This window comes from Elgaria multicarinata, chromosome 1 (assembly GCF_023053635.1).
Source record: "Elgaria multicarinata webbii isolate HBS135686 ecotype San Diego chromosome 1, rElgMul1.1.pri, whole genome shotgun sequence".
Lineage (NCBI taxonomy): Eukaryota > Metazoa > Chordata > Lepidosauria > Squamata > Anguidae > Elgaria > Elgaria multicarinata.
Window position 1 is genome coordinate 192,343,732 of NC_086171.1, and position 252,363 is coordinate 192,596,094.

The following is a 252,363-nucleotide window of genomic DNA, read 5'->3' on the forward strand; positions in this document are numbered from 1 at the left end:
TGGTCTTGCTTCCTTTTTCTGGCACAACCCACAGGAAAGTCTTTTATGCACAATTCAGAGTGCTGCTCTAAGCACTTTGGGGCTTTAAAGCAACTTAGTTTCTACATACCTTAAAACAGTTTTCACCAACCAGATTTTGGACTACAATTCCCAGCATTCCTGACCATTAACCATGCTGGCTGGCACTGATGGACACTGAAGTCCAAAACATCAGGAGGGCATCAGGTTGGTGAAGGCTGCCTTAGAAAATCCACCTTTCCTCCATTATATTCCATCACCGTCTGCCAGACCAACCAAGAATGATTTCTTAAATTTCGTATTTGTGCTGCAAGTCAAGACATACAAAAAGAGGCTTTCCTACAATGGTGGAACTCCCTGTAAAATAATGACACCGGTCTGAAACCAGGAGCTCTTGCAACCAGGCTGAAGTGCCTTCTTCCATCACTCATGGCAGCTATTAACTCAATACTCAGAGTTAAAAAGGGAAATTTTAATTTGTTTGTATAGAATATTTTATATTTTAAATTAATAATTCTATTGGATATTTTATCTTGCTGGTTAGAATGGTAATACCCTATTTCTTCAATTCTAAGACACACTTTTTTCCCCATATAAACATCTCTAAAAATGGGGTGCGTCTTAGAATCGCGGGCGTGTCTTAGGGTTGTTGTTTGTTTTCTGTTGCTGGTACTGAAATTAGTGTGCGTCTTACAATCGATGGTGTCTTACAATCGAAGAAATATGGTAATAATAAATATAAAATCAATACGAAGCAAAATTCAAATGTGCAGAGGTGAATCAGCGCTCAAATGATTAGTCTGTAACCCATAATTTATAGGAAGAGTTGGCATGCCTGCATACTGTTACCTTAGCAAGATGACAATCTAATTTTTTGAAAGAGAACACAGCCATCGGAAATGACTCCATCTATATGGGGTGTTACTGGAGCCTTTACATTGCTCATCAATACCTGACATATGTCAATAAAGCTATTAACTATTAATTGACAGACTGGACATCTGAGAACTTTACATCAACACTCTTGTTATTTTACACATTGCTCCTCATCTTATTAAGTGACTTGCACATGTGGACAAGAGGAAAACCGTGCAAATGATCCCACATCAATAACAGGAAAGACATTGTCTCATGTAAGGCAATGGAAGACTGGGGACATCACAGGAAAATTAATATGTCTGGGGCTGTCAGAAGGGATTTATTTACACTAGGAAGAAAGAGAATCTAGTCTAGTGTGAAATAAATTATATTACCAAAGAAAATGCATTTGAACTTCCATGTTCCAGTGCTATTGAACCTTAAAATTCCCACATTGGCATTCATGAAAGAAACATGGCATGTTTCTCTATCTCGTTGATCTCAGCTGATGGTGAAAATAAGTGCAGAGATTCCCAACTTTTGGGGGGTGATGAACACATTTGGAATTTTGACAGTGTCATGGGTACTCTTGCAAAATGGCTGCTGGGGGGGGGGGCTTACCCATTCACAAAATGGCTGTCATGGTGAGTGATGCCAGACACTCTATCCCCAGAAAGCAAACTAGTGAGACTAAAAAAAAGCAAATGGCCAAAAAATTAAGGAAAGATGGAAGTGGGATCGGAGCTTCAAACCACAGAACCACTCTTTTGAACCAACCCTTTTCTGCTCCAACATCCATTTGACAGACAGTAAACTGATGACATTCAGGCACAAATAACATGGCCAGGAAACTGAGTACAAGGCAGAGGTGGGAGGTTGAACCTCAAATGCCAAATCACATACTTGCCCCCTCAAAGCTAACGAAATGCCTGTTACATATAAGACCATTTTTATTTTTTTTTAGAAACTCAGCTTGTGCAGGCAAGTTACACTCATCTCCTATCGGCATGTCCAGAACAGAGAAAGGTACTGTGGGCATGGGACAAGGGGAGGGACAAGGGGAGAAACAGGGAAATGATACGTGGACACATCCTGTCATGGATCACCCTGCTCACGTGGATGCAAAATCCAGCTGTATCCACTGAGGAAACAGAGCTTGGTGTGGATCTTGGGCTGCAAAATCACAGGCTACAAACCCCCAGATTTGTCTATATGCAGGGAAATCCCCAAGGTAATTGTGAATCTGTGCTGCATCAGCTACATGACATAGCTGCAGCTTTGCAGCCACTGCAGGGCGTTCCCACAAAGCTGTGCATTGAAAAAGTTGGGGACTTACTCTGACTTTTTCATTGGGAGTGAGGTCAGTATGGCTTTTCTGCTGTCTAGCATCATTCCTGGGGTTGTGGAAGGGCGGCTACGGTAACCGAATGACTGCCAGAAACCCTGCGCTTCCTCTTTGGCATCAGGATTACCCTCCACCACCGCAGGTGAGTAAAACTGTGGAGTCTGGGGAGGAAAGGAAAGGAAAGGAACCTCTTGTGCAAGCACTGAGTCATTACTGACTGTTGGAGGGACGCCAGCTTTCGCTGACGTTTTCTTGGCAGGTCTTATAGTGGGGTGGTTTGCCGTTGCCTTCCCCTGCTGTTATTACCTTTCCCCCAGCTAACTGGGTACTCATTTTACTGACCTCAGGAGGATGGAAGGCTGAGTCAACCCAAGCCAGCTGCCTGAAACCAGCTTCCACTGGGAACGAACTCAGGCCGTGGGGAGAGTTTCAGCTGCAGAAACTGCTGCTTTACCGCTCTGCGCCACACGAAGTGGCCCCAACTTGGCACCGTGAAGACAGGGCTATGGTAGAGATGCTGGTGGGTCACAAAAGAAAAAAAAAGGGCTCCATGTAGAAAAACCCTGAGTCAGTTTGAAAGTGAGAATTCCTGATAAGAACCTTTTTCTATCCACATTTCTGTGCCCAGTTCTCACTCGAATGGTAAACTTGTGTTTGGGCTATACTTCTTCAAGTTGCAAATGTGAGTTCACATGACTAAATTCCCCTTCACACATATCATTTCTTCCATGTAGAAAACTAGATGCCAGAGAAAAGTGTTCCCTCACCTACCTTGTCCCTTGGCACATTCGTTTTCTATGTATAAGATTCCTCCGCCCCTGTGGGGAAGCATTCCATGTTTCAAACCAAATAGGAAAACTAAAAACAAGACAACGTACAATAAATAATACAGCCAAGTGGACCGCAACTGGCAGGCTCCCACCTGCATAAATATACGCACACTAACTAACAACAGCAGTACAAAACAGCGATGTTGTCTAGCAAACTAGATAGAATAATATGAAGTTTTTTAATGGCCCTTTGGGCTGAATCCCAAGAGTGAATATCTCATTAGCTCTACACTGAGACAGGTTAGCACCTGCTAATATCTATGTCTAATAAATTAGCTTATGTCAGCTGCTATTCAAACTCAAGAGCCTGTCCCTTTGCGACTGTGGCTGCCCCTCCTTACCCGGCACTATGCAGATGGCTGCCTCAGACCAGCTGTCCTCTGAATTAGTGGCCCATAAGCAGAACAATGCCTGCAGTGTGCTAAGTCTATCAGGTTGTGTACGGGGCTTACGCAGAGCCCTACACCTGTGCTGTACAGATGGTAAAAAGTGCTTTTAGCTCTCTGGCGCTTCAGTGTCTGGCAGTGGGTGGAGGGCAGGGAAGCTCTTATCGTTTCTGTTTGTCGAAAGCCTGCGCTGAACAATATCAAGAGCTCGGCGGTGCAAAATGAACGAAGCCTGCTTGGGTGGCTTTGAAAGGAAAAGTCCACTGAGCTAACAGAACAATTTCATGTTTGTTTGCTTGCTTGCTTTTGTAAAATCAGTTATTATTCAGGGCTGCGGGAGGAAGCAGAAACCTGGTACAAACTCAGCAAACAAAAGGGTGTCTGGAATGAAAGCGTTAAATACAGTCATAACTCTTGTTGCCTGATTATATTAGTACAATTAGTACTACTAATTACTAGTACTCTATGTGAAGTCTGGCTAGTCAGCGTTCTTATTCACATGGTGGTAATCTTTTTTTCCCTTTTTTTTTTTTGGATAATAATAATTTTATTTATTTTTCCAATATATACATATAAACAAATGTTCATAAATAAATGCATGCATAAATTACAGTAACCTTTTTTTTACCACCCAAAATTATAAACATAATTACTTTTAATTTCAGGTTTCATTTTTTCCCCTTTTATCCCATTCCCTCCCTATTCCCTCCCCCCAGCCTGGTACATTTGTCATAAATTGTCCCATTTCTTTTTCTGGGATGTTATATCACTTCTGTTCATCTCTTCCTTTATTATTTTTATAGTTATATAAAACAAAAAGATAACTTTAAGAGAGATTGGCAAAAATATATAGAATATATGAAGAAAGAAATGAACAGAACCACTCTGGCAGAGGCCTACAGGACGCTCTGGGACTGCTGAAAAGAAGTAATGTTAGAAAATAACATCTCATTATTTTTTAACCTGCATTTTCCTTGATTCGCTTCTGCTCAAAGATCGTCACACTGCAGCAGCTACAACAAGTCTCTTCCTTCCATTTACCGGGGGAAGAAATCCTGTCATATGAGCCCTTGTGGAGCAAAGTTGCTCCTGGTGGGCGGGACCCTTTTTTTTAAAAAAAAAGTATTGTTCTTAATGCGCACCTGTGCATATAAGCACATACAAGGGTACAGAAAATGGCATGGCCGGATCGCTAAACATATAATTTAAAATTCACCTCCCGAGATTTATTTATATTAAAGAAGTAAGGAAGATAAAATGAAATGGTGATGTCAAAGTTCCACCTATGATGTTGGGGAAGGTACGCCCACCGTGATCCTTTGCACGGGACATGCACACCTTGCTATCGAAAATGGCGATCGCTGTTCCCGGGCTACCCATTCATTTCTCTACCCATTCACTACCCATTCATTTAAAGTGACTTTAAAGTCACTTTAATACTCCCTGAACACTAGTCATTTTTTGTGATGTAAAAACATTTTTTTGTCATTTTACTAGTGATGTAAAAACATTTTAAACACAGACACTTGTCAGTTCTCGCATTGGGCTCTTGTTAACTAATACTGGGACTGCGAGAGGACCCATAGAATGCAAAGGCGCGCTAGACCGATTCAGTGGAGGATCGTAAAAACAAGCGAATGTGTAGGCTGCCCCTTACTACTGTTTGAGTGAGCAAGGTCCTGGCTCCCCATAGAATGCAAAAGTGCGCTGGACCATTCTGTGGCTTTCAGGCTTCCTGTGAAGTAACATTGGACTAGCCTCAGCCCCTTACATTTCAATGGGTCTACTCTGAGTAGGACTGCTGGAGTTGTGTGTGAGGGCTGCCCTTGTCAATTTCAAAGCCGCTAATCTGCCTGGAGGCTCTGTCTAAAAAGCACTGGTTCCCCCCCATCACCTCCCAGCATCTCACTGACAGCCATAATTACCCTTGCATAATGGGCAAGACGTGACATCACTTCATCCAGCCCTCAAAGCTACACCCACATTTCAAAAGCTAAATTTAAACCCCCACCCCACCCCCGCAATGACACATAAAGATAATGCAAGGTAATCACGAAGGTTTTTGAAAAGTCATGATGTAATTAGAGGTACGAATATGCGCATTTTCGGGGCTATAGATCAGCACTGCAAAGACTGTGCAGCTGCGTCATGTGACAAACCGGGAAAATGAGTTCAGGCGATCTAAAGAGCCCGTTTAGATGTGCCCATGGAGGAGCTCCCTACACATCTTGCTTTAAAGCAAAATCACATCCTGGTTGATCCTGCTCTGCCAAATTCCGGCTGCAAATTTGGGGATGCAGCAGAGTTGAGTAGGATCCCCCGAAAGACCAAGGCAGCAGTATGTGGCTCCCGGGACTCATGTTGCACATTCCTGCCTACCTGCCTGACATGCATCCATTTCTACATGCATGGGACCCTTCACACTAATAGAAAATATTAGGGCTGTGCGCGCACACACCTCGATTCGACTCAGAGACCAATGCAGAGTTTCCAAAGCAGCCCCGATTCAACTTGGGGCACCTCAGAACCGCCCCAATCCACTTTGAATTCAGTACCGAATCCAAAGTAGATCTCCTGGATGCGAGGTTGACTGGGAGTCCATAGAGACTTACCTTAATCCTACATGTGGGCCAGCAAGCTGCCCATCCTCCACTCCCTGCTGTAGATCTATTGTTGTAAACTACAGTGGCTGGATATGCAACAGTTGTTTACAACAGGAGATCTACGACAGGCCAGAGTGGAGGGCGGGCAGCTCACCAGCATGTGCAGAGGCTTCTGGTAAGTCCTGCGGACAGGCAGGAGGCAGCGGCTGACCATTGGGCTGAATCAGCCCAAAGTGTTTCAGCTGTTTCAGGTAAAGCAGCTAAATGTGGTCCCAAACCAGAGGAACCCCTATACAGGTACATCTGTTTTTGTTTTTTGTTTTTTAATTTTAAATTTATTAAACTCTATTTAACAAAGCGGTTTAAAAGTTAAAAATATATATAAAAACATACAAGTCAGACAGCGTTTCTAATAAATACACAAACACGATTTCTGTAGATGCATACAAAGTTCCTTCATATTAATGATGAATTAATGTGACACTGCCCATGGATGGGAAGTTGCCTTTTAACAAGTCGGACCATCAGCCTATCTAGCCCAATATTGTTGACACTGACTGGCCGCAGCTCTCCAGAGTTTCAGGCATTTCCAGTTCTCCCCGGAGATGTCAGAGTTTGAATTTGGGACCTTCTGCATCCAAAGTATGTGCTCCACCACTGAGCTACATCCCCTCTCACTGTGTCAGTGTCAGGAAAGAATTGTTACTGGGTGTGATCCTACTTCGCTTCATGTGTTCAGTGAATGTATGTGAACATCCCTATTGTGTCACCATGTGGAAATTAGTACAGAATGTGATGCCACATAGAGAAATCAGTATCAAGGAGGTCACACCAAAGTCTAAAATTTTGCTTCTAAAATGTTGCCCATTTTTTCACTGTATGGTTGGGTAACCTATTGCATATGTGAAAAAAGCAACATTCACCAGACTTCTTCCAGAAGTCAACTATTTATTATTACATCCCATTTTGGAAACCCAGGGCAAACAAATGTGAATAGGAGAAAAAATGAGGACAACTTTTCTCTTCTCCCAGGCATTTAACAGCATATGCTGAGTTTTTTAACTGACCCTAGAATAGTTGTTTTTAAATAATTGTCTGTTTTTGTTTGTATCTTAAGCTTTTAATGATTTTAAAATTTGTATATTTATTTTTAATGTTCACTGTTTTTAAATTTTGTAAACCGCCCAGAGAGCTTCGGCTATGGGGTGGTATATAAATGTAAATGTACATTATTATTATTATTATTATTATTATGAAACTAAGAATTCACCCTGATTGCTGGTCTAACTAGGCCAAAGATTGTCCTGGCCTCTGAGGAGGATATGGAAGCCCAATACACATTCAGACTATTGTTGAAAAAATGTTACTGGTTCTTCCAGTTCCCTCATGTAGCCTGCCTTTGTTGGGCCTTCTGGCTTGCCTGTCAAAGAGACAAGACTCAGCATAACTGACTGCAAGATTGCACCCAGTGAAAGAGGAAAAAATACATGACATTGCTAGTTCTACAGCCTTATTCATAGCCCTGACCTCAAAAATGGAAAGCTTCTGTATTATCTGATTCACCACCAAGAGGGAAATATGGAAAATTTCCCTGACATAGGAAGACCCTTTCTATTGCTCTTTAAGTGCTTTGAATCAATAAGACGTTTCACTGGAATCAAGGAAGGCCATAAAATGATGAGGAAATCTGATCTGTCATCTCAATGTGTTACAACAATCTTTTCACTGCATTGCAAACAAGAGTGGGGGAGGGGCAGTTGCTTAGAAGGAGGAAATACTGAGGAGGGTGATGATTGTACAGCCACTCAAGTCTTTGCTATGGAGTATAGGTTAAATTGGGTTCTGCCATATTTTGTGGAGGTTTGAAGGGGGTATCCTTCACTATCTATCTATCTATCTATCTATCTATCTATCTATATATCAGTGGATTCTCTCACTTGGCTCAACAATGTGAATTTAATAGCTAGGTGTTGTTTTTAATTTTTTAAATATGAAAATTACATATATTATTGTTACTGTTATTCTTATTTTATTAAATAGATTTATACACTGCTTATATCTAAAAAGAATCTCTAAGCCGTTTACAAGATATTTTAAATACATTAAGATACTATGTAATATACGTTAAAGTGCAAGTAAAATATGTAATAATTGCTAAAACATTTATATACATATGTGTTTGCTATCCTTGCATATCTTTTGTTGTTGTTTATTCGTTCAGTTGTTTCCGACTCTTCGTGACTTCATGGACCAGCCCACGCCAGAGCTTTCTGTCAGCCATTGCCACCCCTAGCTCCCCCAAGGTCAAGTCTGTCACCTCCAGAATATCATCCATCCATCTTGCCCTTGGTCGGCCCCTCTTCCTTTTGCCTTCCACTTTCCCTAGCATCAGCATCTTCTCCAGGGTATCCTGTCTTCTCATTATGTGGCCAAAGTACTTCAGTTTTGCCTTTAATACCATTCCCTCAAGTGAGCAGTCTGGCTTTATTCCCTGGAGTATGGACTGGTTTGATCTTCTTGAAGTCCAAGGCACTCTCAGAATTTTCCTCCAACACCACAGTTCAAAAGCATCTATTTTCCTTCGCTCAGCTTTCCTTATGGTCCAGCTCTCGCAGCCATAGGTTACTACGGGGAATACCATTGCTTTAACTATGCGGACCTTTGTTGTCAGTGTGGTGTCTCTGCTCTTAACTATTTCATCAAGATTTGTCATTGCTCTCCTCCCAAGAAGTAAATGTCTTCTGATTTCCTGGCTGCAGTCAGGAACATTTTAAGGATGTTCAAATGAGAGGCGGAAAAGTTAATAGAGAGATATGTATGTCCTGGAGCAATTTCCAAAAGGAAACTGAGGAGAAGTGTGTGTGTGTGTGTGTGTGTGTGTGTGTGTGTGTGTGCATTTGTGTAAGCCAACTTTTTATGGTCACTTCTCATAAACCACTGCACAGAGGTCTCGGTTCATGGGAACCATGATTAGGATTCCAAAAATGGTGCCCAAACATCAACTTGAGGATCCACCCCTTGCATATTAGCAGCTGGTGGCTCTGGTGTATCTTACAGGAATGGAATCCAGCTTTGGTAGCTCAAGTCCATTACACTTTTCAGTGGTCCCCTATTGGGGTATGGGCCCTTGGCAGGTGGCCAACCATGCCTACCCTTGATACCAATCCTGGCCCAGATATTTGAGTGATTCAAGTCCGTTATACTTGAACCATCCAAAAAAGCAAGTAAGAATAAAAGGGGTGTTAGTTCAGCCATCTGTACAACATTGTAAATAGAGTATCGAACAATCACTATCTTCGCTTGCTACTTGAACATGCTTCAGGAAGGAGCTAGATAGGTCTCCACCGGCCTCAAATTCAAATATCTGGGCCAGGACCAAAATCAAGGGTAGGCAAGGCCTCATATTCCAGGAGAAGATCACTGACAAGAACCACCCGTACTTGCTCCTCTTCTTCACCATTGCAACCTGCTTGTTCACATGCCTGTCACCTGGTTCAGACCACAGTGGTTATGAGAAGAATGAACAGTAGATGCTGCTGTCTAATTGCTCACTGACTCTGTGTATGTCAAACAAGCAAGTGTTACAATGATAAGAAAGAGAATGAGGAACAGGGGCAGCTGATAACAATGGCGGTGAGAAAGTAGGCTTACTGAGGGAGGAGGCTCATTGAGGATGTGTTGCCTAAGGGGGCATCAAAAAGCTGGAGTTGGCACTGGTCTGGGCACCGTGACCAAAGTTTCTTGTGATAGTTTTGGTTATTGCATAATGAACATTATTGCAAGAATCACCCCTTTGATCTTTTTTGTTGCTGTTTTACATTCATTGCTATATTATTCCACTTTAATTTACCTTAATAGTTATGGTATTCCAAACAAATTTTAAGAGGTTCTTCAAGAAGACTGTAAAGTCCTGTGTTGAATCAGCAGTCATCAGTAAAAACTAAAACCAGATGGGGAAGAAAGATATGGGAAAGTGCAGTAGTGTGAACAAGTCTATGAAGATCCAGTCTACTATACGCTTAGTTCTGACTTGGCCTTATTTCTTCTGATGGAACAGCTCTAAATATTTGTAAAGATTTCTGTTGTAGTTGATATAGCTGGGTGATCTTAGCAGAAGGAGAGGGAAACATAATGCCCAAGTTTGAATCCCTACTTATACTCCTTCCTGCAATTGAGATCCTTTTGAAAGACTACATATACATATTTGTTATAAAATAAATAAATGGCAGGAGAATGTTATCCTCTCTATTTCGGGGGAAATATTGATTTTAAGAGAAGTACTTCAGTTTCCATTAATTGACAGGCTCATTTCTTTTTCTAGGAGGAAACCCAAAATACAGTAAACTCCTTCTTGAATTTATAAAGTTGCTTTTTTGTGTTGAAGGCCCTTCATGCTTGTAATATGTAGGAAATTATCTGTTAATTTATGAGGTGATATTACCAAATGCATAATAACACACACAACAGAAGCACTGGAGGGAAACCATTTTTGCTCATTATTTCACCGAGTGCAGATGAAGAAAAATATAATCACAACAATGTTTTTCAAATGAACAAAATAGTTGTTATTGCAGGCAATGTGAAATAAGATGTTAAGGCAAAGCACTAGAAATTAAAATGAGATGTTTAAACGGGAGAGTTTGCTGCTATAAATGCAAACAGGTTGTTTCTTTGTAATATGATTTCTCGCCTAAGTATGGGGCCATATCTTATAGCTTTACAAATCTGTGATAATTTCCTTCAAGTTTTACTTTTATAGCTGTGTCATTAAATTCACGTTGGGTTGTTACAGCAAAAATGTTTAAAACAGATGTGGCTGTTAAAGTTACATTATGAATTTTACAACCTGAGGTTTTATGACATAGAAAAGAAACTTCCAAGCCACAAAGGCCAAACACAAGAGTAAAAATAGATGGCGGTCTTACAGTGACATATTATTGTACAAACTATCGAAACATAAAGATGAATACATGAGACTGGATATTCACTGCGTAGGTGCAAATGCAGGTGGCAGTAATTTGGGCATTCAGAAGCGATTTGAAGAAGAATGGGTCATACGATGCCCACCAAGGCTATGTTTTGGGCCCTGTAACAAGTAGTACACTTTTAATCTATGTAATCCAAAATGCTGCTCCTTATGGTTTAAGCTCCTTTTGACTCCTAGATGCTCCTATTTATCTAAATTAGAATAATGTCACAGAGAAGCATGCCACCCTTTTGGCCAAAGACTGGAGTCACTACTTTTGTACTGGAAAAGTTCATTGTTAGGAACATGGCAAGCTGCCTTATACTGAGCCAGACCATTGGTCCACCTAGGCTGGTACTCTTGACCCTGGCTGGCAGCAATGGCTCTTCCAGCCCTACCTAGAGATCCCAGGAACTGAACCTGGGATCTTCTGCATTCAATTCTACCTTGCATTCTACCTACCATTGGTGCCCTTGATCTCAGTGCAATTAACTTACCCTTGTAGAAAGGACCGAAAGAAAGAGAAACGTTACCTCACGTTGATACAAGTTCTCAGCATAAGAATCTGTTTTACGTTAGACTGCTGCTTTCTGAGAAGTATTTAGGAAATAGTGGGATTTTGTATAACTCCACTCTAAAATTTCCATTCTATCCAGCTTCCTTTTATAAAAGTTCCATCAAAGCAAACTTGATTGAGATATTTTGGCATTGTCTTTCAAGGTCATAAAGAGCAGAGAAGCATCTTCAGTTTCATTCTGTACATCAGTTTCCTCAAATTTCGCTTAACTTGAACATTGTGAAGTCTGTGCTGGAGCCCCCTTTCGTTTTCAAGGCATTGCTGTGCTGGCATTCCTTGCTCTGTGGTCACGCGTCTATGAATACAGTAACCTTTCTTTTTATAGCAACATTCTGTGCCATACGCTATACGTTGCATAGTTTTGCAATTCTGATACAAGTGGGAGGTGCTTGCTAGGTAACATAAGCTGTGTTTATAATGCAATTTTGTGTCACATGCAATTAGAGATGTACAGATTGTGTCATTCATTCTGGCGTCTGTTCACAGATGGATTTTTTATGGCGAAGGTGAAAGAGGAAAGTGCAAAAGCTGGGTTGCAGTTAAACCTCAAAAAAACCAAGATCATGGCAACCAGCTTGATTGATAACTGGCAAATAGAGGGAGAAAACGTGGAGGCAGTGACAGACTTTGTATTTCTGGGCGCAAAGATTACTGCAGACGCTGACTGCAGCCAGGAAATCAGAAGACGTTTACTTCTTGGGAGGAGAGCAATGACAAATCTTGATAAAATAGTTAAGAGCACAGACACCACGCTGACAACAAATGTCCGCATAGTTAAAGCAATGGTATTCCCCGTAGTAACCTATGGCTGCGAGAGCTGGACCATTAGGAAGGCTGAGCGAAGGAAGATAGATGCTTTTGAACTGTGGTGTTGGAGGAAAATTCTGAGAGTGCCGTGGACTGCAAGAAGATCAAATCAGTCCATACTCCAGGAAATAAAGCCAGACTGCTCATTTGAGGGAATGGTATTAAAGGCAAAACTGAAGTACTTTGGCCACATAATGAGAAGACAGGATACCCTGGAGAAGAGGCTGATGCTAGGGAAAGTGGAAGGCAAAAGGAAGAGGGCAAGATGGATGGATGATATTCTGGAAGTGACAGACTTGACCTTGGGGGAGCTAGGGGTGGCGACGGCCGACAGAAAGCTCTGGCATGGGCTGGTCCATGAAGTCACGAAGAGTCGGAAGCGACTGAACGAATAAACAACAAATGTGGAAAAATATGCAAATAATTCCACGAGGAAGTTTGCAACAATTTACATAATTTATGTGAGTACATAACATTTAGCGGGTTGTCCCCCATTCCATTCAACTTTCCCTGCGTATATTTTCTAGCATGGCATATGTCTCAGCAGAAACGTGCGTATTTTCCTGCAAATGCATTTGTGTAAATTTCAGCAAAGTAAAATAAAATAAAATGTGGAGGTCTGTGGGAAGCCAGATTCTTCAGGTCGGATTCTTAGCAATCCAAACTTATTTTAGTCAGTCTCGCATTTCTCCACCATCCCTAATGTAATGTATAGCGTTGTTACTGTGGGAAGTGGTGGTAAAGTCACGTGGGCTGTGACCCCCAAGCACCTATGCATTTGTAGAACTACACAGAAGATAAACTCCAGACTCTTTGAAATGTTTTTTTTCTCTCTCTCTCTACCATTAAGTGAAAGGATTGAATGGGCACAGGAAAACCTCCCTGAACCCTTACTCCATCCAGCTGCCCTCTCCTGGTCTTCTCCCTTTATGGAGGTGGACACACCAATGTGCAAGTATTTGCTTTGCTTTTGTGTGTGAGGCTCTTGAGCTGATCTAGGCCAGATCTATAACGTTGCTAGTGTCCCTTTCTAACATGGTTCTTTGTATCGGTTCTCTGTATCATGGGGCATACTAGCGTTACTTACGTTTAGCTGCAACGGTACTTCAGGGCACACTGTTCAATCCTTTCCATACTTCCTCTTCTCTGAGAGTAAGCAGAGCTGCTCGGTTTGCTCCACCCACTTCCTGCCTCCTTCCTAGCCAGCAATAGACATAAGCACACACAAATTCCCTCCCAAAACATCTTACTACAAGTCCTAGGGAATAGCCTGAATGCATAGGAGCTAGCCACTTTGCTGAAGCTAAGAAGGTCTGGGTCTGGTCAGGGTTTGGATGGGTGACAAAACTGAAAAGTTTTAGCAGCGCAGAGGGGGAGGCCTGTTTTTGGCAGCCCCAGCTGTTGAGATTATTCCTGCACGGAGCTACAGCGATCCTTTGCTTACCAGGAAGTGATTTGAGCGCTCCTCAGCTCCTTTGCAAAGAGGGGGGAAATGTTTTTAAAAATCATAAAAAATCAACGGATGACCCAATTCGATTCAAATTTGGTATGCTTAAAGCTCTCCCTAATATCTATTACTGTGCCAATTTTGGTGTCTTTATCTTTAAAGCTTACGCAGATGTAAGCACTTGTTTAAAATCCTGCTCCTGCACCCACAGCAGCGGCTCGGGCGAATCTTTTGCAAAAGGAGCACAATTAAGGCTGGATGCATGGGAGTACTTCACAATAAAAGCAGATTCTAAGGTGGAAAACTTCTGAGTCCTTTGCATGCAATTGTCAGTGATTGCACAGTATAACGCTGGTGTGATTTATCTGCTGTAGCAGATAAGATAGCAAACGGGGCGAAGGAAGGAGAACAGGAAGTGGGCGGAGCAAACCCAGCAGCTCTGCTACTCTCAGAGAAGAGGAAGAGGAAAATTACCGGTAGAACAAGGCACATGGATCAGTAACGGTGCTACAACTAAGCAACAAGAAAGGGGACAACGAAATAGAACCAGTAAGTACAACTCATTTACAACGTTAGAGACCCAGGGTCACGTGACGCTGTGCGTCACAGTAACCCATTCAAAATGTTAGAATAACATCAGTGTAGATTCCCACCTAGGCTGCTTTTGCCCATCAGTGAAATCCCCCACCCCTCCCGAAGGAACTGTGCACTGTGCACCAATCCATCCCATTGCTCTGAGGACTTGATAAGGAAACGGTGTGTCTTTTGCATCTGATTTCAGCTATTCCCTACAGAAATGTGCCGTGACTGCACTGCTTTGTTGGGGCTCCCATAACTCAAGTCTTGCGGGTTCCCCCTACCTCTTGGAGTTTCAGAGTTACTTTGATTTTCTAGGCACCGTGATGTCTTTTGCTGCAGCTTGGAAGCAGCAGGGACTATTAAATGTTGAGAGGTTTTCCCCTTCTCCTTTCTCCCAAAGGAGTGTTATACTGTGCAATCACTGCGAATTGCATGCAAAGGACTCCGAAGTTTTCCATCTTATAATCTGCTTTGACTGTGAAGTGCTCCCATGCATCCTGCTTTAATTGTGCTTCTTAGCCAAAAGAACTGACCTATTTTACTACCTCTTTAGGAGTGAATCTTTTGTTGTTCTCCTAGTGGCCACTGGGGGCGCAGGACGATGATTTGATATGTTTAAAGTACAAATTAAACAAATGCTTACATCCGCATAAGTTTTAAAGCTAAAGACATCAAAATTGGCACAGTAATAGATATTAAGGAGGGCTTTAAGCATACCAAATTTGAATCAGATTGGGTCATTCCATTGATTTTTAATTATTTTTTACATTTCTCCCCCTTAAACCCTTTCCTGGTATGCAATGGGTCTTAGGAGCGCTGCCGCCTGGGGTGTGATTTAGCTAACAACGACAACAACGACAGCTTTACACTATGGGGATAATTCGAGGGAAACGGGTACATGGGATGAAGCTACTAATGTCCCTCTCTCTCCCTCACCAACATGTATTCTACACACACACACACACACACACACACCAAAGCAACAGGAAAGCCAATGCCCCCTTTCTCCCATGCTACTCCAATTGTCATGTCTCAGTCACACATCTTTCCTCTTCTCTGACCACTTACCTCGGAGTAAGCACCCTGGAACTCAATGGGACTCATTTCTGAGTAGATATGTATATGGTTGTGTTGTTAGCTTCCTACCAGGTTTTGAAGTGGTAACTGGGAAGGCTTCAACAGACATTTGAAACTATTTCCTTCAAAGGAAGAATGAATACTGGATTAGATGGGCCCTTCATCTGATCCAGCAGGGCTTTTCTTATGTTCTAACGAAGAAACATTGATTTAATTCTCAGTTTGTTTTGTCTCACCAAACCTACCTGACTTCACAGCAAAGTTGTGCAGAGCTTTGCAGGTTCACTTTTTCAAATAATTTAATTTTGAAAATACCATTATTCACAGCTACACAGCTGTGTAGCTCATTGAAAAATAACATCATCATCATCATCATCATCATCATCATCATCATCATCATCATCATCATATTCCAGTCTGGTCAATGACCATCAGCAAATGGAGGATAGATGGTAATAATAAAGTAGAAAAAATGTCCTTGTAACACAGTGAAATGCCCAACACATGTTCAGGGCCAATTTTCAAAAATACTTTTCCTATTAAGGCAATTAAGATGTTGCCTTAATTGGAAAACTATTTGTGGAACGTGCCCCTGAAAATGGTCTTACATGTTGGGCTTTTTACTAAATTATACGATCATTTTACTATTTTATAAACATCAAATTGACAGCACCATTTTGAGGTGCTGCCTCTGTTTTTTTGCTTCCTGTTTTTTTGGTGCTGAACCTCTTTTTTTACCCTTTAGGGTTTAAAAGTTCAAAGCAGCTGTGGAATGTATAGTTCCATGGGTTCAGTTCTTAATGGACTTTACTATCTTCATTTATAGAGATAGATTTCATGCCTGAATGCTTCTCCATACATTATTTAAAAATCCTAATCTGTAGATGATCATTTTTTTTAATATGAGGAAATATTAAAAATGCAATTCCACACCTACTTTCTAAAATAGTACATTCCAGTAAACACTCTACTTATATACATGGTGTAGCTCTGCTCTAAACTATTGGCTACATCTTGTGGCAATGAATTCATTCCCAGAGTTTGTTTTTTTCCATCCTATTCTTCTGTGTGCATTCAAAGATGTTTTTATTGGGCTGAGTTATAGTGGCTAGGGATTAAACCTGATACACAAGATGTTAATCTTGTGGTAATTTGGGTTTTTTAAAAAAATCCTGCTGTTATATGGAGCGTATTTTAGAGTTTATTTTTATGCTTTTGAATATGTAGAAAAAATGTTTTGTTGCAATGTGACCTCAGCCCTAGTATTAGAACAGGATTGAAGTTCAAGTGAAATGAAATAAAACAGTTATTGATCTATCAACCGCTTAGTACATACAAAATATTTGAACTGTGTTCTACATATTAATTAACTAAATATTGGAGCTATGTACAGACATTTAAATTAATGTCTAGCCAATGACATTAGAGGGTATCAACCAAGCTTGTGGTAACTGCTAGAAGCTACAGGTATCCTTGAAGTAATACCAACACTATTACCCACCATGTGCTAACAAATACTTTCTTTTCTGTGCTTTTGCATTTTATTTCTTGGCCACAAAGTGAGCCTCATGTCAAGATCATGTCCGAATTGCTGTTTTGCTTTCATGCCCTGACTGCCCTGTCTGGTAATTCTGGTTTCCAGCATTTCATGTAACCTAGTCTATCATGTTTCTTCTTTTTAGTCTGCTGTCTTTATCTTTATCTTTTCAATTTGGCCATGACCAGAGGCGTTGCTAGGCACTTAAAAATTTCAGGGGCCTATATTTCAATTGGCATCAATGGAAGTTTTTTTCTAGGCTTAATTACCATGAGGAGGGGGGATTTTGGGGTGCCACAATGCACAGGGAAAGGAAGGGTAACCTTTCCCTCCCCAACTGTGATTCTCCTGGAAATCCCACCTGCTGCATGGCAAGTAGGTTTAGGACAAACTTCTCATTGGCATCAGTGGGGAGAGCAGGGAATGGGGAGGAAGATTTGGATTTAGATCAGAGTTAAATCTTTAAACTCCCACATCAAGTAGTAACTCCCTTATGCAGAAAGATTACAATGCTTAGTTTAAGGGGGGAGTGAGAATAAAATTATGTATGGTTTAGAGAAAGTAGATGTGAAAATGTTTTTCTTCCTCTGGCCATTGCTAGATGAGGGTTTAGCCTGGGTTAATACCCGAGCATGCAGATAACGCACAGGGGATCCCGGGGTCAGCCCAGGCTAAACCCTCCCTTGACCAGGTCTAACCAGATCCACTTGCAGGTTGAGCCCGGGGCTGCGGAAGCTCTAGCTGGTTCCATGGCTTTTCCCAGCTACGCGGCTTACTTGCGAGTAAGCGCTGTGCCCATCGGGCCGGGGGGGAGAGATGGGGGCCAGGGGGGGAAGAGTGGACCCGGCAGGAGAGATGGGGGGGAAGAGCAGAGCCAGGGTGGGAAGATCACGGCCAGGGGGTGCAGAGGGGGCATCGGACATGGCAAGCAGGGGACGGGCGAGCAAGCGGGTGAGCAAACATGGCGAGCGGGGGGCCGGATGGGCAAGCGAGCGGGGGCAGATGGATGAGCGAGCAGGGAGCAGACATGGCGAGCGAGTGGGCAGACAGACAGGCAAGCGGACGGGCGAGCAAGCGGGCGGGGGGCATCAGACATTGGGGGGGGATTGGGGGCAGGGGGGAGCCAGGAACCCTTTATTTTTTAAAAAAAAGACTTACCTTTTCGTTGGTGCACTCCTGCGCACATGGCCCCTTTAAGGTAAAAAAAATGGCCAACGCGACGGGGCTTTCCCTTACCCCATCATGTGTTATGTCTAGCTAGGGGAGACGGCCCGCACTAGCTGTAGCGCGGTCTCGCCCCTACTCCCCACCAGATTACTAGGTAGGTCTAGCAAGGCCCTCTCTTACATTACTATTTCACACCATGCTTACTTAAATTTGAAAGTCTAAGATGTAGTAATGATTGTCAACCTGGATGGCTTGAAAAGGGAGTTAGATAGATTCATGGAGGATAAGGTTATCAGTGGCTACTGGCCATGATGGCTGTATGTATGTATTTGTACTGCTTTATAGCCTAAAATCTCTGCTCAATTTACATTAAAAATACATATATTACAATATGAAAAACTATGTAGAAAATGTAATATGGTTATATACATTAAAAAATATTACAAGAAGAATAACAGTAGAATAGAGCGATGTCATCAACAATTACAGGACACGGAAAGCCTGAGTAAACCAATACATTTTCAAGAGGAAATGTATCACCACCATTTCTGCCTCATGAGAGAGTGGGTGCCACTACCAAGAAGGCCCACTTGTCATCTTCTGGCAACACACTGCTGGTCATGTAAGACCTTATTGAAAGACCTTGGAGGTCGATTTGGTGTATATTATCTTCACTTGGTGTATATTACCTTAATTATCAAGGGCAGTATGTCTCTGAATACCAATTGCTGGGGGACGTGAGCTGGAGGGTGTTACTGCCTTCATGTCCATGGGCATCTGGTTGGTCACTATGGGAAGACAATAGATTATATAGGCCTTTGGTCTAATCTGGCGTGGCTCTTCATATGTTCTTATTGCACATTATCTTTTATATAGCTTTAAGGTTTTGTGTTGGGTATAGGACATCTCAGTTCTCTATCAAGTTCACCTTTCAATGAATGCTGAGAACATTGGTATAATAGGGCTCTTTGAACCTGTTTGCCAATTTTTTAAAAAAATACCACCTAGCTGTAGGCTGGATAGACTTTTGCTAAACTGTTGATCAGACTTTAAATTGGGAATTCAGTTTCAGATGTGTAATGCCTCCATGTTCTGGGGTGATGTGTGCAAATCAAATTATAATACTTTGAACTGGAAAAGAAATATTTGCAAAATCTCAGACATTGTGGGCACTATAATGAATGCTAGTCATAGTAGAGAAGCAGGTCTACAATGAAATGTTACAGTAGTATCCAATGTTAGCCCTATTTAGAGTACATCCATTCAAATAAATGGGACTTGACTTAGTCACTTGTCCCATCCATTTCAATGGGTCTACTCTAAGTAGGGCTAATATTGAATACAACCCAGTATATCCCTAGTGTAAATGTTTTACCCAAGCTTTAACCCATGGCTGGGTCTGTTGTTGGTGTCGGGGTCACCCTCTAAGGCACTTGTTTTCATAAATGTAGTCGAAGAAACTGTGTAGCAACAAAAATGAGGGAGGGAGACAGAGAGGAAGGGAACTCAAGAGGATCTCAGGCCTCAGCTAGTGGGATGGAGGGGTGAAGATCTGGCGATATTTTTATCACGAGATCTCCCCCTTTGTTTACATGCGGAGCATAATGACGTCGGAAGGCGAGGACGTTGCAGCCGCCATTTTTATTTTTCTTAAAGAAGAAGAGCACACGAACACTCATGCGCAGAAAGGTAGGTTTTTTAAAATTTAAACTTAATTTCCCCCTCCCCCACCCCCGATGGGTGCAGAGCTCCTGAGGAACTCTGTACCCCATGCGTGGGTCCCGGCTCCTCGCAAGGAACCGCAAGGAACCGGGACAAACTGAGATGCCCACCCACATGTTCCGTGGTCTTGGGATCATCCTGAGACCATGGAAAAAGTGGGCCTAAAGTGTAGGGCAAAATCCCGGGGCAAGGAAGGATCATCCCTCCCTGATCGCCCCAGGATTTCGCCTCATCTAGCTAAGGTCTCAGTTGATTAAAATTAGCCCAGTGTGTTTCTTTTTTACATGCAATTCTTCTTGCCCTGTCCTTTCACAGAATAGTACTGCTTGTTTGATTTTACACACACACACACACACACACACATACATACACACACACATACACACACACACCCCTCACTCGCCACAAAATGACTGGAGCAACATGGCCATGCAAGTCAGAGAACATGATCCCTCTATTGGCCCATAGAAAACATTTCACAATATGCTGCTGGCAGGCTAGCCTCCCTCTCTATCCCCACCACATAGCATCACTGATGGGTTCTGCTACCCCAGTGTTTCAATAAAAATCTCCGTCAGAGTTGAAAAGGTGTTTTTCCCCCTTCTCCTTTGTGTAAAAGCCCAGCATTCTAGCAAATGCAGAGCAGCCATCTGACCATTTCATGACGTATGTTTTTGGCTACAGAAAATCCAGTTCTCACTTAGTCCTCTGGTACTATTAACTCCTCCAGCTTTCATCAGTGGCAACATTACTTCACAATCTGAGGACACCCCCACCCCCACCCCCAATCTCTTCTCTGCCCTTATGAGCGATCTAAAAGCTTGGCCAGGTAAATTTCCATATTAGCAGCTAACCTTTGTTTCCATAAAGTTGGTAGGGAGCAGTGTGTGTGTGTGTGTGTGTGTGTGTGTGTTCACAGTCATCGTTTCCATGACTTACTGTCTGGAATATCTATGGTAACCCAGAAGTTCTTTGACATGCTGTTGTTGAATGTCACCTATGCTTGCACTTACTGCATTGTGCTTATGGCAGTGAAGCCTCTGATTGGCTTGACTGATGTAAACATTGCAGCTAATGGGCATTTCAAAGTGCCCACCAATGTGGGTGCTATGGAGAAAACAGTGGAAGGAAGACAGGAGTTTTGGGCATTCTGGCCCAAAAAAACCACCCCAGATTTCCTTTGAAGGACAAAGTAGAGTCAGGAGGTAGGAAACCTTTTTCTGATGAAGGCCTGGGCCCTGTTGGATGGAGCCAGATCCAATGGTGGACAGAGAGCCCAAATGGGCAGAGTTTGCAGCATTGAAGGACTACATAGACCTTTCTCTCTCTCTGCTTCTTTACCCCTCACACAAAATGGAAGAGGAAGTGATTTCCGGAGAGGTAATCTAGAGAGCAAGAGTGGCCCCATAGCATCCAGAGAGCCAGATGATGCCAAGGGATGCATGGGTCCTTCAGGGCCTTCCTCTCCCCAGCAGGCTAAAAATAGCAATTTATGTATTTATTTATTTATCTATTTAGAATATTTATATACCGCTCCCCATTGAAAAATTTCGGAGCGGTGTACAAGGTAAAAATGAAAATAAAAACAGAATAAAACAGTTAAAACAAAATTTAAAAAGAAGCAAAAAACAACAACACAGAAATCTAAGGCTGCATGTTAAGGAAAGGCTTCTTGAAATAAAGATGTTTTCAGGAGGCGCCGAAAGGAGGAAAATTTCCTTTACTAGCGTAAAGGAAATTTACTAGGTAATTTCCTTTACCTGATAAAGAGGCATCTCCTTGAAAGGCTCTGGGAATGCTGAACTGCTGAACACATTATTAAATTAAATATTTATTTCAGTGAATTTCTAGGCTGCTTTTCATTATTATTCTTAGAGGCTTATAAGGTAAAATAATAATAAAATACAATAAAACTAATCATTAAAAGAATAAAACTGATAAAACAGTAAAATCTCATTAATATAACCAGGGGTAGATGGCAATGTGAGTGATTAGGGAAACTCCTGAGCAAACGCTCCACATTAGAACCCTTCCTAACCTCAATGTAGAGATCATTCCACATGGTGGGTGCCACAAGAGAGAAGGCCCTGCTCCACACCACTGCCCAAGGAACCTCAGTAGGTTGCAGTATAGTAAGCAAGGCCTCCCCTTCACTCTAGAGACTGGGGCAGCCTGCATTGAATAAACTGGGTCTGAGCTCTTTAGGGCCATACAAATCATCAGTAACACCTTGAATATGGTTTGGTGGCCAAATGGCAGCCAGTGCAGAGCTTTTCGCACTGAGTTGATTCATATGTGAGCATAAGAAACTCCACTGAGCAATCTACCCCCTGCATTCTGCACTAGCTGCAGCTTCTGAACCAGCCTCAAGGGCAGCCCCACATAAGGTACTTTACAGTAGTCCAGTCTTAAGGTTGTCAATGCATGGATCACTGTGGTCAGGCTATTGCTGTCCAAGAACGGTCCTAACTATTGTACTAGGTGAAGCTGGGAATAGGCGCTCTTTGCTACAGAGGCCACTTGGGCCTCGAGTGGCAGAAATTAATCCAGTTGGTTGCCATTGGCACATTTGATCTGATTTGCACCTTTGGCTTAGCTGACTTAACAAAACAACAAAACAAACAAAAATAAACATAAGAACGTAAGAAGTACCATGCTGGATCAGACCAAGGATCCATCTAGTCCAGCACTCTGTACACACAGTGGCCAACCAGCCATCGCCCAGGGATGAACAAAGAGGTCATGGTGCAATAGCACCCAACCAACCAAAGATGGACTGAATAAGCCAGAGTGGTGTAGTGGCTAAGGTGTTGGACTGGGAGTCGGGAAATCCGGGTTCTAGTCCCCACTCGGCCATGGAAACCCACTGGGTGACTTTGGGCCAGTTACAGGCTCTCAGCCCAACCTACCTCACAGTGTTGTTGTTGTGAGGATAACATGGAGAGGAGGAGGATTATGTACACCGCCTTGGGTTCCTTGAAGGAAAAAAGGCGGGATATAAATGTAATAAATAAATAATAAAATAATAAGGCCAGCATCAGATGTGAGGGAGCCCACAGCAAAGTGTTACCCAGCAGGCTCATCCCAGCAATCTTAGCATTGGTGACAGTGCTACAGAGCAGCACCAGCAGCATTACCATTGCTGAAGCCTGCAGTGAGTGCCTGCCAAACATCACTTTGATCTTCTCATAATGCCCCAACATAGTATTGCTCTGGGTTACTGTGTGAATATCAAAACGGTGGCTTCCTATCTGTCCGCTGGTGCACTTGGTAAATTTAAGAGTGCGGACAGGTGAGAGGGCCCATCTCAAGTACCAATAGGAAATGGGTCCTCAGCAGCTGCCCAGTCATGCCAAGGGCTACTGCTGGTCCTTTAGCAGAGGAAATCACGGCTGGTGGAGAGAAGAAGAAAATAGGAGCCAAGAAAAAAGTAAGTTTGGAAGAAAACCTCACATGAGGCCTCACCATTTGCGAGAATGAAGTGGATGAGTCAACTGAGGATTAAGTTACACTCTAGACCTGCTGGGCTGGACTGACATTTCTTGTGAGAGTTGGATCGATGTGGAATATTCTTAGTTGTGAATCTTACTATCACTGCAGTATTGTGACTAGATGCTCCTAAGGGGAGTCGTGTCCAGAATGCTGACTGGGGATGATGGGTGTTGTAGGGCACCCATCATTCCTACAGGTTGATTCTCCTATGCAAAGAATAATAAATGCATGCTAGAAAGCCATCCTTCCTTGATTTTTTCCTATATGCATGTATTAGCAATAAAATACTCAGCTGATTTAAGGATATCAATGGCTACTAGTTTCTGCCTAGATAGATAGATAGATAGATAGATAGATAGATAGATAGATGGCCATTGTGTGAATAGAGTACTAGACATAGGCCTTTGGTCTGTTCCAGCATGGCTCTTCTTATGAGTTTAAAGGAAAGCTATATGCGTGGCCCTGAACTAAATGTAATATATACTTAACAATGTCTATTTGGTACATGGACACTTCTCTGTATTTAGACAGACTGCAATTAAATTCTTAGCATCTGTATTTGGCTCTTACTTCATTTGGAAGCCCACGCTTACAGAAGCAAAAGAAGCCAGGCTATGAAAATCTGTTGCAGTTCCAAATAAAACCATTCTTCTTACTTTTCTCACGAGATACTTAACAACAGTGTCATCGTTTCCCCCACCCTGGGGTCCCACACCCTGTGAGATATGGAACAAAATGAAAGTCATCTTTTGGTGCCAGTCAGAGAAGAAGATGGAGGTTGAAGTTCAGAGTTGAGAAGTTCAATCAATTGCAATTCATAAATGTTTCCAAACCCAAACAGAAACTTGAGATGCTGTTTGCATCAGTAACGACTTAACTTTTGGCAGATGCAAAAAAAAGGGGGGAAGACCCTCAATCTCTCTTCCTGTTCTTATTGTTCTTTCAAAGAAAAGAAATGGTTCAAAAGTGCTTTCTCTCATTGCTGAGTCCAAGCATCTACTCTTGTTAGATTCTGCTAAGAGCTACCTAGCAGTGCACTGAGCTAATAGAGTACTCAAATGGCCAACAATTTGGATGGCTTTAAAAGGGAACTGGATAAATTCCTGGCAGAGAAGGCTATCAGTGGCTACTAGTCCTGATGGCTATCTGCTACCTCTGGTATCAAAAGGTGTAGGCCTATATACACTAGATGCTGGGGAACATGGGCCAGGGGGTGGTGTTGCATTCATGTTCTGCTTGTGTGTCCCTGGTTGAAGGCTGGTTGGCCACTGTGTGAACAGAGTGCTGGACTAAATAGACCCTTGGTCAGATCCAGCATGGCTCTTCTTATGTTCTTTAATCCTAGTCATGCAAGATTCCCTTTTGCTAAAACTACTTGTAGCCACTATGGCCATGGCTAGACCTACCGGGTCTAGAGCGACAGAGGAGGGAGGATCTCCCCCTCTGTCTACATGCAGTGTGCAATGTCCTAGGAGGAAGAGGATGCTGCGCCCGCCATTTTGCTTTTTTTTCTTAAAGGAGAAGGAGCGCACAAGTGCTGGATCGTAAAATGTAAGTATTCTTTTTTTTAAAAAAAAAATCCCTGCTCTTTCCACCCCACCCTTAATGGGCACAGAGCTCCTGAGGAGTTCTGTGCCCCATGCCAAGCTCCCAGCTCCTTGTGGTTACTCGCGAGGTGCCAGGACATCCCACGATGCCCGCCCACACGTTCCGCGGACTCAGGATCATCCCAAGACCGCAGAAAAAGTGGGGGAAAGAATATGCCGATATCCCGGAGCAAGGGAGGGATCATCCCTCCCTGCTACTGGGGTCCCCTGTACATCATGTGGATCCACAGGGATGATCCCGGGGCGATCCCCAGGATATCAGCAGATCTAGCTATGGCCCATGTCTTCTCCAGATATGGTTGTAGCTGGATGTGAATAATGCTCCCATTGAACGCCATGCGTAGGCATGCACTGCTGGCAGCCAGAGCCATTGTTTCACATATCAGGGCAACATTCAGCCAGTTGGTGTAGGAGACCATAGTACAGCTCTGCAATATAATAAGGTGACCATATGAAAAGGAGGACAGGGCTCCTGTATCTTTAACAGTTGTATTGAAAAGGGAATCTCAGCAGGAGTCATTTGTATATATGGAGAACCTTGTGAAATTTCCTCTTTATTACCACAGTTAAAGCTGTAGGTGCCCTGCCCTCTTTTAAATCTGGTCACTCTAGAATAGCTCCTGCACCATTAACTGTTGTGATGAAGAGCGAATTTCACCAGGTTTTCCATATACAAATGAAACCTGCTGAAATTCCCTTTTCTATGCAACTGTTAAAGATACAGGAGCCCTGTCCTCCTTTTCATATGGTCACCCTACAATATAAGCACAAGACAACCTCCTCTAATCTCCAAATGCACTGGCTGGGAATGATGGGGGTTGTGCTTGAAGAATCAGGGAGGCATCAGGTTGCGAAAGGCTGGCATCTGTGTTGAAACAGTGAGGTGGGCGATGCGCCATGTTCTCTACATGGAAGGTTGGTTTAAGGTAAGCAGAGTAGGGTTGGATATCTCTGGTTTACTTCTAAAGCAAGGGTGGGGAACCTCTTTCAGCCCCAGGATCAGATTCAATTTTGGAGAAATTCTTGGGGGCCATATTCCACTGGTGGGTGGGGCTGAAGGCAAAAGGGGCCGGGCCAAAAATGCAAATGGAACAGGGCAAAAAATGCAAAAATCACCAGCATAATGTAGCTTAAAGATCTTATTGCCAGTCGCTAAGCCTTAGGAGGGGATTTTCATCCTTTTAGAATGGGGGGTGGGGAACTGCGCAAAAGGCAAGAAACCAAGCAATTGGTGGTCAGCGAAGCAGGCAGGGCTAGGGATAGGGCGCTGTCCTTTTGGATTGGAATCCCAGCAGGGCCTGGGGCTCTCCTCTCTTGTCCAAAAACATAGCTTTAGACTTGGCGAAGCAAAGCCCTGTTTATTAAAGCAGCTAAGTCAGTTTCATAGGATCAAGTCATAATAAAGAAATTCAGCACTGAAACGACCTGAATAAAGGGGTTCGTGATATAAGGTCCCACTTTGAAGGTTTGTAAGGAAAGGGTGAACAGGCATTTGTTGAAGATGCAGTGGGAGGTGGTTGTGTCTTTTTATTTAGCAAGTCAAACTATATGAGGTATTGGAGTTCCTTCCAACTTAAGCTGTCTATTAGCCAGATGTCCCTGAATGTCTTTCAAACCATTTGGATAAATAAAGCTATATCTTCGGAAAAGAATCCCTTCTCCCTTAAGCTGGCCGTGTAAACGTTCTTGGCGTCCGCTGAGCGTTCAGCACTCTGTTTGTGTCTCTTTGGATCATGTGAACTGGCAGTCCTCGGATACACTCGGCAGCTCTTTTGGCAACCACTCCAAAAAGTGCTGCTGCAATTATGGAAATGGTTGGTGAATGTATCCACGATCCTCTGGCTCATGTGATATACTTCCCCACACTAATGGATACTCAAGAAAGCCAAAACATTAATATACGGACCATCTTTCCCAATACATCTTGGCAACAATACCGAACTCAGTATTTGTGGGTGGTTTTTCCCCCCCAGCCTTCTAATTCTGAACATTCGACTTTTGGATTTTGAATATCTGGAAATGTAAACACAAACACCAACGTTGGTGTCTGTCTCCCCCCGTCCCCCACATTCTGCCATTGCTACCCATTGTACCTGTTCATCCCAATTTTAGGGTTCTATTATGTTTCTGTTCAGCAATTCACCAGGTCCATGCCTGTGCATGACATTCAAACCATGCCATATTATGCTCAGAACATGGGGAACAAATACAATGTCAATGATGGGGTTATAGGAGTAAGCTGGGGAGGCTCTGAAATGACCACCAACCTGCTTTGGGAGCACATTTGAACCACACAGCTAAATACTTGCTGCGTTGTACTGGTCCTAAAACCACATATCCAACATAACTTGACCAAGCTTCGCATGGCAGTAGATGTCTCTTGGCCGTGAGTTGGAATGCCACCACCGGTCGTCTTCACATGGCCCTAGCTGGAGTGCTCATGGCACTGCTGGTGGCCAAGCTGACACCTCTTATCGATTATTTTGTTTGGAGGTTTTCAACCCACTGTAATTTGGCTGAGTTTAAGGAGAAGCCAGCAGTAGCAGGGGGAGGGGGACAGGGGGTGTTGCTTGCTGCATTGCACAATCGCTGGCACGGAATCTTCCAGCAGCAAGCACAAACTTCCTAAGAAAACACATGCTCAGCCATAATTTCCTGCCTTTCTTTCTGTTTCAGCTTCACAGGGTTATGCATACTGTTTCTTAGGACTTAGCAGTTTTCTGAAAGACATTAACAGAAGTGTGTCTGGACTATGGCTGGGTTTTCCTTTCAGCTTGTACCCATATCCTTCATCCATCCCTTTTGTCAGTCTTTAATTTGCATGAAAAAAAGAGTTAAATGGGTGGGGGGACAAATGCGTATGGACAAACTAGAGTCTCACTGTAGGCTTTTCCAGTGTCACCCATGGTGAGAGCCACTGGGCATTGCAGCTGCTTTCTGTCTTCATGGGAGTTTCCTAGAAGCAGGCAGTCAAACAACCCTGGCTTGGATACTTGTCAACCTCATGAGGAAAAATCGGTTGTGCAGTGGCATGACTTCTCCACCTCCAAAAAGTGCTGACAGAAGAATCCAGTATGACTGGCAGTGACACAGGCAGGGATTATTCTTTCTCTAAATGGTAACAGACAGACAAAGCAAGTTTTGGCTTTCATTTTACCAATAAAGAACACAGGGCGTCATTCCACGTTGATACTCCCATCAGCTTCTGCTTCTGTTGGGAGTAACCTACACACATTCCTAATAGAAGTAGCAGCAGTTTGTGTCTTTGGCATTAAATCTAAAGGAGAAGTCCCCTCTTGCAGGGCCGGGCCACCAACGAAGCTGGGTGAGTTGCCTGCATCAGGCAGCTGTGCAGGAGGAGCAGTGAATTCTGCCACTCTACCCCCCTCCACAATCTCCAGTGGGTGCTCTGGAGAGCCCTGCCACCCAGCCCCTCTCCAGTTGTGGCATTTGCCACAGTGAGAGAGTGGTCAGCAGAGCTCTCTAGAACAGCTGCCCACCCTCTCTTTCCCTCATCGCACAGTGCGGGAAGAAGTTCTGCAAAGAGCTTACACAGGTTTAGCATGAGTCCTGCGGATGCTTCTTCTGGCTATGTGGCTCTCCATAGAGTCAACATGGCAGCAAAGTTAAAAGGGACACAGGATGAGGGAAGGGTACGCAATGTGGATGTGGTGGATGTGCATTTTCTTTCTTGCTTCAGGTGGTGGAATACCTTGCACTGGGCCTGCTCTCTTGAGACAATGAGATAAGTTACCCTAGAACAGTGGTTACCAAAGTGGGCGGTACTGCCCCCTTGGGGGCAGTGGGATTGCATTGGGGCGCGTTAAGAGGCAAGGGGGCGGCAGGGGGCACTAAGAGGCAAAGGGGCGGCAAGGGGGTGCTAAGAGGCAAAGGGGCAGCAGGGGGGCGCTCGAGTTGGTCTTTTCCAAGAAGCACCTCTCCAGAAGGTCTTAAAACCCAGGGACATTTTTATGGGAGAAGGTAGTTTGGTCCCAAGCCATATAGGGGAAGAATCCACACATGTATTAATACCGTTTAAGAAGAGTCCTTTTAATGGTGAATTGAAATGTTTCGAAAGCACCAAAACACTAATGAAGAGACATACCCTACTTGGTGTGCCCCGCCACGCCGGCTGCAAAACAGAGGCATTCGCTCACTTTTCCCTCCCTCCCTCCCTCAGCAAGCCTGCAGGGGGTGCTTCCCATTTAAAGGGGCCGCATGCAGTATGGCCTTTTTTTCATTCTCAGCTCCTCAGCTCAGTTCCTCTGCCCGGCTGCCGCTGCCACTGCTCAGACCAGGTGCTCAGACCAGCAGGATCCAGAGGAGCGCAGCCCCTTTAAATAGGAAGCACCCGCCCCAGGCTTGGAAAGGGAGGGAGGGAAAAAAGAGCGAATGCTTCTGTTTACAGCCAGCATGGTGGGGCACACCAAGCAGGATATGTCTCTTTATTAGCATTTTGGTGCTTTTGAAACATTTCAATTCACCATTAAAAGGACTCTTCTTAAATGGTATTAATACATGTGTGGATTGTATTATTATTATTATTATTATTATTATTATTATTATTTATATAGCACCATCAATGTACATGGTGCTGTACAGAGTAAAACAGTAAATAGCAAGGCCCTGCCGCATAGGCTTACAATCTAATAAAATCATAGTAAAACAATAAGGAGGGGAAGAGAATGCCAACAGGCACTGGGTAGGGTAAGCAGGCACAGGGTAGGGTAAAACTAACAGTATAAAGTCCGCACAACATCAAGTTTTAAAAGCTTTAGGAAAAAGAAAAGTTTTTAGTTGAGCTTTAAAAGCTGCGATTGAACTTGTAGTTCTCAAATGTTCTGGAAGAGCGTTCCAGGCGTAAGGGGCAGCAGAAGAGAATGGACGAAGCCGAGCAAGGGAAGTAGAGGCCCTTGGGCAGGCGAGAAACATGGCATCAGAGGAGCGAAGAGCACGAGCGGGGCAATAGTGTGAGATGAGAGAGGAGAGATAGGAAGGAGCTAGACCGTGAAAAGCTTTGAAGGTTAACAGGAGAAGTTTATATTGGATTCTGGAGTGAATTGGAAGCCAATGAAGAGATTTCAGAAGCGGAGTAACATGGTCAGAGCGGCGAGCCAAGAAGATGATCTTTGCGGCAGAGTGGTGAACAGAAACCAACGGACTGATGTGAGAAGAAGGAAGGCCAGAGAGAAGAAAGTTGCAGTAGTCCAACCGTGAAATAACCAGCGCATGAACAAGCGTCTTGGCAGAAGAGACAGACAAGAATGATCGAATCCTGGCAATATTATACAGGAAAAAACGACAAGATTTAGCTACTGCCTCAATATGAGGAATAAAGGAGAGCGAGGAGTCAAATATAAAGCCAAGGCTACGAGCTTCCTTGACCGGAGCAAGCGTAACATCATTGACAGTAATAGAGAATGAGAGATGAGGAGAAGGTTTAGGAGGAAAAACAAGCAATTCAGTCTTTGCCATATTAAGTTTCAAATGACGATGAAGCAGCCAAGCTGAGATATCTGAAAGTTAAAGTGCAGGAGCTATACTAGAGTTACCAGATTTAAAAGAGGGCAGGGCACCTGCAGCTTTAACTGTTGTGATGAAGAGGGAATTTCACCAGGTTCCCCATATATACAAATAACACCTGCTGAAATTCCCTTTTCTATGCAACTGTTAAAGATACAGGAGCCCTGTCCTCCCTTTCATATGGTCACCCTACCTACCCAAATATACTACACTCATCATCTAAGGCCCTCCTCAGAATGCCTCCTCCTAGCAGAGGTTTGCAAAAAATTGAGTTGTTGTTGTTTTTAAAAAATAAGTTACGATACTGCTGTTATTGACCTGCTTTTTAAGCACATGCGTTTTCTTGAAGCAGCATTTTGGCCCCGAGGGGCGCTCCTTGGCGCGGGGCTTGCCGCCATCGTTAACCCCTCCCCCTCCCTCCCAGACCCCATTGGACTCCCAGGGGGCACTGGGCATGAGTTTGTGGAACGAAGGGGGCGGTTAATATAAAAAGTTTGGGAACCACTGGTCTAGAATGATCTTGCCTCTATGCCCTCAACATTCCAAAGGTCTTGGAAGCTTCTAGGACCTAAAAGCTCCCAGAGCAATTTTGTTGGTTTTTTTAAAATTATTTTTATTTTCATTAACAAACTCATAGACCTCTACATGCCTAGGGAGACTCCCAAGTAACCACAACCTATTTCTTGGTGGCCCCAATTCACTTCCAAAGCAATAGTCATCCATTTCACTAATCACCGGAACTGCAGCCTATAACCAGTATAGAGTTGGGTTCTAATTTTTTCTGTGCAGTTTGCTTTTCGTTGCCTTCTGTTTTAGTTTGGGAGTAAGCAGGTGGGAGCAGATATTAACTGACCTGTCTGGCCATATCTTCAGAGTATGGGTATGATGCATGCTTTTTGTTTTGTTTTGAGATAGGGTAAATAATGAGTGTGGCTAATGAGCACTGCCCAAAGTGTTGTCTGTTCCCTGTGAACTTCTGTGGGGACCAGGCATTCCACACCATGCAACATTTCTGGAAAACAGCCTTAAGGGCTTTGTCCATTAAAAGACAAAAACAGAACGCTTTCAGGACTGAATCAAACTCTTTTTTAGCAGTTTCCCATGCATGACCGGAGGTGTGGGTTTTATGTGCAACTTGTAAAGAAAACTCTCCAAGTTGCAAATAGTGAGTACTGTCAGGTGATGAGTCACAGTAGGAGAGAAGGTGAACATGTTTGGCCAAAGGCATTAAATGTGCACATATGAAAATCCTGCCTCTGTTTCATGCCGAGACTGTATCTGCTCTGATGTCTTTAGGCTGAAATCCTATATGCATGTTGCTGGGAATAAGCCCTACTGAACAAAATGGGGCTTACTTCTGAATACACATACATAGGATTGGATTGTTAGTTCACTATCTATAGTATTTAAAGCAGTCATTAGAAATAGAGCTTTCACATTTCAACAGGACTTTCCAAGACTTTTGGAAAGCAAAACTTTACCATATATCTTGCATAAAATGCTTTAGCATGATGCTCCATTCATCATGTTTCAAACATATTAAGCTGGATCCAATGTTGGTCATCCTCTCCTGGAACAGAAACCACTAGTGTAATGCATTTTCCCTCCTCCTTGCAGCCTCCTCTGGAGAATATTTGGGGGCACATAGTAGGCTGCAGGGGGAAAATAAGGATGGGGAAGTCCCATTGCTCCAGCAGAAGTCTTGTTGCGCCAGCAAAAGTCCACAAATGTGATATCCAACCTATTATGTGCAGTCAGCTGACATGTGGGCAATGCACACATTATGCCCACCTTGCCCAAGGGACTTTGTGCATTAAAAAGGCATTTATTGTTTCTTTGCAGTAGACTTTCCTTTCTTTACTAACAGCAAATGTCAAATTTAGCCCATCTTCTTTCAAGACAGTGCTGGTGTTTTAGGAACATTCTATTAAGAACATGAGAACTGCCATGCTGGATCAGACCAAGGGTCCATCTAGTCCAGCACTCTGTTCTCACAGTGGCCAACAAGCTGTCAACCAGGGACCAACAAAGCAGAACATGGTGCAACAGCACCCTCACACCCATGTTCCCCAGCAACTGGTGCACACAGGCCCACTGCCTCGGATACCTGGAGTAGCATGTAAACCGCCCAGAGAGCTCCGGCTATTGGGCGGTATAGAAATGTAATAAATAAATAAATAAATAACCATCAGGGCTAGTAGCCATTGACAGCCTTCTCTTCCAGGAAGTTATCCAACCCCCCTTTTAAAGCCATCCAAATTGGTGGCCATCACTACATCTTATGGGAGTGAATTTCATAATTTAACTATGAGCAAATTCTTCCATTTTGTATCTGGGAACATGTTACTCTTCCCCAATAGTACATTCATTGTCATGGTAATTAAAGTGTGCTGTGTGGCCTCATGAGAGTGCCAGGCATCCGTTGTAGCTTCCAAAAAGCTTGGTACATCCATGTAGTAAGCAATCCCCAAGACGACTGTGGAATGGATGACAAAAATAATGTCCCCATCTTCCAGGAGTGGGGGCAACAATCAGTGTGTAGCTGATGTAAGCTGGAAAAAAGCTCCCATGACAACTGTTGTTACTTAACTGTCCAAAAGGAAAACCATATCCAGCAGAATGCCTATACCAGAGATCTGATCCTGTGGGGAGAATATGAATTCTGACAAGACAGGCAAGTCCACCTCATAATGGTCAAATCACTCTGCCACCATAATTCTCATTTTATCTAGATTAAGTTAAAGTTAGCTCATCCAGCCCACTACAGCTTCCAAATACTGACTCAAGGACGCAATGGCTGCTTCTATATCATTTATTTATTTATTATTTACAGTATTTTTATCCTGCTTTTCAGCTAAAAAAGACTCCCTGAGCGGCTTACAAAGATGAATAATGAGACAATCCCTGCCCTCAGATTTACAATCTAAAAGACATGACACAAAAGGAAAAGGGATTGGGAGGGACGAGGAAGAAAGCAAAATGCAGGTGCCAGTTCTTGGTTTCAAAGTTCTTATAGGTGTTCTTTCTGACAGGGAAGGGCAAAACCAGCTCCCTACAACTGTTCCTTCTCTGGCTGATGCATGGGGCCAACCATAAAACAGTACAGTACAGCCATAAAACAGTATTAAAAGGCAGTATAAATACAATAAGACAGACTGTAAAGTTTACAATGCCCAAACACAGTTTTGACCTGGTGCTGAAATGATTGTAAAGTCGGTGCCAGTCACACCTCCAGGGTAGGTTGTTCCACAAACAGGGTGCTACAACAGAGAAGTTTCTTTCCCTAGTTGTCATATAACAAGCAGAAGGTACTTTGAGAAGAGCCTCTATTGCAGATCTTCAGTCAGGGGCAGGCTGGTTTAAGGAGAGGCGTCCCTGTAACTATTTGGATCCCAAGCCATTTTATAGGTAAGCGCCAGCACCTTGAATTGGTCCTGGAAACAAATAAGTAATCAGTGCAGCGCTCTCAATAATCAGTGTAATATGATCCCATCTGGCTGCACCGATTTACATTCTTACAGCCACTTTCTGCTCTATTTAAATCAGCCTTCCCTAACATGGTGCCCTCCAGATGTTTTGTCCCATGAGCATAGATCACTGTGGCCAAACTATCCCTATCCAGGGACAGTCATAGCTGGCAAACTAGCCAAAGCTGGAAGATGACACTCTAAGACCACCTGGGCCTTCAGTGGCAAAGCAGTCTGACGATGCCATCTGTGCCACCCCCTAAAATTCCATGAATGAGGCAGGGCGATTGACAATAAAAGCATCATCTGGAAACACCCATAGAGCCCAAACCATATGTGGCATTGAGTGATACGATTTCCCACTGCCTCTTCCTCAACACTTATGGAAACTCCTCTTTCCAAATGTGAAAGAAACAGTAACTTTTCAGTTGTGCACAGTCTTCATGGATTCTTGAAAGATAGAACAATACTGTCAAAACATATTATGTGGTGAGAGGCTCAGAAACTGAGCAGAGCGGTAAAAGCTCTGGCATTTTCACGCATACACGTTTTTTAAAAAAAATCTTTCCAATCTTCACACTTAACAAAGATGGAATTTTTAGAAGATAGAATAGACATATATTAATGTTATAATGTGACCGCATTAAAACTGGATTTAAGTGCCAGTCTGCAAGAATTTCACAATACTGTTGGATTCTTCCCTCCAGCTTTTGAGACTACTCCTTAAGAGTTCTGACAGAAAAAAAACACATTATTTATCTAATACCTCGTTATAAATGGGCCATATCTCCACAGAATCTCTCGCAGTAAAGCCCATTAAAAGACTTTTTCCCTACCAGAAGAAGTTGCTATCCAACCTTTTCATCTTTAATCAAATTGTTCTTGATTTAGATGGAATTGTCTGCAATGATGGACCGCTATGATTTGATCCTACCAGAGAGAGAGAGAGAGAGAGAGAGAGAGAGAACAAGTAGTTCCTCCATTGGTAGCAACAAGTGAATGAGAGTAGCTGCAGCCCACTGGTTTCCTACTTGCTTCATATCCCGGCCACCAGTGAGGGAGGAAGCAGCAGCCAGGCACCTCTCCACCGTGCCTGGGTCCAGCTCCAGCTGAGAGCACCCCTCCCTCCTGCTACCAACTGTCACTGCAGAGGCCACCAGTGAGGGAGAAAGCAGCAGCCAGGCACCTCTCCACCGTGCCTGGGTCCAGCTCCAGCTGAGAGCCCCCTCCCTCCTGCTGTCACCTGTAACTGCTGAACTTTCCAACTAAGATTGTAGTGCCTGAATTTGCTTTCCTTCCCCCACCCCTCCTCCTCCTCCCTCCCAATCCCCTTTCCTTTTGTGTCATGTCTTTTAGATTGTAAGCCTGTGGGCAGGGACTGTCAAGAAATACCTTTGTAAGCCGCCATGAGAGCCTTTTTTGGCTGAATGGCAGCATAAAAATCCTTAAATAAATAAAAAGAATATTTCCAGTAGGGGTGTGCACGGACCCCCCGCTCCGCTTCACTTGCAGATCCGCCATTTTTCGGAGCGGGTCGCTCCGCCCCGCCCCCGCTCCGCCCACTTCCGCTCCGCTCCGCCCGGAGCTCCGGATCGGATCCGGAGCTCCGTTTTTGCCCCCCCATAGGCTTGCATTGAAAGCTAAAAAAGTAAACAACTTTTTTTCCGTTGAAGTTAGAAACCTCACGTTTGGCACCATGACACCTCATGGGCGTATACACACACACGCCAAGTTTCAAGGCAATCCCATCATCCCCTGATTTTTGGCGAATTTTTGAAAATCGGGCACCCCATTCACACCCCTTGGGATAGCTCCGTCAATTTGCATGTTACAAACCTCAAACTCGGCACCAGGGCAGCTTATCCATGTGTCCACATGCACGCCAAGTTGCAAGCAAATCCCATCATCCCCTGATTTTTGGCGCGGCTCTACCCTCTAACGCACCTCCCATAACCCTAATTCACACCCCTTTAGATAGCTCCGTCAATTTGCACGTTAGAAACCTCAAACTCAGCACCATGATAGCTTATCCACGTGTCCACATGCACGCCAAGTTTCAAGGCAATCCCATCATCCCCTGATTTTTGGGGAATTTATGAAAATCGGGCACCCCATTCACACCCCTTGGGATAGCTCCGTCAATTTGCATGTTAGAAACCTCAAACTCGGCACCAGGAGAGCTTATCCATGTGTCCACATGCACGCCAAGTTGCAAGCAAATCCCATCATCCCCTGATTTTTGGCATGGCTTAACTCACCCCAAATTGTCCCATTCTACAACTACGTCAATTTGCACGTTAGAAACCTCAAACTCAGCACCATGATAGCTTATCCACGTGTCCACATGCACGCCAAGTTTCAAGGCAATCCCATCATCCCCTGATTTTTGGGGAATTTATGAAAATCGGGCACCCCATTCACACCCCTTGGGATAGCTCCGTCAATTTGCATGTTAGAAACCTCAAACTCGGCACCAGGAGAGCTTATCCATGTGTCCACATGCACGCCAAGTTGCAAGCAAATCCCATCATCCCCTGATTTTTGGCGCGGCTTAAACTTTTTAACTCACCCCAAATCAAGTCCCATTCTACAACTACGTCAATTTGCACGTTAGAAACCTATCCTTTGGTCCCATGACAGCTTACCCATGTGTCCCCATGGACACCAAGTTTCAAGGCAATCCCATCATCCCCTGATGTTAGGGGAACTTTTGAAATTTGAACACTCCAGTATGTCAGGGATTTAAAGTTGCAATTGCAGACAGCTCAATGGGGCCAGTTCCAAGGCAATCCCAACATGCCACGAGATAACCCTAAATCTTCTGGCACATTTGAAAAAGGGATTATTGAATTTGATAAAGTCTAAGTGAGCGCAGGAAGGACTTCTCCCCTTAGTCAAAGCAAGACACATACACCATCGCTGCAAGGCGGGAAGGGGAGAATTATTATTATTATTATTATTTATTTATATAGCACCATCAATGGAAAGCAGGCAGGCAGCATGCATTGTAGTGCCGCAAGGATGGCTTGAGCACTAACGCATAGCAAACCAACCCATAAGTGGGCGCAAAGTGAGGCAAAGATGGCTGGTTGTTTCTTTCTAAGCCAGCAGTTACGCCTTGAGGGGCACAGAGGAGGACGATTGGGAGCAAACCAGGCACCAGGCGGGCAGAGAGGCAGGCAGAGTAGGCGAGGAGTCAGTCCTGGCAGATGCCCCACCACAGCAGCACCCCGGGGGAGGCGGGCAGGCAGGCAGGCAGGCTGCGGGCATTTCTGGGGGCACAAGGAAGTGATGGCTGGTTTCTAAGCCAGCATTGCAGTTAGTCACGCATTGCAAACGCAAACCATCCCAGCGAGTCGGTCACCGAGGAGGACAGGCTAGCAGAGGGGCAGGCAGAGTGACATGTCATAGATCTAGTATTGGGGAGGAGTCAGTCCCGGCAGATGCCCCAACACAGTAGCACCCTGGGTGGGCATTGGAAAACGCCATCTTGTGGGTCAATACTTCCCCCACCCCATGTCCTGCAGGGTTGCCTGCCTAACCCTTGTGGGGATGGGAGATGGAGAGCTTAGAGTGGCAGTGCCAGCAGCAGCCTTCGGCTTTCCCCTGGAACCAGTCGCCTTGCCCGCCTCTTTCCCCAGCAAGATCGCCTGGTGCTGCCTATGAAGATGCATCTTCATGCTGCTGGTTCCATAATGCCCTGTCGATGAACCCCTGCTTAGGCTGAGTTTGCAGTGGCGACAGACAGCAAAGCGGGGATCCGCTCCCAACTCAAAGTGGTCCCACACGATGCTTGTCTTTCGTTTCTGTGGTGACACCACCAATTGCCCGCCTGAGCTCTCTGGTGTTGCCACAGAAACAGGGGTGTGGGATGAGACTGGGGAGAGAGCCTCGGCCTGCTGCTGCTCCTCCTCAGCCCCCACATCCTGGAGGCCCACCGCCTCCTCCTCCTCCCCCCCCTCCACTGTGCTGAGGACCTCGTCTAGGTCCATCAGCGGGCTCGTGGGCTGAAAGGAGAATGAAGGAGTTGGGGATACTCCTCCTCCTCTAATGGCACTGCTGCCACGTGCCTCTTGCAAACGGGCACTTTTCCCATTCCCACCCTCAAAAAGAGAACGCCGGGCACAAGTTGCAGAAGAGAGTGGCTCTGCCTGCTGCTTGTCCTGCTTCTGTTTTGGAGCAGTCAGCCAAGGAGTTGCCCGTTTGAGTTTCACAGGAGGAGAGGAAGCCCTGCTGGCAGACTGAGCCTTGCTGCTTTCAGCACGCCTGCTTTCTCTTTTCATGATGACTAACAAAATATTAATACTACTAATACTATGTATAAGGTACTACTAAGAATATGTATAAGAAGAATATAATATGTTTAAATGTAGGGAAATGGGACAAGAACAATAAAATATACTACTACTAATATGTATGAGAATATACTACTAAGAATATCTACAAGAATATAATAATATGTTTTAGAATATTACTAATAAATGTAGGGAAATGGGACAAGAAATGGGACAACCACTACTATAAGAAGAACAAAATATGAATACTACTACTAATATGTATGAGAATGTATACTAATAGACTACTAAGACTATGTCAAAGAATATAATAATAATATGTTTAAGAATAGGGAAATGGTGTGCGTATGCTTTCCCCAAAATGCTCAATCTGTGGCTGCCTGTTGAACTTGACAAAAGCAGCCCACTCCGTCGAAGTTACACAGAGAAGAAAAAGAGAATCCAATTTTTTTGGTATATTTGGTATATAGAAGATAGAAGGAAACACAATCAGGATTTAAGAGAGGGGAGGGGGAAAAAGAACCAACCACTACTATAAGAAGAACAAAATATGAATACTAATATAATATGTATGAGAATATATACTAATGGACTATGTGAAAGAATATAATAAAATATGTTTAAGAATATAAATGTAGGGAAATGGGACAAAAAGTGTGTGTATGCTTTCAAAAGAAAGCTTTCACAAAAGCAGAACAGTCAGGCTTTAATACAGGGAAGGGGGGGGGCAACCAACCCAACCACACACTCCAAAATTCAAAAATAAAGTTTATATTAAATCAAAGTAAGGGGAAAACACAGGGCAAACTAAGCTACAAGTCAGAAAGAAGCAAACAAACACACACACGCGCCAAACTAAACCTATATTAAATTAATCTATCTCCAAAGCAGGAGCACTAGCTAAGTAAGTGTTCCCTCCACGAACGCCAACCCACAAAGAGACACAAAACAGAAAGTTCTCAGGGTGGGTCTGCCTTAGTCCCCCCTCCAACGCTGGGATTGGAGGAGGATGCTTTCTGAGGAGATGAATTCTCATCAGGATTGGGAGTTGAATGTGCCTGTCATCGCTTCCAAAAAAATAATAATAATAAAAAAAAAAAACCCAAACCCCGATTTTTAAAAAAATATTGCACGTGAACCACAGCACGCAGAAAGTTGAGAGTGGTCTCAAAATGACCCCCATCCACGACTCTCTGTGCACAAGAATTTTCAGAACGATAGCTTAAACCCCCCCCCCAGTTATCCCCGATTCTTTCCCTCAATGCAATCCTATGGGCGAAAAGCCGAAACGCCGTTTGAGCCCTGCGGTTGACCCGATTTTTAAAAAAATATTGCACGTGAACCACAGCACGCAGAAAGTTGAGAGTGGTCTCAAAATGACCCCCATCCACGACTCTCTGTGCACAAGAATTTTCAGAACGATAGCTTAAACCCCCCCCCAGTTATCCCCGATTCTTTCCCTCAATGCAATCCTATGGGCGAAAAGCCGAAACGCAGTTTGAGCCCCGCGGTTGACCCGATTTTTAAAAAAATATTGCACGTGAACCACAGCACGCAGAGAGGTGAGAGTGGTCTCAAAATGACCCCCATCCACGACTCTCTGTGCACAAGAATTTCCAGAACGATAGCTTCAAAAACAACGTAGTTATGCGCGATTATTTGCCGCAATGCAATCCTATGGCGAAATGTTTTCAAGATGGCGACCGGAGCGCTCCGACTGAACTCGGAGCTCCGAAAAATGGTCGCTTCTCTTCGCCTTGCTTCTAGGGGGTCCGCGGTCCGCTCCTACTCCGCCTCTGGGTAAGGCGGAGCAGGCCAATCCGCTACTGCTTCTACGCTCCTAATCGGAGCGGAGCACATCCCTAATTTCCAGCATATGTTCTCTCTCAGCCTAGTCGTGGATTGTCAACTTGTAATTTTTAATAAAGACACAGACAGCCTGAGGGGACAAATTACTTGCCTGTATTCAACATGGTTCAGTGCTTTGAGAGGATGAGTCTGCAGGGGAACAAAAGCGACACTTTGCTTGACGGGGGGGGGGGGACTTTTTAAAAACAAAAGGCAAAAGATACCACAATGTCAGTCAAGTTTGCCCTAAGAGCAAAGGGAGGAAAACAAACTGGGATGTTGTATGTCTTGGTGGAAAACGGCCAAGAGCGGAGCTGACTTTGGGGAATAGTGTTTCAGAGAGAATTGTTTTTCCATAACATCACACAAACGCTGTGGTCTTCCCAAAAAGCAAAACAAAAACCAATAACACTATAACCCCAGACCCAGAAAGCAGTTTCTGTCCTGAGCATGAACTTTCTAGTTAACTAAGCATGTTTATAAAGGAGTGACTTCCACCAATTTCAGTGCAACTATTGAGGGCCAAATTGAATGAATGTAATTAGTGGGGGTTTTTGATGTTGTTGTTATGTATATAACAGCCCAGGGAAAGTTTGAGTAGCCATGTGACCATGGGGGAGCAGGGAGTTAATTCTTAAGAACATAAGAAGAGCCATGTTGGATCAGACTAGGGGTCCATCTAGTCCAGGATTCTATTCATACAGTGGCCAACCAGCTGCCGACCAGGAACCCACAAGCCGGACACAGGTGCAACAGAGCCCTCCCACCCATGTTTCCTAGCAACTGGTGTACATAGGCTTACTGCCTCTGATACTGGAGGAGGCACATAGCTATCATGATTCATGACTAGTAACCATTGACACCCTTCTCCCACCAATCAGCTTCATTAGATGACACCATTGGGTTCTAGTATTATGAGAAAGGAAGAAAAAAGTCTCTCTATCCAAATGTCTCTCTGCCACTGAGCTTCAGCCCTTCCTACCTAATGCATTGGCGGCGGGTGGGGGGAGCAATTCACACAACCTAATTTGTGTGTTGTGAATGTGGGTTGAGTGTTTCAGCATTCAACTCCTGTTGAAGCAGTCATGTAATTCTTGAACAAGCACATGACTCCATCCACAATGACTAGGATCGCCTAGCACCTACGTTATATTCTTTTAGATCCCAGGTGAAGATCTTTTTATTTTCCCAGTATTTTAACAGTTTATCATCTTAGTCTTTTAACTTTGCTGTTTTAAATCTGTATTTTAAATCTGAATAAATTTCTGCATTGCTGCTCGGTTTTATCCTGGTTGTGCTTTTATATTGTACTTTTATATTGTGCTTTTTAGATTGTGGTTTATTTTATAGTGTGAATTGTATTTGATGGTTTTAATTTTTGCGAACCGCCCAGAGAACTTTGGCTATTGGGTGGTACAGAAATGCAAACAATCAATCAATGAATCAATAAATAAAAACCACCTAATTGCTTAACTCATTTACTATGGGCCTTCCTAGACCTGCCGGCTTACGCCAGCAGGGAGGCAAGGCCAAGGTGCGCTAACTTTAGCGCGCCTCCCCCACGCTTCCAGACGGCGGAGGCGCAGGGAGGACGCAAGCCCTGCGCGTCCGCCATTTTTGTTTGTTTGTTTGTTTAAAGGGGCCGTGGGTTGCCCGAAGACTCCAGGAAGGTAAGGGTTTTTTAAAAAACCGGGGGGGGGGGAGGATGGCAGGGTGGGTGGCAAGGGGGGTGGAGGGTGACAGAGGGAGCGCCGCGTGCCGCCGCCGCTCGCAAGCAGGCGAGCGGAGTTTGCCCGGGCACTGGGCATTGCCCAGGCAAGCTCCGCTCGCCTGCTTGCGAGCGGCGGCGCGCGGCGCTCCCTCTGTCACCTGCCGCCCCCCCCCTTGCCACCCACCCTGCCATCCTTCCCCGTCCCCTCTCTTTCCCCCCCGCCCCCGGGCCAATGGGCACAGCGCTCATACGAGCGCTGTGCCAGGCCGGTCCGCGGCTTTTCGCGGCTCCTCGCAAGTAAGCGAGGAGCCGCGAAAAGCCGCGGAAGTCTCCACACTTCCCCCAGCCCCGGCCTGAGGCCGGAGCTGGGGAAAAAGCGCGCCATAAGCAACTTTGTTTATGGCACGCTAGACCAGGCCTCACTGCTGCCTGCCGCCGGATTCCCCTGTGCGTCATCTGGACGCACAGCAGGGAAACCGGGTTGGAAGGCGCGCTAAGGCCTGGTCTAGTAAGGCCCTATGGCGTGGTTCATCATGTGGCTTCAGTGGTAAGTTGAACTCTTGTGGGAGCAGTCACAAAGCCACTTCGGCATGTGCTGAATACACCACACGTCCACGTTCACTGTTCTTCGGTTTGGTTGTCTGCATTTGGCCATAGCTAGACCAGGCCTATATCCCGGGATTGTCCCGGGATCATCCCTGTGCATCCAAATGACACACAGGGGATCCTGGGAGCAGGCAGGGATGATCCCTCCATTTGCCTGGGATAATCCTTAGGTCTAGCTAAGGCCTATGTCATATTTTCTGTGCCAGGTCAAGACTTTTCTCTTCTCCCAGGCATTCAGCAATATGTAATGAGCCTGGGTCTGTTTTCTGGCTCATCGTTTCTAAAGGTGATATAGCGGTTTTAAATGTATGTGAATTTTGCATATCTTTGTGGTTTTTAATTTTTATATATTGTTTTTAAATGTTTTATCTTAAGTTAACCGCCCAAAGAGCTTCGGCTATGGGGTGGTATATAAATGCAAATAATAATAATAATAATAATAATAATAATAATAATAATAATAATAATAATAATAATAGATACTTCCATGATACTGTCACATGAGGTACTAAGCAGTAAATTGGTCATTGTGGATTGAGCCTTAACAATTATTTGAATTAGAATGGTCATGAAGTTTGCTTTTGTCAAAAAGACTAAAAGCAAAAACAATGCTTTGTGATTTCCAGTTTAAAACAAAACAAACAAAAAACTTCTAGAATGCCCAGATTATTTACTGCAAAACAGTGCTCTGCATTAAACCTGTGGTAATATGAGCAGGAACTATGTCCAGCTGTTCAGAATCTATATTGCTTCCTAGGCAAAGTTTCTAAAGCCTTTCCAGTCCCTTAGAATAATAAAAATGATGGATAGACTTGCGCTCTGTGAACCAAAGGTTTTGAAGTGTAACCTGCTACTTGTAATGTGCTCAGTAGTTGTGACCTGTATTATATTTACATTCTGGACCACGGCAAGTAGCCCCAGTTGTGGAGGAGGGGGAGACAGCCATCAAATCAACTAAATGAAACAATTGCTGAATTAGACAAATTCTTTTAAAATGCACAGTTAGTAACTTAGTAATATCTTTTCCAGGCCTTTCTGAGCAACAGCAGTCTGGATTTCCACCTCCCCACCCCACCCCACCCCCCACAAATTACGTATTTATTTATTTATTACATTTCTATACCTCTCCATAGCTGAAGCTCTCTGGGTGGTTCACAAAAGATTAAAACATTAAAACATTAAAGATCAATATATAAAATTTAAAAACAAAAAAACAGACAGTACACATCGAGACAACATACATCTAAAACAGCTTTGAGCTGCCAGCCAAACCTAAAAATAGATTTGTGATCGATTAAAACTCAAAGTATTCTGCTAACTGCCTGGGAAAAGAGGAAAGTCTTGACCTGGCACCGAAAAGATGTTGGCACCAGGTGGGCCTCGTCAGGTAGATCGTTCCAAAATATTATTTAGACAGGTATATAACACGCCCTAATGCTAAGAGGCAGCACAGAAGCTGATTTTTCCCATTTCATTTCTCTTCACAATAAAATGTTATGCTCATCATGCTTCTCTGGGCAGTGAGAAGTTCCATGGTGCAACACTTATCCAGTTTTGTTTACCTTTGGAAGGAGGTGTTCTGAGGTACATGACATTTTGTAACATTTGAGTTTCTCTGAAAATATATAGGTTCAGCGAAGGTGTAGACAAACCCCAAAGGAGAACCAAAGTTCCCTGCTCCTACATCAGATCTCTAGAGCAGGGGTGTTGAATCCCCAAGGCCTGAATTAAATTTCGAAGAGGCTCTCGGGGGGGCCAAATTCCAGTGCTGAGTGGAGCTGAAGGCAGAGGGGGTGGGGCCAAAGGCAAAGTGGGCCAAAGGCAAAACACCAGCATATTTTAGCTTAAAGGTCTTGCTGCCAATTAACTAAGGCTCAGGATAACATTTCAACCTTTTGGAGGAGGGGGGAACTGCACACAAGCCAGAAACCCCTGAAACCATAAAAGTCTGGGGAGAAAGGGGATGAGATCAGGGGAAGGGGTGTGGCTTTCTGTGATAATGCAGTATTTAAAGTATTTGCAGGATGTCCCCAATGTGTAAACCTGGTGTCATGCTATAATTCCACCACTAGATTACGGTACTTCATTGAACCTAACAGCATCACCGAGAGGAGGAGTTTTCAATTCACCATCATACGAGTGCCATCTAAAGGAGCCAATCAAAACACAGAAACATTACAGATGAAGAATCCCTGGTAAGGGTGCGAAGTTTTTTCCTTAATGTAGAGACACCCTATGAGTGACTTGACACTATGGTGAATCTTCTTGACAGTGAATATTGTATGAGAGAAGTGTTCTGCAGTGGGGAAAATTACAGCAGGATATTCATCACCATCCACTCCAACATTTTGCAGATGAATACATTGAGTGACATGCCAAGGACCCCTTTGTGAGCCTTCTCCTTCCATTGTTAGGAACATAGGAAGTTGCCTTACTACACATCAGGCGATTGATCCTTGTAACTCTTTATTGTCTATATCAGCCTTTCCCATCCTGGTGCCCTCCAGATGTTTCATACTCTGAGGATTTCTGACCATTGGTCCTGCTGGCTGGGATTGATGAGAGTTAGACCAAAGCATCTGTAGGGTACAAGATTGTAGAAGGTAGGTGTACACTGAGCGGCAGCAGCAGCAGCTATCCAGCATTAGAACCAGGATACTTATTTGCTATGGGTTTCCTAGCCCTACCTGGAAATGGCAAGGATTGATCCTGGGACCTTCTGCATGCAAAGTAGGTACTCTACCACTGAGGTTTGGACCTTCCTGTACAGAAGGCTCTTCGTCACTTGACTATGTGCTGTACTCATTTGTTCTGTAGTAATGTTTCTGTAGTGTTCTAAAAAATGGAGAATGTTCTTGCTAAAGATAGTCAAGAAAAACATAACTATCATACAATCCTCTAACAGATGTTCAAAATTAGCCTCACCAGTGTGTGAAGAGATTAGAGGCTGAGCATTACATGGTACCTTAATGCTCATGCAGATGTATTTATCTGCATGTACATCAGAGACAAGTTGCATCTACCCATTAACTCAGTGATTTAACACTAGTTACTGGCTACTTACTGATGTTCACGGATCCTTTTGACGATGCTGTCAGCCTCCTGAACTTCTCCCACTTCTTTTCTCAGTTTTAGTGTCACAAAATAAACTTCAGAAAACCCAACACTTCTGAGGTTGCACTATTAATGCCCACTAGAGGGTGCTGTCCCATTGAAATGTACAGGTCACATGGTCGCTGCTTTTTTCTTTGTGTAACTGTGCTCATTTCAAATGCGGAAGAGAACCAGGAAGAGAGCAATGGTAAGGAAATGTGATTTACCCCACCCCCTCACATCTGAAAGTCCTCCAAGAACGTTTTACCGAGGCATTCCCCAATGGCAAAAAATGGGGCCACTGATTTGACAGGGGAGGAATCAGAAAACTGGGACTGTCCCTGGTAAATAGGGAAAGCTGAAACATATGCATCACTATTATTCCCATTTTATATATTGGAAACTGAGGGCTCATCTACACCAAGAAGGATATTCCACCATGAAAGCGGTATATAAAAGGCAGGAGCCACACTACTGCTTTATAGCTGTACTGAAGTGACCTGACCTCTGTTGGGGCCCATTGAGACATACTATATACTGCTCTCATAATGCTATATGCTGCTTAGTGTGGCTCCTGCCCTTTATATACTGCTTTCATAGTGGAATATCCTGCTTGGTGTAGATGAGCCCTGAGGTAAAGTGACAGAGATAAGGTCTCTACCTAAGGTCATCCAAATCCATGGCTCAGATGTTGGTCCATGTACCAGTAGAACTTAGAGCTAAATTAGACCTGATGTGAATCACCCTATTAACCCTTGGCATGGTTGTTTATTCTTTACTCATTAGTAACCATGGTGGTGGTAGATCAAGACCATAGCATGTGGGAAGGGGGACTGTACCCTATACCCCCACTTCCATCCTTCTACAGATCAGGTAATATAAAGATATCAATGCTACGTCACTTTACACAACCAAAAGGATTTCGAAAGGGATTTTCAAAAAGGGATAAATTGCAACGGTATACAATATGTAACAACATACTCATTAAAACCATACTAATTAGCTAAAAATGTCCATCCCAAAGATCACCTAAAACCGTTCCCCATCCAGAATAGAAATAGATAACAAAAAATGCAACCAAGGCTGTACTCTTAAAATTATCCAAATGCTTGGGAGACGAGAACTCTCTTCATCTGGCCCCAAAAGGATGACAGTGGTCGCCAGGCAAGGTCTGCATTTGAGTGCCTATTTGCCCCCAAAGAAAGCTGCTTTTGGCACCAATGGGAGTTTCTCTCCCAATGCAAATTGCAATGGCAAGGGGGGGCATCTAGATCAGGACTGTGGCAGGGGCCAAGGGATAAAGCCTGCCTTTCCACATGCTATAGTCCTGATCCAGATGCTACCCATGGCTGCTATTCAGTAAAGAAAAAAATGTAGAGGCCGACAGCATGAATAACATCACATTCACCTCTAGTTTGAGACCTTAGGTCTCTAAAGGAGTTTAGATCAAGCTGGAAAAAACTTTTTCTCCTACCATCAGGCTGCAGAGGGAGAATTAAAAATGAGGAAACACACATTTGGTTGCTGTGTGCATCCTGTGTGTAACCCTTGGCAAAACATTGATCAGATGATAAGGTTCCCTCTAGATTTCAGTGGAACAATCACCCACATCTGATCACTACCTGATAGCCATTACACCACATATTTACAGAACACACATAGCATGAAATTGGCCGTGGGCTGGTTTGGTTTTAAGTCCACTCAAAAGCAATTTTGGCCGTGTGAAAGTATCCAAAGGAGGAGAGAGCATATTTGATCAGTTAGCGATGAAAAGCTCAGACATCCATCGGATGTAGGCTTTTTATTTTTGCGCGTTGTGTTAATGACTGAGAGCCATATGTTTTAAGAATGGCATCAATAGTATCAGTAGCTACAGTCCTCCTCTCAAATTACTTTTTACTGCCTGCCTAATTTTGAACTTTAATGGCTAACATGCATTTTTGTTTATGAGTTACAAATGTTCCGAATTTGATGACAGCCAAAAGCAAAGCAACAAAATATTTCGTCTCTCCTCTCCTGCACTGAGAAATCAGATCACCATGAGTGTGTATGTGTGTGTGCGTGTGTATTGTTATGGCTTTAAAACTGGATCTTTTTTTTTTTTAAAGGTATACCACAAAATAAATATGGGGACCCCATAACATTTGTAGTAGAAATCCCTACCCCAGGACCACAGGCAAAAGGGATGGAGCCCAAAATACCAAAAATACCAGCAAACTAGCTTAAAGCTCTTACTGCCAGTAACGAAGCCTTAAGAGAGGAATTTCAACCTATTATTATTATTATTATTATTATTATTCCACCTTTTTCCCAATACTGGGACTCAAGGCAGCTTTATAAATTAAAATATGTACAGTTAAAACAGATAGAGATATAAAAAGTTAAAAATATAATTATACATACTACAATATTAAAACTTGTAAAACATTTAAAATACTTTTTTAAAAAAAAATCCTATATATATATATATATATATATATATATATAGCATAAGCAGAGGTCCAGAATACCCCCAATCAGTATTATTAGCCCCATGACTTAGCATGTTGCATGGTCCATTCCTAACCATGGTGGCTATAAAGCCATGGTTTAAACACACTCACTAAGCATTTGCTGCAAAAGGGTTAGCAGCCTAACCATGCCTTAGCGTGCTGTTTGAACAGACCAGTTGTAGATGGAGAACTGAGCCAGAAAGATACTGGTTTGCCTAAAGTCACCCAGAAAGTTAATGGCAAGAGGGCAAGAGTTGAATTATAGGGGGTTCCCGGTTCCCAACTCAGGGCTTTGCTAGACCTGCTGGGATAAGCCGGCAGGGAGGCGGGGCGACAGTGCACTGATGTTAGCGCACGCCACCCAGGCTTCCAGACGCGGGACGCGCAGGGACGTCGGATCCCTGCAGCGTCCGCCATTTTTTTTTTAAGTTTAAAGGGGCCACGTGCGGCCCGAAGTCTGCAGAAGAGGTAAGGTTTTTTTTTAGTTAAACACCACCCCCATCCGCTCCTGTGTCGTCTCTCCTTCTCCCTCCGTGTGTGTGTGCCTGTGCTGTGTCGTCTCTCCTTCTCCCTCCGTGTGTGTGTGTCTGTGCTGTGTCGTCTCTCCTTCTCCCTCCGTGTGTGTTTGTCTGTGCTGTGTCGTCTCTCCTTCTCCCTACCGGGATCTCCCCCAGCCGATGGGCACAACGCTCAGCACTGTGGCCAGTCCGCGGCTTTTTGCGGCTACTCGCGAGTAAGTGAGTAGCCGCAAAAATCCACGGAAGTAGCTAGACATTCCCCAGCCCCCGACTTCGCTTATGGCGCATTAGAGGAGGCTTCAATGCGGCCTGGAGCCGGATTCCCCTGTGCGTCATGTGGAAGCACAGCAAGGAAACCGGCTCTCAAGGCGCGCTAAGGCCTCGTCTAGGAATGCCCTCAGTCTCTTAGCCATTCTGCTGCACCAGCTCTAGACTAGAAACTTCTATATTTTATGGAAGTTTAGCATGTTCTATCGTTTTTCATTATTGTTAACCTGATTCCTGCATTGAGCAGGGGGTTGGACTCGATGGCCTTGTAGGCCCCTTCCAACTCTGCTATTCTATGATTCTATGAACTGGGACAGGGCTGTTTCAAAACTCAGTAAATAAATACAATGTCATTGCGGTGGACATGCCCCACAGTTAATCAGTTCTAGGAAAATGTATTTAAAGAGGATGAGAAAATCACAAAACAAAAAACCTGAGTTTTTGCGAGAATGAAGTCTAGTATATGTATTTGACAGAGCAAATAAAAAACTAAGGAACAAAGAGCTTTTGACTTTTAGATGAGTGGTGGCTTGACTAACTATAACATCATCTTGGTGAAAGGAAATAGCAAACCTGATGCCAATATGGAGAAATAAGTTATGGCCCATCGCCCTGACGGTGAAATTAACAAATCAGGTTCGGCTAAAAGGTCTAAAAACTACAAGGACTTCTATGAAAATGGGGCAGATTTCATACAGTTTACAAATTATCCAAACAATATAGAACTTCCATGCCTGCATGGAACCTATTGGAATTTTTGTAGAAATGAATGAACATAATAATGATGTACAAACAGAGGTAAAAAGTTGTTTAATTTTTACATAAACCTTGAATCCTGAAATTAAATTGAAAAATAATGCAATTCTAGGAATGTCATGTAGCCAGTAGTTCTTTTGTTTTTAAGTTATTGGTTTATATGTTTATAATGAAACAATATGTATTTTATCAGTTTTTATATGAAACTCAGGCCAGATCTACACCAAGCAGGATATTGCACTATGAAATTGGTATGAAAGTAGTATGTAAAAGGCAGGAGCCACACCAAGCAGGATATAGCACTATGAAAGCGGTATATGGAATGTGCCAATGGGCCCCAACAGTTGTCAGTGCACTTCAATACCGCTATAAAGCAGTAGTGTGGCTCCTGCCTCTTATATACTACTTTCATACCGCTTTCATAGTGCTACTTCCTGCTTGGTGTAGATCTGGCCTGTATCAAAAATACTTGGGTGAAAATACAGTGTTATTTTTCTTTTCTATTTTTAAAAGGAAGAACAGCAACAGTTCAGTGCTCAAATTATGTGTGGCGGGGGGAATGACTGGGTTTCCTTAATAAAATCCACAATCCCTCTCCTTCCAAACAGAATAGCTAAAAAGGTAGGGCAACAATTAAGAGGCTGAACCCCTTTCTGCCTTTTGTAACTCGAGCACAGCATTTGCACCACATTCTAGAAGATGGAAGATTTCTTCCAAACCAATTATCACGTGTATCATAAGTAATCAATAAAAAGGCTTCCTAGCCCAGCCATTCTGCATTTCTGTTAACAGCCATGTGCGTTGCTTCAATTTTGCACAACTTGTATTTAATTTGCACCATTAATATTACCAATGAAAAATGTGCAATGAATGATGGGAGTCACTACATGATGCACTAACCGTATAGCACACTCAATAGTAGGTTGGGAGTTTTGACCTTAAGCCTTTTCCCATGTGGCTCTTCACCATATGCATTTCTCTCCCTGGCATCTAGAATGACCGTTAGACGGAGTATTCTTTCAAGAGGGACAATCACAAGGGATTGGGCTTCATTTCTCCCCCTCTCGTTTTCTTCCAGGAGTAAATGAAATGCCAGCCAGCGCACAGATATATGACCCATCCAGGATATTGTAATAGCAATATATAGATCTTGGACCGTTTTGAATGCTTTCACACATGTATACCTCATGCACGACTTGTATCTGATCTTTAATGTGAGGCGGTAGAGTCGACGGAAATGAGCATAGCAGGATTGCAAGGCTGAGGAATGCAAATCTAACGCTGACATTTTGTCGCCTTTCCTCAGACCCCTCTCTCTGTGCTTTGGTTTTCACATGACAAGGAAGCATTCCAGGAAACACACACACACACACACACACACACACACACACACACACACAAAACCATTTTCCATTATGACCCTCAGGGCAGCTCTGGTGTTCCTCTATCAAAAACCCACAGTACTATGGGGAGAACTCCACATGTCTGTCCAGTGGCCCGCAGGGTTCCAGAAAACATTAAGATTTAAAAACAAACCAAAAAAGTAGCTGCAGGCTGGTGAAGCTGGAAGCTGACACTCTCTCTGCTCTGCAGCCGTGTATTTGGGATCCCTTAGCATGGATTAGTTACCTCTCAGTGCACTTTAGCAGCCTTTTGTCAAAGTGGTTAATGACTGGCGTATGAACTTGTTTTTAAATCCTCAAAACATACTTGCTGAGGGCTGCCACTTCAAATGCGTTACTGAAGGGAAACGGCAGAGTCGACTGCAGATATAAGCAATCTACTACGAAGGATTACTGTATGATGATTATTTTAATCCAATGTCTTAGCTGCGACCTGTTGGACGGGGAAGGAATTCCCTCCACTTCTGCATCCACCAGCTTTCCTTTCATCTGAGGTGTCCTCTAGCTCAGAGCATTGGGCTGCCTTAGAGGAGACCACATTTCTTCTCCTGAGCAACCCTTCCCTTACAGGGAGAGCTGCCATCAGCATCGGACATCTTTGGGCAACTACATGGACCCAAGAGCCCCAACAGAGGGCCCACTGTTGGCACTGGCCCCACAGGACTGGCCCTGCCATTGGGTGGACTGAGGCAGCCGTCTCAAGCAATAGATGCTCAGGGGCAGCAGATGGCAACTTCTTAAGGCGCCAACTTACGCATCACCCCAAAAGAGGACACCAGTTTCCATATCTATTTTATTTATTTCGTACATTTCTAATCCGCTTGGTAACTAATGTTCTCTGGGCAGATTACAGCCAGTTAAAAAACTAAAATGCCATTTTAAAAAATAGTTTAAAAAAATAATATGCAAATGCAAATATTTAAAAGCATAAAATACAATATAATATGCTAATTTGTATCTATAGATGCAAATGTAGAAATAATAACTAATTTAAACAGAAATGCAATGCATCTCACCACAGTGAGGAAGAATGGCAAGACGACCCATGGGCCTGCTGCTCAGTTTGTTGTCCATGTGTTAGCCGTTGATGAGCAACTTCTAGGTCTCTGCTTGCCCTTCTGACGTTTCTTCATCCTTAAGCTGTACTTGAACTGGACAGCCCTTCAAATAGAGGACATCTTAAAATGGAGGATGCCTTCAAATAGAGGATTGCCCTCTGTAAAATGGGACACCTGACCACCCTGCAACTCAAACCCCCACCAAGCCATTTCCCCCTGAGTCCCAAACTATTTCAGTTCTACTGAGCAGGTACCCCAGTGGCAGCAATGAGTGCTTGTTGCTGGCTTGTCTAGTCACCTTGCCTTCTACCAACATATCACAGAGACCCCCCTTCAGACGACATGTTAAGCCACTGTAGTTAAGCATTTTGAGCTAAACATTATGGCTTATCATGTCATGTGAACCATGACTTAGCGTGTTGTGTGAACCATTCCTAACCATAATGGTTACATAATCACAGTTTAAACTCGGGTTAGTGGCCTAACCATGGCTTAATGCATTGTCTGAACCGGCCCAGTTAGTCCCATTGCGAAAGATGCCTGACAAAGTAAACAAGTGCGAAAGCAAGAAAACCCCGTAGGGGAGTAAAAAATAGCCAAAGGCAAGGGCGGAACCAAGTAATCTTCTACAATAATATTATTAGTAAAAGGGTTTTACCTGGCACTTTAATAAACCTTTTACTAATAATATTATTGTAGAAGATTATTTGGTTCCGCCCTTGCCTTTGACAAAGTAAGCAGACTGGCAGGTACACAGCCCAGGTCACTTATTCCAGAAGAGATCCTGCATGTGTTTGCTGGTGCCGTTGCATCTGCATTGCAGAATTTTTTGAGCGGGCGGAGAGTAGGTGCTAGATGTAGTAGTGAGGACAAAGTTGTGTATAGGGGGGTGCCTGTCCTGCACCCCCTAGCTAGCCTGCTGGTCTGAGGTGTGGTGGAGGACACTGTCCCAACACCAATGTCGAAGCAGGATTCAGCTGCCATGCCGGAAAAAAATACAAAAACCCGAAAACCCTTCAGTCAATAAAATTAACTTGCATATAATGCCTGAAGGAATAAAAATAATGCTATACCTTTTCCAAAAATCCATAATCAGTTCTCAAGCAGTGGTGCCACCACAGGGAAGGTCCTGCTATGCATAACTTCTAATCTAGCTATAGACAGAGAAAGTGGCATAGCAAGGATATGGGATGAGATACCTAGGATCCTGTAACAGTGAAGCCATCAGTGCCACAATTATATTGTATTGTTATGATTTCACCTTAGGTAACTGCTCATTTGCTTATGATAATTAATTTAAATCTATGCAAATATACAGTTGCCCATGGTCTGCTGAGTATCCCCATGAGCAAGGGAACTTCGTCAAAATAATGAATAAGGAGTTGGATTGGGTTGCAATTGCAATGTCTCCTTGGCCACTGCTTATTTGCATATGTTAATTCATTCTAAATAATACCACTATAAAATTGCCTATTGCCTAGAATTAAAGTTAAGCTTTTAAAAACACATAAGCAGTCAAGTATTGAGAGAATAAAAGCAGATGGCCAGAATCCAGCTGCAAGTCAACCTAAAATTGAATGGATTAATGCTAAAATACTAAAAGACGAAACAAACATCTTAGGGAAAGCGTAATGGGAGGTGGGTTTGGCTTTCACACTCTGTAACTAACAGATCTCCATATTTGGTATGAAAAAGTATTTGTTCCCATCAAGTCATATAAATTGGTACGTCTGAGGTTTTTGGCCTCTTTCTTGTATAACTTAATTATCTACCCAATCTGAATGTGTCTGTGTATGTCTGTGTCCATGTGTATGCGTGTGTGTATGTGTATCTTTGGAACATCCTTGTATCCTAGTGTTATTATGGGCCAAGGCCTTCCTATTTTATTGTATGCAGTTAAAACACCCTCTACTTCTAAAACAAAACAAAACAAGACACACACACACACAGAGAGAGAGAGAGAGAGAGAGAGAGAGAGAGAGAGAGATGTTTCTTGGTAAATTGAGACACTTGGACGATCTGCGTTGACTCATGCAGCCTCACATCCTACCATGGTGGATGCTGGAATGAAACATTTCTTCAGCTTTGCTCAGTGCGAGAAAATGAGTATCTGGAGTGCTCTAGGCTGTGTATTCCTCTTTTCGCTTTCCCGTCACATTTGAGGAATGTGAGGGAAGCCATGAGGCCTGGCTGTCCAGGAAGGAGAGGCAGTGTAGTGTAATGTGTTTAGAAATGATAAGTTTGGATGTGGGAAACCCAAGCTCAAACCCAAGCTCAAATATTAAACAAATATTTAAATGTATTTTATTGTTAATGTAATTTAAATTGTTTTAATAGTGTTTTAATATGATTTTTAATTAATTAATTAATTAATTAATTAATTACATTTCTATACTGCCCAATAGCCGGAGCTCTCTGGGCGGTTCACAAAAATTAAAACCATTCAAAGTATAAAACAACAGTATAAAACCATAATATAAAATACAATATAAAAGCTCAACCAGATAAAAACAGAAGCAATGCAAAATTACAAATTTAAAACACCAAGTTAAAATTTATTTAAATAGACTGTTAAAATGCTGGAAGAATAAAAAGGTCAATATTTTTAATATTGATATGTGAATCATTTAGATATTTTTAAATTAAACAGTATAATAAGTTTTATAACTAAAATAAATAAATACATTTATTTACAATGTTTATCTACCGCTCCCTGTCCGAAGATTTCAAATCGGTGAACAAATAGAATAAAAGAATAAAAACACCATTAAAAATCATATTTTAAAAGAACAAGGTTCAGATAAAACTGTGGCTGGTCATTCAGGGAAAGCTTCTTGGAACAATATAGTTTTCTGGAGGTGCTGAAAGTAATACAACGTTCGTACCTGCCTGGACCTCCAAAGGCAGGGAATTCCATAGGAAGGGGGCCAAAACACTAAAGGCTTTTCTTCTGGTGGACTCCAATCAGACCATAGGTCCATGTGGAACTACCAGGAACGTGCCCTCTGATGACCTCAGTGACCAGGCAGGTTGATAAAGGAGAAGGCACTCTCTCAGGTATCCTGGTTCCAAGTTGTTTAGGGCTTTGTATTGCAGTACGAGAACTTTGTATAGCAGTACGAGAACTGGTAGCGAATAGGCAGCCAGTGCAGTCCCCTCAGCAAAGGAGTTACATGCTGGAAAGCGGCAGCTCCCGACAACAGCCAAGCTGCTGCATTCTGCACTAGCTCCAGCTTCCAGAGTAGCTTTAAGGGCAGCCCCACATAGACCACATTGCAGTAATCCAGCCTTGAGGATACTAATGCCTGTACCACCATGGCCAAGCTATCCCTGTTCAGGAGAGGCCGTAGTTGACGAACCAGCCGAAGCTGGTAAAAGGCACTCCAAACAGCGGCAGCCACTTGGACCTCCAGTGACAGAGATAGATCTAAGAGTACACCCAAACTACGAACCTGATCGTTCAGGGGGAGTGCAACACCATCCTGAACAGGCAATGAACATATTTCTCTGTCTCGGGAACCACTCACCCACAGGGATTCCGTCTTGCCGGAATTCAGTTTCAGTTTATTGGCCCTCATCCAGCCTATTACTGAGTCTAGGCACCTGTCCAGGACTTGTACAGCTTCACCTGATTCAGATGTCACAGGGAGATAGAACTGTGTGTCATCAGCATACTGATGACATTTGGCTCCAAATCCCCTAATGACCACTCATATAGAGGCTACATATAGATGTTAAACAACACTGGGGACAAGATGGTATCCTGCGGAACCCTGTAGCTCAACTGCCAGGGGGCCAAGGAGTAGTCACCCAACATTACTCTCTGAAATAGGTCCCATAGTTAGGACTAGAACTACTGTAACACTGTGCCTCCATCCAATACCCAGCCCACAGATTTGATCCAGGAGGATATCATGGTCAATGGTTTCATAAGCCAATGAGAGATCAAGAAGAATTAACAGGGTTGCACTCCCCCTGTCCTTCTCTCGATATAGGTTATCCATCAGGATAACCAAGGCTGATTTAGTCCCATAACCAGGTTGAAACCCGGAATGGGTCTAGATAATCAGTATCCTTCAAGAGTGCCTGTAGCTGCTCCACCACAATCCTCTCAAGCACTTTCCCTAGAAAAGGGGTGTTTACAACTGGGCAGTAGTTATTTGGAACCATTGGGTTTAGGGTGGGCTCAATGGTACTATCACTCAAATAATTGAGATACACGAGGTCAAGAGGTTTGTTCTTTCCAGATTTCAGGCCCAGCTTTAAGCACAACTTTCAATATGGGAGCCACTTTTTTTTTTAACCACATGTCTGATCTACAGGATCAGCCCAAGATATTTGGCTATCTGAGGTGAAGGACAAGTTGTTTCTTCCTCCCATTCCATGTACAAAAGCTGCCTGGAGTCACAGCTGAATCTTTCTTCAACACTGGCAATAGGACAGTGTGCTCCACCACACCTGAAAGCAGCAGGTTATCTTATCGGGCACAGGGCAAGGTGCATTGTTCACAACTGTCTCCTCCAGCTCCTTGCTGCCTCCCCCCAGCAACTGCCACCTAAGGTGACTACCTCACTCTGTTCAATGGTAGGGCTGGCCCTGCTGGTCTATCGGTCTGTCTCTGCCAATCTTTTCTTTTCCCTAGACCTATCTCCTTTTCCTCATAAACAAAATAACAATAACAAAAATATCCAGTGGTGACGCTGCTATGAACCACTGGAGATTGAGATATGTAGTTGTGGATGACACTAACTTACTGTATGAGAAGAAGAACTGAAATCTTCATACAACCATGTAAAGATCATGTGGTTAGGATTCGGCCAGGAAGTATGTCATTTTTAAAAAAAGCTGGGTTAACTGATGCTTCTGGGTGCTTCCTTTCTTTTGGCATTCAGATTGTTCTGAGGGATAAAAATTGATAGCAAAACCAGCTGCCTGGTTGCAATAAAGTTTGTGTTGCACTGTCAGAGGCTGGACTGGAATCTCAACGTGGACCGCAGCAGCATGTTAAAATTCTGAATTCTAATCCTTTCATGCGGTCCCTTAAGTTTTCCACAAAAGATCCTTCCACATCCTGTGGCATAAAAATTATAACACTCGTGATGTTTTTTCTAAAGAAATTGTTATTTTTCAGAGGCATCATGTCTCCTCAGAGTATTTTATGTAGAGTAGAACGGAGATAAAAGGACATACATCAACAGAGAATTGCTATCGTCCTTGGATTATTTCCCACAAAGTCTAACATTTTTAAGAACTGGTTGATGTGCTTATCAAGATTGCAGACATATTCCTAACACACCCAATCCCTTGTTTTTCTTAGCTCACTGCACAATGCTGTACACATCAATGTACCACTAATGCATTATGGGAAAGCAACCATGGGTGCTTCCAATCAAGGCTTTTATTGTGCAATTGCCCTTCCTCTTTCATGGAATTTTACAGTTGGACCAGACAAAATCATCTTCCATTTATAACCTTCTTGTGTTTCCCCACTGCTGCTTCCATCTTTTTCCTAATCAGAAAAAAATCTGTTAAGAAGGAAAAGAGACAATAGCTACACAATGCCTTTTGGTCAATAGTGTTAAAACCCTTCTATCTTGAAGCACTTCACACCTGTTTTTGTTATGGTTATTAAAGTGTTAATAGTGGTGTATTATAATTAGTGACACATTTGGATGGTGCACATGGATGCTGGATGCTGTCCTCATACACAAAAACAAAAGAAAGTGTTTAAGGACATAACTGGTGTCCTAGTTAAGGCATTAGTATGTACCTAAACCAGTGGGTCAAAAACATCAAGTTTATCCATTGAATCCATACATGACCTTCCATGCATAGAAGCTATTCCAACCCTCCAAAGGAGCTTTTCAGGGTGTGCAAAGCGGGCTGCAGGTGAAAAGAGAAATCAGTGACATACATACACTCAGTGGAGGGTGGTGGCTCCAATGTCAGTGGGAGGAGACTTGCATAAGAGTCACCTAGAAGCGAGAGGTGTGGTTTTCTTCTTCAGAATTAGTTCACCCACATTCATTTTTAAATGCAGATTTAACTAATAGGTTGACTGAAACCCATTTAAATACTCAAGTTAGATTTATTTAACTGAGTGATAGCATTAATTTGTTTATTTTAAAACTTCAGTCTTATTTATTTATTTATCATTTACACACACCAGAGTTAATATTAGTGTTATAGGCTATCAGTGCTTTATTATGCATCTGAGTGTGTAATATTTTTTAAAAAAACAGGAGAGTAAGATTTGGCACAAGGTGCTTCTTCCATAAACAAACCCATTAACTACCCAGTCCTATATGTCTATTCAGAAATAAGCCCCATGGAGTTTAATGGGAGTTACTCCCTACTATACGATTGCAGCCAAAGAATTTTACCCTTCGATGAATAAATTAAGGGTCAGAGAAAAGTGGCCCTAAAGTTGAACAGCAGGTTCTGCTTGTGACCTTGATGTTTCAGGGATCTAAGGCTGCAATCCTAAACATACAGTGCAATCCTGTGCTTGTTTACTCAGAAGTAATCCTACTGTGTTCAATGGAGCTTGATCTCAGGTAAATCATGAGCATAGGATTGCAGCCATAGTTGCTACGGAGTAAAATCTAATGAAATCATTAAACATACATAGCATTACACTGCAAGTTCCGTTGAAACAAGTAAGAGTTTACTTTCTCTTGGACCGAGGCTGAAAAATACCAATTCGAAAGCAAAAACAACAAGGGACCTTGTCGCACCTTAAAGACTAAAACCAATTAATTGTGGCATAAGCTTTCGTATCCTACTTCCTCAGCTGCAATACTCCATGCATCTGATGAAGTAAGTGGGCTATATAGTCCCCGAAAGCTCCAGCCAGAAGAAATCGCTTAGCCTTTGAGGTGCTACAAGACTGCGTTGCTTTTGCTGCAATAACACGGCTACCTTCTGGAACTCGTTACAATTTAAAAATGTGGGTGGCTGGGTGGGGTGTGGAGCCAGTCTGAAAGTGAATCTCGCCAGCGAGTCGGTGTGCTAGCAAAAATCTTCTTGCGCGCTTGGAAGCTCTCGTGTGTGTCGCGCTATGTAATCACCCAGAGAAGGGCTCCTTGAAATCACTGCTCGAGTTACAATTCGGCGCACGGTAATAGGAGATGCTCGGTTTGCAAGCAGCTTTAGCCAGGGTAGTCTTCCTCCCCACCCACTAAAAAAAAATAAAAAATAGAATATTACAGATGACCGCTCTCTTTCCTTCGCCTTCCTCCCGCCCCTCCCTTCCTTGCACACCCATCATCCGCTCCTTCCCTACGCGCACATCCCTCTCATACACACACGCGCGACCCTCCCTGCCGCTCACCGAAGACTTTTGTGCCTGTGCGCAAAAGCCGCCGAACTTTAGGTAAAGGGCAAGGTAAGGGCAAGGCGGCAGCATCCTTCCTGCTGAATGGGCATGTGCAAACCCCGCGCGCACATGCTCACTGGGACCGCGTGAGGAGTTTGGAGGGCACGTTTCTTGCAGGGAAGCAAACCGAGCGCTTACCGGGTGCGGACTTCTCCAGCCGGAGCGGCAGCGGACTGCCTTAGCCCGCAGGCGCGCTCAGTCTCCTCCTCGCGCGCAGGCAGGCGGCTGCGGGGGACGGGGAGCCCGGCGGGCCAGACGCTCTGCGGCAGCCTGCGGTGAGTGGACGGGACCCCCCCCCCCCCAAACGCTCTTCTCTCCCCTGCCTCCCGCTTCCTCCTCCTCGGGTCTTTGATTTTGCAGAGAGGCGCGGGGCGCAGGCTGGCGAGGCTGCGCGCGTTTGCCAGCCCCCAAGCGCACTTGTCCGAACCGTAGCGGGGCTGGGGCCAGCCACATTCCCAAGCCGTCCTTGAACCTCCCTCCACAGAACATCTCTTTACGGACAGGGGTTGGGTTTTTTTTTGGGGGGGGTGGGGATACGTGGGATTATATCTTGCATCAGTCTAGGTTCTCCCCCCCCCTCCCGCAGCTTTTCTGAGAGGTGTTTGTGGAAAGATCGGCGTCTTATTCATTATTTTTCGCGCGCTCTCTATCTAGTATTAAGAGTTCCCAATATTTCCCATCAACTTAAAATCCCTGTGAGTTTCCAGGTGGCTTTGGGGAGGTGGCGCTGTGGGGGCTCTATGTTTGCTTTCTGTCATTGCGACTGAGAAAGTTGAATGGCTGGTGGATATAAGGCTCCTTCTTCCTGCCCCTGACTTGTTTATGTTCACTGATGGGGTATTCTATGAACTTTCGTATCCATCCACTTGCTCTGGAATTTGACAGATTCACTCTTTCTAGTTATAGCCTTGCACTTGGGGGTATGTTGCAAAAGTTTTATTTATTTTTTTAATGTCATCGCCTTGTCTGGATAGTTTTTGTTCGCAACCTATGGAATATTTTTTCTGCGTGTCGAATGGGTTTGCAGAAGATTTACTAAACCTCTTGCATTACTTTGAGTAGGTGAATATTAATTCTCTGTCCTTATTCATTTGTGGAGGACATAGAATTTCAGGTATTTTGTTAAGTGCTTGGGAGTAAATGTAGGTATCAGAGAAAAGAGTTTCAGTTATGTATGAAAACAGTGTAGATAACCTGCCAGTGATGATAACAGTATTTCATTTCAAGGAAATTAATATGCTTAGTGAAGGGACAAATGTTCAGTCTGTTACATTATGGATAACTACATTTTTCTACTAATCTTGGAGAGAACAATGCTCATAATGCTGTAATTACTTATTATTGTTCCTGTTTTTATATATTTTGGATGAACTACTTCAAACACTCCAAATATGAATTGGTATTTAATAACAATTTTACAGGAGTATGCTGCAAATGTTATTAATTCTATAAATTCAGTATCAACCCTAAGGTTGCGTCTGATTCAAGTTTTTTTTAATGTCAGTTCTATTTAGCACTTGCCACACAGGGGAACACAAGGGCGAGGGGGAATCTGTTTAAAAATAAAATAAAAATTAAGTTGCAAGTGATTGGCAGTTTGCCCATATAATGTTGTGGCTGCTTTTATCAGCAAAACCACATACTATAACATTTAAAGATACCTTTTATAATATAAACTGTGACTGTCATTTCACCTTGGGTCCAATACTTTAATTCATTTTAGTGTAGTAATAATAATATATTATTATTTTTGTTCAAGCATATGGGGAAGATTGAATTTTGTGTATTCCATCATCATCCAAACTTAATTATATGATGTGGGCTTAATAGAGAGAATAAAAAAATCTCTCTAAAATTAGGGTTTATTACAAACTGGCAATTGATTTATTGTCTCAAGAAGAAAAGTTAAGAGGAATTTATACATAATAAGTATGCTTCTGAGTGTGAAATTAAATGCTTGAGCCCAGAGAAGGGCCCCTGAAGGAAATTACTGGTATACAGCTTGCTGTGTTTCTCAACTAATCTTTTTGAGATTGATATACTCCTTCTGGATGAAATACTGGACATTTTAAGTACACGTGGTGAACCAATTAAATGTTCTATTGTTTCATATCAGTTCTGTTGGAGGCAATCTCAGGTGTCTGCATCCCTTAACACACTTAAACCAATCGGTCAGAACATGGTTGTAGTTGTTCAATCTACTTGGTGCAAAGTTTTCCAGACAACTTAACTACATTTGGACAATTCCTAGGAAATGATTTATTTCCTAAGTATGACAACTCATTTTTATCTGACTTCTGTGAGCTTAGATTATTCTGTTTAGATGAAAATGGGTTAAATAATATATTCTGGTCCTCTGTTTCCCTGCATTTTCCTACTGTTTTACTCAAGCTGCTGCTTTTTAAACCTACAGCTTTGCCCAGCTTTGCTTCAGCTCGGACTATATAATGTGGCGTCTTCTCCCTTAAATTGCTGTGTAAGGTCCTCACGTATTGTTATATTTTGAAGACACCACCTACATTTCAACCACACTCTTGAAATCAGATTTTAAAACTAGCAACAAACAATAATGTCTGCTCAGGAGATGTACTTTGGGCACCCAAGACCTTGCGGAACATAACATCAAAGGTATTGTAAATCAGGACTGCATGGGTCCTAATGACTGCTGCAACTGGAAGGCTTTTCTTGTTTTTATACTTTTGGTATAAGGGTTTTGATAGGTGGGTTTGACTGGATGACTCTGTTAACATTACCAGATGACTGAAATGTACCAGACCTATTGCTGTGGCAAAAACCAAGACTGAACTTGGAGTTGTGTTGTTAATGATGATAAGAAAAAGGACTAGTCAGCACCAATGTTATTGTATTGTCTATTATATTCTGGAGATTTGTGTTATGATGACACCACAGTCACATTTGAATATGAAGTACTAACCATGTTGCCCCCAAAGGGAATAACTTGTTTGAGTGGTAATAGGCATTTTAGCCAAATTGGTGTAATGTGGTGTTAGTTTTCCCGCTGTTTGTCCTGTATTAATTTCATAATTAATTTCCAATGAAATGCTTAAAATTACTTGATACAAATGGATGGAGGGATGTATTTTTTGTGTGGTCATGATTTTATCTAAATTAATGGTACAATCCTATATGTCTATTCAGAGGTGAACCCTGTTGAGTTCATTGGGGGTTACTCCCAGGGAAGTGTGTGTAGGACTGCAGCTTTAATAGTTGAGAAATTGGCCATCTCTCTGCTAACTGCTGTGAAGCGTTGTTTTGTAATCTGTTGCAGTTCCTATCAAATTCTCTCCCTCATTTTCATAAAACCATGGAGTTGGAAGAGGCCATTTAGGCCATCGAATCCAACCCCACCCCACCCCAAAGCAGGAATCTAGATTTCTCTCTGACATATTTTGTTTTTGACGTGTAGTGTTTTTTTAAGGTATCTCCAACTAGTGAAGCCTAAAGTTACTGATGACTAATCTTTCCTGTAATCTCCTTGTGCAGTACATTCACAGGCTGTGCCACTTAATGAGAAAATTGTTACCAGAATTTTTTTTAAAGGAATGGTATTTTGAAGATTTATGTAAACTAGAAAACAGAATTGCATCACAAAAAATATTTTCCCTGACATCCAAAATAAGTTACAATAATTAAGGAGACATTAACATGACACTTTTCAGGTTAAATGCTCTGGGTGAAATTCAGCCAAAATAAGTGCTTTTCAGTCACATTGAGTTCAAGTTATTTAAGAACGTGCTTTATTCCATCCTATTGAAATCAGTGGGACTTAAAACTGTGTAACTTTGGCTTATTCGTGCCTTCTATTTTAATGCACAGAGTGTAAACTGTAACCAGATAAAAATCTTACTATTTTAAGGAAAAACACAAATAGGGATTTACCCCTGAGGTAATTTGGTTGGTTGTAAAGGAATGTTTCAGATACCAACATCTAAGCTGTGTGTGGGGAGATATTTAGTTGCTTTGGGTTTTTATCAGTTTATAACTTCAAAATAAAATTTAAAACTACTTTGATGTGAAGGAGAACGTAGTATTGTTCTTAACTTATATATCTCGCCCAATAAAACCACAAAAGCGACAGAACAAATTCACCGCCAAGTGTAAATTATTTCAGATTTGGTTTTGCTACTTTGTTAGAGCTTGTAGTTTAAAATGCTGTGGAACTAAATATAAAATTGTTACAAGCAGTTCCAAAAATGTGTTTGGATGCATAATTTCGTCAGGCAATAACTTCACTTGTTTAGGTTTATGTACTGCGGCTTCTGCGTACCACCCTGAAATGAAGTACAGCACACTCCTCATATAGTACCCACCCAAACAAGAATCACTTAGAGCTAAATAAATACAGAACAATTTAAAAAATAGCATTTTCTCTGTCCTCTCTTTTCCTTCCTTTCTTTCTCTATGGAAGAACAACTGCCCCCCCCCCCAGTTATCTAGTCCTTGTTTCGGTTTATTAGCTCTATGAGTCCATTCAAAAAGCAATTGAGAAGCGACCACCAAAGTGATGAGGACAATAACTAATCTTTATTTATAGATCTTAACTCCTCTAATGGTGTTTAACAAACATCCTGTTTTAATCAGGTGAGGATAAATCCCACAATTAGGTGGCGAAGAAATAAGGACAGTATGTGTCTCGATGTCTGTACCTTGAGGGCTTGAATCATTCAGCCATTGCGGAAAGGTCCAGTGGCTTTCCTGTAATTTCACAAGGGAAAGGGGGGGGGGAGGAACCATCCTATTTTACTCTCTTGCTTAAAAGCATTTTTTTTAAAAAAAAAAAGTTAGGGGCTGCTCGGGCATACAAGGGGAATGTAATTGAAATTCATTTCATTGATGTAAATAATGGCCAAGTGTTCCCCTTTGGGTTTGGATGACGCAAATGACATACATATCAGCTAAGGAAAATATGGTCAATCAGAGGCACTATTCAAAAATAATAAATCCAGCACTACATGGAGGCCTCCTGGAATGTTTTAGGGATCAACTAAAAAAAAGAGACCCCTTCTCTCTATCTTACCCTTCCTTTAAAAAGAAAGAAAGTGCATATACAAAGGGGATACATACAATACGGATATGTAACTTTGTGATGGTTGTGCCATTAATTTATGCAAAGCAGGCAGCGTTTTTACTGCAACTTCAACAGAACATTAATAACAAAATAAATGTCAAGGGAAAATCAGCACTAAATATGTGATATTTTGAAGACAAATAACCCATCTGTTAACACCTGAACTGTAACTTAAATATGGCATAGTATAACTCGGTTCATCCACTATATGAACACAGCTGTAATTTGTTTCTGTTACACAACCATCAATTTTATTCGTATTCATTGCCCTGTAACCAGCTTGCAAGAAGGGAGAAAAACATGTTTTTCAAAGAGAGTAACCAGTGCAATATTTTACAAAATTACAGATGAAATACGTATGTTCTATCATTTCAAAATATCAAAAAATGCTAGAATCTTGAAATAGTCTTCACTTAGAAGTTCCATTGACTAGCTTCTACCATGAGGATGGTCCTGTTCAGCATGTTTTATCTGATTTGAGATCTTATGTCTTAGTATTTCAACACGGGTGCAAGTTAATAGATCTATAAAATCAGTTGGTTTAAGCACTGACATTGAAATCAATAGGACTGAAAATTATTTTTAATTTGCATACGCTGGGCCAAAGTTATCTCATACAGTGTATATGTATGTATGTTTGAAATACTTATTAAGCTTGTGAGCAGAGAAACCGTGCCACAATCCCAGCACATAGTTATATGCACTTAGGCCCTGTTCAGTTCACTGGGTCCTGAGTGTACATACGAGCGCACTGAACTGTGGCCTGTACATTTAAATACTGACCTCAAAGAAGACTGTTGCAACTTATTTAGTAGTCTAGACAAATTATGAATAGCCAAACAGATACAAAACACTTGATACCATCTTTTCATGAGGAACAACAACTGAACAGACGATCCCTTCTGATTAAATTACTGTCACTAGTGTGCAGCTTTAACTTTTCACTCTAGGGGTTCCATATGAACACATTTATTTAATATCTGTGGTGCTACTGTTTCATATTGTACATGTTCTGACTGTTACCACAGGAGCAATCCTTTCAATTTAACAGTGCATACAGAATGCACGCGGCTGTAAGAAATGTCTTCATTTATCGCTTCTGGCCCATTAACTTTACACATTGGTTGATCTAAATAGCTACGCCAGTTTTCTTTCCTATTCATCCATGCATGCTGTGAAAACACTCAGTCACTGGGCGGGCGGAGAGAATCTTCCACAAGTTGCTTATTATACTCTTGAGTGGTGTCCATTTATTTCAGTAGAACTGGGTTCTTTGTGAATACCATATTTGGTGGTGGTTTCACAGTTTACATCCCAAAAGCTTAAACTAAGCGTTGCTTTAAAAAGAGCTTTTTTCCCTTTTTTTATATGATAAATCTTTTTTATATATATAAATTTTGTCTTTGGCATCAGGGACATTGGGCATTCCGTACAGAAAGGTAGGATATAAACTTAACAAATACAAAATAAATTTAAAAAATACCATCCAAATCCAATAAAATAAAAAAATGAAAAATGTTACAGCTGCGGCAAACAAACATCCTACATATATACCAGCATTTGCAGTAATGGGACTACAGCAGTTGTGCGTAGCCACTGACCCACCCACCCCACCCTGCCCTTAAATCTTATTTACGATTCTAGATTTGACATTGGGCATGTTACAGCAGATGAATGCTTCAGTATACGTTCATGTTTCATCGGTAATTCATTAAACCTGAATGGATATGGAATGTTATCTAAGGGTAAGATATAACACTAGATAGGTCAGATAATAGCTAGTAAAATTACCTATGACATGCTATTGTGTTGTGGTGCTAGGGTGAAATATGAACGTGCACATTACTTGTTTATTAAGTGTACTGAATTCTTGATATAAAATTTCACAGGTCCCACAAGCATATCTCTCCTGAATTATTATTTTTTTAAGAACCACGTTCACACAAAACCAAGATGGTTATGACTGACATAGTGTACAAACCTCACCCTTCTGCATATTATAGAGGCTTAATCACTTGGTCTTGAAATGAACTTGAAACTTACATATAGATTTGACGTCTACAAGACTGGTATGACAGTTAGGCAGGATTTTTTTAAATGGAGTGTTTCCTTAAGGCAAAAGAGGACACTTCTGTATACATCAATATAGGTAAAGAAAATGCTACATTGATATTGACAAAGTCTTTTGAAATATCCTTCCTCCCTCAAGTATATTTAATTAGGATCCCCCCTTGCCTCTTTCAAAGAGAAGTAGCTTTTATCAGTTTTCTTTTTCTACTTTACCCTTCCTTAAGGCAGTAAGATCCCAGTGATACAGGGTGGGATACAAATGTTTTAATAAATAAATAATAAATAAGATTGTATACATTACTGTAGTAAAACACATGTGAACTAAGAGATCAAAAACCAAGAAGATTTTTTAAAATAAAACTAATCTGTTACAATATATAAAAGAAATTTATTTTAATCTTTCAAATAATGGCATGTACCATACTTGTAGAATCTGCCCCTTGGCAACAATGTTATTAAATGTGTGGGACAGAAAGTGTGTGATCCCTGGTCCTTATTTAGCTTAATTAATTACTTGATTTACAGTATAATTCAGAAATAAATGGCTGCAACCAATCAGAGCTCAGCTTTACAGTTATTCAGGCAAAGGATATAAGTTGGACATTCTTTTGGAAGACGTTAAACTTGGAGTGCTGAACTTTAAAATTATGAACTGTTTCTTTTCCTGATTTTAATATGGGCGAGGGAGTGGGTAATACAAGTTCTCAGAACTGGAGAATCTTATGCATTCTTGACATAAAATGCAGCTTGTTCTTGTCTTGACTGTGGCATGGCTTGACATGAGCTGATCCATGGTATGTTTTTAAGAATACCACAAGGAACTGTATATGCTCTGATGTAAGAAATAAAATGCTTCCTAAAGTCATATAAGTAAAACTGGTGTGCAAATGTACAATAAAAGATGTGAATCACTGATTTAAAAATGCAGCGTTTTCCCTTGACCATGGTCCCTTTGCTTTATGCAGACATTATTACTATTTTTGAATGGTATTGTTGCTCTTATGTCTGTTTTAGGCAAGGTCTTTCAAGCATTTAAATTTGCAATAGGAAAAATGGGTGCCATATTTTGGAAGGAGTAAAATGAGATAACTATACTGGACACTGAGATCTCCTATGTCTTCGACAATTTGTGTGTGTGTGTAGGTTGTAAGAACTGAATAGTTAATCCAAAATGTATTGGATGGTCATATGTGTTAAATACGCATCAAAGATTGGAGAAATAAAAAATTTAAACCATTAGCAAAATCGTGCCCATGTTTGAATTGTCTATGTAGTTGCTCCAGCCATTGTGAAATGCGTAGCTTTTTATCTTAAACTTTCTGTGTTTCTGTGTTTGCCGAACCTGGGCTGAATTAAACAGAATGAAATGATAAACAGGGAGGGGAAAATAAGGTACAATCAGGGGCGTGGAATCTGTGGCCCGCCAGATGTTGGACTACCACTCCTATCAGCCCCATCCAGCCTCGCCAGTGGCCAGGAATGATGGAAGTTGTCGCCCAACAACATCTCGGGATAAACTGTTTGAAAAGGCTCAATCCTATTGCTTAGCACTATGTTCCCAGAATACATAGACTTGGGTCTGTTCCAGAGTAGGCTCTGACTAGAATGCTAGCACAGCAGCAACACTTTTCAGACTCTCCTGTGGCAGTGGTAGAAATGAATTTGCCATGGTTTCATCTCATGTTGCTGTCATAAGTGTCTGAATGCCAGAACCACATGAGCTGGGCCAGTCACATGAGTTTTGCCACCATTTGTTGCCTTTCATATGGCTCCTATTCTCATTCTCTCTCTCTCTCTCTCTCTCTCTCGCACACACTCTCAACCTTTTAAAGTAAAGCTTTAACCCTTTACCTTAAAAACAAAACCACCAATCTTTGACCCTGTGAAGTGACCCAAACTCTTACGGTGCTGCATATAGGCCAGCTATAGTTCTGTTTCTGTCACTTTCTCTGCCCCATGGTCACATGGAACGGTCACTGAGTGGCACTGCTGCACCAGAGTGCAGTAAGGCATATACCTTCTTACTTTCTCTCTGTCCTGCACACATTCTCATACTCTCTTTGCAGTTAATTAGGATTACTCCATATGGAAATGTCTCCTGCACTAGTAAGGGCAGAGAAGTTGAAGGAAATGGAACCATCGCTACCCTAAGGGGTTTGGTCCCTTCACTGGGTTAGAGATTGGTGTTGGGGCAGAAGATACTGGTGTGGTTGTGACCAGGTAAAGTGACTGTGTATGATCAATACAGGTTATAAAGGTAGGGGCTTCGCCTTTTGACCTGGCGAGGATACCTATTTTGTATTAACTCTTGGCTAGACAAGCAAGTTGGCAAGTTCTTGCAACACAGTGTTCCATAGTGTTGCATCCAGCCCTCATCCTTTCTTGCCTAAAAGTCTGACCCAGACCCATGTCTTTTGGTTAGCTTACAAGATCTTGTTCTGAGTGCACTTTATAAAACTAGGCTAGTACACACCTGTTGGAAGTTCTTCCTATTGAAAGCTCACTGGGTTGCTGGGCACTCACGGATTTTTGTGGGTTCCTCTCACAACGAGCGTGCAATAAAATGCTTGTCTGATGGAGCTCCTTGTATTTGGCTTCACCCCCGCAAACCCCACCTAGGCTACAAAAATGCCTGGGAAATACGTTGCTTTGGGGGCTTAACCACCTCAACCAAGTAAAATGGAAGGATTTTTTTAATTTCAGATAGGCCAAGCTTCACTGATGTAGCTTTAGACCAGCCCGCAGTGCCTTGTAAGGTCACTTGATCATCTATGTATGTGGCAAAGGAGTTACAAAGCAGCATGGGTGGATCCGTGCTTTCCATTTTTATAGTTACGTTTTGTGTGTTTACTTCATTCCTGTCCCTCTGTTCCATCAAGAAGTGGAGGGCAGCAAATACGATTTTCACCATTATCCTCAAAATAATCTTGTGAGGTAGGGTAGGGTAGGAACATAGGAAGCTAGCTGCCTTTATCCTGAGTCAGACCACTGGCCCATCTAGCTCAGCGTCTTCTCTGGGAGCCCCTGCCAAAAGAATTGAGGTTCTGCCGTGGCACCCCATTTGTGGAATGTGCTTCCTACCGTGGTTTGCCTGGCGCCTGCATTGTGCTTGTTTTGGAGACAGGTTTTGGCGCCTTTTTATTCTCCCAGGCATTTTAGTTTTTCAGTTCATTTTATATCTGGTATTATATTTGATTTAATTTTTTTCACTGCTGCTAGCTTCTGTTTTTATATTGTGGTTTTAAACTTTTAAACTTTTATATTGTATTTTATTGGCTGTATTTTATTGTCTTGTATTTAATGCAAGAGAGCTTCAACTTTTGACCTGTATAAAAATGTAATTAATTAATAATATTGCCTATAGTACAGGTTCTCTACTTGGCTCTGTAATTGATTTGTTTTGTATGAAGGTGGTGATCTTGGCTATTTTAACCAGTTCCAGCTTATTGAACAGCCCACACCAGGGGGTGGGGAATGAATTTGGGTTGGAGGAAAGAGGCTCTATCCATGCATAGTGGTCCTGTTCCAGATAAGCGTGGAGGGTACGCTTACAAGAAAGTAAATAAAATTGTGAGGATCAGCTGCATGATGAGTATTTAATGTAGCACGTGGTTTTGCCCTGAAGCTGATCAGAAAATTAAGCCTAGGAACATTTCCATACAATGTATTCACTCAGCCACATATGATTCCCCCCCCCCCACACACACACACCATGTCCGTGTCACTGAAGCTAGATAGCAATCAAAATGTAAACCCAATTACAAAACTATATGTTTATATAAAGAGCCTTAAATGGACTTGCTATATAACCAACTAACCTAGAAGTTTTAGCCATTAAAGAGTGAGCAAAGAGCATGAGGAATGAGAGGCAGGGTTATAACTCCCCCTCCCCATGTGTAAATTTGAAAACTCAAAAGAGGAAGTTGTCAATTTCAGACCCAATTGAGAATCTGGTTCTGCCACTTTCATTTACCGGCATTTTCTCTATGTACTGCCGCCTAATAATAACTTCGTTGATCCTTACACATACTCTTTGGGTTTTAATCTTCTTGGGTATTGGCAAGTGTTATGCTATGAATGACAAGGACAGGAAAAGAATAATAGTTTGTTAGAAACTTGTAGCAAATTGTTCAAAGTCCAGCCCTATGGAAAGGTGAGGTATAATTTGATTCCTAGGCACTGGTTTCATGTTTTTAGGGGCCCAAGAGACCACCCACCATGGACATTTCTATCCCTGTGCTTGACTATAGTTTATATAAAGTAATCTTGAAAGGAAGAACGTTTCCCCTTTGCACTTATTCACTTTGTCTATAGAACCATTAAGAAAAAGGAAAGAGAGGAACCTTAGCTGGTACTATACTAGGACCTACTACACCAGTCTGTGTAGGCATTGTACCGGGACAGTTTTCCCCACCCACAAAAGGATTTCATATTAAATATGTTGGCTAAATGTAAAAAAAACCTGTTTCTTAGCATAAGTTAAGCTTTCTTCCTCTCCCTCTTTTTGGGCTCTATCTTATTCGTCCCATTAGCCAGCACCATATATAGAAAGATGAACTAGCAGGGAGCAAGCTTTGGATCAGCCTTCATGCTGCTGATGTTTGCTTTTCAGGTCAGAAATCCAGCTCAACACTTTACAGGAATTTATAAAAAATAATGATTGGAATAACTTTGGTGGAAAAATGTTATATACAATAGATGAGAGAAAGGTCTAATCTACACCAAGCAGGATATTGCACTATGAAAGCGGTATATAAAAGGCAGGAGCCACACTACTGCTTTATAACGGTATTGAAGTGCACTGACAACTGTTGGGGACCATTGACACATACCATAGACTGCTTACATACCTCTTTCCTAGTGCTATATCCTGCTTGGTGTAGATTAGGCCCAAGTCTCTTTCCCCACTACAATAAGCCCCCAAAGCAACATATTTCCCAGGCATTTTTGTAGTCTAGGTGGGGTCTGCGGGGGTGAAGCCAAATACAAGGAGCTCCATCAGACAAGCATTTTATTGCACGCTCGTTGCTGGGCACTCACTGATTTTTGTGGGTTCCTCTCACAACGTTGTCTGCCTCCCAGCCCTTCTAGCCTTCTTCACGCAACAAAAAAAGCCCTCAGAAAGTCCGATATATTTTTAAACACGGAAGTTGCCACTATCACCTGCTGTTTACAGGAGAAGCAGCACAATTAAAATGGCTGACTGAATGGGCCTTGAGCACGTTGCTTACTTTCTCTTTCAAAAGAGGAAGTAACGAGCAATAAAAACGGGCGGAGAAGTGACAGTAGGGAGGTGTGATTTCTCCCGTCTGATGGAGCTCATGAACTGACTTTCAGGGATTGGGAACTTATGCCCCCTAGACATTGTTGAACTACAGTTCCCATCATGCCTGACCATTGTCTAATGAGAGTTGGGAGTCTAACAACATCTGGAGAGTTACATGCTGGCTGGGAAATGCTGGGAGTTGTAGGAGTTTTTTCTGTCTAAACATGCATAGGATTATGCCCTTAACCGCTTTCAGGCAGCCGGCTCAGGTCGACTCAGACTTCCATCCTCCCGAGGTCGGTAAAATGAGTTCCCAGCTAGCTGGGGGAAAGGTAATAACGGCCGGGGAAGGCAACGGCAAACCACCCCACTATAAGGCCTGCCAAGAAAACGTCAACGAAAGCTGGCGTCAAAGAAAGAGTCAGTAATGACTCAGTGCTTGCACGAGAGGTTCCTTTCCTTTCCTGGTTGGTTTATTTATTTTAATTATAATCCACCTTTTTAAGGATACAAAACCTTTCAAGGTGGCTTACAAATAAAATCAGAAAACAATACAATCATGATAAGACAATTTTGAAATATAATAATTCATCACGATATTCCCCCAGTTAGCCTTGAAGAGCGGGAGGGGGGCGTTGGAGATGGTGGGAGGAGAAACAGACCAGACCAACTGTAGCAGGCTCCATTGTTGTCTGTCTTTGCCTCCAACACTCATCTATTCCTTGTTACAGGGCAGCTGGTGCTTGTTGGGCCTTGGGATAGCATCTGAAAAAAAATCCACATGCACATTTGAAGATACCTCCAATCTGTTGGGTCCTTTGCTTGTAAAATTATTCATTTAAATCATTCTTTAATTATTATCGGATTGAAAGCTCTTAATAAATACCAGTAAAATACCAAATTGTGCAGTATCGAGAATACAGGCATGCCAGGTCGGGGTGTGGAACTCTCTCTCACACACACACACACATTGCCTCCTTCCATTCCTACCGCTAGTTGCTAAGGAGCATGCTCAGTATTAAAGAATTTCTAAGAGGGTTGCAGCACTAAGAATATTGTAGCAGTTCAGCCCGGCCCAGGATTTGCACCAGAGGGATGTGACTGTTATTTTGGATAGACAGAAAAATCAACGTGTGCAGTCTAGAAGATAAGACAGTCTAGAAGATAAGACAGTCTTTCATAAAGCAAAGTGAGGCAATGATTTGGGTAGCCTGCAAATGAGTGATTTAGACTTACTGCTGGTTCATACATACATTGCTCCCATGCAAGCACACTGAGAATGAGATGGCCTGCCGACAGGGTTTACGGCTGAACTGGAGTCATGCAGAGACTGCATATTTGGCTACTGAGACTTTTGCACTTGTAGTACTATTTTTGCTAAGTCACCTGGGTTCACACAACTCGCTAACCCACCCATTGTGGGTTGTAGTTGAACTGTGGGTTATCGTGTTAACTGAATGCAGTGCATTTCCCACAGAGTGGGTTATCATGTTGTCTGAACAAGCGCTTTTTCCTCAGGGTGGGTTATTGTGTTTCCCACAGGGTTGCTTGTTAGCCATGCAGTGTGGCTTGTTAACCACCCTGAAAAACCCCACAACAAGCCATGGGTTTTCAAGGTGGCTTGTTTGAGAAAAATAAACCACACTTCGTGATTAACCAGCTGCCTTGCGTAAAATGCACTGCATTTAAACAACACAATAACCAATGGTGAGTTAGCGTGTTGTGATTGTGCAAATCCTAACAGGTGCATTTTGTGAGTGCCAGTTCAGACATAAACCCTGCCTCCATGTCATCCCACCTCAGCTGTGTGTAAAGCAATGACTCCACTCTCAAGATGCTCTCATGGAGCTTGCTCTTGTGTGCAAACCAGCATTATGATGGTGGTGTGGTAGGAAGTACAGTTTTATGGGGCCAATTGGATGTTCTTTAATAGCCCCTTCTTTGGCTGGATGAAGGATTTCCTTTTTTCCGTTATGCCTTGTGGACCAATGAGCAGGGTGTGTTTTTATAGAATTTTAACTGAATATTTAGTGATTGGCTTTTTGTTGTATTGTTTGGCATTATTTTGTTGAGTTTTTATCTTGTGCACCACATTGAAAGGGTTCTAGCCTTAAAGGTGGCCTAAAAATCATGTAAAATAAAATCTGTGGTGTGTGAACCTTCTCACATATTTTTTAGAATTCTAAGAACCCGCTCTTCCATATTTTGAAAAAAATATATTCAAACCCTCATAGTTGCAGAGGGGAAATACTGAAAGCAAGAGTTAAAAGCAGGGATGGGAAATGTGCAGCGCTCCAGATATTTTGGGCTACAACTCCCAACAACCCTAGCCAGCATAGTCAACACTGAGGGATGATGGGACTTGTAGGCCAAAACATCTGGAGCACTGCAAATTTCCCATCCCTGATCCAGTGGATCAGAAAGAAGATAGCAAGTGAAAAGGAGTCCCCCTTCATTATGGCTTGGATCCAAAGTTGTCTTGAGCAAGCGGAAAGGCATTTCTGCTAGGGCAAGGCAACCCACTTAATTCTGTTGATGTCCATCCCCCATTCTGCTGAAGTCCCCCCCCTCCAGTGCCCCTCCTACACTGTTATCTCATCTTCATCAGGAAGGATGCTGCATGCTCATATAATCTGCCAACCAACTATAGTTTGGCACCTGCCATGTTCATGAAAATGATATTCCCATTTTAATTACAAGTATCTTAGCTATGTACATTCATTGCAGGTCTGCGGCTCATTATAGATAATGTGTGGATCAGTGCTTAGAATATGTTCTACTGCTGAGCTAGACAAAACTGTGTGAATGCATGCAGTCCAACAGAAGCAGATTGCTTCTTTCTGAGGAAAAATGTCTATATCTGCATTTACTTACAATGCATGGTGCCTCCTTGTGATAGCAATCACCCCCCTATATGGTGATAAGCTGGTCTCTCTCAATTGGAATTCAATTCGTGCCTCATCAGTCTTCCACCCACGTCGGGTTGACATTTTACACCTGCTTTGTGATGACAGCAATGTGTTCTTCTTCCCTTTGCCCAACATCTCCTATTGCAAAAATTGTTCCAAAACCCTGTTTAGGGATACCAGCAACTGGGGCAGGAGCATTGCTGGATCTTTATGTGCGTTGCCTTCTGCTGATGGGAAACATGGCCATTCCTTGATAAACTTCTTGGCCACTGTGCTCTTTTCACAAAGAATAGGTGTCTGCATAAAAATAAATATGTGCAGACATGGCCCAGTTCAGACATAACACTAAAACATGGTTTATCATTATGGAGGTGAGCTTGCATAAACCTTGGGATATGTGCTTCCTTCCTCTCCTTTCCCTCTGTGCATGAGGAGGGGATGGAAGGATTTCACTGCTTTTACAACTAGACAATGTTTCCCATGACCACTTGAACTGTTGCTAATTAAAACAAACCAGGTTATTGAACTGCAGTTTGATCCTGGCTAGTTGGAACTAATCATAGTTAGAACAAACTGCAGTTCCCTCAGTTCAGAGATTATGAGAAACTGAAATTCTTCTGAAGTTTCCATCTCATGTGGAAGAGGTTGGCTGGGGCATGCTGGGAGTTGTAGGCCTATCTTTCTGTTTAAACATGCATAGGATTGCACCCTAAAGTTAACTCACCAGTACCCCCACCCCACTCTGGATTGAAGCATGGCTAAAACACCAAGTCAGTCATGGTCCTTATTAAGTGGGACCCTTGGATTCTCTTCTAAAGGCCCCAGTTGTAAGGATAGAAGTGTTGTCTCTTTGAGACTTCGATTTCAAACTTAATGTTAGCTGTGTTTAAAAAAACAAAACAAGTGCCAGTTCCCATGCGTGCATCATTAGCGAGCCAGGTTGGTTGGCACCTGGCATGTTAATGCTGTACTCACAGGCGCTAGCAACCCAATGTATGCCACTCTGTGCTCCTTGGAGAAAGGGTGGGATAAAAATACTGTTAAAAAATTAACACGTCAGCTGTATGTAAGCCAGCATGGGTAAGTTTCTCTTACATGCTGAGCATCACTCTTAAACTGGGCCTGGCTTCAGTGAGATTAAGTGTTTAATTGGCTGCAGATTTCCAAAATAGGGTGTGTCTGCTCTAACGTTCTTTGTTACAGTTCGTCATGCTTGTTTCTCGTTCCTCAGTGCCCCAATACGACTCTCCTTCCATATCCCATACAGATGGGACTGTATGTGTCATTTCCCTCTTCTCACGATTGTGGGGTGCTCACTGGATTGTTTCCTACATGGTATGGGTGTGCAAGGGAACGAGGGGAAAAACCAGCCTATTCATGCAACTTATACTTTATTTAAAAGAGTTTACTGTCAGTGCAATTTTGGACCCTAGATTACATAACTGCAAGAAACGTTTTCAATCTTATGAAAATCGTATTACATCTTGGCTCGTGGTTACAAACAGACCCACAAATTTCACAAATTGCTGCCAACAGCTGCCTTAGAAAGATGGAACAGTCGTAAGAAATTTATCTTGTGTGGCAAGAAAGATGGAAAATCTTGTTCCAGCTGGGTTATGGAGTCCATTGGAACCTGTCTGTCTTGTGTTTTGAAGTCACAGCCCCATCTAAACATTTCTCTTATTATCCTTGTTAGCAATTTACATGAATTGGGTGGGTGGGATAGCCCTTGTAAAACGTGGATACCTGTGAAATGTACAGACCCCTGTCTCAGTGATTGTTTGGAGGGGGCAGCTGAGGAGAGGGTGAAAATATTAACTCATTCAGAGAGAAAGTAAGTAGCATTGCACTCATTCTTAATTAGCTTTGTGGCATCTCCATATAGTCCAGGGATAGACAACCTGATGCCCTCCAGGTGTTTTGGACTACAACTCCAACATGGTCAAAGGTAAGGAAGTATGGAAATTGTGGGACAAAATATTTGGAGGAGCACTAGATTGCCTACCCCTGAAAATCTAGCAAAAATGCCAAATGTAATTATAATGTCATGGGCAAATGAGGCCAATTCTTCTTGCTGTCCCTCTGAGTTGACTTTGTGGCACTCTTAAATTGTCACACAGCCAATCTAGCTTGGCTATGTGATATAGTTAGATTATCTACCTGCTCTCTGATTGCCTGGGGTCTCCTCAGGAAGAAGTTCTCACTTTTTTTAATGGAATCAAAAATGCAGCTCAAAACAGCTGGCAAATGACATGTGTAAAAATAAGCAAAGGGTTTGGGTGAAACTTTTTGTCCTCTGAAAACTCACCACCACCATATCTCATGGGAGAAAAAATATTGTGGTGCTAGACAAAATTTAGAAATTATTGTAGTTTTTGTAATGCCATTACAAGAAGAAATTTTATTCACAGATGTTAATCAGTTCACAGATTGGGGAACATTGAATGTAAGGTGTAAAAACATTTTTTCCAGCCACACCCAAAACCAGAATTTTGCTCTAAGGAGGAATCAAACTGTGTTTCAGAGAAGCTGTTCAAATTTTAACAAACACCATACATTTTCTTCTTTGAGTAACTTCCTTTTCCAAATATTGATATTTTCTAAGAATTTGTATTTTTGTTAGGACCATCAGCCAATTAAAAAATGTTTATTCATAAATCATATGTTTTTAGGTGATGCATGCCTAAGTTATAGCAGGCACAGTTTTAGAAGGAATATTTTTACTTTAAATTTACAATTTTAAAATGTACTGTCAAATCGATCAAATTATAAAATTGTATTTGACATATCTAACTTATTAATGAGCTTACAACACAGTCCTATGTACATTTGCCCAGAAGTAAGCCTGATTGGGTTTAATAGGGCTTACTCCCAGGTACGTATGCATAGGAGGACTGCAATCCTGTACACACTTTCCTGGGAGTAAAAGCCCTATGGAACCCAGTGAGGCTTACTTCTAAGTAGGCATGTATAGGATTGCACTGCAAATGTTGCAGCTCCAGGACTTTAATGCTCCCAAAGTGTGTTTGTTTTTATCAATGTGGCAAAAGAGTTTCCCTGATGATTAGAAGCAGTGCTCAATTTGTCTCTGGTTTCTGAGTCTTAACTATGCAACTGTTTCTCTCTGAAATCATTCTTCATCCTCAAAAGTTCTCTGTTAAATAGCTCTTTCCTTGTTTGCTATTATATATCCTCTGCCAGTACTATCCTATCTGTTGGGTGACCATAAGAAAAGGAGGACAGGGCTCCTGTATCTTTAACGGTTGTATTGAAAAGGGAATTTCAGCAGGTGTCATTTGTACGCATGCAGCACCTGAGGAAATTCCCTCTTCATCACAACAGCTAAAGCTGCAGGAGTCCTGCCCTGTTTTGTATCTGGTCACTCTAGTATAGCTCCTGCAGCTTTAACTGTTGTGATGAAGAGGGAATTTCACCAGGTGCTGCATGCATACAAATGACACATGCTGAAATTCCCTTTTTAATACAACCGTTAAAGATACAGGAGCCCTGTCCTCCTTTTCTTATGGTCACCCTATCTATCTGTGACTGAGATCATCTGGAGAGGCCCCTTTGGTTATACCATCACCAAATGAAGTTGGGGCATCTGAATTCATAATAGTACTTTTTTGGTGGTGGCATCCTGCCTGAGGAATGATTTCTCCCTGGAGATTAGACTAGCACCAAAATTGGTAGTTTTCGGCACCAAATGAAAACAATTATTTTCCACCAGGCCGTTTGATCAACTGCTGGTTCATGTGTCAGCAGGATAACTGAAGGGCAATGTATATTGAATTTGACACTGACTGATTTTGTTGGATTTTATAATGATGATACATTGCATTTGTAACAGCTCTAACAACAATAATCTTATAATGGATGGTGGGATTTTAAAAACTGTATAAATATTTATTCCTTTTATTTCCTTTGTTGAAGCTCTTCAAACTTTTGATAAAATTCCAGCCAGGTACAATTGTCTATATTTTTTTCTGATTAATACACATATGGGCCTGTACAAACAACATGGTAACTCATGGTTAGGCCGCTAACCCTTTTGCAGCAAATGTTTAGTGAGTGTGTTTAAACTAGTGCTGTGTCAAAAAATTCTCCCATGAAAATTTTGACCATTCTCATTCAATTTGATAGAAAAGAAATTGCTTTCGAAAAGAAATTCAAAGGGGAAGAAATTTCGGAGAAACTGTCTTGTGCTTTCCTTACCTTTGAGATGTCTGAGGAGTGTGTGTGAGTGTCCTGTCTTTCATTGTAAAGTCATCTCTCTGACAGCCTGTAGCCTCCTTGGCTTCCCACGCTTTCCGCCCAGGGGAGACATCATAAATTTATTCCTCCCATAGGGCCTTTTCAGATCAGGAAGTGCAGGCAGCCTGGGAGACTGCAGAACAATGGTGAGATATGTAATAGCAAGAAAACTATATTCAGTTCCCTCAGCCACCTCACAGTGATTAGTTAAGGTCATAAATGCCACCAATACCCATTCAAAACAAATTATAAAATGCCCTGAGAATGAAGCAGAAAAATGGAAGCCTCTTTCATGGGGTAAGAAAACTTTCAGGAAATTCTTTTCTTAACCCGTAGAAATAAAAGGACACTTTTCAGAATTTTCTCCACATTTTCTTCACCATTATTTTTTGGGGTGGCTGCATTCCCTCCCATCAATGCCCTGGAATGGAGCTAGGTATATGTGGCATTGTGGAGGATGAAAAATGGGGACCAGGCTGCCAACACAAGTGATGCTGTTGCCACTTGCAGTAGCAGTGCAAGAAAAGTAAAAACAAAACAAAACTAAAAACCTTAGGGAAAAATAGAAAGAAACTGTTATACAACTGTTGCCAATGATGATGCCTACCTGTGAGAAATTTTTGGAGAATTTCTCTCCTCCTGGAGAAATTCGGTGAAATTAACCCCTCATTTTCTCTCCCCACAAATAGGGTGCAGACTTTTGAGAGGCCACTTGTCCACAGCTCTAGTTTAAACTGTGGTTATGAAACCACCATGGTTCCCACAACAATTTAGCTCAAAATGCTTAACCACCATGGCTTAGCATGTTGTCTGAACAGGGTCATACACTCAGACACGCTCCTTTTATATGTTGTGCAACCTGTATTTTTCCTTTCATTAGCTTTTGAGCTCCTACTTAGGCTGTTTTACTATAGATGTCCAATAAGCATATCAGTTACAGACGAAGATTTATAATTAGTGGATTTCTTTGTTTCTTCAGTAATTTTGATTTATTATTATGTGCTTTTTTTTGTTCCCTTTATTTTATTTTATTTTGAAATAAAATAATATTTCATTATAATCTAAGACATAAATAAATAAATAAATAAATAAAGTATGTGTGGAAGTATGAATGGCACACAACTCTCTAGCAAAATATATTGCTATCTTCCAGTGTGCAAGCTGGCTTCCATTAAGGACTAAGCTTTGGATAGGCACAAATACTTCACAGACAGCTTAAGGCAAGAAGGTGAGTTTTCAGGAATAGATCAAAGGTGGACTAAAGGACAGCTGAATCAAAAGCCTTACAACTCTTCTACTTTGAGCAGTCTCAGTAATTACTGGCCATATTATTAATTAATGCTATTGAAATAGTGCCCAGAGGCTTCACCTTGCTGCCATAACAAAGACAATAATTGCTTCAGAGTGTAGTAATCAATGTGTGGGCTCAGAGATGGCAGTGGATGCCAGTAGACAGGGGAACATTGGATAAATGCATCTCTGCGCTGTTATCTACTCTTCTTGCAGCTTGGGATGCAACATTCATTGATTGAGGGTCAAGTTTGTAGCTCTGTTTTAAATGTTGAGAACTGCTCCACATCATTACATGGCAGTCATGGTGTCACATCAGCGTTTTCTGCAGTAAGCAAACAAAACATGCAAACATGTTCATCCCTAAATGCATGCAGCTTGGGGCTCCCTATCATAAATTCCAGAATGTTTTGGAACATGCATTTGGCCTTCACAGTTAATATGTTGAGTGCAGGAAATGTTGGTATAACTGACATAAAGAGCTTCTCTATGTGAGCGATTTATTGCATACTCGATCAGGATGGAGAGGCGGGTTAGAAATAAATTTATTATTATTACTCATGATTGGCCACTCATGGAAGTTTGCAGGTCATTTACATGATGCCATCAAGCTCCACGATGTCTCCCATGCCTTCCCTCTCTAATCTCGCTTTTTAAAAAACACCTTTATTTATTACATTTCTATACCGCCCAGTAGCCGGAGCTCTCTGGGCGGTTCACAGAAATTAAAACCATTCAAAGTATAAAACAACAGTATAAAACCATAATATAAAATGCAATATAAAAGCTCAACCAGATAAAAACAGTGTTTAAAATAATTGTGGGATTAATTCCGCCAATAGATGAAGGTCTTTCATTGAACTTTATGGAACATTGCCCAGAGGAAAAGTTTTCAATTACAAATTGCGTGGTCACTGTTGCTCGCCATCTAAAGAAGCCCATAGTAAATGTGGAAAGACCCGAGAAAATAAAACCTTGGTAAGGAGATGGTTTTTTCCTTAATGTAGAGATGAGGGTAAAGCAGCTTACAGATAGCAAGTCATACATAGACTGAAATGATACTAATTCTATCCATAGACCAAACTCAAACTGGCTCCACCTATTATATGTAGGGAATTTTCTAATGGGAGGAAGCATTCAAAAATGCAATGTCCAACCTGCATTACATCATGTTACAGTACAAGAACTCTGATCGCATATTAAACCACCTCATTCTGCGTAACTTTGGACCCCATTTAAATGTGATTGAGCAGAAATAACTTACCTGTATGGTGCTACTTGCAGCTGGTGTCTCATTTAAACTTCTTCACCTTTTCTGCACATGTCCTGTCCTAGCCTGGATGGGTGCCACCCTGTATGTCAGCAGAGGTCCTGGTTAAAATGAGATGTCTAGTTTCAACAATGCTACAGGGATAAATTCTTCTTGGCTCACCTGTTTGTTATAATTGTTCATTGTGTTTTATTTAAAAAAAACTTCAAAAGAAAACAAAGCCTTTCAATTAAAATAAAATCACGTTATAACAATACAAACATAATTATAAATTCTCATTTCACATATTTGAACGAATGAAATCTTTATTGCTAAAGATTTGATATAATAAGTGATAAGCCATCACAATTTGTTATAATAAAATACGAATAGGAGAATGGGATAAAATAAGAATAGTAAGTTAAAATGCAGTAAAAATAATAAGCAAAGATACAAGAGTATAAAAATGCAAGATGACATTAGCAAGAATCAAAAGCTCCCCAGCAGGGTACTAGACCTACACATATAAAGGAGGACAACATTTATATGGGCAAAAGCACATCTCCAGCCCCCATTTAGGGTACCTATGAGTGATTTTGGTGCCTAGATCTTAACTTACTTGCAGCCAAAGCAAATTTTGCAACCAGAGCAGTAATAAATACATTATTGCCAGCCAACAAGATACAAATTTGATCGAAGGGAGGTCAGTTAGATAGGGAACAAAGAATGTAATCAAGAATTTTTTGTCTAGGGTACGTTTATAGGTGGCTAATTATAAATAATAGAAAGAAAAGAATAGCTGCATAAAACAGGCTACCAGATAAAGTTGTGGAGGAGAGACCTAACTCCACACACAAAGCAGAAGAGAAACCAAAGCAGCCCTCGGAACATTGCAAAGTCCTCTCTAGAAACCCAAGACTTGACTTGGTTTCTAAGAGTTTTGGGGCCAGATATTCCACAGGACTCGTGCCAGAACCAGAAGGAAAGAGAGAAGTAGAGAAAGAAATAGAGAGACAGGGACAAACAGGGACTTGCTGTACTATTTTATTTATTTATTTTTTTGCTCAGAAGGGGATTTGAAAGTAACAGAGCATTCAAACCTGCAGTCTGAAATAGTGAAGTTAATTCTACCACTTCTGTTTTTCTTCATTTGGCTGTTCATATAGACCCAAACTTTAAAGAATACATATGGGGGAGAAGCTACGTGAAAAATAAAATGGCAGTTCAGAGCTGAGCCTACCAAAAATAGTTGCTCTGCTTTGCAGTGCTTTTAACTGTTGGCAGTGACAGAATATTCGGGGATCTGGATAATTTATGCCTGCTACATATGAACCCAGAAGTCTTAGTCCCGAAGCTCTGGGACATCAAGAGCTTTGTGCTCTAGTGGTTCCTTTCATCTGTCCTTTCTCTACCTCTTCTGTGGGACACGACTTAGTTCCATTTTGCTACAGTGGGAAGCAGAAGAGGATTTGTGATGAGACCTGTGGAGCTTGAGTTGACATACAGAATCCCTTAAGGAGTGGGGAGATTTTACCTGAAAACCAACTCTGCATGCCCATTCATATATTATTTTAGCTTGGTTTTTTGGGTGTGTGTGTGTGTTTTTGCACTGCCATCTGGCTTCCAACCACATACAACAGTCTGCATATATTCTGCCACTGCCAAAAGTTAGGAGCGTAACTATAATTCCATGGCCAGCAAAATGGAAAAAGTAAACAGAACGTGTTCATGAAAAGTTATCGGGCCTTTTTTTTTTTTTTTTTTTTTGTCTTGCCAAGAATATCCCGAGAGAAAAATATTCTTTTGGACCAAGGTTTAGGTGAAAAAATTATCAAAGGAGAGTAGCAAACCGCTTTGGGAGAAATGGCTCTGATGTGACTGTGTAGAATATAATTTGACTAGAAAGCTGCAGAGAAAAGTGAATTGCAAATGGGTGAGTAAAAATAAATCTAAATTCCTGTAATATTTATTCACAGCAAGGCTAGAAAGAGCCCTTCCCCCCCCCCGATGCTTGATCTGTACTGTCCATAGCAGTTTTGTTTTTTATATGCACAATGGGAATTGCAGACTTTTTAATCAAGCTGCTGTAGAAAAATGTTGTCTTTATATTCACCAGGGAAGACTGTAATAAATTAAAACAGCTTCCATTAGCCCTCCTCAGTACTTAGCTCAACCACTTAAAATTACTTTGGACGCTGCCCTCGTTTGACCTCTTCACCTTGGCTCAGATATTACTCCTTCCCAAAACACAGCAGCATCGAACAGTCTTCAGAACTTGCTTTTGTGAATGAAGTCACAAATCATCTTGGGAGACCAGGAAAGGGTGGTGGTGAAACGTAATTACAAAAATGGAGCAACTTCAGAGTTGTAGAAGTTTTACTTTTAATCTGATTTGCCAACCATCGCTGCAGACATTTCTGCTGAAGGAAGTGTGTTTAACGTGGCAAACCTATGTACGTTCAGCATTTTAAAGGCAGCTTATAATCAGCATAAAAGCAAACTGCAATGGTTAAACAGGAAAAACAAAGATGTCAGTAAAGGACTAAAAGGAAGTATACTACAATTTTTTTTAAAATGGCATTCTGCAAAAGCTGACTGAAATAAAGCTGGCCTGGCTAAAAGCAAGTAATGATGGGGCCAAGCAGGCCTGCCCTGGGAGGCTGTTGCAAATAATGAATGCCACTTCTGAAAAGGCCCTGTCTGAGGTGCCCACCTACCATATTTCTAATGGGAAGGCCCACAGCAGGGCCTCACAGGAGGAACAAAGTTGTCAAGCGGGTTTGTATGGAGGAAGGCAATCCATGGGCTGTCAAATGCTTTCAAGAATTTTAGGCAATTAATTATCTTTCTTTTAATCAGCATAATTTAGAGGTTTACCAGAATGAGGCACTAGGGTCCACACATTTTGGCAGGCTTTAGTAGCCAGCAACTGACTGGGTTTGGATATCACGATGACCCATGATGGTTTATTTAACCATCTTGGATTATCATGTCACCCGTTGGGAGTTTTTAACCTATGATGTCTTATTTGGCCCAATTAACCTACTCTGATAAACCACATCTGCAGAGTGGGTTATTTAACCCATCATGGGTTATCATGTCATGTTGCAGTCACAGAGGGTTATTTTGGTCACTTACAGAATCACTTGCCAAGAGCGGTCAAAACTGTTGCCGCCACTTTCCTCCAGTCAGCAGATCTCTGTTTCCATGATCTGCCTAGCAACTGAGGCCCTTTCTACACCTAAGGATTATCCCAGAAAAATGGAGGGATCATCCCTGGCTGCTCCCGGGATCCCCTGTGTGTCATTTGGATGTACAGGGATGATCCTGGTAAAAAAGGATCAGCCTGATTGTGCTTGCAGCCTGACCCTGCCTTAACCCCCTTTTGGGCGAAAAGGTGCTTTTGCTCATTTACCTTTGTCAGTGCGCAGGGATTTCAGTGGGTCCCATGTTCATCCCTGCTGGGGGAGGCTGTGTATGACATTTGGTCCCAATCCTGCAAATGTCCAAGGGTTTATTTGTATCACCTCCTTTTTGGTGCACCCAGAGTTTTCGCTCCATTGTGTGTAAATGCTCAGGGTTTTGATGGTGCATTGGGTGCCTCCTGTTTAAGGGAAGCTGTGCATTAAGTTTTGTCATGATCCTACAAACTTCCAGCACTGTAGAGCCACCATCCCCTTGTCGGAGTAATGCTGGAAGCACTGAATAAACTTCTCCCCTCTCATTGGGATATTATGAAAGGTTAAAATAATAGAATCATAGAATAGCAGAGTTGGAGGGGGCCTACAAGGCCATCGAGTCCAACCCCCTGCTCAATGCAGGAATCCACCCTAAAGCATCCCTGACAGATGGTTGTCCAGCTGCCTCTTGAAGGCCTCTAGTGTGGGAGAGGCCACAACCTCACCAGGCAACTGATTCCATTGTCGTACAGTCAGGAAGTTTTTCCTGATGTCCAACTGGAATCTGGCTTCCTTTAACTTGAGTCCATTATTCCGTGTCCTGCACTCTGGGAGGATCGAGAAGAGATCCTGGCCCTCCTCTGTGTGACAACCTTTTAAGTATTTGAAGAGTGCTATCATGTCTCCCCTCAATCTTCTCTTCTCCAGGCTAAACATGCCCAGTTCTTTCAGTCTCTCTTCATAGGGCTTTGTTTCCAGACCCCTGATCATCCTGGTTGCCCTCCTCTGAACACGCTCCAGCTTGTCTGCGTCCTTCTTGAATTGTGGAGCCCAGAACTGGACGCAATACTCTAGATGAAGCCTAACCGGGGCTGAATAGAGAGGAACCAGTACCTCACGTGATTTGGAAGCTATACTTCTATTAATGCAGCCCAAAATAGCATTTGCCTTTCTTGCAGCCATATCACACTGTTGGCTCATATTCAGCTTACGATCTACAACAATTCCAAGATTCTTCTCGTTTGTAGTATTGCTGAGCCAAGTATCTCCCATCTTGTAACTGTGCCTTTGGTTTCTATTTCCTAAATGTAGAACTTAGCAATTTTTCCTATTAAATTTTATTCTGTTGTTTTCAGCCCAGCACTCCAGCCTATCAAGATCACTTTGAAATTTGTTTCTGTCTTCCAGGGTATTAGCTATCCCACCCAATTTTGTGTCATCTGCAAATTTGATCAGCGTTCCCTGCACCTCCTCGTCCAAATCATTAATAAAAATGTTGAAGAGCTGTAATTGAGTCCAACCCCCTGCTCAATGCAGGAATCCACCCTACAGCATACTTGACAGATGGTTGTCCAGCTGCCTCTTGAATGCCTCTAGTATGGGAGAGCCCACAACCTCCCCAGGTAACTGGTTCCATTGTCGTACTGCTCTAACAGTCATGTGAGCTGCCTCCCTTGAAAACTATGGAGCTTGGTCATAAAGCAAGTTTGGAGTTTGAGACAGCAGCATTTGATGTGTGGCTCATATTCCAGATAAGTAAGCCAGTAGTTAGCCAAAAAGATGATGGTTCAAGCCCATCCAAGAACATAGTGGTGGGCATTGGCCTCTCCCTTTTTCTGTGTTCAGAGACAGGCTAGATATGAAGATTCGGTACTTGAGACAAACAGAGCCAGGCGGTGTGTGCATGGGCATGTGTCTGCTTGTATAATGAACTTCCAAGAAGCGTCTGACAGGCCATTACAGAAAATAAAGAATGTTGGACTAGATGCATCTGTAGTGTCCTCCACTTCATCCTGTAGTCATTGACTGAATGTTGGCAATAACAAGATTGGTCTGTTTGGGGAGGGACCAAATAATTCAGCTGCAGGGTTCCAAGTTCAACCCCTGGCATCTCCAATTTTAAACATACAAAAAGAGACAGGTAGCAGGTGATGGGGAAGACTTCTGCCTGCGACTTTGAAGAGCAGCTGACTGTCACAGTAGACAATACTGAGCAAGATGAACCTACTATAAGACAGCTTCCTATCAGTAAAATCCAACTTATATGTTACTTAGAGTAGACCCATTGGAATTAATGCAACTTAAATTAGTCTTGATTAACTTAAGTTCCTTTCATTTCAGTGGGTCTACTCTAAATAGGACTTAGGTTGGATTTTACCATATGTTACCTTGTATTAATAACTTAATAAAAAGTGTGTGTGTGTGTGTGTGTGTGTAGGGAGAAAGAGAGAGGGGTAAAGTGGCACAACCAAGACAACAAGGAGGCTCTGAATCTACTATGGATGCAGTCAGTCTTAAGGTAAAATGCATAATGAAGAGAGAAAGACTAACAACAGAGTATTTTAAAAAATAGATTTGAAGCTAAATGTTTCAGCTTCCACCCTTGTCAGTAGCTGAAGCTGAAATGTTTAACTTAAAAAATACTCTGTTAATCTATCTCTCCTGAGAGAGAGAGAGAGAGAGAGAGAGAGAGAGAGAGAGAGAGCATGGGTGCGTGCGTGCGTGCTCAGGCTACCTGGAAGCTCTGCTTTCTATAGAGTGTAGTGACTTAGGGATGTACTTACTTAGGGTCACTTTACTTAGGTGTAGTTACTTAGGGTCACTACAACAATGTACTGTTTTTCTGGCAGGCACTCCATGAAGGGGCTATAATCTTTGCAAACTGCTTCCTATATGGATTGACCGAATGCCATTTTCAAGTAATGCCTTCCCTCCGTGAAAACCCCAGTATCTCAGAAATGCATTTTAGTAGTAGCATTTTGTGATAGAGAAAAGGTACATGGAAAATGCATGCATGCTCAGAGGTTTGGTCTTCATTACTACTACATTTACTTTCATGACTGAACCTTCAAATAAAACAGTATCCTTCGGCAAATAATTACCTTCTAGTCACACTGTCCTAAGTAATAAGGTGGAAGCAATGATCTATCTCTCTACCTAAATGAGCAAAACAAGATTAAAATTGCAAAGCACTTTGTCTCGTATTCATAGAATCATAGAATAGCAGAGTTGGAAAGGGCCTACAAGGCCATCGAGTCCAACACCCTGCTCAATGCAGGAATCCACCCTAAAGCATGATCATGTTATGATCATGCAGAGTGAGAAAACAGCCTGCTTTCTCTAGGCTTTTGCTATATAGAAAATGTTTCCTCAGTTGATCTTGATACTAGAAGACATTTACGGTCATGAAAATTGAAAGCTGTTGGCTACTAACTATTGGGATGTAACTTGGAATGTAACTGTTGAATGAGAAATAACTCTAAATTTTGCTGCTGCCAGACAACAGTTTCAGGGGTATGATGTTGGTTCTAGGGAACTGATTGTCTGCCATATGCTTGCCTGCTCTTTCCCAATGCCCAACTTCACCATTACAAAAACACTACAAGTCTATAGTACACAATGTTCACAAAGAACTGTAAAAGGCTGCCCCAAAACTTCTGTTGCTTGGGAAAGGGGGGCATGTGAAACATGAATCATAGCACCTCTAATTTAACTGTTGCTCAGATGCTGTTGCCAACTGATAATCTATTATTGCTGATGTTGCTCAGAATGACTAAGTATATGCAGAGTGTTGCAGAGCATTGCTGGAACTGTTTACACAAAAGGTTGTGACCAATTAATATTTTGAGTCCATTTAAAATATCCTAGACCCCTGGAACTCTATGGGGAGGCTTAAAGTTTGGGAAGAAAACATGGCCTGCATTGTTCTGCATTTTCTTTTTAAGATGCTAAGGCTCTCTCATGGTCACGTTAAAATATGTTCGGAGGACAGTATGCCAAATGGAGTAGTTGCCACAGTCTTGTAGGTGTTCCAAGATAAACTTTCTGGATTATTTGCATAAGTATAAAATGTTCACAAACCTCCTTGCCCCCGTGTGTGTGTGTGTGTGTGTGTGTGTGTGTGTGTGTGTAGGGGGGAGGGAAAGGGTTTTAACCTGCAGTTCATTAAACAAAACTCAAAAATGGCTGTAAAGTTTTGTGTTTTCTTTTCTTTCCTTGCTGACCAGGAATGGTGCAGCAACCAGAACATGCCGTTTCTAATGAGTGTAAGAGAGCGAGTGCCAAAGCATCTTGCAAAGCTTAGCCCTGGTGAAAGAGCTATAACTGACATTTCATAAATCACGACACAGGTACTAACACGCTGTTAGAGACAAATGTCTTTAACATGGTAATTGTTTTCCAGATTCTACTCTTGTAATTACTTACTGTTCTTCGCTTCCGCAACACTGGATTTTTTCCTCAGCTGAAGCCCTGAACAGTTGTGTTGGTGGTAGGGAACAAACAGGAATTAAACTTTCTTTCCCAGTTACGATCCTGATGACATTTTAATCAGGTGGGTTACATAGGCTATAATTTCAGCACTTTTGAAGCAATTCTTGGAGGAAGGACTGTTCCACCAACTATTTTATAGATGTCCAATGGATCATACCAGCATGCATAGTTGATAATGCAGCAGCCCTCAACCTGGCTAAAACATTTGCCAAGTGACAGCTAGAAAACAATAAAAGTACTTAATAAGCAGGACAGTGGGGGGTGACCAACATTACTTGCAGGTCTTTCTAATGCTGATGTGTATTTCCGAAAAGGTTGACACATTAAATTAAGTAAGGAGCAATTGGGCCATGTTTAGGAGGGACTGATCATTTCAGAATATATACAGCTACATTTCCTTCTTCCTAGCAAGTAATGATATGCGTTTAATTTTGTAAGCTGTCCTCAGCCTTTGGCTAACAATAAAGCTATAATATTATTACAAATGATAATTAGCATTATGAGGTTTTAGGATCTGTATGGTTATTCTGAAATACAAATAGAGAAAATAGTCTTAGTGGAAGATAGGAGAAGTAACTTCACTCTGCCCCTCAGAGCCACAGCCTTCCACTGAAACACATCCTTCCCATCATTTCACTCTGCAAACAGCCTTTATAGGCAATTATGTAGATGAGCTCCCATCACTATTAAGTCAGCAAAGGATATGGGGTCCCCTGGGTCTTAACACTCTTTTTGTGAGTAGACCCAGGTATCCAACCTGGTAGCTAGTCATCTGCTGCCCATCAAGCAATATAATGTGATTGGTTGGATATGACTGGTTACTGACCTGTGTTAATAGCTAGAATTTGTGTTTTCAGAAATGGAGATCAGCCATTGCTTCACTCTTCCAAAATGCATTGCTAGGTGTAATCTCATACCTCCACTGACTAATTTATTCAGACTACAAATTTCCATTTTGAGACTGGTTCTATCTATACTGCAGACCTCATGGCCAAAATACCTGACCGAATTTTACGGCTTTCCTGTTTCTTCCTCTATCTCCTGCTTTTTGTCCCACCCAGTCTGATGAAGAATTCTGGAGAACTTGAAAGCTTGCACATTTTTGAAGAATTTTGCCTGGTCCCAATAACTGGATTTATGATTATATTTTCTTTTTTGTTTGTTAATTTTATTAAACTGCAGGTCAACATTTTTATTGGACTTTAAAAGCATGTTTGAAATATTTATTGGAAGGCTTTTAATTTGCTTTTATTTTGGAACGGATGACATTTTTTAAAAACAAGGTATATTAAATGAAGTTCCAAAGGAAGTGAGGCAGGTGGCTACTAGGAAGAGGGCTTTCTCCGCTGTGGCAGCCCGGTTGTGTAATGAGCTCCGCAGAGAGGTCCGCCTGGCGCCTACACTGTACTCTTTTCGTCACCAACTGAAGACCTTTTTATTCTCTTAGTATTTCAACACTTAATTTTAACTTAAATTTAAATTTTACTGTTCTAACTCTGTATTTTAATCTTATATCAATTTTGCTGCGTGGTTTTATCCTGGTTGTGCTTTTTATACTGTATTTTGTATTTGTGCTTTTAACCTGTTGGTTGTTTTATTATGGTTTTAATTTTTGTGAACTGCCCAGAGAGCTTCGGTTATTGGGCGGTATAAAAATTAATTAAATAAATAAATATAGTTTTAATTGGGGTATTCCCCATTTTCCTTCCTCTATCTTAATTTTTTGGTGTCCTAGGTCTTTTACTTTTAAAGGTAATGTGTCAATTGATGCTTGCCATATTTTTAAAAAGTTTGGTGCAATATTTTTTTTGTGAACCGCCCAGAGAGCTTCGGCTATTGGGCGGTATAAAAATGTAATAAATAAATAAATAATAAATAAATAAATAAATATTTAAATTTTGGCACCACCGTCATCTTTATAACTGATATTCTGCTCAATAGCAACAGGTTTATTTTGTTCCATCTTTTAATATCTGCTATTATTTGTTTCCAGATTCTTCCATAATTTAATTGGAAAGAATTGTTCATATTTATTGAAATTTGGAGTCCTAAATAACGAAATGACTTGCATATAATCACATACGTGATTATACCGCATTCTATTTCTTTCACTAGTTTGTACATTTGCTTCTCATTGACCAAAAAAGAAAGCTAGACATTTTAAATATTGCCTGGAAGATGGTACATGGGGTCTTCCAAATTCAGATGGCATCGACATTCTTTTACAGAGGGCTCGCACCATGTGCCTGCCCCTTAAATCTGGATTCATTTAAGAGAGCAGTGAGGTCCCTGTGATCGCCTTGGAGTAGTTCATTGGCTCCATGGGTGGCTTCACAAACAAGTGGGGCGGACATGGTGACTAGGGTGACCTTATGGAAAGGAGGACAGGGCTCCTGTATCTTTAACAGTTGTATTGAGAAAGGGATTTCAGATGGTGTCATTTGTATGCATGCAGCACCTGGTAAAATCCTCTCTTCATCACAGCAGTTAAAGCTACAGTTAAACCTGCCCTCTTTTGTATCTGGTCACTCTGCAAATGAGGGCAGGGTTCTTGCAGCTTTAACCATTGTGAAGAAGAGGAAATTTCACCAGGTGCTGCATGCATACAAAGGACACCTGCTGAAATCCCCTTTTCAATTCCACTGTTAAAGATACAGGAGCCCTGTCCTCCTTTTCATATGGTCACCCTGATGGTGACAATTCGTACAAATTCTGTGTGGCTTATATATGTTAACATTATTTGTGTAATTGGAGCAGTTCAATTACCATAATCAGCCACCATAATTGCATTAATCACAGCCATAGCAAGTATTAACCCCGTGTTGGAGGCACCAGTTTATTAAATGCTGCCAAGAGCTCCACTTTGATTTATCAGCTCATGTTAGGCAAAGAATATTTAATGTCTAAGAGGTAAGCTTGTGAAAATTAAAGCAAAGCAGTTTTCATCGCAGGTGATTTGTGTATTCTGCTCTGCTCTGAACTAGCAAGCTCAGCTGTTGGACAGTTGCCAGCAAAATTGCTTAGAAAATCCTCATAAAAGTGAAACTGATTTAAATGTTATAGGCATTTTTTAAAAAAATATTGAGATCAGTTTACAAAGCTGACAGGAGGGAAACCGGAGAGAAAGGAAAATAATAAATTGCCTTTCATCAGAAATTTTCATCAGGAGCACAGAAAGAACACACCTTAATTCAAACAATATAAAAATATTCATCAAATACAAACTTTATGTCACTAATAGTCACTAATTTTAATCAGTCCATTTTTTTCTAAAAAAGCTATAAAATATGGAACATGGCTTAATAAAATTAGCCCTTAAATATTCTAATCATAAAACAAGCCAACATCACCAACGTCTCATACACTTGTTTTTCACTACTAAAATATGGGGCTGTTCTCAGGTAATGGTGGTATTCGGTGGCAAATTGTGGGTTAATTAATTAAGCTATGATTTGTAGGGATGTGTACCACACACAAGTTGGTTTGCAGCAACAACCTGTGAATGCCCCATTCATAGGCTATTAGTGTGACATTCAAACCCAGACACTTTGTGTTATTCATGGGTTAAACAACCCAAAGTTAATCTAAGAACAAATTATGCGTGAACAACCCAAACTGTCCAAGTCTGGACATCACGCTGACAGCCTACAAATAAAGAATTCACAGGTTGTTGCTGCAAACCAGACCAGCTTGCACACAGTGTACTTCCCTACAACTCAAGGGTTAATTAATTAATCTATTATTTGCTGCCAAATGCTGCCATTATGTGCAAACCAGGTCCGAGATAGCAATCCTATACACATTTACCTTGAAGCATGCCCCATTTAACTCAATGAGGCTTGCTTCTGAACAGGAGCAAGCCGTATGGAACTGCACTTTAAAACTCACAAAATTGCTCACTGATGGTTTTGTAATATAGTTATAAATCCCTCAGTGCATAAATCCTTAAAAGAAAATATAGTTGGTAACAAATATAATGTATTCTGTATAATATTCCATAGCATATCACTGCCTTTCCCAACGTGGTGCCTTCCAGATGTTTTGGACTTCAGCTCATATCAGGAATGATGGGAATTATACTTGAATACATCTGGAGGGCAGTAGGTTCAAGGAGGCTGGCTTATACAGTTTTTAAAAATATTGTCAGAATATAATTATTGATTACATATACTACATAGGGTTTGTATGTTGAATATTGTTTATATTACTTGAATTATGGTTTGTTCTTTTGGCGCCTCGGAGGAGGACTTCTACTGAAAAGCATGTGGGAAATTGTCTATTTTGTTAACGTTCCCAATTTTTCTGTATCATTTTGGAATCTTCCTTAAATTTTGCCTTAAATTCAGAGTGCGAAAACGGGCAAGTTTGGACAAGGCTAGGAAATTTTCAAAATTTTAAATAAAACATTAGTGTGGGGGATGATACTTGAGTAGCCTGAAAAAATATTGACTTCTTAGCCTTAGGAACTGATGGATCAGCCTATTTCTGGTTCTTGTCGAGTGTTCGTTCAAGTCTGTTCCACCCCATTTTGCATTGAACTACAACAATTTTAAAATCTGCATGAAAATTCATACTTACATCCTTATTTACCACACACACGCACAAAATAGCATTTCTATATTTTTGTATATGTCTAGTACATTATTTGAGGCGAGATCTCTATCACAAAATTTGGAGAACTGTGAAATCTGAAGGGTAACTGTGTTGTGATCCACACAGTTGTCTGAGTGGTTTGTTTCAAAATGTGGACTGAACAGGATCCTTGAGCATCCCTGTTTAGCCTAGATAACTGCTGGTTGCTCCTACACATGTAGAAGTTATACTGTTAAATAGAAATTGGCAGTTGTTGCTTAATTGGGTCATAACCTGAGGGAGAGGGCTACAAGGAGAGAATACAGGATGCACCCCTTTGAATTTTATTTTGTCCTTCCTCAATTAACACCAGCCAAGCAGTCTGGTTTAAAGTTTTGGAGCATTTGGAAATTATCATTTCAGATAGGACCTTTGAGCCCTTTCTGGAAATGATGGATGAGCTCTGCAGAAGCTTACCTGGTGTTAATGAAAGCCCGTTTTAATCCCCCCCTTTTTCCTTTGCTGCTGTGTCAGGTTACCACTGAATGTCTATTTGGACTAGAGACGTCCGGATTTTGTGAAATCCATCCCGCGTGTGTTTCATGGATTTTGTATTGTCGTTTGTTCCAGCGACCATTCACAGACAGATTATATATTTTTCCATTATGTGGGAAAATATGCAAATGATTTCATAAGAAAGTTTGTAACAATTTACATGATATTACATACATAGTATGTAACATTTAGCATATTGTCCCCCCATTCAATTTGATTTTCCCCATGTGTATTTTCTAGCTAGGCATATGTCTGAACAGAAACTTGCATAATTTCTTGAGAATGAGTTTGCATAAATTTAAGGGGGCAGGAGAATGCAGGAGTCCGTGGATTCTGCATGGCCTGGGGAGGAGAGTGGATTTTGCAGGTCAGATTTCTAGAAATCCAAACTCATTTTAGTTCGTCTTGAACTTCTCCAGAATCCCTAATTTGGACACTCAGGAATTTTTATACTGAACATAATGGTGGTTTGTTTTAAGATGAAAATGTGTACTAAAATTTTCGTTAACACCCCCACCTCCCAAACACACACACACACACTTCAAAAAGGACCAAAAAAACCCCACTCAGTACTCATGAATATATTCAGAGTAACTTCATTTTTATTTGCCTACATATTCTCTAATCATTTATAGAACTTTGTCCACAGCACTTTACTTACATTATTTCTACAATACTTACTTCAGCCCTGTAAATTATGTCAGGAGTTATTATCTCCATACTGCAGGTGGGTGGCTGAGAGAGATTAGTTTGCTAAAGACCACCTGGTGAGTTTATGGCCCAGGCGAGCTTTGAACCATGTTCCCAGTTCACACTCTTCGCCACTATATTCTACCAGCTATCAACTGTATTCAAGAGCCTGTTATAGGATATCTTGCAGCATGCAATTAGAATAAACACAATTTAATTTTCATATTCATTCACTAGCTTGGTTGTTCAGCTTTAAAAGTATGAAAATCTAAATGCTTCAAGTTTCTTTTAAAACCAAACACTTCCATAATTTGACAGCCAGAATAGATCAGAGACCAGGGAGTATTTCAGGTGCTGCTGTGTATTGCTCTAACTTTAAGACCTCCAGTGCTCATTTTTATGTTCTGGCAGAAGTTGGATAACTCTCTATAAACCCACTGCATAAATCCGCTGTGCTCTGAGCCAGCTGTTAAACTTTTAGTCTCTCTTTTTTTTTTTTGCTGTATACCAGTGAATGCCAGTGACTTCTGCACCTAATGTTTCATACAGCACTGGACAGGTTTTTATAGAGCTGAGTTGGAAACCAACTTTTGTCGTGTTCATAAATTATTATCTTTTAAAAAAATCTATGACTCTGCTCCTTTTGTGGCATGGGAAAGTTCCACACCATTGCCTGCATTTTAAATTATAAGGGCTGGAATTAAAGAGGAAAGTATGACAAAAAGAATGAGAGCAAGAGAGAGAAAGAGAAAGATGTTAATACATAGTTGAGGGCTTTTAATGCTACTTTTATAACTTTAGGTGGGCATCAAGGGGGTGGGGTTATTACAGCATGACTCAAAAGGGGGAGCAGCAGAATTAATAACCTAAGCTGATCTGGACACTCTGGGTTGGAACCATACTTAGTTATGCTTATAGTAGATCCACTGAAATTTATTGGACTTAAGTTGGTCATGAATGATTTGTACTATTTATTTCAGTGGATCTACTTTAAGTCTGATAAAGTCTAACACCAATTGTCTGACTGCAAATTTAACATCATCATCATCATCATCATCATCATATTTGCTAGACACCTTTCACAAAACAGTCTGAGGGAAACTTATAACAAAATTAAAACTGACAAAATTTAAAACAGCTAAAACGGTTATCCACTAAAATGCAATCCTGTATGTGTCTACTGAGAAGTAAGGCCCAATGGGGCTTCTTCCCAGATAAGCGAATATAGGATTTCAGTCTAAGAGTGCCATTATGAGGCAAGGTAGATTTGAAGACAGCTGTGTCAATGCTCCCTTTACATTTTTTTTTCATTTAGCTGCTGTGGGGGTATGCGGTGTGGGGACCACAATGTGGGAGGGGGTTAACTTTTTCTCTTGTACAGTTTTCTAGAGAACAACAATGCCTCCCCTCCAGCTGATATTTTCCCCTTTAGGAAAAAGGCATGTGCACTATCTCCAAAATTTAGAGAATAGATTGTCATATTTAGTGTGAGCCTGAGGGGGCAAAGAAACAACAGAATAGCTGCATTGTTTCTCCAGTGGTTCCTTCAACTGCTTTTCCCTCTTATCTCTTGTACTCAGCGAGTCTGTAGTAGGGATGAATGAATCTGTCAATTTCAGTCTAGCTCAGTTTCTCATTTTTCAAGTCTTAACTTTGATTTGTCTTAAATTTTGACAATTTCTCCAGGCTTAGATTTGCATGAAAATTTGTAAGCATTTCTTTTCACATTTTTCCTAATACATCCATTTTTTGCACACATTTTTGTCTCGTACACATTTTTTGCAAGCAATTTTTCTAATATAATGTATTTTCAAATGTTATTTCCCCTAAGATGCACAGTTTATTGTTTAATGTTTTCCAGATGCATTTTTTAACTGGAAAACATTGTGACATTCATAGAAGTGTGAATTTAAAAGTTTCAGTTTGCATACTGGTTCTAAAGTGCAAAATTATGTACAGTATATTTGCATTAAAATGGAAACTGAACACATTTCTCCAATATCTCTAATCCCCAGTTCCACTTTAACATAGCAAAGGAGCAATGCTGTAAAAAGGCCTGCTGGTACATAACGTAACCAGATGCAAAGGATTCTTGGTCTCTTCTGTCTTTTAATAGCTGTGTAAAAGAGAGACTTTTGGCTAAACCAATATCTGTAAAACTTAAGTGCACGCACGAGTTTACTTTTAATCAGTACAATATACTTTCTAGTGCCGATTAGGATTGGGGTGCAAATTGTAAAACTTTTCAGTAAGACAGGAACTTTTAGTCAACAAATTAAACAATGTTATAAATCAATAAAGAAAGAATCTCTTTACTAAAATATCTAACAAACCAAATGAATGTACATTAAGTGTTCCAATGTAAATGAAAATATGTAGTTTTTTCTCTGCTGAGTTTAAAAATGCCAGATCCGCTGATTTAGTGCTCTTACTTTATTCAATTCTGCAATATCTTAAGATTTATAAACCAATAGAGGAGCAAAGAAAAAAACTTTTTACTGAAATATCTAACGAACCAAATGTTCCAATGTAAATGAAAATATGTAGTTTTTTCTGCTAAGTTTAAAACTGCCAGATCCACTCATTTAGTGCTCTCACTTTATTCAATTCTGCAATGTCTTAAGATTTCAGCAACTATTCTTTGAGTTCTAGCATAGAGATTTTAATAAATATGAAATAACTTCAACTCTGTGGAACACCGCCACCATGAGTATCAAACTCACATTATGGCTTACTGTCTACTAATAATGTTTCACTAACCTGCTACCTATGAATGAGATTCACATGCAGGGCAGAACTCTTCTAACACTTAAAATGGGTCATTAAAAACATCCAGTTGAATCAAACTGTGTTTACATGCCAACAAAAAAACAGCTTATAGTGTGATGCTTTTAACCCTAGCACAGAAAGGAATTATTGATAGATACAGATATTTGATTCCATTTCCTCTCCAAAACCAAAGTTGCAAGATCTCTTCCCCACAACATATTTTTAGGGTGACCATATGAAAAGGAAGACAGGGCTCCTGTATCTTTAACAGTTGTGATAAAGAGGGGATTTCACCAGGTGCTGCATGCATACATGCATACGTGCTGAAATTAGTTTTCAACACAATTGTTAAAAATACAGGAGCCCTGTTCTCCTTTTCATATGGTTACCCTGTCAAGGTTTGCCTTCTATTACTCAGATTTGTTAACAGAACATATATTTCCGTCAAGAATGGGGTGACCATATGAAAAGGAGGACAGAGCTCCAGTCGAATAGAAAGGCGAATTTCTGGTCAAGAAGGCAGGGCTCCTGCACCTTTAACTGTTGTGATGAAGAGGGAATTTCACCAGGTGCTGCATGACACCTGCTGAAATCCCGTTTTCTACAGGATACAGGAGTCCCATCAGTCACCTTAGCCACCAAGAACCTTTACATTATTGTTAACTGTAAAAGCGTCTTATGGTGAAAATGTTCCAAGTCTTAAATGAAGGTCAAACGCAGAACAAGCTGAAGACTAGGGTTACTTCTAGATGAAAAGCTCCTAACAGTACTAATCAAATGGCCTTGTGGACCTATTCCTCCTTAATGGTGCTTTTTTTTGGTGGTGGGGGGAATGGAAGAAGCACTGGGAAAACATGGGAGGGTTTCAAGCGGACGTCAGCGACATCTAGAAATTTCATGCGGGAGGAATTGCAATTTCACTTTGTTTAGAACCAACCATGCTCTGAAGGTGCCCCCCATCTAGTTACGTTTCTATACTGCCCAATAGCCGGAGCTGTCTGGGCAGTTCATAAAAATTAAAACCATTCAAAGTGTAAAACAACAGTCTAAAACCATAGTATAAAATACAATATAAAAGCTCAACCAGATAAAAACAGCAGCAATGCAAAATTACAAATTTAAAACACCAAGTTAAAATTTATTTATAGACTGTTAAAATGCTGGGAGAATAAAAAGGTCTTCACCTGGCATCTAAAAGCATATAATGTAGGTGCCAAGTGAGCCTCCTTAGGGAGCTCATTCCACAGCTGGGGTGCCACAGCAGAGAAGGCCCTCCTCCTGGTAGCCACCTGCCTCACTTCCTTTGGCAGGGGCTCACAGAGAAGGACCCCTGAGAAGGACCTTAGGGTCTGGGCAGGTAATCTGCTCTCTGACAATGAACCTTCTTCAAAAAGGGTGCCTGCTACAATAATTGCGTACATAATCTAAAAACAAGGAACTTTCCCCCCTTCCCGTTCAGGAATTGTTTGTGTATATGCAAATCTGTGCAGATTTAGTCAATTCTTTGAAATTCATACAATTAATTGACCAGAGGTTGGTTTTTTTTAGATTGGGCAATTGCCCTGCTTTTCAGATGTACTTCCACACCAGGAATGGAGGGGAAATGGACTTTTTGACTCCTGGAGAATCTAGTACCAAGGTTATGCAGCTGCTCCAAGCTAAAGAGTAGGAAGGAATTATTTCCAAACATGGAGCAAACTTATCCCCCATGAGAATCCGTCACTCTGTATGTTGTGCTATCTTCAGGCAACGGAAAAAGCTTGAAATTCCATTGCAACCATAAATATGCTCAATTGGCAGTTAACGGTGTGCATAGCAACTAGGCGTTTGGTTTAGGAAAGCTTTAAAACAAACCCGCAGAAAGAGAATCCCTTCAGAAGGACAAAACTATTAATAGATGGTGATGAGTAATCAAGAAGAACCAGGAGTTTGCAGTCCCTGCTGCCTGATCCCTCATGCAGTAATGCACTCCCACAGACTTTTCACATTAAGATTTGATGGATGGTTGCATGTATTTCAGTCACTCAAGCTGAGTAAATAATACAGGATAGTAACTTCAGGCACAGTGTCTTAAGACTGCAGGGGCATCTTTCACTAGGTATCCCAGATATTACCTTTGAAGAAGACTTATTTAATAGTTTGCTAAGCTACGTCTACTCAAAAATACACCTCACTGAGTTAATGGAGTTTACTCTTAGGTAAGAGAGTATAGGATTGCAGCCTTAATTGATTATGGGTACCTTCTTCTTACCTCTGTGTTTCTTGTGTACACAATCTACCTTGAGCAGAAGGATGCTCTGACTTTCTGGACAAACAAGGAATGAATTCGGACAATCTGTTTTCCCAGTGCAATTTTTGTCTGTCTCCAGGGTTTACATTTAAATTAGTTATTTTACAACTTCAAGCATTGAGCCCCCAAACCAGTTTTTGGAATTCTAATTGGAAGTGAGGTGGCTCAAAAGCTGATCACAGGTAGAGCTTTATAGAAGTCTGCTCCACAGAGGCCAGGGGCTGGGGAAGCACCTCCCCAGACCAGGCGCTCACCACCCCACTTGCCCACCTCCATTGCTAGACTCCTGTCATTACTTGAAGGAAAGGCATTTTCACATAAACAAGTGTATTCATATATTAACATCTCTAACTCTTCTAGATGCAGGTCCTGAGCCAACAAAGGCTATACATTTTGCAGCTACTGACATACTCACCTAGATGTCTACAGACCAGTAGCAATCCCTTGAGGGAAAAGGGGCGGCATCTGACACGCAGAAGAGAGAATTAACTGAATTTATTATTTATATACAGGATGCCTAATAGTAAAAAAAAGAAGAAATTCTTACCACAAATACATCTTTCAAAATTAAAATCAATTTCCCCTTCTGTGGTGTAGATCTAAAATAACTTTCTCCTATTTATTTCAGGAGTGATATGTTGAGGATAGAAGTTTGAATGTGACATATATGGTTTAATTTGTTTTTAACTCTGCATATTTATTGTTTTATATTGTATGCTTTTATCTGTACGCCGTCCTGAGATCTTAATGATATAGGGTGGGATACAAATGTTTTAAATAAATAATAAATAATATACCATTATTTTTCTTTCAGGGATCTTAACATATGGGATACATCTTGCCCACTTAGAAATATACTGTGCCCCCCACCCAAAAAATTTTTGCCGCCACTGACAGCAAGCAACTGTCACAATTCCACGGAGAAAATGCCATCTAATTCCAGGGCACTGTGGGCTTTACAGTCACTACAGAGTCTGGGACTCTTCCCCTCACCAGTCTAGTGGAGTGGAATAACACCTTTAAAAATTATGCACCTTCTTTCTGCCTTGATAAGGAATTTCATATTGGTTAAAAATATAATTTAAAAGCTAAGTTGTACAATAAGACACTCATACAAGTGAGGCAGGTGGCTACTAGGAGGAGGGCTTTCTCTGCTGTGGCACCCCAGCTGTGGAATGAGCTCCCCAGAGAGGTTCGGCTGGCGCCTACACTGTATTCCTTCCATCGCCAGCTGAAGTCCTTTTTTATTTTCTCAGTATTTTAACACCTATTAACTTAAATTTAATCTTTGCTGTTTTAATTTCATATTTTAACCTATATCAATTTTTGGTGTGTGGTTTTATCCTGGTTGTGCTTTTTATATTGTATTTTGTATTTGTGTTTTTAGATTGTTTGTTGTTTTTATGCTCTTCATGATTTTAATTTTTGTGAAGCATCCAGGGAGCTTTGGCTATTGGACAGTATAAAAATGTAATAAATAAATAAATACAGCAGCAGCAGCAAATTCAAAACTAAATGGTAATAGCAAGCAATCAGATAAAAAAAAATCTACCAACCACCCTTAACCACTTCCATGCGTTCTGTAGAATTAAAAGACTTTACTACCTTTCTTAAAAACTGTTCTGCCTCTTTAGGGAGTGACTCCAACAGAAAAAGCCCTGTTACTCATAACTCTCAAGTGAGTATCAGAAGGCAAAGGTATTTGGAGCAGGGCTGCAGTTAACTTGCATTCGCTTTGTACAAAATGAGGCAGTCCCTAAGCTACCTTGGATATGGGCCGCTGGCCTTCTAGTCATCTGTTTAACTACACTCAATTTCTTTTCTTTTTCCCCCCTATGAAAATTGTCATGGGAGATGTTGCATAAATGGCCCATCACGGCCATATGAATTGAAAGCTGTTCCTCAGTAAATGACCGGCACAATTTTTATGTGCATGTTCAAATCCTAAGCAATTCATCTGAAGAGGATAAAATCATTGCCTGCATCCAAGCTTCCCTTCCATGAGGTGTAAAAAAGAAAAGAAAAGAAAGTTCAACACCAAGCTTCCTGGAAAATGTTTCACTTCGGCATTTTTTTCTAGTTAATGGACCTAATTGACTGAGTTACTCGTTCTTCTTTCCTCTTGGTGCTAAGAAACCTTCCAGCCCACCTTTCTCTTCCTTCTTGTCCCCTCCACCCGCCATAGCAGAATAATAGAAAAATTAAGGCGGCGGCTATTGTTGAGTTTGCAAGCAAACACTCAAAAGACATCTGGAAACAGGCAACATTGGCATGAGATGCAGCCTAATTATTTATACTTCCACTTGCCTTTATTTTTAAAAACTCTCCTTAGACTTTCTACAGTCCACTCCTAAGGTCTTTTATGTCTACTTAGCTGTCTGTTTGTTGACCCTAAGTAGGATTTCTTTTAAAAGGTTAGTTTCCTGAAAGTCATTGCTGAATAAAAAATAAAGGATGCCCTGTATTTAATAAAAGTGCAGCTCTATACAGAATCAGCTGCACGTAACGACTTAAAAAAAAATTACTGTGTCAATGTTTGGCTACTTCAATGCACTGGTTTAGATGTAACACTAAACCATAGATTTGTATTATGATAACAAGCCACAGAGACCCTCAGGCCTGCATGTACACCCCCTTCCTCCCTTGACATGGCTGCAAGAAGGAGTTTGAAACCATGTGAAACTATTCTAGATTAACCACAATTTACAGTGTTGTCCAAACTTGACAAACTGTGGTTAACAATAGAGAAATAAGCCAATTTCAAACTATGGTTTAGGAAATAAATCAGCTTCCACGAACCATGGTTAAATTAACCACAGTTTAGGGTTTGGATGTAATGTTACACTACAGTTAATTGAAAACAGAAGTGTACGTTTCTAATCTCTTTGCAGCTATGTCAGAAGGAGAGTGAGGAGGGGGAGTCCGTAAGCCTGGGACTTGTTGCATCACATTTTCCTAATGCTAAACTGTGGTTAACATTATGTCTGAATTAGACCTAAGAATTTTGCTAGCAACTCTATTACAAAATTAAGGTATGGTTTAGAGTGGGAATGTCAGAATATACATCTAGAAAGAGGAACTAAGATAGTGGAGCTATTTGCATTATAATCAGTTACAAGGTGCTATTGAGGTGTAACCAGTAGTATGGGGCAAGGGAAGATGTAAATATATTAATTTCTATAATGAACCCTTGGAACAGATATTTCTCTTCTATGATATTACAAATAAAAATGGAATCCTAGAGATTCAGAAAGCAGGATGCTGAAATACTGGTCCAGTTTTGAAGCACCATTTGTAGAGTAATTTAGATCTTAGACATGAAAGGGAGTGTTGTTAGCTAAAGTGGACTAGAGATGAAGTCTGGGATAAGTTTAATCTGTGCAGAAAAAAAATATGAAAAATTAAATGTAAACATAAGCATATACATGTGTGTATGTGGGTGTCTGTGTCTTTGTCTCTCTATTGTGTACATGCATACTACGTAATTTCAGTTTGCTTTTCTTATCTATAAGGGAAATTATCTGTATTATCTTTGCAGCAATAAGGGCTTAGAAACTGCATTTTAAAGTTTTTCAGGATGATTAATTCTTCTGCGATAACAAACTTGGCATTTGTATAGTATGGTAAAAGCCCAGACCAAATGCTGTAAAGGCTGACACTCTTATATATTTCGAAAGAGGTATGCAAATCTTGGACACTTTTATATTTTTAGTGGCAGACTTTTATTTTTATTTTTAAAATAGCAGACCTTTAAAACTGCTGATTGGTTCTGAACAGCCCTGAAAATGATATTTTATTGACATATTTGCCAGCTACTTTGAGCCTCCTGTTGTGGACTAGGAAATGAGATATAAATCTGACAGTTATTTATATTGGGTTGGATCCAGATTGTGTCAGGCTTAGAGTAGATGCATTGAAATCAATGGGACAAGTTACTCATGACTAACTTAATTCCCATTGATTTCAGTGGGTGTACTCTAAGCATGAAGAAATCTGTATCCAATGCGTTAGAAATAGTATTAGCCTAAGACTCTGATGGGGCCTCAGTGAAGAATGTGTGGTTGCTATAGTAACATTTCTGGCGCAGTGGCTATGGTGGTAGAAATTCTGTTCCTTTGCTACAAAAACAAGTTTGGTGTGTTTTGAAGAGCATTGTAATTTTACCCTTCGTTTTTTCTTCCTTTTTCTTTTCTTTTTTTAAAAAAGGGTGAAATGGGGGAGAGGCATGAACTATCTTTGGAACTGCAGAACTATGTTCCTTCAAGAACGGGTAAAAATAATCCTCTCAAACTGTAAATCCACTACCACTGCCCAAGACTAAAGTTTTTCACAGTTGATATCACTTGGAGTTAATAGTTTGTTTACTAGCAGATTTCTTTGGCTTCTTTCATAACATACTTTAGGAAAAAATTAAAAGGATTGAAGGTGGAGAAGCAGCTGAAATTGGGTTAAAACCAACCCCGTTCTTGACATTAGTGTCATTGGACCTGCCTTTGTTTCCACCTCCATACTCTTCCCAGACCACATTGAGGTCAATGGGAAATAGGTTCTCCTGTTCACAGGTAAGGGTGGGTGAAAACTATGGCAATGCGAGCACCATTACCTACTATTCTAGCCCCTTGTAAACCTTTAAAGTTACATGACTTCTGTGTGCCTTCAGAAACAGTTCCTTCACATAAACATCTGGGTGTGTGGTAGCCAAAGGAAAAATATTACTGGTGATAACTTCTGCCTGCCAGAGTCTGTTGATGAGGTGGTAGATGCAATTTCACTTTAGGATAGCCATTTATAACTTGCCAAAAAGAGGGAATGCATACTGAAAAAGAGGATAGTGATTTGTATAAAAATTATCTCTGCTAACTTATATGTATAGATACAAATTTAGAAAGAATTACTATCATTTAAATAGAAATATAATATATCTCACTATAGTGGGGAAGGCTGTGACTAAGGCCGTTTCTACACCTGCCTCCCCCCTTCCCCCGGGATCGTCCCAGGATCATCCCTGTGCATGCAAATGACACACAGGGGATCCCGGGAGCAGGCAGGGACGATCCCTCCATTTTCCTGGGATAGTCCTTAGTTGTAGAAAGGGCCAAGGTGACCTGTATGCTTGTTCAGTCTGTTATCTGAGTTTTTGCTTTTGATGAGCAACGTCAAGGCACTTCCTCTCCTTCCTTATGGTTCTTTATGTTTAAATTGTATTTCGCCTGGATAGCCTTTCAAGTAGAAGATTTTCCTCTGTACAGTAGGACACATATCATCCTATTCCACTGACATGCATAGGGTTTGGCTTTTGAGACACTACTGCAGTGGTTCTCAACCTTCCTAATGCCACAACCCTTTAATACAGTTCCTCATGTTGTGGTGACCCCCAACCATAAAATTATTTTCGTTCTTCTCTACACGATCCATTGTCGTGGGATGGTTTGCTAATGAAAATAATACATAACAATAGCTTTAATAATACAAAAGATGATACATGACATAGTTCAGTCAATACAGTTTCCTAAGACCATCGGAAATATGTGTTTTCCGATGGTCTTAGGCGACCCCTGTGAAAGGGTCATTCGACCCCCAAAGGGGTCCCGACCCACAGGTTGAGAACCGCTGCACTACTGGAAACCAGATAAACATTGGTTATTATTGGCATCCCAAAAGTTGAATCCTGCAGTAAAAGTGGTAAAAATCAATAAGAATATTTCACCTTTGTGCTGGAGGGGATGTCAAATCAATGAGACACAAATCCATATGTGGTGGGAATGTAGGAAGGTCAGGAAGTTTTGGGACAAGTTTTTTCAAGAAATAAGAAAAATTACCAAACAAGAGGTTTGTAAAACACCAGAGCTAGCTTTACTGAATATGTATGTTAAAGAAAATAGAGAGATAAGAGAAGCAATATTAATTGGATTTAAGTTGACAGCCATGAGGCAATTAATATCAAGCAACTGGAAATCAGCTGGATGCTGACAGTATCACTGTAGAAAAAGAACATTTGAGACATAGCAATAAATGAAAAGTTGACACAGAAGTTAAGAATACCTAGAGGGATAAAGAATAGAGATCCTTTCAGAATGGACTGGCAAAAATATATAAACTACATGAAAAAGGAATCAAACAGAACGACTTTGGCAGAAGCTTGTAGAAATCTGAAGGACTCATAAAAAGCAGATAATCAATAAATGAAATGGAAATTTAAAATACCACCCTGGATAAGAAAATGAAAGATGTAAGAAGGAAAACTCTATAATCAACCAAGTATGGGGAGCGATATAGAATAAGCATTGATGTGTGTAGTTTTCTTTTCTGTTTTTGAGTATTTTAAAAATTATTATTATTATTATTATTATTATTATTATTTATTTATATAGCACCATCAATGTACATGGTGCTGTACAGAGTAAAATAAATATGTATTTTTAAAAGTACTCATTCAACTTAGATTCAGTTTGTCTTTCCCTGTTGCTGCCTTATTCTGGGTGTTTTTGTGATTAGGTAGCACCTACTTTATTTTCACCTACCACCACAAACAAAACTGGAATAATTTGTTTGCTTCCAGGTGACGCAAGACTTCTTAAGCTTGAAATTTTGAGCCAGTTTGACATTCCAGACCGTTGCTGAACAAATTCATGCATAGCTTCTTTATTCCTTGCATCACATATCTCTTTGAATGTTTACGACAGTACTTCCTGTATACGATACTGAGATCTCATCTTCTGGATTCCTCTTCCCCTTACTCCCTTCTTTTTTTACTGTGCTTTTTGTAACATCTTGCCCAATGAAGAGATCTGGAGACCTGGAAAGCTTGCCCACTTTTTCTGCTCTATTTTGTCCAACATGGCTACCTTTGCTTTCTGCTTTCTTTAGTAGTGCTGAAGTGGTGCTGATCCTGAAGACTTGGGAAAAGCATAGGAAGAAGTTACAAAATGTTGCCAGCCAGATGTTCTGTGTTGTTTCTATATCAGATCCTAAGAAAGGGAACAAAAGTCCATATTTTGAAGGGGGGAAAGCTCACATGTCCAATGTGAAGAGAAAAAACCCTAAGCTGCCACATAAAGTGGCATTATATCTGCTATTTTGTTAAAATATTTCTATACCACCTTTCAGTTTAAAAACAACTAGGGAAGTTCACATCAATGACATTAAAATATTATCAAAAAACCATTATCATTCCAACACCAGAAATTGGCCCTAATAAACTATGGCATTTAAACTGTCACCATCTTTTTTTGTTGACTGAATTAGCAGGCATAGTTTTTAGAGGAAAGAAATGAAACTAATTTCTTTTTCTATTTTGTTTTGTCAGTAATAATTTACTCTACATAATTTTACTCTTTCTCATCTTCTTTTACTGGCCAGTTGTATTTATTACATAATACTACTATTACTATTATGATTACCACTTCGTGTTTTATTATTTATTTTTCTGTTTTTTTCTTCCTCCCCGTTCTTACTATTGTTGTATCTGGCTTACTTGAGGCTTAAGAGAATCAGAATCTACTACTTACCCTGAGGCCTGAACATAGCATTAACAAAGGAGTTATCAAATCTGAAAATCTGATGGAGCTTTACGTTTGGTCCTGTCAGCAGTAGACAGCTAGTGCTCAGGAGTATAAACAGTCTGTGGAACTCTGCCCAGAGGGTCACCTTGGGGAAAAAATCATTTTGCAGTGCATGATAAATTGACAGTCTTGCAAAAGGAGCATTTACTCCAGTTCGGGGGGTGGGCAGGCGATGTTTTGCTTTTGTTTTTAAAGAACATCACAACTTCTACAGAATGCTTTGCAGGCCAGTTCATGCTTTACATGGCAGATGTATTTGTTGCATATACATTGGTAAAGGAAAGGTCATACTTAGCTCAGCGGTAGAGAAATACTTTGCATGCAAAAGGTCCCAGGTTCAGCTGCAGGCACCTGCAGGTTCAGCTGGGAAAACCTCCTGTCTGAAACCCTGGACAGCCCTTGTCAGTGGGCAACCTATGGATCTCCAGATATTGTTGGACTCCAACCCTTCAGTCCCATCTAGCATGGCCAATGATCAGGATGTAGGCCAGGAACACATGGAAGGCTACAGATTGTCCACCCTTGGTGTAGGCCAGCCTTTCCCAACCTGGTGCCCTCCATATATGTTGGAGTGCAACTCCCATATTTACCAGCCAGTGGCCATACTGGCTGGGAATTATGGGAGTTGCTGTCGAACACATATGGAGGACACCAGGTTGGGAAAATCTGGTGTAGACAGTGATGAGCTACCTGGATCAGTGTCATGTCTAAGGGAGTTGCCAGTGATTTGCAGCGGTTATATTTTCCTTGTGTCCACCACTGTGTGTCCCTTCTTGTTTGCATCCTTTACCTCCTAAAAATATTTAGGAAATTTAAAAAAATGGTTGCCGCATGTGGAAGGGGCAGGGAAGAAGGGTGAAAGTGTGCTGCTCATCAGCAGTGATGTTGGGGATAAATGACTGTGCTTGTTGGGCAGACATTCTTTACCTGCTTGAGAAATAAATAAAAGAACAAACTAATGAATTAACTGCTCTGTTCCTAGGCACATCCACAGTTATTTGCAGCTGATGGATACCAGGAATTGTATACGCACATCGATTGCAGCAGAGCTGGCTGTGTTGCTGGAGCTAGTTTTGGCTCCTCACCTATCCTCAAATCTCGCTAAAAGCCCTACAGAAATCTCTCTCTTTTTTAATTGGTATAATTTAAGACTGTGCACTGCTTCGGCTGCATATCTGAATCCCAAACTGAAGTGTGCCGATTTTGACCACTTTGGTCCAAATCCAGAGCAGGTTGGATCCAAGTGCTTTGGAGGGCTTTGGACCGATTCGGGACGATGGCGAACCACTACCCTTACCTGCCAAGCCGCACCCAGCAGTCATCCATCCTGCATGAGAGCCACTGTTTTTAAGGAAGATGGGGGCACTCTATTGTCATAGACCTTCTGTTGCAACAACGGTGACCGTAAAGGGCCATTTCTAGAAAAGGGAGAGTATAAATGTTTAAATATTTATTTGTTACATTTATATTTTGCCCTTTCTTCAAAGTAGTGTACATGGTACTCCACTTATTTCATCCTCACAACAACCCTTTGAGGTAGGCTAGGGTGAAAGAGAGTGGGTGGCCTAAGATCACCCAGAGAGTTTCATGGGTGACTGGGGATTTTAACCTGGGTCTCCCCTGTCTTACTCCAGCATTCTGGCCACTACACCAAACTAGCTCTCTCATTAAAATAACAAATAATCCGAATTAAAATTATTCCAGTCTGATCAGGAAAAGTGAATGTATGTACTGTGGACACTGGCAGCTGTACAATACTGCCTCCTTGTTTCTGTGCACACTGTCTTTCAGTCTCCTGACCCATATGCAAGCCCAGATTTTGCAGAACTAGTTCTAGGACTGAAAGTGGAGAGGGCTTCTTCTGTAGGTCCTTCCTTCTACAGTACTGCCTTAGACTATGTTCAATTTTAATTTTAACTTATTTTTCATAGAATTATAGAATTGGAAGTCCTCAAAGGTCGTCTAATCTAACTTCCCTGCCTGTCAGGGAAGATGCCTATCTTCCCTGATAGGCATCCATCCAATTTCTTATAACCTCTAACAAAGGAGAGTCCCACCCTCTTTTGACTCAGCTCATATCATAGGGAATTTCTCCATAACATCTAGTCAAAATACCCTCCCTTATCCTACCCTCTGGAACAGCAGACAATGAGTTTGCTCCATCATCTGTGTGACAGTCCAGTATTTGAAGATGGCTATTGTATCACCTCTTAATTGTCTCTGCTCCAGGCTAAGCACACCTAGCTCCTATGAGGCCTTTCATCATAGGATTTGGTCTCCAGGCCCCTCAACATTTTTGTTGCCCTCATCTGGACATAGAATCATAGAATCATAGAATAGCAGAGTTGGAAGGGGCCTACAAGGCCATCGAGTCCAATCCCCTGCTCAATGCAGGAATCCACCCTAAAGCATCCCTGACAGATGGTTGTCCAGCTGCCTCTTGAATGCCTCTAGTGTGGAAGAGCCCACAACCTCCCTAGGTAACTGATTCCATTGTCGTACTGCTCTAACAGTCAGGAAGTTTTTCCTGATGTCCAGCTGGAATCTGGCTTCCTTTAACTTGAGCCTGTTATTCCGTGTCCTGCACTCTGGGAGGATCGAGAAGAGATCCTGGCCCTCCTCTGTGTGACAACCTTTTAAGTATTTGAAGAGTGCTATCATGTCTCCCCTCAATCTTGTCTTCTCCAGGCTAAACATGCCCAGTTCTTTCAGTCTCTCTTCATAGGGCTTTGTTTCTAGACCCCTGATCATCCTGGTTGCCCTCCTCTGAACATGTTCCAGTTTGTCAATAAGCTCCTAAAACTATGGTGCTCAGACCTGGACACAATACTCTAGGTGAAGTGTGACCAAAACAGAATATTTTATTTATGTATTTTATTACATTTTTATACTACCCAATAGCTAAGGCTTGCTGGGCAGTGCACAATTAAAACCATAATAGAGTGGCACCATTACTTCTTGTGTACACTATACTTCCGTACATGCAGCCAAGAATTGCATTAGCCTTTTTAGCTGTCACATTGCATTGCTGGCTCATATTAGCATTACCTTTATTCATTTGTAATGGAATGTTCCATTTGGTGTTTGTCTTTTTCTTGAAGAAGAATATGGTGAATGCACAAAAAGTGCATGTTAAACTGGAACAGCTTTTTAAAATATTTGTTTACTTTTTTGCCTATTTAAAAGGACACCCACCAAATAATATGACTGAATCATTTCTGGTAAATTGTTGCAGTTTTTTAGAACCAATGTTTATTCCATAAAAAGCAAATAAATACCCAGTGTGTGATTCTTTCCAGTTTTGTTTAGAGAGGTGTAGGGGATGGAACTAGGACGTCAAGTGATTGGAAGCAGATCATGCCTAGGGTAGCAAGACAAAAATGTTACTTAAAAAATATATAGCTGCCTCTAATTTCCCTGTTACAGATTGAACCAAACTACTGACACATCAGTTGGTCAGAAGACCTAGAGTGCAATCTTATATGTATCTATTCAGAAGTAAGCCCCATTGAGTTCAATAGAGTTTACTTCCTGGTTAGTGGGTATAGGGTTGTAAGCCTAGCAGTATTACAGCTTCTACTGTATTTAGCCTCTGTCAAGACAGTAGCATTGACTAGTACAGTAAGAAACTGAGCCAAAGTGGCATCGTAAAGTTGCCTCCACTGATCAATCAAATGAAGCTTTATTTGATTAACCTACTGAGTAAAGCATGCAGCTTAGTGTTTGGGGGCTGAAGTTGTAAGAGTTGACATCTTGTCATGCAAGTTTTGAGGGTTTACAATAGAGTGTAAGCTATTGTATATCCAGGCTATGAATTTGAGGGTTTTAAAATGTTTAACTTGGCTTCCTTTTTCATTCAAAATTACTGCGGGAAATAACAATACTGAATCTGTTCCTTATTTGAGATGCGATGGGTACCTCTCATCCTTGTTGAGAGATCGTTGCTCTCAATGCAGAGACATCAATGGAAAGAGTGGTTCCAAATTCATATCTGAAGTTTTGGTTGGTTGTGTTGGGTTATTGTGCCAGAACTTTTCTCCCTCTGGAACTCTGTTTGTGCTCAGAAACAAACACACATCACGCAGGTCTTACACAGCAGAGCTGGTTTATTTCCTTCAGGCTTCTGTGCAGTTCAATTCAGATCAGTTCAGATCAGCACACTGAGGCATACACAGAGAGCAGTGATCAGAGAGCAGTGATCAGTAAGCAGTGATCAGTAAGCATTTTACACAAGTGAGAAACTATGTACAGATCTACACAATTCTTATCTACATTACATACAGCTGTGATGAGGCTAACTTAGAATCTTGGCAAGGTTCCCAGAACAGCCTCTATCTCAAGGTAATTGCCCACAGATAGACTTTCTCTGTTTAACCCTGAGATAGCCATACACACACAATTTTAATGACTAAGCAAGTATTTCTTTTCATATACTTAACAGTCCTCCTCTTGCGCATGTTGTTTAAATTGTGTTACAATCTGAGACCCAGCTTTAAAAGCATCTCTTTGTGTTTTACCATTGAACGTTCCACCTGTCCTTTCTCATTTTGTTTTATTTTGAATACCTGTCCTTTCTCATTTTGTTTTATTTTGAAGGTTGTAATGGCTTTACAACCTTCAGGTAAAGGTACTAGCTCCCACGTTTCATTTTTTTCCATTGCTCTGATTTCCTCTGACATTGCTTCATGCCAACCCTGAGCTTCTGTAGGTTCCATTTCCTGAATTTCCTCAAATGAAGTAGGTTCATAGGCTATTAGTAATGCTCTATGAGAAACCTGTTTGCTTTGGTATTCATCTGAATAACGAATTGGAGCTTTGCGTTCCCTTTCTGATCGTCTTGGCATAGTTACAGGCATAGTTTCCTCCTCTACAGTTTCTTCCCCCTCCCTCTCTTGCTGAGATTGTTCAGGAATTTCTTCTGTTTCTACAGCTTTCTGTTCTATAGGCAAACTTACATACTGTTTTGTTTCCTGCATTTGTTCATGAAAAACTACATCTCTGCTCACAATTACACTTTTGTGATATGGAGACCACAAACGATAGCCTTTTGTTTGTGTATCATATCCCAACAGTTTACATTCAAAACCTCTTTGAGCTAGCTTTCCTGGTCTGTTTTCTTTCTGAACATGAGCAAAACATTTACTTCCAAAAACCCTTATATGTGACACTCTAGGTTTTCTTTTGTAAAACATTTCATATGGAGTTTTTTCATGTACAGAGTGGTAAAGCCTGTTTAACAAATAATTTGAGGTGGACAAAGCTTCTGCCCAGAACAGGTTAGACAATCCTGACTCTTTCAATAGAGCTCTTAACATGTTCTGCAAGGTTCTGTTTTTCCTTTCTGCAACTCCATTTTGAAATGGTGAATATGGAGCAGTATGGTCATGTTGTATACCCTCATCACTGAGGAATTTTTTAAATTGGTTGCTAAGAAATTCACCTCCCCGGTCCGTTCTTAGATTAGCTATAGGTTCTTTAAATCTATTTTTACTCCACTTAACAAAGGCTTTAAACTTTCCAAAAGTTTCACTCTTCTGTTTTAACACATACACAAATCCAAATCTACTGTAATCATCAACAATAGACAAGAAAAATCTGTTTCCTCCTTGACTTGTCTCAAAAGGACCTGCAAGATCTGCATGAATTAATTCAAAAATTCTTTTTGTTGTTCTCTCACTATGTTTTGGAATGTTTGACTTATGACACTTGGTTTCACTGCATACATTACATTCTACATAGTTAGAACATGGTTTGATTTTCACCCCTTCACACAATTCTGGAATCTTAGAAATTGTTTTATAGTTAGCATGACCAAACCTTTTATGAGTTAAATGGATACATTCTTGGTGTGGTTTGCAATTGGCTATTGTTTTTGTTGTGACTTTGCTGGCTACAACTTCATTTTCTGTACAAGTATTAATCACATACAAAGAATCTTTCATTATTCCCTGCACACACACCTTGTTTCCCTGTTTTATAGTACAATTTTCTTCAGTAAAACAAACCTCATACCCCATTTCTGTTAACTGAAACACACTTAGAAGGTTTGTTTCCAATTCTGGTACATATAAAACACTTTGTAGTTCAACTCCCAGACAATCAAAATATACATTACCCACACCACAAATCTGGATTTTTGTTCCATTTGCAAGGGTAACACACTTTTGCTCTGAAGTAGAAGTTTCCAAGGTTACAAATGAAAGTTTGTCTTTTGCCATACTTATTGAAGCCCCAGAGTCCAAAAACCAAGGATTCATTGTCTCTTTGACTCTTGCTAGAAGACACTTCTTTGTTGATTCAGCTTCATTCATGTTGTTTTCTTCTCTCCACTTTGCTGTTGACTGCTTTTTCTTCTTGTTGTTGCAATCCCGCCTTAAGTGTCCTGTGGAACCACAGTTAAAGCATTTCCTTGCCTTTAATGCAGCCACCATGTCAGAAGATTTATGGCTTTGTTGAAATTCAGCCACAGGAAGTTTAAGGCTCTGTTGTTTTGAAGCTTGTCTTCTTTCATAGGTTTCCAGTAGTTCTTCATCGTGGTCTCTGTGCATCACACATATGGGGCTCTGCGCCTGCGCGGAGTCTGCCTCGGAAAGAACTTCTATAGCTAAGAATCTTGGCGGGAACCCCTCCCCCGCTGCTATGTGCGCATGTCTGAGGGGTTCCCGCCCAAACCCTCAGTTCTTCTTCGACCGCCATAGCGGCTGCATCGTCGGGAACAACTTCGTGTTACCTTAGAGATAGAAAGAGAAGATAGCTAAGTTTTAAAACTTTATAATAACAATAGAAGGATTAGTAGAGAACATCTCTTCAGAATTGCAATCCTTAATCACCGCCTTCAGGCGCATGGCCCTCCGGGCCCCATTCAAGAAGTGCACACGCTGCGGGAGCAAACTCCCAACCGCAGATGGACACAGTTTGTGCCTCAGTTGCCTAGGAGAAAGCCACAACGTGGAAACTTGTGGAGCTTGCCAAGCGTTTTCGAGACAAACGCGCAAGCATCGTGCCGACAAACTCCGAGCAGAGCTCTGGAATAAGGCATTAAGAGCAGTCGAGACCCCAAGTATGGCAACTCCGACTACAGCTCTAGCGCGAGAGGCATTTCAAAGCCCACCTCCCACCTCACCAACAAGGTCAGGGATAGTTCAACAAACTAACCCTCCGACCCCAGGGAGAGCGCAAACAGCAGCTTTGGCTAAGAGACCATCAAAAAAGACAAAACAGCCAAGGGCAACTGAGACCAAAAAGAGGAAGAGAAAACGCTCCGGACAGCGAGAGCAGGGAGAAAAGAGAACAAAGACGCATACTGGGGCTCCGACATCAAAGACGCCACCATTAGCGTCAATAGCTCAACCCCAATTAGCCTCACAGGCATCGACGCCTAGGGTCGACGGTGTAGCCCGACCATCGGCGTCGACATCGACACCTAGAAGAGACACAAACCGACCCTCAACATCAGAGGGGGAAATTAGAGACTCCCCGCCCATGCAAGGGCAGAGCGGGAGACAACCAAGTATGTCTATTAGGGGCTCACCGAGGACCCCCAGACTACAGTCTGCAGAACACATCCAGCCAGGACAACATAGCCCACCAGAATCCATACGCTCCTCGGCCAGCCGGTATCCTCAGGGACAGGATCATCACTATCCCTACCATCGAGACCGACCTCACACTTCAGAATATGAATGGGACGATCAGCAACAACAATACCTCCCATTAAGACCTTCACAATATTACGAGGAATGGCAAGGAGACCAGTATCACCATAATTATCACAGGGAGCGCAGACCAACAGCGACATCTACTGGCGGCCAGATGCAAGATCATGCGATCGCACGACAGACATCGACATCAAGAATCAGAGCCTCCTCGACACTGAGGCAGGCACCAGATCGACCTCCACCCCCACCCAGAGCGACTCATTCGCAAGCTTGGCAGCCTGTACCTCCTGCAGCCATTCAAGAAGGTACAGAAGCCCAAGGACTACATCAACCAACATCAACAGGCTCAGATACAGACGGTTACCGTTCAGACACCACGTCTTCCGCATCAACAGCCTCACAGGGCACAACTCGAGGACCCAATAAACCAATCTTGCCATCAGAAGACCTGGGCCATTTCGCAGACCACATGCAGAGGATGGCTGAATCCCTAGGCATGGAAACACACCAGCAAGCCCAAAGACTGACGGACCCGGTGTTTGATGTCATCCACACCGAGTACACAGCTCCAGTGTCAATTCCTTTCGCACCAACGCTGCTTCAAACAATCCAACAATCATGGAAAAATCCAGCATCGATGGCACCAATTTCAAAACGCCTAAATAACATGTACAGAGTCCTAGAAAAGGATGTGGAATTTCTATTCACCCATCCACCCCCAAATTCTATTATTGTTGAAGCGACCCAGAGTCGCACACGAAGAATACACGCAGCACCTGTAGACAGGGAAGGGCGCAAGTTAGATCAAATGGGACGCAGAGCTTATTCATCGGCAGCGCTTAGTTTAAAAATTTCAAACTACCAAGCGACAATGAGTCGCTACCAGCTTTTCCTCTGGGAAAAGATGGGCAAACTATGTGACCATTTACCAAACGAATACAAGGAGCTGGCACATGTATTTCAGACTGAGGCCACCAAATTAGCTAGACAGCAGATACAGACAGCTCGACACCAAACAGACTGCGGCACCAAGGCAATGGTTGGAGCAATCGCCTTGAGGAGGCATGCTTGGTTACGATCAGCGGGTCTATCACAGGAGTCGAGGTCCCGTATTGAGGACCTTCCATTTGATGGCATAGGTCTGTTCAACGCCAGCACGGATGAAGCCATGGACACAGTCCAAAAAGCCAAAACCACGGCAAGAAAGATGGGCATTGGGCTCCCACAACAACCAAAACCAAGACATTGGTACCGACAACAGTCTTTCCAGCAAAACAGATACCAGCCAAACAGACAAAACTTCAGATCACAGCAACAGCAACAGCAGCAGCAACAGCCCACACAGCCAAATAGACGCCACTTCACAGGACAGACAAGACCGCGCTATCAACGTAAAAGATTTGATAGCGACAAGCGGCGCCTTTGACTCGCGGCCAACCAACAGTGCAGATCAACAGGACTTTACCACCACACCTTTTGGAGGCAGACTCACTGCAAACAAACATGCATGGAAGGAAATAACCACGGACAGCTGGGTATTAGCCATTGTAGAAAGGGGCTATCGCCTGCAGTTCACCTCCATGCCTCCAACAGGTGTAGTGAGAATAACACCCCCCTCCCTCACCCTAAAAGCAGAAGTCAAGTCCTTGCTTCAAAAAGGGGCAATAAGGCCAGTTCCAAAAGCACAAAGAAACCAAGGGTTTTACTCGCGCTATTTTACCATTCCCAAAAAAGACAGAACGCTTCGTCCTATTTTGGACCTCCGAAACGTAAATTTATTCTTGACAAGAAAGAAATTCAGAATGATATCTTTAAATTCAATCCTCCCTCTCCTAACCAAGAATGCATGGTTTGCCTCAGTGGACTTAACAGATGCATATTTTCACATCGACATACACCAGCACAGCCAGCAATTCCTTCGTTTCGCAATTGGAACAAAGGCATTTCAATTCACAGTCCTCCCTTTTGGACTTTCATCCGCTCCACGCGTTTTTACAAAATGCATGGCGGTAGTGTGCGCGCATCTAAGAAAGCAAGGCATCCACGTACACCCATATCTGGACGACTGGCTGCTGGTTGGGCACTCAAGAGAAAGTCTACTCCACGACATAGACCAAGTGACACATCTGCTCCACAAGTTAGGTCTCCAGATAAACAAGGAAAAATCCAATCTAAATCCAACGAGATCGATCCTCTTCATAGGAGCACTACTCCACTCCCCATCCGGACGAGTCTTCCTGCCAAGAGAAAAAGCAGAGAACATTATCACTCTAACGCAAGAAGTTCTACAGCAGACAGAAACTTACGCCTACGACCTTCAAAGACTGTTAGGTTTCATGTCATCAACAGTCCTAATTATTCCATTCGCACGTCTAAAAATGAGACGCCTTCAACTCTGGTTCACAAGAATCCTAAAACCGTGGCACGACACAAGGACACTCAAACTAAAGCTGCCACATGGAGTCAAGAGATCTCTCAAGTGGTGGACCCATCAACAAAACCTATCGAAGGGAATTCCTTTCGGGATCTCCACACCGACAAAGATCATAATGACAGACGCGTCCAAATCAGGATGGGGAGGACACTGTGGACCCTTAAAAGTTCAAGGAATATGGACAGCCAGGGAGAGAAAAGCCCATATCAATCTTCTAGAACTCAAGGCAGTTCAAAAGACATTGAGAGCACTCGACTCAAACCTTCGAGGTCACCACATACAGGTCACATCCGACAATACAACCGTAATGTACTATATCAACAAACAAGGGGGAACCAGATCACTCCCACTGACGAAACTAACCCTATTAATATGGGAATGGTGTATACGCCGCAAGATATCGCTAACAGCGGTACACATCCCAGGTCACGACAACGACTTAGCGGACCGGCTGAGCAGACAGACAAGCACGGCACACGAATGGGAAATACACCCCACAATCCTAGCAGACATCATAGCTATCTGGGGTCAACCGGACATCGACCTGTTTGCCACACAGAGCAACAAGGTCTGCAACAAATTCTGCAGCAGAGGGGGGAAAGGGTGGAGGTCAATGGGAGACGCTTTCATGAAAAATTGGACCTACCACCTATATTTCATTTTCCCCCCAGTCCCATTAATCACCAGAGTCCTAGCCAAGATAGCAGAGGACAACACAAATTGCATCCTATTAGCACCGTGGTGGCCCAGACAAAACTGGTTCACGACGCTTCTACACAGGTCTCAGCACAATTTCTATCACCTCCCGGTGAGATCAGACCTACTCAGCCAGAACCAGGGCAAGATCCAGCACCCAGACATCGAATCGCTACACCTCACAGTTTGGAGGATATTTCCCCAGTAGATGCCGATACTACAAGAAAGATTCAAGACATCTTAAACGCATCCAGAAAACCATCGACTCGATTATCATACAATAGAAAGTGGCATTCCTTTACTCAATTTGCAGAAAAAAGAGGATTCAACCCATCAAGCTGCTCAATTCAGCATCTCCTATCCTTTTTAATACATTTAAAGGAAGGAGGTTTGCAGTTTGCTTCAATTAAGGTCTACTTAGCAGCCATTTCGGCATTCCATGATCAAATTGAAGGATACACCCTTTTCTCACACCCCAGGGTAAAGCAATTCCTAAAAGGCCTACAAAATCTTATCCCACCCATCCGAGCTCCATGCCCGTCGTGGAGCCTCTCGGTGGTACTACACCAATTAACACAAAAACCATTCGAACCACTTGCTACAACTAACCTACAGCTACTAACATGGAAGGTAGTTTTCTTAGTAGCTATCACATCAGCCAGAAGAGCCAGTGAATTATGCGCACTCCGCATAGACGAACCATTTCTCATCTTCCACAGAGACAAAGTCGTACTTAAACCAGACACTCACTTCCTTCCAAAGGTAGTATCGACTTTTCACCTAAACCAAGACATAGTGTTACCTACCTTTTTTCCATCCCCAGAGTCACAACTAGAAAAGACCCTACATATGCTTGACGTAAGGCGCTCCCTAGCCTTCTACAAGGAGAGGACAGAACAATTCCGCAAGTCAAACCGCCTTTTTGTATGCTATGGCCAAAGCAAAAAGGGCATGCCAGTATCAGCACAGAGACTATCGTCATGGCTAGTACAGACAATTCAACTAGTGTACAGATTGGCAAAATTGGAACCTCCAACAGCAGTAAAAGGCCATTCAACAAGAGCAATGGCGACATCATCTGCTTTTCTAAGAGGGATTTCAATTCCAGAAATTTGTAGAACAGCAACATGGGCAAGACCAACCACCTTTGTGAAACATTACAAGTTGGACATCAGAGCACGTGCAGACTGCACTTTCGGCAGGGCAGTGCTATCATCCATCTGCAACTAAAAGAACCACCTACCCACCTCCGGTAAGTTTAGCTCGCTAATCGCCCATATGTGTGATGCACAGAGACCACGATGAAGAAGAACAGGTTGCTTACCTGTAACTGTGGTTCTTCGAGTGGTCATCTGTGCAGTCACACAACCCACCCACCTACCCCTCTAGGTGGAAGTACGAAGGATCTCATACAGACAAGTTGAAAACAGTATCCCTCGGTACTGAGGCCGCAAGGGGGTCTCATTCGAACTGAGGGTTTGGGCGGGAACCCCTCAGACATGCGCACATAGCAGCGGGGGAGGGGTTCCCGCCAAGATTCTTAGCTATAGAAGTTCTTTCCGAGGCAGACTCCGCGCAGGCGCAGAGCCCCATATGTGTGACTGCACAGATGACCACTCGAAGAACCACAGTTACAGGTAAGCAACCTGTTCTTTTCCAGCTACATACTCGAGGGTTAAATTTTTCTCCTCTTGACTTTCCATCATGGTGACAACCGCGTCGTACGATGAATCAAGACTTGACAAAATCACATAGACTTGGTGTATAGTTGTAAACTCCATCCCTCGTGCCCTGAGTTGATTGAAGATTTCTCTCATGCTTTTCAAATGGTTTGACATAGACTCCCCTGGTTTCAGCTTCATTCCATACAGCTTCCGGGTTAGAATTATTTTACTGCCCGCTGTTTCTCTTTGATATACAGCTTGTAGTGCATTCCAGCACTCTTTTGATGTATTCAAAAACTGAATGAAGGAAATTTGAGAGTCTTCCACAGCTAATGCAATAACTGCCATTGCTTTTGCATCGTCCTTAAACCATTTAGCATTCTGTGGATCTGCTCTATCTGGTGGATCCTCTGTGACTACATACCACAGTTCAGCCTGAATCAGATACATTTGCATTTTGTAAGACCATAATGCATAGTTAGAGTCATTCAGCTTTTCTAACAATTGATGCAAACCAGACATATTAGCTCCTGCCATTCCCTCTGCTTTAGGAATTGGTATCTCACCGTCCTCCTGCTCAGAGTCCTCCTCAGAGTCAGCCGACTGAGATTTTTCCTCACTTTGCAGCACTGGCTTTAGCTTGATGTCTTCCTCCAGCAACAGTCTTCTTTTTTTTTTAGCAGACTCCTGGTTCTGGTTCTGATACTGCACCGTTCCCACCAAGTTCTGGTTCTTCTGCCTGGGTTAGGCTGGTGTAGGCTTCCTGGACTGGACTGGACTGGGCCCATAACCTTTGTTGGGTTATTGTGCCAGAACTTTTCTCCTTCTGGAACTCTGTTTGTGCTCAGAAACAAACACACATCACACAGGTCTTTATTTCCTTCAGGCTTCTGTGCAGTTCAATTCAGATCAGTTCAGATCAGCACAGAGAGCAGTGATCATAGATCATAGAGCAGTGATCAGTTCCATTTTACACAAGTGAGAAACTATGTACAGATCTACACAATTCTTATCTACATTACATACAGCTGTGATGAGGCTAACTTAGAATCTTGGCAAGGTTCCCAGAACAGCCTCTATCTCAAGGTAATTGCCCACAGATAGACTTTCTCTGTTTAACCCTGAGATAGCCATACACACACAATTTTAATGACTAAGCAAGTATTTCTTTTCATATACTTAACAGGTTGGGGTTAATTTTATGAAACAAAAGCTAAAATTCTCTTCCTGATGTTTGGCTAGTCAACATGTAATCTTAACAAGTTGATAGAGTCAACATTTTTTTTCTGCTGATGGAACCAGTTACCAGGGGAGCTAACCTTGCTGGAGGTCTTTAAGCAGATTCTGAACAGGAAAGTATTCTAGCTTTGGACTTTCTGCATCATGCATTGTATTGGATGGCCTTTATTGAACTATTTTTTTTAAAAAAAAATACTACATGCATAATTTTTTTTTGGAAAATAAAGTTAGCAGAGTGTATTTAGAATTTTAGATTAGTCAAAAGATCATCATGTCTCAGCACTGAGAACTGCATTAATTATGATTCCAAACACCTGAAAACAAAAATCCTTTTGGGATGCAGCACTGAACAAGCATTGGAAAGGTGTAGAAAGACTGTGCTTTTCTTATAGGGCACCATCTGGTGATTCACTGTCTTCTACAGGTACTGGTAGTCAAACGGTATCATAGCAACATGTGAATATTAGGTTGACTCAGGCTGCAGCCAGGTTGGTGACTTAGGCCACAGCTAGACCTAAGGTTTATCCTGGAATCATCCAAGGTTCGCCCCTGCTTCTATCCCCTGTGTGTCACCTAGATGAACAGGTTTGACCCCTGGACGATCCAGGGATAAACCTTAGGTCTAGCTATGGCCTTAGTTGGTTTGCCTTGCAGGTTTGCTTCACAGACTGGAATTCCACAGGTGAAGCTTTTCCCAAGGATGGAGATGGAATAATGGGAAAACTTTTTGTGTTGAATATTTGCTGATGCAGCAGTTAAATTCACAAGAGCTCTACACATGCATGTTTACAAATATGGGAAGAACAATTGTACCACAAGCCACCTTGATCTGAATTGCAATATATCAGGGATGGGGAACATGTGGCCCTCCAGATGTTGTGGGACTGCAACTCCCATCATTCCTCACCATGGGTGTGCTGGATGAGTCTGATGAGAGTTGCAATCCAACTGCCACACATTCCCCCTTGCAAAATATTAAAGAATCAGAGCATGTATTAGAACACCTCAAATGATTTACTGTGTGGCAAAGAAAATCTCCTGTTATGTATCGCAGGATGACCTTTAACGCTAAAATGATGACATGTTTTATTAGTCCTGCAAAGTTTTGCTATTATAGCATTTAAATGAAAAATGTTTGGGGGGGTGGGAGTCACAAAGTTTGGGGCTCTTGGGTTTAATTTCCAGTTCTGCTGTTGACTCTCTGTGTGACCTGGGATGAGGTACTTCAATACATAATTCTAGAGCCAGAGGCTAATAACTTTGTACTTGCATATAAATTATGTAGCTTAGTGAATCTAAATGAAACTAGATAGCAAAGTGCATCTGAATTCAATTAACTGCAGACATAATTGTTTGTAATAGGATGTACTCATACCTGCCACTTTAAATTTATGTAACTTCTGCCTACTCAATGTTAATTTTCATGTTGACTGAAATCATCGAAGTTCATGCTTTGACTGATTTTTCTGTCACAGCATTCATCAGTGTGTCTGATTCTGCTAATGCATCTCTGATTTCTCAATGGAATCTTATCATTCCAAGGCACTCTACTTCTGTGACCACGTATGGCACCATGTCTAGTAAGGTATCCATCAAAGAAGCATCATTGGAGGCCGAATGTGGGGCTCATTGTAATGCTTCCATGTTTAGTTCCATAGTCAGTCACTGGCCTTATTGTACTGTATTTGTATGCCTATGGATTTGGGTGTGGGACATTTGTAAGGAAAACTGAGTGTCTGATTAATCCATTTGAGCTGACTTACACTTAGGTTGCAGTCCTGTGCACGCTTACTTAGGGCATTGCTAGACCTACCTGAAAATCCGTCTGGGAGTTGGGGCGACGGCGCACTACAGCTAGCGCGCACTGTCGCCCTTTTCTAGACGTCAACATGCGACGGGGCAAGGGAAAGCCCCGTTGCGTGCTCCGGGTTTTCTGCAGTTAAAGGGCCATGTGCGCAGGAGTGCAACGCTGGAAAAGGTAGGTGTTTTTTTTAAAAAATAAAGGGTCCCCCGCTCCCCCTACCCCTGATCCCCCCCACAATGCCTGATGCCCCCCCTGCCCGCTCGCTTGGCCGTCCTCCCCCCGCTTGCCAGGCCCTGTCCCCGTCCGCCAGGCCTGGCCCCATCCTTCTTCCCCCCCCCGTCCGCCATGCCCATCCCTGCTCACCATGCCCGCTTGTCATGCTCTGTCCCTGTCCCCGATGCCCGTCCCCACTCGTCATGCCCTGTCCCCGTCCCCGATGCCCATCCCCATTCGTCATGCCCTGTCCCCGATGCCGATCCTTCTCCCCCCTCTCTCCTGCCGGGTCCGGTCTTTCCCCCGGCCCCCATCTCCTCCCCCCCGTGGAGAGCTGTGCCCAGTCCGTGGCTTCTCCCGGCTACTCGTGAGTAAGCGAGCAGCCGGGAAAAGCCATGGACCCTGCTAGACCTTCCTCAGCCCCGGCCTCAGGGAAAGCCGGGCCATAAGCGAATCCGCTAATCCCGGGTTAAGGGAGGTTTTAGCCCGGCCTGACCCCGGAATCCCCTGTGCGTCATCTGGATGCCCAGGAGAGAGACCAGGCCTCACACCGCGATAATGCCTCGTCTAGCAACAGCCTTAGAAGCAACATTGAGCTCAGTAGGGCTTACTTCCAAGAATGCAAGCCTAGGACTGGGGTATTGATTATATAAGCCATACTTTTTTTTCTTGTAAGAACCGTGAAACACTAACTTTACCATAGAGATTAGTAGCATGATGCACTAGGATGGGGTTAATCCTTCCACCCTGCTAAATCAGGGCAGGTTTGGGAGGAGGCTTTTTAGCTAGAAAACAGCACAGGGGAAGGGTTAACAGCCCTCCCCCATTCCATGGTCCAAATCTGCACTCCCCCCTGCAGAACTCTCTCTCTCTCTCTCTCTCTCTCTCTCTCTCTCTCAGTAAACAAAATGTGTGCCCAGTTGCAAGCATATGATTTAGAAATGTGATTAGAACCACCTCTACTTTGATCTTGCACTGACCATACATATATTAATATTGGGCTATCAGTCGCTGCCCTGTTAACACACACACACACACACACACACACACATATATACACACACAAACAAATAAGATCTACCTGAGTATCTACACTGACTGGCAATGGCTGCCCAGAGTTTCAGATGAGCATACTTCTCAGCCCTAATGCTAGAAATTAAACCAGGGGCCTTTTCTGTGCACAGCATGTGCTCTTCCACTAAGCTACAACTCTTCCCCCAAAGGGCAGTGCATGTGCGCATGGGAAGTTCATTTCAACTTGATGTGGCATGTGTGGAAAGCTTGCATGGGGAAAGGGCTTTCCCCACAGCCTGCCACAGCCTGTATCAATCAAGCCTTATTCTTAAATAACAGGAGCAACTACTAGCGCCTCTCCGATTACATCTAGCAAAAAGTGGAGCCTCGTTCTCTTTGTCTGGTTTAGGGACTGCAAAATGCAAGGGCGCCTCTCCTAAGCAAACGACGACATAGCCGTTGCTAACTTACTCTCCCTCTCTCTGCATTCTCCGTGACTGTTACCATGCCATCTGTCACCTTTCTGCTTCTGAATGTTAGATCTTTATCTCTGACTGTAGGTAGTTGTCTGCAGCTTAGGTAGCTGAACAAAAGCACACAGGGGTAAATAGAAAGGTGAGCTGGTTCGGGCCCCGGCTTGGAACCTTCCATATGCTTTTAATCCGTTAGCAGCAGTGGGAGCCTTTTGAAGTTTGCTCTCCTCCCCTCTCCTCTTCCCCTACTGCCCAGCTGTCATCTCCTAAGTTCTGCTCCCTGACACTGCTGCGGAGCACTCATCTAAAAGCACAGTCATGCTTTAGCCTTAATGCTGTAGCCCCGGGGGACGTGGAGTGACGACAGGGCTAACAAATGGTACAATCTGCTCTGTACAGCTGTGAAAAAGAAAGTGGGGCTGGGAGAGACAATGCATGTCTAGATCTTTTCCTGTGCAGCCTGAATTGGGCCCATCTCTGTCACTATAGTGGATTCTGGCCAGATCTACACCAAGCAGGATATGACACTTTGAAAATATTTTGAAAACTATATATGGAGTGTGTCCTAGTCCCCAACAGTTGTCACTACTGTTATAAAATGTTTTGAAGCAGTAGTGTAGATCCAGCCTCTGGTATTTTTGGCCATACAAGGCAGAGCTCCACGATAGTTTATTTATTTTGTTTGCATATAGCAATGGGGAGAGTCACTACAGTGCCCAGTTGAAAAAGAAAATACTGTCCAGTCTTCATTTTAGCAAAGGATTCAGGTATGAAGCCTGCTTTGAGCACCAGACCTCAGCCTGAAAAACGTGGAGTGAAATACAGAATGTCTCTTAGCATATGCAGAATGACTGCCCTTCATCACTGAATACATACCAAAATGCAGTGTATTTCTAAGATTGGGCAGGGCGTGTGGAACAGGGGGCTTGTCTTGATGAGGGAAACCCCCCAGGGTGGATCCACAGTGGCGGCAGGTCATTTATATGATGCAGTAGCCATTGCAGAACCATCCCAGGGCATTCCCCCAAAGCTCTGCTTTAAAAAAAAAGTCAGGGACTTACCCCAATTTTTTCCTCTGAGCAAGGCGCAGACATGCATTTGCCATCTGTCACCTTGCTCTGATGTTACAGCGGCGGCGTGGCCTTGCCAATGGTGACCCCGATTGGTCACCGTTGGCCTGGACATGGTGAGGGGGCGGCCAACAAGTTGAAGGTCACTGGACTGCCTCCGCCTCTGTGGTCCAGCAGAGCATCGCAATTAAATAAAAAGTTTTTAAAAACTGGAGTCAGGCATGGACAGGGGAGTGAGGGGGCAACTCAGCGAGCCAAATCGCGGCTGGGCCACCTCCACAGGCCAGTGGGGCTGCTGGTTACAACAAAAAGGTAATATGTTCAGATGTACATGTTATCTTAAATTACGTACCGGCTTCTTGGAAAATAACACATAGTTAGCGTAAATGGATTTTTTGCGCCCTTTTGACCACCAAAAGAATCATTCTATGACTTTGGAAAGATAAAACCACACTCCCTATAATGTAATGGATTGAAGACTTAACAACATTAGCAACATTTGAAAGAGTGGCATACGCGCATCATTTAAGAATGGACTTCTGCTCAGATAGTTGGTCTGCCTCTATTGACGCTTATGTGTAATACATGCTACTTTTCCTTTTGTTCTTTCTTCATTTAGAAATTGTGATATTTGAATCTGGGGCTTTTGAAGTATGTAGTTGTATATGTCTATTTTTATTATTTTATTTATACTTTATTTTTTATTTTATTTTATGATTTTTATTTTGTTTAAGAATTCACAATAAAAATGATTTAAAAAGGTGAAAGAAAAGAAAGAAAATGGAGCAAGGAGCAGTCTCCCCCCTCCACAACCCCTTTCTCTTCAGCAGCGGGGAGGAGGAGGAGAGGAACAGTGGGGAGGGGAGGAACAGAGCACCAGGGGCGGCGGTGAACCCGTGAGGGTTTGAACCCTGCATTTGTGCTCCTTTCCATGGAGATTACTCAGGAGTAGTACAAGTGCATTCTCCCAGGCATGTTTGAGACTCTGTGCTTTCCTTCATCTGAAATTCATCCCTGGCTATGTTTTTGAATAGAACTTCAGTTGCCTTTATGGGTGCTACACTACAGACTAAAACATAGGCCCAGTATGTGGTGGAGAATCAGGTATGTGCCCTTCCCATCCATCGTGCACATAATCTAAAACTTGAAGGCAGTTGTTTCATGCAGATTCCAAATTATGTGGAGAAGATCTCTGGGCTTGTGATGATGCATGATGCTAAAGCAAGCAAAGTTTCATCCAGATGGAGGGCTCCTAGTGCTAACAATCAAAAGGCATTATGTAGCCATTCTGTGTTTTCTTCCTTAAGGGATGTTTCTTCTAGTAAGAAAAAAAAGATAAAAGTAGTGGAGGAAAAACAAAGGAGGGTTGCAAATCAAAGACAATGTTGCCTGGATCCCCAGAAAATTCTGTGAATGAGGCAATGCAATTGCACAATAAAAGCCTTATCTGGAAGCACCCCAAGATTCTTGCTGCAGCCCACAACATACTGGTGTTTAATCCAACAAGAATAAGCAAGTGTGGCATAACAAGCAGAGACCTGGTTCTCATGTAACAAGAAGCCACCGGGGCTGAATTTCCCCACAGGGCTTCTCGTTGTGGTGGCGACTGCTGTTGTAAATACTCGAGCCATGATGGGAGTGCATCGTAGCTTGTTGTTAAGTGTGGACCTGGTGCAGTTGGATTGTTGGGGTGGTTCACAAGCCACCTGCAGCCCTGAAACAGCCCCATGGGTTCTGGGTGGCTTGTCAACCAGCCCAACCAACCACCCTCTCTGGGTTCGCACATAATGATAAGCAACAGAGAGCTCCTACTGTGGTTCGAATATTAAAAATGGTGGCTGTCAATGTGCCAAGAAGATCTGTGTGAACTGACCCAGAGTGTTGGACTTTGGCCAGGTCAAGTGGTGGAGAGGAAGGGCTGTAACTCTTCCACACACACACCTCATCCCCGAATGCACAACTTCACCATTACTCCAAAGCATGCCACTGCTGAAATTTCACTGGCCTATTTCTAGTGAATAAGAAAGACAAGCTTGCAATTTGTTTCCAGCATTTTCTACAACCATATTGGTATCCTCAATGCTCTGAACATAGCTGAGGTTTTTTTGCAGGAAGCATGTTTGCTTTCCCTGTTTGCTGTCATCAGTAAATGCTTTATTTCATACTAAACTTCCTGCATGTTGTTGATGTAGCTGTCAGTTTCCCGTTGAACCTTCCACTGATCACCTTCATCAGAGCTTTAAAAAAATAATAATACTTGAATGACCAGCACACCTGACATTTTGCAAATGTCAAGCAATGAATATTAACATTAGTTTGGGGGAGATCCCATGATTGCAGGCTGTTTATTTGACACATTTTAAATGAGGATTTAGGTGCATTACATAAAATATACAAATCAGTCTTCAAATTACAGGGAGACAAGAGAAGGCCTGCCCCCACCTCCAATCTTTTGTGATGACCCTGTTAGCTACTGTTTTAGATAGCAAAGATTAGAAAGGACATGATTTGGCTAAAATTGGTGGGAATGGGGGTGCAGGGGGGAAGCTATTGGATTTTATTAAAGGCCTCTACCTTTTCTCTCAAAATTCAAGTACTAGTACAGATTAGGGTGACCATATGAAAAGGAGGACAGGGCTCCTGTATCTTTAACAGTTGCATAGAAAAGGGAATTTCAGCAGGTGTCCTTTGTATATATGGAGAACCTGGTGAAATTTCCTCTTCATCACAACAGTTAAAGCTGCAGGTGCCCTGCCCTCTTTTAAATCTGGTCATAGTATAGCTGCAGTATAGCTCCTGCAGCTTTAACTGTTGTGATGAAGAGGAAATTTCACCAGGTTCTCCATATATACAAATGACACCTGCTGAAATTCCCTTTTCTATGCAACTGTTAAAGATACAGGAGCCCTGTCCTCCTTTTCATATGGTCACCCTATTTCTGGGCTATATCCATTGGTTGAATTTAGAGGCTCTGATATTTAGTAGTTGTTATGCTAAACTGGATAAACCAATTCAGGGTCTGTAGATTTAGCCGAGTATCTCAACAATACCTCTAAGTTTGCAAGACTCCCCAAAGTTTCATAAAGTGTTTGGTACTAGTTCAGGGAATCACAGCTGGTGGTCCCCAGTGCAAATCCAGCTATCAAGTGCACTGGGTAACATCTGGACCCCATTTACTCATTTACAGAGAGAGGGAAGCATTTATGGAAGGAGCAATGGCTGTGACCGTAAGAGTTCAACGAATCCGCTTAGGGTGCGATCCTATGCACATTTAAATAGAAAAAGTCATACAAGCTGCTGGACCTTTTCCAGCCTAAATATGCAGAAATTCTGCCCTTTGGGGAGTTGGGTGATCCTCTGGTGCATTGTTGCTTACCCCTTTCTCAAAGTGCACTGGCAAGTAAATCTAGTTGTCGATGGGGGGCTGGTGTGTTTGGTAGTTTAATCTGAAGACTTGAGTTATGCCTGGTAAAGAATGTATAATGATGCCTAATCATGCAACTTTAGAAGTCTCTTCAGTTTGATTTGGTATCAAGGCCTGTGATCACAGAAATCTAACGTTTTTCAGGACGGGAAACTCTAATGTTTTTGGCAGGAATCCTATAAAAAAACTAGGGCCATTTAAATTACATTAAGAAAACTATATTAAGGGTTACCACCATTGGGATTAACCTGGACATATCCTATCTAAATCTCCCACAACTCTGTAACACTATCATTCTTGTTCCAGACATTTCTGTAACTTACAGCCATCTCCAACGTTACTGCAGGCATTGGAAGGTGATGGTAATACTAAAATACATTGCTTGTTCTTCATGGCATTTTAAGTAATACATAAATGTAATCTTCTGATGGCAAAATCCATGATGAGCAGGAAAACATTTAATCAGATGGGTGTAATCTCCAAGGGAAGCAAATGCTTGAGTTTTTAATTCAGCATTTTCCCTTTGATGAAAACTTTCCTGAATGTTGTTTATGTAGAATTTATATGAAGCCTGGGTTAAGGTAATCAGCTTTAATATTTGTACTCCTAGGGAAAAAAGGTGGAATCATTAGCAAGCGTGCATAATTAATGAATAAATTATCTGCCCCCCCTCTTTGTTTTCCTCCAGGTATAAGGAAATGCTAGATCTAGTGACATCACCCAGCTTGACTGTAAATAGAGAACACCCTGACATTCAGAAGCTTAACCTTTCTAACACTTATGCCACGATTCCAGATGACATAGAAGGTAAGCTGACGATTCTTGTTTGTGGTTTATTAACTTTAGACCCCTAGCCGCAAGTGTGTATGTAAATGCTGGAAAAATCAGGACTATCAGGCATGTGGCCTAGGTTTTTGTAAATTAGGAGTTTGGAGCTTTTCTCTTAAATGTATCAAGCAAACCTAATTATTTCTTGTTGGTTGAATTAGTGTTGTAGTGATTATTTTCAGTTGTGTGGGTCCTCTTTTTTTTAGATGAGGAAGATATTTGGGAAGTGCTCAAGGTTGGTGCTGGAATGTAAGCTTTGCATGCAGGAGGCTCGGGGTTGAATTCCTCCCCCCTCTCCCACCACCTTTTCTCAGCATTTCCTGTTTAAAGACTATTGGGTAGCAAACTCGGGGAAGAAGCTCTGTCTGAGACACTGCAATGATGCTACTATTGAGTTGACAAGACTGGGGTTGAGATACCATTGGTCCGATAAGTACCACTGTTTTTAGTGCTGTGTTGGTACTTGCTTGTCCCTTTTTGAGGCACGTATTGGGAAGGAGGCAGAAAATGGCTGAAGACGATTTTTTAATGTCAGAATAGTCAGCTTTGAGCAGTTGATAGACAAGCTACAAGGAGCTTTCCCAGTTTCATGTGAAAGGTATGGATCTGGCTCTTCTGATAGCACAGTGACTTGCGATCTTTTCCTCCCAGCTTTTTATTTTGTGTCTTTAATGTCAGCATTGGCTTATAGGTTCCTGAACATAGAAATGAAAAGGTCTTAAGATTGCATCTTGGTCCTAAATGGGCTCTGGGCTTTATATGCACCAGCTGACCCTGTTTACTCGGGATGGTGCATATTTTCTCATGATTTCCCCCAGTCAAATGCTGTCTCTAACTTTGATTTTGAGATGTTCGGTATGCCTTAAAAAAATAGTTAAAGTTAACGCATACATAAATACAAGTAAGTTTCCTCTGATTTTATCTCCCTCACTTCAGATCTTTAGATTTTAAATTTCTGACTTGGGGTGTGTGGGTGGGTGGGTGGGTGAGAGAGCGAGCATTTTGACTATAATGCACATGCATGTAAATGCATGCACATACACACAAAATGCTGGTGTGATGCTTCACTACCACCTGCACCTGTTACTGCTTTTCGTGTTTGTAAAATGTTTCTGCATGTGTTTGTCCATTGTGAGATTGAATATTCTTATATACACACCTATTACGCATTGCCTTTAGTACTTCAGACTTTAGTACTCCAAAGATCCCTGTTTGATCTTTGAAATCTTGGAGGGTGCCCAAATGCTGCTGCTTTATTTTTTAAAAAAATCAACAAGCAGATGCTTGACACTGTTGTTATCATAGCTGAGCACTTATTTCTCTCTCTCTCTCTCTCTCTCTCTCTCACACACACACACACACACACACACACACATTTTCCTCCTTCAAATCTGTGGTCTGAAGTTTCATGCTTGGCAGGTACTAAGGACACATTCTTTTGGTACTTGAGGTTAGGGGATGGAAACTTATCTGCGTTTCCCCAGTTCCCATCTTCTCCCTTCACTTGGACAGTATGAAAAAGAATGGGGGCGGGGAAAGAAAAAGGAATGTTTAAATCTGTTTTTAAAATTATTGGCAAGTGATACCGCTGAACTAGTTTTTGCTAGTACAATTCCAGCTATTGTTTGCTGCGGTTAGGGCCCCAACAATGTTCCTGTTAAAACTGTGCTGGCAGAAGGCACTAGCTTATTAACTAGGGCTGATTAACCCTTTACCTGCAACTTCTCTAATGTCTTTGTAAGGCATTTATGACTTTAAGAAACCACTAGCATGATGCTTCCTGGGTTTTGTGTAACTCAGAGCAACTCTGACCAGGCAGGGTCTGCGAACCGCCAATATGGACCCTGGCAAACTTTGTCAGCCACCCACATGTGGGCTGGAGAAGTTGTGCCTCCCAACAGTATGTGCCAGAGTTAGGTGTTTGAGTGACCACCAGTGGTGCAGCTAGGGGTGGACCTCAGAACTGAAATCCAGGCCCTTCAATCCAGGTAGAACCCCAAATGACCACCTGAAGAGCAGTGGATGGTGGCGCACTGGCAAACAAGCCAGGCTTAAGCACCAGGTCTGATTCTGATCACCACAGCATCCTTTCTTTTTATTTAAAAACAAAATTTTATAGTCAGGGGGTGGCCAGATGGGCATGTATATGCATGGTTACTGACGCTCGTTTTATTATTTACACTTCAAAATATATTATCCTTTTCGACAACAAAATGGTGCTTATTCTCAAGTAAATGTGTTTATCATCAGGACAGGAGATGCAAACACCATTTTATTCCTGTAGTCGTCATAGTACTATGATTTAAGTGATTTAGGACACAATCCTATTCCTTCCACCCTCAATGATTGTAAGCCTTTGAACTCAGAGGTGCACTGCAGGTGATCTTCGCTTCCCCGTCCTCCCGTTCTGCATTTTTGCCTGTAGAGCTGGGACATTTTGGAGAAGGAAGCTGGGGAGGTCTTGGGATAGCTTGTATCCTAGCCACTCTAGCCTCTTTCTCTCCCTACCTATTTGAATGCCCTATTTACCCCTTCTCCTATGTAGCATTCCCAACCTTGGAAAGGCATTTGGCCTGGTTCCCTCAACACTGGCTGCAAGGGGGAGAAGGAGGGCGATTGGAGTGCAGATTCCCCCCTCCAAGGTCGGAATACTGTCTCTGATGTCGGATCTGGGAATCTGAAATATCCTATAGCCCCCGACCCTGTCTAGGGCCCATAGGATTGCTCCCTTAAGTGAGTTTGGTGAACTGTACATGTTCAAGAACTTTTTGGTTTTTCTTATTTTTCTTAACCAGTATTAGCAAACAGAGGGTTGTTTGTTTTTGCTCCAATATGTCAGGAATGTAGAAGCAGTTGTAAAGCATGGAAAGGCTGTTGAGAGAGGGAGAAGAGATGTGTTGGTTGTGTGTTTCACAACTGATGTAATACACATGGCAGCATAAGAAACACACACACACACACTCCCACCCATATTTACAATATTTATATAGTGCTCCATATCCAAAGATTTTGGAGCAGTGAACAACAGATAGAATAAAAAAATAAAAACACCATGTTAAAAATTACTATTTTAAAAAAGAAACACAATTCTGATAAAACCGATATTGAATGGAGGAATGAATGAATTATAGCAGTGGCAGGATTATTTTTAGATAAATTCCAAGTACCTTGAAATTGCAAGGATAATTCAAATTGGAGGTGCCATTGCATGCCTTGTATTGGTATAAAACATTGATTTATTTTAGATCAATTTCAAGTACACTGAAATTGCAAAAACAGTACAAATTGTCATGCCATGGCACGTCTTGTTTTAGCCGCCTTGAGTGGTATTTTTCTTAGTACAAAGGTGAGGTGCAATTCAAATAAATAGAAGGAAAAGCTAGCTACAACAGATTGATAACATTTTCACCAATGAGTAGTTGTTATTGAAGTGGGGAAAAGTTAAACTGAATTGTGCTCAGAAATGGCATCTATAATACAAGTTCAATAGCAGCTTTTAAAGCTCAGCTAAAAACTTTTCTTTTTCCTAAAGCTTTTAAAACTTGATTTTGCTCTGACTTTTATACTGCCTGTTTGGTGCATTCTCTTCCCCTCCTTATTGTTTTATTATGATTTTATTAGAATTTAAGCCTATGCGGCAGGGTCTTGCTATTTTTTGTTTTACTCTGTACAGCACCATGTACATTGATGGTGCTATATAAATAAATAATAATAATAATACTGGGGAGAGGGGGTGTTTAAACAAATAACACTAGTTGAGAATTTGGAATTGTGGAGAAAGTTTGACTATAACCATATTTAGGTGTTGGTGTTGTTTTAATGAATGGAGAGATCAGAATGGTGAAATCTGTGAACCTATGGGGGATAATAATCAGTCTTTGTTCCGATATTTTCAAATGATTTGTTGAATTTTTTTTTTTTTTTTTGAAAGGGATGAATATTAAAGAAAGACTGAGATGTTAAAGGAAAACAGGGACCGAAAACTAAATGGAGTAATGACTGGGGAGGAAATAGCTGGAGGAAGGTGGAAAACTGTTTATGCTAATAAGATCAGTTATTCTATTTCTACTAGTTTTAAGAGAAAATCATTAGAAATTGTTATACAAATGGTACCTTAACCAAGTTAAAATGAGTTCTGTGTGTCAGTCCTAAACAGACTTACTAGGGAATGACTCCTATTGAATTTAATAGAACTTACCTCTGAGTAAACATGCTTATTAGGATCATGTTGTTTAGTTATTATTTATATTCTTTTATTAAAATAATAACCAAAAAATGCCTGCATAAGTTTTTAATATTGGTTTGTTTTCAGGTTGGTTTGCAGTGCTCAAGATCAAATGCTGGAGGCATTTTACTTGGGTATATCAAAGATCTGATAAGTACATCAAACAATTATTGTTAATTTAATAACAGCAAAAATTGATCTAGACAATAAATGGAAGAATATTAAAAGCAGAATCCTATGCATATCTACTCAGAAGTAAGCCCAATTGAGTTCAGTGGAGCTTACTCCCAGGTAAGTGGGTATAGGATTGTAGCCAAAATGTACTTGATCAACTGATTGTTTAAAACATTTATAATTAAACTCAATTATTTGGTAATTAGAGAAAGCTTAAATAATGTTAGAATCTGTTTAATTATTGGAAAGTTTGTAAGGCATTAATAGTGTTATAAGATTGGGGGTTGGACAGGAGAGGCTTACTAGATCTGGATATTGTCTTAATATTTAATCAAGAGCCCCACTGGTGATATTAGCATTTTGACCGAAAAAATACATACATAAAATACATATTCAAAGATACATTACATAATTTATTCTATAGATTCATATTGGTGCAAGGTACTATGAGGTCCTGCTCTCTTTCATTTTTTGCAAAGCAGAAGCCCAAATTTACTCTAAGTAGAGTATATTTTGCCATGAGCAGGAAGGTGCCAGGTGAAGAAATGGGTCCAGATGACTAAGGACAAAGTGGGTCATGCCCCAAATTGCAGGAAATGCAAAAGAACTCAGAGACGCAAGATAATCTGACCTTGGGAGAAAAATGTCAGGCAGAAATTTTCAAGAACAAGTGTATATTGTTTAAGACTTTGCCACTGGCAAGCTGAGAATGTTGTGCAATGGCAAGGAAAAACATCCACAGGCCTAAAGGTTGCTGGTGCAAGCTTTGTGCCCTAGTGAGGTTGGCTGTGCAGAAAAAGTTCCAGGGAGGGGTTTTCATTATAATCATAACTGTATATACGCTATGCTTTTTTCTTTCTTTTTGCAAATAAGGCAAAATTGCAGATTCCCCCCTTATTTTCCAAATGTGTGACATTTCAGCAGGTATTGCTCACACAATTTCAAGTATATCTTCACTCGCATAAGGGCTAGAAACTTGCTTTTAAAAAAAGAAAGCTGAGATTCTCAGGCGGCTGAATTCTGCAGGAGCACTGAAAAAGAACAGAATCAAACCGTGGACATAATCCTGCATATAATGGGACTGAGAACATAGCTCAGTGGTAGAGCATGTGCTAGCATGACTAATGGCCTGATCCAGAAATACAGCAACTTTATAAGTGGCAGCTTCCTATGTCTGGGGCAGGGGAGAAGAAAGAGGTGGAGGCAGGAGTGTAATTACTCATGTTTGGATACAATGTTCAGACCATAGTTTGACCATCATGAATTGTTCTTTTCTGCTCTGTCGTGGTGAGGACTGAGCATCATTAGCACTGGTGAGGCCTAGCTTACAGGGTTCCCTTATGGATCGGGTCTTTACAGGTTTTTTGGCAAGTTAGGTTTCCCAGGAAGGCAGGAAGGGAAAAAGAACAGCACCATGGAGAGCTCCATATGATGCTGTGGCTGGAAGCCAGGCAAGCTTGTCTGTATGTTGTTCCAGCAAGCAGCATATTGTGATTGAGCCTCAAGTAGGGCTTTGGTTTCATTTGGGCTGGTGAGGCCCCATTTCTGTACTGACTAAGGCCTTTTCTCTTAAAGGAGCCTGGTCTGTTTTAGCAGCTTGAAGCTGCTACAATGTAGAGGTGGCTGTAGCATGTTGGTGTCTTCAAGGCTGGAATCATCAGAGTCCGAGGATGGCAGTGTGACCTCCTCTGGACCAAGGGGGCAGGTCCATGTGGTCTTGCTGGAGAACTAGGTGTTGAGCAGGTGGACATCTCATTATGCCTTTCTGTAGCTGAGTCCATTACCTGAACAGTTAGCTTTGCTCCATCTTCTTCTGAGAAAATGAGGTCAGGATCCTCTGAGGATGAGGGCTCAGGGGGTCCTGGTCCATGACATGAATAGGCTTTCAGCCTGTTCTCACCCTACCTTCCTGGTTTGAGTGTGTCACATTTTGCCATGATGTCTGAGACACAAACCACAGCCCCTCTGCAAATGATGTGCTCATGCATTCTAACAATATGTGAGTGGGGACTGGTGCCCTACTGACTAGCCCTGCCCCCAACATCACACAGGTCAACTGGTCCCTCCCTGTGGCATCTACACAGAGCAGCCTGAACATCTGCAGATAGGGAAGCTTTGTGTGTATGAGTTTCCGCAAAGTGTGGAACCTTACACCATTGAGGTTCCAGATTGATCACATGGAAACCTTTGCACATACAACTGTATATGCAAAGGCTCCCTTCCAGCAGATATTAATGCTGCTGTGTGTGCAGATGCAAAGGGATAGTCATGGCACATGATGTCAGCAGTGGAGCTAGTCAGTGAAGCCCCACTCATGTATTGATTAAAATGCAACAGGCCTTTGTCTATATAGGGCTATGGTTTGCCTCCAAATCCAAACCATAGTTTCCAAAACTGGATTACAGGCAAATTGTGGTGTGTGGTAATACTAGCTTGACAGATTCAGACATTATGGCAAAATATTGTGAACTGGAGCAGGGAGGAGGAAGGAAGAGCACATGAGCCTGAAACCTTTTCACCTCAACCAAATCATGGCTTGGCCATTATGTCTGAACCAGGGCCTTCTGTATCCTCTGTACCACAGTTGGTGCAGCAAGGTCAGACTCATGAGAGAGATGTAAAATATTATTATAAACTTGTTCTTCAATCCAGGCAACTTGCTCTCAGAAGGAGAAATAAAAGGTTAACTGATAACACGTTAACTTATAATAGGTGAGATTCTGTTTAATTTTAATCAATGATAAAAAGACAGTGAAACATCAGAGGCAAACAAAATTGTATATTGAGGATATAGAGAACCAGCAATGAATACAGAAACCTTCTTATGTAGAAACACGCGCTAGATATTTTGGAAATGTTCTCGCAGGGTTTATAGAATAACAATAAAACGTGAGCCCATAGGATTATTTCTTTATATTTAGATTTCCAATGTATTTGCATATTTCATTAAATAAAACATGCCTGTGATGTTTAATTCACTATCTTATGAATTGCTGAATAAACTGAAGTTGTCTCATTTTAGATGACTTCCTAATGAGGACAATCCTCTTGTGACGATGGGCCCACATCCTGACTGAAAATTGGGTAACTGTCTCATGCTCAGGAAATGTACACTAGAACAATACTATTTAGTGAACAATAGTGTGTACACATTTTCCTTGGATATATACAAGAAGGTGCAGCACCTGCTGTGTCTGAATATGTATACCACACAGCAGGGTCTGTACCTCTTGTTTGATGTGAACCTGAATTCTCGGCCCTCATACAATTCTGAGAATATGTTTATGTATTTACTTCCTATCCTGCCTTTCTGCCAAAAAATGGAACTCAAGGCAGCTAATGATAAAATACAGGTTAAAAACAAAATCTTAATTAAACTATAGAACATAAATAATTACACTGAAAACACAACAATATAAGAAACAGCAACATTCAATTAAAAAAAACCCTTCAGCAACATACTAGTTTATATGCCTTTGGCATATAAGCTGCCTGAATAAAAACATCTGTGCCTGCCGATGGAAGGACAACAGGGAGCCTGGGTGCGGCCACTGAGAAGGCCGTGTCTCATATTCCCACCAAATGTAGCTCTGGTGGTGCTGGTAACCAAGAGAAGGGCATAGTTAAACAACACATAGTTAAACTATAGAATTTACTAACATAAAATATAGTGATGAGCACCATTTTGCATTGGCTTTAAAGCACGGTTAGATAAATTTATGGAGAATAAGGCTTTCAATTGCTACTAGTCCTGATGCTACCTCCAGTATCAGAGGCAATATGCCTATGTACACCAGTTGCTGGGGAACATGACTGGAAGGGTGCCATTTCACTTATGTCCCACTTGTAAGTTTCCCACAAGCAGCTGGTTAGCCGCTGTATGATCAGATTACTGGACTAGATAGATCTTTGGTCTGATCCACCATGGCTCTTATACGTTCTGGGCCTCCTGATTTCCTAGAAATGCAAACTTCAATTTCTGGCCTTGACACTTTGTCTGAATCCTGTCTCATGTGTTCGCCTAAATTGCTATTAGTGAGATATTGAGTGGCACTGTTGCTCATAGTGGAAATATCTGGTTTCTAGAGGACTATATGTTGAAACATTTCTGCCCCAATCCAAGGACCTTTGTTTCTAGGCATTAGATTGCAGTGTTAAAGATGTAAATTAATGTGGCTATATGTGGTAATAGATAAAAAAAAACCCCATCATCCTATCTTACGCAGCCCTAACAAAGATATTTGGCTTTCTCATTACAAATACTAGCAGTTATGAAATGGAGATGTTGAAGTGGGCTGCCTAGGAGTCGTCAAATATGTTTGTTTATTTATTTATTTATTATATTTTTATACTGCCCAATAGCCGAAGCTCCCTGGGCAGTTCACAAAAATTTATTTATTTATTTATTTATTTATTACATTTCTATGTAATAAACTAAATTAAAACCATAATAAAACAACCAACAGGTTAAAAACACAAATACAAAATACAGTATAAAAAGCACAACCAGGATAAAACCACGCAGCAAAATTGATATAAGATTAAAATACAGAGTTAGAACAGTAACATTTAAATTTAAGTTAAAATTAAGTGTTAAAATACTGAGAGAATAAAAAGGTCTTCAGCTGGCGACAAAAAGAGTACCGTGTAGGTGCCAGGCGGACCTCTCTGAGGAGCTCATTCCACAACTGGGGTGCCACAGCGGAGAAAGCCGTCCTCCTAGTAAACGGGCTGCCCTGTTTTGTACCAGCTGAAGCTTCCAGACCGTTTTCAAAGGCAGCCCCACGTATAACGCATTGCAGTAATCCAAACAAGAGGTTATCAGAGCATGGATAACTGTAGCTAGGCTATCTCTATCCAGATAAGGGCGTAGTTGGTATATCAACCTAAGCTGATAAAAGGTGTTAGCTGGTGTTGCCATGGTTTGCCTTTCTATATCCTTTGGTGTCCTTGGATGAACATTGTCCAGACCTCAGTAAATTCTGATTATTACTTGCAAATGCTCCTTTGTTCTGATACCTTTACTTCCCTTGTTTTGCTAAATGGTACATTGCACATTCTACCTCTATCCATGTGTCCCCTTCTGAGAAGAGCAGTGGACCCAGAGTATTTGTTATTTCAGGACCAGTTGCACAATCTGAAGTCCTTCATGCATCCCCTTGCTTTAATTTCTTGGGCTACTGAAGTCACTCCATATTAAAATACCACATGCCCTATTAGGCCAATTATGAATGTCATTGTTCTACACTCTAGTTGTACAAAGATCTTGGACAGTAATTAACAGATAGTAATCTCATTGGCATCAATATAGTTAGAGTTGATAATTATGCTATTATTATTTTTTGTAGGCAACAGCAAAGCTGCACCTCCGTGTTCTCTTCACCTCTACACTACAAAGTAAGAGTGGTGTGATTGCTGTCAAATAAATGTATTATTTCTAGAGTTGTCATCATTTACATTAATCTTGGCCTATAAGCCAAAGTGAATTTACCTGGGAGAAAGTCTCATTGAACTCAGTGGGATTGAATTCTGAGGAGACATGCTTAGTTTTCTGCTGTTAATCAGTTATTCAGTTGAACAATTGGTGAAATTCTGGAGGGAAAAGACTACTTTTTGTTTTTTGATAATGCCCACACATTAAAGCAGGTACCATCTTAGAAGAAGAATTCCACCTTCTTTTTCACATGGGAAGGAAGGACTCTAAGATTAACCTTCATGTCATCCACAATTTTTGCAAGTCCCTATGTTTAAACTAATTCAGGTGTTAAAAAATCTTCTCCCCAATTAATCAAAGACACCTATATAAGCAATCAGAAGATTTTAAACCAATTAATCAGTCAAATGTTGCAGCTCTAATTGTTTTTATGAGAGCATGAACTTCTAGTTGGTTGCTGAAGAATGCTAACTGGAAATCAACTCAGAGTAAAAAACCCTTGCTAAACTTCAGAGAATGGCTCAGTTCAGCCATCTCAGCAAACTATGGTTGGGCTTACATATGGTTTTGCATGATGTCTGAATTGACAATACATGATTTGTGATCAACCAGCAACTAGAAGTAGAAACCATTATTTTGAAGTTGTTTTGGAAACCATAGCTTATGCTAATTGTGATTTGGTGTAATATTTGAATTGATATACTATATTTACAGCCATCATTCCGTCTCCAAAGGCTGCTGTACTATATACACAAAAATGAACTGAAACACTGAGTGCTAAGAGGTCAGAGAACAAAAACAGGCAAAGCTCAAATCATGGTATGGATTCAAAACTATGGTTTGGAATGATGTTTGAACTGAGCCATTTTTAGTATTTTAGTGTTTTTACTGTTTTAGTATTAGATTAGTATTAGACTATCCATGGAATTTTGATACCATCATTAGAGTTTGAACTTGGATTATTTTGGTGTATACTTTTTTAAAAAGCAACAACATTGTATTTGTACATTTTAAATAAATAAATAAATAAAATTCAAAGAACAATTAACGTGGTATAAATGTTGACAGTAAAGATAAATCAAATAAAATAATTTAAGACTATTCATAGATTATCCATGTCCAGATTATCCATCCATATTCTTCTCATCAGTGGACTGATGAAGTTATAGCCCTCGCAAAACATACTGCAAGTCTGGTTTTTCATTCAAATCCTAAAAGTTTGGTATAAAGCTTTGCACCACTGATTTGTTTGAACTGGGCTGATCCAAAATTGAATTTTTGGCGTCAGTGGCAGGAGCAAAAGGAGGTGCAAAACAACCCTTCATTTTTTTATTTACAATTTTGTTTTCCCTGTCCATATGTTTTCACCATGGTGGTTTGCCTGGGCCATTCCACCCCACCGCCTTCACAATACCTTTGACAGACTTACTAACCTGCAACTCGAGTCCTGGTTCTGTAGCCTGTTATGCACCTTCCCCATGCTTCAGACTGCATCTGCCTTGCTTCAAATGCTGTGAGCACTGACTACCTTTGACCTTGCATCTGTTTCTGGCTCCTTCAAGCCTCTTTGGAAGTCATCCTTCTGCCTGGCTCAGCACTTGCCTCTGCCCCTTTCCTCTTTGTCTGCCCAATCTATGCCTGACCTCCAGCCTGTCTGCGATCATGGCTGTTGCCCTTCTGATCCTCATCCACCCACACTTGAACTGAGCCCCAGTTGTAGCCTGTCTTGGAGGTAGGCCAAAACCTCACAGCCATCCAATCAGTGCCATGCACAGCCATCTTATGCTGCAAACAGGAAGGACTATTTGTGTGAACAAAATGTGGTGAATATCCCTCCATAGCAGCCCCACCATTGAAATTATGTACCTCTGTCTACAGCCATGAAAATAAATTAGCTTTGGATTTTAATCATTTATACATTGTCCAGTGCCCAAGTTACTGAGTACTTGTCTTTAGGTTAGATTCATCTAGGTATCTTTTTGGCTGGGTAAAACTATGACTAGTACGACTGTTCCAATTCCCTTGATTGTTCAAAAAGTAGTAATTTGGGTTTATGGTTTTGAAGTGTGCTGCAGCGTAAGAGTGGCCTTAATTATTCAAGTCAACAAGACGTTATTGTTGAAATTCACCCATTGTTTGTCTTAGATTTCTCTTTCTGTCTCTCATTTTTTGTAGACGTTATCCCCATATAGTAACCGTCCCGTCTTTTCCAACGATGGCCACATATGGACAGACACAGTACAGTGCAGGAATCCAGCAAACTGCTGCTTATACAGCGTATCCACCACCTGGGCAACCTTATGGAATACCTTCTTACAGTGAGTAGTACGCTAGCTACTTGATCTTTTTAAAAGAAACTTGGCTTTATGCAGCAGCTGTCTTTCTTCATTTTCTACAGAGTCATGATGTAGAAATGACTTTGCAAGACTAAAAACATCAATAGCGGTTAATCAGGAAAAATTTGGGATCCAAATGTCGCTGTTAATGAAAGACAAAAGCTACTTTCAGACAAACAAGCACCTCTAGAAATTCAGTGTATATAAGAATGGTACCATACCCTTCGGCCACATCCAACAGTCATGCATTCAGCTGTACTTGTGAAAGGGGCCGTTATGTATGTGCAGCTATATGCATGAATGGGCATGGCCAGATTGTGCCCATACATCAGGCTTATGGCCAGTGGGGGAGCTCACCCTCCATGAATTTAGTGAAGCATGGAGGGGTTCATGTGAAAAGGAGTACAGACTAGAAAAGTACAGTAAATAGCAGAGTGCTTTGGTAGTACCATGGATTAATAGGAGGAAATGTTAGGCATCAGAAAATCAACAAGAATGGTGCTATTAGTCAGTATTATTAAACAGGAGTGGAAAACACACACTGCTCTGGTCCAATGAATGCTCATTCTCTAAATCTTGTTTACTGTACTTTTAAATTGCCCCATAATCAAAGTTCTGTAGGCAGTGTATAATACAGTAAACTCAGTTTGCATTTGTGAGCCAAGCCACTGTTTTTTCCCTGAAATCCAGGAACTTTTTCCATTCCTTAAAAAAAGTCAAATTACAGTCAACATTTATGCAAATTATGCAAACTATGGGTTCAATTTGGGCAAATTTCTATTTATGCTAATAATTTTTTAAAAAGTAAAAATCCGCAAACTGGCCTAACTTGATGCAGATTGAGTTGGGCCAGCTCATGGGAAACGAAGTCCAGGGGGGCCGAGCTGATGATGGCTCAGCAAGCTCCCCCCTCCCCCAGACAAGTTGCTCTTTAAACCCTACATACATTCCAAAAATTAAAACAAAAATAAGGACAGTGCAGAAAACCAGCATCAAAGAATAAATCCATTATTAAGGAGGACTATCTTAGATGTTAAGAACAATAGGATTAAACACAATGTTTCTCATTCCATCAAGTAATGGTTACTGCTTTGGTTTGCTGAGTGGTACATGTTCAATAATTGGAAAGCCAAGATTTCAGTTCAGTAAAGTATAGGAGACTTTATTTATTTATTTATTACATTTTTATACCGCCCAATAGCCGAATTTCTCTGAGCAGTTCACAAAAGATCAGGGGTGGGCAATATGCAGCAGCAGCAGCAAAAAGGAAAAGTGGTTATTTTGCTTGAATTGCAGCACTGCTAATATTTTACATGTATATGCAGTTTGCATTTTCCGACATACACTGTAGCAAAGTTAATGTAGAGCAGGTGTTAGTTTTGAGACTCTGTGTTACTGTTTTCAGCAGCTCTGTGTGATCACAACACAGTCACACTCCCTTCTTGTCTTTTGCTTTGTGACTAGAATTTCTCGTTCATGGACTAACACTGTGCATAAATTTTGCATTAAAATAAAATTCTGTGTAATGATCCAAGGACAGAAAATGTAAGACAAAAGATGAGCCTGCACTTCAGATATATCACAGAGCTCCTTCACACAGATCTTATGTAGTGCAAACTCACAAGTGTGCCCACAGGAGATATTAATAGTAATAACTGGATGAACAGCATGTGCTGGGACATAAGGTTAGGCCACCTGTTACACTTGCCATGTGAAAAGCATCCAGCTTTGCCTGTTTAGAAACTTAAAAGAATTTTTATTTATTTATTTATTTATTGTTGCATTTATATCCCGCCTTTTTTCCTGCAAGGAACGCAAGGTGGCGTACATAATCCCCCTCTTCACTTTATCCTCACAACAACCCTGTGAGGTGGGTTGTGCTGAGAGTCTGTCACTGGCCCAAAGTCACCCAGTGAGTTTCCATGACCAAGTGGGGACTAGAACCCAGATCTCCCGACTCCCAGTCTGACACTCTAGCCACTACACCATACTGGCTCTCCAACTTTGGTCTGGTCCAGACAATTTCCAATCTATAATGGGACTGTTCACACAACATGAAAGTCCACCATGGGTTATTTACCCCATGATGAGGCTGAGGAGCATGTGCAGCTGCCATTTTTAACATTCAACTCCCCCACTCAGGGGTTGTTATGTCATGTGAACTGGGCAAGCGTAGTCTGTTTTAGGATTGTGTGAGGGTTGTTTAACCCCAGCATAACTCACACTCGCCAGATTCACATGACACAACAATCTCCGAGCAGGGGTTGCATATGCAACTTGGTGCCATGGGCACTGCAGCTCATCATGAGTTTAATAACCCATGGTGTATTGTGGTGTGTCATCCAAACCTGGGCAGTGTCTCAGACTCATGTGCTACCTTTTGCTCTCCTCCTCCTCCTCCTCCTCCTCCTCCTCCTTTGTATGTGAGATAAAGAGAGCAGAACACTTGTGCTTTCACATTGTTTTAGAATTTAAATTTTATTAAAACTTTAAACAACTGCATTTTAAGATGCTGAAGGGAGGTGGCTTTGAACCACAGCAGCCAACCTCCAGCACCTTATATCCTGAATCAGCAGCACATTGGGTCCTCAGAAGGCCAGGCAGCCGGGACTTAGGGAAAAGAGTCCTCTCCAGGTAGAAAACTTTTAGCCTGAAGAGATTCAACTTAAAACTGTCAGCTGACCCTCCATGGTAGCCAGGGAACACCAGGACCCATAAAGCTCTTGGCCAAGCAGGATTTTATGAAAGTTTTAGGTTAATTTCATGGCAGTTAAAAAAGAAAATTCCATCCCTAACTAAAAATTAGGGATAATTAGTGCCTGATTGGGTGAACAAGTAAGTGTATTAAATGGAACTCCATAAAATGGGTTTATGGTCAGCTCCAAACAGTCTCTGTGAAAAGACTTGGCTTTCTAATGTGAATCTCTATCGAGGCGAATAGAGAAGGGTTTAGATTTCGTTTTCTGAAATCACATTTGTGTCTCATATCAACTGGATAGATGCCAAGACAAATGCTGAACAGTTGTCATTATTAACAGCAGGTGAAAAGCAGCCCTCTGGCTACTGGCTAGTGTCTTCAGGGCATACAGAAACCGGGCCCACATGGTGCTAATAAATCCTATAGATTACCTGTTTGTAACTTTTGAACAATACTTCCCCCCTTTTCCCTCCCCCTACCCCCACAACAGTAATGCATATGATACTGTACATTTTGAAAAATCCCACCTGGCAGGCAACCAAGAACAATGGAATACTATTGTTTTTTTGGCTCAGAAATAGAACTATCCCAAGTTCCTAGACAAAACGGAGAACTATGTGGAAATTAACTTAGTGCCAAGTTATTTCTCTGTCTGACAACGAGCTTCCCGAAAGAGCCTGTCACTGAAGATTAATCATGGCCAGAGCTGTAATGGGTTGAGTGTTTGCATGCATGTTACCGATCGTAATCAGAATACAAATGTCATGTTATGAAAAGCAGTTCCTTTCCCCCCCACAAAAGTCCAAGTCAGGCAGTAACAATGGAGTCTGACATAATAGCTGCATGTAATCACTCCACAGTTGCCCAAACAAATTGGCTTGTCTTTGGCAAGTGATGTTGTTGTCCTGTGGGTAATGTTCTTCTGGGAATTCTGCCTAAATTCTTTTTTCCTAATTTTTAACTGGCTGTGAAATGCTAGGGACATCTATGTATCACTGCTTTTCTGTGGGGCAGTTTTTCTATTATCTCTGGACCTTAACAGTGGGATCTACCCCATTCCCTGACTCGAAGGTGAGATGCAACTTGCACAGAGCAGGTGCAGTGTGAGCCTGTCTCCTCCAAAGTATAAAAATTAGGGCTGTTCACATAACACGATAACCCACACTCAGTGTTTGAGTGTGGGTTGTTGTTGAACCATGGATTGTTGAGCCATGGATTGTTGAGCCATGCATTAGCATGTTGTCTGAAGCCAGGACATTTTCCACAGGGTGGCTTGTTAACCACCCTGAACAACCCAGTAACAAACCATGGGTTCACAAGGTGGCTTGTTTGAGAAAAGTAAGCCATACTACTTGGTTAACAAGCCACCAAGAGGAAAATGTATTGGGTTTAGACCGCATGCTAACCCATTGTTCAACAACAACCTACACTCAAACCACTGAGGCCATGGCTAGACTGGGCGATATCCCGGTGATTGCCTCAGGATCATCCCTGTGCATCCACATAATGCACAGGGCATCCCGGGAGCAGGGAGGGATGATCCCTCCCTTTTCCCGGGATATCGGCCCACAGTTGTAGCCCGCTTTTTCTGTAGTCTCAGGCTGATCCCGAGACCGTGGAACGTGTGGACGTGCATCGCAGTTTGTCCCAGCTCCTTGTGGTTACTCACGAGGAGCTGGGAACCACGCATGGGGCGCAGAGCTCCTCAGGAGCTCTGTGCCCATCAGGGGAGGGGTGGGGGGAGCGGGGGAAATTGTTTTAAATTATAAAAGTAACCTTTTGCGAATGAGCGCTCGTGCACTCTTCTCCTTTAAAAAAATGAAAAACGAAATGGCAGGCGCAATGTCCTGTTCCTCCGAGGCCTTTGCGCGCCACGTGTAAACGGAGGGGAAGATCTTGCGATAACAATATCGCGAGATCCTCACCCCTCTGTCGCACTAGACCCGTAGGTCTAGCTGAGGCCTGAGTGTGGGTTAGCATGTTGTGCGAACCAGTCTATATCATCTTCCTTCCCCTCGTAGGGAACGTATGTGTGAATCAGGACAGATGATCTGAACCGCCCAGAGAGCTCCGGCTATTGGGCGGTATAGAAATGTAATAAATAAATAAATAAACTGCAGTCTAGGGCAATAATTTGCATCATCGTCTTCCCTTACCTTGGAGGGGCTATGCTCAGCTCGGGTCATGCTATGACAGACCACCCTTCATTTCTGAGATAGCAAGATTCTTGTAAGCCGTTCTCCTGCCAAATGAATGCAGTGAGGGGAATTAGGGAGACTAACACTGCTGAAAATTTAAAACAGAACCTTGATAATGATAAACACACTTGCACGAAAGTAGTAGCATATTTATTCTCTTTGATACTCACATAACCATACTTTCAGACAAGTTGATAACTATGTTTAGTCGGAAATAAACCCCATTGATTGCATTACTCGCTGCCAAGCATGTGTCTCAAGTATAGTAGCCTTATCTTAAGCCAAAAAGTGTAGGGGTTTGATAGTATGTGTAGCTGCTGAATTAAATGTCATAAACAAATCTGGTACTGTTTTCATTTGGTCTAATTAAGAGCTACAGCTGGCTATCCCACTGTACGAAGTCATTGATCTGTTATGCGATGGCACAACTATTCAGTGTTCATGCTTTTATTCCAGCATACATGGATTCACCACTGACCAGCAAGATAGGTTGAGTGTGCCTCAGGCCCAGCAAAACCAATGAGCTGAGGCATTAATCCTTGCTTACTTCAAAAAAGAACAATTTTGGATTGGGTATTGTGTCCTTAGCTGCTGCATGTATCTGGTTTGTTAGTCTCAATAAATGATTTTAAAACATGTAAAGTGCATGAATATTAAGAAACTGGTTAAGTAAAGCTTTCTTTAGCTAGGTAATTCCATCAATGGGCTGGTTGTTGAACTGGGGATTTCAAGAGATGAGCAATTCTAGGGCCTCTTAACTTGAGTCCCTGAGGTAGAGCAGCGGAGGCAGGTTCAATGCCTAGCGAGACTCATTTCCTATGGTGCAGACTTTTAATTTAAGCAAGTGCAGCCTGTGACACAAATATTAAAGCTTATCAGTGCAATCCTTTCTTAGTGATTTAAATTCCAAAGTAGATGATATTGACCAGCTTAACATTTAATTGAGTTTCTTAGCAGTATTCAGAAATGTCTATCTCTGCAATTAACTTTTATTTAAACTCTCCCATCCTTGTTAAAAAAAACTCCACTGTATTAATCTGCTGTGGTGCTTAGACAGAAGCCAATGAAGACGTTGCTTGTTGGTTTTGTTTATTTTAAAAAGCAATGAGATTTTTTTACTATTTTTGCAGTTTAATATAAAATATATAATGAAGGTTTACTGCTTATACTACAAAGATATAACAATAAACAGGTTGGCCTGGTTTGAACGCAACATGAACCCATCGTTCAGCTTAAACAGAACAAGCTGCAACAAGTCTCAGGCCTGGACTTCCCTGCCTTTTTCCTCCTCCAGTAGAGCCAGCAGCACGACAAGCTTCCATTTTAGATTAACCATAGTTTAGCACGTTATCCAAACCTGACAAACTGTGGTTAATTTTAATTAAGTTATTGGCATAATTCTGCTGACTATAGTTAAGATTAACCGCAGTTTGTCAGGTTTGGAGAACACGGCAAACTGAGATTAATCTAAAATGGAAGCAAAAGCTTCTGAACTCACAGTTGCACCAGAGGAAGAGGGAGGAGCGTATGAGTTTGAAGCTCACTGTGCCTCATTTTGTAATGCTAAACTATGATTTACCATTTGCATCTGAACCATTCCATGGTGTCAATATTAATTCCTCATGCTAATTGTTATAAGACCCTGACATAATAATAATGATAATGATAATAATAATAATAATTTGTTACCCGCCTCTCTCTCTGGATCGAGGCGGGGTACAACACAAATAAGAACACCATAAAATGCATAAAACTAATTCAAACGTTTAAAACCAGTGCATTATTAAAAGCAGCACACCATTAAAAAAGGCATCTTAAAATTCAACTGGGTAGGCCTGACGGAAGAAATAAGTCTTATGATATTTTGTTTATGTACTTCATTCTTCACTTCAAAGCAACCTGAATGATTAACACGTCAGATGACGTGTTCTACCAAGTGTGACCACTAGTCCATCAGGCTCAATATTTTATACTCTGACAGGCAGTAGGTCTCCCAGATCTCAGGCAGATAACATGCTACCCAGTACTCTTAACTGGTGATGCCAGGGACTGAACTTAGCACCTCCTGCATGTAAAGCATGTGCTCTAGCACTGAGCAATGCATCTTTCTTGTCTAACCAACTACTTTAATACAAAGTATTGTTTTCCCATGTTGAGGTTTCTATTTTCCCCACATTCACTTTAATTGGAATTAACAGGCTTGAGGCTCCAGTGTTCTTTTTGAGAGTTAAACCCTTGAAACATTTTTTTTTCAAAAGGGCAAGTGGTGTGGGTGTCTGTGTGAGTGGGTGTGGGTGTGGGTGTGTGGGTGTGTTTTAAACAGACCAACCATGTTGTTGTAGGATAAATACACCAAGTATAACATGCCGCAGATTAGGGCATGTTTTGTTTAAATGTATTTATACAAAAAATATGACCCCCAAATGCATTGGAGGATTTGCTATTGAAAATGTATCATTGTTATATTTTTGTAAAACAATGACTGTTGCTTCTAAGATGTACTGAATGATCAGTACTATTCAAAAATATAATTAAGCATGGGGTTTCCATATTTCTTGAACTTAAGAACGTAAGAAGAACCATGCTGGATCAGACCAAGACTCCGTCTAGTCCAGCATTGTGTTCACAACGTGGCCAACCAACTGTGGGCAGGAATACCACAAGCAGGGCATGAGTGCAACATCACCCTCACCCTCATGTTCCCAAGTAACTGGTATTGAATATAAGCATACGGCCTCTGATACTGGATACCTATAAGTTATATAGCAAATGTGATGTAGTGATTAGGATGCCAGACTAGGAAAGGATAGAAATTTAATTTCTTGGTCAGCCTTTAGCCTCACTAGATGACCTTCAGCCTGTCATTGCCTCCTAACCTACCTAAAAAGGTTATCATGGGGATAATATGGGTGTGTGGGGACCCTCTAACAACATGTATGCTGTTTTGAACTACTTGTACTTATTTGTCATGGCCTTTGGCTAGTACAATAAACTTTGGATTGAAAAAACTACTTGAACTACTTCAGAGAAAGTAGGATATAAATGAAAGAAAACAACTATCCCCTACACTAAACAAAACAAGTACTCTCTTATCCCTTACACTAAGCAAAAACATTGGTATGATCAACAGAAGTAATGTTATTAAGCCACATCAACAGGTATAACTTTTCCAAATACTAAGATTTGCACCACAGGACTGATATTCTCTAGAAACAAATATTTGTTTTGTGCTTGTTCTGTCACCATGTTCTTTGCAAGTATATGTGCAAGCAGGTAGAGAAACACACCCAGAGAATTTGCAATAAGATGTCCTTTGTATGCGATTGACAGTCTGCTGTCCTGATCTCCATGCAAGAAGGGTGAGAGATAGAAATGTAATTAAATCATTGCTTTTATTTTAATAATGCAGTCCTGTCAAAGAAAAAAGATTGAATGCTTGTGCATGATTGATACCAGTAATATTTTTTCTTCTTCTCTGCCCTGCTAAGGCATCAAAACAGAAGACAGCCTGAGCCATTCTCCAGGACAGAGTGGATTCCTTAGCTATGGATCTAGCTTCAGCACCGCAACATCAGGACAGGCACCCTATACCTACCAGATGCATGGTCAGTATAGCTCTATGCAGTTGTGAAGTTTGTTGCAGCAACAAGCATTTGCAGTTTTGACATGTAGGTGTTTGGTTAGTAAGCCAAGACATAATTTGTAGATTCCTGCCATCAAGGATACAGTTTCTTTTCTTGAAAACCATCACAGGAATATGGTCGAAGGGTGATATAAAATATCCTAAATAAATCAATATGGTAAAGTGTCAATTTGTAGAAATTGTGAAATTAAATGCTGTTCCTCTTAATACTTTGCATGTTTATTCAACAATGTAAAAAAGTAATTTTCTTTCTTTTCTTCGATAGCCCGCTTTTAATATAGTTTTACTTTTGCCTTTCAAATCTCAGAGCAGAACTACATGTTACCTTGGAAAATATGTGTTCCTAAAACCATGCTTGCCAAGATAAAACAAATATAGGGGACTGGGCTCAACCCATCCACTGCCCATCCATTCTCCCCATCCTATAAATGCCCTTCCTACCCACTCCCCTAGTTAGAAAAGACATTATTTAAAGCAGCAGTGGGGGGAGGTGGGGGGGACCTTGGCAGGGAGCAATTGATGGACAGAAGGAGGGTTGATTCTCCCAAAAGGGTTGATGCTTCTCTCTTCCTCCCCTCCCCTTCTCTCTCACACCCACACATACATACCCACAAGACATATTTCCCTCCTTCCACCTTGTCCTATCTTAAACCCTGAATTTGACATAACCAACTGTCAATTCCTGGATTCCCCAGATCTCTGAAAAATTACCCATAGATATATTTGTTTTCAAAATGTTTTCAGCTCTAATCTCTTATGTAAACTTTCTCTGCCAATTTTGAGTGGAAGACGTCTCTTTTGTTTACTTAAGTGATTTTTTTTCTATGCATGCGTGTAATATTGACGCTTGTAAATGCTATACGGCTACTCAGCGCTACATCTGTGATTGCACCTAAGAAGTATTAAATGAGCTCTACACAAGCAAGTAGACTTCAGTGTCAGTTTTGTCTCTCCCTTGGGACTATAGGCACTCACTGAATGTTATTTCATTGGTGCTGACATATATTTTTTACAAACCGAGGCCCCTCCTTTTAAACTTGGAACACTGTCCAGAGACACACAGCTTCTTTTCCAATCAAAAACAAGTTTCCTTTTGCTGCTCAGGAAAAGAAAGGTTGTTTCCCCCTCTCCCCCCTTTTTTTCACTAGCTCTTCATCTCTGGGGTTTATTTACCTTTCCTAAGTGCTGGTGAAAGCTCTGCATGGGATGCTCAGGACCTTCCTTCCTTAGCTGCTACTGAGGAATGTGCTCTGAGAATTTTCCCACACTCCATACACCTGGGAAGATGGGCCAGGGCTATTTCTCCCCCTCCCCCACTTTCATAAGCCACTTAAAAGGAAATAGGGACTTTTTCCCATGCGTGGCTTTACTGACACCTTGTACGGTTCCATTGCGTTTGTTTGATTGGTCTTGTTGACTGGACAACAAACATGCCTTGATGTGACTGGCTGAAACAGCTACGAAAGCTGTACCCATCTAATTAATTAGAGGTGTTCCTTAAACTTGACCCTGCAACCAAGGAAACCCATGCAATTTATTATTATTCATTTATTTATTGCATTTATATCCCGCCTTTTTTCCCTCCAAGGAACCCAAGGCAGCGTACATAATCCTCCTCTTTTCGATTTTATCCTCATAAGAACAACTCTATGTGGTAGATTGAGCTGAGAGTCTGACTGGACCAAAGTTACCCAGTGAGCTTTCATGGCTGAGTGGGGACTAGAACCCAGATCTCGCGATTCCCAGTCCAACACTCTAACCACTACATCACAGTGGCTCTCCATGAATTGCCTTGGGTATTTTGGTTTCCCGGTAGCCTGTAGTCTGGCACACTTGCTTAAGCTGTCTGGGAAAATGCTTTTGCTGGCATCTTTAATATGCTGCAGCTACTTTATGCCTGTGGTGATATGGACCATGTACATACGGTGACCTGAGCTGAGAAGTGGCTAATCCTATATTTTGCTTGGGTGGTAGGAGTGACGTGAAATTTTTTCAGTACTTTTGAACTGTGTGCTGTTTATGGGACTGTATCCAATGAACAATGAGCAATAGGATAATAGCCACAAGTGTTGTTTGGCAAACTCATAAAATCATAGAATAGTAGAGTTGGAAGGGGCCTATAAGGCCAACCCCTGCTCAATGCAGGAATCCACCTTAAATCATACCTGACAGATGTTTGTCCAGCTGCCTCTAGGGTAGGAGAGCCCACAGCATCCCTAGGTAACTGGTTCCGTTGTCGTACTGCTCTAACAGTCAGGAGGTTTTTCCTGATGTCCAGCCAGAATCGGGCTTCCTGTAATTTAAGCCCATTATTCCATGTCCTCTACTCTGGGAGGATCGAGAAGAGATCCTGGCCCTCCTCTGTGTGACAACCTTTCAAGTATTTGAAGAGTGCTATCATGTCTCCCCTCAATCTTCTCTTCTCCAGGCTAAACATGCCCAGTTCTTTCAGTCTCTCTTCATAGGGCTTTGTTTCCAGACCCCAGATCATCCTCATTGCCCTCCTCTGAACACACTCCTAAGAGTTCACGCAGTACTGTGAGTTCTATAGCAGCTCTCATGCTTCGACTTGTGCAGAAGAAAACCATCTTTGGATTTAATTCCATTTTTCTCAAAAGGAAAAAAAGGTTGAGTGTGAGGCGCAAAAACTGCCCTTCCATGAGCAGGAAGGTACCTTTTGATCCTATCCTTTGATTCAGCTTGTTTGATTCTAAAAATCTTTTTAATATTTCTGGTGGGAGAGGGGAGTGATAATAAAAACCAGTCCATTCTATTCCAAGCCCAGTAGGCTACTAGCCCATTCCCTTTCAGCCCCAGTACTGTAACACAACTAAATCTGCAAATAACTGGGTACAAACATATTCTCATACCATGTTCAGCTGCATACTCTAAGTGGGGCAATTCTGAAAGGCTCAAATGATGCTGGCAAGAGAACCTCTTTAGTTTCCCAATCACGATGGCTATGTATTACTTCCAGTATGCCAACACAAATGGGAAGGTGCTGTTGTGCTCATGTCCTGCTTGTGAGCTTCCCATAGGCATTTGGTTGGCTACTGCGGGAACAGAATGCTGGACTAGATAGACATTTGGTCTGACCCAGCAGGGCTCTTCTTGTGTTTTTATGTCTCTGTCTTACCTTAACAAAGATGTCATTCTAATAGCATGTTAGCTGGTGGACATTACTGCTGAGTATCTAGATTTTTGGCATGGATATGGTGAGCAAGGAAGAACATGGGTCCAGGAACATCTGTCCACACATTAAAAAAACCCCATGATCTTCGGTGGCTTGTACATGACACGTTGCTTAAACTGTATACTCAACATAATTCTGCTTGTACTTGTTTAAGAATATATCCCAGTATTTATTGCGACATTAGTGGCGATGATTGGATATTTCACTGGCACAGCTTTTGGTATTTTTTTACATGTGTTCCCTTAGGTTCTTGCTTCTGAAACGTGCTTATGTGCTTTCGCAGTATAATTTTCAGCTCTTCCTTGAGAAATGTAAATTACACTGTGCGTTATAAACATAAGATTCATCTAACATCGTGGAAAGTGCAGGAGACGAAGAGGCTGTGTTTGGCAAACTGTCACTGCGATGCTTTAGCTTCATAAAACTAAAACCTCCGTAGAAAATTAGTTGTCCCCTTTTCCTGGAGCTTCTTTCTCACAGCTGGTTTGTATTAGTTGCAGTCTAAGACTGTGGCGGCAGAGTTGTGCTTCGTACCGCAACGAACTCAGGGTGGGAGAGGCCTACTCTCAGGCCTCGCTTTTTAACAATATAAATAAAAGCTCCTCCTGTATAGCAAGGCCACTTTTTTCAAGGATTACAGAACACAAAGCCTCCTGTGCTAAATCTAGCTTGGTTTTAAAGTCACTGTGAAGTATTGATCGAGTAAGGGAGATACGCAGGGCGGAAAATGTGGAGGTTGTTCAGTGACAGTCTGCGGCTGTCTAGAGGCAAAATCCCACTTAAATACTGCTATGTTTGTCACTGCAGAGACAGTTTTGTCGGCACTGGCTTCGTTGTAATTGGACGTCGCCCAAGAGTGTAGATATGTACATGTGGCTGGGATCCCCTGCCTGGTCCGTAGCCATTGACTAAGAAAGACAAAGACAAATGCTAGGCCAAAACGAACAACTTTTGTCTAAAATCTTCCTTAAGGTGATTAACATCTGCACATGATTAACATCTGCATCATCTACAAACATTTTGATTGTGGAATTGTTTTGTTGTTACAACTAGACTATATTAAGGGCAGGTTGACCAAAGATTTGCCTGGCTATTTTAAATCGGCCAGAAAAAAAATGTCAATTGAAATCACTGATTTATTTATTGAAACATTTTCATGTATTTCCTGAACAATGGTGTAAATCTGACCACCAAAACAGGTTAATTTACAACTAAATTTACAACTAAGAGCATTAGTTACACTATTTCATTCTTACAAGCAGGCTTTGCATCTCTTTTTCTTGCTGTATATAATTTGCATGATTTCCTTTTTACCTATGAATGGAATGTCTTTAAAATATTCCCATATAGGGTCTTCCCTATGACCAGCACATCTGGGTTTTTGAAGTTAACAGCACAATCCTATACATGTCTCCTCAGAAATACATTCTGTTGAGGTCAACAGGAATTACTCCCAGGAAAGTGGGTATGAGAATACACACTGGGTAATTTTGTCTTCTCTTTTTCATTCCAGTTTTGCTCCTTTCTGCTTCACTCTATCATGGCCCAGCCTTGCCCTCATAAGAAACAATATAGCAAGCAAAAATGAAATACACATGACTGATAGCTCAAACCTCAGGTTTAATAGCTACTGGGCTGAAAAAATCCAATGTAATTCTTTTTTAGTCCTAGTTTGTTTTTATTTTTAAAGCATCAATTTTATCCACCCTTTCTGTCTTAAGTCCCCTGGACTTGCTTGGCACAACTTAATCACCACGCAAGCACAGAAAAAACCAATCCTATCTAGTCTGTGTGTTTGCATGTGTGACATTAGTCAGAAAAACTGAAAAACCCAGAACTTTCGAAAAACAAGAGCTGTCAATTAGGTTGGACAATACCATTTTCATAAGTTGAAAATCTGAAATTAATGCCTACGTTTAACTTCACGATAACTTCATTTTTATGAGACTGTAATTGTATGTTTAGCATGTTTATAATTAGATTTTATTGTAACTGGAGGGGGGTTAAGTTAGAGAGAAATTTAGTTTTTCACTTACGGGCTTTTAAAAAAAAATATCCCAAAAAATCAATTTAAATAGGAATATCCAATTTTTTAAAAGAAATCATCCATTTTCATCCAGCTTGTTTCAAATCCATATGGGAACTTAAACCCACAGCTAACCTTCTCCTCTCCCTACTTCCCTTGTCTGTTGTCTCCATGCTGCTAGTGTGGTGTAGTGTAGTGGCTAAAGTGTTGGACTGGGAGTCAGGAGATCCAGGTTCTAGTCCCCACTCGGCCATGGAAACCCACTGGGTGACTTTGGGCCAGTCACAGACTCTCAGCCTTGTTGTTGTGAGGATAAAATGGAGAGGAGGAGGATTATGTATACCGCCTTGGGTTCTTAGGAGGAAAAAAGGTGGGATATAAATGTAGTCATAATAACAACAACAACAACAACAACTACAACAACTGTCTACTTCCTTTCTAACCAGCAGTGCAAAGATCTTCTAGTCCCTAGAGTCTGTGTGAGGCTTTTCCATATACATCTTTCTCATTGATCCTTTTCTGAATGTATTGACACGTTCTTTCTCTCAATCCTCTGCTTATTTCACCTGTCTTTGCCTTCTCTCTGCTTATGAGCCAGTTCTGACTTCCTTCCTTGCTCATTTAATAATATTTATATTAGTATTTATAGACAGTTTTATTCCCCATTGGCCTTCAATTCTGCTTAGTTTCCCTTCAACAGTGGGATCTCTTCCCAGGCAAGCCCCCACTCCCTCTAACTACTGGTTACAATTGCTTTCCCCCATCCTTCCCAGCAGTACATAAACTTCTATAAGGCATGTCTCAGCAAAACTGTGAGGCTGTCAATCATGTGTCCATTCTGTTCAAATACAGAGCAGAGGTACCTGCTTTGTAGGTCCTCTATCATCCAAGACCATAGGATTCTAAATAATGTACTTAACTTACAAGAAGGCAGATTTCAGTTGAACATCAGGAAAAACTTCCTAAAGGTCAGAGCAGTCAGACAACGGACCCAACTGCCTAGGGAGATGGTGGGCTCTACTTTGCTGGAGGCATTCAAGCGGAGACTGGACAGCTATCTGTCACGGTTGCTTTAAACTGGATTCCTGCACTGATCAGTGGGTTGGACTCGATAGCCTGAATGGCTTCTTCCAAGTCTATGATTCTATGAGACAGAGGATAGTTTAACTGTAAAAGAAGTGCATGGATGAGGAACAAAACATGCACATGAGAGAGAGAGAGAGAGAGAGAGAGAGAGAGAGAGAGAGAGAGAGAGATTATCTCCCTCCAAGCGTTTTTCCAATATTACTGGAGCCAGAAGTACTTGGAGCAATGGACTGAGGGGAAGTAAAGCATTGGAAGGGAAAAGATTTGGTGCCCTCCCATGGACACCCTTTACTGTTAAAGTAAAACCCTATCCCCTGCTTTATAGGTGACATGTCTAGTTTGGCCCTGGTTTTTCATTTCCCCCACAGGAGCTGCGCTGTTAACTTTCTGTTGCCTTTTGGTAGTTAGAGAATGTTCATAAACTGTGCATGACGTTACGGCGACTAAACCGATGGCTTGAATACTGTGAATAATCCAAAATGCCAGCCAGCTTTGAAAAGAAAAAGGACATTGCGTTATTAAGAAATGGAAGTTATTTTTGAGACATTACTTAAGAAATCAAATGTATAGGTTTATTGAGAGATGTTTTGTTTGTTTATAATAATTTTGAAGACAAAGTGCAACCATACATCCATTATATTTTATGATTATAAGGAATAACAATAACAACAACAACATCTTGAACTTATAAATTAACAGAGAGAAAAAGTTTCCTAGAATCTCTATGTTTTATGCCATGCAGCAAATCCCTAAATGGGATCAGGGATTGCCACATTTTCTTCTTCTTGTGGATCAGGCAAATGATTATTAAAAGGCATATCTTTATGCAGGATTTCCCTGTCAGAAGCCCATGTCATAAGAACGTAAGAAGAGCCATGCTGGATCAAACCAAAGGTCCATTCTGCTCACACAGTGGCTGAGACCAGCTGCCTATGGGAAAACCCACAAACAGGACATCAGTGCAACAGCACCCTTCCGCCCATATTCACCCAGCAACTGGTGTTGCCTCTGATACGGGAGGCAGCTTCCCACCATCAGGACTGATGTCACCCTGTGTGTAAAGTACAAAGCCACAATCTTGCGCCATTGAAATCAGTCAGTGTTTTGCAATAAGCCAAATACCCAAGTTGGTATTTGTCCTCCAGCACTGTTTTCTAAATATCTTCACATCCTCAGTGTTATGAGCAAAGCTGGAAAACCAGCAGCAGAAGTCCACTCTCAATTTTGAGACATTCATCAGCTTGTATTGCACTCGGCCTTGTTTCAGCTGTTTTTAGTTACTTTAAAAACGATAGCCCTGATTTACTATCGCATTCCACTCTCGTTGCAAGGAGTCCAGATGCTTATTACAAAGTAGTGTAAGTTTTATATGTATTTCATTTGCCTTAGAAGTAGAGTTAAATTCACACACAGTTACAGTGCAATTCTCTGCTGAGGAGTAATCAGGTAGTATGTGTAATATTTAAAGTAAGATGATTCTGTCATTTTCAATTTCTCTCTGTTTCTCATTTTTGTAACCTAATCTAATCACATCTGTTTGCAAATTGTTTTGTTTAATCTGCACAAAAAATAGTTTGCATTTTTGTGTGCCTTTCTCTGACTATATGCATTTTTGTGGAATTTTGCCTTAGATAGCTATTTTTTGTAAACACTTTCCCTCTAATATAATGGATTTTTTACATTAATTTTACTAATATACACATGTTTTGATTGGGGAACAGCGTCTCAACTTTTGGAGAAGTGCAAATACTGCAGAGTAACTGTGTTTTAGTTTAGGAAGTGCAAATTAGGTAGGTTTGCATTAAACCAAACCAAACGAATTTCTCTCCTGTCCCTAGTAGGATTGCAGGCTTAATCTATTAGTCCAATGCGTTTGGCTGACATGCAGTGATATAATAGATGATCACCTGATAATTGTAACACATTAAAGCTATTGAGCGATAATAATAATTACCACATGAACAGCACAAGTGGATGCTAGGCCTTAGCGAGACGTTGTTGTTGTTATTGTTGTTATTATTTCTTACCCGCCTATCCCTCTGGATCAAGGCGGGGAACAACATAAAATACAAAAATGTTATAAAATACATAAAACTGATTAAAACATATACCGTATTTCTTCAATTGTAAGTCGCCATCGATTGTAAGACACACACTAATTTCAGTACCACCAACAGAAAAAAAACCCTAAGACACACCCGCGCTTCTAAGATGCACCCCATTTTTAGAGATGTTTATATGGGAAAAAAGTGCGTCTTAGAATCAAAGAAATAGGGTAAAACTAATACGTTGTTAAAATAACAGCCAGACGTACTTATGGGCAAGCCAAACTTTTTAAATATTTGTTTTTCCTTTTGGGAGAGAATGGATGTTCATGCCATGCACTTGTGTGTTCTCGCTTGTATTGGCTCAAATTAGCTCACCACACACAACAACAGAACAGTGGGCAGTAGCTAGCTTTAGTGCTTTCCATCTGCACAAAAGGAATTCTAGATTTTGTCTGTAGTGAGCAGCTGTCTCTTGTTCGCACTTATGGCAGGAATGGAGCGCACTGGAAATGTGATAGCCAGGAGAAAGATACATGCGTAAAACTTCTCACACGTGAAATTCATCTTTCTCTTTAAACACCAAGAACCCTGAATCAATACATTATGGGAAAGGAACCAATTTCCATTAGCAGAATTGAATTACCCAGAATGACTTCCAAGCTGGCAGCTGTAGCAAAGTAAATCCAGAGACATAACAGCCCAAATATAGCAGTAAAATAGACATCTAAAAACATGTACCACAGCTTTCCTTTCCCCAGCTCCCTCAATCCCTTCCTTCAAACTGTTTTTAATTTATTTATTAAAACTAGAAAGGATATCGCAGGACACATTTCCATTCTGCAACCTGCATTTACAAAGTAAGGCCACAATTCAGCAGAGCTAGTCCATGTGCGCATGAGAGTTCTGCTGGATCAGCCCAAAGGCCTGTCTAATCCTGCATCCCATTTCTCACAGTAGCTAAGCAAATCCCTCTGAGAAGCCCATGAGTGAAATGTTGAAGGAAATTGTCCTCTCCGCTGCTGTTACCAGTGAGTAGTATTCAATGACATACTGGATCTTGGAAATAACATATAGCCATCATGACTAGTAGCCATTAATAGCTATTAATTAATATCTATTAATTTCTCAATGGCCCAAATATTCCCTGTAGAGTGAAAAGAAGCATCATAAAGCGAAGGAGGTTGTGCTCCACTCTGTAGAAGCCAGATTCAACTTAGCAATGCAAGAATTTAGCATTGGTGGGTGTGCGGGGTTACAAATGGGCTATGACATAACCACTTCCAGGATGCCTTCCCTCAAAAAGAAAGAAAGAGGTATGCAACTGTACCCTGTATTCCTTGAGGAATTAACTGTTAGTGCATATCTTGATAATTGACAGAACAGTCCTATATGTTTACTCAGAAGTAAGCCCCACTTTATTCAATCAGGCTTACTCCCTGGTAAGTATGTATAGGATTGCACCTGAGTTTGTGCTATGTAAAGGCAAACAAATCAGAAATCAATGTGAAAAATGAAAACCTTGTTTCCCCAATTTGCTATTATACAAGTCTATGAAAGAAAGGGAAGCTATCATGTAGGAAATGGCTCTGAAATGAAAACACTGAGAAACTAAATATGATTAATTAAAAAGTATTCCAGGTCACCAAGCTTTAGAACTGATATTTAAATTAAAACTGGGCCCTTTTGTTGCTGAGGCAACACTGTGCTGGTTTTGTTTCTTTTGGCTTAAATGGAATTGCCATTCAGTATTCACATGACAAAAGATCTCATGCTGCTTCAAACGTTTTTATTCTGTGCTTCTGTGCTGCATGTCAGTGTCTAGAGTGGGAGGTGCATGAGAAATGTGCTGTTCAAAGCCCATTTCTGGGAACACCTTTTTTTCCTTTGAGGTAAATATATGTATGCACAGATGGTTACCTGCATAGGGTTAGTGTGTGGATGGTTTCACTCAAGTCTCTTTTGGTGGTTTATCTATCTCCCTTTACCATTGGGAGGGGGACAAGGGGACATGGAAAAACCTCCCTGGACCTCCTCCCGCCCCAACATCAGACTCTCTTCTTTTGATCTTTTCCTCCTTTGCATCTTCCTCAGAGAAGATGGCCATCAGTGCTTGCTGCCCATGAAGACTGCAACTGGGTTGAGACAACACACCGTGGCATATGCAACCCTCACTCAGGGATTGCCATGTTGTGCAAACCCAGCGAGCATGGGTTATGCAGGGGTTAAATAACCTTTGCACAGCCCTAAAACAGATCATAACCTTTGCATAGCCCATATTTCACCAGGTTTGCACAACATGACAACCCCCAAGTGGGGGTTGCATATTCAAAATGGCAGCCGCATATGCCACAGCCTCACCATGGGTTAGATAACCCACAGTCGGCTTTCATGTCATGCAAACAGTCCGTGTGTGTGTGTGTGTGTGTTTCTGTCAGCCTTCGGGGTGAACTGGGTTGTTTATACCCGTCACTGAAATCTTGCACCCCTCCCAAAGGGATTGTGCATCACAGAGAGAAGCATCCAGGAGAGCCTCTCCTCCCTTCCCCTCATATCGCCTTCTCTGCCCTGCCGCTATGGGGAGTTGATCAAAGAACGGTATGTCCTTTGCAGCTGTCAACTGTTCCGTACAGAAATGCACCCTGATTCTGCTGCTTTGTTGCGGCTGCCATGCTTTCCGTCTTCAGTCTCAGCGCCTTCTTGGAGCTACTTTGCCTTTCCAGATGCTTTGCCTTTGCGCTTTTCTACATGAGGCATTTATTGTGTGCTTGTTATTCCTACTCACAGTTGTTTACAGGGTTTTTAGACAACATTGTGACCCTCCAGTTTCACTTCAGTGTCTTACCAGCAGCACTTTTGGTGAACTTTTTTAGAGCAGGAAAACCGCAGCATATAATTGTGAAAGCAAAAGGAAGTGCAATTTCCTCCTGCATATTTTTGCTATTTTGCAATACCACATTGCCACCTAGAGGTCATGTACCAGAAAAGCAGGAAAGGAAACACTGTGTAGTGCTCAGATCTCAGTTCTGCGACAAAACCAAAAGCAGATACAGCCAACTAACAGCCATGTGTAGAAAAGCTTTTGCTGTCCTTTGGGAACAGCCACAGCAGCTGTTCCTAGCTTTTAAGGTCAAAAGGTTTTCCCTTTGCCCCAAAGTCCACTTCATGCTCCCTTCCTCCCCTCCACCAAAAAGCATTCCCAAACCCATCTCTACACTATGCTACCCTGGTTGTCCTGCCTCAAGCAAGTCTCTTTTCTCTTCCCTTCCTTGGTGTCCTCCTTACTCCCTTACCTGGCATCCACCATTGAAGTCAATGGGCTTACTTCTGAGTAGGCATATGTATCATTGCATTGTCAATTTCCTAGTAATTTAACAAGGAAGGGGAATGAACGAAAGAAGGAAGAAGCTGGGAAGGCTTGAATTGGCATTATAAACTTTATTTGTTTTAATGGAAATAACATTGATTTAACTCTCTGCTCATCCCTAATGCAAACAGTTAAGAAAAAATAATCAGAAACCGGCAAGTACCAAAGAGTACAAAACAGAAAAGTTTAGCTTATGCCACAAAACATACAGGGAAGGAACCAGCTGGAACACCCACAGCAGAAAAAAAGGGGGGGATAAATAAATAAATAAATTGCTAGACATGAAGAGAAAAATGTATATTATCAAAGTCATTCTTGGCCTTATCCTCATTATCTCTCTGCTCTCATATCCTGATACGAACCTCCCGTTGACTATCCTCCACCACACTCAGCCATCCAAAGGACTTCTGATCCCTCAAACAAATCCCCTCTTTTTCCTTGCTGCCCCATATACCTGGAACTGCCTCCTACAACACTTGTGTGAAGTCATCTCTCTTCCTTCCTTTGGATCTCTCCTTTTCTGTGAAGCATTTGACCCAACCCCTTAGTCCTCATACCCTGCTGTGAATAAGTCTAAATGAAATTAAAATGTGTAAATTAAAATAAACGCTTATTCTTCCTCTATTTATTCCTGCCTCCAGCTCTCTCCCCATCCTCAGTTGTCTCCCCCATGGCAAAGTTTAGATTGTAAGCTCCATGGGGCAGAGACGGCCCTGTCCTCTTACACGTTATAATTTACCATGGATAGTCAGTGGTGTAATATAAATAATAATATGGCCATCTGTTATTTATTAACATTAACAATATTTTTTTAAAAACAAACAAACAAACTCTGGCCAGACGAGGAAAGATACTTCCTGAACAGAATTGTTGAAATTTAAAATTGCTTTTATATTTATTTATTTATTTAATTTATATACTGCCCCATAGCCGAAGCTCTCTGGGCGGTTTACAAAATTTAAAACAGTGAACATTAAAAAGTATACAAATTTTAAAATACTTTTTCATCATTTAGATGGTGTATCTTTTATGCAGGCTATGCTAGACTTTAATACACAACGTGCTTCTGTGGAAGTTACCCTCCCCGTGTCATAATTTTGTGCAGGAGCGGCAAATCTTTTTGTTCTGACTAAAAAAAAATCATTTTGTATGGTGCTCTTTACAGAAGTTTTCAAACTCTTCCAGACAGGAATACATGCCGGGCTTATTGGAAGGAATCCTTATGCCAAATGGCAGATAGTTGAGCAATATGACAAGACTTGCATATGGGTTCAGTTATCTTCTGCTTTCATGGATTGCTTTCAAGTTGACGTATCCCCCACTGACAGCCATGTAACATTTTATGTTCTTCCGTGCTCAGTAAATGGAGGCATTGCTGCAAGGTTTTCAACCTTAACAAGCCACTAGAGTATTGTTGGTGGTAGGTAATTTTGTTCAGCTCTTAACCTCCTGATCTCAGAGTATCATCTTGGAGAAGGTATTTACTGCCAGAACCATTTGCTTGTCAGGCATTTAGGTATTGTGAAGAACTTTTAGAATGACAAGTCGGAATCAGTAGCCAGATATAGTGGACAAAGTACAGGAGCTTGCAAATTTTACGTTTAAATATACATGCATTCCGTCTGTGAAGCTGGGGTCTCCAACATGGTGCTCATGGGCTCCTGTGTGCTCACAGCCCCTTCTTGGTGCCCAGCAACAGCCTTTCTGCCTCTTCTGGTGTATATTTTATTTCTTAAGATATTTTTTTACTTCTAAACTGGGAGGTTGGCATGCTGCAAAGTGAAGGGATGCCCTCCAGCATCAATTTTATTTGGGTCCAAAAAAGTGGTTTTATGTTTTGTTGTTCAGACTCTACTTTTGTCTTGTACTTAGGTTCTTGGGCAAGTTACTTATCTTTTCATCTCAGCAGTTTGCTTTTGGTGTCTTGTGACCAACCATGTCCACCATAGAAGCCGCAATCCCTCCTTTTATTTTGTGAGACTGGCCAGGACATTCTCAAAATTTCAAATGTGCAAGCTGATCCAAAAAGGCTGGGGACCCAAATTCTGTCATTCTTACTATGTGGTTTAACATTTATTTTAATGTTCTATGGTAGATCACTCCTTTTTTATTATTCATGTTTGTGGTTTTTCCAAAATCTTGAATCTTGCCTTGAAAGGGAAAAACCATAGGTTTGGGGATATGGCATAGGTCTATGCTAGGGCACATGCTTTCCTTGGAGAAGGCCCCAAGTTCAGGCCCTGGCATCTCTTATTGCAAAGATCTCAGGTGGCAGAGCAGTGAATGACATTTTCCAGAGATATTTTCCCACCAGTCAGCTTCATGGGATGTTCCCAGGTTCTAGTATGAAGTGAAGCAGGCCTGATTTTGTCAATGCCTGCATAGCCTACCTGGGAATTGAGGTCCATCATGGGGGAAATGATAGGAAATAAATGTAATGAATAACACTGTTTTAAAGCCACCATATATATACTGTGACTTTTTTTTGCAGTTGCAAAAACAGGAACTTGGTAGAGAATTCAGCAACCTAGAAAGTATGCACTGCCCAGCAGCCCCCTTTAACATCTTAACAAAACTCAGAACAGCCCTATGGTTAGGCTTAGAGATAGTGATTTGCCCGGAGGTGACCCAGTGAGCATCATGGCTGTAGAGGGATTTGAACCTGGGTCCTTCAAATCCTAGACCAACACTCTAATAGCTAGAGTCTAACCACTGCCCAACACTGGCTCTCCAAGTAAGCTTAACAGAGCTAAAAACCCACACATGGTGAAGATTTCTAAAAAGCTGTCACCATGTTTTTTAAAATAGTGACTGCTGTAAAAAATGATCATCTATTGTTTCAAATTTGGTCATGAAAAACTACACATTTTGCAATCCTTACTTATTCCAATGTACACTGGTACTGGAAAGAAAAGCATTGACTTTGGAACAACTTTCTATGGGTTGTGAACATAGCAGTTTGACTGTGTAGCAAGCTGGCAGGATTGCTAGTTGGAAAAAATTAAAATTACTCGCAACTGCATAAACTTTACTGGCCTGCATGCATGCATATTACAGAGAGAGAGAACACTTAGCTTCTACTATACAAAATGTACTGAAACATATTGAAAATGTTAAATTTGCTTGAGTACTCTTACGTTTCCAAGACCCAGTTCTCTAATTGGCACAGTTGCTTTTTTCACAAAGCGTCTCTATTGCCTCAGTTTAGGGTTATCAGTGATGGGGCCACTCATGAAAATGAACAGTCATTATTTCCAGTGGTTTTATTGCAATATTATTGAATGTTTTGTTGTTTTGAAAATTCCCTCCCAGTGGGATTTCACTGGTCAGAATGAAGCCTCTTCTGAGGATTTCTACACTTCAGCTGTGATCCTGGAAAAATAATCAGGAATCAATAATTGTGCTGAAGTGTTCACGTACGACAAAAATGGGATTTGAGAATCCGTGTGCTGGACTTAAAATGGAATCCTAGCCCTTGTGTTTGTGGGGAAACATTTAAAAGCATGCAAGTGTGTCTGTGGAAAGATGCAGGACTTCACCTTCTTCCATAGCCACTTTCCTGTTCGTCATCTCTCCCATGAGGAAGACAAGATATTGTGCAGGAATGCACCTATTCCTGACCTGCACAATATATAGCTTCTGAATCATACACAGCATCCATGTGCCTCTACCTAGCTGGATGCTTCAGAGCCTTCATCTCCTTGTTTTGTGATTCACCTATGGATAAAACAGCATGACAGTGATCAAGCACCTACGGATACATAGAATATGGCTGCAATGTTTGGCCTGGAGGATTGTTACACCTTACTTTGCCTGTCATTTATACACAGCTCTTCTCCTGTCTCCATACCGCTCCTTGACTCAATTATAAAATTTGACAAATGTTCAAATTTCAGACTCAAATAAAGACGCAATGACGACTACGTTGTCTCTGTATTCTGTGCACTTATTCTGAGTGCACAGAATAAGTGCACACAGAATAACAACAGAATGACATTTAATAGGGATAAATGCCAAGTTCTACATTTAGGGAATAGAAACCAAATGCACAGTTAGAAGATGGGGGACACTTGGCTCAGCAATACTACAAACAAGAAAGATCTTGGAATTGTTGTAGATCGCAAGCTGAATATGAGCCAACAGTGCAATATGGCTGCAAGAAAGGCAAATGCTATTTTGGGCTGCATTAATAGAAGTATAGCTTCCAAATCACGTGAGGTACTGGTTCCTCTCTATTCGGCCCTGGTTAGGCCTCATCTAGAGTATTGTGTCCAGTTCTGGGCTCCACAATTCAAGAAGGATGCAGACAAGCTGGAGCGTGTTCAGAGGAGGGCAACCAGGAGGATCAGGGGTCTGGAAACAAAGCCCTATGAAGAGAGATTGAAAGAACTGGGCATGTTTAGCCTGAAGAAGAGAAGATTGAGGGGAGACATGATAGCACTCTTCAAATACTTAAAAGGTTGTCACACAGAGGAGGGCCAGGATCTCTTCTCAATCCTCCCAGAGTGCAGGACACGGAATAACGGGCTCAAGTTAAAGGAAGCCAGATTCCGGCTGGACATCAGGAAAAATTTCCTGACTGTTAGAGCAGTGTAACGGTGGAATCCGTTACCTAGGGAGGTTGTGGGCTCTCCCACACTAGAGGCCTTCAAGAGGCAGCTGGACAAGCATCTGTCAGGGATGCTTTAGGGTGGATTCCTGCATTGAGCAGGGGGTTGGACTCGATGGCCATGTAGGCCCCTCCCAACTCTGCTATTCTATGATTCTATGAAGTCGTTTCGTAAGCCTTGGAAAGACAGTATTTATTTTATTTATTTATTTATTTATTTATTTCATTTCATTTCTATACCGCCCAATAGCTGGAGCTCTCTGGGCGGTTCACAGTACAATTTATTGCAGCTACAGGGGGAAACAGATTTGTTTAAATGGTGTTTGAGCAAAGGATTTTAAGATTTTGAGACAACCGTTTAAAAACATGCATATGTTAAACATCCTCAGTAAGTAAGTTGACCACTCTATATAGTGTTCCTTTATATAAAGAGAATGTTAGGGGGGGAAATAAGGGACCAGATGGGCAAGTCTGTATACTGGAGGCAGGGAGCAGTTGGAATACTGCTGTGGGGCATGTGCTCTCTGCCAACCACAAAGCATAACAAAGAAATTGTAAGCGCAACCCAAATGAAGGAAATATTCCAACTTTTATACATCATGCAACATGTTTTGATGCATCTCTTGAAAGGGACTTCCTTTCATGGTAAGATAAGAAGGTGATCTCCTGGTTCTTGGCTTTTAATTGTTTGCTGATTAAATATTAGGTTACACTATTACATATAGCAGAAGCTTCATGGACAGTGAGTAACTGTATCTTCAGTCATTGATAATCTGCTTGTTTAGATGGATAATAAATGTCTTGATTAAACTAGCAGTGTAATTGACTGTAGAAATGTATATTAGCTTTTCTTTCTTTTCTTTTTTGTAATCTTTTGACTAGTCTGCCCTGGGATATCTTTTTAAAATGCTAAAAATATAGATAGATAAACTAGCATAATTTTCCAACCTAGAACATTGCAGGTTTATTTTATGATACAGTTCGCAGGACTGAAACGAGCCACGGTGGCTTAAACAACCCACTGTATTTTGTTTTAATCCCGAAGCATGCTGGGCCCCATTTCCGTAATTACTCACTAGGCATGTCTTGTCATATCATCCAAACATGGATGGCAGGCTTGTTTGAGCGGGAAACAACCCTCAAATAACCCAGGGCCTGTTGTATAGGGTGACCATATGAAAAGGAGGACAGGGCTCCTGTATCTAGAACAGTTGCATAGAAAAGGAAATTTCAGCAGGTGTCATTTGTATATATGGGGAACCTGGTGAAATTTCCTCTTCATCACAACAGTTAAAGGTGCAGGAGCTATACTTGAGTGACCAGATTTAAAAGAGGGCAGGGCACCTGCAGCTTTAACTGGTGTGATAAAGAGGAAATTTCACCAGGTTCTCCATACACAAATGACACCTGCTGAAATTCCCTTTTCAAGTCAACTGTTAAAGATACAGGAGCCCTGTCCTCCTTTTCATATGGTCACCCTACTGTTGTAGGGTTATTTGAGAGTTGGTTCCATCTCGAACAAGTCATGGTGCCCAGGTTGAGATGACATGACAAGTTGCGCCCAGGTGGGTAATTAGAGAAATGGTGCCCGACATGTGCTGGGGCTTAAAACAAGCCACCGGGGCTTGTTTGATCTTGAAAGCAGGTCCTATATGTAGCAATTAGGTCATATGCAGTGTGGTGGGCATGTTTTTTCTCTCCGTGTTTGAACATCACAAGATGACAAAAGTTAAAGAGCCTTCCGGCATGTGGCCCACCAAGGTTGAGACACCCTACATCTATGGCACAAGCTCAGATGCAATTGCGTTAAAGTGTGGCACACGTTTATTAAGGGGGGGGAAACATTAAAGGAATGGCAAATGGAATCAGTTTGTCATGAAAGGACACAGACTATTTCATTCATGGCTTTACTAATGGTTTCAGTTTGAGTGTTGCCCTTATATGCTCAGATGTCTCATTTCACAATCCATCATTAGGAAAGCCCATGGCGCAAGGTCAAGTTGGAGTTTTCCTACTGAGTACTTTCCAGTACTGTATATCTGAAGGGCTGTTCTCTTCTAATACCTAGGTTGTTTTATTACCAGCTAAATGTTCTCTGTGTTACCTGTGAATGAGGGCATTGTGACATTTTAGCAGCTGATTTGATTGAACACAGATGTGAACTATGCTCCATGTGGAGAAGATCCAGAAGGAAAAGATCTTGACTTGTGCGTCTGATTTTAAAGGAGTCTTATGTGATTGAATGAGAGCTGAATGACGGAGGACCCACCGCCAGAATAAATGCATCGTTTCCCATGCACCTCTCCTTTCCTATCACAAAGGGGAGAAGGCCTGGGAAATTACCAAAGAGACCAAGCACAGCTTTGCATGCACGTTACTGATGAAGGGCTGCCAGCACTCCCATCGGTTTGAATCGGAACTTGCACAAGTAACTTGCACAAGTTGTAGCCTGTGTGAATTTCCCATGAAATATTCCCACAAGCTCCGCCAGCAGGACTCAGGAGTGACATCATCATCATCATCATCATCATAATAACAACAACAACAACAACAACAACAATAATAATATTCCCCTCCTCTCTATTTGGATCGAGGCGGGGAACAATAAATATAAAATACATAAAACTGAATTAAAAACATAGTATACATTATTAAAACATCCTAAAAACATCCTAAAATTCCACGGGATAGGCCTGCCGGAAGAGATCAGTCTTTATAGTTTTCTTAAATGCTAAAAGACTATTAAGCTGGCGGATCTCTCCCGGCAGGCCATTCCACAGTCTAGGAGGGGCAGAAGAGAAGGTCCTCTGGGTAATACTTGTCAGCCTAATTTTGGCAGACTGAAGTAGATTCTTCCCAGGGGACTTGGATGTGCGGGGCGGATTGTACGGGAGAAGGTGATCCCACAGGTAACCTGGATCCAAATCATGTAGGGCTTTAAAGGTAATAACCAACACTTTATAGTTCGTCCGGAAACCAATTGGCAGCCAGTGAAGAGATTTTAAAACTGGTGTAATGTGATCCCCCCTAGGTGTACCAGTGACCAACCTGGCTGCCATATTTTGAACTAATTGAAGTTTCCGGATTAGGTACAATCCGGAAATTGAAGTTTCCGGATTAGGTATGTAGAGTGCATTGCAGAAGTCGAGCCTCAAAGTTACCAGCACATGCACTTCTGTCTTCAGGTGTTCCGACTCTAGGAAACTGCGCAGACTTGCATATGGCTGAAGATCAAGACTGGCTCCAGGTCTTTAAGGGCCCTTGGGCAAGCCACCCTCAGTGGTCCTCCTCCATCAGTGAGTCTACCTTCTCACCACTATCATCACTGTCTTGCTGTTGCTCCTCATCTTCTTTCTCATCATTGCTGCCACTTCCTTGCTTCACAGGCTGAGAGGCAATGTGCCAGTAGGCAGTTCCATCTGCTGCTCCTCCTTCTCACAACCACTGTTTTCTGACCAGGGCGAGAGGCAGATGAATAAGGAGGTTGCAATGCAGAAGAAGAGGAGAGACTCTAGGGGGCTCTCATCTGGGAGGTAGGCCCTTAGCAGGTGGCCAACCATGCCCCCTGGCTCTGCTAGAAATGCTCTTCTTCAATCACATCTGAAGCTTTCCTGAAATAAATAAATAAATAAATACACACACACACACACACACACACACACACACACACCTCTATCCCATACTTTTATACCTGTTATAGTTTGAAAACTTTCCTCTTCTTCCACTTTCGCTAGGGATCTTGCCTGGAGTTTCTCTGGTGGGGCTGAGTGAAGGAACCACTGCCATTACTTTGTCTTCAGTTCATCTAACCCAGCTCTCCTGAGTGTGCGTGGATTTTAGGTGCTGAGTCTAGAGAATTGTTTTTTGTTTTGTTTTTTGCATGCTTGCTTGGAAATGCAAAGCTGTTGACACATAGATGCTTCTGTGATTTATCTCCTTGGCATGTGAAGGCTTCAACGTGAGCCCAGAGCAGTGCTGGATGGAGGATACCCAAATGAAGCTAGCATCCTAGAGGCAGACTCTGTGGCGAGAGATTAGCTCTTGACCCCTCGTGTGCTTTTTTGTCTAAAAGGCCAGATGTGATGGCAAATTAGTTCTGGAAGTAGATTCTTCTCCTAGAGTGGGGTGGGGGTGGGTGGTTTGGCATGAGATTCATTTCTCCCTGCATGTGCTTTTGTAACTGACTGCACTTGGCGAGCTGCAGTTTGTTCAGCTGTCCATTCCCCTACTTAATCTAGGGTCTTAAAATAAAAACAAACAAGCGGATATTCAGAGAAAGGACACAGCATGGAGACACTGGGAAGCATTTGTTCCTGCACTTTGGCTAAAACAGCACACCGCTGGTCCCATGTGCAGACTCTAGTTATGACTAAGGAAGCTGGCAATTCCTACAATGAGAAACTGTGTCGGGGATCTGATTCTTCAAGTTCTTTTTTAAGTAGAAGAAGGGAAAACACAACAACCTGAGAGGTAAGCTGATTCCTGCTCAATGCCAAGTCACTTCAACAGCTTACTAGAGACACAGAAGACCCAATCCACAGATGGTTGGTACCCTTGCCTTTACACTGAATTCAAGGCTCCAGAAGAGATCAGAGACTTACTGTGTCTACTCAGAATTCAGTTCCATTGACTTCAATGGGGTTTACTACTGGATAATTGGTCATAGGATTGTGGCCTAAGTGGCAGTAAACTTTAAAAACTGCAGCCTTCCTTCAGGATAGCTCGCTGAATGCTTTTTAGCCTGTCTTTCTCCACAAGAAAAGCAGCAATGATGCAATTTTCTCTCAGCACCAGTGACTGAAGAAAGAATTATTACAGTTGAAGAAAACCTTGAGGTTTGGAGTGCAGAGTGCTGGGACCTTTTCATAAGGCAAGGACTAATGCTTCTTTTAACTATATGTTTTGGCCAATAGTTGCCTCTTTTGGGGAAGAAGTTATATGATACAGATAAACCTTGTATGAGAACACTCTTTAATATTTACTGATGCACATGCCCTCTTAAATTATCCACCTGCTTCCTGGAAGTTAACACATGGTCAGCACAAATGGATTCTCCACACCCTTTTGACAGCTAGAAGGCCGATATTACAACTTTGGAAGGATAAACACTCACCTCCTATAATGCCATGGATTGAAGACCTAGCAGTGCTTTCAACATTTGAACAGGTGGTATATAGACGCCACTTGTGAATTGACATTTACATGGATATTTACTCTGCTTTTGTTGGAGTTTATATATAATTTCAGTGTGTATGTGTGTGTATCCATATATATGCATGCATTGAAATTGATCTATTCAAATCTATGTAGCTATAATCGTTTTCGTTTTCCTTTTTTGTTTTATTTTGTAGAAATTCTACAATAAAAATTAATTATAAAAAGCAACACAAGGCAAAGGCCTAAACAGTTTTGAGGTGTCAGAATCTTATGCTGGAAAACATGACAGCTCATCCCCTCTAAAGGGGTTTCCATACCTAAAATCAATGGTGGGGAACCTGTGGCCCTCCAGATGTTGATGGACTTCAACTCCCATCAGCCCCGGCCAGCATGGCCAATGGACAGGGATGATGGAAAATATAATCCAACAACATCTGGAGACCGACAGATTCCTTATCACTCTCTCAGATCCTGAGAGTGATTTTAATATATGAAATGGTAACTATGATAAATAATATTTGATAAATTATTATTTGAAAAATGATTAAAATGATAAAAGAAAATAAGATTTTTGTATGCCCTTTTTCAACAACAAAAAATCTCAAAGTGGTTTACATAGTAAAATGCATAGGGCAAGAATGCAATTGTAAAAAAAAGAAATCCAAAACTTAGTCCTGAAGCACAGGTACACAACAATTTCAGCTCATTGGGTATCAGCTCATTGGGCCACATCGGGTATATGCTGGAGTGCTAGTGCACCCAGAGGTAGACTCATGCGTGTGCACACATACGGACATATACCTTGACTGGGTTCGGACAACACAATAACCAGTGGTGGTTTAACTAGTCTGAGAGAGCACCTTCTCCCCTATCAACCTGCCTGGTCACTGAGGGCATGTTCCTGGTAGTTTCACATAGATCTATTGTCTGATTGGAGTCCACCAGGGAAGAGCCTTCAGTGTGGTGAACCCCATCTTATGGAATTCCCTGCCTCTAGAGGTCAAGCAGGTACCAACTTTGTATTCCTTCCGGCACCTCCTGAAATTGTCATTGTTCCAGGATGCCTTCCCTTAATTACCAGCCATGGTTTATTTTGCACTCTGTTTCTTTTTAAAATGTACTTTTAATGTATTTTATTCTGTTTTTATTCTTATTTTATTTGTCCACCGCTCCAAAATTCTGAATGGGGAGCGATATATAAATCTTGTAAATAAATGAATTTAAAAATTAGTTGACAGTTGGTTATTTAACCCACCATGGGTTATCATGTGGTTATCATGTGGAGGTTATCATGTTGTGTGGATTTTTAACCAACCGTTGGTTATTTAGCCGAAATTAGTAACACAAATAACCAACACTGTACAGAGTTGGCTATTTGAACCACCGTTGGTTATTTCCTCACCCGCCATTGGTTATTTCATCAGCCACAGAGTCACAAGGCAAGAGCAGCCAAAGCGGCGGCTGCCACTCTAGTTCTGCTGGCAGGACAGATTTTCAGCTGCAATGGCTGATGGGATACTAGTGGGACTAACGTGTTGTCTGAATGCACACACTCGCTCTCTCATGCACACATACACTCATTCACTAGTACTAGCAAGGGAAACAACTCTCCATTCTCTGATCAGGAGAGATCAGAAATAAGGAAAGGGTTTCCTTTGCTAGCCTTAGCATTAGCACTAACAAGGGCAAACCTGGATGGTATCCCCATGGGTCTGCTGGCTGTGCTGGAAGTGGCTGAGGGCCACATGCGGCCCACAGGTGGTGCATCCCTGCCCTAAAGTTCCAGGGGGACTCCAGTTGCACTGGCTGCAAGTCCATGTCCAGGCCCTATTCAAAGTGCTGGTATTAACATTCAAAGACCTAAAGGTCTTGGGACCAGGTTGCCTGAAGGATTGCCTACTCCCATATGTACCTCCCTGGACCCTAAGATCATCTTCATGAAGCCCTGCCAAAGGAAGTGAGGCAGGTGGCTACCAAGAAGAGGACCTTTTCTGCTATGGCACCCTCGGTGTGGAATGAGCTCCCTAGAGAGGTTCGCCTGACACTTACGTTGTACTCCTTTCAGTGCCAGGTGAAGATTTTTATTCATTTCTCAGTATTTTAGCATCCTAACCTTTTAGCTCTGCTGTTTTAAGTTTGTATTTTAAATCTATGCGTTGTTGTTAGGTTTTATTCTGGTTGTACTTTTATATTGTGGTTTTAAGTTTCCATATTTATATTTCATGCTGTACCTTGTAGATTAAATGTTTGTGAGCTTCGGCTATTGGGTGGTATAGAAATGAAATAAATAAAAAAATAAAAATAAAGAGACTCCTGCAACAGAGTCTAGGCACCTTACTCACTGCACCACTGATGTAGCTCTCAGACAGAGGGAACAATCAGCCTGATCTCTGTTGTGCTGCGATGCCATTGGTACAGTGGCCAGAGAATGGTACTCCTAATCTTCATCCCGGCTGGACCAGATGACTTTTGGAACCAATAGGTGATCTCTAGCTCATTTTCAACCACATTATCTATTTCTGGCCCTGCTAGGCCCTGACATAAATTTCATCTGCACTCTTCCTTGACTCTTAAGATGTCAGTGCCCAAAGAGGGCATGCGCTTCTCTTAACCCAGCAGATGTATCAATAGCTCCTGGCTCTCTGTATATCACTCATGAACTTGCGAATGAATGCATGAACTGACCCTATTGCAAAGCATTCTGTTTCTGGCTGATGTGAGGTTATATTAAAATTCTGTGGAGTTTAATTTGTTTATGGCTCCTTCAAATGCACAAGTCATCATTTGATACTGCCGTCATCCAATGAAGAACATGGATGTGTGAACCATCTCTCAGTCGGTACACTCCAGATGCATTTTCAGTGGCACTTTCATATAAGAAAGCCATATCTCTATGTTGGTTAATCCCTGCTAGCCATTTTGCTCAACCAAGGTATTAACTTAAGTGATAAAGATGATGGTGTGAATCACCCCTTACTTAAATAATAATAATTATTATTATTATTATTATTATTATTATTATTATTATTATTATTATTATTAAAAAGAAAATGTGTACAAGAAATTGTCATATGGAAGTATTAAATCGCTGTCAATGTTAATGCCTATCTGTATGGCTTGTGTGGATAAATTTTGAAGCTTTTCAGTGTTCTCTCTCTGGTCTCTCATAAACAGGCTAACACCATCTTGTCTTTATAACAACAACCTTTTTAATCAGCCTTCTAGTACTTTCTTTTCCACAGTCTGTAGTGCTCTTTATTGCCCCCTCTGGTAGCCTGAGAGAATGCAACCTTGACTATTTCTATATATTACGAATGGAAGACGTGAGAGGATCACAAAAGGAATTTTAAGATCAGCAAGAGAAGCTCTTCTCGTGTGCTCACCTGTGAGAGCAGTTAGGTGGGTGACCACATGTGAGAGAGCCTTCTCTGCAGTGGCCCCACACCTCTGGAACAAGCTGTCATCGGAGGCCCACCAGTGCTCCATCATTGCAGGCTTTTAAGAAGGCTTTGAAAATATACTATTTTACTTTGGCCTTCTGGTATTATTGCTGTTGCTTTTTTTGTTACTGTTTTATAGCTGATTGCGTTGCTGGGTTTTGTTGTTAGTATTTGTGTTTTTATCGTTTTTAATGTGTTTTATTGTTGTAAGCTGCATGGGGAGGCCTTCTGCCCTGAAAGACAGCCAAGAAATATATTTAATAATAATAATAAAAAATCCCAAGTAATCAAAATGAGAATGATTGAGGTTCTGCTTCAATCTGCAATTCTGGATATTTGCATATGGCCTCTTCTATACCTATACTTAATTTTTGTGAACCGCCCAGAGAACTCCGGCTATTGGGCAGTATAGAAATGTAATAAATAAATAAATAGGGACTGTAGCTCTAGTTGTCGGGGGTTCGTTTTGTTTTTTATAAAAGGATAAGGTAGCAGATGATGGGGAAAGCTACCTGAGACTCTGGAGAGCTTTTGCCGGTTAGAGTAAACAATACTGCCCTAGAGGACAAATGGTCTGATCTGAACTAAAGCATCTTCCTTTGATCCTAATGCCGTCCCTACTACTTCACAGGTGTTGCAGAAGACCAAGCAAGGCTGGGGTGAGAACAGTCACCCTGGGGATAGTTTGGCCATTTGTATTGGGCTTAATACCATTCTGTTTATCTTCTCATTTCTTCTTCTGTTCTAGGTACCTCAGGGATTTACCAAGGACCCAATGGCCTGACGGGTTCTGCAGGGTTCAGCACAGTGCATCAGGTACAGCTTTAACCATTTTTTAAAAAAAATGTCCTGAAAAGGTGGTTCATTTATTATTGTTTATACACTGTCTTGCTGGGTCAAACCTTCTCAAAGTGACTTCCAACATATGAATTGCCATAAAAAATAACAATAAAATACCAATAACAGCAAATTTTGGAGAAAAATGAAAAGTAACCAATAATTATTTTTAGCACACTTTACAGATCTAAAGTCACTTTGTTGCTTTAAGACATCCTTCCCCAACCTGGTGCTGTCCCAATATTTTGGATTTGAGCTCCTTAGGCAGGATGGCCACTGTTCAGGTTTGCTGGGCATTGTAATCTAAAACATCTCTAGGGCAGTAGGTTGAGGAATTGTAATTCTTGTTAAAATTATTGGATCAATAATTTTAACAAGAAATGGAAGAAATAACTATGCTGAGAATCTTACAGAGATAATTATTTCCAGACATTTTTCATCTCTAGTCTTCTTATAAAAGTCTTAGAATCATAGAATCATAGAATAGCAGTGTTGGAAGGGGCTTACAAGGCCATCGAGTCCAACCCCCTGCTCAATGCAGGAATCCACCTTAAAGCTTCCCTGACAGATGTGTGTCTTGTTATTACATAGTTTTTAGAAATCATTTGCAGGGGGTGGGGGAGTAAATATATATAAACACCTTGTCTTAAATTCTACAAGAAAATATTTCACAATCCAAAACTGTTCAATTTTTTCAGTTTTTCAGAAAAAAACTAATGGTCCTGGGGTGGGGTGGGAGGACACACACGTAAAAATCTGGGTTTATTTTTAACATTCCCAGTCTTTTTCTGGACCGTCATATATTTAGGTAGAGCACATGCTTTGCATGTAGAAGGTCCCAGGTTCAATCCTTGACATCTCCAGGTAGGGCTTGAAAAATTCCTGCCTGAGAGCCACTGCCAGCCAGTGCCAACAATACTAGGCTAGATGGACCAGTGCTCCGAATAAGGCAGCTTTCAGTGTTCCTGTGTTGTATATTCTCGTCCATCCCAAGCCCACTTCCAGACAGTTCCACAGCCTCTCTGGGATGAGTTGACGGTAGAAAACATTTCAGCCCAAACCTCTGGATGACTTCTCCCTGCAGTTTCATGTAGATGTTAAATTGCATGTGGGACAAAACAGAACCCTGAAGCCAAAGGCCACAGTCTAGAACAAAAGTCCCCCAACACCATCTTCTGGCATTGATTTTTCAGGAAGGGCTGGAGCCACTGCAACGCCCACATGCACATGACTAACTTCCTTGAGACTTATCTCTGACTATCGTACTTAACATCTGATTTTTGGAGACAAGAAAATGTATGTATCTATGGACGCTCACAGAGCTCAACAGCTTGGCAGGGGACTTGGCAACCAAATACTTTCAAAATTATTTCCTCCCCCCCCCCGCCTTCGCTTCTGTTCCTCCTCCTACCAGTCTTGGCCCTGGTTCAGCACTTTGGTTGCAATGTAGAAAACATTTCACAATTCTTATGGGGAGACCACAGTATCATATGAACAGTTTTTCTGAAAACTGGCAGTTTCCATCGTCTTATGGAGAGCTCCCACTTCTTTCTTTTCCAAGCTTGGCTTTAGGGTAACAAATGTGCGTAAACATTCTAAAATGTCACACAGAGACCCTTGTGAGTACGAAGCGATCAGAGTGTTCTTGCGTTCTTCCTTATTTGGATATACACCTGTTTGTGAACTTCATGCTTTGCATATGTTCGCACCTTTATATATAAAGCATGTGTATAAATATATGGTGTGGATACATTACATGCAGAAACACTATATGAGAATGCTTGCTAGTAAAACTTGATGTAAACCAACTATGAAGTCAGTCTATTCTTTTTTTCTTTTTAGCCAATGCTGAAATGAGCATTCAAGGCTAAACTGAAGTCAGCGAGGCTATGGGGCATAAAAACTTTTCTAAGGATTGCATCCTAAATTCTGTTTTCCATAAGCTTTGACAGCAGCTTCCTATCTGGGGGTTTGTAGGGAAAAGAGACCATACCTCAATTGTAAGAGCACATACTGTTATCCTTGGCAGATCTAGTTAAAAAGGATCTCAGGCCGCAGAGCTGGGAAAGGCCTTTGCCTCTAGAGCAGGGGTTCAGAAGCAGTTTTGATGGGGGGACCAGATACCCCTTCCCCCAGCCCTCTGTGGGCCACCTGACATCATTTGCTCCCTCTACCTTCCCACCAGTGCTTGGGCCAGGGACAGAGCTTCACTCTACATGGGCTTTCCTGGAAGCTCCACACACAACGAAGCTGAGTTGGCCTAATCTTCCTCACTACTCCTTGCTGTTTCCTCTGATCTCACCAGCAAAGAAATCCCCACTGTTAATGTCCATTCTGAGAACAGGGAGGATGCCCTCTGAGACGATTCCTCCAAGGATGGAGTTTAGAGCCTAAGCCTCATCCCCTGAAGGAATCCCTAGAGGTCCTTTGGGAAGGATTTACTTCAGTCAGTGAAAATTAGGCTGACAACCATTACCCAGAGGACCTTATTTATTTATTTATTTATTTATTTATTTATTACATTTATATACCGCCCCATAGCCGAAGCTCTCTGGGTGGTTTACAAAAGTTTACCTTCTCTTGTGGAATGGCCTGCCAGGAGAGATTCGCCAACTTATAACCGTCTTTCTGAATTTAAAAAAGCTATAAAGACTGATCTCTTCCGGCAGGCCTACCCAGTCGAATTTTAAAATGTCTGGTTGTCATTTTAATAATGTATTAGTTGTATATGTTTAATCAGTTTTATATATTTTATAGTATTTTTATATTTGATCCTGTTCCCCGCCTCGATCCAGAGGGAGAGGCGGGTTATTATTATTATTATTATTATTATTATTATTATTATTATTATTATGGCTCTGCAGGACAGATTGGGATTCTAGTGGCTGGATCTGATACCCAGGCCAGAGGTTCTGCACCCTTGCTCTAGAGCCTAGAGAGCTGCAGCAAACCAGGATGGGAAATCGTGGTTTAAAGTGGGTTTGCCAACCAGGTTTAGGGCAGTTTTCCTGCATCTCCAGCCTCTCTGCATGCATGAGAAACAACAGTGCTAGGGCTAGCCCTAGACAGAGGGTTCCTGGGGGGCGGAGCTTGGCAGCCTGAGCGATGGCGGGTTTCTTCTGAGGCTCTGAACGGCGCTTGCCGGAAAAGGCAATTATCTCTCTTTTAATGGGCATGAATCTTTGAGCAACTGACAGAAAATGATTATAAAACCAACAGGAGCCGGGAAAGTGGAGAGATTTGGAGAAGGGAGGTGAGATGAACTATGATTAATGCAATGTCTGTCTAAACGGCAACTCTATGAAAAGTGAAAGTAAACGCTGACTGACGCAGTTTAAAAAGAAGGAATTTATGTTTGCTGGACATTGATCTGTGATATAACCTCTCATCTTTATCTCACATGGGAACGATTGGAATGCTGGCTTTCTAAGGTTAAAGTGGTTGACTGGATTTATTGGCGTGGCGAGAAGGGGGGTGAAGGGGTGAAAAAAGCTGCATTTGGCATTCGGTGAGGGAGATGTGGGATGTGAGAGACTTTGAGTGATTAAATCTGATCCCCTCTAGTGAATGCTGTTGTGAACTGGATTTTTCCCCCCTCCTCGTGAAGAAGGAGCTGTGAGTGCTATATAATAGAGAAGCCAGCATAAGTTGCTAAGGAAGAGAGTTGGACTCTAAGATTTATGCCCTACCCAGAAGGGACCCATGCCCAACGTTAAAAAAAAGATCAAAAGTTGGGAAAAGCTTAATAAACAAAAAAAGAAACCTTCAAATCATAATTTGGCTTACCTCTCCTTCCTGGGAAGTACAGCCCCTGGAGTTGAACAGGAAGAGGAAGATATAGACCCAGTCTCTTTGGATACAATACCAAATAAAGAAGGAAACATGGCAGAAGGGGGGAAAGAAAGTGGTAGTAACCCTCCCTCTTTAATGGAAATCAAGGCTATTATAGCAGAAAATAACATGATTATTTTTAAAAAAATGGATCAGCAAATGAGTGAATTCAGAAAACAAATGCGTACTATTATGGATAAAACGATGGAAAATTCGGATAAGATCAAAAAGATAGAGGCTAAAGTGGATCTGGACCAGAAGAAACAAGAGGCTTTCGAAAAATCAACTAATATACAATTTAAAGAATGGGAATTGCGTTTGATCGCCTTGGAAGATCAATCTCGTAGATCTTCGCTTCGAATAAAGCAGCTGAAGGAGACGCAAGGAGAAGATCTTAGAGAAATTATCGTGAACTGGTTCAAGGAGCTGACGCCTGACATTCCAATAGATGGATCGGATCTGGACCGAGTCCACCGTGTGGGGGGGAAAAACTACAAAGGGACTAGAGATATATTGGTGAAATTTGGCAACTATTACAAAAAAGAGCAAATTATGAAAGAATTGAGATCTAAGGTTCAGATACAGTGTAAAGGCAAACCAGTGCAAATTTACAATGATCTTTCTCAACGCACATTAAATTGGAGACGTAGTCTTAAACCAATAACGGAAACATTAATGAAGAATAAAATTCCTTATGCATGGGGTTACCCGGTTTTCTTAAGATTTACATATGGGAGGAGGGAATACAGAGTAACCTCATTGGATCAAGGTAAAGATTTGCTGAAGAGGCTGGGTCTGGATGGGGAAGCAGATGGGGCTGGAGTGGGTGGGGGAGGGAATGAGGCTGGGACATCTGGAGAGTAAGAGAATTGTTAATTATGTTGGAGATAATTGCAAATAAAAATGCTAATATAGAGACCTGCCGGCCAGGCACAGCACTGCCTCCCCCCTCCCCCTTTAAAGTAGATGGCTGGAGTATTAGACTCACGGGGATATGGGGGGGGGATTAGAGTGGGGGGGTGGGGAGGGGGGGAAGGTAGGGGAGGAGGGATCGGGGTAGGAGGGTGTGGGTTTTATGTATGGAGTTTGTGTTTTTATGTAAGCAAGTTTGAATTGCTGAGCACAAGGGATCGGAAGAGATTTCAAAAGGGTGATTATGGATAAAAAGATAAAGGTATCAACACTCAATGTTAAAGGTTTAGGGGCAGTCGTGAAAAGGAAGAGAATAGAACAAATGCTAAATAAAGAGGGATCAGATATTATAATGATCCAAGAGACACACCAAGGCTCCGAGAATTCGAATATGATAAAATTAAAGTGGTTAGCCTATTATGAAAAATCATTAGGGACATCAAAAAAAAATGGAGTGGCCACTTTGATTTCAAAAAAAAGTGGGTTTATATTAGAAGAGGTAAAAAAGGATGATAAGGGTAGATATCTTATGTTAAAAGGTAAAATTGAGGGAAAGGTTTATACTTTGATTAATGTTTATGCCCCAAATGAGAGGCATAGAGAATTTTTTATAAAGCTGTTCAAAGAAATAGAAGAATTTAAGGAGGGGTATGCATTATTAGCTGGGGATTTTAATATGGTTATGGATAATAAAAGGGACAGGTCAAATCCCACTAATGCTGAAAAGAGGAACAATATGACTATATTGAATAAATTAGTAAAAGAAAATGATTATTTAGATTCGTGGCGCTTACTTTACGGGAATAGGCCTGGATTTTCATACTTTTCCCCAGTTCATCATACATACTCCAGGATAGATTATATATTTGTTTCAAAAGACTTTGCAACGAGGATTTGTAAAATGGAAATGGGGGTAATAAAAGTAACCGATCATGCCTTGTTAAGTTTAGAATTTACAGTTAAGAAAGATTATAAAGAGGCATATAGATGGAAGTTGAACACAAAGATATTGAAATACAATAAAATAGTAGATAAAATTCGGAAGGAACTGTCGGAGGCATGGGAAATTAATGAAAAAGGAGGAACAGCTGGGTCAGTCATTTGGGACACCATGAAGGCTGTAGCAAGAGGAATCTGTATTAGAGAAACATGTAGTTTAAAAAGACAACAACGTGCAGAACAGGAAAAGTTAGAGATAGAAATTAAAAACTTGGAGGAAAGATATTGGCGAAGTAAAGATAAATATAAATTAGTGGAAATACAAGCTAAGAAGAAACAATTAGAAAACTTAAATATAGAAGAGATTCAAAAGAATTTAATGTATATGAAAAGGGAATATTTTGAAAACAGTGATAAGAACTCGAGGTTGCTTGCCAAGCTCACACAAAAAGAAAAAGGGAGGAATGGGATAGAAACGTTGAAAGATAGTCGAGGGAATTATTGTCATGCAATGAAAGCTAAAATAAAAATTTTTCAGGAATTTTATCAGGAATTGTACAAGGGTAAAGAAATTCAACAAGAAAAGGTGGAGGAGTATATTGGAAGGTTTATAAAGAAGGAAATAAAATCAGAATATAAGGAGTTAATGGAGTCAGTAATAACTCAAAGAGAAGTTGAAGAAGTTATTGATAAGTTAAAAGTGGGTAAATCACCAGGAGCAGATGGTTTGGGTCCAGAATATTATAAGGTCTTCAAAGATTGTTTAGTTCCAAAATTAATGGAACTTTATAATAGGATATTATCAGGAGAGAAGATACCTGAATCATGGGAACATTCAGTGATAATTCTGATCCCAAAACCAGATAAAGATTTGACTAATCCTGATTCTTATAGACCTATTTCTTTAATTAATCAGGATGCTAAAATTTTTACATCTATTATGGCCAAACGATTAAATAAATTTTTGGCAGAATATATAGGAGCAGATCAATGTGGGTTTGTGGTAGGAAGACATATGCATAATTTAGTGGGTAGAGTTTTAAATGTAATAAATGTAATAAAAAAAGCAAATATTAAGGCAGGTATTATGGCATTAGATATTTTTAAAGCTTTTGATTGTGTGAGCTGGCAGGCACTAAAGAGTATTATAGATAAATTGGGATTTGGAAATAAATTTAAAAATGTAATAGAACAGTTATATTCCCAAAATACGGCGGTAGTGGTGGTAAATGACGGACTTACTGAAAAGATACGACTAGCCAGAGGAACAAGACAAGGATGTCCGCTCTCGCCGGTCCTTTTTGTAATGGTTATGGAAGTTTTGGCGAAGGCACTAAGGGAGGATAAAGAATTAGAAGGAATTGGAGAGGTAAGGGAGATAAAGCTAAACATGTTTGCGGATGATACTTTATTGACCATTAAGAATCCATTAAGAAAATTAGAAAGAATTAAATATCAGTTGAGGGAATTTGAGGAAATTACAGGGTTAAAAATAAATTGGTCTAAATCAGAGATGATGTTGTTTAACTATACTAAGAAGGAAGAAAAGGATTGGGAATTTAAGGGGATGGAATTGAAAGTTAAGAATGAGATTAAATACTTGGGAATTAAAATTACAAAAAATCTAGAGAATTTAGAAAGGGAAAATTTAACGAGGTTAAAGAAGGAGGTATTAGAGAAATTGGAGAAATATAAAAGATTAAATTTATCTTGGTTTGGGAGAATAGCTTTGATAAAAATGAAGATACTAGCTAAAATTAATTTCGTATTTAGGATGCTACCTATAAAAATATCAGAAACCGAGATAAAAAGTTGGCAAAATATTATTAATAAATATTGTAATGGAGAAAAGAGAGCAAGAGTGAATAAAAATAATTGGTACCTAAGCCAAAAAAAGGGGGGAATGGGTCTCCCAAACATAAAATTATACTACGTAGCAAATAGATTAAGACATGTTGTAGAAGCAATTATGGGAGTAGGAGATTTATACTGGATGGAAGAAAAAATCATAAGTAAGGTAGAGATGAATCTGGAGAATGTTTTTTTTAAAGATTGAGGAAGAAAATGGGTTGGAAGTATAGATAATCCACTCCTGAGGACTCAATGGGAAATTTGGAGCAAATTTAAAGGGAAGCTGCTTCCGAGCAACTCTCCCTTAGCACCGATAATAATGTTAAAGAATTTCCCAGAGGATCTAAAGGGTAGATTATGTAAAATATTAAAAGAGAAAAATAAAATAAAATTAAAGGATTGGGTAAGAGATATTAAAACAAGAGAAGATATGGAAAATTTGTTAAAGGAGAAGAAGCTATCTTGGCTAGAATATGGTCAATTAGAACAATGGAATAAAAAGTGGATTAAAGATAATAGAATGTGCAGAAAGATGACGAGGTTTGAAGAATTAGTAGTAAGTAAGGAGAAAGGAAAAGGAGGTAGTATAGTTTCAAAAGGATTAATGAGTGAAATATATAAAATATTGTTAGAGAAGGAGTTTAGAGAGAATACAGAGAAAGTGATTTGGGAATCAGATTTGAAGATACAAATAGGGCGACAGAGCTGGGAGGGACTATGGAAACAAAGAGTGTTGAGAAGTTTATCAGTAAGAATAAAGGAGAATTATTTTAAAATTTTATGGAGGTGGTACCTAACCCCGGTTAGATTGAACAAGATAAGTGATCAACATTCAGCAAATTGTTGGAGAGGATGTGGGGAAAAAGGAACGTATTTACATATGTGGTGGCAATGCAAATATGTACAAAGATTATGGAAGATGGTGTTCTCAGAAATTGAAGAAATAGTGGGAATGAAAATAGAACAAACACCAAAAATAGCATTGCTGTCACTATTTGAAGATATAAAGTGTGGAAAAGGAACTATAGAGCTGATATCGAGTTTGTTGGTTGCAGCACGATTGATGATAGCTAGGAACTGGAAGATCCAAGGGGAATATTCTATTGAGGAGTGGTATAAAGTAGTATGGGATATAGCCATTAATGATAAACTGACATGTAATATTAAGTGGAGAAAAGGCGTAACTAAAATAAATGAGTTCGAAGGAATTTGGAAACAGTTCCTAGTGTTCGTGTTTACTAAGGGAAATGGGAAACCACCATCAGAAGAAACGATTAGATTTTGGACTCAAGAATGATCCCGAGGTGGGGGGTGCACTTTTATGTTAAGAATGAAAATGTTGTAGTGTGATAAGGCATATGTAATAGTTTTTGATATTTGTACTCAACAATTATTCAATATGTATGAAGCAGATATTTGATGTATTTCTTTTTCTTATTGTGTTTGTTTCAATTATATTTTGGAAATGTTCATTTATGTTTATATAGTGTTGAAAATGAATAAAAATTATTAAAAAAAAAAAAAAAAAAAAGACAGAGGGTTCCTAGCACTACTAATCAGAGGTCATTGTGCATCTATTCCATCTTTTTCTCCTTAATGGATTTTTGCAATGAGAGAAAAGACAGAAAATGCAGTGGGAAAGTACAGGTTGGTCATGAGTGAGAGACATAGGCCTTTACTAGACTATGGGTTAGCCCACGGTAAACTCCAGGCTCGCCCCTTTGCGTCCAGATGACACACAGGGAATCCTGGGCTCATGCAGGGGTCAACTCTCCCTTGCCCCAGGGTAATGGGCTCCAGTTGTAGCCCGGTATTTCCCGCGGCCTCGGGCTGAGCCCGAGACCACAAGCGTGCAGACCATTCTGTCGCTTTTCCCGGCTACCGCAATTACTCGTGAGTAGCCAGGAAAAGTGCCCATCGGGGGGGGAGATCGCGGCCGGGGGGGGGATTTATTTATTTATTAAATTTATATACCACCCCACAGCCAAAGCTCTCTGGGTGAGTTACAAAAGTTAAAAAACAGTGGACATTAAGAAAGTATACAAAATTTTAAACCACCAAAAATATATAAAAACAACAGTCTACAGTATCCATTTTAAACAACAACAGTTTTGGGGTCCATTTTTTTAAAAAAACTTCGCATATGTTGTTAAATGCTGTTAAATGACTGGGAGAAGAGAAAGGTCTTGACCTGGCGCCGAAAAGATAACAATGTTGGCGCCAGGTGAGCCTCATCGGGGAGATAATTCCATAATTGGGGGGCCACCACTGAAAAGATCGTGGCAGGGGGGAGATCGCAGCAGAGAGAGGAGATCGCGGCAGGGGGAGGGAGATCGTGGTGGTGGGAGATGGGGGCAGGGTGGGGGGAGCGGGGAAACCTTTTTTTTTAACAAAAAAATCGCTTTGGTCAATCGTGCGCTCCTGCGCACGCAGACACGACAGGGCTTTCCTTTAGCCCTTCGCGTCTGACTTTTAGACTGGGGTGACAGTCTGCGCTACTTGAATCGCGGGCTCGCCCCTCCTCCCGCACAGATTTAAAGGTAGGTCTAGCAAAGGCCATAGTCACAGGCAATTCTTCATCTGTGTCCAACTCTTTGCTGCTTATTTGTAGGGCTGCTGAACAAGTCAATTAGAGAATACAGTTAGAGTTTGCTGTATTTGCTCTATGGCACAACATGCCTGATGCATTTCGTGAAAAAACGGTATATCGGGCTCCTTTGCCCAGTATGCTGTTAGCAGGTAGACATTAGAGACTATTACACACATTTCTTTGTGTGTCAGGGAGCTGTTGTTTGCATTGTTGTGTACATTTAACTACATGTATAATTTATTTATTTTTATTTATTTATTACATTTCTATAGCTGAAGCTCTCTGGGTGGTTCACAACAATTAAAACCACAAAATACAACATAAGATATATTATAAAAAAATGTTGAAGTTTAAAACTACAGTACAAAGTAAAAATAAACACCAAAATAAAACATAGTAGCAATGCAGAGATTTAACATACAATAACAGATTTAAAACAACAGAACTAAATGACTAAAATGCCTGGGAAAATAAAAAGGCGCTGGAAGGAGTACAGTGTAGGTACCAGGCAAACCTCTCTGGGAAGTTCGTTCCACAACCGGGGACTACAGTAGAAAAGACCCTTTTCCTGGTAGCTACCCACCTCACTTCCTTTGACAAAAGCTCTAGGAGAACTGCTGAAGATGATCTTAGGGTCTGGACAGATATGTATGGGAGGAGACTATGGCCCAGGTCAGACAACACATTAGTCAACACAATGTGAAAACTCCACTCAACGGTTGAGTTTTTAGGGGGTGCTTCCCACACAACATGTTCTAACTCCACTGTTGTGTGACTGGGTTACCGTGGAGTTGAGTAAAAGTCAATGCAGCATTTGATTGACAGTTCTTCCATACTCTCTTCTCCCCCGGTCCTCCTGATAGTATCCCATCAGCCATTGCTGCAAAAAAACAATCCCGGCGGCTCTCCTAGAGCGGCACTCATTCCTTTCGCCGCTCTTGCCAGGGAACTCTGTAGCTGGTGGGAAAAGTCAACTCAACATAGTGGAAAACTCCACGGAGCCCACCACACAATGTACAACACAATGGTTGTACAGGAATTCTCCTCTGCACAGCGTAGATATTCTGCAGGGAGTGTTTTCCAAAAAAACTCCACTGTTGCATGGAGTTTTCCCACCAGAAAACACATTTCTCGATGGTGGTGTAAAAACTCCACCGTAGAGTTCTAAAACCACTGTTGAGAAACATGTTGTCTGAACTGAGCCTATATTTCATATAACCTGGCCCCAAGCCATTTAAGGCTTTGAATGTTAATACCAGCACTGTGAATTGGGCCCAGACTAGAGATGTACAGATTCTGTAAAATACATTCTCTCTACATTTCGCAGACTGCCAGGCCCCTTTCGATCTGCTGTCCCCCAAAATGTGCATTTTCACTCTTTAGCCTATGGAGGAAATGCACATTTTAGGGCATTTTTTTAAATTGTGCATATTTTTCTGTGACAAAATATGTGCAAAATTCTCAAAGGTTAGAAAAACGATCTGCAAGTCCGCAGAATCTGCCTGATGAGAGAAGCTGGTCTGCTCCGAAATCAGCAGGTGAAATTCATAAAAATCCATTGTGGGCCACTGCAGCTGGAAACGTATTGGCATAATATGATCACGTTGGCCAGTCCTCATTAACAACTTTGCTATCGTCTTGCAGACCAGCTGAATTTTCCTGACCTCCTTCAAAGGCAGCCCCATGTATAATCCAACCTGGAGGTTATCAGAGCATGGATAACTGAGGCTCTGGTAACCTTTCACTTGGATTACTGCAATGCATTATACGAGGGGCTGCCTTTGAAAATGTCCGATTGTGTAATACCAAACCACGGTTTGTTAGTGTGAGAATGAGTTATGTGCTCTGTACTCTTGCTCCCCTCCCATGCTCCACTTCAATGGATTACTTTTGGGGTTTCATGAAATCATATTTTGGTATTACATCTAGTGTATGCACACCCTCCAGCCAGGGTTGCAAACCATGGTTTGAAGCTGATTTGCAATCTTAAATTGGAGGGCAAATAGAAATCATAGTTTGCCAGTTCAGATGTAATACCAAACTATGGTACGACAAAACCAGGAAGTAATTTCTTGAAGTGGAGTGGGCCAGCTACTTAAACATACACAGACACACACACATGCTGCAAAAAGTGCTGTTAAATGCACATAGCCACTTGATCATGCATAAAGAGAGTTTCTAGATCACTGGAAATGCACTTACCAATATGAGCAAGTTACCTTTGGCACATTAGTTTTGGCCTGTGAAAATGGGGAATGCTACAGTCAGAGATGAACCGAACATAGTTGGGAACAATAGTGCTACATTCAATACTGGCAAGAATAATGAAAAATATTTGTAAACCAAGTTGTACTTGGCTTTAGCTGCACAGCTCTTGATTATGTTTACTGCTTATTAAATATTTTGCTTGTACAGGATGATTAGAATGTAAGCCTATGCGGCAGGGTCTTGCTATTTACTGTTTTACTCTGTACAGCACCATGTACATTGATGGTGCTATATAAATAAATAATAATAATAATAATAATAATAATAATAATAATGTCTCTTCTTTCAAAGGAGTATTCTTCATATCCCAGCTTCACCCAAAGCCAGTATTCGCAGTATTACAGCTCTTCCTACAACTCCTCTTACATGTCTGCAAATAGCATCAGCCCTTCAGCCATCCCAACGTCTGCTTACTCTCTCCAAGAATCGTCACACAACATCAACAGTCAGAGCACCGAGTCACTTTCTGGTAGGTGCTTAGAAATCTCTATTTATTATTGCATGTTCAGCTCTGTGTAGGGTTTAATATCAGCAAGGCCTCAGGTATGGATCTTGTTTTTAGGGCCAGCTAAGATGTATTCCCCGAACTAGCAAAACAATAATAGAGTAACTTGGAAGCATGTGCAAAGTGTGTTTGTTTCATTACTAAATAAACAAAGCCAGATTGTAGTGGTTAGTGTTGAGTTAGCCCTGGGGAGGCCTGGGAACAAATTCTCACTCAGCCATAAAGCTCAGTGGGTGATCTTGGGCCAGTCACCACTTCTCAGCCTTGTCTACCTCCCAGGGTTGTTGTGAAGATAAAAATTGTGGAGGAGGACTATGTATGCTACTTTGAGCTCCCTGGAGGAAAGGTGGGAGATAAATGCAGTGAATAATAAAATATATAATACATCTAAGATTAGTAAGGAAGAATTCTAAATCAGACAGGGGAAACTTCTAAGGCCACAGCTAGACCTAAGGTTTATCCTGGGATCATCAAGGGTTCGCCCCTGCCTGAGCACTGGATCCCCTGTGTGTCACCTAGATGAACAGGTTTGACCCCTGGATGATCCAGGGATAAACCTTAGGTCTAGCTATGGCCTAAGTCAACTCGAGTTGTGCGCAAAAGCTAAGCATTGGTTCTGTGGATGAAAATTTGTTTATTTATTTTAAATATTTATTTCTATACTTTTCATGCATTTTTAAAAAATGCAAGACTGTAGGCATGTGTAAAACTGCATTGTTGTGTCTTCATTGTCGTATTGTTTATTTTAAATCTATTGTAGATTTAAAATGAACAGTATAAAAGTGAACAGACTTAACAGTGCAATCTTATACTTGCCTACCCAGAAATAAGTTCCGCTGAAATTAGTGGCACTAGATATGGGCGGACAAATCAGTTTACTTCCATTTCATGTCAGTTTCACTTGTATTGAATGATAAATCTGTTCCGCCTGATTCCACATGTCTGTGGACTTTTTTTTTAAAGTCCACACACACAAAAATCACATTTATTTTTGTATCCATTTCCCCCCTAAAATAGAGCTTTTTGTATGCGATTCCCCATATAATATATGCATTTTTGTACATATTTGCCATAATACTCACATTTTTGTGCACATTTATATGCCGAGCACTGCAGTGAAAAATCTGGATAAATGCAAGAAGTTTTATGGGAAGTTTAACAAGAATTCATACTGACTGAGGTCCATTTAAAAAGAGCTACAGGTTAACAGATTGAGTTAACAATTAATACTGAGCCCTACATTAAAATAAAAATTAAAAAACCAACACCTTCTATTCTTGAAATCATCTAGGATGGCTCTATTATAATGCTTAGCTTTTCAACTCTGGAGGCTCTGATATCATTACTTTTCAATGTACTGTTGCAATATGGTCTTCAAATACCTTTCCCCATGAAATTTTCATTGGCAAGCAATATCATTTATATAAAGCACCACGTCATTTGTGGATAATCACTGTATGTACACCAACAGTGGGGTCTGCTCATTTATTGAGCAAGCCTGCACATCTGGAGTTACTCATAAAGAAAAATAAACTGATATTGTTTTTTGTGTAAGGGGGAATATGATCAGAGTTTGCTCTGAAATTACTTGGGAAGATTTTCTTCTCCTTAGACTGGATCACAACATAGGAACATAGGAAGCTGCCTTGAACTGAGTAGGATAATTTGGTCCATCTAGCCCAGTATTTTCGACACTAACTGGCATCAGCGACTCTCCAGGGCTTCAGGCAGGAGATTTTTCTGCCCTATGTGGAGATAATGAAGATCAAATCTGCTAAGTGTTTGATCTACCACTGAGCTATGCCTCCTCCCAACTAGGGGCCTGAGACTTTAAAATTCTTCCCAAGAAGGAATGGCCCAGATTCATCTTTAAAACGTTGCATCTGAATTGCTAGACAAGTCTGAGAGCCACATGTAAAGTGGAAAGAAAATTGAAGTCTAAAGAGGTTTTATGCACATGGATCTCATCAACATTAACTTTGTTCACAATAATCTCCACTTAAGGACCCAAGGCAGGTAACAAATCTTTTACTCTTTCAGTGTTTTTGAAACTGTTCAGTTTGTGACCTATGTTACACTGTTCAGCTGAAATAAAGCCTAAGTTCTAAGCGCATTTTTATGGAAATATGCTCCATTGGTTTTCAATGGAATGTATTTCCAAGTCAATATGTTTAAGACATTTTCTCAGGGCTGTTAAAATTTAGAATGGTTTTTTTTAATTAAAATTGCCAAAATGAAAATGTCACTCAACTTATAAAACATCTCAGTTTTCATTGGTTGTGGGCAGAAGCTTTCTTTTCTTGAGCCAAAATGTAAAAGGGGTATGACAGAATGTTGCAAGATTTAGATAAACTATGCCCCGATGATGGGGTTTGTTTTTTTAAAAAAATTAATGTTTAATACTTAGAAGTTTTTTTTAAAAAAGCTTTGGATTAATTCTGTGGAATCTTTCAGCGCTTTTTTAAAAAGCATTTTTATGAGAATTGTACTACCACAAAAGGACGTTTCCACCAATATGAGTTTATAAGTAGTTTTGTAGCATACTCTTGTTTGTGACTGAAGCTGGTGTTTTATTCCATTTCACATTTTAAAATCTGTTTATTTATGTATACGTTTTAAAATTTTAAAGCTATAAAAATTAAATTAGTTTTTTTGTTAGAATTTTAAACATTTTAATCTATACAAATTTATAAACTGGATGTTCTATTAGTGGTCACTTGTTTTCTTTGGAGCACTTAGTATCCTAGGAAATCTTTGGGGTTATTAATTGTTCCATCCTCTTCTGATGACTTGATTTAGAAGTTTTGGCATTGGCCTCCATCCATCTCTACTTGCAGGTAATAATCAATGGCCCCAGATGTGGGGATGCCCATCTATGCACTTCCAGCTACTTCAGTATCGCGTAGGTGGGCATTGTGATGCAGGTCGATTGAAAAGAGCCTTCCACCCATGGATTCCCTTTTTGGGCAGAGGCATTTAAACTTTAGCATATTGTACAGGTGGGACCTGCAACATAATGTGGAGTTGTGGAGTCCTCCTGTTCAGTAGACTCCATTTCATTCCTTCCGCAACCCATGTTCCACTCCCCAACGACAACACTCAGTTGGCATTCTGTGCCCAATGAGCATGTTCCAAATCTTCATTAGATTGTTTTGAGGATTTTCCATTTCAGGGTTTCTTTCTAAAGTTTTTTTAAAAAAATAATAATTGGTATTTCTGCAAAACCTTGGGATCCTGCTGATATCCCTTTTTCATATGTGGATGGTGCTGTTTTTGGCTTCATGAGGACTGCCACTCAGAGAATGGAGGCTGCGATTAGTATGTAACTGAGCCTTAGGAGAGGCGTTTCAGCCTTTCAGAACGGGAGAAAAACATGGAAAAGCTAGGAAACCTCAAAATGACTGGTGATTGAGGGAAAGAGGGTAGGGCCAGTGAAAGCAGATATGGGCATCGAGGGAATCCTGAGGCCAGATTGGGACCACAGGCAAGTGGGATTTGGCCCATGGATACCTTTCTTTAGGTCCACCTTTTATTTCTTAACATTATAATTAATTAATTGGGAGGCTGGCATGCTGCAAAGTGAAGTTCTGCCCTCTGGAACCATCAGTGTTTGGGTTCAAACGTTTTATTTATTTATTTATTACATTTCTATACCGCCCAATAGCCAGAGCTTTCTGGGCGGTTCACAAAAATTAAAACCATTCAAAGTATAAAACGATAATATAAAATACAATATAAAAGCTCAACCAGCTAAAAACAGCAGCAATGCAAAATTACAAATTTAAAACACCATGTTAAAATGTATTTATAGATTGTTAAAATGTTGGGAGAATAAAAAGGTCTTCACCTGGCATCTAAAAGCATATAATGTAGGTGCCAAGCGAAGGTCATTCCCCATTTCTGCCTTGTACTTAGGTTTTTGGACCACTTACTTTTCATTTTAGTCTTACCATTTTGCCTTCTAAGAAATGAGTGCCTACCATGACAGCCATTTTATGAAGAGGAAAGCACCCTGCCATGGCAGCCATTTTGTGAGAGCACTCATGACATTCTTTCAAATTTCCAAGTGTGCTTCCTGAACCAAATGGTTTGGGGACCCTGGGTCTGCTGTAACCCTATTTCTGAACTTGCCCTTTAGCTAGCTACAGTTTAATTAGTGATAGCTGTTATTCCTGATTTCCACCCGCTCCTCTTTCAGTTTTGGCATCTGATTTGGGTGGAATCCCACTTTGGAGACCTACTGAGGTTGTGTGGGCCTACATTTTGAACTCTTACAACCCAATCTAGCCAAGGATCATGCACGAGGCAGATGAACCATAATTTAGAACATTGGCTTTCAGTAGGGTTCCTTTTATACCTACAGGTGAATATACAACTCCTGTAAAAGACACAGAATCAGACAGGCAGCACAGAGGGACTGACGGAAAGTTACGAGGGCGATCAAAAAGAAGTAATGATCCTTCCCCAACAGCTGACACAGAAATTGAGGTAAGAGCACTGGAGAGTTTCCTCTTTCCCCCTGCCCCTATAGGAAATCTCTGTTGAAATGAAATAATATAATCACCAAATCACTTGTTGGCTTTCCAGTTTGTAGATAACACCCTTCTGAACCCTTTTTGTCCTTTTGAGTTATGTTTAGAATATATTTAAAAACAGCTATGACTATTACATATCAATTTTATGGGAGAATTTGGCAGACATGTTTTTTCCCCTTTGGGTTTTTGTTTGTTTGTTTGTTTGTTTGTTTGTTTGCTTTACCTTTATGCTGGTTTGTTGAATCTGTCCCATTTCCTTCATGTGATGTGTCCTTGGGAACTAGTAACTAGGACCATCTCAAGGCTTGAGGAGCCTTCTTATGGTAACAGCCATGAGCAACCATTTTAATTCCCCATGGGGCCTGGAGTGATGCTACATCAAGAGCATTGTAGGAAATTAAAATGGCTGCTTGCTGCTGCTACCAGCAAGTTAAACTGTATCTAGGGCAGACACCAGTGGGATGCTGGGGCCCTGGTAGCACCCAGAGTTTGCCAGAAACTCATGCTGGGCCTGGCAGCAACTACTTCTTCATGACCTCTCATGCATAGTGCGAGGCTGGCCTAATCCTACAGCAATCAAAATTAGTCCATCGAAAAGTTTCACTTGGATTTCCATGTAAGTAATCAAGCTTGGAAACATCTACCCCAGAGACTCACATTTTTTCTTCATGGAGAACCCTTGGAATTATGGTTTTATAAGGGGGAAAGTAGAGACTTCTAGAGGTGAAAGCTCAGCACTTTACAATTTTTTAATTGTATCATTTTAAAAAATGACCAGTAAGCAAGGTAATCGGCATATAGAATAATATTTAATATGAGTTGTTTTTTACCTATATATTAAAAAAAAATGAGGAGGAAGGGTTTACATCTAATCTATATGTGAAGCGATCTTATTCCTGATTTTAAAATCAAAGCATTATTTATTTATATGGCACTTTCCAAGAGCAAGTTTCATAGTTCCTTGCTCCAAGCGCCTTACATTCTGAAAGCAGACACAATAGCCCTGACTGGCACCAACATTGCTATCTTTTCGGTGCCAGGTAAAACTTCCCTCTTCTCTTGGGCATTTGGTAGTATACAATGAACTTAAATTAATTCTTGCATCATCTTGGGTTATAGTTTAACAATTTGTTTTAGATATATGTTGTCCGTGGGTTTATGTAAATGCTTTTCTTTTTATATTTTGTATAATGTATTTTTAATGGTTTTTAACTTTTGTAAACTGCCCAGAGAGCTTCAACTCTCTGTATAAAAATGTAATAAATAAAATGAAAGACCAAAAAGAGAGGACAGGGAGAGAAATGGAGGTAGGAAAGAACATACAGAAAATTCAATTACAGATACTTTGGCTTAATTGCAGTCTGGTACTGGGCGTAGGGGTTGTTCTGATAGCTTCACAGAAAAGGTGTTTCGAGGAGGACTTTGACGTAAGTAACGGATGAGGTCTCACGGAGCCATTCTAATAAGCCACTTTCCCCCAATGTGGGGTCCTCCACTTCAACTACCAGCATTTGTGACTATTGGCCAAACTGACCGGGACTGATGGGAGTTGAAGTCCAAAACATCTGGAGGGAACCAGCCTGGGTAAGGCTGCAGTTCCAAACAGAAAGGGCGCAACAGTGAAAGGGCAGAGACATTTCAGAGAGCAGGAGACCTTTGGGCAGCTGAGATAGTGGAGCTTAATGTATGTAGACCGAAGACAAGGGTGTATATAAATGCAGCTATGGCATCCCAAGCGAATATATTCCTGCAAATAATTGGTGTGATTTTGTCTGTTTTTTCTATCCCTCCGTCTTTCATCACAGCGTGTGTTTGTGTGGGACTTGGATGAGACGATAATTATTTTTCACTCCTTACTCACGGGAACCTTTGCATCCAGATATGGGAAGGTACTGTTGAATTCATCTGTTTTTTTCGCCCCCAACATGGCTGTTTGTCCACCCAGAGACACATTGAGAATTGTAAGGACAATGAATATGGCAGCTTTTCTAACAGATGTTGCTCTTTCCCCTCACCAGAATATATTTAATAACTAAGTCCAGTGGTATTTCCCTCAAACATGTGAAAATTTAATTAACATCCTGTCACATTGCCAATAAACCAAGTTCTTCAAAAGAGTGTATTGTTTAGCTTCTTCTAGATAGGATAGTGAGCTGTTTTTCTAGTCAATGCCTTTTTCTATTAAAAAGAAACAAGAAACAATTTATTCAGCAGACATGATGCAAGAACTCCTGACTGGTTGAGGTACCCAATTTTTTTTTGCTAGGCTTTGTGTGTGTAGGGGGGTGGGGGGAGGGAAGTGACAGTTTTTTTAAACCTCTCTGTGAGAGAGGACATCATAAGCAGCCTCAAAGGATGCACTTGTTGCTGAACTGTACCACTTTGGACTGTGAATGGGTTTTGAATACTTCCTCATGTTAACAACAACAGCAATAAAACTCTTGGTAAATTCAAAATTAACATCTCATGGAGAATAGGAGGCTAAAATCCTTCTGCCTGACATGATGGTTTCATATGTGCAAGGACTTGCTTTTTTATATTCAGTGCCCCATCTGCTCTCTGACATGGTATAGTCCTGCAAGAGATAAGTTATGTGAATCTGCTGATCATACCAAAGAGTAGCTTCATTTTTCCCCAATGTATTATCCCATATGACATTTAGTCAGAGGATTTGTATGCAAGTAAAAAGCTGCACAAATTCAAATTTTTGCTCCTTTCCAGACTCCAGTGCAGTATTTAGTAACCACAGCAGAACTCTAAAATAGTAGGTCTTCATTTATTCATGCAACAGTTTCTTTTCCTTTTTTACTGATATTAACAAATAAGTTCAAAATCTTTGTATTAGAGCATGCTTAATCACTTTAATGTGGAATGGAAGAGGCTGTATTTGCTATTTATTACAATGGGATGACCAACTTGGCAGCTGTTTGAACAGCCTTGAACATTTCTGTGGCTGCAGAAATATGATTTGACATCATTTTATGATTCTACCAGCTGGGCTTGTTTTATGATGTTTATAACAAGCCAGACATGTAATTAGCAAGGTAGATTTATTATCTGCCTTTAGATGTGTGCACATGTAAAAAGATCTTTAAAAGTTGTTTATGATGCAAAAACCTGCTAAAGTGTTTGGAAGGCTTGTAGCATCTCCCTGTGAAAAGAAAGCCCATGTGACCGAAGGCAACATTTTGTTCAGAATTCTGGTTGCTTCCCCACTAGCTTTCTTGAGGCATTGCTTTTTTCACAATAAGCTGGAAGCAGAATTAAAAAGGACAGGTTGCTTACCTGTAACTTTAGTTCTTTGAGTGGTCATCTATGAACTCACACATATGGAGTTTGTGCCCATATAGAACAGTCATTCAGAACATTTAGAGCTGAACAGAGTTTTAGGTCAGAGTCCCACCACCCCACCCCTCTGTGCATGCTCCTGGCATGGCTCCCACCTGCCTCTAAGTTCCAGTCCACCACAGCAAAGAAATAAATTGAGGTCTAGATGTTGAAGCGGGGAGGAGGATGAGTTGTGTGATGACCACATGCAGAATACAGTTACAGGTAAGCAACTTGTCCTTCTTCATGGTGAGTAACCGAAAAGCGAGAGGGAGCTGCCCAAAATTACAAACATAATTACTCTGTTAAAGGCTGCATCTGTAGGCTCTGATATCCAGGCAGAACTGATACCACTTGGGCAACCAGTGTAGCTGATTCCAGGCGTTGAATTGGGCAGATGCAGGACTCACTGACCGAATATCTCCAGTAGTTTCTAGGAGTTTTGAGAGGATAATGCCCTGAAAGAAGTTGGTCAGAAGAGGAGGGCATAATGCAAGAGGTAGCCTGGTCAGCATAGGTACAGTGGCTGTTTGGGGTCCCTGAGTATCAGGTTGTTTCAATACTGGGTGGGTTGGCAGTGCATATAGAAGAGGTAACTCAGATTGGTCGCTGTAAGGACAGTGGGAATGTATGGGATAATAATGTTGAATGTTCCTATTTTTGTGTTCATGGTGCCATTGGGGAGAGGAATAATACCAATGCAGTAGCAATCATTTGTCGTAATAGTAGGGAAGTGATCTGGCGTAATAATGGTGGCAGTGGTCCTCCCGTGGTAAGTTGTAGCAGTGCTGGGGAAAGTTGCCCAAGGAAACAGATGAGGTTGGCAAAGTCTGTTAGTATCTGAGGATCTGTCCATGTGTGAGGACAAGACTTACAGGGGAATGGTATTGGAGAGCAATACCCAAAGGGTAGGCTGATGAGGTTCCATAAAGAAATATCCCCTGGATTCACTCTGTAGTACCAACACCATTCACTGGATGTTACCCCAAGGAGTTGCAGTCTCATGGAAGTTAAAAAAAAATTGAGAATCAGTGTTGGTGACTGAATGTAAGGCTGCAAAGCTGTCGGTAATGTGGTTATTTGCTTCAGTGTGGGTACCATTGGTTCATCATCAGATGTGATCTTGTGTATAGTTTTCTTGATGTTATTCTATAGTCCTGGTGACTGAGAATTAGCAGGGCATTTATTCTGAGACTTGACCTTCTTGGTCTCAACCTTCTGCATCAAAGGCTCAGGTCTGAGCTGAGTTACTGCTGACTGTTGCTCTAAAGGCGAGACCGAAGCTGGGGCCAGGGAGAAGCTGCTATACTTGATCTCGAGGACGAGTACCCAGTAGCACTTTAAACTGGTGGAATTAGTTGTGAGAGGGAGGGTGCTAGCTTCATGCAACTTGAGATGGTGTGTAGAGGCTGGTTAGGTGCAGCTGCATCCGCTGCCTTGAGTGCTTGCTCCCACAAAAGGGCGTGGAGGCAAGATGTCCTGTTTCTCCTGGCCTGTTTAGTAAAGGCCTGACAGTAGCCACAAGACTCCATTCTGTGTACTTCTCCGAGGCACAGACAGAAGGAGTGTCCTTCAGTTAGCAGGATTTTCCTGTTTGAAGACGGCCTTGGAGGCCATACGCCCCTGGGGGGTGAGACAAACTGAGGCAGGTGTGAGCCATGCCTGGAGCATGTGCAGAGGAGGTGGGCAGGACTTTCTTCTGCTCTGTTCCAAATGACTGTTCTGTGCAAGCACATAACCCATATGTGTGAGGCACAGAAACCACGAAGAAGAATGGTGGTTCCATATGGCACATAATATGAACTGGCAATGCCTGCCCTTGTGGTCAAGAACATCCTATAATGTTAGCTGAGCACTGTTCACACAACGGCCAACCAGCTGTTGACCAGAAACCCGCAAGAGCACCCTCCCACCCATTGCACCTGTGTCTTGCTTGTGGGTTCCTGGTCGACCACTGTGTGAACAGTTTGGCCATCTGTGTAATATAATATGCAAATTACTTTTTCTTACCCTTGTGTAAGCATGCACCACTCTGATTTGGATTAGGACTATGGAACACTAGGAGGGAGGGTTAAATCTCCCCACCCACCCCAAACACACACATTTTTTCCTGAAATTACACACATCCGGAGCTGTGGAGTGGGGAAAGTCTCTATTTACTTCAAGGCAGATCCTGGGTCCAACCCTGTTGTTTAGATTGTCTTTAAAAGGGGAATCAACATAAATCCACCAATTCTGTACAAAACAGCTAGTGTAAAAGGATCCTTTGCCTGATTAAATTAGCACAGCAGTTCCCAGTCTTGCAGTTTCTTTCTTCTTATGGACTGGTCTACTGATTATTGTTGCTGATCTGGAAATTAAAGCAATTTAGAAACGTATCTTCTGTGTCTCCCAATATCCCCCAATGGGAGCTTGAGATCTTAGGATCTATTCAGACATCTATCTTCTCATGAGTGAACGGCACACACATCAGAAAGAAGCATTAGCAAGCACCTTTGTTTACTGAAATGGTGTGTTACCGGGAGCTTGTTTCCCAGAATATCACTTGGCAATCGCTGATGCTATTTGAACTAGCTCCCACGTGGAGTTACTGGTCAGTAGTCCACTTCTGGGTTGGTTGCAAGAAAAGTGTGTGGCTCATTAAGAAAAGGACAAACTGTTCTTCACGCCAAGTTGAAATAGTCATTGTGCAGAACATCAGATGTGCTGCTGGAATGGCTTGAACCTCTCGCTTAAAAGGGAGCCATCCTTAGCTGCCAGATCTGCATCCCTTGCCAATATGCCAAGTCAGGAGAGGTGTTTCAAGCAAAGGTACACGGGAAGCTGCCTTTTAGCTGTTTGTCCATACAGCTTGACAAAATTCCATATAAGCAGGTTTAGCCATGAACCCTTTCCCATACATGGGAATAGGGATATTCATGCACTAAGACCCTTCCTTCTCAAGCATGAATTTATCTTCCCCCAACCCAACTCCTTGGCTGTTTTTCTTCTAACGATGCTAGCCGCAACTAGAGTTAAGGATTGTGGACACAGATGTGAATGATTAAGAATGCTAACCAAGGTTCACTCAGGTTGGCTTAAGCGTGGTTCCTTCTCAGGGAGTCCCCAGGCATCTTACAGGGCCAGACTGGCTCAGTTTTGGCAGTAGAACCAGGTAGTGAATTGCAACTTCATGTTTGAGCTGCTTTCTCTGAAAAGCTGTCTATTTGGGGCTGTAGGAGCATTCTGTCTGTAATGTTTGGTTTTAAGATGGTTCACTAAGGGGTGTTGCGGGGGGAGAACTTCCCTGATGGGGGAAGCACCACTTCCTAAGCCCTGACAGCTTACAGACAGGTACTTGCTTTTCCCCCTATCTGGTGTTATTGTTGTTTTTAAAAAAAATCTCCATTGGTATTACAGGAGGGAAGAAAATAATTACACCACTTCCAGGCCAGTGTAGTTTGGGGCCCAAACCATGGGCATTGCAGGGAAATAAGGGGGCTTTTGATTCCCCGAAACAGCCCATCTTAAGCCCTACCACTGCCACTACTTTTACAGCTACAAAGCTTTCTGCAGGTGTATCTGGGGAAGAGTTTTGTCCCACCAGTGGAGCAGTATTTCTTCCACATCTGGCTGCCTGTCGGCCAACCTTTACCAGGGAACTGGGATTGCTCTGCCCTTCTCACATGATGTGTTTGATGCTATAGTTAGTCATCAAGAGGTGAGTTGCATTTGTGAACTGTCCATAAACCACATACATAAAACAACATGTTAACGTGGAGTTTGAAGAAACAGTGAGTTGTGTTTATATTTCTGTACTAAAATATTGTGTGCGTGTTCTGAAAGCGAATACATGTGAGCATAAGGACACTTTACAGGGCAGGGAGATCCAAAGGACTAGGAAAAAGGCCCCCTCTTAGACTCAGTAGGTAAACTTCCTTGGAGCAGAGCTTCTTCTACTGACCTTGAAGGACAATCATGTGATTTCTCATTATTCCCATGCACAGCTCATATAGAAAAGAATATCTCTTCAGACAAGTTCTGATGGCGTACTGGGAAATGGCCATACAAAGATAAGTGAGTCAGAACAATAAGAAACTAAGATTCCACAGGAGATGGTTAAATATATATATATATATATATATATATATATATATATATATATATATCTTGGGGTACCGTCGGAAGAAATAATTACCTTGATTGAATGACATTGAAAGGCCATTATGTGGCAGGGTTTTCCTGTTCAAATGATTGCATGAGCTCACCTTTCCTTGGCCAATTGTGGCAAAGTTGGAATAATACTAGTTCTGTTAGCTCTGATCCTCTTTGTAGTCAGTAGGTTTCCCATGCAAATCTTGCAACATAATCCGTCATTAATTACACATGACAGGCATTAATTCCACAATCGCAAAGCCTGTATAGATTAGAACCAAATCTCTGGATGGCTGAGGTCAATAGAGGCCTTGTGAGCACCAGATGTACTTGAATGTTAGTGTTCCAGGGGTTTTCCCTTCCCCCTTTTGTTTTCTTTTTCCCTTTATAGCTTTCAGGTGTTAACAGGTGAGCTAAACACATGAAAGTACATAATGTTAATACCCTTTAGTGTTTAGAAGGTGGAGAAATGGCAGCGAAGAGGAGACATAATAGAGACAAATTTGTGATCCATTTGGAAGAGACGATCAAACTACTAGCTTTTTAAACAATATCTTCTTACACCCATCTAGGTCTTTAATTGCTTGCATGCACAGTCTTACCCCCAAGTTCTTCTTTAGGGCTACTTTGCATGACTGTTCTGGACTTGGTAGCTCAACTCACCTATTCCAGAGATTTTGTAGGGTGCGGTGATCTAGAAACACAACATATGTGAAAGGCTGCATTCACTGGCAAACTAGTTTAAGTCAGGATGGGCAACTTGAGGCCTTCTAGATGTTTTCGCCTACAACTTCCAACATTCCTCACCATTGACTATGCTGGCAATGATTGATGGGAGTTGTAGGCCAAAGCACCTGGACGGCCACTGGGTTCGCACAATCACAGAGGGGGAAAGAAGCCATTTATTTCCCCTATTATTATTATTATTATTATTATTATTATTTATTTATTTATATAGCACCATCAATGTACATGGTGCTGTACAGAGTAAAACAGTAAATACCACATGTGATGATCATGTGCTGGGGGATTGGCATAATTACCCTTGGTAATTATGCCGTTTCATGCGAACCTGACAAGGGTGGCTTGTTGTCATAGTTAAGAAGCCACCCAGAAACCATGGGCTGTTGTAAGGTTCTGGGTTGCCTTGTTAACCACGCAACAAGACACCCTCACCAAGTTCGAACAACGCAGCAAGCTGCAGCGGCGATGGCAAAAATCCCTTTGCATGTGATGGGCACACACAGCAGGAGAAATTAGCCCCCATGGCTCCCCCCCTCCAAGCCAGTAAGTTATCCCCTCCAAAATTGTAGTACCTTGGCAGGACCTTCTGTTTCAGGGCTAAAACCCACAGCAGGAGTAAGGGTTTAGCCTGGGGCAGATCCCAGTGGTTTGTGGCACGGGCAGGGCCTAGAGCAGCTTTTTAAAAGATGGGGGGATGGATTTATACTTTCCTTTTTTCACAACTGCCCCAATGCAAAACTAAATCAGTCGGGACATGCATTTGCTTGTTTTGCCTGGATGGTTATCAGTCCATCAAAATGTATATAGTATGCCATTAGTATTCAAATAGTGTACTACCACCATACAAATATGCAATTAAAAATTAAGAAATGGATCCCCGGAGTTTGGGTCCCAGGTCTGAAAAGGTTGCCGAATACTATATATGTATTAAACATAAGACGCCAGTCACAAAAGCTTTAAAGGATAAAAGAGTGAAGTGGAATACCACAACAGGGAGAATACAATCCTTGGAAAGAAAGACATGTTGGTCTACTGATGTTCAAAACAAACTATGCAGGAAGTACCTTTGGAGACTACCAAGTTTATTGTGGCATAAGCGTTCATGGGCTAGAGCCCAGTTCATCATACATCTGAAGATCGGAGCTGGTGCATAACAGCTGGCACCACAATAAACTTCTTAGTCTTTAAATTGCCACTCAAGGCTTTTCATTGTTTATGTTGCAACAAATAACACAGCTAGATGAATAGATGAAAGGAAGCTTTGCAAAATTGTACGAAACAATTAACTCCAAGTAATTGTTCCAAATATAGTGAATTACTCAGTAGCAGGGCTATCCAATCATCCATTTCAAACACATTGGCATCACCACATCAATACTGTGTGTCAAAGTGTGTTTTACATGTAAACCATATTTAAAAAGTAACATCCAAACTATCTTTTGCATATGGGGCTCTTGAAAGATTGACCAGCGTGTGGATCATATGGACTTATCCACTCCACTCCTCCCTGGGCAAAGTTAAGGTGGGAAATAAAATTTTGTTAGCAATGGTATACGTGCCAAAAGGTTGTCTTTCAAGTCGATAGGAACCAGAAAGACCTTCTAGGAAGAAAGGAAGGAACGTGAAAATAGGAATGATCTGTTGAAATCCATGTCAGTCATAAAGCTGGGTTTTCCACAAAGACCTTAATGAACATGTTAATGTGATTCCTGGTACCTAACTATAGTAGGCAACATTTCCATGTTCTCAACTTATATTTTAAAAAGAAAGAAAATAAAAATAAAGAAAGTTGTAATAATGAAGGGTAGGTTTTGTTTAGCAAATAGCACGCTATCGCGTGCTTAAAAGAAACTCTTGTCTTCTTCCAAATCATCAAAAAGGCACCTGGATTTGTAAACTTGCTTGGCCTTGAGAGAGAAGAAGTGGGCCAGTGGGATTGACTGCTTGTTTACTGTACCTGGCTTACTTGCACATATTGGATATAATATGTAAATCGTAAATGCCAGTATAATCCAATACATGCTGGTCTGATACTCAGCAAAACTATTGGAGTAAGAATCACAGCTTATAAAACTTTGGACTTGATCTGTATACATGCCATATACACATTACATCCAATACATATATGCAAGGGGCAGGATGGGCAGGTACAATGCCATTGGCCCACCATGTACTGTAAAGTATATATGAATACAGTTCACATTATGAATAAGCAATCTCTTAAACACCCTTCCAAATTCAGGTCTTCTTATAATATCCAAAGCCTCAAAATAGGACAGAGTACAATTTATCATCTGTCTGCATGTTAAAACTTTCTTTAAAAAGCAAATCTACCAGAATGGACTTTTATTATATGCTTATAATATGTCCTAGTAATTACCCTTAAAATTAGTATCTTATTTGAAATGCTACCGAAATCTCATCAGCTCCGATGCTGATTCATGCTTCGACTGGCTAAGTCTGCCCTTTTGTTCTCTGCATTATGAAGTAAAGTAAAAACTGGCACAAAGCTAATTGTAGAGTTCAGATCTCCTTGCTTGATTTGTGAAGGTTCACATTGTTAGGGTTCAAATCAAATATATGCTTCCCCCTTGAGCTCTATTAGCTAATTCAGAGTGGCGTGCATTCTTTGCTTTGTTTGAGAATTGGCTTAATATGTATGTGCCGCCGCCACTGCTGTTCAGACATCTAAGAGTCCTCCATTCCTTTGACAAACATAAGCCAAAGTGCTTAAGGACATCTGTTTATTTTATTTCTTTAATGAGAAAACCTTCCATCTTCTTCCTGGTTCAGCTGTGTTTATTTACATTTTGTTACTCATATGTGCTGGGCACCTTGGGATATTAAAAACCTGCCATGGCCTACGAGCAGGCATCCCTCTTTAAAAAGAAATAAAGAAGGGGAAAAGGCAAAATAAGCCCTTCCTAAGGAAAACACGGTCCTTTGGAATTCTATAAAATAGATTTTCAAAACAAATACACTCTAATTCACTCAGTAGATGGTGGATTAACTCAAGATGAATACAATTTGGGAAGGATTTTCTGAGGAAGTAGGAAATATTTTGTTTAACTTACTGGAGGCTAAATCTTGTATTCAGTGCCCTTTTAGGTTAAATAATAAAAGCATTCAGTCATTGTAGGCCATTTTAAGACTGTTTTAGACATGCCACTATATCGTTGACTAATAAAGCTCCTAGTGTGGTGTGTGCATCTGTTTGGATTATTTTAAAAAATGGGGGTGGGGGGAACCAGGGGGATGTCAGAGTGTATTATACCTCTCATGGCTTGACGTGACTGCAAGAAATGCAAAATATTGCTGTATTGTTTCTATGCATATTTTGTCTGCATGTATACTGTCTGTTGTGTGTTTTTTATGTTTTTTTTTAATTTTGCATATTGCTTTTAACGTTTTAATCTTTGTAAAGCCCAGAGAGCTTTGGCAATGGGGTGGTATAGCAATTAAATAAATAAATAATAGAATAGCTGTAACATTTGCACTATCCATTATAAGAGGGCTAACTGAAATCTTTAAAATGCTCTGCTGCACATCTCCCCATCGCATTTTTGCCTTCCAGGTTTTTGCTTTTCCTCTCATCTTCCTTGCCCCTTGTTCATTCCTCACCTCAGCAGTCTCTTCTTTCATTTTGTTGCCCCTGTCATGAAATCCAGTGGTTTAGCTGTCCACGTGAACCATGTCCCTTCTGTCTTCAGCTCTTGCTGCTTCCTTCTCTGGTCAGAAAAGGAGTTAAACAAAAGCACCTCACATGTCACACATGTGATCCTCCAGGGGAGTCACATGCTTGAGTAGAAAGGAGTCTCTCTTGTTTTTTCCCCTTCTCTGGAGCCTTGTGCAAAGTGAGAGGATGAGGCCAGAAAGGACAAAGCTGACCTAGTCACTTCGTGCAGGATTCAGGAAAGAGAGGAAACAGTGCAGCCTCTTCTCTCTGTGGACACTCCATACAAAATGTGAGGCTCCCTTGTGCAGAGAATTTTGTTCGACACTCTAGAGGAGAAAGTACGAGTGGTTGGTGGGAGCAGAAAGGAACTATCCTTTTCACTTGAAGCCTCAAAAAGGCCTTCGCCTTTCCCTGATTGTAACTTTTGCTTTTAGGGCGTCCTGTTGTATAGGCTTCCACGGATGCTTTTGTAATGTACCAAAACATATTTACATTATTCAGTAATCTTGCTCCTTCTACACATGAAAATTAGCAGCCTTTTCCATTCTGCTGCATGCAAGGCTCCTACATCAATGCTGATCAACTTATCTTTTCATGTTAAAAGTTGATCCAGTAAAGAACATCGTTGTAAGAACATAAGAAATGCCATGCTGGATCAGACTGTGAGTCCATCTAGTCCAGCACGTTCATACACTGGCCAACCAGCTGTCAACTAAGGAAATGGTGCAATAGCACCGTCCCACCCATGTTCCCCAGCAACTGGTGTATATAGGCTTACTGCCTCTGTTAGAGGTAGCACATAACCATCATGGCTAGTAGCCATTGATAGCCTTCTCCAGGAATTTATCCAACCCCTTTTTAAAGCCATCCAAATTGGTGGCCATCACTACATTTTGCGGTAGTGAATTCCATAGTTTAACTATGCGATGTGTGAAGAAGTACTTCCTTTTATTTGTCCTGAATCTCCCACCAATCAGCTTCATGGGATGACCACATTGGGTTCTATTAGTTTGAGAGAGGGAGAAAAATGTCTCCCAATCCCCATTCTCGACACCACACATAATTTTGTACACTTCTATCATGTCTCCCCTTAGTCACCTTTTTTCCAAGTTAAACAATCCTGTTCCAACCCCTTAATCATTGTAGTTGCCCTTTTCTGCACTTTTTCCAGCTCTGTAATATCTTATTTTAGGTGTGGTGACCAGAACTGTACATAATATTCTAAGTGTGGTCGCACCATAGAATTGTATAAATGATACTGGCAGTTTTATTCTCGACTCCTTTTCTTATAATGCCTAACATGGAGTTTGCCTTCTTTTCAGCTGCTGCACACTGGGTTGATATTTTCATCGAGCTCTCCACCACAACCCCAAGATCTCTTTCTTGTTCGGTCACCGCCAGCTCAGATCCCATTAGGTTATACTTGAAGTTGGGTTTTTTTGCCCCAGCGTGCATCACCTTACACTTGCTTATATTGAACCGCATCTGCCATTTGGATGCCCACTCTCCCAGCTTGGAGAGATCCCGTTGGAGCTCTTCACAATCCCTTTATGTTTTAACAACCTTAAATAATTTGGTGTTATTGGCAAACTTGTCCACTTCACTACTCACTCCTGTAACCCACATGTGCTTACATTTGACCCTTCAAGTAACCATTAATGTATTAAGCATTTTTATTATGAAAAGCAGTGGCAAATACTTCTAAAGAATAGCTGCATGAAGAGACCAAGTTAAAAGTTTTTTTATTGACGTAAATGACTCCCTTAAGTGATATGTTTAAATAACTAACTAACTAGGGAACCATGAAGCAATTTGTGTTGGAGGAAAGTTGTTCTAGAGTTCAGGCAAACTTGCCCAAGTGCTAAGTGGTGTTACATTTTTTTAAAAAAATAATGTCATCAAGGCATGAAACTCAACAATCAAAGAATAGATTATAACTTGTCTCCGTTCAGGCATGTGGCTCAGCCGTCTCTCTCTCTCTCCCTCTCCCTCTCTCTCTCTCTCTCTCTTTATTACAACCTCTGATTCTTTTTTTTCCTTTCTAGTTAATACAAGCAAACAAACTGGTCCTATTTCCAAGCTTTTCCAAGTAATTAAACAAAATTAAAACCATTAAACTCTTTCTTTAGTGACAACTTCATTATTAACAGCTAACCGCAAAGATGAGATTTAACTTGGAAGGCCCTCAATTGCATGCTAATCTGCCTTTCACCTCTGGCTGACACCTCCAGAAGATAGCCTCCCCCCTCCCTCCTCCCTGCAGAATAGAAGTCTGACAAATACGCTTAATTAATGCTTTCTTCCTGGTGGAAAAGTCATTATTTGTTCACTGCATAAGCAAGGACTTGGCAGGAACAGAGAAAGTCTGATTGTTTCAATAAAAGCGTTGTTGGTGTAGGGAATGCATCTTGTTTTTGAAAGGCAGAACTAAGATAGATCCATAGAAATACATTACACAAACATGTGGAATGTCAAATGAATTGGCACAGGGGTAGAATGCAAAGGCTCTCGGTCTCTGCCCATTGACTAATGATGTACAAGTCTTAACAGTTTACTCGTTAAGACATCAGTCTGGAACTGTGAATGATTTGGAACCAGAAACTAAGTAAGAAAAAGTGATTTGCCTTTGAGAGATTGCCAGAGATAAATTCACCCCAACTTCCTTCACTGAGAGCTATAGAGGAGGAGGTGGTAACTGGGCCAGCCAACTGGATCAGGTGTAGCTGCAAGTGGTAAAACAGAACAAACAAACAAACAAAGAAACCATGATGTGCCTTAGTGAACATATGAAAACAAGTATAAGCAAATGTTTGTTTGTTTTTTAAAAATAAACTAAAAGCCACACTCCAGTGGTTAAATGTTTGCTTTGTTTTTGGACAGAGCCAATGGACTTGAGCAGTTTGCTCCTCTTTTCCCCTACCCCCAAAGTTTCTCACCCAAACTATTCTCCATATAAATAAAGACATACTATGAAGTATGTGTAACATGCCACCTGTTATACAGTATACATGTGCGTGTATGCATGCATGTGGACAAATATACACACGCACACTACAATTCACACAAAGGCCCCTATTCATAGGGAGAGACATATGAAATTTCATTTATCTTTGTTTTGGCTGCATTTTTAGTGTAACGTCTAGTTTGGCCTTCTGTTGAAGCAATAAGAAAAAGCTGTCCTAAGCATGGTGCCATCAGCAGAGGAGAGACTAAACCTGGATGCTGAGCCAACCTGAGATTGTTTGGCAAATTATTTAATATGATGGGTTATATTAAATTATATAACACACACACAGAGAGAGAGAGAGAGAGAGAGAGAGAGAGAGAGAGAGAGAGAGAGAGAGAGAGTAGTCCAGGCCTTGCACCTGGGTGAAGAGTTTTGATTGGCATGAAATGAGTTTTAATTTAAGCTACTAATTATAAATTGCAGAGCATCCTCTTGATCCCTCTCACACCTGATATAGCAAAATTCCCAGGCAAATATATTTATTCAGATTGCAAAAGATTACGAAACAAAATCAAACTAAATTCAATAGAGACAACTTAAAACAAATTTACAAGAACATTTTGATAGAAGTGCCTGTGGTGATATAATAAATTATAAAGAGTGGTGTGTTGGGACCAGAAGAATAGCTGGAAAAGCAAAAGGAAATTAAAATAAAAAGCTCCCCAGTGCAGGTCCGGTATGAAGCTAATGAAAATGAAGCTTAAAAGGTTGAACTAACAATAGATGTAATGATATGAAGTTTTAAATTGAATAGGGAAGAACTAAGGAACCTTTTTAGTGAGTTGTTTCCTGAGTATGAAGAAGAATGTAGACTTTCCTTACTGGACTTGCTGGATCCCAGCTTTCCCTTAAATAAAAAAGAGAGTTGCTAGCCCACATGGCTGCAGATATAATTTAAAACCATGAGGGCAAAAGTGTTAATGAACAGGGATAGGGAACATCTGGGCCTGCAGATGTTGTTGGACTGGTTAGGGCTGATGGGAGTTGCAGTCCAGTAACATCTGGAGGGACACAGATTCCCTCCCCCTGCTAAAGAATAATCAGCAACCTGCCTTGACCAGCTCCCCAGTTATTTTCTGGATCTCCACAGGATCCAAAACTATAATATGCCACCACCTGATTGTGCATTTCCTGTGGACAGCTGGTTGGCCACTGTGTGAACCAAATGCTATATATACTAGATGGACCCTTGGTCTGATCCAGCATGGCTCTTCTTATGTTCACTCCAATTTTCAATAGTTCACCGTAACATTCTCCAATCAAGAAAACCAGAAAAAAAATCCAATAATATTTGTGGAGCAACCTGAGTCAAATGGGTAGCACATGACCAGAGAAATTATGAGTGGGCAGAGTATATGACAACACCCACGTTGCAAGATTCAGACTGAACAGTAAGCTTGAATTATTTAGAGATATCAGAATTGAATGATACTGAAAGTAAAAGGAAGCAAACTGTGGCAAAGGGAGAAATGGGAGACAAGGCCCACTCCAGTAGATCAGCTGAAAGACCAGTTTCCTTTGGCTTCTCCTCTCCCTGAACTGTTTCCATAACAGCTGGTCATTATAAGAACTTTAACATTTAGAATTGGTGCCTGCGTTTGCTTGTTTTCCTCTCTCTTTGCCATGTATTCTTCCTTTTGTGTACTGACTTTTTTGCATAGTTCCAAGAAAATCTTCTGTTCAAGGCATTTTGAAGATGAACACAGTTGTGCAGTTATGGCTAGACCTGGGGGGCGAAGTCCCTGTCCTGCAGCACAGGGGATTGCCAAATGATCACTCAAAGAATAGCAGGTTAGGGGAGCACTGACAAAATGTTGCAAAAGCAGGGATCCCAATCACATTGAGACCTGGTTCACATGTAACAACAATTCATGGGTTGTTTAAACTATGAATTGGTAGGGCCTTGCCGGAGCAAGCAAGCATATACTTTCATAAGCAACACAAGAATACCCCGTTGCTGTGACATCCGAACCCATTATTCTGGATTTTTAAAGAACAAACAACCCAGAGTTTTAACCCAACAACAAACCATGGTTTTGCACATTGCATCAGACAACCCCGTAATGGAGCATCCGTGGGTTGTTTATGAAAGCTGATGCAAAACAGAAGTGGGAAGCGGGCAGGAAGAAGTGCACTTGCTTGTTCTGGGGCTGCCCCGACTATCTATGGATTGTTTAACCTGTAGTTAGTCATTATGTGCAAACTGGGTCAAAGAGAACCCTATGTGTGTATAGTTGTATGCACAGGAGCTCTCTACCAATGATCTAATAAAGATCAAACTACATATTAAGTTAATTTCATAGGGTACAGCGGAGCCTACTCTTTTTTCTTTTTACTCAAAAGTAAGTGCATGGTTTAACCCTCCCCTCCCTGGTCTGAATCAGAGCTTACTCTAATAATCATAATCATAATAAATAGAATAGGCTCAGCTACATGCTACCCAATTAACCTAATGTATAGTTTGGCCCGAAGTGCACATAGTTGGGGTGAAGCCTGCTGTCATGATGCTACACCTTTGCATGTGAGTTCATTGAAATCATGAAGAACATCTTTAAAGGGCTCTTGTCCCACAGGAAGAATCCCTTTTTGGACTTGTGCCAATTCATATCAGCCACAGCTGGGCAGCCCAGGCCTATACCAGCCAATCAGAGAATAGGAATTGATTCTAAGCTATCACTTTGACTGTTACACTAGCTGGAAGTTGAACTAAGCACCTTTTGAAAGCTGAGTCATCAGGTCCTGCACAGGGTGAACTGACAGTTATGTAGGACATTCCTTTAAGGCATTTTATACAAAAGTGAGTTAGCAGCACTTACATAACCAGATGAAGGGGGAGAAGATGGGACGTTTCTGCTGTCAGATAACAGACTTTGAATCGCAAAGGGGAAAATACACCTACATTCAAAACAGACTGCTAAAGAAGTGCTTTTTTTAAAAAAAAAATGTAGACCTTGGAAATACAGAGTTTGTCTGGCTATGATGACAAACTTTAAAACCCAGCCGGTTTCCAGGATGCAGAAACTAGACATGTTTTGCATCAAGTAAGGTTAAGATGGAGTGGATGTCCGTTTCTTAAGAAATCCTGACACATTCCAGTATTGGGCCGCTCTTTTAATTTAACATTTTGCAGCTTCAGAACTCAGGAAGCTGAAAAGTTAACTGCTTTCCTTGGCTGTGTACATTTGGATGTATGTCCTTATTGCTCCCAGTTAAAAGACTGAGTAGATTCGCTTCTATTATCCAGATGCCGGCAATGAGGTCAGAACATTTCGGTGCCAAATTTGAACACCAGACACCTCCTTTGTTGGGAATCCAGTGATGAAAGTGAACAGTTAGAGTTAGTTAGTAAGAAAAGGAAGAGCTGTGTTGGAGAGCACATATTTTGCAGGCAAGAGGTCCGAGTTCCAATCCATAGCAACTTCATATCTGAAACCCCGGGGAGACAATAGTGAGACCCAGAGCAGAAACTACTTTATTTTAGTCAATATTTTTCTTCCTTATAGAAGCAGGGGGAGGGGGTGCTGATCCAGATCCTGGAGTGGTGTGTGTGAACAGAGGGCCTGCTGCTGCAATCCCAATGTGGATTGCCAGGTGTGAGGGGCTGAACCAACAGTATATCTTGACAAATAGTGATCCCTGTGGTTTAATGGATCACTTTTGACAACATAAAACATAGGCACAGAGGGCTCTATGTGGATCGAATCACAGCACGGGGAAGCATTAAAGCCCTCTACTCCCCCGTAGTGTCCCAATGTGGATTGGGACCCCTGTGCTAATTCTAGAGAAAAAAAAGAAAAAAATGTTTGCTTTCGTCCTGGACTAGATGGAACAACAATGTAAGGTAGCTTAGTATAATTAGTACTAGGTACAAGAGAGGCTGGGGCTCCAAACTATGTGAAAGCTCTTCTGTTAGCCCAGGAGGAAGCCTTGCTCCTTAATTCGAAGTGTGTAGAGACAGGCTGAAGTTGCACAATGGTGAGGAAAAAGCACTTTGCACGTTCTTAGGATTAATAACAATGGGTGCTTCCTGATGAGGCTTTTATCATGAAATCGCCTTGCCTCATTCACATAATTGCATGGGGGTCCCCATGTGACCCTCCCGTGTTTTCCACCACTTCTTTTTTTCTTATTTTCTTTCCATAACAAATTCAAGAAGGAGGAAAGACAGAATAACTGCACAGTGTCTTCTCATTGGTAGTGCTGGGAGCAATTTATTCAGAAGTACCCAATGGCCACCTTCAGCTGTCAAGATAAGCCAGAATTCTAAAAAAAAAAAAAAACACCTCTGGGTTATTGTGAATGAGCAAGTGTGCTGGTGCAGACTGCTCCATCACCCCATTTGGCTTCTCCTGGCAGCAGGAGCAGCTAAACAAGCCAGGAACTCTCCATCCATGTATACCGCAATGTCCAAGGTAGAATCTCTGGCTTGTTAGGACAGCAACAAGTCAACATGTTCAATATCTGTTTCTTTAAGAAAGGCCCAGATATTCAAAAATGTTATACAAAAATGATATCCCTTCTTGATACACATGGACTTAACAGCATTCTGCAAAGAATCATTAAAACTCTTGCTCTGTATATCTATATTAATTCATAGTATTTAATGGGCCTGTTCAGACAACACACTAAGCTATGGTTAGGCTGTTAACTCTTTTGCAGCAAATGGCTAGTGAGTGTGTTTAAACCATGGTTATGTCACCACCATGGTTGGGAATGATTTACATGATACACTAAGCCATGGTTCACATGACACGCTAAGCCATAAAGACAGGAAGAGGCAGTTCTAAATGGATGTGGGCAAAGGAGGAGAAATGGGGCTACCAGGCTAAAACCAACAATACCTGCAAGAGTTGTGCCCCTCTCCACGCCCTTACTCACATCACTGCAGGGATCACAGAAAATCATTTGAGCACACTAATACTCCCATGACTGGCTGCACTTGTGGGTCACAGCTGACGAAATCTTTAGCCATGTGGTGTGCATATGCAGCACAGGGAAAGATGCATGGGTCTGCATTCAGATATATAATATCTCATGTAAGGAAAAAGAAGTGGATTGCATTAAGGTCATTACTGCCCTAGAAAAATCCAGGGATCTGGAGTGGGTGGGTGGAACTGAAAACCTTTTGAGCAAAAGAAACGATGTCTGCCCTTAGCTTTAGGGCATCAGCAATCACGTTCAAATACGATCAAGTAGCATAGCTTTCCTTTTGCTTTAATGTTGCCCCCATGAGTTATCCACATGGCTGGACCACATCCATTTTTCTTTAATTAACAACTACATCAAGAATGCGTAATAATTAGGTTAGTACATAAATACATCAACCACTGTCAACAATATTTGCCACAAAGTCTGTCTCTAAGCATTGTATTCCTTTGTAAGATTCTCCCAGATGGAATAGTTTGATTGACCTCAGCATGCAATAAGATGACTGCACAGAAATCTGCAAAAAATTAGGACAAGGCCTATGGAAATCTGTATTGTGTTGTCATGATTTGTAATCGAATGGGAGAAAAACCACTCTCCTACCTTGAAAAATCAAATAGACTGGAACGGAGGGGGAAATATCACATATTCTCATTCCGATTCAATTCTCCAAGTGCCAATGCTTATGTAGCTAGCCAAAAACTACAAGAAGGAGGTCTCTGCATAAGGAGGGTAACCCCAAGGTATGCAGTAATAGAAAAAAATCTAGCAGGTTAGAAAGTAGGAGGAAACCAAAATTGGTTTAAAAAGCCAATGAACAGGTAGAAACAGACAATGACTGAGTTCACACAAAATTCTGTGGCTTGTCTTGGCTTCTATAACCCTCACATAACCCATGGCCTGTTTTTGGTTGTATAATACTCACGTAACCCCCACTGGCCAGGTTCACACAACACAACAAACCCACAGTCAGGGTTGAATATTCAGGCTGCTGCTCTTGAACACCACGGCTCATCTCGGCTTAAATAAGCCACAATGAGCCACAGCATGTCATGCGAACAGCCCCAGTGAGTGCCTGCCTTACTCTGCTGCTCTTCTGGGTTTGCTCAAGGGAGGGGGAGGAGTGCATTCTGTTTTCTTTAATTGTCAGGAACTAGGTTGCTTCTTGAAGCAGAGCTCTGCCCCAAAGGGTACTGCTTCTTCCCCATTCCAAAACTCAGAAAAGTTGCATTAATAGAGGTGAACAAGCAAATCCAAGGTAGAAAACCTGCATTTTTTATTATTATTCATTTATTATTACATTTATATCACACCTTTTTTCCTCCAAGGTACCCAATGTGGTATATATAATTCTCCTCCCTTCTATTTTATCCTCACAACGTCTGTGAGGTAGGTTGGGCTGAGAGTCTGTGACTGGCCCAGAGTCACCCAGTGAGCTTCCATGGATGAGTGGGGACTAGAACCCGGATCTCCCAACTCCCAGTCGAACACTCTAGCCACTACACCATGCATGCACCCTACTTTACAGTGATCAGTCCTCTATTTGAAGGCGTCTGCTTTTTAAAAGGCTGTCCTGTCCAAGTCCAGTTTACGATTCAATGCTCTGCATGTTAAGACAGCAAAAAAGTCCTGGGAGTTGTAGGACTTTTTTTCTGTCACTAATTATGCATAGGATTGCTCCAGTAAAGATGAATGAAGGGAGAGCAGTATGTCTGGAGTGTTCCCCGAAATGGTTAGCACCTGGACAGCAGACTGAGCAGATCACCTGGTCAGAGTCTTCTCTCTCTGCTCCCCCACTCTCAGTGAGATATATTGTATTTCTCTTTAAATGATAGTATTAGACTTAGGTCTGATGAAGAAAGTAAGACCCTTTCCATTACCTGTATTGAAAGAGGCTCTTTCTGAATTGAAGTCAATTCCCCAAATTTCACCCCAAGAACCAATAATTAAGGACAGAAACCAATATTAAATTGGCTGACAACTTTTCTTTCTTACAGGACACTACTACGTCTGTCCGGATAGGGCTTATGATGGAAGAAATGATCTTCAACCTTGCAGATACACATCTCTTCTTTAATGACCTGGAGGTAGGTGTTGGCTTTGTTTCGTTTTCTTTCTTCCCGTTTATGAACTGACCCATTTTGGACTCACATAATTTTCTATACCCAATGTTTTGTTAGTGAAAAAAGCAAACTACAGTTTGACCTTGTTTGTAATGTCCTTCCATTTGTCTTTGTTTCATAATTATTTGGCTGGAAGGGTGGGTTATCATAACGTGTGTGTGTACGTTTGCTAAATTTAATCATGAAGCCATTGCCACCTATGTCTCCTGACAATTGCTAATTTATGGATTATTCATTTATTTATTTGAAAACATTTTAAAGTGGCCTCCCCGTGTATTTGAGGCCCGGTAAAATGTAAGTAACACTCACCTTGGGGGGAAATATCAACTACTTAAAATAATCAGCAGCACGGCATGAATAACTTTATTAAGCTAAATTGGCAGTGATGCTAAGAGCAAGGTAACATAATAGCTTTGAACCCATGTACAATCTGTTCCAGCAGCTGCAGATCTATGTGCCCTATTAGGGGCCTCCATATGAAAAGTAAACCATTGTTCATACTCATTAGCCTGGGGAAGAGAGGAGAGCGCCAGGGGAGAGAAAGGTTGGGAACTTTTGTGGAGGAGCTGTGAGGATGTCACAAGTGTCAGGAGCTGCTGGGGCTAGACCAGGAACCTTCAGTTCTGTGTGTGACTGCCTCATGTGGTGGCCCAAACTGCAGCTTTGAACATCTTGCTGGCAATGAAGTATTCTCAGGCTCTGGACTGGCCTTGCCCACCCAGGCTGGACACTGAGCCCGACTGGATAGAAAGTATGTTAAAGGCCTCCTGTTTCAGCTGAGACTGTAGCCTTATTCAGGCATTCTCAAAGTGGTTCAAGTCAATACATGAGAAGAGGGAGTGCGCTAGCCCCTCCCCCCTCGCCATGCGTTTCCATCGCCCTCTTCTTGCGGAGGGTGACTTTCTGAAGAGAAAAGCCTGCTGTATCTGTGGAGGTTGCCACCACGACTGAGAATGCTAGAAAATCAGATTCTGGAGGTTCTCCTCTTCAGAATGTCAACCTCCAGAAATAGATAAGCTATTTCTTCACTTCCTTGATGTTAGCCCTCTTCACATATTCTGTTAAAGCAGAGCCCCAATCGCACTTAGAATTCTCCTCATGTTCAAGCATATGCAAGTAGAGCTCCCCTGCAAACCTTGCCACTCAACACAAGATCGTGAATCTGAGGGGTTTGTTGGAGCTGTTGTGCATGGGGGTGTTGCAGGCAGGGCCAGCATTGCATGGCCCCATCCCTCCCCCTGGGTTTTAGCCGTCACTTGTTCCAGAGAACATGTAAGGGCTAAACATAAGCTGTTGTTGCTCTGAATCTTGATTATTATCTAACATTCTTTTTAATTACTTACTGTGTTTTAGTAACCCACCTGAGGATTAGGAAGAGTTTAGATTCTCAGGGAGGGCGGTGATTTCATCCCATGTGAAAGAAGTGTGATCTGGTCTATGTGGTACATTTCAATCACTCATAATCGTACCCTGTAAAATGAGATATTTGGATTGTCTTCAGATAGGATTAAGGGTGATACTGCTCTGATCAGTGATGGAAGTGTGCAGACCAGAAGCACAACCTGTTGGAGTTCCCTTCTCTGTTGTGGAACATCAGTAACTCTCATGCCAGTCCTGCTAGTCTGTTAGCAGCAAACACTGTGGGAATCTTCCCTTCCCAGATTTGTGGATTGTAGGGTGATCAGGACATCAGTTCAGCTTAACGTTTAGCTTGTCTGAAACTCATTACCAAAAATCTTTCCCACAAACCACTAGTCTAGACACCTGGAAAGACCTGGGCCAGATTTGTCATGTGTGATTAAACTCCAGTGTTGTCTACATAGAAATAAATAGAAGTGATTGTTTACAGTTACTTTCACAAGGACATTCTGCTCCAATTTATTGACACAAAGCATGTAGAATGCTACATTCCAATTCCTCTTCTTCCATTTCTATTTCTATTACTCCTCTGCACCGTAGGAGTAAACAGCTGAACTTTTACATTCTGTTCCTTTAAATTCAAAGTCATGATTTATGATTTTTTGCGTTGCACTTTAAAGTAGTGATTTGCAGTATCATTAATGTTCACGGCGATGCTTTTGTTTCAGGACCATAATCTTTGTCTGCAGGTTTATTGGAGATGATAGCAAAGGGGAAGGGTCAAAGTAAGGTCAACTAGGGCTCCCTTTGGACAGTGATTATTTTTGGTCAAGCAACACATAAACACTTCTGAACAAGGGACATCTTTTTGTCATCTGCAAAGTTTAACCCAGTCAGGTCCTTAGAAGCTTGCATTAAAGACCGCTTTACAGTGTGTCATAAGCGGCATCTAATGCACTCGTGTTCGTTGTATGTGGTCCTTGTTTTCATGATATATGCATACATGTGGTAAAAGGCAAGCTGCAGCAGATGTGCATGCAGAACTTGCTTCTGTGGTTTTCTTGCTCTTTAATGGCTAACCCCAATTATGAAAAGCTGGTCAGCCAGTCAGAATGACTCTAGGAACCATGAAAACTACAGTGAATTTGGGCTTCTTCTCATTTTGATTTTCTTTAGTGCTTTCTCGTTTTATGAACATATATTGGCATAATGTTTACAAAGTTACTACTTGAAATATAGGCATCTCATGATTCTAATAAGAAGCCATCAACCACCCAAATGCACCTAAGGATTTAAAATATGTGCCGTAATTTCCCCATCTCTAGGCAAACAGGTACTTGTTTCATATTAGAACACATACCTCATTGCATTGGATCGGCCCAATGGTCTATCTAGTCCAGCATCCTTCTTCTCACACTGGCCAACCAGATGCTTCTGTGAAGCCCACAAGCACAACAGGAAGGCAATAGCCCTCTTCCAGTGGTGCTTCCCAGCTGCCGGTATTCAACTGCAGACTGCCTCTGAACCTGAAAATTGATAAGACTTCATGAATTTATTGAATCCCCTTTTTAAGTCATTTTAGCTAGAGGCCATCATGGCATCTCGTGGCAGCAAATTCCACAGATTAATTAGGTACTGAGTAAAAAATTACTACTTTTGTCTGTCTCAAATCTCCTGTCAGTCAGTTTTATTGTAGGATAGTACTCCCAACTACTAGTATTATGAGAAAGGGTGAAAAACATCCCACCTCAGCTAAGATTATCCCAGGATCATCCCGGGTTCGTCCCTGCCTGAGCGCTGGATGCCCTGTGTGGCACTTAGATGAACAGGTTTGACCCCAGAACAATCCTGGGATAAACCTTAGGTCTAGCTACGGCCTAAATTTAGGATCTTGGCTTGCTGAAAGTAAAAAAAACCTAACACCTGAAGATCCAAACCTGGAAGATATGAAGAACAATAACAACAGCAATACGCGCCACATACAAATTGCATAAATTATGTCAACAGCATTTGTTCTGATTAGATCAACCCAATATTACCTAGTACACAACAATTGTATTCATTTCTATTCAATTCAATTCAACAGACCAGGTAATACTTTATTGCAGGCAATTCCACCCATGCTAAGGAAGGTACTCAGTCCTACATACAAAAATGTGTGGTGATGATGATGATGACGACTACGACAAAGGGCACCTTTGAGATAGTGGTGGAAATTCTGGATTGAGATCTTAGCAAATACAACTTCCATCTTTTAAATGGCTTGATGCCAACCCAAAACTTTGCATTTTAATTTTAAATGTAGTTGTTTGATATTTATTGTAGTTTATATGTTTGTTATCATACTCTTGTATATCACCCTGGTATCCTCAAGGATATAGGGTGTCTTTGAAATGTTTTAATAAACAAACAAAGAAATAATGGACACTTGGTATATTTAAAACAAAAGATTGAAATCTGGTAGTTGTGCTGGATCCAAATTCTGGTATTTGCAATGTGATGACAGAATGCTGCAAACTAAAGTCCTTGACTAAGGTGATTGTAAGGTGCCAAACCAGAAATTACAGAGCTAAAAATATGCTTAGTTTACCCAGCTGGATAGAACAGTTTGCATTGACTTGTGGTTGAGATGGTATTGGACAACATGCCACTGGTGTTTTGGATTTAAACTCCAAATCAGCTGCACCCAGCATATCCAATGGTCAGGAATGCTGTGAGTTGTAGTCTAGAACATCTGGAGGGTACCATATTGAGGAGGCCTGGTGTAAAGAAACGAGAACAGCTGTATATCATCACTTTCACTCTTTTCAAATCAAGAATCCTCAGAAAAGATCAAGTAGACACAAGACAAAGAAAGATACTGACTCAACTTACCCACTTAATTCTTTGGGTTTCCACAAGAATGGCTCTTTCCAGATGAAGTATTTCCATAGCAGTGCTGTGTTGGAAGTCAAGGTGCTTTCAAGTCAAAGAGAGATCACAGTTACTGACTTTTAATAGCATCAATTACCATGGAGTCAGAATAAAAGTCAACACACAACTTACTCCAAAGGAGTATTTTAAGGACAGTCTACATGTGAAATTAAATAGGTGGTTTGGCCTCCTTTTGTTGTTGTTTATTCGTTCAGTCGTTTCCGACTCTTCGTGACCAGCCCACGCCAGAGCTTTCTGTCGGCCGTTGCCACCCCTAGCAGCGGAGGGACTCCTCAATTGGGACTGGAGCAGCAGGAAAGGAGTTTCACCCAATGAAAAATTGAGTCTGGTGCAAGCAATGCCAAGGAAAATCCTTCTCCTCCTCAAAGCCATTTGGCGTTGGGGAGGACAGCTTCCGTTGGCACCAAGGAATGCTCCCCTCCAGTGCCAAATAGCAGTTTGGGCAGAGGAGGGGGAGTATTTTGTGGGCTCAGTGTTGTGGGAGGAAAGAGTTAACCAATCCCCTTCCTGTGCATTGTGGTCCCAATCCTGATTATGCCCCACTCCGCTTTAAAAAGGGTCATGCCTCAAATATAGTTTAGCTCTGAGATCATGGCTGGTCCGAGATTTGAACCAAGGCTGACTTGGCTCACAGCTCCTGTTCTTAACTGCTGTAACACACCAGGTCTCTGAAAACCTTCTAGTTTCTTTTAGCTGCTGAAATATTGCAGTGGCCATTGAGGTGGGAAGGCTGTGTATCTCCTAGTCATTTCTTTAACAACAAATATCACTAATGGAAAATAGGTAAAACATAAAACATTTTAGCTATTTATTTATTTTTGCAGCTAAGCCTACACAGAACCTTTTAGCAGGAAAATAAGTTTTTATTCATTGAAAACATCTGTTTGAAAAAGCTATCAAAACATGATCACTTTCACTTCCTTTTTGCATTAAAAGAACATAAAGATTTAAAATAAATATCAGGTTTTATTATTAAAAATACAATTTTTTCATCTTTTTTAAATCAGTTGTCTCTAATCCCCAGGCACACTTCTCCTATGTGATAAATTAAGGACTTTGATGTCCATGCTTTGGTTACTCTGAGATGTAGGAGATACCTGAGCAGTAGCCTATCGCTTTTTCACTGCGACACCAAGAGCTGAGAATTTGATTGGAGCCCCGGAGGACATGATTGACCCTTTCTCTCAAGCCCATGTTTCTGCTCTCTCCTCCCACTACCACAAGCTGCTTTTCTCGGCTCAAGGGGAAAGATATTTTTCCCTGCCTAGAGAAATGCAGCTGGGGGTGGATTTTGATCAGAAAAGCAGGCCATAGAGAAATGTTGAGCCACCTCTCCTCTGCCGTTGCTTCAGTCAAATTTGCAATCTCCTTTGGCTGCGTTTTAATAGGAAAAGAAAAGGAACCATTTGGCAACCATTGGCCAATCCATGGCATCTTGTCTCGTTTGCCCTAAAGTAGTGCATTGAAAGAGATTCTGTGAAAGAGGCAGAAGAAGACAAGCAAGCAGAAAGATTTGTGCACTGTTTGATCTGCCAAGGTTGCAACACGCTGCAGCACCATCAAGTGGTGCATGATGAGGTGAACAAGGCTTACATCTGCACAGTAATCCAAAACTGAATCTGACCAGCAAGCTAGAGGCAGGGGAGTGTGATTTCTTTCCTAGGCCCAGGTGCAGCGTAATCTTTTGCAGTTCCATCCCCCATGGGAAGTAGGAAGTTCTACCAAGTGTGATGTCAGCCCTGAACACGTCAGTTCATGTTTTGATGTCCTTTGCTCCTGATTGTGTAATTGTATTGGCACATCGAACACCCATATTCGTGGGATTACATCAACTGGGCATTCTGCTGTTAGTCAGTTTACTTTATTGGAATAAAATAAAAGGGACTAGATATAGTCTCTTTGCAAATGATGTTTTATATTTGCATCTCAAACTCCCAAATAAGGGGACATATTGATCAATTAAAACAAAGTCTACTATGACAGTATACTCATATTTATGTGAGGGCAAACCTATGTTCATAAAAGGGTTTTGAGAAGCAGTGAACTCTTCCTAAGGGTAAGATGTTCAAAAAAGAAATTAAAAAGGGTAAAGTATGTTTGAATGAGTAATGTATGAGTTCTGACCAGAGCTAGAGAGCCACTTTGCAAACTACTTTAATTTCTGTTATGGTGTGTGTGTGTGTGCGTGCACGCACGCGCATGTGCACTTGTAGAAATTTTGCACTGGGCCCAGTAAATTACTTGACTGGGAATGAAAGACTGCAGCATTGAGAATATGCAGGGTCATTTGTTAGCATAACTCATAAGTGGTGGACCATAAACATCTTCAGAATTTCAACTTATTTTTTTGACAACCTACAAAATAGAATCCCATGACCCTGAGAATTTCTCTAACTTTGTGCTATCTCCTGTTAGCGTATTTACATCTATTCACATTTGATCACCAGAGAGAGATGATCTAAACATTACAGCACCATAGCAAATGCGCTTGGAGACTGCGAGTGGTGCTTGTGGTTTATTTTAATTACCCACATGGCCCGTATGAGGTATACTAATCACAGAACCCTATGAGATCTCAGCATATCAGTTAAAGCCAACAGATGTGGAGCCTGGGCTTAGAAATCTCCTCATTACCAAACTTTATGCAGGAAAATTGGAGCCCCGTATTCAGCCACCCAGATGTTCACATCCTCCTTCCTTGCTCACCAAGGACTCAAAAGCAAACTCTGCAAGAATGAAAAATTAGTCTGGTAACCAAGTACTGTAGTAAAATATGGTCTACATTCTCGCTTTGTCCCGCTTTGCAGTGTTTTACCCAGTAACATGATAGCGTCGGTCGGCGGTGGACTATGAGGTAGTGTCTCACTAAGTGTCATGGTATTTTATTAAGTCAGAAATGTGATCGCTACTGTTGTCAAACTTTAGCATATAGAACAATTCATTCACAAATGAGAAAAGCAGATCCCCCACAAATGCCTTTCCCCTGACATAATTGCCCTGCACAGTGCAACTGAAGTTGAGTGGGCTGCGACAATATTATTCCAGCGTAGCTTTTGCGATTCAGATGCACAGTTGTGAATGTTTTTATCATTTTGGAAAGGCATGCGAGTGTGCCAGCAGAAATGTGCTTTTAATTCTGTTTTCTCAGGCCATGTTTGTAGAGCCATGTTTGTAGAGCCAGACCTTACTTTAAAAACAGCCTGAAAGTGACCAAGGAAGAAGGAACTGTACATATAACCATCAGTATTGGAATTGGCATATCAGATTTGCTTACAGCAAAAGTCGGTCTTCTCATGAAAGACCGTATTCTCCCTTATGAGCCTGCCCGTGCTTTAAGATCTTCTGGAGAAGCCGTTCTTTTAGTCCCACCACCTTCACAGGTGCGCTTGGTGGGAACATGGGACAGGGCCTTCTCGATGGCTGCTCCAGTGCTTTGGAACTCTCTTCCTGGGGAAGCTAGACTGGCTCCCTCCTTGATGGGCTTCCAGAAGCAGGCTAAAACTTGTTTGTTCCAACAGGCCTTTGGAGAGTAATTTGGTCCTCCATCTATGTTAATGACATATAATTTTGTTGCATATTTTAGACCTTTTTTTTTTACATTTCTTTTCCTAGGTTTTACAATGTATGTTTTAAACTTTGTAAGACCGTCTTGAGACCCAGTATTGGGCAAAAGGCGGGATACAAATAATGATGATGATGATGATGATGATGATGATGATGATGATGATGCAGCAGCACATAAATGAGCTAAAGCAGAATCTGTGTCTCAGTCTCACATGATGGGACTTCGAGTTTTAAAGCTGTTGTTTCAAAGGATGCTTGAAGAGCCACACCTGTAAATGTACGTGGTCTTTCTGTAATATGAGCCTCAAATTCAAATACCACAATGTGTCTTAAGTGGGCTGGGTGGGTGAATAAAGCAGGCTTTGCCACCTTACCTCCAGTACCACCACTGCTCCTATTTCTTGGCAACCCTAGCAGACTAAACTGATCCAGGCTAAATTAGTGGAGAGGCAAACTCTGGGGATCAAATGCCAGCTCACCTGAATATAATCAGTTGATTCCATAGGGCAATCTGGCTCCAAAAGGCCCTATGAAAGTATGTGTCTCAAAACCAGCTCCTCAGTCTGAGCAACTCATCAATAAGAACAACAGGAGCCCCACTCATCTTGACCTATAGAAATGACTATCTTCTCTGGTCTCAGCCTCTGGCCAGGTTCTGACTATGGACTTGCCTCCGGCTCCTTGGCTCTTGATGTGCCTTCGCAGAAACATCAGCTCAGCTCTGACTTTGGAGCTGCCTCTGGTACTTTTGGATTGTGCTCAGCATCCCCTGAAACTTGTCCTGCAGCTGACTACGCCCTGCCTCTGACCCCTCAGGTCCTCATCTGCCAAATAGGAGCTTCCCTATTTGTAACATAGGGCAGCTGCCTTCTAATGAGTGAGTCAGACCCCTGGTCCATCTAACCCAGTATTGTTTACTCTGAGTAGCAGGGCTCTCCAGAGATTTAGACAAAGAGTCTTTCCCAGTCCTGCGTGGGACCTTCTGCATGCAAAGCGATGCTCTCCTACTCAGCTATAACGCTTTGGATTTTTTCCCCTCAGGATGGTGGCGGCAGGGGAGGGAGGATTAAATTTCCCTCTGCCCACAGTGGTCCCTATCATGATTAACACCCATCCACCAACCTGCACATGATAACAATTTTTGTTTTTGTTTTTTAAAAAACGATCACATTAACGTAACATGTACTTTGGCCAGCACTCTGGTCATTAGAACTACTATAACATTTTATTAATAAAAGCTATTTCTACTTGTCGCTTCTGCAAATATCAAGCCAACTTACCAATTTGCATGTACTTTGCAGCATGCATTTTTGTCTCTGCCCTGTGAGGGTCACAGAAGGAAGCTTCCTGACTCTTTAGGAATTTGGAATGTCAAATCAAATAAAGAAACCATTAAAATAACATTTTTAAAGTTTTTGAGGTTGCGGCCTTCTCCACTCAGACAATAAAGAACTTGGAAGATAAGGTTTAGAGTGCATATTTTATAGTGGCTGAACTCCAAGTGCATAATCTATTAAGATAGACTTTAGGGGTGGTTTCCCCCTAACGTTTGTGTATGGGTTTTTAGCAGCACTCGTTTCTCCTTTCCTGTCACAATATCCTCTATACACAGCAAGAGGAAATGGTAAAGCCCAGAGTTTTCTAGGCAGATAACCATTCCCAATTTCTTAACATTTTCCTGTGCACGGATGGGTGAGCATTGCTTTGGGTTTGCATTTTAATGGAAGATTATCCAATTTGCACATCCTGGAACTGAATGTGGACCCAAACGCAATGTGCGGTTGGAAAACCATACTTTCCCAAGTTTGCATTCTTCAAAATGAAAAGAGCATTCGACAAAATGCACACATTCGGAAAATGCATATGGAAAAATGCGTGCACTTCTGAAATGTGCGCACACATGCTTTCGCCAATGGGTACATGGGTATGAAAATGTGTGTGTGTTTGGGAAATGTGAAGAAAAATGCACACATTTTGAAAAGTAAATGCGGCTGGGAGGGGGGAACTCACATGGAACGAGGACGGAACAAGCCTAGCGGTGGAAAACTGAGAACTTGGAAGAGCTTGAGCTTTCAGCCATTCCTCGGCCTGTGTTGATAATTGTGAATTGTGTTCATTACATTTGTTGAAGTTTGAAAGCAACTTGGGTTGCAAGGCCTCCAATCTGATGTGAGGTGCCTGCTCTTTGCCTTCACTTATATATTTCTAAATAAAGCAAATAATACAAAAATGTTTAAGTCTCCGGGGTTTTCTCATCCAAAGGAAAAAAACCCAGGTCGCACCAAGTGGGAGCATGCAACAGTACCATTGCTGTACATTTGGCTGCTTCCACACAGAGGGACCCTAGCGGAAACAATCAGAAGACTTTGTGAAGCTATTCAATTGTTCTTTATGCATAGGATGACCATATGGAAAGGAGGAAAGAGCTCCTGTATCTTTAACAGTTGTACTGAAAAAGGAATTTCAGCAGGTATCACTTGTATGCATGCAGCACCTGGTGAAATTCCCTCTTCATCACAACAGTTCAAGCTGCAGGAGCTATACTAGAGTGACCAGATACAAAAGTGGGCAGAGCTCTTGCAGCTTTAAGTGTTGTGATGAAGAGGGAATTTCACCAGGTTCTACATGCATACGAATGACACCTGGTGAAATTCCCTTTTCAATACAACTGTTAACCTTTTCATATGGTCACCCTACTTACGGGACAGATTATTTGACAGATTCTCCTTCCTATGGAATTCCTTGCCTTTGGAGGTCAGGCAGGTGCCAACCTTGTATTCCTTCTGGCACCTCCTGAAAATGTTGTTGTTCCAGGAAGCTTTCCCTCAATGACCAGCTGTGGTTTCATTTGCACCTTGTTTCTTTTAAAATGTATTTTAATGTGTTTTTATTCTGTTTTTATTGTATTTGTTCACCGCTCCAAAATTCTTGAATGGGGAGCAGTATATAAATATTGTAAATAAATAAAAATAAATAAATTTTCCATGTTTTTAAAAAAGAATGAAGGAATGGTGGGAAAACTTAGGAAGGCTATGTGTGGAAGCTGACATCATTTGGACCCTCTGGAAAATTCCATAAATGAGGCAGGACAATGGCACAATAAAAACCTTGTCTGGAAGCACCCTTCATTATATTGATAATCAGATATATACATTGGTCATTCTTAGCATTTCCTGTTCTTTAAAGAAGGAAGTTTGCTGATTTAGGCTTAGGAGCTACTAAATAAAGCTTTCCTCTTGAAAGACAAGGGTGATTCTTTGCATGTTTCTACACTGCCTTGAATGAATAGGAAACAATTTGCCCTTAGGTAAAAAAAGAAAAGAAAAAAATACTTGTATGAGTGACCTTATTGTCTGTGAGAATTACTGTGTTTAACCGCATAATACTCATGTTCTGGGAATGCTGTATCTGAAATGTTGCTTGTAATCTGATTAGTATAATTGACCAGAAATTGTTGGGGGATCTTTCCTCAACATGGTTTGGTTGCATGAAATCTCTTGATTGTTGTTTTTTACAAAGGAATACTTGTTTCCTGGCTGATTATTTTTGGAAATGATTTTCAGGATTGTGACCAGATACACATAGATGACGTATCATCAGATGACAATGGGCAAGATTTAAGGTAAGGCATCTCTGTACTGCAGCACCCAATGCAACCAGTCCCGAGTTATTTTTTAATACCTGGAGGATAGCTGGTGGTATTATTTCATGTCTTTGATCTAGACAGTTTTTCTGCATACACATATTAGAATTACTGTACCAGGACAGGAGAGATGTCTCATTATTTTATTTTCCAACAATGGCCTGGTGCTAGGTGTTTTAGCAGTGAATTAAAATCATTATAACAACAGCAAAGAGACACCTTCCTTATGTTGAAAGTAATTTACCAGCAATCAAGTCCTATGCTTGAGATGATATTTCTTCACCATTGGGGCCAGCACGTCCATTGGGTGAATGGAACATTTGTGGCAACCCTATGTTGGGGGGAGGTGGGGCACCAGAAAGCCAAGTTAACCCAAATCATGTATGGTGTAGCATAGGAACTGCAGTGCAGTTATTCCCTGCCCACCCAAAGCTCTTGCTCAAATGCCCTTAATTCAGTGGGGCTTGCACAGGGGAACTTCCAAGGGAACTGTGGTCTTTGCCTTATGTTTCTTTTTTATCAACATGTTGATAAACGCACATGGGAATTACTTGAGGTTTTGATCCAATATATCAGCCTTTTCAAAAGCACATCAACCGATAGCTAAATCATAGGCAGAGACTGCAAAGCTACAGGAGAAATGGGTAGGAGGGATACCACTTCCCCCCCTCCTCCCCTGCTAGCTGTCTCTAACAAGCCCAGAAATCTGGAACACATCTTCCTCTCTCCTCTTTTCTCTTTACTAGTTTCTCCATCCTAATGGGAAGAGTAGGTTATAATTTCACTCCTTCCCCTTCTCCTCCTTCCTCTGCCACAGCACATATAATTTCTCAGCAGATGGCTTTCACAGTTCAACCGCTGGAGCAAACCTTTGTCTGGGCTCCGGAGTTCACGGGGGAGTTGACTGGATGAGGAAATTAGCATTCCGCTACCGGCGGGTGAAAGAACTCTACAACACCTACAAAAACAATGTTGGCGGTAAGTGTCTCCCCAACCCATCAGTGAAGTCACCTTCTCATCTTCCAAAGAGTCTGTCTTCCTGTTCTTTAGTGCAGATGGAGAGAATGGCCTACAAAACCTTCACAATTTAGAGAGAGGGAAGTACTAAGGAAGAGGAAATGTTTTGTCCAGGTCATTAGTTTCATCTCATTTATTTCATTTCTATACTGCCCAAAGTTCTCTTCACAAAATACAGTGGTTCACAAAAATTGCAACCCCCAAAATACAACATAATAAAAACATAACGTAAAATCTTCATTTATGTATTTATTTATTTACTGCATTTCTATACCACCCAATAGCTGAAGCTCTCTGGACAGTTCACAAAAGTTAAAACCATCAAATACAAATCAAAGTATGAAACAAACTACAGTATAAAAACACAATATGAAAGCACAACCAGGGTAAAACCAAGCAGCAATGTAGAGATTTAAATAGATTTAAAATACAGATTTAAAATAGCAAAGTTAAAAGACTAAGATGATAAACTGTTAAAATACTGGGAAAATAAGAAGGTCTTCACCTGGTGTTGAAAAGAGCATAACGTAGGTGCCAGGCAAACCTCTCATTCCACAGCCAGGGTACCACAGCAGAGAAGGCCCTCCTCCTGGTAGCCACCTGCCTCACTTCCTTGGGCAGGAGCTCACAGAGAAGAAGCCCTGAAGATGATCTTAGGGTCCAGGCAGGCACATAGATCTTTAATATGCAAAAAACTTTAAAAACACTTAAAAACCCATTACAATAAAATACTGAGACCTGGGGGGAAAAACATACTAAAAATATCATTATATGTTGTCAAATGCTTGGGAGTACAGGACAGTCTTGAACTGGTGCTGAAACATGACAGTGTTGGCATCAGGCAGACCTTTGTGGGAAGATCATTCCAGAATTTTTTTCGGGGGGTGACCACTGAGAAGGCCTTCTTTGTAGTGTTCGGATATATTCATACTTCTCATGACAGATGATCTGAGGGGTTACAGAATAGATGGACTTTTATAGGGGTTGCTGTAGCCTTGTCATTGGAGCAGAAGGCTGTGACATTATTGCTCCTAACCTCTTGTTCTCTCTTTATTATATGTTGAAGATAGAGAAATATTTTGGCCCCAGCTATATTGCCATGTTTAAATTGGCCAATGCACCACAATCCAGCCCTTACAGCGTCTCCAGTTAAAAGGCTCTGGGTGCTAGACCTGGAAAGACATCTTGCCTAAGGCCTTGGAGCAGGAGTCCCCAATCTTTTTGGACCAATTTGAGAAACTGCTATGGACACCATCAGGAAATGGCTCCCATGGAGGATGTGGATACTCACATAATGGCTGCCATGGGGGCCTGGCTAGTCAAAAGAAGTGGGGGGGGGAGAGAAAGAGGGAGGATAGAGGCTGAGACTGAAGAGAAACAGCAAAATAAAGGGGTGAGTGAAAGAAAAAGAACATGGCTAGGAATGTGGAAGGGAGAGAAATAACAAGGAAAGGAGTTGGTTGGAGCAAAATAGAAAAGCTAGAGGCTGGGAGTTGAGAGATAAAGAGAGCAAAGGGGGAAATTGTTATGAGGACAGCTCAGGAGCAGGAAGGGGAACATGGTGCCTTAACATTTTTCAAGGTTTTTTTTAGTGAAAATAAATTATTGAATTGGGCAGGGAATGGAGAGCTCTATGGGTGCCATTGGAGGTCCCCGTGGGGTGCTGTATTGGAGACCCCTGCCTTGGAGAACTGTCCCTGTGTTTCAAGTTCGTGCTGAGGCATGCACACCCAGGCATCCTTCCCTCATTTTGTTTGGGACCTTTGCAGAGCAGCTCCAAAGCCGATGCTGCTGATAGAAATGTTCTTTCTTTCATATCAAAATTGAGTTCATTTCCATTATCCTCAGGTGACAGATTTCAGACAGCCTATCTAAGAAAATTTGTAGAGCGGGGCAGAGAGAACCAGTGAGGGGAACTACTCACAGGTTCTGTTAATATGTTTATAGCTGATGCATATTGGGGCAGCAGTTTCTCTGTTTGTCTCCTTGCATATTCCAGAAACATGCAATCAGAGAACCCCACCAAAATTGGAGCTAAGGGTTCTACAAATCTGGCATGTGCTCATTGAAATGTATGCACCTACTGGCCATTCACTTTCAATGTCCATGTATGGGTGCAAGACACACCTGGAGGCAGGGGCCATACCTCCACAATAGAGCACATGCTTTTCATGCAGGAAATCTCTAATGCAATCCCCAACTTCTCCAGTTAAGAGGTTGTTGGGTGGTAGGGCCAGGAAAGACTTTGAAGAGCTTCTGTCAGTCAGACTAGATAATGCTGAGCTAGATGCATCAGTAATCTGACTAAGGCAGATTATATATGCCTGGGGGAACAAGCTCAGTAATGCTTTCCTGGTGCAGACGTGTTTGATGCACATGTGTGTGCCCGCCACACACACATATGGCTTTAGATCCCCTATCATTCAAGTCATGCTTTCCTTTAGGATGCATAAATTCCAAAGACCATTAACCCTTTCATGCCTGTGTGCATGCACCTTTATTTAAAATACCAAAAGTTTTTTTTCAGCAGGGATATAAGAGCTCAAACATGAATGCAAACAAATGGAATAAAGCTCCGACACGAGTGAAAATGCCACCTTTTCATGGTTTATAGGCAGGGTACAATTCAAATAAATAAGAAAAGTGGGCTATTCATACATCTGGGTGGTCAAAAAAATCTTCATTGAAAAATCCTGCCATTCACCTTCACGACCTCATCAAAACCAGTACAGGAGCCTCACCCATACTAAAGTCCAGCATCTCTCATAGTAGAACATAAGGAGTGCCATGCTGGATCAGACCAAGGGTCCATCTAGCCCAGCAGGGACCAACAAACCAGGACATGGTGCAACAGCACCCTCCCACCCATGTTCCCCAGCAACTGCTGCACACAGGCTTACTGCCTCGAATACTGGAGGTAGCACACAACCATCAGGGCTAGTAGCCATTGATAGCCTTCTCCTCCAGGAATTCATCCAACCCCCTTCTAAAGCCATCCAAATTGGTGGCCATCACTACATCTTGTGGTAGTGAATTCCATAATTTAGTTTATTTAATTATGTGCTGTGTGAAGAAGTACTTCCTTTTATTTGTCCTGAATCTCCCTCCAATCAGCTTCATGGAATGACCCCATTGGGTTCTAGTATTCTGAGAGAGGGAGAAACATATCTCCCTATCCAGAAGTGGCCTGGTATTACCTCATCACATCACATCAACGTTGTGTTGTTCTGGTTCTGTAGCTAGAACCAAAACAACACAAAGGAGAAGTAGCAATTGCCCCCCCCCCCCAGGTCTTTTAAACATATGCATTGCCTGCCTTTACTATCCAGTAGAGTACCCTTCCCACCCTTATGATAATAACAACTTGGCACACAGCTTTTCAGAGGAACTGAAAGAATGGTTGGACCTTCAGTTGTCTGCTACATTGGCTCTTCTCAGGCAATCACTAATCTGCAGGAAATAGTCTGCAACTTTAATGGTTATTATTTAAGTTCTGTGCATGTTCTGTTCAACATGTTTTTTAAAGGTTAACATAAAATGTTAGAAATATCAAAACATGAAAGAACCCCCCCCCCCCCCGGGGTGTTCTCTGGCTAGTTTTAACTTCATTGGCAGAACTTTTTTCAGGAGACAGCATAAGGCTCAAACCTCACATGGCACTCAGGGGTGAGAACGTTCCATCCAAGGTCTGGGGCAGGGGAAGTTATTCGAAACAGCTGCAGGAAGCAGCAGTCTGGATCAGGAATTCACGCAGTGGGGAAGGAGGGGTCCTTCCTTCTTTCCCTGCGGGCTGTTTTTCTTATCAAAATTGCCATTCCAAAGTGCTTGACACCCTGCAAGAGAAAAGATTTGAGCGCCTTTATTCTTTCCCCTGCCGTATCAAGCACCTTGGAAGGGATAATTTTGATAAGAAAAACAGCCCGCAGATTTAAAAAAAATACCAATACTGATGCGTTCTGTCGCTGAATCAGATTGTGGCTTCCCACAACTGTTTTAGGTTAAAAAAAAAATTAAAGAAGAGGTGGAAGTTCAGGGTAAATTGATGATTACCTGCAGTTTGACTCTAAGGGCCAAGCTCAACATGTCTAGTTTTAGCATTTTAAATAGCAGCTGTGAGGGTTAGGATTGTGACTGCACACAACATGGAAAAGTGTAATTCTTTCCCTCCATGCTGCAGTCCAAATGAAAATCTCTCCCACCCTCAAAGCTGCTATTCACCTGGGGAACAGCTGTTTCAGGAGGACAGATTTTCATCAGAAGCGTGACAGGCAGTGAAGTTCCAATCCTCATCTTCTCCTTCCCATAATTGCTATTTAAATTTTTAAAACTCGGCACGTTAATTGCCATCACACAACTGGAAACAAAGCCCTATGAGGAGAGACTGAAACAACTGGGCATGTTTAGCCTGGAGAAGAGAAGGTTGAGGGAAGACATGATAGCACTCTTCAAATACTTAAAAGGTTGTCACACAGAGGAGGGCCAGGATCTCTTCTCAATCCTCCCAGAGTGCAGGACACAGAATAACAGGCTCAAGTTAGAGGAAGCCAGATTCCGGCTGGACATCAGGAAAAACTTCCTGACTGTTAGAGCAGTATGACAATGGAACCAGTTACCTAGGGAGGTTGTGGGTTCTCCCACACTAGAGGCATTCAAGAGGCATCTGGACAACCATCTGTCAGGTATGCTTTAGGGTGGATTCCTGCATTGAGTGGGGGGTTGGACTCAATGGCCTTATAGGCCCCTTCCAACTCTACTATTCTATGATTCTATGAAGTAATGTGACATCTAGTTTGAACCTGAGCCGCCTCCCACAAAAGGTTTACGAAAGGGTAACACAATGGGGTAGCCCATTAATGAGTGGATAATTTATGCACATATGCAGGCATGTACACACACACACACACACACACACACACACACACACACACAAACACGTCCTTGAGGTGTATTGACAGCTTATTGGAAGTGAGGCAGGTGGCTACTAGGAGGAGGGCTTTCTCTGCTGTGGCACCCCGGTTGTGGAAAGAGCTCTCCAGAGAGGTTCGTTTCGCACCTACATTGTTTTCTTTCTGTCGCCAGCTGAAGACCTTTTTATTTTCTCCGTATTTTAACACCTAATTTAACTTAAATTTAAACTTTGCTGTTTTAATCTCATATTTTAACCTATATTAATTTTTGCTGTGTGGTTTTATTCTGGTTGTGCTTTTTATATTGTATTTTGTATTTGTGTTTTAAATTTGTTGGTTGTTTCTATGCTCTTCATGGTTTAATTTTTGTGAACCGCCCAGAGAGCTTCGGCTATTGGGCGGTATAGAAATGTAATAAATAAATAAATAAATAAATAAATTAAACTCTAAGGCAGGGACTCCGCAAGATCCTCTAGAGAACCCAGCTTGAGGCATTGGAAGAGCAGAAGTCAGGGCTTGAAGATTCATTGCTGGTCAATTTGGTACTGATCAGTGATCCTGAAATGGTGACCGTAGTTGGGGAGAAGAGCACTTAGAGGATAGGGCTTGTAATGTTGAGGTTCTTCACCTTTAGTGGCAGCTGCTGTTAATACCCTTTAGTCATGTGAAACTATCAGAGGTGAGGGCATTTCATGAGGTTCCCTACATCAACCGGCCTTTTCTTTTTTTCCAGAGAACTTGGGGGAAAGGAAGCTTGTGTTTTATACCATAAGTGTATATGTTTAAATATTTTAAAGCTATGAAATTTTAAATTTTAGAATTTTAAAAAAAATTCTAAAACATTATAAACTGGATGCATTACTAGTAGTCTTTCGTTTTGCTTTTTAAATGATTGATTAAAAATAAAAACCCAGAAGGGAAGCACCAAAACAAGTCAGAATTCGAAAAGATAACATATTCTCAAAGATGCCAATGAAAACATTTTTATTGAACCCAATACACTTTGGAACCAAGAGTTCCTGCATTGGGGCGAAAACCAAATTTCCAAAGGTGGAAGCTGGCTTAGCATGTTCCTAGAATTTGGGTTTTGCAAGATTGCCTCTGACGAAGGAACTCTTGATTCCGTAACATGTTGGGCTCTATAAAAATGTTTTTCTTGGCACCTTTCAGAATACATACAGGATTGATCCACCATCTCGTGGGGTAAACCCTCCCGACTAGGCATGCAACAAAGCCTAAAAACATTATAAGAACGTAAGAAAAATGCTAAAATCAGAAATAACTGGACTTTGCATAGAAGCACACCAAAAAGGAGAAAGATTGACCAGGTCTCAGCAGCATGCTGTTTATTTTATTACAAGCATCTTTCTGCAATGCAATTTTTCTCTCTCAGTTTCTTGGCATGCTGTGATATCAACTGTGCAGCCGGGTGTATGTAGGTGGCGGCTGGATGGATGATCCTGCCTTTTGGGCATCAGGCTGGAGAAGATGGATTTCTGGTTCATTCCAATTCCATGATTCTACGGCTTTGCAAAAGCCATGTGCAAGCTATCCCATGCCTTCCCATTGGAGCTAGCTACAAATGCTGCTTCTCTATCTGCAGGTCTAATAGGAGCTCCTAAGAGGGAAACCTGGCTGCAGTTAAGAGCAGAACTGGAAGCGCTGACTGATCTCTGGCTAACACATGCTTTGAAAGCTCTGGATTTGATACATTCCCGGTAAGAATGGCTTAAGCAGTCGTCTCCAGGCTGCAAAAGTTTTACTTTGCTCTTGTGTTCTCCAAACAAACCAAGGCACATTTATTTATAGGACATCTTTGGCCAAATTTGTGGGGGGCCCATCTGGACATGAGATGGGGAACTAGGATCTAAAACTAGAACAATCAGGCCCCATTTCTGGCTTCCAGCTATACCTTTTGTGGAAAACAGGAAAGTAATAAAGGGAGTCAGCTGCCCAAGGGGGGCACAGTGCAAATGCTATTGGAGTTTTACACCATTTATATCCCTGGTGTGTGATTACTTGTGACGTATTTCACCTTCCGACTAGTTTTGAGTTATAATAAATTATGGAGGAAGAAAAACGTTTAAAAGTCTAGCCACTGCTGACTGTGTTAATCACCGATTTCACGGGATTCATTTCTGGCAAACTTTACATTCCGCTTCCAGTTTAGACTAATAGGGCAGAAAAACAAAGATCTCTTTCGGGGAATGGGAGGGGTCGCTTTGAATTTGATTCCTATGCTGTTTTCTGTCCTGTAGGCCTAACTGCGTAAATGTTTTGGTGACTACAACTCAGCTCATACCAGCACTTGCAAAAGTGCTCTTGTATGGACTGGGCACCGTCTTCCCCATTGAAAATATTTATAGTGCAACAAAGACAGGTAAGTATAATCTAATAAAAATACAGTTGTGTCAGGGCTGATGATGAATGTCTGAAATCTAGGGATTTAGTGTCAGTAGTCATAAGTGAATAGTGAAAACCTGAATGAATGTTGGGAATGCTTGAAAATCATGATATAGTTCTTTGGCTTTCAAGTTATACACTAGTGAATGTATCACATTCCCACATCAGTGAATCTGTACATTTTCAACATTCACATTAGTTTGGGACTCATGCCATTACGGGCAGTCACCCAATTTTGTGCTTTTCGGGCGCAACCCTATCCAGATGTCAGAGGCTGATAGGCATCCTATAGAGGGCGGGAGGAGCGCAGAGGCAGTTGTCACCTCAGCGCTTCTCCCGCTCCGCATTTTTGCTAGATGGGCATTTTTTGCCTATCTAGCAAGAGCAGTGTGAAGAAGGAGGGAAGGAGGCCAGGGAAGGCTGGGGATAGCTCGTATCCCCACTTCCCCAGCCTCCTCCCTGCCCAAAGGACTGCCTTCTTTCCATCCTTTTCAGCTTCAGTTCTGTGAGCTTGGAGAGGCAGCAAGAGCAGTTCTTTTCATGCTGGCTGTGATGGGGAGAGGAACGGAGCTTGGACTTCTGGGTCAGAAGTTGGAGGGCTGTCTCCAACCTCGGATCCAGGAATCCAAACTATCTTGTGGCTCTCCCCCCTTCCCCCCGATGCTGTGTAAGAATTGCTGTCTTGTGATATATATATAATAGCTTGATGAGTCAGGAAAAGGATAAACCCTAAACCCGTACAGGTGACCCAGATGTGATATTTCCACTAACATCACACCCCTATTTACTTCTGGATCTACACATGTGTGCTTCCAGCAGGATGGTTCCCAGACCTAACCATCGCAAGGCATTGCGCAGCTATTCCACATTTTTTTCTTAACGGGTTAACGGGGTAAGGAAAAAGCTGGAAGAAGTGATGAAAAAGCATGAGATTACAAGAGGACAACATTGCTCCCTGTAAAATTCCATGGATGAAGCGGAGCGATGGTGCAACTAAAAAATTCATCTGGTGGCAACCTCTCTATATACGGCCCTATGTTAAATCCCATTTAGTTATCTTGGTACATTTCAACCCTCTCAAGGAGAAATAGCACAGAACATATGGTTACTGTATAGAGCATCATTATTAAACACCCCATAATCCCTTACTTGCTCATACTCAAAGGGACTGTGGGATACAGCAAAAGAGACAGCAGTATGAATGAAGAGTAATTGCATCAGCAAAAAGTGGATAACATGGCAGTAGGGCTAAATGATAGTAACACTGATAGATGTTAGAATCCTCCAGTTACCTGCTTGCTGATTTATTTGTTTGTTTTTGATTTCTAGGCTGACTTTCAACCAGACCAATCCTCAAAGTGACTTACTCAAACTTAATATTGTGGTTAAAACAAGGCAGGATTAAGTCACCAAGTGTTAGAAAATGCCCTCATGTCTCCTGTACTAATAGCTGGCACACACATTTTCTCCTGCCATAGGGAGATATAAAAAATAACTGGGTTGCATGAAGGGCCAGACTTGTTTTAAAGATTCCAAATATTGGCGGGTCCTTGTGTTGACGTTTTCTGATCTCGGCCCACAAGCAAAATGTGTGTTTAGGGGGTCCTTCCTTTGGCTCAGTTCCATTTCTGTTTTATCATGGGAAGATATGGAAAGGAGAAGACCTCATGCAAGGAGAGAAATTGAATCGGGGATCGCCTCTGACTGTCAGTTTTGTTACCCACTTTGCAAGGAAAATTAATGCTCCTCCTTCATTATGCAGGGAAAGAGAGCTGTTTTGAAAGGATAATGCAGAGATTTGGACGGAAAGCTGTGTACGTTGTAATAGGAGATGGTGTTGAAGAGGAGCAGGGGGCAAAAAAGGTATAGCTCTCTGGTTTAGAACTCCAATTAAAAATTAATAATCTTGTTTTACCGGAAACAGGGATAGAAATTCCTCCCCATTCTAAGCTATTTGCAATTAGTCCATTTTTTTTTCTGGCTTGAAAGTCCATAAAGCATCTTGAGCAATTTCCTACAGTAAATCCTCTTTCCATCCCCCTGGCACCTCTCGAGGCCTTTCCAATGGTTTCCGCTTGCTGCAGAAACTGCTCTTGATTAACAACAATGTTGTTAGGTACATAAATAAGGAGTGAGATCAGATCAGTGAGTGTGTCAAGATCTGCCATTTCTCATTTCTACTGTGTGGCTGCGCTGCCAAAAACAAGTGGGGAGAATGATTGAATGCAGCCCCATAAAGCGGACACTTTGCACAGTTGTCTAGTAACAAGTGACTTTTTTCTACTTTTCTTTCTTTTTCCTTCATTTAAATAATGATTTGTTGTAATTGAGGAAAAAACCTGGAATGGGGACAGGACATTTGGCAGCCTGAACAATAAAACTGTAAAGATCTTAAAGCAACTTGGATACATAGACACAATGGCCAGGTTCGTACAATTGCAGGGGGAAACCACGAAGAAAGGGGTAGATTCCCTTGCGTGTGCCGCTCGCACACTCAACATGTCCTTAATTTCCCACGCCGTGCCTGTAATTTCCCATTGCCATGTCATCCAAACCTGGTGAGCGGTGCAGCAGAGGTGGCTTATAACCCACCCGACAAGCCCTGCGATGCACCAGATTCAGACGACACAGGAACCCACATGGTGGTGCAGGTAGTTAAGCAAATGGCAGGAATGCATGGGGGTGGGGGAAACAACTCATACTGCATGGCTTCCCCTGCCGATCGTGCGAACCCGGCCAGTGGTTAAAGAAGGCTTAAAGGCAAATTACTGGAGCAGTTGCTGAGGGCCTAACTAGACTAGCTAATGGAGACGTGTGATCCAATCTCCCAGCTCTTTAATGCCAGCTAGTAGCAGTCATGGGGCCAGGTGGGAAGTGGCCTGAGACTGAAGGGCTGTGTAGAACTTAGGAAGCTGCTTTCTACTGAGTCAGACCATTGCTCCCTCTAGCGCAGGATTGCCTGGAGGGCAGGGAAGTCAAAACCCTTTCAGCCCGAGGGCCAGATTCAATTTCAATGGTGGAAGGGGCTGAGGGCAAAAGGGGCATGGCCAAAATACTCCCAAAAGATCAAGATACGTTAGCTTAAAGATCTGCCAGTAACTAAGCCTTAGGGGAGGCATTTCCGTCTTTCAGAATGCGGCGAAATGTGCAAAAGCTGGGAGACCACCGAAGTGTCAGCCAACGGGAGAAAGTCGGTGCGGCCAGGTGCAGGCAGTGTGAACATCTGGGGACCCCAGGTGGTTTGGTTTCACCCTCAGGCCTGAGGTTCAACTTCTCTGCTATAGTGAGTGGCTGAAAGATGGAACGAAAGGGGATGACAGAAACAGAAAAGGCCAGAGACATACATGGCCATCTACCACTGGCTTTGGCCCCACGCACGACTGGTGTGCAGCTCCTGACAGATTATCCCCAAGGGAATGTGCCCCTCAAAAAGAAAAAAATAATACTTCCCAGCTATGGTCTATAATGATTGGTGACAATTCTGTAGGTTTTCAGAGCTGTGGCCCCTCCCTCATGTGGCCCTTTCCTTCCAGCGCTGTTTCCCCTGTGAAAATCCTCTCCTCCAAAACACTTCCATTTGCCTCGTTAGGCTGAACATGAATGTTTCCCCTGCATGCCCCAATTTCCTCTCTTTAGCCACTGTGGATTTCCATAAGCTGAGCAGTTCCCAGGAAAAAGTGGCGGTTTCCCAGGAATTAAAGAAGAACACAAACGCGTAGGAAGAAAGTGAAGTGATACCAGGGCAGTGCTTTAGACAGGGCTCCTGTGAACTTCAAAGGTAATGGGGTCAGCGCACGTGAGTGCATCAAAGGCCACCAGGCTCCCTGACAGGAGGGTTAAGCAATGCCTTTTACAAACTGCTGCGAGAGGCCCCTTTGCCGTGTCTCCTGCTTTAAGCCTCTTTCCCATTAATGGGCACACATTCTTTGCTGGAGCTGTCATGGCCTTTGACTGATGATGATCATTAGCACGGGTGACTACACACCTGAGCTTTATAAACCCATGGGGAGGACAGGGCGCCTTTCACTGCTTCGCCAGCAGCACTGATGATATCTCGGCCTGAGTGGGTCATTTCTCTTCACCTGTCGGGCGAGTGATAAATTGATGGGCGCCAAGCAGCAGGCGTGGCTGAGCTGCCAACATCTCCTCTCTTGAGAGAAAGAAAAACAGATCGTTTAAATGGAAGCAGAACCATGTGGGAAAAGTAGAGGAGGAATGAATGGATGGGACTGGCATTTTCTTCTTTTAAGTGGGGGCAGTTCACTTTGGATATATTTTATGCTCACAGAGGCCACACTTTCCCCAAGAGTGAACCCCATGAACAGTGTGTATGGGATTATTCCATTTTCTCCTCACAACATCCCTATGACATCTAGAGAGTCATAGAGAGTCTAGAAACATCTAGAGAGCTTCATGGCTGACAAAAGATTTCAACCACATCTCCTCAGTCCACATTCAATACTCTACACCTTTTGGGCCTTCACTTTTTGTGCATTATTGGCTGGGGTAGTTCTAGAGCAGGAATAAGCAATACTAAATATAACAATCATATGTTTCTGTGCATGAGAAGGTTGGATTTAGACCTATTAGACAGTTTTAAACCTCACCTCAGACACTGAATTCCTCGGAAAATTCACCTAATTGTCCATTGTCTTGGCAATGCATTCCTTAATCTGTAAAATGGGGACTACTTCAAATGGGTGATTGGTAATAAATACCCAGAAGTAGTATAGATTGTATTTCAATACTTGGAGAGTGAAAAGGAAAGGAAAGGAACCTCTCGTGCAAGCACTGAGTCATTACTGACTCTTGGAGGGACACCAGCTTTCACTGATGTTTTCTTGGCAGGCCTTATAGTGGGGTGGTTTGCCGTTGCCTTCCCCGGCCGTGTTTACCTTTCCCCCAGCTAACTGGGTACTCATTTTACCGACCTCGGGAGGATGGAAGGCTGAGTCGACCCGAGCCGGCTGCCTGAAACCAGCTTCCGCTGGGATCAAACTCAGGCCGTGGGGAGAGTTTCAGCTGCAGAAACTGCTGCTTTACCGCTCTGCGCCACACGAGGCTCATATATTGGAGAGTGAAGACCAATGCATAATGAGCATATGATAGCACAGGACTATTGTACACTTGGTAAAACACATCTTTTTAAAAGTTATATTGTCACTAACCACCCAAAACAGAGAAATCTAAAGAATTCACCACAATGCAATACATGCCTTGAACACTGAGTCAAAAGTTGATGTGCATGTTCCAAATCATGTCATACTAGATGTTTTAACTCCAGCTTATTTCCTGCACTCTTTTTTAAAATGTGAAGGGAAGATGCTAAATGCATTGTAGATAGGTCAGAACAAAAGCTGGTAGGCACATTTAGGACATAATCCTCTATTTAAAGTTAAAACAGTTTTGTCATTCCCCCCCTCACCTGTTTTTAAGAGGGCTGGGTAAGATATAGACCACACTGCTGCAAAATATCTCTGTTAAACATAGAAGTATCAGAATGAAATTTGGTATGTATGTCGAAGGGGTGCGCCCTGTGGGTTTTCTGCCTTGGGTGCCAGGAAGTCTTGGGCAAGTCCTAATCCATACAGTAAGAACACTCTTGTAAGACAAAGGGAGGGGACCAAGCTCAGTATGAGAAAGCCCCTGCTTTGCATGCAGAAGGTCCCTGGTTTGATCCCTGGCTTCCCCAATAGGGCAAGGAAAGAATCCTGTCTAAAATTCTCAGGCACTGTTGCCAGAAGATAGATGTTTTTGAACTGTGGTGTTGGAGGAAAATTCTGAGAGTGCCTTGGACTGCAAGAAGATAAAACCAGTCCATACTCCAGGAAATAAAGCCAGACTGCTCACTTGAGGGAATGGTATTAAAGGCAAGTACTTTGGCCACATAATGAAAAGACAGGATACCCTGGAGAAGAGGCTGATGCTAGGGAAAGTGGAAGGCAAAAGGAAGAGGGGCTGACCAAGGGCAAGATGGATGGATGATATTCTGGAGGTGACAGACTTGACCTTGGGGGAGCTAAGGGTGGCGACAGCCGACAGAAAGCTCTGGCATGGGCTGGTCCATGAAGTCACGAAGAGTTGGAAGCGACTGAACAAACGAATAAACAACAAAAATTCCCAGTCAGCGTCAACAATACTGGACTAGATGGACCAATGGTCTGACTCAGTATAAGGCAGCTTCCTATTTTCCTAAGACATGGAGTTCTGCACCAGGGAAGAGCTTTTGGGCGTCTCTCACGTGCAGACAAAACCATTTGAAAAGGCTCAGAGAAAATAGCTTTTTGTCTTTCATAGGTAGTTAGTATAGGATGTTTGCTTTTCGGGTGTTTTTTAATATTTTTTTTGGTAATCCCCCCCCCCCCCGTCCCACATTATTAGCTATTTTTAGATGACTTTTTGATTGTATATAAATGAAGCTAGTCCAATTTCTAAGATGGCCACTGTTTTGTTAATGATTCAGTCCTGCTTGTTTATCCCTGGCCGATGGCTGGCTGGCCACTGTGTGAACAGAGTGCTGAACTAGATGGACCCGTGGTCTGATCCAGCATCAGGGCTCTTCTTATGTTCTTATATGTCTTCTCAACCTTTCTTTTTTTAAATGTGTAATTCTAGCACAACATGCCTTTCTGGAGGATCTCCTGCCACGCTGACCTCGAGGCTCTGCGGCACGCGCTAGAGCTGGAATACTTGTAGCAGACCCAGATGTCTCCACCGTGGGCTTTGGATCGCTCCTGAAGACACAGTCTATTTTATTGGCATTTTATGCTGTCCCTTTCTTGAGGTGGAGCTCTTTTGTATGAAAGCCTTTAAAAGAATCTGCACCAGGAACACTGCGTACCAAGTTCCTTTTACTTTGAATGGAGGATAAACCTTTAAATGACCCAATAACTGGATACTTAGAACTGACGTGAGACATTCGCCGTGTAAATTACTTCCAGGCATGCAGAAGACCAGTTCTGGTTTTATTTGTTAGTGTTTTTTTTCTCCTTGCTTTAATAAATGGGAATAGGGTGGGAAGACATGACATGGAGTTCCTATGCATATTTGCTGGACAGTTTATCAATTCAGATGAATTTCTGAGGAAGAGAGAAAAAGATTGAAACAGATGATTTTTTTGTATTTTTTTAATTTATGAACTAATCCTATTACTCTGATATTAAGCTCAGTACCTGTGTTGTATCTGCTGGGTTGGATGGACTCAGCCCATTCTAATTTAATCGCTCTTTTCTCCAAGGTAAACTCTGGGGAACAATCATTATCTTGTCCATTTGAAATGAGCACATTTGGGACTGTCAGTGTAAGAACTATAGCTAGTTTTTAAAAACTGTGGCATGTGGGCTTCACACATGTCTACATAGGCTGCCATCTTGTTTTCACATGGTTGGGAGGAAGAATTACCTTGTGATGAGTGAATGGCAATAAAATTATGTTTACAATTTTAGGGCTAAAATGATTACTTTTTAAGCTTGATGTGTTGTTTGCTATTTATCTGGAGAATAAATTTATGCAAAACTTGTAAAGTTTTGCATAAATACGTCCAATAGCTGCTCAAACATGAACACAACTCTTTGAAGCCAGAAGGTATTAGGGTTGCTCAGTTCAAAACCTGAAAGGCTCCTGTACCTTCAAGAATTTTGTAAATGGAGAATTTAGACCGTGGGAAATGTAGCAGAAATTTTCCCTTCTATGCAACTTTTAAAGCTATGGAAGCTCGTTTAGGGTTTGAACCAGATGAACCTAGATGGTTGGTAAATATATAAATGCTCTACATTTCAAGACCCTCTCACCCTGTCATTTTTAAGACTATAAAAACAGCCCAAAGGCCTGTCTAATCCAACTTGGTGATGAAGATGATGATGATGATGATGATGATGATGATAATAATAATAGTTCTTACCCGCCTCTCCATTTGGATCGAGGCGGGGAACAACAGTAAGTATAAAATACGTAAAATACTGATTAAAAACATAGTATACATTGCTAAAACATCCTAAAAGCATACGAAAGGCATCCTAAAATTTCACTGGATAGGCCTGCCGGAAGAGATCAGTCTTTATAGCTTTCTTAAATGTTAAAAGACTGTAAAACTAAGCTGACGGATCTCCTCCGGCAGGCCATTCCACAGTCTGGGAGCAGCAGAAAAGAAGGTCCTCTGGATAAAACTTGTCAGCCTAATTTTGGCTGGCTGAAGGAAATTCTTCCCAGAGGACCTGAGTGTGTGGGGCAGATTGTGTGGGAGAAGGCGATCCCGCAGGTAGCCTGGACCCAAACCATGTAGGGCTTTAAAGGTGATAACCAACACTTTATACTTCGCCCGGAAACTAATTGGCAGCCAGTGAAGAGATTTTAAGACTGGTGTGATGTGGTCACCCCTAGGTGTACTGGTGACCAACCTGGCTGCCATATTTTGAACTAATTGAAGTTTCTGGATTAGGCACAAAGGTAGCCCTATGTAGAGCGCATTGCAGAAGTCAAGCCTCGAAGTTACCAGCGCATGCACTACCGTCTTTAGGTCTTCTAACTCTGAGAAGGGGCACAACTGGTGTATCAGCCGAAGCTGATAGTAGGCACTCCTGGCCGTCACATCTCTGTTCCCACAATGTTCAACCAAGTGCCTATGAGATGACCACAAGCACGAAGCCGGCATAACAGCATCCTTCCACTCATGTTCCCCAGCAACTGGTATTCATTCAGAGATATATTTATTTCCACAAGTGGTGTTATGTCTTGAGATGGTAGGAGGAAGATAAAGGGACAAACTGCATCTCTGAGGTACTACTAGGTAGATAGTATTGGAGTTTTGCTACTTTAAACATGCTACAAGGAGGATGATATTTATGGTAAGAAGTTTTTGCAGAATTTACCCCTAAAGTTTATCTTCTTAGAGGGAGGGAGTCTTGAAGTATCCCATGCACTTCGATGGATGTGCTTGCCCTTGGACTCTATAATTATTTGTCCCAGGTGGGAGTGAAAGGAGAAGAATGGGTGAGTGAGAAGGCAAAAATGGGACAGCACAGAACATATTTTTCTGGCTCTAGATTTGGCTGCTGAATTACTGTCAAAAACAGAAATAAATTTGGCTGCAGGGACAGGACAGGAAACCAAAGGGAGAAAAATGGAAAGGTTAAAAAATAAAAAGCTGTCAGGCTTCCAAGAGATGAGCAAATTGAATCAAGACAGCAAGGCTGATGGAACCCTGGGCTAGCTGTAAGCCAAGCCACTGATAGACAGCAAAGCTGAATCTTTTAGCACTTGACAATCAAGAAATCATTGCCTTTGCTTGGAATCTTGAGGCTGCTATATTAGTCTGCCGCATTATATACAATATCACAACTTATTGTGTAGGAATCAGGAAATACTTCATGGGTATATGGAAGCTGGGTGTTTTGTATTTGTTCTTTTGCCTCCTTAATTTTTGAGGCAGAGGTTCTGCCAGATTGACCCCAGTTAGTTTGATTAGTTGCTTTTTTTAGTATTCATCCATGGTTCTCCTGCTGTAGGCTATCACTGCATAATTTACTATGGTGAGATGTGGTTGATTTAAACACACCAATTCTTACGTGCATAAAGCTTTTGAGAGGAAAACTCCCTAGATAGGCTGAACACCAACCCAGATGTAAAGACTGCTGAAGAGACAGGAGTGGACGAATGTGTGAGGAGTACAAAACAAGTGCATAGAGCCTTGTTGGTTTTAAGTGGAGTTGCTAGCAATCATCTATAGCAGCCTTCTCCAACCTGTTTCCCTCCATTGGGCACGCTGGTTGGGAATTATGGGAGTTGTAGTCCAATGCAATTGGAGGGAACCAGGTTGGGGAAGGCTGATTGATAGTATAGCATATGGGGGGAGTAGTATATGGAGCTGGCCCTGTGTACTTTCGGTTTAGGCTGTGACTGGTATGTGAACCATGGAAGGTTACTCATGAGGGGATACGACCCTCAGGGATACAACCCTCAGGGACACAAAACCTTCCCACAACAGGTCTGTGTGGGAAGGGTATAGAAGTGAAGCATATGCTTTGTGACTAAATGATTGCCCCACATATGACCCACAACAGTTCAGGGGGGCAGCAGTCAAATAGGCAGAAAGGGAAGGGTTGCTTTTCTGAGCTTTAAAAGCAACAGCAGTACAGAGCAGACTGAGGGAAAGGTGTGTAAACTCCTGAAAGTCTCCTAGCCATGATGTAAAATATATATCCATTTATTGATATAAGTTATTTATTTGTTTATTTAAAGTCCATGGCAGGCGGAGAGAGAGCTGGATTACCACAGCGACTGCCTTTGGAAACTTCAACTGGTACCAAGTGCTTGAGGAGGGGGAGATGCTAAGCAGTTGGCTCCTGTGACAGCTCTATTGCGTGGACTGCACCAGCTGACAGTGCATTTCTGGGCCCCATCTAAAGTCTGCAAATCCTTCACCAGTTTAAAGAGAAAACAGCTCTACAACTCCCAGCATGCCCCAGCTAGGCATAGGGTTACAGGCATAGGATTGTGCCCCAAAAGACTTAAACGGTTTGGGTCCAAGTTACTTGAAGGACCACCTTCACTCATACCAACTTACCCACACTCTGTGATCAGCATCAGAGGCCCTGCTTTTGTAGCCCTGCCTGTAAGAGCGATTAGGCTGGCAGGCCCACAGTCTGAGATGGACAGAGGCCTAGGTGGATAAGGGCCCCTGTATCTTTAAGAGCAGTCGATTGTGCAAATTGTCATGCCTGCATGGAAGAAGTTGCACCTGCTGAAATTCCTGTTCTGCATGACTCTTACAGGTAGAGAAGGCCTGGTCCTCTGTTCCCCTGGCCCATCATAATTGTGAATGTGAGGCTTATTCTTGAAGTTTAAGATGAAATACAACCGTAAAAGGGTAATAAATGGGTATTAAAATGGTTCTCATACAGGGCTCAAACCCAAATAGTTTGGGACAAGGTTATTTAAAAAAAACATTATTAATACGGTGCCCTGTCAGAGGGTTAAATATGGGAAATAGCCATGTTCCTTTAAAGGTTATATACCATGTTAGTCTACTATAAGTCCCATTCATTTCAATGGATATACTTTAAGATTGGATGCAACCCTGAATTTCCCAGTGCACCAGGACACAAGGCAAACTCAATTTCTCCTATGCGTTTTCCCACACACACCTTCCCGGCCTTGTCACTCAACCTCTTCGCCTGGTCGCTGTGTGGAGTACCTGGAGCCCTGATCAGTAGTAGCAGGGCTGTGGAAGGGTGTGAACAATGTTGCTGGGCGGTGAAAGAACAGGAAAATCTGTAGCTGCCTGGTCTCCTGCCACATGGGGAGGTTTAAAGGTTTTATTTATTTATTTATTTGTTTGTTTATTTCATTTATATCCTACCTTTTTTCCTCCAAGAACCCAAGGTGGCGAACATAATCCATTTTATCATCACAACAACAACTCTGTAAGGTGAGTTGGGCTGAGAGTCTGTGACTGGCCCAAAGTCACCCAGTGGGTTTCCATGGCCAAGTGGGGACTCGCAGTCCAACACCTTAACCACTACACCACACTGGCTCTGGTATGGTAAAGGTTTGCCAGCTTTGAATCTGGCAACCCTGCAGAGGTGGCTGTTTGTCCCTTCAACACTCAAGCTTCCTCTAGTATAAGCTTTCCATAGCCTGGTACTCTCCAGATGTTTAAGCTGCAACTCCCAGCATTCCTGGCCATGTTGGCTGGGGGCTGAAGCTGAAAACATTTGAAGAGCATCAAGTTGGGGAAGGCAAGTCTAGCCGATGGCTAAGAATTTGCATCAGGTTGGAAAAGGTGGCTCCAGCAGATGACTGACAGTTTTTTGTTGAGCGTGACCTCAAAACAGTTTAGCACAGTCCTGTGGGAAAAGAATCAACAGCTTCCCTCTGCAAACACACACAGCCGCAACTCCCACATATGCCTGTCAGAACAGTGCAATCGTATACATCACCCTTCCCTAACCTGCCGTCCTGCAGATGTTTTGGACTACAACCCCCAGTATTCCAGAACATTAACTCTGCTGACTGGGGTTGAGGGGAGTTATAGTCCAAAACGTCTGCAGGGCACCAGAGCTAATATCCAATGTTAGTCCTATGTCGAGCAGACCAACTGAAGTAAATGTGACTTACTTTGGGTCCCATTCATTTCAGTGGGTTTACTCTACATTGGGCTAACCCTGGACACTAACCAAAGTTGGGAGAAGGCTGTTGTGCAGGCTTACTCAGAAGGAAGTCCCACTGAGTTCAATGGGGCTTACTGCCAGCTCAGACGGTGGGGAATCGCAGCCAAAGGAGAATATCAAGCCTCAAATATGGTGAATGCTGTCAGATTCCAGCAACAAGGCTTTTCATGGCCAATAAAATCACCAGCTATTTCTGCAACAGAGTCAGACCATGGATTGTTTGTTTGTTTTAACCAATTTTTAAAAAAATGATTCTCAACACCCTCAATTTTGGCTGTAATGAAACCATGGGAGCACAAACACTGTGTGCATGGATTCAATTATTTTAGCCCTGACCCCTCTCAGTTGCAGGTGGGGGAAATGCATGGAGAGACCACTATTGAAATCGCTATTGTGGGATTTTTGCTAGTTAGTCTCTGTTTTGTTTACATAGGATTTGCACTTTTCCTGGATCTGGGCCAGGCTTTCTTGGCTCCTAGAATGGAAGTCAAAATATTATTTTGTGTGGGAGATCATCATTGGGATCCCCTTTGAGACTTGAATGGAAGCCTCTCAGCTGGCAGGTGTACAGGAGAGCTGAAACAGCCATTTTAAGCTGTTTAGACTGGACCAATTAAATCCCCTGATTTGGATTTGAGATTACATTGGCTTAAATGGGTGGGAGCTTGCAGCCATTGTTTTTACTTTGATAAATACTTGACTTTCCACTGCCTGTATCCGCGCAATTCATTGAAGGAAGATGCATGCAGCAAAGACTTACTTTGATATCAGTGTGCGGCAATTGCTGTCATCAAGGAAGAAAAGATGTTTTCACAGAATTGTGTAATCTCTGACTCCAAGTGCCATTCCAGGAAAAGCATATGCTCCATTAGCTTACATTAAAGAGAGAGAGAGAGAGAGAGAGAGAGAGAGAGAGAGATCTTTCTGCTTCTTAGCAACCTTGTTTATATTTTGAGCTAAATATCATGGCTTGGGCCATAGCTAGACAGGGCGATATCCTGGGACGATCCGCGGGATCATCCCTGTGCATCCACATGACGCACAGGGGATCCCGAGAGCAGGGAGGGATGATCCCTCCCTTGCCCCAGGATATTGCCCTACCCTCTCAGCCCACTTTTTCCGTGGTCTCAGGATGATCCCGAGACCGCGGAACATGTGGGTGGGCGTCGCGGTTTGTCCCGGCTCCTCATGGTTACTCGCAAGGAGCCAGGAACCGCACATGGGGCGCAGAGCTCTCATTGGGGGTGGGATGGGGGGAATGGAAAAAATGGTTAAAAATAAAAAAACCCTCACCTTTTGCACATGAGCGCAAATGCACTCGTCTCCTTTAAGGAAAAAAACCAAAATGGTGGGCGCGACATCCTGTTCTTCCGAGGCTGTCGCGCATCCTGTGTAAACAGTAGGGGAGATCATGCTATGAAAATATTGCGAGATCATCACCCCTCCATCGTGCTAGACCTGTAGGTCTAGCTGAGGCCTTAGCGTGTCATGTGAATGTTCCTAATCATGGTGACTAGATAACAATGGTTTAAACATGCTCACTAACTGTTTGCTGCAAAAAGGTTAGCAGACTAACCATGGTTTAGTGTGTTGTCTGAACAAGCCCCATAGCATATTATTACATTGTTGTTTTCACATTAACATTTTATTTTATTATTTATTCATCAATAGCCAAAGCTCTCTGGGCAGTTTACAAAGATTAATTTCCACCATAGCAGAGTTTTGACAATTGTTCCCTCCACGGGAGTACAAAAATCAGGAAGGGAAGCCGGAAAAAGCTACTTCCAAGCACCAGCCAACAGATCAAGTTCACCACTTGCCACTTATGTTCAGCTCCAGTGATATCAAGATATGAGATCTGTTTCACTTCATGTCTCCAACCTCAGCAATGCTCCTTTGATCTGTTGGCTTGGGACATACCAACATTTGGGAATTGCAAACCAGTAGGAACCTAGTTCTGAATAGGGAAGTACTGTGCTATTAGAGGGGTGCCTCCTCCTCCTCCTCCTCCTCCTCCTGCAAGCCTCCTGTCCTCTCTGAGTTTGGGCAAGCTGTATGCTGCTGTTGTGGAATTTATTAATATATTTACTTATTTATTATTGCGCTAAGTGCTTTCCCGCTGCTTCGTTTCCCTCTACACCGCGAGCGGTGCCTGAGAGAGGACATTTTAGGTCAGACTTTAAAAAAATCCCTATAAATCACTGAATACTGGGATCTGTTCCAAAATTGGCATGCCTAAATCCCTCTTTAAAAACTGTCACAGTGCCAATTCCCATGTGTTTATCTTTAAAACTGAGGGAGCTGTAAGCATTTCTGTTAATACTGGTTACCCGAATGCTGAATGGTTCTTTGACAGGTAATTTGGTGGAGAGAGGGACCCACCCCAGAAATCGAGGCAGAGAAACACCTCTATGGAGCTCCAGATCAAATTTCGAGGCAGAGAAGACCCACTTTGCACACCCCTAGTAGCTATGGCCTACAGCAAATACTTTCTCAAAGCAATTGCACTGACTATACTTTGAATTGCAGAAGATTCAAAAATATTCCCTCTCACATGTGTACTTCCTAGTCATGCAAGGCCAGCAAAGGAAAACAATGTGATCTAGACCAATTAGCAAAAATACAGGCTCACAACTAGTTATATTTATGATACAGGATCACTGTTGGGGAATATTTATTTATTTATTTATTTATTTATTTATTTATTTATTTATTTATTATATTTCTATACCGCCCAATAGCCGGAGCTCTGATTTTGGCCAAGATCAAACTAGACACTGAAAACAATGGGCTTAAGTCTGTTGGCTTATGTGTGGCTTTTATCCTTGATAACAATAATTATTCCCAGAAAATTCCTAAATGATGCTGAGACAGCCTAACATTCAAGTATTATTATTTTAACTAATCACGTTTCCCAACACATCCTGCATGGGGAAATCCTTCTAAGGACTAGTTCAGGCTTGCATGTTTGTGTTTTTGTCCTAAAAGGCTCTAATTCATTTGTTACATGGTTGAGGTGGTAGAAAGATTGTAAATGATGATTTATTGCAGGGACGTGGCAGCATCTGCATCATCCCCCACCCCACCGCCCCGCTTGCTAGCACAGTACAGGTGCCAAAGGGACGGCAGCAGGGAAGCTATAATTATAAAGAGATAAATTGCTTTTGACAAGATGCAGCTTGTCATGTTGAGAGTCAGACAGCTTCCAAGGGAAGGTTTGCCAAGCAGTTTCCCATTCTCCTCTAATGGGGCATGACTCACTCTAGTCTTTTCCATCCTTGCTGTATGGCACTTTCACAGGTATTCCCCTTGGCAGTTTTGCTTCCTGGCAAAAGTGTATGGACAAAACCATAGCTAACTGAGGTAAAAATATTGCAAACATAAAGATAATCCAATCCTAGTTAAGTTCTTTTAAGTCCAGTTTATTTCAATATGAAAGCTGGGAAGAGCAATCCTATGGTGGAGGGAGAGGGAGAAACAGCCTTTGGAGGGTGGGTGGGGCTGGCTTTTTTTTTTCCTTTTTAATTAGCCTTTTTGGGCTGTTTGCTTGTTTTTACAAACTTTTCCTTCCCATTGGGAGCAATGGGAAGGGAATGAACTATACCAGCCCCAGAGCTGACATATTTTCTGGGGATGTGTCACAGAACGGGAGGCCTTTGGACTTACAGTGCTCTCTTAAACCAGTAATGTAACCATTTGCTTATAATGTGTCAAACTATCACAGAGTTCAAAGTCACACTGAGATGGATTCCTCCAACATCAACATTTCAGCTTGTGAGTCCTTTGTTCCTCAGAACAACAAGACAGCGTACATTACTTCACACATTTTGAGGAGACACTTAATCATGTAATGAGTGATGAAGACAGATATATGTTTGGAAACACGTGATTCATGCAAAGAGTATATGGATCAGAGAATCAGGATTGGTTGCAGTTTGCTTTTCTATGTTCATCTGTTGGCAAACCTGAGTTTGCCACCAGATGAACATAGGCAACCTATTAACCCTCAAGGGGCCACGGCATGTACCATCTATCATGATGAATTTGCAAAAAAACAAAAATGGGGTTTGCCATGGTTTGTGTCATGCAAACCTGGCCAGGGAAGATTATTCAAGGGTTAAACAACCCTTTCATAAACTACAATCTGTTCTACTACAGTCTGTTCTAGGGTTATACGAAGGTTGTTTAATCCTCAAATAACTTTCCCTGGCTGTCATGTTGCCCAGCCTTGAAGAAGACTCAGAGGCAGAAGAGACTCCCTCCATTAATCCAACTCCTACTAGGCCAGAGCCTTCTGGACCAAAATATGTGCCTCTACTTGACTCCTCAGATGCAGAACACAGTCCAC

At 41.6% G+C, this 252,363-nt stretch overlaps 1 protein-coding gene across 3 annotated transcripts; it reads left to right on the plus strand.

Moving 5' to 3' along the window:
- The first annotated feature begins 59,689 nt into the window (after positions 1-59,689).
- EYA2 (EYA transcriptional coactivator and phosphatase 2) lies at positions 59,690-243,287 on the plus strand. 3 transcript variants are annotated; one of them, XM_063145829.1, is made up of 16 exons: positions 59,690-59,708; positions 130,046-130,164; positions 139,933-139,981; positions 142,194-142,336; positions 150,739-150,855; positions 176,565-176,632; positions 189,336-189,513; positions 193,913-194,037; positions 195,890-195,973; positions 215,896-215,985; positions 227,442-227,500; positions 228,339-228,499; positions 235,049-235,163; positions 235,704-235,825; positions 237,611-237,711; positions 242,464-243,287. In XM_063145829.1, the coding sequence occupies exons 2-16, from the start codon at positions 130,056-130,058 to the stop codon at positions 242,542-242,544; spliced, it is 1,602 nt and encodes a 533-aa protein (XP_063001899.1). In that variant the 5' UTR covers positions 59,690-59,708; positions 130,046-130,055; the 3' UTR covers positions 242,545-243,287. The 3 variants fall into 3 exon arrangements, with proteins under 3 accessions (XP_063001899.1, XP_063001907.1, XP_063001915.1); XM_063145837.1 differs by lacking the exon at positions 59,690-59,708 and adding an exon at positions 137,607-137,668 and having other exon boundaries at positions 130,081-130,164; XM_063145845.1 differs by lacking the exons at positions 59,690-59,708; positions 139,933-139,981 and having other exon boundaries at positions 130,096-130,164.
- Positions 243,288-252,363: the final 9,076 nt, after the last annotated feature.

Excerpts from the sequence above, each read along its gene's own strand:
- EYA2 (XM_063145829.1), top strand. The coding sequence starts at position 130,056 with ATGCTAGATCTAGTGACATCACCCAGCTTGACTGTAAATAGAGAACAC. Across the intron at positions 130,165-139,932 it reads GATTCCAGATGACATAGAAG|GCAACAGCAAAGCTGCACCT; the intron begins GTAAGCTGACGA and ends TATTTTTTGTAG. Across the intron at positions 195,974-215,895 it reads TTGCATCCAGATATGGGAAG|GACACTACTACGTCTGTCCG; the intron begins GTACTGTTGAAT and ends TCTTTCTTACAG.